This window comes from Hippoglossus stenolepis, chromosome 3 (genome assembly GCF_022539355.2).
Source record: "Hippoglossus stenolepis isolate QCI-W04-F060 chromosome 3, HSTE1.2, whole genome shotgun sequence".
In the NCBI taxonomy this organism is placed as follows: Eukaryota; Metazoa; Chordata; class Actinopteri; order Pleuronectiformes; family Pleuronectidae; genus Hippoglossus; species Hippoglossus stenolepis.
Window position 1 is genome coordinate 21,934,458 of NC_061485.1, and position 212,812 is coordinate 22,147,269.

Below are 212,812 nucleotides of genomic sequence, written 5' to 3' on the forward strand. Positions count from 1 at the left end.
GTAATGGTTTTATGAGCTATAGTCTCCTCAGCAGGACAATGCTATAGGCTGTATGGAACCCTTTGTAGGTGCCTCTGTTATGTGGAGGATCAAAGAGCAGGCTATCCAGTCTGCCTCGTGCTCCATACATGCAAACCCCCCTAACGCACACAGACACACACACACACACACACACAGACAATACAAATCATTCTCTGTTAACTTTTTGTAATATATTCCAAATAGGCACATCCAGTAGACTAACAAATCTTCTGATATTAGCTCACCACACTGCATAAGGCACAAACAGTGATAAGTGCAACACAAGCACCTGCCAGGTTAGAGCTGGTTTTTTTTCATAGTCTGTCCACTAGAGAACTGACAAGTTCATTTTTTCTTACTGCTATAACACTCCAAATTTCCCCAAAATGGAACTACTTAAGGATTTTCTTTTCTTATTAGCTTAAAAAATATATAGTATTAAAATCCTCCATAGCAGTGGTTTTCTAATACAGGTTCATGACACACTGCCAGGGGGTCTGTGAAGCTTTCCAGATTCATCCTTTAAAATTATCATATTTGTGTTTTCTGTGTTGACATGGTGAAAATATTTTCACATAACTAAGAAGAAGGGTAAGAAAATAGGCCAATATCCCAAGGGACAAACATAGAATATTTTCTATCTTGAAGAGGGTCCTGGCTGAGAACAAAATTGAGAATCTCTGCTTTATGAATTGTCTCCAGTGGGATTAATAAAGTAGTTTGAATTGAATTGAAACTATTGTACCAGGGCACAAATATGGGAACTATGACTCAGACCTAGAATTTCAGGCCTTTCCACAGCAGAATTGTTATAAGGCGAAATTAACTTACTATAGCAGTATGTGACTTTCACTGGTTAGCTACTTTTTGTCCTTAACTCTTGCAAACTTTGAATACGTTGTTAAAAAAGCATAAATCTCACTTCAGAGAGACTAGTAATCAGGTGTGACCAGTATTATGTTTTTCTTATTTCTGTCTGTCAGTCAGTTCCTCTCAGTTTTTAAACTCAACACAAAGATTGGTATCTGACCATCGGTATTAACATTTTTTGGGACTAGCCATCTTCTATCATGATATTTCATACTTCTTGTCCACTTAATCGAATTGTCCACTTCTGCTGTCGCATTAAACACGTAATACATATCCACATCCACCATGGCAGAACAAACATCAAAAACATCAAACTCATGTGGGTTAAACTTAGTTAACTGGATCATTTTGAACAGGCTTACTTACAAGGAAGACAGACAACAGAGATAAGAAGGGGATTTAGCTTAGCATTTAAACACATCTTAGTTACATATTTGTTACAGGAATAAGAAAATACTGACTCACCAGAGAGTAAGCAGTTTTCCAAGATATTTATAGGAAGAAGAAAAAACGATGTAAAGCAGGTGTAAAGTTAAAACCCACATGATTTACTCTGAAAGTGAAGAGTTGAGTTTTTCATGATGATGTAAACACAACTGTTGTTAAATCAAAGATGGCGGCAGATTGTTTTTTCCTCACTTACTGACTTAAGTGCTCCCTTAGCAGTATTGCGGCCAGTGCTGCCACTAGTGGCTGGAAGCTATACTGCAACACGTGATGCCCCTACATACAATATACAGCAACTAACCACACCAGTTATGGCTGGTAGCAAAGTTTTAACCTTATATAAAAGCATGGGACACACATTGACAGAGCTATTACATGAACAGTAAAATGGTCTTAAATTCAGTTACAGATTATTATAATACATATTCAAACATGAGCTCTTACGGCATTGACATTAATAACTACACCACACATCAAACAGCGAAATATATAGAGTATATATATATACTATGTCTCTTACAATCAAAGTAACGGTGGCATTATCAATACAGTTATATAAATATATATATAGATATAATTATTATTTTTGCAGGCCTCCACCCCTATTATGATTGTCAAGTAATAATTCTATCATTTTCGAACCATAAAATTGACCTGTGCTTGAAAGTTTAAACTTTTGACAACATTCTAGCACATATTGAATATTAAGGCTGCATGCAGCGCGGGTGCAGCATCTCTGTGAGTTTTACTGTTTCCATCTTAACGGTCCTGTACTTCTGTTCTTTGAAACACCAGTAAACAAACTCTTGAATATACCATCTGCTCAAGCAAAACTGAGGACAGTGGTGAATGGATAATTAACTTTGGATGGATATTGTACTATACCTGGATCAATCCGATTGACCTAAACAGACATATTGTGTTTTACTATAACCGTGCACGGCAGCAGGTAGCTAAGAGGTTATTAATGACAAATACACAGCAAAGGATTCCAATCTTTTTCCTCACCATCTAAACGGTGCATATTGGCATGACCTGCAAAAAGTGGGAAAGCATGAACAAATTGATACAATGTAAACAAACTAATGGCGCCATGTCAACATTGTGAGTGTTATCGTAAAGATAAGATTATACCTGTTCTCAAACTCAAAGTGTGAGAAATGATGAAAACATGGCGGCAGTTAATGATAGTATTAGCCAAAGTATTTTTTTATAACCGATAGGTGAGAGAACACAAAAGTTTGTTCGATAATAAATTATATATGTTTATCATGTATACATGTTTATTTTTAAACAAATGAAGGGTTGCTATAAGGATGTATTATAAGACAATGAAGAAAACTACTTGTCTTAACATGTGTATCAGTGATCCCTGAAGGAACTACAGGAATTAAAGGACATTTTTGCAGCAAATATAACAGAGCAAAAACAGCCCAGAAACCTCTGTTGACTCTGTAATTATGCTCATTACATGTGCAGGCCTGAGGGGCTGAGTCATAATCATTTTTCAGTGGGAACATGATTTCAATAAATTTCACACCAACTCTATATAATCACAACTTTTTTCTGGTCACACAACCTCATCATTTTCTAAACACTCATGGGCCACCCTGCACTTTGCAGTGGTTAGCACTTATTTTCCACTATGATGGAACTAATTAGTTATGGTCTCGGGGGGGTCACTGAAATGAGAGCATTTGAGATCTCTGGTTGCAATGAAGTACTCAGGGATACCCACATACTCACTGTGTACAACTCCCATATCTGCTAACCTTTGCACAGGAGCTGGTTTTCCTCCTCTGCTCCTTTTTCTTTGGTTATGTGGAAACTCTTCCTCTGGGTAGAAGCTAAAACATCAACAGAAATCCCCTTTAAACACAACCCTTCATTCATAAATGATCCCTTTTCACAGAACTCCCCATAAAACCTTTTTTTACAGCAAAGGGGTCACGTGAGCAAAAACAGTAGGGAGAAATTGCCCCTCAGCTGTGTTTTGATGTGCAGCAACTACAACTTTAAGTGAACCATTTACTCTTTAATGTGTTGTCATAGTTGCTGTATAGTTGTTACAGGCACCCCTCATTTCCAACTAAGAATAACTAGTTCAGGTTTCTCAATGAATGGCCATTTGACTCCATGCAGTCGGTGCCGACATGTGGCAATGAAAGGCGACTTCTCCACCTTTAAACTGCAGTGTGTGGCTGTGATCGTCAGTGAACTGACCTTTTGTCACTCTTTCTCAATGGAGCAGTCACTCCAGCTGTGTGTGTTCTCATTGGATGGTCATTGAGGTCATCGGAGTCACCCTTCCTGAGTTGTGCGCAGGCAGCATCGTTCAGAGCGGCTATCAGTTGAGTAAACTTCACTTCCCCTCCAGATCAGATCAGAGGCCGATATGGGAGCGGAAAGCTTGAATGAAGCAGCCAAGCCTGGCATGGGATTTCAAAGAGATACACTTTAATTGTGGAGCTTTCAAAAATCGTGCAGTGACAGGAAAATTACATTCCATTTCAGTGTAGAAAAAAATGTATACATAAATCAAACAAATAGATGCATTTTAATCACGAAACAGAGACAAAAATGAGGACATGGGTAAAAAAAAGAGACACAAATTATTGACACACCATGTTGCCTACAATGCAATCTCTATCAACTTTTATAGGCAACTATAAACATTCTGCATGTGAAAAATCTGGAGGCAAGGGAGAAGATTTCGGGGATGGTAGTCTTTTGGATTCAGTTTCTAGTTTGAGCAATCACATTTGAGCAGGCTTTGGTTGCCTATATTCGTATGCAAATAGTTAGTAGAGATGATCCAAAATGTGGTCTAGAGCTAAAACACCTACAAAAAGTATCACTGTTTGTGTTTTGTGTGGAGAAACATTCCATTCATGTGATTAAAGAAACTATAGTCAGACTGTAAACAGTGTATGGAAAACGTTCTACACTGGAAGTCCCAAAATATTGTCTGTTGCCCTGAGAGGCTTACTTGTCATCATATGATAGCTGATGCAGGACTATCTACACTGTGACTTGTGCCACGTGTTTTGCCTTTAATAATGTCGTTTTCACAGTTTTTGTGAAAAAAAGACCCAAATCTATTTTTTGCAAGAGACGTCTTGGCTTTATAAATCTCATACATTCCCAATGATTTATATCTAATCATTACCCAAGTGCCGTTTTTCTCCACACAGCAGCACAAATTGAATTGCTTTGTTGTCAGCCTTTTACTATGATGCACTGATTAAGATAATTTCATAACATAACTCTCAGTAACTGCTATGAGGAGATTTCCTTATCTGTTGCAACACACTTGTAAAGTGTGTTTCTTTACATAATGCTTCCCATTGTGAGTGAGTCCTGCAGTAAATATTTCCCTGGGAGACAGAATATGATTCCTGTGGCTGCAAACTTATTACGTCTTTCAGCATGGGACGACTTGATCTTGATCTTACAGCAGTAATTGGGTAAACAGAGACAGAGACCTCTCTTAGACCTGCAGGCGCACACGTAATACAACACACCAGCACAGATGGGTACACATGTTCAAACATCAAGCCCTGTCACATGCCCTCACTCTTTTAATTGGCGAAGTTGACAGCAGGCGATGAGAGGAGGAGGAGGGGTTAAGCTTTTAGGATGAACCTGCTATGTTGGGTGAGAGCTGAGCAAAAACAACTCTCAACATCTGAAGTGCAATTAGGGCTTTGGGGGAGCTTTCACAGACCACAAGATAGGGTGTCTGGACTCTGCCCAAGTAGTACAGCAGCTGTCAGCGGGTCGCTCCAAATCAGAACGCTTACCAGATTCTCTGGCTCTCGGTGGAATGGCAACAATAGACCTCAAGCCAGAAACCAAATTAATCAGAGCCCTTCATGAAGAGAGGTGGTGGAAGAAGCCAACAGAGGTGAAGTGCAGTGTAGCCTGGATGGCGATGTGACATAATATATGCCACACACCGAGGAGACGCAAACTCTTTGTTCCTCTAAATTCCAAAAAGCTCTCAGTGATTCCACGAACTCCTTTGTTTACAGAGGAGTGGGCTAAGTGAGTCATTCTCCCTTCTCTCAGCCTTTCTCGAAATATCATAACATGATTACGTTGAGTGCACTTGGTGAAGGGCTGGTGGGAATGGAAGGTTGGAGGGCATCGTTATAGTCCAAGATATCTGTGGTGTTAATGCGCATGATCCACCTCTCTCAGACTGACTCGCCGAGATAATGATGTTGTGAAGTAGCGATCTTGTTCGTCGGAGTCCTGACGTCATCAGTTTGAGGTCTGACCCCGGCCCCAGCACGGTCCCCCATCGGCTCACTTGGCATCCTCAACTTAACAAAAGGACGGCATGATGACCTAATCGCTCTCTGCTGCGAGGGAAAGTGGAAAGAAAAACTTAGAACGATGTCGTGACACTCTTTACCATCTGACATTCTGTACGGACACAGCACAGCTGGAGCGACAAGCTGGAACAAAAGAGGGGAACAAGGGGGTGTGTGGAAAAAGTAAGATAATCAGGCTCCCTCTGAAAACATAAATTTACTTAAAGTTCCTCCTTAAATATGACGGGATCTTCATGTTCTTCCTCTCCAGGTGTTGCAGGACCAAACACATCGTTATTGAGGTTTTCAACAAGGTAACAAAGTATACAGAAACACTTTTCTCCCATTATTTTAGTCTGCTTTAACATACCACAAAGACAGGGTCAGCAGGAGTTACAACTTCACGAATACACAAAAGAAAAGAAAAAAGAGAAGCAGAAGACACAGACTAATAAACATACAGACAAAAACAAAGAAAGTATGAAAAAAGGATGTACAGACATACATACGCACATCCACATTAGCATAGTTTACAGTCCATTTAGTACAATATGTCGTAGTCAGTCCAGAAGCATCCCCCATGTCCAAAACTGGTTGCCATAGTTTGATAAATCCATCAACATTGTCATGGAGGGTAAAAGTCTGTCCAGAGGGAGTATTCTCAGTACTTGCTTGTACCAATTGTCCATTGTAGGAGTGTCCTTAGAAATCCAAAATTTGAGAAAAGTCTTCCTTGCTACATAAAAGAGTATTCCAATCAGTTTAGCATTGTGGTTGTTACTCGCACGATCCACTTTAACACACAGAATGCACTGAAGGGGTGACAATTTGGAATCATATCCGGAACACACGTATAATAAGGCTATGGGTAGTATAGGCTAACACACATTTGAGAACCCAGATGTTAATCCGAAACACATGTGCTTTTTCACCACATGTTCATGCCTGAACATGTGAAAATCTTCATGTGTGTGAAACGGCATTGACTCTTTTAACATACGCTTAAGTCATTACATGTGGGATTATTAAACAAAGGTGGGAAATGCAAAAATAGCTATTTATTTTAAAGGTTGTATTCACACATATTTTTTAATTAAGTGCATAGAAAAAAGTAATCTCTCCATTTGAATGGAGAAATATATTCAGAATATTATATGTGTTCAATTATTACATTGTTGGAGGTGAAGACTACAAGCAATCCTCTTAACAGCGTCTGCCTCTTTTTCTCCTTCTATTGTTTAATGTTGTCTCAACTTCCTGCGATTGGTCCCAAAGCCCAAACTATCCCCAAAAAGTTTTCACACTGCAAACGATCTGAACGACGGTTCAGTTTGATCCACGCCAAGACCACCTCTTTTTGTCTGACTTTATTTTGGTCCATTGGTCTGGACCCTGGTCTGAGGCACCTTTCACACTTGGCATTATGGTTCAGACTAAACTGAAGAGTCGGAAGGTCCGGACCAAACAATGTAGATGTGAAAGTACCCGTCATTCCAGAGCCGGGATCGCTACAACCTCAACACGTAACTGTACTGTAAGACCTGCTTCTCACTCTGATGCACCCAGCCCTCTGTACTATTGGGTACAGTTTAGTGTTCTGGGTCAAGGGATCTATTTTGTGGCTGTCAGGGTTTGGAGAATAAGCTGGCCCAGGTCCTGCTGGCAGAGAATCTGTGTAAATGGGTTATCTGGGGCCAAGAGGAGCCAGCGAGATCACTATAGCTGACAGGCACAGAGCATTGTGTACCAGGACCTCAGATTGATGTGAGGGGGGAATCTACAGGAACACAAAGGTTGTTGGATGAAATCAGCAAAATGTGTCTTCCTTTTCTTATGTATTTCAGTAAGACATGGAGTATCATCAACTGATCTTTAATATGATTGAGATGCATGCTTATTCTAGGGTGTTATACTAATATTGAGGTGACCCATGCTGTGCAGCGTCACCCGGAACATTTCCATTGCTATGAAAGCTGCCAAATAGAGGGTCGTGTTTCAGTGGTTACGGGTTCACTGTCTGTCTCAACCTAATCTTTCAGAAACTACTTAGGATTATCACTAAACAAAGAAATTGTTTTTCTGCAAATCTGATTTTATGAATAAATAATCGTATTATGGGTTTAACACAGCAGGGTGAATGGCACAGAGCTGTGACTGACAGTGTACAGTGCAAACTGTGGAAGGCTGTGGATATACACACAGGAATCAGTGTCAGGGTGCTTTATACCATACAACAGAAATGAAGTCTTTGCCCCAATCTTTCCTCTCTTCCCCATTTCTCTCAGCGAAACCTAATCGGTCGAAGCAGATAGACGCCCACCAGAGGTCAGGTTCTGTTTCAAGAGGTTCTCCTTTTTAAAAAGGAGATTTTTCTTTCCACTGTCACAGAGTACTTGCTTATTGTAGGAACTGCTTGGGTTTCCCCTTTGAGATGCTTTCAAACATGTACTAACGTTCAGACATTTTCTATGTGAGAAGGCAAATGCCTGTTGCTCCGATCATTTTCGTTACCGTCCAGCCCCTTATTTAAGTTTTCGAGTTACGTCATATGAAAATACAGCATGAAAATATCCACAAAATTTCACAGCGAGTGCGTGTGATTCCAACATGTTACAAATAGCTAACGCACAAATATCTCAGGATGAAAATACATACCATACACGTAGAAGACACAAATGAAGCGTTGAATGAAACTTGGAAAGACTAGATTCAAAAGCTTTTGGCGATGAGGACAGATGGGGTTGTTGATGTGCTGTAAACAAAAACATGTGATTCCTGCATAAGACAAGCTCTGGAAAATGTCAAAAACCAAATTAAACAGTTCATGTCTGAAACACTTGATATTAGAAATAAATTATGTAGGAATTTGGCGCTTTGCAAATCAAAGTGAACTGAATCATCTTTACATATTGTTAAAATGTTACACAGATCAATGAAAACACCATGTGTGGATTTTATTCATGTGATTAAAGCATCTTTAAAACTAGACAACAGATTGGTTCAGAGAACGAGGAACAGATGAGCTGTTTGTCAAAATATGGAAGAACCACAGCAACCTTGTCCTGGAGCTCTTAACAATACATTATGTATGTTATACTTTAATCATGAAAACCAACTTAAGAGAATGCAGAGAGCTTTTAGTGTATATAACAAACTAGCGATGCAGCCTTTCAAATGCAGACAGTTGTTTACACATGATAGGAAATGAAAAAGTCAGCAATCTGATGTTAGCTTTGTCTGGCCTCATCTTATTGACTCCAGAAGCACAGCTTTGTATGAGTCACCTCCATAAGCAGGACTGCAGGGTCTTTGAGGGCCCCAGGCAAAAGGGACCCCCGCTCTACCTCCCCCCAAAAATCGCAAGATACCAAACCACGTAAAGCTCAAGTGCAAACTCATCCCAGGCACATCACACACACACACACATTTAGGAATTCTCATCTTCAACAAAACCTGCAGGGCTCAACAGTGCGACCAAAAATCTGTGAAGTGCGATTAAAGATGTTCTTTGGCCAAACCGGGGCACCAACCATTTAGCAGGTCTGTCTCTATGTGATGGAGTCACTTCCTCACCTCATCTGGTCTGTAGAGTTCACACTCACACACAGGCCCCAGTCTGGCCCCGCCCCCCCTCCCTCAGACACTGACACACGGACAGTGAAGCTGAGATGAGAGAAGAGAGTCGGTGAAGGAGGCAGTAAATAACACAGGTGTAACAGGTTAGAACAGGTGTCAGGAGAGCGGAAACACAGAGGATCAAGAAGAGAAGTGACCTGAAACAAGGGAGTTTCAAAATAAAACAGGAAATGAAACAACATTACAATAACAATGAACTTAACTAAAGCAGGAATGTGACACTAATTTAATCAGCTGTTCTATGGGGCCACCATTCAGCTTTGGGCCCAGATGATTGCCTGGCTTGCCTCTCCCCTGTTGCAACGCCCCTGTCCATAAGCATTTCACTGTATTAAGTGAGTGTGAAGCACAACTACATATCTTTGTGCAGCCAGTATGTCCAGGCTTGATTAGATGTGATGGTGAAAAAACAAACCATCTTAAATGAAATTCTTTTAGCCATGACAACTGCAATTCAAAGATAACAAATTTTAAAAAGAGCTGCGACTATATCTACAAAGTATCACACCACTTTTTATCTCCTTGCCCTTGAGTAAACCTCTCACATTACTGTATGGCCTTACGTCTAATATATAACTGACACATAACAGTTAAAAACTGCTGCATAGAATATGATCTCTACAGACGTTTGCTGCATGAAAAAGTCTATATTTTGTCAGTCTCATTGTGGAGATGTGAGTGTTTCTGCCATTGCACTTTTCATCATATCTTTTCAACACGATGACTGTGAAAGTCTGGATTTTGACTTGATGCACCTGACCACCATGATGTGTGGTCCGACTCTGACTGTGAGTTTGGAAGAAGAAACTGAGGAAAGTCTCTTTCAAGCTTTATCAGCTGGTTGTAGATATTTATTAGAAATCAACAGCATTGATTTACATTAATTTTTGTTTTATTCTGTGTAGGAACACACATTTTTTTAAGACATACCAACAAGCCATATGGTTTTGGAGCAATGTCAGTAATAGCTATGCTGTTACAATAAAGGTAAAATAGTGGTGTCAGGTCTTAACATAAGGGGGCAACAAAGATTTCTTACTCGTGTGGGATTGTTATTTTAATTTTTTATGGTGGATTCATGCTTTTGTTGGAAAGTCCCACAATGAACTCACTCAGTATTTTTCTGGGCATGAAAATCAAAAAGACAAATGATGATCCATAAGCCCTTATAGATTATGTAGCATTAAATTAGACGTATTAGAATTATTCTCCTTATGATCCATGGATTTGAATCCAGATATTTTTTTACAGATAGAGATTTGTGCTCACAATACTGTTGTGATAAACGTGTCACACACTCTTGCGGTCCATGAGTGTTTGGCCATTCAATCCATGGTTTGTGTTTTCTGTGTACATTTCTGTTTAGGAACATATGGCTTCAGAGGCACAGGAAATAGCCCATGTCAGATGGCTAGGATTCCTTTAGATTACATCCCCAGGAGATAGTCATACCTCAGTCAGATACAAGGGCACCAGTCTATGAAGGAAATTGGGTAAGGTAGACAGGATTGCTCATGTTTAAAAGACACATGTGATGTTGTTTTCAGGGTTTCTTTCCTCTAGTGTGTTATATAAGTATTTGTGTATGTAAAGGTTCTGCAAAGTGAAAAAGCAAAAGTCCACGATAAAGGGGGCTCCTCTGGTCCTGAGACTCCTGAAACACCTCATTAGTAGTCTAGTAGATATTTCTGGGTCATCATGATGCCCCACATTTGCAAAATGCACACCTAGCAACTAGTCTGACTCGCCCCTGACAATCCAAATGAGAGCTGAAGACCAAAGCTGTGTCTGAAATCACTCACTAATCACTTTATAGTCCACCATTTAGTGAGTTTGAATGTTTAGTGACATTCTTTATACCCTATAGTGCCTTTATTGTTACCTACAATCTATCGTGAAAAGTAGCGTACAACCTATGGTCACTAACCAAGCAATATATACCATCATGCATTGCACTCGCGGCAGAGAGGAGAGAGGGCAACAGGAACAGCCCGACCTGTCATATAAATGTAAATAAGAGCAGAGCAGATCATCAAAGCACAAACTACAGCTAAAAGGTTAACTTCTATATTAAAAGATGATAATTCAACAAGCTTTTACTCAAAAGTATTCATACTAAGTGTAAAATAAAGATAATGATGTTATTACCTGTGCAGAAAAAATCAGCTGGGTAGTGTCAGAAATAAATAACACAAATTGGAATTGAGAACTTTAGAATGAGAATAACATGTCTCCTTTAAAATAACAGACATATTGAGGGTAAACCCACTTTTTCCCAAAAGTCAATAGTACACTGTTAACCTGCATTTGTGTGATTTTTGATATTGCCTGTATATGTATATTGGCAGTTCAGTTTAAGAAAAATGTCCAGGCGCCGTCAATGAGTTTCATGGTTCCTGCTTCTTACAAGCCCGCGGACACATGGGTGAAGGCAAGCAAACCAAAGAGATCAGCTTTGCTCACACTTGCTGTGCTTCGCTCTTTCTGTCATGTTTTTCACATTTACTCCCACTTGGCTCAACCCTGGAGGTTGAGTACTGAGGTTTAGTTTCAATCCAGTTTAAGCAACGGCTTCCCACAGCTGAGGTCATATCATCACACGTCAGTGTAGGGATTGTTCTTGCCTTATTAGAGTCTCCCATGGGACTTCAGTTCTCTGTCACACCTTTGGTCAAATGTTTACATGGTAATTTAACCTGAGTCACAGCGTTGTTATAAAATACCTCCTTGTTTTTGCAGAGATTGACGTGAGTATAATCCGATCCAGACATTTTGAAGAATAGTATGATTGCCATTTGACTTATATATGGCCTTTCCACACATGATATACCTGTAATAAACTGACCTCTGCGTAATGTGGCTCACATTACAACATGACAGGCTTTAAAAGGAGATGAAACATATATTCTTAGAGCTGTTGTGTGTGAAAAGGCCAAGCGTAACTGCACCTGATGTTTTAGACGCTTAGTTGAGTCAGAGTAGTTTCATGAGCGAGCAGAAAGGGTGGAATCATCACACCCCTCTCTTACGGCACCTCATTGTTAATCACATCCTTTCAGGTCGGGGCTGGAGAATAGCTGCACAATAATGTTTTAATATTACAGGAATGACGAACCGACACAAAAACAATGCCGAAAGTAAAAAGCTGTGTGTGATACTACTGGGTTAGAGGAGGAAGAAGCTGCATTGTTTCCTGTGTAGGAGGTGCAGGACTCTGTTTTTCACATTAAAAGAGTCACAATGTTCATAAGCAGAGTACAGACCTCCTGTGAAAATATTATCTCCATATTAAATTTGTGTTTTGACCCCTCCAAAGAGGCACACCACAATCACTTAATCACCCAGCAGTGGTCAAATAAGGGCTGGCTTTTAATCAGTGTGGAATGGCAAGTCAGGCTGCACAGCTGGGTTTTAACAAGCGAAGAGACGTGAACAACTGGACTGAGTTGCTGGCAAAACATGAGCAGTGAATCTGAGCCTACACAGTGTAACACACATTTCATGAGCAGCCTCGCTGACACAAACCAATCCACAGAGGCACTTTGGACCAAAACGCCACAAGCAGAGAGAGGTGGGATGCTGACAGAGGTGGGTTCTTGAGTAAGATAAAAAATATATATATATTTGGTGAATAAAAGATGAAGATACTCTGCTTGACTCTTATAACTCTGTGCTGTCCTGTTGGCTGCAGTTGCCTTTAAACTCTGATTGCAATAGGGCCAGAGTGGCGGATCGGGAGGCACAGGAAGATTCATGGTGGGGGTCGGGACGGTTGGAGGTCCAGTGACAGGGAGGATAAACACAATAACTTAATAACCATCACTCTGCTCAGATGCACACGCCGTATGACCTCTGAACTTAAGGGGATGATAAGATTACACCACAGACGTAATGTGAGCAGATGACTAAGGAAGGGATTAAAAAGACAATCGAGAATACAAAGAGAAAAGGAGGAGCTCATCGAGTTGTTTTCAAACTTGTGGCCTTGTGAAGTTACAGGAAAAGACCAGAAGTTGATGTTCTGTATAGTCTCACACAACATACATGATAGGAATGAAAGGTTTGTTACATGCACAATGGTTTGTTATGACTCTACCTAAGTGTTGATGTTTATTGTCTCTAAGCTGCAGCAGCCATGGACCGTTTTTGTTGCTGGCAGGAAGGAAGACGCAGAAGAAAATGCCAGCTTTTGAGAGAGGGGACTTGTGCCAAAAATGTTCATGATTAAATTAAGTTTTGTTCTGCTCTGGCTTTCATTAATGTTACACTCACACATTAAGGAGATAGATCATGGGGATTAATTATATAACCCTATTATGTATCGTGGTTAGCTCATGACATACCAATACTAGTGACCCCTTATGGTACAGCAAGATATCACTATCCCAATGAAAAGTCTATGTGGGCCCACATGTCTAGTGGACCACACAATGCAGATGGCAGAAAACTTATTTTGGCTTATGTCCTCAGCCAGCAACTTGCAAAGTGTTTGGGCGCCCTCTCTGAGTCTGGTATCCATTTATTATAACACTTTTATGATTCACACAGTCCAAAAAAGGCGGTCATCCAGGGTAATTTTTCTTTTTTATCAGAAACAGCTTTAATACATCTATCATCAGTGGCAGTAAAACCTTGTTCAGTTATTGGAATAATGTTTGGCAGCAAAAGCTAATAATTCAAAATGAATATTTTATTTGCTTCTTCCATTCTTTATAGAAGGTGACTCAGTGGTGCACACTGAGCTCGTTCCTATCTCCTTCACTGGTCGATCTGTGTTCTGCTCTCTCGCAGTCTGTTGGACATCCTGCTGACACTATTTTAGCCCCTTTCGCAAGGGTGTGCTGACCGCAGCCTGCCTTTGTAGTTTGTATACTAAATGCACAGCAGAGAGGGATCCCTTCTGGGCCTGTGGTTTCCTGAAACGAGCCATCTGCAACTGCTCCACTCTGTACATGGCCCGGGGAAAGAGGACAGGCACAAATAAAGTGGATTCATATACTGTTAGGACCTCAACAAAGAATTCATTCATTTCGTTGTCCTGCTGTGGACAGAATTACTTCGACCCATAAAACCTTTAAATGGGTTCCACTCATGGTAATTAAAGTCTATCAAAGTCCATTTTTGTCAAAGCACCAAGGCCAATGGATGATCAGGATGGACTCTCAGGTTTCACTCTTTTGCTCTACTTTTCCCCTCCTTCCTTCCTTTATTGTTCTTTAATGCTTTCCGTCCATTTAACCTAATGACCCATCTTTAGTGTCTACATGATGGGGAGTCTTGGGCGTGGGTGCTGGGGGAATACGATGAGTGTTTAACAACCAGGAAGCTTCAGGAACAAGCCCATCTCTTTACATACGATCATCAAATGTTTCAGTAGCTCAGTGATGAGCAGCAGGACAATCGCCAACAAGGCTGTTCCTAATGCTCACTTCAGATAGCGAGCGTGCTCCGGGAAGTTTCAGTGTGTGATGAAAAGGAAACAGGAAAGAACGACAGAGGAAGGAAGGGAGAGAGTACAAGAGGGGGAAAAGAGCGGAAATCATATTTGGCAGGACAATTTTTCTCCAGAGTTTTCAAACTCAATAGAAATCCTTTAGAAATGTTTAACGTGAGTCCCACAATAAAAGAATCTTTCAAGACTGCAGATAATGGTAAACAATAATCACCAAATTCAAAGGTTGACCTCTGCGAACAGTCGTACATGCGTTTCTTCAAATTGTATGTCTGACTTCACTAGAAGCCTCAGCCAAACGCATGTTACCAGCCAGTTTGCGTATATGCTTTACTATAGCAACTCCCATTATTTTTGACGACTGGCCATAAACTTGAAAACATTTTGGAACATAGAAATATCTTTAATATAAGGGATGGAGTTCATGTTCAGTGTTTAAAACAAGGTCCCATCAAACTCTCATATTACTGTGGACACGGCTTTCTAAAGAAACCCATAAAAGTGGTGGGTAAAGAGGCTTGTTTTTCATTCACTGCTCTGCATTATATTATATATATAAATATAAATCTTACAACACTTCAAGTACTAACTTGTTTACACATCAACTGCATAGTTTGTTCAAATCATAGACTGTATATAAAGATGGACGACATTACTGCTCCATAAAAGTAAAGCCAAAGCCTCTCAATCACCATCTGGTGGCTGGCTGCAGTATGGGTCATAAATCCCGCCTCCTCCATGTTAGTGGATGGAAGATGGGCCAATCTGAAAAGACAAGATGCAGGTCAAATAATTTTTCTCATCTTTTTTCTCAAAGATGGTTTCTGTCATTTTAGGTGGTTCTTAACACACAAAGGAAGTTTGGTTCTACTTAGTTATTTAATGCTATATTGATCCAGTGTGTATATCGGAATGACGTGCGGCTCATCCCCCGATTACGACTGCTCAGACTCTGACCCAAATGTTCAAGATGGCGGCGTTTGTTGGCAGGATATTTCGGCTTCATTTCTGGATAGTGTGAGGAAGTGGAGACACGTTGTCCATCTGAATATACAGTCCATGCTTCAAACCAGTATAATTGTCAGTCCATTCATAAAAGGTCAGTCTTTTCTGGTAGTTAAAGAAGAGCAGGAAGCTGTTAACTGACAATTAACAGACGTTGGTGAACTATAAGAACTGCCAGATGAGCTCAAACAAGAGATATTTCTAGAGTCAATGTGCCCACAGACCTCTTGCCACTCATTTTAAGAAACATTCACATTTCAATTGTTCCTTCAATCCAGCAGCCTCATTATTCACTCATTTAAAGAAAGCCACAGAATCCTGACACTTGAGTCCACAATTACAAACCCTGTCATTACTCTTGTGCCCAAACTGAGAATTTCTTCAAAATCACAACAGAACAATTTGAGCTCACGAGAAGGCCGCATTCAGTACGACTGAGCGACGCTACTTCCAAATTCCTTCAGCACTGTTGAAATCAGGGCGTATTACAATAAAGCTAGCATATAATTGTATCATATTACAATTTCAGAGGCATAAACATGTCATCCCTCGTCCCATAGTTGGATTTGCAAAAAGCCCAATTCATAAAAAACAGCACTAAATTTTATTATTTATGATTTGCTTGCCAAGCCAGGGGGGTCTGAAAGAGGCTGGAGCTGCTGGAGGAGACGCTGCTGTTGTGCATCTGTGATCAAATACACTACAACCTGCTGGACAATCACCTCATAATTTACATTTCAGAATTTTTAGCTGATAACTAGTATAAAAATATGAATATACACATCAAGAGCAGAGCGGCATGGTCTGTTGCAGCTTTCCCCCTCTCACCAAACTCCACTTCATTCACCCCACAGAGCCCAAGTGGCTATACACAGGGACCGGGCCATCAAATGAACAACAGATGAACCAAATTAGATAATTTCCATCTCATTCATTCAAAGCTTTTAACCTGAGGATTCCTTCAGTTTTTGCTTTTATCTGATAAGGAAGCCATTAAGTGCCCTGCAGCGTATGAGGGTTATGAGCCGGCCCAACACCCTCCTCTCAGAATATCCAGCCCACCGTGCTTCCCTCCAAGATGAAAACGTCCAACAAGAGCTGCTTAAATCAACTGTGATGGATTTATTTGTTTGTTTTTCTTTAAGTTTTGTTGTTGTCTCCCCAATTTATTGAGAAAATTGGGTTGGGAGATGGCGGACGGAGCAACGCTTGTGTGTCGTGACACTGGTGTTGCCACAGATATTGGTCTAATTACAGTTTGCAAATGTTCATTTTAAGTGCTCTTTCACAGCTTTGTGTTCCCACATTTCTGATGGGGTGGCTCTGGGATTTCCATTGAATAGCCACATGTTTTTGAGTCTGTCCCCGTTGGATACATTTCCCTGTGGTTGTTATTGTGGAAAATACCCCAAAACAGCATTCAAAAATGTCCCATTAATGCCTTTACATTTTTTTTTCTCTCTACGACCATTAAACACTTTTTCTTGCCAAACAGGAATAAAGGAGAAAATGAGCACTTCCAGATGAAACCACGTATCTAATACTTGTGTTGCTGTGTCCTGAAAACACCATGATATTTTCCATTCCATTCCTATGTGAAGCTGCAGATTCTGACATCAGCCTCCTTTTTTTGCTGTCGCTGTCTGGTTGTAATAAAGCGGCTGAAATTAAGTCAGCAGTGCCCTCTGAACCTGTGGCATCTGTTTCAGATGCTGAGATAAGCACAGTCATGCTCTGTACGCTTTGATGATAACAATACCTTACGACAGATATTAAGGTGTGTGAGTTTTAAAGGTGATTTGTCAAAACAGAAGAGTTAGCTGGAGGATGGGGAGATAACAATCTTAAAAAAAATGATAATTTTATTTCACTTTACCAGGAACAGAATGCTTCACATGAAGAGATTTAGCTAAAATCAAGACATATTGAGTTCACTTTCACTTCATACGTATTTCACTGTGTCACTCCATCCTGCTGCATCTTGTCTGCATGAGGGTTCTTGGTGTGCAGCCATTTCCACTGTTTAAATCAATGTTTATAAGAGGGTCTGCCTGACCCTGATATGGGTTGGATGTGGCAGCCCAGGGGAGCAGGGACCGGCACCCTCCCATCCTGCCTGCTGAATGGAAATCAAATGGGAGATCACATCTTCAAACGCAGCCAAGTATCATTCTACTACGTACTCCGATCTGAGAGCCAGAGGAACTCTGTATACTCACCATATCCTTCCACAGGAATCATCACCCCCTGCACACACACACCCTACACCCTGACCCCTAACCCAACACTATGTCCCCGCCCCCCTTGCCTCTTGGCAGGAGTGACGGCACTGCTGGTGAACAAATCGTTTCCAGCTCAGGTCACATTTGGGATGTTTAATCTGAGGGGGGAGTCCAGATGTGCTCCGCAAAAAAAAACCCACAAGTAAATGGCGTCTCTTAAGTTTATGAGCACCGTGATGTTCTTTGGGAGAATCTGTGAAATGTATTTTTCTCAGTGAGAGGTTCTGCAAACTTTTGAGATTTTCTCCCTCCTCTACTTCTTCTTCATTGCCTCATTATGAACACATCTTTGCTTTAGCCATAAAGTCTCAAAAACATGCAGAGCAAAATTAATCAGAACAACTTGGACAACTGAACAAAACAACAAGCAATCGTATGTGTGTGTATGTGTGTGTGCGTGTGTGTGGAAACATAACAATACAAATGTTCGATGGTAGTGTTTCTAAGAAAAGCTCTGAGTGGACCTGAGATGAGCTCATGAGTGGAGAAGAGCTGAGCCACATGGTGCATCACTCTTAAACAAGATATTATGGAAACAACCAGACAGAATTCAGAGAACCGGCAGGAAAGCTGCAGAAGAATGTGAATGCAAATGTTTGCATACACCACATGTTACAGATGCATGCCCACAAACACTGCAACACAATAAGTATTTACTAAAACATTTGACATTTATTTTGAAAGGTGATGACTTAACAGAACATGCAATGTGAATTTAGAATTTGTGCATATGGTGTATATCTGTGGATGCATTGTAACTGTGAGACTGAATGATTGGATATGACATGTGAAGATAATTGTCCCTGCAGGCTGTGTTGTGTATTTTATGCCATATATTTGGGGTGTGAGTGTATTGTTGGTACTGCATGTTTTTATTGTACTTGCATACTGCGTTATGTTTTCGTGAAAGGTATTTGGAAACCTGCAAAAACGTTTTCCACATCAACATCAAGCTCTGATGATACAAAGGAAAAGGTCAAGGAACAAGCGTCTGCAACATTTTAGCTACAGATGTAGGGTGAAGCCTGCTCTTTAGTAAAACCACACGCGACCTGGTAATGAACTTTAAAGAAGATCTTTTGGGAATCATCCATGTGTCGACTTTAACATGGCAAAGATAATGAAATGGATAAAAATCCACAAAAAGAGTATACACCATATGCACTGGGTCAGTCAGAGGATCACCAGTTGAATGTTGGAAAATACAGCTGGATGTATTCCATCTTGGAGCAGTACGTAGGTTGGACACTGAGGACACCAGAGGAGGTAACTGGTGTCAGGCCCAGGATGTTTCTTGATTTGACCAGGAAGTTAGAGGATGCAGTAAAGAGATAATCACTAAAACAGGAAGATCTTAAGTATGAAGATGGGATGGCATTTTTAGACCTCCTGAAATATTGACTTGGGGTTATGGAGAGTCAGACCCTTTGGACTATTATTGTGATGATTTGAAAAGTGATCGAACAACTGCCATCCACTGTCAGTTCCTATGGAAAAGCTCCATAAGTGACAGTTTTGGTGGACGATGCACACTTTGAGGATTCCAGTGGTGAGAATAAACAGACCCACCGAAGCAGTAAGCAGTAACACTTGATGACTGACCTCCAGCTGATGTCGTCCAGCCGCCATTACTTCAAACGACGGAGTTCCAGCTGTCATCAGACCTGTTGATTCTGATGATGCCAAGACTGGTCCTGATGGAGTTCTTCTGCAGAGTGGTTTCCATCATTAAAGTTCCAGAGAGCAAACCTGTATTTATCAAACAACCCACAGAGGCAGTTTGAACTGGTTTGACATCACCTTAATGTTTTAGGCACCAAAGTTTTAAAATCAAAACTAACATGGAACGAGTGAAGAGCCGGTGGGATTATAGTGAGATGTTTTGGGACGTTTCGTCTGATGACACCAGAGTAAAGGGCTTTGACAAAGTCCAGTCTGGACAAGATAAAAGCATGTGTGACCTTTTCTAGATCTGCTGATGATAAGAGTGACCTGATCTTTGCTAAATGTCTCACTTGTGCCATGCAGTGCTGCGGCCCGGTGGTGGAATTGTAATTATTTCAGATTTAGAGTCATTCAAATGCAGAAGAACTAAAACAGAGAACATGTCAAACGTTGTTCGAATGTTTCATCACTGAGGGCAGCTCGCAGAGTGCTACATGCATCGATTGATGAACGGTCCAGACAGTGATGGTCAGATTCAGTGTCTCAGCATCATGTCTTTTTTAAAGAGGTATAACATCAAATTAAAAAGTTTACAATCTACAGCATCCCCAGCAGGGACACAAGCTCAGACATGATCTCTACAAAATGTCTGGAAAATTAGGAAAACTGTTTCCAGATTTTGCCTTTCAAGTCGACTGTCCGAGTCATCCGCATTGACAACAACAGGAAAATGTCCAGAACACTCAGGCGAGGGGTTTGTCAAAAGCCCTCGAATCTCGTAGTTTTTCCTACATGACGTCTTACTCAAAATGTAATACGTCTATTTTTCATCTGTGTTAAAAATCTAATCTAATCCACTAGCTCGCTGTGACATTTTCTAGACATTTTTGTACTGTATTCTCACATGGGCTCACTCTGACATTTTTCATACATTTTATGAGGGAGATGATAGGAAAAGTTCCAGGCTATGCCCAGAGCAACTGACATTTGTGTTCTCCCATACAGCCCCTCTCGAAAATTTCAGGAAGATTTTAGTTTTAATTTTAGTCTGGATTTTAGTGCATGTCTAAAAGCAGCTATAGACAGGTGGACACAAAAGACACTCAATCCATCCATATACTGCTTATCCTTTGACGGTCACAGGATGGGTAACTGGAGCCAGTCCCAGCTGACATTGGGCGAAAGGTGGGGTTCACCGTGAAGAGGTCGCTGCAGCCAGTCCATGACAGGGTTTCTTTTTGAGTATGTTAACACAGCCTCAGAGAGCTCTTTGATTACTGAACAGGTAAAACTATATTACCGCACACTGTGTCTGGAGTTGTTAAAACCTGGAAGTAGAACCCATGAATCACTGCCCATAACAGTTATTGGCCACCATTCATTATAAGAGGCTCTATCAGTCGTGTGACACCTACTCGCACCTTCATTTCTAGCTTTTTCTTTATGACTCCACAGCCTTGTTAGTAAAAGAATGGAAGACTCACTTGAGACCCATCAACTTTTTATAAAAAAAGAAACTAAGTTTTCTACTCCTCTGCAAGTTTGTGCAATCTTCTACCAACTGACATACAACACAAGGATTTACTGACCAATTACACTCCTTATTTCCTGTGGATTCTTTTCCATTTATTTTCAGAAAGAAGATTAATGGTGGCACTTTGCTTTTTAGCTGAAACTGTTTATATGCAACCGCCCTCTTGTCTTCCACTGTTTCGGATGGTAGCAGAAATACTGTGGCCTTAAGTTCAGGGTTGCTGTCCATATGTAAATACAATAAATAAGATCAGTTGACAAGGAGGTAGGAAAGAGGAAGGACGGCAAGCAGGATGCAATTAAAGACAGTAGGAGGGAGACTGGGGAAAAGAAAGAAAAAGATCCCAGTCCACTCCACCTGAAGAAATAATGCTGGATATTCATATTGAGGATGCTTGAAAACAAGTTTGCATGCACCATTGATAAACACTCACACACCCACTCACACAATGTGGACATTAACTTCCATCCCTTTATGCCAATAATGCTGTGGTTTCTGCAGTGTTATCAATGGATCCTTGGGAGTTTATGGAATAGACTAAATAGTCTTGTTCTGTTTGATACACACTCAGTGTCAGTCTGTTCCTGTTTACCTTCTAGTTGATATGTCTAGTCTGTGGCTTCATGGCCAGGTGGATGATCAGGCCACAGCCTAATATTCATCTCTTCATCTGCCTTCATTTATCAACCCACGACTCCTTCTCACAATCCTCTCCGATGTTACAGAGAGATATCTGCAGCTCTGGTGATAATTCATAAAGAGACTGATATTGATGATACATTCTGGTGTTAAACACAAGAACCAAAAAAACTAATTATAAAAGAAACACTGTTGGAATGAGCCCAGTTAAAACTATACTCATCACTTCGACAGGAAGATGAAAGACAAGTGTTAGAGGGGCAGTATTTGGTGAAATTGCGGCCGCTTTGTTTGTTATTGCCTGGTGTCAATCAACCACTTCATGTTTTAGACTTGCTTGTTTGTTTTTTTTACAATGTTTCTTTCATTATCAATCCCTCTTTTGTTTACATAAATTCCAACATCCATCACAAATACTGCAACACATTTGTGATCCAGGGACTGTTTAGCCTGTGTGTTGTTTGCAAATACTTCCTAAACCACAAAAAAGCGTTTCAATGCTGATTCTGAAACATTTTTTAGATCCTATTTGTCATGGGCTTGTTGACTGATTAACAAAGAAATATAAAACACAGAAATCCTGCTCTTTTTATCTTTTAGGAGCGTTCCTGCTGCAAGTGTCCACATGGGATGGGTGAATGAGTTTGTGCTGAATTCCATTATATTTCTTCCCCCCCATGCACGTCAGGACAGCTGCATCTATTTTTGTAATTAGGATGTTTTAATTAGGCTTATACTTTCATGTTGGGTGGAAGCACGACCACAGCTGAGTCTTGCTCTGTGAGAGCTCAGAGGAGACCCGGGATTTAAACTGTGCCAGAAGAGCTGCGGTCGGCCGACCACAAACCGCCACATGCATTTTATCTGTCTGCGACACTCAGCGAGAACATCCTCGACGAGGTCAGTGCCACATCTTGAACCCTTTCTTCTGCCAGCGTGCGCTAAAATCATGGCACCTTTTTTTTCCCCTCAGGAATAAAGTTAACTTTTGTGTCACTGGCTACAGTTCCATGGCCAGCAATATTCCAAAACCTGACAAAGCCAATAGTCTAAATAAGAAACTGCCACGTAAACAGCATTTTCACATTACTTTAACCAACATACGATCATACTCAAAATAAGCAATAATCAAATGAAGACATGTGGAGTATGCCGACCTCAGTCTCATTATTTAAACATGTATACGTCTTATAAACAGTATTACTTCCTGTCGGAATTTTGCAGCGTTTTTGCAACATATGACAGTTACCAACTCCTTGACGACGCATGGCCTGGGTGTAAACAAGATGTAAAAATAAAAAGGACTTGTAGCTTTTGCGAAATTAGAAAGAAAACACTCAAAATGGTATACAGCAACATCGTGCATTAAAATATTTCAGGTTGGAGTAATACCTGCCGTAATGTCGTGAATAAAATCAGACTCTCCTTTTTAACAGTGAATCAAATATTCTATTAGCAACTCATGTTAACAAGAAATAATCAAGATATTCGGATTATTGATGTCCATGTAAACGTTGTCACAGTTGGGGGGGTCATGTGAACCAACATGTCTGAATCATAGAGTTGCCAGAGTGGAAAAGCACATTAAACCCCTCCTAAGAAGCAGTGACAAATTAACAAGGCTTTAATTGAATAAACGGATGTGTTATGTGTGACGATATGACGACGTGGACCGGGGCTTTGGTGTGGAGGATGCATTGCTAATTCTTCCTTCCTGGCTTCTCTCAGGGCTGCGGCATTGTGTTCGAGTGGTTTTCATCAGCTGAATCTGGCTTTCACTACCACAGGAAATAGAGACACATGCCTGGATTCAGGTTCAAGGCCAGCCATGGTGGCGTAGACCTCAGCGTTATAAGGAAATAAAAATAAAATTAGCAGAGAACAGGTAACTTTCCAGAGATGAATGAACTCCCTGCCATAAATGAGGTAACTGGGCTCTCTGTTAATGTGTGCTTTTTAAGTCCCAGATATCTAATGTTTTCTTCACAGAAAGAAGATGAGCATTGGACAACCTTGACCATAGTGACCGTACACCACCCTTCATTACACCTATAAATAATAACTTAAGTTGACTTTTTCAGACATCAGCATTGCAAACTGCACCACATGAGAATAACTGTAGAAGAAAGCTGAATAAACCTTCAATAAATCCGTCATGGTTTGCTTCCAAATCCCCATAAATATCAATGTGACCACAGAAATCCCCAAAACAAAAAACAAAAGTCCCAAATGTACTGTAACATGAATCATGACATAACATCCATCCATCCATTGTCTTCTGTTTATCTAGGCTCGGGTCACAAAGCGAGCTGGCCAAGTACGGTAACCCAGACATCCCTGTCCCTCGCCACGATCTTACTGGAGGATCTGAGGCGTTCCCGAGCCAGATGGGATAGGTTGTCCCTCCTGTGAGTTATGTGTCTACCCTGGTAAACCTCCAACAGAAGGTGCCCACATTAACTGTCCCCTTTCCTCTACTCCGAGCACCGGATGTCTAAAGTCCTTACCTTCCAAAGCTGAGCCCAGACAGCCAACGGAGGAAACTCATTTTGGTCACTTGTATTCCGGACCTTGTTCGTCACTTCTCCCTATTCTGGGTGACTACGCTAGTTCTATGTCACTGTTTTATCAGGATTTTCTTAAACGCTTCTTGTCTGGCCCCTCCCCTGTGACCACTTTGCCATGGGAGACCCTACCCGGGCTACGATGCCCCGACAACATAGCTCCCAGGCTCACCAGGACTCACAAACCACTCCACAATGATAATGTGCCGATAAATGGAAGAGACATAACAGGCTAGTAGACTAAAGTAGATTTTATAGAAGATGTTGGTCACTGGAGTTTCCATACTGGCAATGACAGTAGTGCCATTCACTGACATCTTCACAGGTTCAACTAGAATGGCACTCAGTAGATCACGTACCTCCGCCAAGGCCCAACAGTCTTCCTTAAAGTCAATTAAGCTGCACCAGATTTCAAACACACGTAGATATCAGTTCCCTAAATGTGCCTAATTAGTTTGATCAAGATCCATGAATTGGAAAATGGTGAAAATGGTGAAAATGGTCCTATCTCGCTATGTTAAAGAATCCTGGCTCTGTCCTCTGATCCAGATTCATGTAATGGGTTCTTCCCTGACGCAAACCATATCCTTCCACCAAGTTTTATGGTAATCCATCAAGTTTTAATTGCATAAACTTTGTTTCAATAAAAGAACCAACCAAAGAAAAAAGAGGCATTAGCATCGTGAATTGCATCACATGAGAATAACTGTTGAAGAAAGCTGAATAAACCTGCAATGAAACTGTCAAGATTTGCTTTCAAAACACCATCAATTTGAATGTGACCACAGAAATCCAAAGAAAAGGAAAATCACTAGTCTCAAATGTACTGTTACTGTGACCCATCAGGGAGTAGATTACACAGATGTTTGTCACTGGGGTTTCCTTACTGAGATCGTTCAAAGACAGTCGAGTCATTCATCTCAGAGTGATGACTCTCAGAGAGTCATCAGCACCTTTCACATTTGCAATGTACACCCCAGATATGTGCAGTAGCTGTAATAGTATTGCATTAATGGTCTTAAGCCCCTTTCTAAAGTGTGTAAAACTTCATTCTCCATGTCTGTTGACAACTTGTCAGAAACATCAGTAACGAGGGGAGAGAGACATGTTCCTTGAGGAAAGGTTGGACTGGAAAAGCAAGGAAAAGAGAGAGATAGAGATGGGAAGTGTAAGTAGTAAGAGTCGATTTATTTACAGCTCTGCTGGAGGAACGATGACCTCACAGAGCAGCTGCATCTCGTAGGGAGCATTAGAACAGGAGTAACACGGGGGGAGGAGGAGGAGAGAGAGAGCGAGTCAGATCAGAGATCATCTTTCATTCCCCAGACTCAGCTTCAAAGTCCTGTCAACGCAGCGGGAAGGTAAAACCACGAACATGGCCTCCACACACATGACATGACATGAATTCTCTGTGCGTCTGCATCTGCAGCATGAGCACACACAGGCAGAAGCACACGCAAACATGGTGAACATCCAGACACAGCTTGGGCTCACTGACAGAAACAAACTAGAGCAGTTCTGATGAGTCTGTGAAAAAGTGTTAAAGGAGATGAAGAAACAGGAAACGCATTAATGAGGAGAAAGTGTCACTGCTAGATGGCAGCAGTGGAGGAAGTACACAACCATTTTGCTCAAGTATAAGTACAAATAAAAAGACAAAAATGTACTCAAGTAAAAGTAAAGCTACCAACTTAACTTAATACTTAAAATATTACAAGTAAAAGTAACTAATACAACAGTGTACTCCATCACTATAACAGAGTCTTGGCAGTGGCCTCTTCTGAATCGATTTCAGGTGTTTCTTCACCAGTGAGGGTGTGAAGCAAATATCGCCAGTCAAAGTTCACCAAAGTCGAACTCCACACGAAGCCTCGCCACAGGAAGAAAATGTGTTATTGGCTCCTTGCTCGCACAGATTGGAAGCAAATGGGAGGCTGTAGTGGCGTAAAAGTGAAAAGTACCTGAATATAAATCTACTTGAGTAAAGTATGAAAAATGTACTTAGGTACAGTAATAATGTAAATATACTTCATTATATCCCACCACTGTAAGATGTCAGGTGTTATGGATGTGTTACTTATCGACAGAGCAGCAGAAGGTAAAAAGAATAAAGACCTACAGGTTGTCGACTGGCTGGGTGTGACCAGGATGTCTTATCAGGAGCAGGAACATTAAAAAAAACCCACCTGAAACCCTTTGACATTGTGACACATATTGTATGCAAATTACATGTTTGTGATTTACTGCTTTGTAGTAAAAAATAAGTGCAAACCCTGCATGAAAAGTACCTCTATGGACCCCACCTATCACCATGACCCCTTTCTTTCCAAAAAATCACCACAGGTTTTCAACACTGGCAGGAAGTTCTTTTTTCTAATGAACAGTCCTCCTTCTTCCTCTGCCCCAGTGTAATATTCCCACACTGCGTTGTTGTTATTTCACATTCCACAAAGGTATTGTCCCATTTTTGTAGCGAGGTGTACACCAGAGGTTTCCCAGTAAGTGGTGTAATGAGCAGGGGTTGACAGGGGTTGACAGAGGAGAATTAATGCCCGCTGAGTCTCTCAGCTGGGGACAGATGAGGGCCAAAGCAGAGGCCTTTTGTCCCCACCAGCAGGTCCCTGTCGCCAAGTCCAAACACCAGAGTCCCAGGCATCGTCTGTACACTCTGTACACCAGCACGACAGTCCTGCAGGGGTTTTTTCATGTCCTCCTCACAAAGCCTGAGTTCAAATCCTCAGATTAGCCAATGTCCAAAATCTGGATCTCATCACTGAACACTTGTGGAGCCAGTGTGGAGTGGGAGCAAAACAGCTGACCTCAAACCTTTCGCACAACCACCGATACGCTGAGTACGAACACAAAGACGTGCAACGTTTTGAGGAGAGAGGGTTTCAAACAGGATTTAGAAGTAAAAGACCCCCAGAAAAACACAAAGCTTTCAGCCCATTTCATTCCAAATCGCGCTCACAGGAGCTAATAACTACTGACTGGTCCATCTATCCTCCGCTCTCAGACATTGTTTCCACACAGATCTAAACGTCCACCCACAAAGATGAAAGATCATTCCTCTAAACAGCCTCACTCCCAGGGTGGGAGGCTAAACGAGAACCTGGTGGCGTTGGCAGAGGACCAGCGAGGCAGATGAAAAGCTCTGTAGGCTGATAAGGAAGCCGGGCAGACTGGATGATGAGAAACCAGAAACCTGGCCTGTAATGGGGTATCGGCGATTTGCTGGGTCTGCCTGCGTGCTACTGGCTGTGGTCGGGTCGACTGACAAGGCCACCTATAGAGATGGACAGAATCAGAGGAGGGGGATATAAGAGGATCAGATAGAGCTGCAGGGAGAGATGGGTCTGAGTGTAGAAGCAATGCAACCTCCTTATTTTACACATCACTGCAGCAGTTTCATTTAGTTCCAGCTGAGCTTATCCATCCACGGAGAATACGACAGGACCTGCAACCTAAGTACACAGCGTTTTTTTATAACCTTAAAGAAAGTGAGACTGTTTGTGACTAATGACAGATGCTGTCATCCTGTTATCAGTCAGAGCTTATCTGTACTTCTGAGGGTAAAAGTTGTCGGGCAGTAGCAATTTTTGTCCTGGAGAAATCATCACACTGAAATATTAAGCCACAGTGAAAACAGAAAGCAAGGGAGGGAAGAGGAGTGAAAGAGAGCGAGAGAAGAGGAATTTAAAAGAGAAGAAAATAAAAATGCTGCCACATCTTCACCCAGTTCTCACTCCGATCACGTCTCTGCCTCTCCTATCTCCTCCCTCCTCTCTGTGTCTCTGTCTTCAATCTCACAGGGCTTCAGATCCTCCTGCCTGCACATACACACACACACACACCTCCCACTCAACCCCATACGGCTTGTGCTCCTGGCCCCATTGTATCAAACTGATAGCTTTAACATCCAGGGAATGTGCCTTCATCAAAACACTCTCCCCTCTTTTCCTCCTCTCACCTCTCCTGCCAGGTGTGTGGAGGAAGGCAAGACCAGAAATGGGAACAGACACAACGGTGCTGTCGGTGGTCTGTGGGATCAGACACCATGAGACGGACCAAAGGCTGCAAAATAGAGCAAGGATGCAGATATTTGTCATTATCACTGAAATGTGAGGATATTATAGTGACATTCAAACTAATAAATGTTTGGTATATTTTGATTCTGATAACAATCAATCAATCAATCAATCAATCAATCAATCAATCAATCAATCAAATGTTATTTGTATCGCGCATATTCACAAATAAAAATTTGCCTCATAGGACTTAACAAGGTGGGACTTCCTCTGTCCTTAACCCTTAACTAGAGTGAGGAAAAAAAACTTTACACTTTAATATTAAACTACAGTTGACTAATTCATGCAAAAGTCTGAATGCAGTCATTTAAAAATGTGCTGCATTTAGAATTTTTCCAATAGTATCAAATATCTGGCAAGAGCATAATACAGGGACTAATGTTGATGGGAAATATATTTGACCTGTTAAACACTGTTTTCTGGTGGATATTATTGTGTATATTTCTGCCCAAGGCCTCAGGCGAGATAATGAAAGAGCAATACGAGAAGTGCTCGATGCAAAACGTCTGATGACGACTGTGAGAAGTGGTAGAAAGCTGTGGGAAAGGCTACACAGTAGAAATTAAGTTGAGAATATTAAGCGAAAGTTCTGTTCACACTTAAATGAGCTAGAAATGTGTAAAGCACTTGATACATCACTTTGTAAGTAAAAATCTTCACGCATGTTCTACGTGTTTACTGATAACTAACAACTACATCTCCTACTTCATCCCGTGTGTGTGTGTATGTGTGTGTGTGCGTGAGGGAGGAAGCTGAGTCAGCGTGGAGCGGCTTATTTGACCACTGTCAGTCTGATGGGAGCGTTCAAACACTCAAGGCCCCCAAACTGCTCTGATGGCTGATGGTGATAATCCCTGGTGACCTCCGTGTCTGACATCATCACTGTCAGACAGAGGTCAGTGAGAGGGTCAGCCGGGAGGGCACAGGGGTGACTGACCCGAATTTACAAAGACAAGACAAATGTGTGTGTGTGTGTATAGGAGTTGAACTTTGCATGCATTTGTAAGGTCACGGGTCAGTGCGTGTTTTAGAGTTGTTCGGGATCATCAATTCATTTTTCTTTCGCTTGAGTCCCATGCAAAATTGATAAGACGGAAATTACCAAGTTTTATGAACATTAAGTAAAAATTATTGTTTTTTATTTGAAAAAAGTGAGGAAAAGTAAAGGGAACTACCTCTAACTGTTGCTCTGAGTCAAACCACAGACAAAATATTGTAAAATATCCCACAAGTGCAACAGCAGCTCTGGAAATAACCTGACCCAGCTTCCATAAACGCAGTGACATCACACTGATGCAGGACTTGTACCAGTGGCAAAGACCAGAGCAAAGTTGTAAACTCCAGCAAACGTCACAGCACTTGTGTGCCGGAGAGCGTTCGCAGGCCTGTTACGTCAGCAGAGTGGAGTAGAGGAGGGAAGCGTAGCCTCGCACGCACGAGGATTCACTCTGTAAGACGTGAAGTTCTGGGAAGTGTTACTGAGAGTTTGTTTCTACAGAACTGAATGCATGTACACACACAGACACAGGTGTGAATACAACAAAGTGATGCAATAAGCATCTGTGTATCATGCTTTTAAACAAACAAAACATCAAACTAAACTTCAAACTAAACTAATCTAGAGAAAGAATTTCATCCCTCAAAATGACTGTGAGAAAAGCAGTCACAAGCGACAGAGAGGCTGAGATTGTCTGTGTGATTTCTATTTTTTCCTGCACATCATGTAAAGCAGTGGAGCAGTGGAGCAGTGGAGCGTCTCTCCCTGGAGAGATCCCCTTCAGACCGTGGAGAGGCTGGTCAGCAGGGGTCGTGGAGCATGCTCAGTGCCGTTTTCCCACAGAACCCGTAGGGTTTGCGCCCTGGGTCCTGCTGTGCGTCCAACTCTTACTACACACTGCGTCACACTGCCCATGGAGCTGTCACTTCCCTGAGATACAGTCAGCCCTTCGTCTTAGTCTCACAGCTCAGCTCTTTTACACATTTGTCCTCAATTAACCTTAAATAAAGTCAAAACTGAGAATTTTTGGAGTCAGGAGCAATAATTTACCCCTTACACTTTTTTGCTTTGTGGTTATGTGGCTTTATGGGTCCCTCCAGGACATGCTTCCTGGAGGGACCCAGTCAGACTTCATGAGGAAGTCCACATTCATTCAACACAACCCATCCTGTTGCTCCAGGTATGAGACACACCATGTTCTGTCCAGCCACAGCCCTGTCCTGTTAACCACTAAACCACCATCCCTGCATTGTCCAGCGTGGGGCGCGGTGCAGGTGTCTACGGAGTGAAGGAGAGGAGGGTCCCGTTTCCCACACACACACAAACACACACACACCATTTCACAATCTTCATTCACCCTTTGAGTGTTTAGACGTCAGACACACATGCTACTGTACTGTTACTCACACTTACCATCAGAGGATGCAACACAGAACAGCAAAGAATTCATGGAAGGAACAAAGATTCTCTCACATGTACACACACACACAGGTTTGCGCAGCTATTCTTAGTCGGACTTTGAATTGATTTCCATTCAGTGTGGACAGCCTAAACAAAACCTTATACCTAAATTTAACCATGAACAATACATTTCTAACTCTAACCTCAACCTAACCACAATTCCCATCTTACCACTAACCTTAACCAGGACCTCAGAGATGAGGTTTTGCCACATTAGGACTGAGCTTTGCTTTGGTCCCCATAAGGTCAATGTTCGTGCTGGGAAAAGTCCGAAAGAGGTAACAAAACAGAGCATGCACACACACACACACACACACATTCTTGTACTTCTAACTTTTACCATCACAACTAAATGCCTAACCCTAACCTAAACCTAATTCTAACCCTAAAACCAAGTCTTAACCATTAAACAAGCCTTTGAAAAAGTGAGGACTGGCCAAAATGTCCTCAATTCGTAAGGTCTATGCTCAAAATGGTCCTCACAAATATATAAGTACAAGTAAACACACACACACACACACACACACATACACACGTATACACAAACATACACACGTATACACACGCACACACACACACACACACACACACACACACACGTATACACAAACACACACACACACACATACACACGTATACACAAACATACACACGTATACACAAACACACACACACACACACACATATACACAAACACACACACACACACACACACAAACACACACACATACACACATACACACGTATACACAAACACACACACACACACATACACACGTAACACAAACACACACACACACACACACGTATACACAACACACACACACACACACACACACACACACATACACACGTATACACAAACACACACACACACACACACCGGGTATGGAGACCTGGCTCAACACTTGACACATACAGGCTCTTGCCTGACGCTCGTGCCTCAGTGCAGGAATATGTCATCACTCATAAAGTTTCATTGCTCAAGACGTCATCCTATGAATCAAAACTTTTTTTGGCTCTTGGTACAAACTATTAAACAGAAGCAGGAAATGCTCCTGTTTGTTCTTTTTGTCTCTGCACATGCGTTTTTTTTATATTCCCCAACTGAAAGAGATCAGTCAGGATTTATGGTCAAAGCTACACCCCCCATTTTCCAGTTATCCTCCACGCCTTTAACACTGGTCCGTCTTCCTGTGGAGATATTAACACACCGGCACAGAAATAGATCCAGGCTTATCTTCACATGCACTAGACAGTATCAGGTTCTTACTTTAATGACGAGTTATATTTTAGCCCTTTAAGAGTCCTGAAATCTTGAATTTATGTTTTTTCCAACTCCATTGCTGTTTTTCTGTGACCCTGCTGTGTTTTATTACTGTGGCTCTACAACAACACCACGAGAACTTACCATGTAAGATTAGTGGTAAGTAGACCACTGAGACAATGCAGCTGGAGACTAAGGTAATAAAGCAGGGTCCTATAATAACAATAAACATGTCAGTAGATGTGCAGTGGGGAGTCATGTATGTGGCCTGAGGGCTACTTCTCTGGGCTTAATATAGAATTAAAATTCAACCCCTGGTCAAATGGCTATTGGACGTCCATTTCTCCTTCACTCAGAGCTGTCAAACACATATAGTGCAATACCACACATAACATATTCAAGGATATTCAAACGGATTGTGTTGTTCAAAACAACTGGGCTCACAAATCACAGTGATTGAAGATGCTTCCAGCGGCTGCAGAGACAGGAGAGGAAAAGAAGATTAATGAGGAATGTCAGGTAGCTGCAGTGTCTTACCTCTAAACCTCACTGACTTCATCTATTCCCTCCATGAAAAAACAAACCTGCGTCTGTCTTTGGAATGGAAGGTGAATTGATTTATTATGGTCATATCTTGGTAATACCTGCCACTCATTCCAAACTGTACATTTATTTCATGCTGCAGGGATCATTTATGGCCTCCAACATCACAACAGGCTCACACGTTTGACATATCATGGGCTCATAAAGTTGATATAGCAAACAACTACAACAAGTCCAGCATTCTGTGCTCCGCCTCCAACTTTTGGTTCCTGACCAGCTCCCGAGGAATAAAACCAGCGTTTAGCTGCCAAACGCTCCTGTGTTAACCAGCCAGTTGCTCACTTTGTGTGTCTGCCATGTGGTGCTGGGTAAGAGGCATACAGCCGCTCCGTCAGAGCTTGTTTTCTGAAAACAGCTGCTGGGTACAGAAAAACCATAACACTGAGCTCAGGGGAGCTGAGGGGAATTGTAGGGAGATTATTTTCTCTTTCAATACTAGGAATAACATGGCTATACATTGTTCTGTTGTTGGTCATATAGAAGTACTGACTGGTTTAGCTTCAAATTGACTTTTTGATCCCAATCATCTGGGTCAAATCTGTTTTTAGCCCAAATTTCCTCTGATAGCCTCCTTGGAGGCACGTTTACGTACGGACGGGCACACAGGAACACCGCACACACTCTCGCCCAAGCGCTCGCGTGAGTGGCTACGTTCGCTAGCATCGCCACTTCCGCTAGTGGACTTTTAGGGTGTAAATGACCTTGTGTCGAGTCGAATATGAATGTCGGGACACTTGAATGACACCACGAGAAGTATGGAGGGATGTTGTGTTTTTTTTCTGTTGTTTTATTACATCTGAGGAAGAGGTCAATTTGGCTGCAACACAGTTTACCCCTGGGAATCTTAAAGTGTTTTGTGGACTCAACACTTCAACCACCCCTCCATCAGCATAGTGGTGAGTAGATAATGAGTGAATTTATATATTTGGGGTGAACTATCCCTTTAATCAATGTTTTCAGATCAATAATACATCAAATAACTACAACATATGTATTGTGAACAGTAATAAACAGAGTAACTCTAATTACACAGCTCTGCAGTTAACCCCGGCCCTGCAGAACAATTTTAACAATTTTAAACGATTGTGTTGGTTTTATTGCTGGTTCACCCTCACTGCTCTCATCAACAGCAGTTTCACATGAAGCAGGGAGCAATTTACACAAAAAAATGAAATGTTCCGACAAACCATCTTAATGCTGCTTAACCAGCACTAAATGTCAAATAGAGAAGTTAACAAGTTTCTAGTGAAGACAATGGAGCATTGTGCCGCTTAATAGCCAGATGTTTCCCTCGGGAGCTGGTAGAGACCAAAGCAGAGCTAAAATGAATTATTATTGGACTTAAATTCACCAGGTGGACACAAACATGAATTAAAATGAATGTGTAACAGCAAAGTGTTTGCTGACACACTCACCATAATAAAATCACAAGGTCAGTGTCATGTCCACAGCTTAATTTGCTGCCCCCAAGTGGACAAAATCTTAATGCAGATTTAAATAAACATAAGTAAATGAATACAACACAAAGGACACCCATCCTTCTTGTTTTTACAAAACCCCTAAGGCATAAATGAGCTTCTCCAGGTGTAGCAGCTTACTCACAGTGGTCAGGATGGTTCCTGTAATGGCTGCCGTTTCATGTCCACTCCAAAGTAGCTGCATCTGGTCAGCCGCTCCACACCAGTTCAGTGCTCCCAGCAGGAAGTTTACATATGCCACAGTCAACCCAAAGTGTTTGTTCAAGAGGTCAAACAGCCTCTGTCATAATGCAACAAAGAAGAAGCTTTAAAGCAGAGAGTCTCAGGAGGGTTTGATGCCACTAAAACTAAAGTCCTCCACTTTCTCAGTTCTCCACAGCCCATTGGCACACTCACAGTAAGTGGGCCCCACTAAAAAGCTTTTGTTTGCAGAAAGTGTAGATTCAACATTTATTATTTTCTGCTGCAGGCCAGCAGCAGGGTTAAAATGCAGATGTACAGTATATCTGAATTGTGTTTTACTTGGATGATGGAGGCTTATTAACATGCTGCAGATCTCTTTGCAATCCCCCCCCCCCAGTGGTGGAGATTGACTCTGTGTGTGCACTGCTCAGCGCAAAGCAATTCAGGTTGTGTACATTAGATAATGTGTGGGCTCTGTTATACGTGCCCCAGCCACACCTTAGGGACTGAATTAATACAGTTCATTTAAACAATGGTTTTGTGTGTTCGTGACTCTGTTGTTTACATTGTGGTGTATGGGGCTCGCTTATAGATGCCAGATCTTGTGCAGTACAGTTTGGTTGTTTTAAGAGAAGCTACCATTAAAAAAGGGGGGGAATGTGAATGGTGCCATGAGAAAACACTTAACCTGTGCTAGCTCAACGGATTTCTACGCTGATGACCTGCCCCTGCGGCCTCCTTCTAACTCCACCATGCTATAGATCAATTGGTGCTTTGATGTAGTGATGCATAAAGGCTTATGGAAAATGCACCGTGCAGCGGTCAGGCAATATCTCAACTTGAAAGCAAAGCATGTTGTGTTTGTGTGTGAGCGTGTTTGTTGGACAGGCCTACACAGCGTATAGGGAGGGGTGTGAGTCATGCTTTTTCGTACAGTAAACACTGAATCAGCCCACGCAGGGCCTATCCTCTCCACGTCCTTGCTGCAAGACTTTTTATAACACTCACTACATCACATGTCAGTGTCACAGGCCTCTCAAACCTTTTGGCAGTAGGTGAACGTACGTTTGAAAGTGCAGAGCCCCTGTAAAAAAAAAAGGGAAACGAAGTGTGCTCAACTCCGCTGATATGAGTAACCCACTCATATCCAGTGTAACAAAGTAAATCACTCAAAAGTTTAGTGCTTGCTCAGTGTTTCAAGTTGGAGTGTGAGATTAAAAAAAGTCTCCAGCGTGGAGAGAAGCATTTCTCACGTTTGGAGAATTACCTTGAATTTATCCTCACAGTGACAAGTACATGACTTTGTGTAAACCTCCCTCACCCTGTTTCACCCGAGCTACAGCGGAGCACGTTTGCCCACAACGTCAGTGACCCTGAGCTGGTGTGTGACTGTGTGACATCAGCCTGTGCTAGACTAAATCAATTCCCTGAACAAAGAGTTTTCAGAACATCATCTCCCTCTGACCCTGACTGTGACAAACACAAACACACAGACACACATATATTCCTTTGGTGACATATCGACCCGTCTCTCTCTGACAGAGTCCTTGGCCCCACATTTTGAATGAGTGGTGGCCTGGCAGGAAACTGGCTGCTTTATAATGGAGACGCAGATAGCTCTGATTTTGGAGTATCAGTCACACTCGAGCTGCTGAGTTATGTCTCGTGGGACGTGAGGGTCTGTCGGCCGCAGGAAGTGGTCTGTCGGATCTGTGTCCTGTCTGCTCTCACAGCTCCAACACAATCACAGTGTGGGGCTGACCAGGGATCATCACTGCTACCAGGGAGGGAGGGTGTGATGACTTCAACCTGCCACTAGATGACACTGTGGGACACACAGTACCTGATATTTTCCCATCAACACTGTGCAGCTAACACGCAATGTTATATCAAATGTTTTTTTGTTTTTTTGTAAACCATGATTTTGACTTTAAATAAAAAATGCAGGTTTATTATCATCATTATCGACATTCAACATGTATTTCCTCAACAGAAATGATAAGATATATACGCTTAATTGTGCTCAAGATAACTGTTTGTAACTATTAATTTAAAGGTTACATTCAATCTTCAGTATCTTAAAACAGCGAAAGTGTCAAATCCCACAAGGTAAATCTATAAATTCCGGTTTTGGCTGTAGAATTCTAGAAGAATCTGGGGTTTAAGTCCACTTAAAAATGTGGCATTTTAGGTGTCAACAGCAGGTGTGTTTATGGTCAATACTGATACAAGTCCTGGAAAACCTGTTTACACTCTTCTTGCCTGGTAAACATCATCTTTCAAGTTTGTAGCCCCATTTTGTAACACACTTTTTATGTGATGAAGCTTTTTGTGTAAAGCATTTTACACAATATGTGTTCTCTTTTAGGAAAATACAGAATTACATGAATAAACTATGTTGACACATGTTGGAGTTAAGAATCAAACATCAGAATAATAATTTTCATATTTATAACTTTTTATTTAGGCATCATGTCTCAGTCACTTTTTATTATACTGAATACATTTGTTGATGGAATATTATAACAACAACAGCCCCTTCAATTATTCAACATAATCAGAAGATTGAGTGGAGGTTATTAAAAAGTGTGAATGATTTGACTGTTTCTCAACAGCTCACTCAGTTATATAATAGAAACCCTGCATTTCACTGGCCACAGGCTGTAAGTGATGACAATATGTTTATGTTCAGACAAAAACATATTAATCACAAAAAATGTAAAATGATGGATATGATTAATTAAGTACTTAATTTATTCTGCTTATCAAAATAAATGGAGAATAAAGAGACTCCTTTTGTAATCTGAATGAAGTCATCAGTGTTAAAGATGATATTGATGACATGTTTTACTTTTCACCCGACAATGCTGGAGCTCTGCAATAATCCTGGATATTTATCATACTGACTTCCAGTAATGCCTTGTCTTATTCCCTGTACTGCAGCAGGAGCATCTTTTTGTTTTTCTGTCCTGTCTCCACAGACCTGCCTCTGCCTCTTGGCCTTTGAGGTGTGTCACATGTATTTTGGGAGTTCAGGATCAAACCTCTCCTCCTCTGTCCTTTCATCCCTGAAAAAGAGAGCCAACACTCACCTACTCAGGGTGACAATGATGAACCCTCTTCCGCGGAGTCCTCTGCATCCGCTTGGTCAAACCGCAGAGATTTTTTACTCTTGTTGCTGCTTTGCCCAATCAGAGTCGCTCGTTCAGTCAAGGGCCCAATTACAGGCATCGGTACACAGTGAGAGCTCTTTTAGTGAAAGGGCAGTAAATCAAGGAGATGGCCTCTTCAAACGCCAGCGTCGCATCGCCAAGTCGCCCGGTGGCCATGTTACCACGGGCCAGCGTCCATCACATCCAGTGGACCAAATAGTTTGTTACATCTCTGAGCGGCCATGCAGCAGCAGCAGCGAGTGTCTGCTGCTGTCCTCTCTGCTGCTTGCAACCACCATCCACTCCTCAAACACCTGAGCCAAAGACCGTTGTACCAAACACATGACCGCTGTGAGTTGTGGGCGACTGTGGCTCAGGAGGTAAAGTGGGTGGTCCACTAATCAGGTGGTTGGTGATTGGATCTTTGGCTCTTGCTGAAGTGTCTTTGGGCAAGACCCTAAATTTAGGGTCTGCATGACGCGCCATCAGTGTGTTTGGTTGAAAAACGCCTTATGAATGTGTGTGTGGATGACTGGTTCTATAAGCCACTGGGAATGGTCATTAAAGTGCTGGGTCTATATAGATGCAGTCCATTTACCATTCCATGAATTCTATGGTGGGTCCATTTGATTTTAGAATCAAAAGTATGACAATGAAATCATTAATCATGGGATAGGCTCATGGGAGTTGCTGCCCCTTGCGCCATAATCTAATTTCTTGGTTCCCCTGTGCATTTGCACTTTACTGGAAGAGCTTCAGTAACAGAACTGCAGCAAACAATAATGAATAATCGTGATCCATTATGAGTGACCAATGCAAACAGTGTTAGCCAAGTGGATAACTTGCTAGCAGCATGTTTTCTCCTTCATCATCTGTCGTCTGCCTTGGAAGTTAGAGCAGTGATGGGCAAACCCACGGGAAAACGGATATGACGCAAATTAAAGGCAAACAAAATTAAACGTCTTGTTACCTTGAATATAATTAAGGATTTCTCTGAATTTGAACATTGTAAGAAACGTTTTGGATGATGTAAGTACACAATTCAAGTAAATATATAACAAAGGTGTAGTTGTTTTTAGAGATTTTAATGTAGAATTGTATATTATGTAATAATAATATAATAATATCTGGTAGAAGGAGTGAGATGTGAATTAGAATAAATTATTTACTGATCAGCTGATCAACTGATCCCTCTTCTCTCTAGTTTAATCAACTATCAAAGACAGTTTCTTCTGTTTGTGTGAATATCACAAGTATAAGTAATTATAAATAACTCCTAGTTTCCTGTACAGCACATTCTTATTCATCCGCAGTACAACATTCACCACAACAAACTACCACTCGTGCATTATATCACGATGCACATATATTACATATAAATGTGTAGTAAGCATTTCCAACTTGTGAATCTATAGCAGACCACAACACTGTAAATCATGCTTCATGTTTTACTGAGGAAACATTAACATTTTGTCAATTCCACCTTCTTTGTATAAACATAAATATGTATGGTGCAGGTGATGCATTCAGAAATATGTCAGGGTAGGTTTTATTTATGGATGGGGGTTACAGAGGAGTGCATTCATATACACGGTGCTATTGCTTTTCAGAAAATGTGTCCGCTCCATTTGGACACAGAGAAGGAATTTAGCCTTGAGACGACGCCTCATGCAAAAGATGTTTTTAGGAAGGAGCCTCCAGTTGCACTTGTAAATTCAGTCCACAACATTAAAGCTATGAGTGTTATTATCCAAGGACCACAACCTGCTGTGTCTATGAATTCATAAAACACCCTGAACTAATAAATCAACATTAAAAGTATCACTTTGGTAGAACTTTGTTTTATTTGTGAGCGCATCACTCCACAGGACTCGATGTAGGTCGGGGATGATGGGTTACACACTGTACATTATCTGATGTCTCTTCTCTCTTTTCCAAATTAGTCACCCACTTAAGAACATCTCGGTACCGTACTCCTTTTGTACGTTGCCAAAGTAACACTCTCCTCCCCCCCACCTCCACTCCCTTGAAGCAACTTCACAGCATCAATATTTAACCTGATGTTGTCAAATCTAAAAAAAGAAATGATGCTGAGAAGAGGGCTGAGCTTCTGAGACGTGTTTATCTGTGGACCTGTGCTGAACACGTAACTCGATTCCTCTCTGGAGTTTGACGACAACACAGACACACAGGGTGGATCACAATGGAGGACACACTACAGCCATCACTGATTATGCCTTCTATCATAGGGTTAAGCACAGGCCAGTAATCACATGGACAGATGCAGCACAGCAGGTGACAGATATCTCTATGTCATATACAGCACTATGGAAGTCACAGAAAGAGCTGACCCTTATATCCATTCTTCTCTCCTGCTTCTACAAGCAGCGGCAAAACTACGTAGCTGTGTCTTAGACCTTTTCTGTCCTCTCCCCATTCATTTCCTCACTCTTTGTATCGCTACCTTAACTGCGTTCTGAGGATCGTGTCCACTTCTAATCCCATCTTCAACACAACTATCATCACAGCAATGCACAGGGGCTTTGTTCGTAGGTGGAATGAATGCAACGTCTTAGTGAGGCCCCCCTCCCATCACCCTGGGTGCCCCTCAGCTGGATTCTGGCATTCAGCTCCTCTGCCTCACCTCTCATCAGTTGGTCTTGTTATAACTCTTTGACACCACAATTAGCAGGTATACACAAGGTTTATAAACCCACTTGAAAAGGTGATTGACTCACTTTCCCACTGCCAGTGGGGGAGTTTTCCTATCGGTTCTTTTTCTCTGCAGAGCTCACTCACGTCACTCTTGCATCTTGCACGATACAAAGACTTTTTTTGTTGTTGTTCCCAAGATTTAAAAAAAACAATTCAAGTTTGTGGCTATTTACGCGCCAATGCCCAGAAGGTCAATGTGCATCATAACGTCGTGCAGAAAAAGTGCAGCATCAGCGTCTGAAACAAACAAGAATAAACTAACGTGTTCACGCAACTGTCTGTTACATCACAGCTGATCAGAGCCAATGAAAACCTGTGTCTACTGCAGTCAATTGACCTGCAGAGAATGCCATTGAATTAATTCACATCAGAGACAAAAGACAGATATAAGTGGGTTTTTGACCAATGGAAAAAGGGGCTTTACATTCCTGAAGGCAGTGATTCTGTGGTGACATGAGTGTGATCGATATTTTTCTTGTCGATTTCACCTTTGTCCAATAAAACTTTCTGTCCCAGCCTCTGCAGAGGGCCACCGTTTTATGCTACAACATTTTCTCAGCTACAATCATCGCAAAGAAAGATCTGAATGGAAAAACTCCTCAGACGACCTGGGTAGTATCTTTTTAGAACAACCATGGCCCAACAGCCACACACAAAATTTGAAATGAATCATTCAACAGTGCAACAGGCAAATCGGACGTTTCCACATGTATTTCTTATGACAGCATAACTATTTAATCTGCTCAGTCCAACACAAGGACATTTCTTCTTTTTTTTTAAAGAGTGGATGAGTCACTCTGAAAACTGCATTATTCTGAGGTGTACAATTTGGCCTTTTTTCGATCAGAAGCATGGTTTGCATGAAACAGGATGCAGGATTTAGTTTTGACATTGACGGGAAGAAAAACACTCGATTCTGCTCAGCACACACCACAAGTGGTTGTCCACTTTGCTGCTTTCTAGACGCTCATGCATGCACACATTTCAGCAGAGGAGGAGAGCCAGGGGCAACACCTCTGGGACAGGCAAAAGTTCAGTGCATTTCTCTAAAGGAGTGTCTCCACCGCAGGGACACAAAGCCTCTCCGCAGGAAACCACCTCTGGAACTTCTGGAACAACTCGTGTTTTCTCTTGCTCACTTCGCTGTCAGCCTGCCACTCAATGTGACTTGGCTTCATGTCACCAGAGAGCTGTCATGCTGTCCATAAAATAAGCCATAACAGTGAGCCAGCATGCACCAAACTCAGAACCCTGAAACTGAAGCAGCGATATAGAAAGTAGCCACAATTTAATTACACCTACAAGGTGTAAACAAACACAAATAAATAAATGTACTCTGATCAGCAACATATCGTTGGCAGGTTTTGAAAGGTTCGATCTGAACCATTGGTAGTGTGGTTTAAACCTCATTTTGTAGTTTTGAATGATTCTCCACAGCTTCATGGTTTGACTAATTCAACAACACACTGATCAGCCATAACATTAAAACCAGTTAGCCCCCATGTTGTAATGTTGTGGCTGATTGGTGTGAGTGCTCGAACAAGAGCATTAGGTCAGTCACTTTTTAAATGAAGGGAACTGGAATCAGGTTCAAAACAAGCAGCTGTTAAGGCAAATATAACACGTTCTGTTGGGATTTCACAGAGATTTGCTGACATCATCATATCACCACAGGTACCTAACCAAAAATATGGATGCTTAAACAAAAAGGAAGGAAAGGCAGCATTTAAAAACATTCACTGACTGAGCTGATGAGACGTGGCGCCTGTGGATTTCTCTCTAACAGCTGCTGATTGATTAGTGTGACCATCCAGTAAAGCCTCAAGTGTTACATGCACATACACCACATCCTATTGATCCCTGTTACCATGACAAGAAAAACACATATGTGCCCTTTGAACCAACGTGTTCCTTCACGGGAAGGCTGATTTCCACGCACAGTCAAGCGTGAGACAGTTACAGTATGAGGACATGGAGCAGAGTTAGTTTGTAGGATGATGAGCTTCCTCTGAGAAAAGTGACTTGGACATTGCTCTCTTGAGTGAAAGCATCTTGAAATCCCGAGCACATATCCTGCCAGAAATAACTTTTCTTTTCATTTGCTTTTCTCCCAGAGCCTTGTTTACGCATCTACAACTCCTGTCTGCTCCAGTCAGCTCAAGGATGGAGCCCGTTGCTTTGGTGTTTCCATGGAAACGCGGAAGCAAGAGGGCTCCAAGGTCGCAAACGAGGGAACCCGGAGCCGAGCTGATGGGCGAATGGAGGCTTGATGTGGTGGGCGCCGTAGTCTTGTTGTTATTGGACATTTCATTACCGCCTCTCCCCGCCTGCACTGACAATGACATGATAAATTGTCAGCCGACATGGGCCGTTAATCATTTCTGGGGGTCGCACAAGCAATACAACATAGAGCTCTGTTCCTGCATCTGATGACGGGAGGGAGCGGAGTATGTCCTGATAAAGAGCGAGAGAGGTTTCAAGAGAGGAGAGGAGAGGAGAGGGTTCGGTGCTGGAAAGTGGATTACATCCATTATTTAGGTGCTTCTTCCCCTTCTCGGAGAGAGGAGAGAGAAAAGAGGAGGGTTTGCAGGATGTAAACATCTCTTTATCTTTTTACCGGCTGCAGTGGATACGACCTAACTATAGCAAATATATATATATATTATGTAAAAGTAGCAGGTATTGTGGGGTATATGTATTGGTTGTTAAGGAGGATTAACAATAAAACTATCTCTGTGCAAGTGCAAAAGTGTGTGTTCCTCGTATTAACAGGAAGCCTGATTCGTGTAAAAACACTTTCAGATCGTTGCTTCAAAAGCACAGCGATGCGCTGAGGCTCTTTTGAATTGTGGAGAAAGTGGGCCAGAAAAGAAAAAAAAGCTCTGATATGTTCCTGTTTGATCGCGATGCTTCATCTCTGCTTCTTATTTCCCCTTATGAGCTGCACAGATTGTGTCCATAGGGTAATCTTGAATGCACACGTTTGAACACATGGTATTAAGTACCTTGGCATGTGCCGCAGCAAACTGGGAAGAACTTCACATGATGGAATCTAAGAACATCTTCAGTTTGCTGCATGTCAGACATGTGGACACGTCCGATGTCAGAGGGAGGCATGGGAGGAAGGTGCAGTTAAACAGACATCATAGTTAGATATTTAAGTTCCAGTATCTTAACCCTGAATGTCAGTAAATGTTATGAGAAGAGTTAAAAGGATAAACATGCAATGACCCGTGAATTTATCAGTATTTCACTCTCTGCCTCATCTTAACATATTAATCGAGGGACCACTCTGTTCTCCGCCGTCCACTCAATTGTCGTTTGTAGGGGGTGGGGTAAAAATCCTCCACCTATCGCTGTCACCGTCCTGAAATAGGGACACAGCTTCCCTCGCTGCCTGGTCTCTGTCAAATGAAAAACCTTCGAGCAGCCAGGATCCTGAAAGAGGACTAAAACTGGGGAGGGGAGGCGTGTCAGCAGAGAGGGCACAGATGAAGCACAAATCAAAGTAAGACGTGAGAGGAGTGGAGGAACATTTTTAAGACTGGCTTTGATGTTGTGAAAAAAAGATGGTCGCTTTTTGCTTTACTTTTCTTCAAAGGCTCGAAGAACGCACATAGTTTTGGGAGGCCTGAGATAACACTTTTTTTGTCTTTCGTTTGTCCAAAAGATGAGAACTCTGCGGTCATCAGACTCTTAGATTCGACTTTCTGCTGCCACCTTTGAAGCGTTCACATCACACTTCTCTTGTTAAAACTGTTATGAACTTCAATCGTCGTTCATTCAATACAAAAATGATTCTACAGGATGGGATGACACAAAGAGATTGAACCAAAGCAAACACACATGCGTTCATTTGTTGAATATATTATTTTATTTTAACATCATCATCATAGTTAACTTTTAATTTCCCCTTCATTCATTTAAAATGATCACCTCTGAATGTACACATACTGCAAACTGTCAAAAATATACAAACAAATGCAGGCTTGTGCTATAGTCTGGTCAAATGTCTAAAAAACAGTGGCACTGGGGGGAGAGAGAGAGTGAGAGTGAGAGAGAGAGAGAGAGAGAGAGAGAGAGAGAGAGCAAGAGAGAGAGAGACATTGAAACCGGTAAAGACATGCACAGCATCATTGTGAGCACCGGTTACAGTCATCCAGGTGCGCGGCTCTTCCATGGGATCCGTGTGGAAAAGTACATACATGTCTTCATCTGACAGCGCGTCACAAAGCGCCTGCCACATATCAAATCAAATACAAAAAAAAAGAAGTTGCTCGTTAATGGAACTGTTAGGCACATCATTGTTTTTTATGGTTTTACATTTTCTGGAAAAGTCTGAGTTACTGTAATGTAGAATGCTTCAACAAAAACAAGGGAGAAAAAAATAAAACATACAATCGAAGAAAAGAAAAATAAACAGCTTTTTAAAAAAAATCATTTTGGAATCACTGTCTTGTTCGTAACTCAATGCTGTTACATAATGTGTGTGTGTGTGTGTGTGTATACATAGCTGGGTGCATTTCTGTAGAACCAAGTGGTAATATGAGCTAGTACTTGAGGTGTATTGTGGGTTGCTTGCTGTGATTGGCTGACAGCCGTCCAATCAGATACTCAGGTCTTTGGGGTTATCCTTGTAGGTCTTCTTGGGCTCGGGGAGCGAGGGCCTGGACGACTTACTGGTGTCGGTCTGGAGCGTGCTGTAGTACTCTCTCACTTTAGCCGCTACGAAATTGTCATCATCCTCTTCGTCTTCTGAGTCGTCTCTTCTGGGACTCCTGATCGGGGAGATGTCACGTCCCAGGCTTCTGGCTCGGTACTGCGTCTCGGGAGTACTATCTCTGCTGGTGAAGCGCCCGTCCCTCTCCGTCCTCTCAGGTGAGCGCCCCCTCAGCAGTGAGCTGTACCTCTTGTAGGCTGAATCTGAGTCGGGGGTGCGCACTCTGGGCAAGGTGGTGTCTCTCTGGCCCCGAGACGCCATGTCCCTCAGCAGGCTGTCCCCGTTGTAGGCTCTGTCCATAGAGGAGGCTCTCATCAGCAGGCTATCCTCGCCATACAGGTGTTCCTCCCTGCGCAATGATGGAAGCGTGGGCTCGCGGTTCAGGCGGTCCAGAGCCGGGGGCTCTCGGAGGATGCTGTCCTCGAACGGGAGGCTGAATTCAGAAGTCTTGGGTGGCTCCATCGATACGGCCACAGCCCCGTTGGGCTTTTCATTGCTGTGGCTCGGTCTCTGTGGGGAGCCGTACTGGCGGTAGGGGTCTGAGGAGTGGGCGTGGCGTCTTGTGGGGGAGTGGTGCCGAGGGCGGTTCGGAGAGCGGTGGGGAGACCTGTGGCGGCGAGGCGAGCGATAAGGAGAACGATGGGGAGAGCGGTAGGGTGAGCGGTGGCGGCCATGGCGTCTGTCAGGGGAGCGACCTTGGTGTTGTCCCTTGTGACGACTATCAAGGGTGTTGTCTGCACTACGAGACCTGCCATGCTTCCTGTCGGGCGAACGGTGGCGACTACGGTGGTTCCCGCTGGAATGGTGTTGGTGGTTGTCACTCCCCTTGCCATCCTTCTTTTTGAACAGTTTGGCTGTATCCTTCCCCGTAGACTTTTTCTCCTTGTTTTTTCCCTTGCTGGTTTTCTTGTGTGGGGAGCTGTGGCGGTGCTTGGAATGGTGCTGCTTGCCGGTGCGGGTAGACTTGTGGCCCGACTCCTTCTTGCTCCGGGATGGTTGTTGGGGTTCTGGTGGGTAACTTAACTCCGATGGTGCGTTGGTTGGGGGCAGGATGCTCACTTCCGCAGCGTTTTGTAACCCTGTGGCTGCGTTGGCTGTGATGCTGTCGTTAGGGCTGCCGTCTGCAACACAATGTGACATACAACCAGGGTAGGAGGATGAAAAAAACAGGTAGACTCTCACAGTAACCATGCTGAATCACTCAGATATGAAGCTGAGCACATTTCCGATGGAAAGCCATTCTGATGTTAATGCCAGCAAAGATGGCAAGTTGTTAGATGGCACAGCGACAGCCAATGATAGAACATGAGTGTAGCTACACAAGAGAATAAAAGGCAGTGACACAGTTGTATAGTAGCCATCGCTTGAGGACCCTTGTTACCCACAACAAACCTGTTACCAGGGCAACCTGGGGTCACTGGAATTGGACTTGGCCGGTCAGGCGACCTCACTGGAGGCTGGTTACAGTCAGTGCCAACGTGCTGCATGTTGCTTGATCGTACTGATTAGCCATGCTCTTTCATGCAGTCATGATGCCTTCGACAAATCGTAAATGTTTAAAGAAAATAAAATGCTCACGATGACTTCCAAAGACTAATGCCTTATTTAGGTTTAGGAGGCATTTTACCATAGTCAGTTTTTAATAGCTTTCCTTTGTGGATTTTATCCCTCTGGTTACACTAAATCATCTATTTAAGCAGCCACCACATTTTTATTATCAGATGAAACCTTACCTAAGCTTTGTGTCTATATCTTAAGGAAGGTCTAGAAACTGCAGAGCAACGACGACAGTGTAAAACTAACACGGTCTAAAGAAGCAAAGACACTGCATCTAAACCAGTTAACAAGAACAAACGAGCTCTGTGCATTTCACCTTTGGACTCGTTGGCCAGAGGTCAAATACAAATAGCGCAGACATACAGAATGCATGAAGAATCCATCACAACGGCTACGGCGACACTGGCAGTGCATTTTGGGTGAATGGATTTGTATGCATGGAGTAGAGCACGGGCACAGGTGATCTGAGGCCACACCACACACATCAGGATGGACGGAGAAAGAGATCGAGAGAGAAAGAGAGAGAGAACGACAGGAAAAAGCCAGACGACAGCGAGGGACAGTTACAAACCGTGGTCTGATTTTGGAGGACAGAGGCCTCCCCCATCTTGTCATTTCTCATACATGCAGTGAGATGGGGAGCGACCATCCCTGAAGGAAGACAAGAGCCCAGTGCAATACGGGGGAAGAGGGAGAAGATACACAGAAACAGAAGAAAAGAGAAGAGCACAGTAGTTAAGATCCCTGGAACCGACATGAAGGAAGAAAAGGAGAATTATTGTGTTGATTTTTTCAATGGAAAAAAATGTGTTTATTTGATCATTGAGTCACTGAGAATAAAGAGACAGTCCAGGAAACACCCCAAACCCTTCAGTGGAAAACACCATTTACAGAGAAAAGTCCTGCATGTGCACATACACACACACGCACGCACACCCACACCCGCACAAACACACCTAGAGATGTGAACACAGAAGCAGCAGAAACCCCAAAACAGAAAGTAAAGACAGTGAGACTTGCACATTCACAACAACAGTATATGAAGCAGTTTACATTGCTGACAAAAATAAAAAATAAAAAATTACTGGCAAAACTGTCAAAAGGTAGTTCCAACTAAAAAGTACAAACAATGACCCAAAAATATACAACTTTACATGATGTCGTATCAGATAGGGCTGTCCCGAATTCCTCAAAGCTTCGGCGGTGGTCATTGTAATCAAATGAAAGTCAAATGCTGCTAATCTAGCCCAAAAATTCTAATTTAATTTGTTATTCTCAGACAAGGACATTTTTTATCTTAACAGTGAGTCTTACTTGGACAGTGACAAGTTTCGAGCACAAGCAAGTCAAGCATGTTGGATATGAAACTGGCAAACCTACGACTTTGGGGAAAACAAACAGTAGCTAGTAGCCTAGACGTCGCTAAAGTTGAACTGAAGCTTGAAAGATTTGCCAATAATGACTTCCGCCAGGGAGGTAATGTTTTCACATGTTGTTGGTTAGATTGATTGTTTGATTACGCAAAAATCGATGAAACCGATTTCTATGAAACTTAGTGGAAGGATGCGGTACAGGTCGGGAAAGAAACCCTTACATTTTGTTGCGGATCCGATCAGTGGTCAGAACTTATTTTTTTCCACTTTCCTTAACATTGGGAGTTAGGACTTTTTTTTTTTTATTTTCACTGATTTTCCAGGGAATATTTCATGGATTTGACGAAAATAATTATCATATTACTGAAACGTCAAAGCTCTTCAGTGGCATTCGGGACAGCCCTAGAATTGGTGCAGGTACAGACGTCACATTCTTAGCCCAAAGAAAATAACACTGATGAACTTTTCAAGACAAGTAAATGTATCTCCACTCAAAGTAAAAAAAAAACCCAGATATGATGACTTGTTACTATCAATCAAGACTGGTCAATACGAAGAAGAAAAAAAAAGAAACGTTCCATAAATATTATGGAAAATAGACATTAAAAGGGAAAACAATCCAATTTACACTTTTGACAAGTTCATGCAGCAATAGACTTTTATCCATTAATATGTGGCTTGGATTCATGGCTCTGTACACGGAACAAAAATATTTGTAAAAATGCATCTATTCTTTTCATCACTGTACAAAATGTCTTTATAACTGGAGAGGCTCTTTTTCTTTTTTCAACAGGGATGGGTGGAGTTCCTATCGTTACAGCTTTTCAATGACATTAACAGTGGGTGCAAATAAAATCCATGGATTAGTGAGTAATGTCAAGCACAGTATCGTGAGAGTTTTGTCTTTGAAATGGTAAAAAAAAAAAGCATCAAACAGCCTTTTGTTCTTCTCAATACAGGTCTCACTTAAAACCCTAAACGAGTTCAGTAGCTTACATTCACCTTCAATAAATATTATAAATATGTCCTTACCAAAGCTGCGAGATATCCCATTTTATCAGGGGATGCAACTTTCTCTTCCTCTGAACGCTGAACTAGTGTTTAATGAGGAATCAAAGCCCACCGATATCACTTCTTACCCACAAGAAACATAGATTTTTTTCAATACTCTGTCATTCAAACTCTGTAAACAGTTTCTATTTTCATGAAGCACTGAAATCAGACCCACCACCTTCCTGTGAAGTCCCAGCGGAGTGCGTATGCTCAGTGGCCAGAAGGTGAGGAAGTGACAGCGGGAAGACACAGAAACTGAGAGCAGGTGAGAGCAGGGCAGGGCGACGGCACCCACGGGAACACCCTCCACCCCCTGCTCGTCCTTCACCCCCCCAAAATCCCAAAGCCCAGGATTGACCTCCACCAGAAAGAGAACCACGACCAACCAAACCCAGACTAACACTCCCTGGAGGGTTTGTCCCAGGGATGAGTGAAGGGTCCTGGGAGGGCAAAAAGTTCTTCCCCCGCTTTCCCCTTCGACCCACCACTGTCCACTGGGCGTCCCCCCTGGCTCAGGGTGTGAAGATGGGGGAGAAGGGAATGTTTTCGTAGATTGACCCACCATATTCCGGCACAGAGCCGTCACCCCTCTTGAGCACCAGATGGACGCGCCGGCCTCCGCTCTTGATGAGCTCGATGGCTCGTGCGTGCTTCATGCCCTTTGTGCTCTCGCCGTTGATCTCCAAGATCTCATCACCAACCTATGGAGAAATATGGGCAAGGGAGGAAAAGGCAGGAGGGTGAAAGGAGAGTGACAGGTGGAGGTGGAGAAGGGAGAGAGAACAGAGTGAGACAGAATGCGGGGAACAAGTGACAGTGGGGAAGAGAGTATACCAGAGGAAAGATGAGAGGCACAGAGGTTCAAAGGGACACGATGACAGAGGAGGGAAAGGAGAGGGAGGACAGATTGAGAAGACGTTACACATCAAATCATCTGAAAGATAAAGTGCAACAACAGCACGTTTTAAATTAACAGTTTTCACAAAGGGCAAATTATATTGGAGTGCAGCAACTGTGACGCTGAGAGAGGAAAATGAGAACGAAAGGGGGAAAAACAGGATCCAGAAAGAAAAAAAAAACCACACTCTTTGCTTCCTGATTCTTTGCCTCCACGCCTCAAGTTATCTGTCAGTGTTGTCTGCACCGAGGGAATTCCCCTGGCAGAGTAAGGATCTCTCACTGACACCACTCTCTGTCTCGCAGAGCAGCTACTATTAATACCTCTGCTAATGTGGTGCAGAAACACAAATGTATGTATTCACATATGTATGCATGTACAAAAAGTGCTAATACATGCACACCCACACACGTCCTAACTCACCGTAGCACATTAATATATACAAAAAAACACATTATAGCTCAAACATACTGTATATACTGTATCTTAGCATATGTAAACCCAGAGGGGAGAATCAATTAACCCTGTGCTGCATTCTCAATCAAGCAACCCGGGGGAAGCGCTTCAGTAATTCCCATTCAGATCAAGAGACACAAGAGGAAAGATGCAACAGTAAACAGTATATATTTGTGGTGTGTAAATGCTGGCTGTTGTTCGTGTCCGTACCCTGATCTTTCCGTTCCGTACGGCCGCTCCGTCCTCAGCTAGCCTCAGCACGTACAGGTCCATGTTGTATTCTCTGCCTCCGCGCAGACTGAAGCCAAAGCCTTTGTTGTCTCGCTCCAGGTCCACTGAGTAGAACTCAGCATCCTGATGGAGAGCGACCACACATACACACACAGACGCGGAAAGACAGGAAAGGAGAATTTGCATCAAGGTCACTTTTGTGATTCAGATTTGAAGTATACGTGTGTGTGTGTGTGTGTGTCCTTTGAAGTGGACTCCTATTTCAGGAACATGGGACAAATGCCATCTTCAGGAAACTCAGACGTTTTCAATAGCTGTATGTGTGTGTGTGTGTGTGTGTGTGTGTGTGTGTGTGTGTGTGTGTGTGTGTGTGTGTGTGTGTGTGTGTGTGTGTGTGTGTGTGCGCGCGCGTGCTTATGCTCAGGTGTAAGGATGCTGAATTATTGATGCCTCGGGCTGTAGGTGGACAAAGAGAGGGGGCACAGGCAGAGCGAGGGATAGAGACTGGGAGAGAGGGAGCCAGGCAGCACAAGGACATGCAGACGGCCATAGCAGCTCCCGTCTTCACGCCCTCCTAATCTCCTCTGCTGAAGAATCAATGCTATCAGTGAGAAACATCTCTACACCGCCAGATTAATTCAGTGGCGAACACAGTGGACTGAGGGGTTACTTTGAAAGCAAACAGGCTTTCCTCAGCGCAGCCTCCGATAATGTGGCCAAGAAGACATGAAAAAGAAAATAAATAAATGAGAAGGCACCTTGTTTGTCCTTGGGAAGCTGGATGGGTGCATTGGTTGATGCATGGAGGATAAATAGGTCTGTGGGGGCTACAACAGCTGGATGGATGAATAAAAAGGCGAGTGTGGATGTGGATGGATTGTTGGAGTGTAGATTACCGGGATGTTGGATGGATGGATGTATGAATGGAGTGACAGGTGAATGGATAACCATAATATCCTTATTACCTGAGATGAGACTTGTGTCGGGGGCTGGGGAGGAGGTCCTTGTGGGGGTATGAATTCAAATGATTCTTGTTTTGGTTTGGTGTTGTTCCTGAGACGGAGAGACAGCAGTAAGTAAAACATTTAAAGCATCAAATTATTCAATTTATTCGCATATTTTCAACACTTCTTCCTAAAGGGGACTCATTATGGTTATTTCCAGCTCTATATTTTTATTCTGGGACTCCACTAGAGCAGCTTTGTATGATACACTTCTTGAAAAAAAGCCTTATATATCTCAAACTGCCTGTTATGCAGCCCCTCAGTTGAAGCCTCCTTTAAACCACACTGTTCTGATGCCTGACGCCTGCAGACAGGCAGAAAACAAAGTATTTTGAGCATTGCTTCATTCTCTTATGCTTTAGTATTAACTAAACTATAAGGGGCTGGGAGAGACACTTTTTCAAATCCAAATCCATCATTTGTCTGAATTCAATCTGGAATATGAGAGTGGACTGTACTACACTGAGCAGCAACAATAAAACCTGCCTATTGTGAGACGGTAGATTTAGTCTTTCAAACACAACCCGTATAAAAACATTTTTCTATATCTGCTCCTTGAATAGTTGTGTTCGATGGAAATGGGCTAAAATGTTGCCATAAACATACAATATGTAACTACGGCCTCTATGGGTCTCCCAATCAGGACAATAACAAAAGACCTAGTTTGATAATGTCATGAACCAGCGTGGAATCATGGGAGTTGTTGTCTTCACCACCATCTCTGATTAAAATCTACCTGATATGACTCAGGCCCCAATCGGGTATTTCTCTGAGTTTGAATATTGTTGCAACATGTTTGATGATGTAAGTAGGCTACACAAGTCAACTAAATATATAACAGTTATTTTTAGACATTTTAATGAATAATTGTGACACATTATATCTTTAAGTGGAGAAAAATCTACTGTCCAAAAATACTAAAGCTAACATTGGTGGTAAAATGGTATTATGCTGTCACCAAAAAACTGGATAGCAAACTGGACCAAATTAAGACCTACTACTCAATAGATTGTTTTGGGAGAACAAGTTGGACAGATGACCATATAAAGAAATCTGGAAATCACTGAAGTACAAAAAAGTATTGCAACCAGTTAGTTGAGTTCAGTGTAACATCTGAGCTTCACTGAGTCTCACAGGAATAACTTTCACATATGTCTACCTCATTATTTGAAACAGCAGCCATTTTAATATAGACATTTAACACTGCAACATTACACATATGACAGAAAATAAAGAAAAACATAAAAGGTCTCCTTTAAAATGTCTTCTTATTTGACCAAAAATAACCCAAGCACTCGTTTCCCAGCATGCTCCTTACCTGGCCTCCGGCGCGGCCTGTTGCTGAGGTGTGTGAGTGGTGGTTATGGTGGCAATCTTCTCTGCATTGGTCAACAAAGATGCATTTGAAGACTCTAACAAGGAACGAGAGAAACGAAAGGAAAAGAAAGAAGCTGTCAGTACATTTCCATTAACAAATGTGAGGCTAATTTTGAAACTGCCACATGCATAAAAATCACTGGTTTTGGCAAGTTGAAGCAAATAAATTGGCTTCATATAAAATAATTAAAACGAAAAAAAGAAAAGCGAAAACCATTTCAAGAATTGATTTGGCAAATTACTGCGTTTCATAGCAGCAAGTCCAAAACATTTTTCACGCTGTCCAAGAGCCTTTTTGCCTCCAGCGAACATCAAACTTTTAAAAGCTGCACTGAATAAATTTTAGTGACATTTGCTTTTTCCATACAGCTTCTAATTCAGTACATTAGAATTTGCATAAAAGTGCTCCATTAGAAATGTCTCACAAGAATCTATGTGATGGAATTAAATCCATATTTTAGACATGGAACATTTTCATCTTCCAGCTTGAACATGGCGTAGATTCAGCAGCTGTCACCTTCAAACATTAGCTGACCTACGGGGACCGAGGCTGCATCCATACACCAAGATTTCATTTGGAAAGGCATCAACTCTGCTAAGGATACACCTGCCGTCCACAATACTCCAGTAGTTTACGTCGGCGCTAAAAAGAAGAAGTCTGGAATTGCTCTTGGCCCTGGTTTAGTTTGAAAACTCTGGGGCAGCGGTTTAGTCGACAATCACAACCACTTGCTGATTGGGTCTTTAACTGATTTGAAAACAGCGCTTCACCTTTGTGCTGTCAGTCATTTTGTCAAGTTTATTTTCGAAATGGTGAGCATGTAATTTTGGACTGATGCTCCACTTGTCTAAATGTGAACCATCACTTGGCGCAGCGAAGGCCATAAAGGCTCCTGGTTATTCCGTCTCTTATCTTTGATTCAATTACTTTGAGTTATCAATGAATCACGCTGGGCCTTAACGACAGAAACACACATCATTACTCTCCTCTTGCCGTCTAAAGAATCCTTTCTTCTCCTTAACAACCTAATCTTTCTTGGCCATCTAGAGGTATCCTTTATTTGATTACAACTCTCCTCTGCTCTCCTCTGTAAGTCACTCCTCCCTATTCCTCTCACGGTCAGTTACTCTCTCATCTATTCATCTCATCCACTTCCACCAGTCCCTTCAAAGCCTGTTGGCTTAACTCTTTGATTGCCCGTTCCCCCAAGAGAGAACAAAGTCAACCAATCGAGCTGCAGTGTGGCTGGGGCGAACTTCCTTTTGGACCGTGGAGGGGTTGAACCTTCGAGTTTGATGTTTTAGGTCGGGCCTCAGCAGGAGGTTTGTGGGTCTGCGTTACATTCTCACACATTTTCTGTTGCTCATTTCTCACTTCCTTAGCTTGTCCCTGTAACCCTATTCGCCCCTCCATCTGCTCATTGGCAAAACCCTCTCATCCTGCTTCCTCTCTCCATTTAGCTCCTCTGCAACTGTTTTCTGTCTGGAAATTTATCGAAAAAGCTTTTGTTTCTTTCTATCTTTCCATTTTGCTCACAGGCCGCTGCCTCTTTTCCCCTGGTTCGCTTGAAAACATTTACGACGCGTAGGAGAAGCACTGAGCTGTTTCTGTAATTTGTCTCTGGCCTTCGTTTTATGTCCTCTGCCCTGTACGGACAAGAGGAAGGATGGAGAAAAGGTACAGTCAAAATGAGATTTTGAGAATGATAAAGAGAAAAAGGAGTGGAGAGGGAAAGAAAAGGAGGGGAGATAAGAGAAGTTGGAGGGCTGTGCAGCAGAGGCATAAGCTGTAATGAAGGCATTAGCAGGTTGTGTGTGCATTAGGAAGTGTCATGCCTGTTTTCCCTCCATCTGTGTTCCCACGCAAGGGAGAGGGGAGCTCAATGGAAAGAAGCTGAACCCGGCCTCACCTTGGAAGAACCTCATGCGATCGTATTTATTAACGTCGGAAAGTTTAGACAGGAATGATTCACACAAAAATAGTCCTGCTCAGCCATGTGTAAACACAGGTGACGAGAACAAGTCACTCAAAGACACAACTCAGCAACGCAAGCCACAATCTTTCCCTGTCACTCTCTCTCGGTCTGCGTGTGAGGCGGCGGCGCTTTGTTTGACACATGCCGGTAAACACAGACCGGACGATTCCGATAAGGCGCATGCCGTTATTTCTCCCTCTGTGTTTCTTCTTGGCGGAGCAATTTTGTCTCACCGTTCTCATCAACCGCTCTGCAGGAAGACCAAAAAAAACAACACTCTTCATCCATAGGAAGTGAGCCCAAAAGCAACGAGCGGCGGACAAATAGATACAATTTCTAGCAGCGCGTAGGTTGACAGGGAGTATCGCCTTCCTCACGCACATACACACACACACACACACATTTAATTAAACAGTATTTGTGAAGCATGCCAGGGTGATCTGTCAGGACAAAGTAGAGTGAGCTCTCAGCTGCACAACACAACGTGCACAAACTTCCTTTAAAAAACTTTGGCAGAAAAGACACAACAAAATATACAGAAGAGGTTCTGACTTGCTCTCCTCACCCAAACTAAAAAATCTAACCCTATCCTAAGCCTAACCTTAACCTAACCTTAAGCTAACCTGAATCTAAACCTCACCTAAACCTTAACCCAACATAAACCTAAACCTAAAGACACGTCTTCACCTTTAAATTGAATGATTTAAATTACGGGGACTTTTTTTGTCATCATAAGTAAGACAAGTCCCTATTATGTGACTGTGTAAATAGATTTAGGTCTCCACAACATGAGCTATACCTGCACCACACACATACCCCCCCACTCCACCACACACACAGAATAACAGAACATCTACATTACTCTTGCATGTTTTAAAAGCGCAGTCACGCTGAGGGCAGAAATGCAAAGGCTGGGAAAGTTCCCAAATATCCCCACTGACGAAGAGTACTGTCAACACTGCGGGGGCGTTTCAGTCCCTTTGAAAGCAAGTGAAGGATCGCCGAGCTTTATGTAACACTACTGGCATACATAAGCACCAGGCATGAGAGGAACGACGCAAGTCCTGCTCCTCAAATATACTCAGTCTCTGTAACAACACTAATAATAACTGATGACTGTTCTGTTTGACATCCATCATCGTGACATGGGGCCGAGACACATGCAAAATCTGCACTCCTACTTGGACAACCTTGAGGAACAAGCTCTTGCTGACTAGTAGAAATTATTTTGAGTTTTGGCTGAAGGCTACCAGCTGAATGGGTTAATGTCAGAATGTGCCGGTTAGCAAGATTCCTCCCCCTCCCTTGAAGGCACCTCTGGGGGTCCTTGAGGGTGCCCCCATTTTTGCAGCAGTTTATCATGGGAATATAAATTATGATGATGAGACAAAAAAATTAAATCACATTTAATAGCAGAGCTGAATTTGCAAGGCTAACTTAAACCGTCCACTCACCGTCTCCAGGAATGATGCGTAGCGTGACGGTGTTCCCGGCCTCCTTGATGAGGTTGACAATATCAGAATGCGACTTGTTGGTGATGGAGCATCCGTTCACGGCCAGGATGCGGTCGCCGACTTTCAGCTTCCCGCAGCGGTCTGCCGGGCTCCCCTCGATGATGCGCCCTATTTTGTGGGGCATGGCAACACATGCATTGCCAGCTACGGTCACCATTGACATGTGATGCGTGATTCAGTGTGAAGTGTTGTTGGATTGTGAGCGGAGGGAGAGAAGGAAAAGGAAGGGATAAAGGGGGAACGGAGCAGAGAAAGAGGATCAGAAGGTTCTGTGTTAATTCAACAGCCAGCCGAGCAAAAGTCGCTGAGAGAAGCTGATCAGAGTTACAGCAGAACAAAATGCAAGCGCTGGCAAAAGGAGAAGGGCAAATTTCAACGAGCTCCGCAAAGAATCTGTCAAACTGTAATTCTTAGTACTTTTCCTGTAAATTGGCTTTTCAAATTAAGCAGTGAGGAACCTGAGCTCAATGCAACATTCATGTGTCTATCCTCCTCCACCCTTTACGTCTCATTCCCCCTCGTTCACTTCGATCTGCTGCAGCATCACGTTTCTAAAACTGGTATCATTAGAACATTTGTATGAAATGTGTTGTCTACATCTCCAATGTCTGCACCTCCAGAAGGTTTGAGACGACAATCATATATCAGAGCTGACATTGCTTAAACTACCCAGAGGCCTCTTTGCAACCCAACCCTTTCTCTCTCTCTCTTTGCATCAGTCACTGCAGAGAGAGCGAGTGTGCAATCACTCCTTTCTTTCCCCGTCTGACTTTTCATTCTCATTCATTCATCCACTGCCTCTGTTCTGGCTCTTTTGTACCTCTACATACTTGTCTAACCCTGACCTCTTCCTGCCTCTTTAACTGAATCCATCCATCCTGAGCTGTAAAAATACAAAGTGTAGAATCACACACAGAGTGATGAAGAGAAAAGAAATACCAAGGTGCTACATTTTTTAACAAAAGAAGTGCTTCTCTGAAAACCAACAGTATGGGTTGACTAGTTTCTGACTTGGTACACATCAAATTCAGTTCGAAACTTTCATGCTGCCACTGACTTTCCATTAGATTTTTACATGTCAGGTCAAATCAAATGGAGCTTTAACCGTCTGCTTGTGCTTTCTACACTGGCCCGTGAAATGGAGCTTTGCCCGTTTTATGAAAAGATGAGCATTTCAGTTTTTTTCAGTCCACCCACACTGACAGAGACGAGAGCACGGGGAACAGTGGAATGCCACGGTGGTGTGGGCAGGAAGCCACGACAGCGGGGCAAGAGTGCATCGCAGAAAATAAATTATTAGTTTGTAAAAAGCAAAGAAGAGTCAATTTGAACAGAATCTATTTTTGCAGGGATGTGTGAGATCAAACAGCGGCACCATTGTAAGGTTAAAAAACCCATATGGTCTTAACTAAAAGCTAAATACATGTAAAATAATCTTCATAAAAAGTAATTTGGAGTCATTGCATCTCTCTGATCGTACATCATAAAATAAATAAATCCACTTTACATCGATCATTTCCCCCATTTATCCTTCTTGGCGCTCTCATTCTCATCAAGTTGTCATTAGTCTTTCAACGCTAACCTCCTCAGCAGAATCCATTTAAGCTCAGCTGAATAATACAAGTGCCTTATGTAAGACCCACTTCACTTGTGATTAATTACGAAGGCCTTGTGTGAGTGTAGCAGCAGGCGAAAGAAAAGGTTTGGGTGTCTCGGTTAGACAGGCCCAGATGAAAATGAGAAAGACGAAGCACTTCTTTGAAGAGTATTGGTATCGATCTGGTGGGACTGTAAACAGCCAGAAGGAATATGTGCAGCTTCTCAGGCTATTTCGTGCTCAGTGATTTTACAGATGATTAAAAGGCAGCGCGTGAGATAGGAAGATACAAGGCTCCAGTGATTAGGAAAAGCCAAAGAGTGTGTTTCATGTTGTGTCATTTGGAACTGAGTTTTGTAAAGACATGTATGTACTGTATGTACAATCAACAACAACGTGCCTGAAAGATGAAATGTAACTTTAAGAACACTGAAAACAGACAGGTGTGGCATCTCTTACCGAATGTGGTGCCGGCTTCGGGCCGCGACACAGACGAGACGATGACGAAGCCGAATCCTTCGTTCTCGCCGCGGTGGATCTCCACGTCGTATGGCTGCAAGGTGGAGGAGGCAGTGGAGTTGGCATTGAGGGGCTGAGAGGAGGTGGTGGCGGCCACGGCCGAGACGACGGTGTTGCCGCTGCCCCCGGCCCCTCCGCCCCCTCCCCCGCTGCCGATGCCGGAGGTGGAGCCGCTGCCGGAGCTGACGGTGTTGAGGGAGTTCTGGCTGCCCTGCGGGGTGCGCTTGCCTATCTCCTCCGTCAGGCTGGGCGCCTGGGTGCTGCTGTGGTGGGAGGATGCTGGCGACGGAGGGACGTCTCCCTCAGCTTTGGCTGGAGAAGGCAGAGGAGGATAAAGTGAGACGGATGCAGGTATGCCGATTAGCATTGGAGAGGTAATCATGTGGAAAATGACAGAGCAGATGGATTTATGGAAGAAATAAACAGGAACAAATTGTAGACTTGGTAGGTGAGATAGAAAAGAAGCAGCATATTGACCCCAGGAGAACAAGAAGAGGATGTGTTCAGGAGAAAATGGAGATGAAAAAGCTGAGTGAGATACATGTGCATAATAAGACAAGATAACAATTAAACAAAACTGTCAAAATATGACCACACAGCTGACCGTAACATCATCTGAACAATATGAAAATAAAAAAGATTGCAAATAAATACAGACGTTTTTCTCTCCTAACAAAGCCACTTTCTCTTGATATGATAAAAGACATGCTGGCACGACAGCTCAGGGAGAAGAGCCTCTCCGACAATCTCCTCGCGGATCTGTTTTGAACAATAGATGAACTAAAGATGCAGCCCGCCTCTAGTAACTGGACATTTCATTTCCTGTAGAGCTGCTTCGAGGACGGCGCCTCATATTCTCGGCGCTCAGAGGCAGACGGGCGAGCGGCAATGCACTAATGTCTGGCCACTGTCATCGGGCTGAGGGTTGACCACCCTCTCCATCATATTTATGGGCCTTTCTTTATCGCCTGCTGCCGAGTGCTGCTGAGCAGAGCGCTGCACAGGTAGTGATGGGGCGGGGGCGTTTACACGCGGTGGCAGCCCAGTGCGTCCTGCCGCTACACACCCAGACTATTACTGAGGAAAGAGAGGTGGGAACCCCTGCACACAGTAAAGCAGGCCCCTGGCTCCTGAGGGCTGTTCAGTGACTGAATACTGTTGCATCAGTGGATGTGCTGGGGTGTTGGAATCAATACAAATGAAGACATCTGATTTTGATTTAGTAAAGTAAATGATTTTAAAATAAAACACACTCATACCAAACACAATTACTGACATGCTTGAATATGATAACAGCAACTACAAGGAAACAGACACTGTCAAGGTAAATATATATCTACTAGTTCCAGAAATGTCTGTGTGTGGCTCACATATCAAGAGAACCTTTCATCTTATCGGCTTCACAGTTGGCATGTGTATTTTAGGTGCAGTGTTGAATTTGGTGTGATGCGGACACGCAATACATTTAATATGAACAAACTTTGAATAAACAGACAACCAGCGTTCTGTGGCAGCAGCGGCCCGGGACACATCGACGTAAGTTACGTTATGGATCACAATGATGAACATTTTCGCAACCACAACTGACTCACAACTGACACTCTTCAGGCTTCACTGAACTTTGAATAAACAGGTGAACAGGTCTTTGTGGCGTCAGGGTTGTGCAGACTAAGTCCTGCAGTTGCTCTTTACTTTTACTGCAGGTTACGGTCACAGTTTCAGACAAAAAGCTGCAACAGTCCAGCAACACCACGGGCCAAAAGCAAACAGCCCATTTCAAACACACATGTTTGGAACAGACACTACAATAGTTGCAAATAAAGGAACAATTGGAGGTAATCTCATAAATTCACTTCAGCCTTTACATTTTTGGGGTTTTATGCATTAAAAAAAAAAAATCTTTATATTTTTATTTCCTTTTCTTTTAAATGTCATTTAAATATAGTATTTAATGAAAATCCTTAAGATAGTAATCAAATAATGTTGTTATGATGATATTCATGATTAGCATTTTTTCTGCAATAGCCATTAAATGCAGTCATATTCAGTAATTATCACTATATATTGTATTTCTATACTAATAGTTATATATTGTACATGGCTGGGTCCACCATTCCCATGTTGGATTCAAGTAGCACAAGTGATTCAATGAAAACTAGGGATGCATGTGATCCAGTGTAGTATTGTCTCAGTGTTTCACAGCTGCTCACTCTGACATATTTCTATGATCTCAGTGTGAGTTATGTTGAAGTTACAGGCTGCACACTTCCAGCTCCTCAGGGAGGTAACTGTGCTGAGCTCTGCTGCCATATGGAAAACAACTTGGCTGTGAGCAGCAGAAGGTCGTGGGTCAGGGTGTGATAGAAAGAAACTCACTCCTTTATCTGAACAATGTGAAGCTGCTTGGCTGCATTGTAAACAAGCAGCATAATTAAACAAGGAGCACTGAATCACACTTACTGTTACCAAGGTAACAGTGGGTGTCACCAAGTCAACTTGGACTGGAATCACTGAAGTAAATATACGCCTATGTATAGAATAAATTTGCCTTAAATAACACAGTCTGAGCAATTTTTTGAACTTTTTGAACTATCAACCAACTACTGGAGAGAACATTGACCATTGACCCGTCAGCAGTTATTTAACAAGTTGTACTCCCTGGTCTTGATCCCTCCTTGCTTCTTACCGGTGTAGTTGGTTTTACGCCGCACAGTGAGGTTGACGTGGCCCTGCTTGGCTGCCTGCTGCATCAGCTGCACCACCAGTTGGTGCGACTTGCCCACCACCGCTGTGCCGTCCACGCATATCAGCTCATCGCCCGACCGCAGGCGCCCATCCTCGTCTGCAGCGCCGAACTTCACTATGTGGCCAATGTAGATCTGTTATACAACCAGAGCAGATGGATGCCACTGATGAGACTGTGATCATGAATGGGTAAAGACAGCCAATAGCTGTGTGCTTTAGTTTTTAGGTTACATATGGGAAAAATGCATTTTCCTGAATAAAAGAGTTGCACACACAAATAATTATGAAAAGAATTTAAAAGCATCCTATTTTTCACAGCAGCTATAAAGATGACATGTCTGTTGCGATTTAAACTTCACTATTATGTCTTTACTCTTCTTTACTGCCTGCGATATTTGTCACCCGAGCCAAACTCTTAAGTAAATCATATCTTTTTTTCCCCTCTCAAAAATGCAGTGCAGACCAGTGAACAAGATCCAAAAACTTTGCTTCTTTATAAAAGGAAAGAAAAAAGCAGTGCATGCGAGATGGATTTTTTTTTTGACTGATTGAGGCTACGTAGGCCAGATCAAAGAGTAACTGTGTTGCAGAAATCACTGATCTGAATTTGAATGCAGCACAGAAGCTCAGAACGACACAGGAGGAGAGATAGAAAACAGATGCAGTGAAAAATCGTACTGCTCTGACCGGTGCTGGGAATACAGTCTCCTTTTCATCATGCAGGTTACTTGTCAGTTAGAGTTAATAGATTCACAGAGTTTTAGACGGAAAATTGAGGCGACTGGAATACAAACAGAGGGATTCAGCTATGAAAGAAAGTTTGAGAGGGATAAAGACTCACCGGCTCTCCGGCCTCATTGCCTCCGAGAATCCTGAAGCCGAACCCCGTGTCCTTCCTCCACAGGAAAATGTCCTGCTCCTGGAAGTCTGGAACTGTAAAATCAACAATATTATCATTTACATCGCCGTGTGAATATACAGCAAAACTCTTGGGAGTTCCAGTACTAACAAGCCATGAGACATTCAGTTAAACCCCTTCATTCAAAATATCATGCTCTAGCTTTGTCATATAGAGGGCTGCAGGCAACGGTGGGGCCACAGTGGATACTCTTAGGGAATCAAACCATCCGCCTTCTTATGTCAACATGCAAATAATCATCCTCCCAACTGTTCTAAGCTTTGTCACTAAGATGGCACTATGTGCAAATAGTCTGTCTGGAGGCTCTGGGGAAAGAACAAACAACAGATCCATCAAGAGATAAAAAAGATCTATTTTGGGTAAAGAGCGTAGGTATAGGGCTTAAATAAACTATCAAAAGAAAACACTCTCATTCATCGGTTCCATAATTAGAAATGGTCAGGCTTCAACTCCCCACTGATGTCTGAAATAGCACAGTTTTATTTTGTCTTAGCTTTAAAAAAAAAATTATTCAGTGACTTTCCCGCAGAGTGGACATTAGTATTTAAATGGTCCACGCTGTTTCTTTTATGAAGTGATGTGTGACATGCAACTCCATTTCTACTCTTGCCCACATTCAGTAGCAATTCCCACCAAAGACAGGTGCTAATACATACCGGGATGGGCTATAAATTATTGAGCAGAGGGTGTGAGTACGTCTAGTTCACAGTTCACTCCCATCCATAGTAGACAGAAACGTGTGTGTGTGTGTGTGTGCCTGTGTGTGCCTGTATGTGCTAGTCACTAGAAAGGTGATGTGCTATAAAAGAAGTATTGCACTGCAGCGACTGACAGCTCATGGTTCATGAGGCAGGGGAGCCTCAGGGGGGTTACTGGGGAGCCAGGGGAGCGAACGAGTGAGTGTGCATGAATGTGGCCTCCTCCTGAAGCACACACGAGCGTATCTGCTTTAAGAATGTGTATATTTATTCACTTATGCATGTATGTGCATGCACTTGTACGGCCGCAGCTGTGTTGTATTGACTGACAAACACGCACCCGGGAGCAAACTCCCAGGGAGATTTCCTTTTGCATCAGTACAGTTCTGCCGCTGCCAAGGCCACAACCGCCACTGAGAGTCAGCACGGTGGCAGAAGGCGTGAGCAGCCTGCTTCCAATCTGTTCCTACAGTCAACAGTTAAAATCCCTGCGGAGCTCAGCTATCTCTTCCCATCTATCACACTGTAACTGTGGAGGAGCTGGAAGTCAGGGGCTAACTGTTGCAATCTGCACCTGCACACAGGGGGGTCAACTGCACTGTTACACCCTGCTCCTGCCGATTAATAGATCCATGAGTGATCTCCAAGGTAAGGCAACTGAGCGTGAGGGGATCGATCAGGTGGCCGGACCTGTGCAGACCTATGAATGTTAGGGCTGCAAATAAAAAAGCATGGGCTGTTAGAACAGTGAGGGGTTTTAAGTGGAAACTTTAAAATGAAGGCAAGTAAGGAACAATCAAGTTCTTCTCCAACGTGTCTGGCTTTTTTTTTGCAGGTGTTTAATGCAGAGTTTCTGCAAATTATTTTGCCACATTGCATTTGAAGAGCTTGATCTATGCAGAAGTTTTCATTAGAGCTAATGTTGTCTCCAGGAATGTACCTCCTGTAGCTGAGGCTTGAGTCCTATGGGATGTACACTGCAGGTTTTTAGGAGCAGAGCTAGGTGCAGTGTGAGGAAGTGGAGGATTTACACCTGCTGCTACAGGTCACCTGTTCTCCCTATCATTCTCTTTGTTCCTTCTTATACATAACTCACAATCTCTTGATCTCCCAATGCTTGACCTTTCTCTTCCCCTAACATTTCTCTTTCTCATAGCCTTCTATGTGTTGCCATGTCACTTGGATTTCATTATCCTTTGTGCTCCCTTTTTGCACTGAGCAAACTGGCTCACGCAGTTAAGAAAAAACCCTTTTAAGACTCCATCACCTTAGGACAGGTATGTAGACAAAATGTCCCCCCTTGCTTTTTGTTTCTTCCACTCTCCATCTCCATTCTTCATTTTCGTTTTAAATCTAACACTATTGTCCACTCAGCACTTCATAACAGCTTCCCAACAGGCGTCTATGCTACTAGATTAGGCGTGAACATTTCTCAGCGCTCGCAGACTCCTTTGTTTTTTTCCCTAACTTGACAGTGGATCTGAGGGTTATTCTTTTTAATTGGAGCTATCCCCTTGCTTTGGCAAGACTCGACAAGGAGGGGGATACGTAAATTCACTGACATCCACTACACTATTGCTGCTAATTAAATGTCCATGTGTCTCTAAAGGGAAGTCTGGTGTAAAAGTGTGTCAATGGTGCCAAAGTCGACAGCTGGACCAAAGTGGCGTAGAGTAAAAAGGATTGGACCACCATCATGTGGACCAAAATCAAGCCAATGCTGTGGTGTTGAATGAAAGAAGAACTTTAAAAGAACTTGTCACTTTGGGAAATGGTGCTGATTCACTTTCCTGTTGAGATTTAGATGATGTCTGTGTGATATGTATAAAGCTAGAGGCAGCAAGTGATTAGCTTTACCTCATCACAAAGTCTGAAGGGGAAGGAAACAGCCAGCCTGGCCAAGTAAAACAAATCTGCCTACCAGCCTAAAAGCTAAATTTGACTAATTAACATGTTGTTGGTTGAAAATATCAATGAGATTATTTCCCAAACTGCTAACTATTATAAACTAAACATGTAAACATTACATTAAATTCTTTATTATTTCCATTGTTAATTCTAGGTGAGTTGGTTTTCATGTTATTTTCATCTTAGCAGTATTAATACAGTCAGCTGACAGTTTATTAAGTACACCAAGTTAGACTTGTCTTGCAACAGTCCTGCAATAAATCCAGATTGCAATGTTTGCAAAGTTCAGTTTTGTTTGAACAGTTTTAAAGAGGTGCTGATTTAACTGTATGGTCTATTTGGAGATTTTACAGTGTTATTCACATGCTTCTCGGGAGGTCTAAAAGTTGTGAAGTCGTTGTTCCAACTTCGGTGGGTTCATGTGCTTAGAAGTCGGAATGTGGGAGAAAAACAAGAACACGGTAAACAGAACGTGTTGTATTTGTGTTAAGAGCATTTAAATATCAACTAAACACTTCTTTCCAATACTAACAAAGGTAAATGTTTTATAACTGATGACGTCAGCCACTATGTAACTCAAGTATCAAAGTTTTTCCTGACTTTCCGAGTTGTCTTTTACGACTTTTGGTGGTGTTCACGTAAATTTTCCCAGTTGGAAACAAATTTCTTCGGATTATTCAGACACCTCATGAACGCACAATAAGTTTGTGATGTTTCTGAAGTATATTGCATGATACTGATAGGTGTTTCCATTATTTTATCCACCCAATTTATATCAATGAAGGTAGGCAAAATAAATAATACGACCACTCACAACTTGAATCATCACTTCTCTAAAACAATGTCCACAAACACTGAACATTACATTTTTATGGAAGTGTGGTTAACTGTAGGATTCCATGTTAGAACATTCCAAGCACCAAACTGATACCACATCTCAGGACAAGAGGACAAGAACAGGTCGGGTTAATGTCGCTGTTGTGTAAGAATATAAAGCAGTTACTTACATGCACGGAACGTACAGCGTCTCTCATCCCATTTCGCTTCTCCAAAACGTGCTGTACCATTTTAAACACACCAGTGAGCCAACAGCCCCATGCAGCCCTCATCCAACCGCCACCGAAAATGTATATACTTACGCCTACTTTCATACATGCTCCTGGACTGGGCCCAAATCTTAAAAGGGTCCGGCTTTCTCTGGATGGTCCCGTCTGCCGGGATGTCCTGGGGCGGCAGGCCTGGCAGGGGCTGAGAGGGTGGCGGGGGAGCGGCGTTCTCGTTGAGAGGCGGAGCCAGGGACAGGTGCACGGGCGAGTCTGTGTGGGCGCTCCGATGGCTGGAAACGCTATGCTGGGAGCTGTTCTGACTGTCCTTCCGGGATAACGGCTGTTGGAGAAGCAGATCATGGAGGCGGAATTCAGCAGTGACAGACAGGTGGAGATTAAAAATGCATGCTCAGCAGTGGGAAAGAAAAGGGGGAACCGGGGTTGTGGTTTGTGAGAAGAGAAACAGACGATGAAAACATGAATTTTTTGAGGGAGTAGAAAGATAAAAGATTTCTGCTCCTCTGGGTAAAAGCAAAAACAGATTCTATGAGTGTACAATGTCAACCACTGTTGTGTTGCCGCTTTATTCAACACAAAGAACAATCAAGCTGTTTTATTTTGGTGAATTCTTTTAGCAAACAAAGGCAGAAAAAAAGACCTCAATAGTTTCTCATGATTAAGTCATTCAGCTGTTGGAGAAATGAAATTGTGGCTCAATTTATGAGGGTGCATTGCTTATTCCTTTTGTTTAACAGCGTGGAATGTATAAACAAGAAACTGCATCTCCTGCTGCATGTGTAAAGATATTCACAGAGAGTAAAGCACTCGTGGGGTTTGAAATGAAGGGAGAATTTCCGTGGTGGAGCCAGAAATGTAAAACTCCTCATAAATTGCCACTGGCCCCTCAATAACATGGGCACTTAAGCGCTCACTCAAGGATTTGAGAAGAGCGGCGCTTGAGCAGAGTAAAGCACATACAATCCTGACCTCGAGTACAAATACCCTGTGAGCAGAAGTAAAAAATCCTTCCCATGACCTTAGTCACGATGTCTGGATGCACAAAAACATACACCTTGAAGCAGCTGAGGCAAGTGGCTCATCTGTTCTCAGATATCAAAGTGTTTGGCTTTCAAAGCGCAGCTATGTCTTATGTCAATAAATTCAAACTCATTACTCCCTGAATATACACCTCTGCAATTCATGTTTATATTCATCACCCTGGTTAGACATAAAAGATAAGAACTTCGACGCTTTAGCAAATATTAAGTCGCTCACTCTATCAGCGTTATGAGCGTAACTGCACTGTGTTGTGTGGTGAAAGTAAAAATCAATGGGCTCATACAATTAGTCACAAAACACCGGCCTTGTTTTATGTTTTAGTCGGAACTCAAGACTGATGCTTCCCACTGACCACATAAAATGATTTTTATGCCTTTTTTATTCCATCAAACAAAATGGCACCTCCATAAGTCATTGAGGCAGCGTTACGTCTTGTTTTCTCTCCATCCAAATCCAAAATCCCAAATCCTGCTCCCCTTTCAAAAACGACTTCAAATCTCTTGTTCTTTATAGATGTATTAGCTTTGACCTTCTGCAGTCACTGTGCTCTCCCTCTGTGCTCCAGGACTGCTATAATACATTGGTTTCTCCTGCTCCAATAACTTATTAAGGAGACAGAGGGAGGGGGGAGGGGCCGGAGCAATGAAAACAAATCCTTGCAGCTTCTCCGAGACTCGGCTCTGTCCTGCTTTGCCACCAGCAGGCCAGACTTCACCACCTCAATACATCACAGCATAGGCAGCTATCTTAAAGGGATGGTTCACCGAAAAATGAAAAGTTCACTCATTATCTACTCACCACTATGCCGATGGAGGGGTGGGTGAAGGGTTGAGTCCACAAAACACTTTATTGAGTCTCAGGGGTAAACAGCGTTGCAGCCAAGGCAACCTCTTCTTCAGACGTAATAAAAAAAAAACGAAAAAACACAACATTCCTCCATGCTGCTCGTGTGGTGTCATCCAACTGACCCAACATTCAGATTAGACTCGAAACAAGGTCATTTACAGCCTAAAAGTCCACGACCGGAAGTGGCGATGCTAGTGGAGGCGTGTAATGGCATGGTGTAAATGACACCGTTTCGAGTCAAATATGAATTTCAGGGCTCCCGGACACTTGGGTGACACCATACGAGCAGTATGAAGGCATGTTTTTCTATTGTTTTTTCACGTCTGAAGAAGTTGTTCCATTTACTTAAATTGTATTGGATTCGGCTGCAACACTGTTTACCCCTGAGAGTCCAAAAGTGTTCTGTGGACTCAAACACTTCACCCACCCCCCTATAGGCATAGTGGTGATGAGATAATGAGTGAACAACTCTATGCATGCATTAAGATCATTATCAACCATCACCTCTGTTATCTAATATATGTCAAACCATCACCATCATCTTCTACATCTAAAGCACCAACACCACCACACCTCAGTCACCCAAAACTTTCCACCTCATCTACAAGGCATCACATACCCTCCGAGTGTAATCTCTGTACGGAGGTGCCAGCTCAAAATCATCCTGCAAAAAAAATTGACAAACACACGTTCAGTCAGAAAAGGGTCAACAGTGAGAATGCATTAATGCAGCGGAAATCACAAACGAGGCCGTTGCTTGGTTGCGATCGTACATTCCACTCTCACGCAGCAAGCATTAGCACCCGGCGTGATGCCGATCATCAGCGTGTTAGCAACCCAGCTCACGCTGGCATCAAAGCCCCTCGTCCCAGCCCCCACCGGAGAGGAGAGGAGGAGGAGGAGGAGGGGGGAGCTGATGTGAGGCTACAGGGATCCACCCCCACACACAGCACACAGCATCCCATGTCTACAAACAGACCCACAACATCAGCACAAGTTCCACCTTACAGAGGGGACGTAGAGATGAAGCAGGAGAGAGGAGGCAGTGAGAAGGAGCTGGATATTTCCTTTTTGACAGATGGAGATGAAGGATAAGGGAGTAATGGATGGCAGGGAAAAAAAGAGAACTAGAAAGATAGAAAAAACAACAACTTACCAGTTTGGGGCTCTTCTTTGCAGGTGCCACCCCTGTGAAGGCAGACAGAAGAGAAACAGAGAAGAGAACGTTACCAATGAAGTGACAGTGTTTATTCCACGCTGTAGAAAAAGAATTTCAGAAAAAAAAGACAGATAAGGCAGACTCCAAAACAATGTCTCAACTAGCTCTTCTATCCCTCGTCTCCTTCTCCCTCCTCTTCCGCTTTCCCTGCTTTTGGTTCCTTTGCTCGCCCATCCACGGCTGGTTGTTTGAGAAGCAACGAAGGGAGGGAGGGAGGGAGTTGTGGGGTGGAGGGGGGCGTAGAGGCAGGCAGCGCGATCTATCTGCATCACTGCCGCGGCCAGCGCTCGGCTTGACTGGTGCAGCGGAAGAGTGGGGCCAGCCCCGAGGGCTCGGCCGGCTTCTCGTTACAGACCCTGGCTAACGGACGGCAATGTCAGCGAGTGTGTGTGTTCGAAGGGAGGACAGTGAAGAGTTGAGGAGGAAGGACAGAATCCTGGAGAGCAACACATCTAGAGAATGAAAGAGAGAGAGAGGAGCAGAGAGGAGAAAAAGCGAGCTGTACTCTGGAGTTCCTGGCCGTAGCATTACCCATGGAGAAGGAGTCCAAGATACTGAACATTAAATTATAGGCAACCGTCAGTTCCCCTCTTACTGAGACCATCTTCCTGTGTCCGCTGAGCGCTGCGCTCCGCTGTCGAAGGCTCCAGCATCTATAGGCAGTTGGCGCGTCCTCCCCGTCTCTCTCTTTCCTGCTGTCTTTTCCTTTTTTTCCCTCTCTCTCTCTCTCTCTCTCCCTCTCTCACCTCACTGCACAGTGCCCTCCCTCCCTTCTCAACCCTCAGCATCATCACTCTCTCTCCCTCCCATCCTCTCCCCCTCCCTCCCTCCATCTCAGTCTCCTTCCCACCCCCACATGCTGATAAACATCCATGTAGCTGCACACAGCAGCAGACAGCTCCGTGCACGCATTGCTCCTGACACACATCGTAGTTTGATGAAGGTGCGACAGAAAGGCACGCGTGAAATAAAGTGTTGTATGAAGTTATGGAAATGAGAGTGGGAGAAGGAATGCATCCAAACAAAGAGAAGATGCAAGACTGGTTCTCTGTGTGTGTGTGTGTGTGTGTGTGTGTGTGTGTGTGTGTGTGTGTGTGTGTGTGTGTGTGTGTGTGTGTGTGTGTGTGTGTGTGTGTGTACCTTTATAATGCTTAAAATTCAAGAATGAGTGGTGTATAAAACACACATGTACACACACACACAGCTCAGGTTCGTGTGTAACACATGTACAGCATGGGTGAGACTCAGCAGTGTCTGATCTGAGAAAATGGGCCACTATTGTGTGTCAATCCTTTGGGGAAACTGAGATAAGATCACACACACACACACACACACACACACACATCACACTCACACACGCACACACACTCACGCATGCTCTAGTCTTCTTTATCTCTCAGACATCTGGGTTCATTCAAAGCTGACAGCCCCAGCTGTGGTGCGTCTGCAGCTTATTTCTTCTCTCCTTCCTCTGCTCCTTCTCCCCTTTTCACCTTTTTTTTTTTTTTCAATCAATAGGAATCATTCATTCAGCAGTGTGTAGCCCCCCCCACCCCGCATCAGACGCCTATGCATGTCTCGAGGTAAGCATGCTGTCAATCAAAGTGTCATGCTGGCGTTTGATTATTATTCATCCATCTACTGCAACTGATCTGCCGCTGTTGTCTTTCAGTGCGTCCCGGCCCTCTCTCTCTAGCTTTTATAGCAGAACCAGTCATACACAAAATGGACACACCCGAGCAAATGCACACGCAGATTTATGATTTCAGGTCAGACAGCAAAATTAAAAGTTATTCACAATTTTGTGATGTTAAATGAAATAATCGAGTTCTACTGATTAACTGTTTATCACGTTACTGTTAATCAGATGACTGATGAAGGAACAAATCATTAGTTGCAGCCTTAAAACAAATAAAAACTGCAAAAACAGCTGTGCAGAGGTTTGCATAACATTGGTCTGTGTGTGTGTGTGTGTGTGTGTGTGTGTGTGTGTGTGTGTGTGTGTGTGTGTGTGTGTGTGTGTGTGTGTGTGTGCGCTGCGCGTGCGTGGATGTCAGAGTGTGCTTGAAGCTCCCAGATCAAAAGGTATTGTGGATGTTTGGGCCAACCTTCAGGCCTAATTACATACAAGAGGGAGAAAAGAGCGGCGATCGGGCCTGGCCTGCACTGACAGCCTGAGTGAGAGAGTGCTGACTAAATCCTCTGCACCCCCGGCTATCAAAAAATTGCCCAGTCCTCCGCAGCTCATTTTATTCTGCTTACTAAATCTTAAAATTTGTGGCACTTAACAGTGAAGAGTGACGGACTATTTAACCTACAGGGCAGTAAATACGTTTAATGTGTGTTTTTTATGATTAATGATATGTCCTCAGATTATTATGAATTCCAGTGAAACCAAAATAATGAAGTAATCAATAAATGTGATTGCAGAAATAATAATCGATTGAGTTTTACAGTCGTCTTGTTTCACCGTGTGGAGGAAAGAACTTGTTACTCTGGTTGACTCTTTTGTGTGCACTGGATATAACAGGCGGTGGAATGAAGACGGCCGTACGTTTGAAAGCCATGACACAGAATTGCCACAGGACCTCTGGTGTGGATTAATTGTATTCTGCTGAACTCTGCACAGGTTGACAGGACACACAGCGCCCCACAGCTGCAGGCAACAGTTTCCTTCCACACACAGGAACTGTTGTACCAACCTGGCAGCTCACCAGTCACTAAACGGCAGCCATTACTAAGCAGATTATGTTGTCTGTCCACAGTTCCCGCGTGTGTGTGTATGTGTTCCATGTTGCTAGATCTCAGCTGGGAGTGATGGCTTCCAACAGGCAGGTCCATCTGTCACCGTGGCGACAGTGCATGGTGACCGCAGGAGAACCGACAGACGGTCTCCAAGCAACGGTTGTTGTGGTGAGCTGCTCTCGACGTGTACGGTGAAGGAGTGAAAGGCTCGCATCAGCTGCGATGTTTCTCTGCGTGTGTGTGTGCAGGTGTGTGTGTAAACAGTGGAATAAAATGTGACAGAGGAGCACAGGCAACAGGCAGGCAGAGCGTGCATGTGAAAAGTTGTGGGGGAAAAAATGTAAGGGAGCAGTTTTTCTTACAATGAATGTCATGGCACTACATAATCTAAAAAAAATCGGAGCTGCGGAGTGGTCTCTCCTCTGTATTGTGTGTTCCACGGCTTTGAGAGAAAGCAGGGGTGAAATCCCCTCCTCCCACAAATGCACACGTTCATCCAGAGGAGACCCAAGTGCAGATTATCAGCAGAGCATTGTCATGGAAACAAAAGATGGTGCAACGGTGGAGATTTACGACTCGCCCCGGTGGCTGTGGAGGTGTGAAGATGTGTGAGATTGGTGGTGGGGGTGGGGTGAGGGAGCGAGAGGCTCACCTTGTCCCTGTGCAACAAGCGGTGATTCACCGGATTGAGCCTCCAGCCAGCCAAAAAAACGAGCAGAGGTGAGACGTGGGCACCCATAGGCAGGCAGGCCACCTCCCCCCATCATCATTGCTTTTCAGGACTGCAATGCTGTTCATTATGGTGCCATTGGAATGTGCAGTCAGCAGAATTTTTAATGCAAAGTGGGCAAAAATACAACGCTTCCTGCCCATACAGTGAATTGATTTTCTATTTTTTCTGTGCACAGACCCATCATCAACGTTTATCTCTTTCTAATGGGTGTGTACAAGGCTGTCCACAGTATATGGGGCCTTATGAATGTGGATGCCGGTAACTGTGGGGTTTGTTTATGTGGGTTATGTAAGTTCAAGTAATTGTGTTTGTGCCTCTCACTGTGTGTTCTCAAAGAACACTGATCCGTGGAGTGCTTTTTGACAGAAGGCACTTACAAGCTGTCTGTGCTTTTGCCGACCATTATGCCAATAAGAGCCATGTAGTGTGGCATTGATCCACTTGGTGTTTTTACCCTCTTTAAAGGTGCATGCCCAGAGGAAAAAAAACCAACAGGAAAACACACATTTCAACCTGTCTGTCTTCAAGGGGACAATAAATCTCCTTCAAACTGCACTTAAAGGCAATGAGGGGAAACGCAAACAAGTGCAAACAAGAGCAAGTACACCCTCTTGTGCTTTAACGCTATGGATGCTTCGCACATGAAGGCTCCTCAGAGTTCCCAAGTAGCCATGCAGATAATGTGATGTCTCTGAGACATCTTTGGGTATTTACCTGTTTATTGAAGGGCAGATAAAGGAAGTAACTGTTCAGGCTAGGGTTCATGAAATAGTTTAACACCAGTTGCATTTGTCAGTCCCTCGACCTGCCATTCGTCCTTCTACTGGCTGCGTGGGAGGGAAAAAACGGCCCATCTCTCATTCAGGAGAAGAGGCCTGATTGCCTAGCAGGGACTAATAATGCATGTCACCGCTGATTGATTTGAGTCATGAAGTGGGGGAGAGAGAGGATTGAGAAGAGAGCTGAGCATCGTGGGGGTTTCTGCGCTGCTGTTTCATCATCTCTCCGATCCTCTGACGTCCGCCCCTTCTCTTCCTCTCCATTTCGTCCACTGCAGCCCTCCATCCCTCCATCTCCTTACATGGCTACAGGCAGTTGCTGAAGCCAGGCACATATCACCTTGCTTTCATTGCAGCACCTGCCTGGCCTTACAAACAGGTAAGACAAATAGAATAGAATGGGGCTCAAGACTCTGCAAATAGGCTTCATTTTTCTATAGATGACTAATGACACGAGCTGCTGGGCTATTGAGAGGCTGTGTTTCAGAAATTGTGCACCCAAACAATTTCTCTCTGATAAAAGGCTGTGCAGCAGGTGCATGCTTCCCTATGGACACTATAACATTTACTCTTACTTAAATGGAGCACAGGAGAGGAAATGAGCATCTGTGCTACAGCAAGGCATCGGGGGCTGAATTGAATTATGTCATTGCATCAGTAGGGGCGGGAGAAGACAGACAGGGGGAAAATGAGCACATTTGAGCAGTGTAATTAGACAAATGAAAGAACGATGTTTCATGAAATACAGACTTGATTCAAGTCATAAATCATGCCCATGTGTATAGGTAATACATCCCAGAGTACAAAATGTGTAAAATCACGCGTGTTTGACCTGTGAATCTCCAGCCTGTGGATGGCTCTTCCCCTGGGCAAATTAATTTGGCCGAAAAGAAGAAGAAAAAAAATCATTCACAGCTAAAGTAGCTTGTTTACAAAAGCCGTTTTCAGATGTGAATTCAGATATGAATTCTGGAAAATGTATTTCGCATTCAGGTGAGGGCAGGCGCACATCTTCTATGTGTGTGACACTGCTTTGTCATCCTGAGATATTTGTTTTCTTAAGCCAGTTTTGTGTCGGTCACCTAATGTCATCAACACGACCACTCGCTAGCGGTGAATCCTCAGGAGGATCTCCAGCTGTCTTCTCACATGGGCACACTCGCACATTCTCCAGAGTTTTTACGAGGAGGGCTGGAGGGAGAAACTCCTGAGAAAATTCCGAGCCTCTCAGTCACACATTTGCTTACTCCCATACAGCCCCTCTGGGGAATGTCAGCAGATTATCAGGAGTTCAGTGCAGATCTGAATACAGCTTAAGATAAAGAGAGCAAAAAAGCAAAATTTCCATAAGATTCACTTGTTTTCTAGCCTAGTCTGCACACTGTTCCTTGTGTGAAATGAAAACATACGTTCATATTTTCACACATGCTGACTTGCGGACGCTGCTCTCAGTGGGAGAGGGGTGAGGGGCACACCGCTGTGCACAGCCTCCTTAACGAGTGTGTGTCTTCACGCGCCGATCCTCAGGGATAGGCTCCCGCCTTCATGTGGGCGAGCGGGGTGTGAATCTACATACCGGCAGTGGGGGGTAGAAACAGAAACAGAGGGATACAGGGGTGGATCTCCACCAATTAAGACTGTACCGGGGTCTTTTCTGCTTCAAATCTTTAATTGGATGCATTACTGTTCCTGTTTGTGGTCCACTGTAAGTGTGTGTGTGTGTGTGTGTGTGTGTGTGTGTGTGTGTGTGTGTGTGTGTGTGTGTGTGTGTGTGTTTTTGCGTGCTTGGATGCAAACGGTGTTTGCACGGCGAGGAAGAGATTCTTGATGGATGGAAGGAGAGCGAGTGTAAAACGAGAGCGAGAGAGAAAAAGATGTATGTGTATGATAAGCACATCTGACATCAGGACCCCAATTAGAGGCCAGTGCGCCTCGTTTCTACAGGCGGAGCGAGAGAGCAGCAAAGAGAGGAGGAGCGAGAGAGTAATTAAGGTACCGCATGTAGAACCTTGGTTTGATGTCTCAGGCGTTGGCCTGTGTGAATACGTTTGACAACACACATGGCATGTGAATGATTACCAGGGCACTGATACGCAAGAGAGTGCACGATGCAAAACAAAATCACCATTCAACAAAGAGAAATCTGATCGAAATCTGATCACTTACACTTCATTGAGCCCTGCAACTACAATAATTCTTGAACCCACTTCTTTATAATGCCACACATAAGCTGCTTGAATGGTTTTTATCTGTCCATATTGTACACGCCATTGATAACGATAGATAAAATAAGCACTGAAGCAATTTGACCATGAATCAATTAGTCCAGAAGTCATAACGCTTTGTGTCAGATTTAATGGACCGCAATTGGAAAATCTTTGGGTTTTAGACATCTGGGAAAGTCTAGTTGACATTTTTACTGTTTTCTGACATTTTATAGACAAAAACACTAAATTAATTGGCCAGAAAAACACAAATCAATCATCCATAAATAAACAAATTAAAACAAATATATATATATTATTAGTTGCACCCCTCGAGCAAATATAATTTCGGTTCTTTAATAAATGTATATTCCTAAAACATATGCACAGGCTGATTACTATTAAAGATTTTTATTACTAGTACCAATATGATTGAGTATCAATGACGTTTGAATATGAACACTGTACAAGATCTTTGCCAAGGTTACTGTAGCACTACTTTGGTTCTCTATTACTGTGTTGTGATGTTAGAGTCATCAGGTTCGTCAGCAGAAAGCAATATCCACCAAGGCCAAACAGTCTCATTAAATATATTCAATCTGCACCAAATTACACACAAACTCATATTAGTTCCCTAAATAAGCCATGAATTTTTCCCTGGGAAAAACACTCTATCCAAGCCCTGATCCAGATCCACACCAAAATTGAATGGGATCTTTCCTGATCCGTACTGCATCCTCCATCAAGTTTTATGGAAATCCGCCCAGTCGTTTTGTGTAATCTTGCTTACAAGCAAACAAACATACAAATGAACGGACAGGGGTGAAAACATAACCTCCTTGGTGGAGGTAACCAGCAACCAGGAACGTGCAATGAGGATTCTTTAGTATTATTTATCTACATAAACACCAGACGGAAGGTGCTGCTACAATAACAATTAAACTGAATTTAATGTTTGTTTCCTGAGTTTGTATGTTTCTTAGCCTTTTGGCTTTCTTCACACTAAACTGTAATTATGATAAAAAACCAATCTGCTGGTACAATTAAATTAGTTCCATATAGATTATCATCATACATACCTTTGTGTTTTATCTTAGTGCCATTCCTCCTATCACAGACTGTCTGCAGCTATCAGAGCCAGACACTGTGCTCACACACAGATAGCTAAACTGCCGTCTGTTTTATTGACAGCCCATGATGATGCTCTATCACTTTATGGGCTTCTGTATACTAAAGAGGGAGGTAGTGAAAGAGTTTTGTGTGTGTGTGTGTGCATGTGTGTGTGTGTGTGTTTGTGTAGGTGAGACAGAGAGAGTGACAGAATGGAGAAAGACAGATGCAAATTGAGGTGAAGAACCAAGTGGAGAGAAAGACAGATTCAATGCAAGACTACAATTTGACTTGGCTACTGTTCATCTGACCAATATCCATTTAACAGCTCTAAGCTCCCAACCCTACTGTGGTTCTAACTGCGCTGTGCACACACAAAGACAAAAAAAAGCCTTTTTGGTTATTTGAATTAATAAGCCCCAAAGCAAGCTATGGACAGCCTGACAGAGAAAATGGTCCAATTACTTGTATCACACAGTGCGTTTAGAGCTCTGAAGATGTGAGAGTCTGAGGGGGATTGGAGAGAAAATACTGAAATTCAATCATTTCAGTTCTCTCCTCAATTCAAAGTTGCTTTGTTTCCATTTAATGCTGCGTCTGTGAGACAGTGATTTTCAGTCAGGAGCTGTGACAAAAGCCAGGTGGGGCACGTTCAATAGCAGCATTCATACGCCAGTGCATTGTTTCTGCAGCGATGACATTGACCAGTGAAAACGTCTGTCAACAGCTAAATGTCACCGTCTTCAGCTCATACCAAGTCAGGGAAGCAGGTGGGTGGATAAAAGCAAGCCAGCCCCATCAGTGGCATCTTTTAACAGACTCTAGCATGGGCGTACACTAAAAGCCAAAAAACAAACTAGACATGTTCTCAACAAACACACACAGCAACAGACACAGAGCATCAGACAGACGGGAAGAAAATAAATGTTTCACACTCTCTGACCTGAAACAGCAACTAAACCTGAGATTTCTTTTCTGTGTTTACCCTTCATTTCATAGTACCTCCATCTACCCTTTTAACTTCCCTTTTCTCTGCCACCTTCCCATCTCAAGACAGCCATAACGTTTGACTGTTGATGCCATTCAGCGTAAACACCTCCCTCTCTATTCCCACTTCAGTCCTCCACGTCCTCAAATGTTATTTCAACTTTCTTTCTTCCCTCTATCTTGCATCCTTTGCCTCCAACCTCTATTTACTGTACATGAATAAATTAATATGTATGTCAATAAAAGCTCTATATGAGCTGGAGCAGCCTGTAAGGCAGAGGCCGAGCATTTCTTGTCAACTGCATCAAGCAGATACATGTGGCGTTTGCTTTGTTTTGCAGCACTTCAACATATGGACACATAAATCAGAAAGTGCCATATAACTTGACACCTGTTTCCTCCACCTTACTCATCTCCATCTGCTCTCATTATTTACAATACAAGTGATGAATGTACTGACACAACGCAGATGCTTAAAGAGAGATCGGCCTGCACTCACCTCTCTGCACCAGCATGGTGACCTCTTTGCCTTTGGGACACTTGCTGAGCAGGTCGACCACCTGGTTGTGAGACATGCTCTGCACGTTTCTCTTGTTCACCTCCACGATGATGTCCCCCTCCTTGAGGCCACGGCAGCGAGGGTAGTCCACGATCTGCTTCACCCTCTGCCCTCCGCCTCCGGGACTGTCTGCGATGGTAAAGCCAAAGCCCTTGTCTCCTTTCTCCATGTGTACGGTGATGAGTTCTGGTTGTGTGGCGATGGATGAGGCCAGGGTGACCACGTCGCTGGGGTAGCCGTGCTGGGAAGAGGTATCGGAGGCCCCCTCAGCGGAGGGGCTGTGGGATCGCGGGAGGCCATTGAGGGGTGCGCCGCCGTTGTTCAAGATGTTGTTGTTGTTCTGACTGCCGTGGCTGGATGGGGAGTTGTAGCTTTTGGGGCCCTCCTGGCCGTTAACGATGATGGGCTCTTTGTTTTCAAGAATAGCCACTGAGGTAACCAGGCTGGTGTTGGGGTCATCGGGATCAAAGGGGAGTGGGTAGCCACGGCACAGCTCCAAGTTGACCATGGAGCCAATAGGGATGGACTGGAAGATCTTTACAACTTGGGCATGGGTGTAGCCAAGTACACATGTATCGTTGACGCTCACGATTACATCACCTTAGAGGAGGGAGGACAAGTTAAGTAAAACAATATCTGTATTCCGCCAAAGTTTCACTTAGCAGCCTTCCTTCTTGGTAAACTTTAAATTCAGTACACCCACCTGTCTCCATCTTGCCATCCAGGGCTGCAGGTCCATCAAGGACCAGGCTCTTTATCTGTAGGAACTCGTCCGGCTCGTCACCTCCTACGACAGTGAAGCCGAACCCCCGACGACTCTTTTTCAGCTTGGTGTTGATGAAAGTCCCGTTCAGTTCGGATCGGTTCCGAGTAAAGAAAGGCTTCCCCCCTGAACACACAGACACAGATCATTAACTTTAGACTGCACTGGTAGACAGATGTAACAGAGCAAACTGTATTAAAAAGCTCTGGATTCTGTTTGTTCAATACTCATTAATCAAAACATTTACGTTTCATTCTCTTTGGCCAATGCAACTAAATTAAATTAGAGTAAGGTAATGGCTACTGGCCGTTATATAGTGTTCGCCAAAATTACACAACATGACTCACAATGGACTGATTACATTAAATGGATTAGAAGGTAATCTGAAACACAAGAAGAAAATGGAGATAATCCCAAGTGCAAAAATCCCAATCAATCCCAACCTTTCAGGGCCAGGTTTTGCTGGGCTTCAGCCACTGCTAACCTTAATCAATGATACTGGCTCTAATGTGTGACAACTGTTAATAGTAGTAGTATATACTACTGGCTGGATATACTTTGTTAGATGCTTGTAGAGGATATTGTACTGATTAAGGTAATATTGATCCCTTAAAAGTGCATTAGTCTGAAGCAGAGTTCAAAGCAGCAGTTAAGACATCAATACAAACAAAGGGGACATAAAGTAGTTCAAACAATACATGATGCTGCAAATTAAATTATATTATTTTTTGTCACCTTTACTTACAATGGTTTTTAACCGAGGTGAAAGGACATACATATGTGCATAAGAGACGGTTCTGTGTTGATAAGTACCTGCCGATTATATTCAACACTGGTTGCGAAGGTTTAATTAACAGATTTCTCCATTAAACACATTTCAGAGTGGTGTAAAGCCATGAGAAGTACTCAGACAGGGCAATTCAAACCCAATTACTCAGCCTCCCTTCCTTTCTTTCTTCTTGCTTTTTTCTACCTCATTATGTATCATTAAGAATACTAGCAAGAGAGATAGGAGATGTTATCAGTCTAAATCGAAGAAATGGAGTGAAGTATTCACGACTGCGAGTGAGAGGAATGAGGAATTGAATACACGGAAGAGGAGCCACATACACACGGAAAATGATTTCACATAAATTAGTTTATACTTCACAAAAATGAATGAGGAGTTGCTGATTGGGGTGAAGGGAAGACGCAGGCTGAACAAAGATAAGAGGAAGAAGGGAGTGAAGAAGAAGGGACCACAGAGGAATGTGTTTGGTGACCTACCGGACCACATCAGGTGATGGCAGCGCTACAGTTTATGCATTCAATGAAACATGCATAACCACTGGACCCAGTTGGTGTCCTTGTGTTTCTGTAGTTTTGTGCATTGTGCATTGTGTGTGTGTGTGTGTGTGTGTGTGTGTGTGTGTGTGTGTGTGTGTGTGTGTGTGTGTGTGTGTGTGTGTGTGTGTGTGTGTGTGTGTGTGTGTGTGTGTGTGTGTGTATTCGTGTGCAGTGCCTTTGAATCACATTTTTCAGAACAGGCAAGATGCAACAAAACTGCGAGCTGAAATGGCGGCTTTATCCACCAGGGATCCACAGATGTAAGAACAGACCAGGAAGCAGGAGAAACATGAAAGCCAAAGAGTGAGATAAAGAGATTTCAAATGATGACTTTCTCCGGAGGAATGTCAAGGCCCAGGACTGCACAGAACAGTAAAGTCGGGGGGATGGAGGATGGGGAGAGGCAGAGACAAACAAAGATGGAAAAGACGGAGAGATGGACCGAACAAACAATTGAACCAAAGCAGAGAGAGGGGTGGGGGGGAGACAAAAAGACAAAAGACAGCGAGACGGCCAATGTGAGCTATAAAATAGAGAGATCGATGAGGGAGAAAGGAAAAGGCAGCTGATAGAGCAGCGAGGGAGAGTAAGAGGGGGAGACAGGGTGAGGCAGTTAATTCTCTGGCATGGCTGCGCTAATTAGACAAGCTGCTAGTGGGAGGCTGGTATAAAAGGAGCTGGCAAGAAGGAGAAGAAGAAAAAAACCACAGTAACGGCGAGACACTGTGTCTGTAGGTGTGAGCGCTGGTATATGACGGGTGAAATCAGGCCATTATTTGATCCGAAAATTGGAACAACATGAGAGAGGTTCCAAGAGAATCAGCATGTGGCCACAGTAAACACGGAGGGAGCACGTATATAAAATAAAACCGCGCCTGGCACAGTCACATCCAGTGTGTTGGCACAAAAATACAAACATGGCCTTGAGTGCTCTGTTGGAAAAAAAATGTCTACTGTACATAACCAATGAGTTGAATTTGACTTTACTTATTACGAATATGTGATGAAGCTTATACAAGGAGCTGCTTTACAGTGTCAATTCATAACTGGTCCTCCATCATGAAAACTCAAACATGGCCTGAGGCAACAGCTCAGGAAAACACACTGAGCTGAATTTGATTTGACTCATAATAAGTCCCTCTGGGTAGCACGGCACAGAAACAGCAAAGTAATGAATAATACTATTTTCACATGGTTTTAAAGCTCATAATGTATGGATGAAAAACATACGTTTTTGTCCCATGGCGTTGGGGGCTGGGGGTGCTGTCTGAGGGTCCCTGTAGGTCTCCTGGTGGTTGGCAGCATAGCTGGCCAGAGGGGCACCAGCTAATGTCGAGTCCTCGATCCATTCTGCAACAGCAAAAGGCAAATGTTCTCTAGTTCGGGTCTAGACAGGTGCATAGCTGCCCTACTTGTGGAGGCAACCAGGGCTAAGGGCTCTGGGACACGGTGGCCTACTGTGCTGCGAGTTTGGGACAAAGCCAGTCAGCGTCATTTGAAGCTAGAGATGCAAGTGGAGCTAAAACTTCTCTGTGAAAATTACACATTTCCTGCTCTGGCTTCTGTCAGTTGTAAGTTACAAAAGCTTCCCACCGAGCAAGAAGTGAATATGGTTCAAAACGTCTAACAACCCACAGATCACCCAGATCATGTGAGACCAATATAGTTTCACAACTAATGAGACTAAGCGTAAACCCAGGTTGAATAGGCGTTTTAACACTGTTTCATGTCGCCTAAAAATAAAAGGAGGTGTGTGGAAATTGAGCGGCCCATTAATTCATAATGGCCCCCTCTTTTGATAAATCACCTTGTTACAGCATCACGGCACCGATCGCACTGCAGCCTTCATTTATATTCTTAACAGTGAGGTAGAATCAATGCAAGGGTGAAAAAATGGTAAAAACCCTGCTTGAAGGTATTGAGTTATTCCTTCTTTTTTTTTTAAAGAGAGACGGGAGTAAAGTCAGCAGGTAATCGAGCGGAATCAAATGATTTCTGCTGAATGTGCAGAAGGTGGAGCGTGATAGGAGAATCCCCTTGTGGGCTGGCCTGCATTTACAATTAATCTCTCTGCGGGATGTCCGGTGAATGCATTTGAGACAGGAAGCAGGAGTGGGTAAAGAGCCCCTTTTAGACAGCCTGTTACAGACGGGAATGTTACGCCTTTATTTGTCCTCGCCATTCTATATAAAAAGTACAGAATGGGCGGAGCATTGTTGTTCATGGAGCCATCTCAATATCTGTGTTAAAATAAAAAGCTGATATGGCAAGCATGTGCTGGCTGTGTTTGGTTCAATGTAAACTAGTAAACCTTGCATAATAGTCTTTACGGCAATATAGTGGGATCTCTATCTCTATAAAGCCCCTTTTCCACTGGTCAAAAAACCCACTAACATCCACTAATTCAATTTTAATTCAGTCAAATGACTCTGCAGTAGACTAAGGTTTTTATGGAAATATGACACCAGGTGAACAACCCTAATTTCTTATTTTTTATTTTGCTAGTCTACTCTAGACGCTGACGCTGCAACTTACTGGCAATGAGGAAGGAATCAATCCCCTTTTTAAGTGGGTTTACTCGCATTTATAAAACCTGTTAAAGAGGTATAAGGGACTAACGTATTGGTTGAGTTTTGCAGCAAGAGTCTTGTTAGGGAATGCAACAATATTAGTTTTGTTAATGTCAACACTTTTTTTAGTGACGGATATCAGAAAGAAGGACCTTTTTAGCGAACGAAGCATTTTCAGTTGCACAGAAACTTACCTGTTTTCTCCTTGGGGAGAAAAAGCTTTTAAAGTTATTACCACAAACAAGTCTCAGAAGACAGCACAGAAAACAGAAATTAACCTCAAAAGGGCTGTGCGGTACAGCCGCAAATAATAGTTATGCCTTTATGGAAGAGCACTTAGCAAATCATAGGCAGTAGCAGGCAACATCAAGTCGTACTGTAGCAGTAATTGGAAGAAAGACAAACACAGTCTCTCAGTCTCATACAGACACATATGCGGACGACTCAGTCACACACATGAACAGAAAGAAAGGAAATGACGCCCTTAGCGGGGGCTTGTGAACAAACCTCGGATGTAGCGCTCACCTTCAGGTGGCTGCTGGCTTTGCGGCTGAGGCTGCTGCTGCTCCAGCTGCCTGCGCCTTTTAGCCTCCAGCACTGGATTCTCATACTGGGTCTTCCTGTTAATATGACTTTGGGATGGTGAAAGCAGGGACGAGCAGACGGAGGTATGGAATGAGTGACAGAGGGAAATGAATAATAAGAAAGAAAACAAGAATACAAAAGAGGATGTAGGACAAGAAGTGAATATCAGCGGGAAAAGTGGAGCGCCACAGGGAGGGAAGACAGACACAGAGGAGAGGAGGAATAAGAGAAGAGAGAGAGGGGGAGGGAAGGTCAAGAGAGGGAGGGGAGACATGGCGATAAGCTTTGATCAATAGCGGCACAATACATATGCATCCATCCACACAAAACTCCTGTCTGAGACATGTACTACACAATCACACACACTGATCACATCACATAAATCCCATTGTGATGATGGCTTAATTCACAGAAACTACAAACACCTTTCACATCACCTACCAACCCTGGGGGAGATTTCCTACTAAGCTACCAGCACCCAAACCAATGACACCTGAAAGCACCACATTATACAGCAAATGAAGGAAATGGTGAATAATGTATATTAGAAAAAACTAAATGCAGGAAAAAAATTGAAATGCTCTGAGCCTGCAAGTGCTGCTTTGAACAACATCTAAAATGCATGAAATATATTCATATTAATGATGAATCCCAGGTTCTTCACACAAGATGAGATGCACACATATGCGCACACCCACCACACGCACTTGCTGCATGTTTTCCCAAATGGTAATGACACAAACAAAATGGCCTACATTTTCCAGTCTACAAAAGAGCTGAGGCAAAAATCATGCTGCGCCGTCTTCCTGCAGAACCGTACATAAATTAGAGCAGCTCCCATTTACAGTGAGGTCAGGAGTTTCTGTTTTTGTCAAGACTGAAAACATGTGAAAGCGTTCTACATATGTGCAAAAAGAAAAATGGAACAATTTCCTCATATTTCTGAATAACTGTGTGCACACCGCCAGCGTTAAAGCATCCTTGCGTTGCACAGTGCACGTCACTTACTCAACATAGTAGACCCCATACACTGGATCGTCGATTTTCTCCCATCCTGGTGGAAGTTCTGAACAAAAGGAAAGAGAGAAACACAATGAGAGTGAGACAGTGGAAACGAGGGAAACTTGAGGCTGTGAAGTTGCTAGAGGCCATATATGGAGCCATTAGTGCCAAGGCCAGTGGAGACCTTTTGCCTCCCCATTGTGTCTCCCTGTCACTCAGTCTCCGGGGCCAGAGTGACTCAACAGCTTCACAGGCTGTCTGACTGCCCCCCCCTACCCCCACCCGTCCCCTCACACTGCTGACATTTCCCCACATCAGATAAGAACAGAGTAAGGCCCCCCTTCAGCTCAGATGGATGGATGAATAGAGGGTTTAAAGGAGGTGGAAGAAAGGAGTGATGAGGGGTAAGAAAGAAGGAGACACAGAGGACAGAAAGGGGAGGGAGGGTCAGGTGAAGGTAAGAATGGGGGGAAACTACAGGAGGGAAGGATGAACACTTCAGGCTACATCCACACAACTGTGTTTTCATTTGAAAATGGCATTTTCAAAGTAAAAAGATGTGTCCACACAAGCGTTTAGGCTCCGGATAAATTGTAATCACCGTCCACACAAACATGCCGAAAAACGCATATAAGGTGTGACAGCTTAAGTGCACTGGTCCTGCGCGTGCCGGTGCACACAGAAGGCATTTAGTTGTTGGTTGCAGAATTGTCGCAGATTGCTCAAATAATAGCTCATGTCTTACACATGGAAGGAGTTGTAAAATTGTAAAATGCAGAATTTAACTGCACAACAGCAAAGACAACATGGTCAACAAAGTTTTTAATCGATTATCCATGTTGGATTCTACACTAGTAGCCAAGGCTAATGCCGGTTGCTTTCTTCCATAAGGGCGTCATGTGATAGGGGCCTCATGAATCAGTGAAGACTACATTGTGACTGAAAAGAGCCAATCAGCAAGAGGTTTTCTGAGTAGTCGTTTCCAAACATATCAGTTTCTGCCCGTCCAGAGTAAAACACAGCGCCTGAGTTTTCAAAACAAAACGGGACCAGCAGCGTTTCCTAACTTCTCAGTTTTAGCGCCTCTAAAACTCCAGAGTAGTGTGGACGCCAGGCATATCTGTAGCAAAGTGGTTGTTTTTTTAAACAAAAACGTTGTAGTGTGGATGTAGCCCCAGTCTTTGTAACTGTTGAACAAAGACACATGGAACATGCATGATAACGTGCAGCCAAATGTCAGAAAATGATTGGAAGATTTTCTTTTTTATGCGTAATGACACATGATTATTTTCCTTTTCTTTTCCTCATATCAATGAGACCCAGTCAGTGCAAAATAACAAGGACACACAATTCTAATTAATTCAATGGCTGAATCGGTGAAAAGACACCAGTCCATTGCCAAACACAAAACTACTACCTACCACCTATAACTATCATATTTTATTGACTCTGGTTTTATGTGAATTTACCACAGACCTGACTTCAACTGTAACACCTTCTGCTTTATTGACTCAGTTTGCACTATGTACACACCTGGCATTAACATCGAGGGGGGTGGCATTTAAAAGCAGCTGGTTATTCACAGCGACGTAAGAGCACATGTGCTCAGAAAGAATAAGTGAAATCCATCCTAATTAACGCTGATTAGCAAAAAATAAATAAATATGACTGGGGGCCACTTCAGCACTGTGTAATTGCCCAATGGAGCAATCTCGCTGTGTTTCTGCTGTGTGTGCCAGAGAGTCATGCCATCACGCATCCAACAGGACCATCAGATTCAGTTCTGTATTACGTCTGATTACAGCGGAATTGATTATTGGCCGGCCACCACGTAGATAATGTCAGAGGCTTCTAATTGGTTACAAACACAGATTGTCCAATAATCCTCTCCTGTGATGTATACATTTTACCTACTATTACCCTCAGCCAATTAGGCCTCACCCTGTGTGCGTGGAGATAATAATTACAATCATCCAACTTGGAGAGCCTACCTCTGCTTTCTAATGAGGTGGGCCCTTGGTTGGAGTGGAGTCAGCAACAGAGGCAGTACAAATGCTGCTGGAAGGGAAGGTTTAAACTGTCTGTATATGACACACATCATACCACAGCCTATAGTGTTTCATTCACCAGCTAATGTAAGAAAGTTCATGCAGCTGAAAAAGCAAACGCAAGGCTAGAGCGCTGGTGTTGTTATAACTGAGTGAACCCATGGAGCAGGCGTGGTGAATTTTCATTCAGATGTTGTGATCTGGAACGTTAAATGGAAAGTAGTCCCATCCCGCCTTTGCGCAAAAATTGTAATCACCCACTTGATTTCACACTGCACTAGTTCCGCTCCTTGAGGAGCACCAGTGTGTGCGGAGTCTGTGTATGTGTGTATGAGAAAGAGAGAGCGAGCGAGAGCCCAAAGAGAGGATGTCTGGTGCTGCAACCATCTTGACAGCGTGGTTTACATTTCAGCATGTGGAAACACAAATGAGCGAGACAAAGAGTGAGAGATCTGTCGCTCATTACGCTGTGTTTTCTTCTTCACCCGTCCCCCTCCACTCACGTCCAACCTTCCGTGGCGTATTGTGAATTTAAGGGGAAGTCAAGCGTGATGAATTACATGTTTAACTGTTTGCATCTCGTTGTCTTGGTACGGCGCAGTGATTGATTTCTCTCGAGTAAGCCAGTGCTACAGAGGGAGACAGACACGTGTGTGTGTGTTTGTGTGTGTGTGTGTGTGTGTGTGTGTGTGTGTCTGTGTACACATATGTGCTGGCGTTCATAAAAAGCCTGAGTCGGCTCCTCCTCAGGGCTCTACAGTTAATTGCGTTTCATTGCCCACCTGTATTGTATTTTGCTGATCGATAATTATTGAACATGTTTATCCAGTCGAGGGTCTGTCTTGTGGAGACAGGGGAGTGGTTATATCTGATGATAACAACATGGCAGAGGTTTAAATGCCAAACAGTTGAATCCTGAAAGATGCTGGATTATATTTTTTGGGGCATCTGACGTACTTTATTTCTCTCTTCCACTTTCATGTTTGGTGAAAACATCTGTCTGCTGCAGGCAAAGAGAGATATCTCATCGTAGATATCAAAATAATAATTAATGCAGCTTTAGCCAGAAAGGAGAAATATATTCAGTTATGATACATAAACAGGATGGCATAAGTTTGAAAAATACCCTATATCCTACCCTTAAAACCTTAAAAATCAAATTTTACAAAACTGAAATGACTGAATATCAAGACACACACTGCTTTTTCAAGGGGATACCATTATTCCACATAACAATAGCAATATGCATTTATGAATAGATATATGAACAATACGAAATGTGTGTATTTATCTCGCTCGTCCCTGAATCCCAAGGTACACACACAAAGGTCTATAGTAAATCACTAATCAACTGTGTCCTCTGATGGAATGACGTCATTTATTAGCAGAACATATCGGAGCAGGGCACAGTCTCCAGACACCATTTATCCTGCCGCCACGCTGCTGTGTCTGATAGACTAGTTAGTGTCCTGATAGGAGTCGGGGAGAAAAGGGGCCTGTTGCTATCTGGCTCAGACAGACACTCATTAGGAAATCATCATTATAAGAATCTTCTCTGGATCAGACGTCATCTTTTATGTATGAAATGATGCTCTGTTCATGTGGGAGTGTACTCGGTGTGTGTGTGTGTGTGTGTGCGTGTGTGTGTGTGTGTGTGTGTGTGTGGCTGTTTGGTAGCATGTGGCTAAGTTGACAGTTGAGTGTAAAGTAAAAGTCAGTTTTCTAATCACACACAGTACATGTTTGTCAGCACCACATACTGACGGTAGGCTAGATAAAGGTCATGTCTCTGATAGCATAATGTCTCATTTCTACATGATTAGAGTCAATGTCAAAGTCACCTCTCACCAACCGTCAGTCACGCTGTGTGAGCCGCTAGTGGTGGTGTCGTGGATGTGCGTAATTAATTGTCCATTAACGGCCGTCACTCCATTAGCTTCATTCAACCATTTCAGCCTCAGTAACGTAACTTTCAAGTGATTTAAATGTGTGTAAACAAAGGTGACACTTTGACATTTTAAATGCTGATGCACATCTAATAGGGTGGAGTAAAAGATAAGGTGCTTACCTAGGTCATTGTCCAGCTCCTCTGTATGCACCCCCTCTGCTCAGAGAGGATGAACCCAGCAGCACCACAGGATCATTGAAGGAGGGAAAGAGAGGTGGGGGCACAGAGGGAAAAATGTGTCAGTTAGATGCAATAACAACATGTGGCCACAGGGTGGCGAGAGTTAATCAAGCATGAGCCTCAGCCTCATGTGACAGTCCGTGTTTACAAAAATCATCTGTGATCATGAAACAACAGTGAAGAGCTGATTTATAATTCTATTCAACCTGAATGATGAAAACATCAGCAGCAATAAAACCATTTTTAGGTTTTAATTATGAACATGTCTGGATGTCTTACTAGAGGAATTATTATATATATGCACAAATCAAACACCTCATCTTAATACTTAATATTTTTATTTTAAACATCTATGTGTATGCTCCACCTCAGAGTGCGTCAGGGAGAGCGTTACGTTTTAGTGCTAGATGATGGAGTCATCACTTCTCAGAGCTGTGGGACAATCAGTGGAGAGAAGGAGCATAACAGAGACTCCTATCAACTGCTCGCCATTTTCTGTGACCCAACACCGACACCTATGGGCCACTGAGGGGAACCAGCACTCTGGCATAGTCATATCTGATTTCACAAAATCACAACTTTATGAAACGAGAGACAGATGTTATCTCCTGTCAGCCAAACTCCTCTGGGTCTCTAGTTTGTGGTGTCAATAAAGGACTGAATACACGAGTATTCAGAGTGAAAGATGAAGACACAATTGATTATCTGATATTTATTAATCATCTAAAAGCATTTGTCTTAAATTGCTTGAGAAAACCATGAACCTTTTGCAAAAACAAACAATCTCTGGGTTACTAAGCGCTCACGTAGACGTACCATCATCTTCACATTCTTCCAGGGGTTTCTGAGGCTTGTCCAGGCACCGAGGGTCTATCCAGGAGGTGGTTTTTGTATTGTGGCTAAACAGAACATACAAGAGTAAAATTAAATGGCAGGAAAAAAAAATCTGGAAAATCACATAGAGAGAAGGATGCTGAAAGAAGCTAAAGGTTGTAGTAGAATGTATTAATAAAGATGTTCTGGTTTAATATGAATTAATAAACATACATGTTGGGGTCAGGGGTTGTTTCTTAATCTACAGAGGTGAATATCAGAGCTAATTATCAGCACAAAAACACATAAAATCCTAGCATGCTTTTTTAGAGGAATATTTCCTGCCATTAAAGCACGGGAGTCGAGTCTGTTATAAATCACTGACCCTAGTTTTTCCTTTTTGAGGCTTCATAAATACAACAGAATATCACAAAGAGAATTGCATTTACAGCAGACTTTATTTGTGAAACTAAAATCTAGATCCAGTGAGTAACAATAACCATGAGGAAAATATCCCTACTATACAATGTAACCAGAGGCCTTATTTATAACCCTTGCGTACGAACAAACGTGGTCTGAAAGATGCGTACGCCACTTCTAAAGCAAATGTTGGGATCTATAAAAACAAACTTGACAGGAGAATGTGCGCACTTGTACACCAACCCATGTGTACGAATATTTCAGAGACAAGAAAATGATGATGCAGACATGAGGAAGTGAACTGAAGCCAGATTATTGATCAACTTGATCACTACTTGATCAATAAACTGGAGCACTTCATCATTAACGTTAAAACCAACAGCGTTATTTGTGCTTGTGTGAAAAAACTGCTGCAGAGCCGAGTCATTAATAGTTTTTAATATGATCTTCTAACACTGTGCTTGTATCATCAAGTCTGACTTTAGTTTTTATACAGTGTTTGTGTGTGTGTGGTGTGTGTGTGTGTGTGTGTGTGTGTGTGTGTGTGTGTGTGTGTGTGTGTGTGTGTGTGTGTATAAAATCGCTGCAGTGCACGTGACTGCCAACTGCGCACTGGAGATCACTTGCAAAAAAACAAACTGTCCAATTTCAAACTTCCATTTCCAAATAATATCCCGATGTGGAGGTTAGGATCCACTGATGTGTGAAGTAATCGGTCCGATTGTTCTAAATATATAGATACTGCGGTGACACTAATGCTGCGTGATGGATGTACTGGCACTGATAGAGGAGTGCGCGAATGGAAGGATGATGAGGAAACGAGTGTTCAGCGATCACAAAGATTTCCTGTCCCATGATGATGACTCATCAGTTGATATAGATTCTACAGATCTGTGATCTTGGAACTTTGGGCTTAATTGAGTCCAGTATTAACCAGACCGACCAGATGGAACCAAAGCATCCCAGAACACATTGGGTTCAATGTTGGCGTGTAGAGGGCAGAATATGAGGCAGATTCACAGTACGCACGTTTCCAGGTGGACTGTGATTTATAAAGGTAACATTGCCTTCAGGTGTGAGTGTGCACGGTTTTATAAATCAGAAATTTGTTTGGACACGGCATTTACAGTTTTTGTGCACCAAACACTTTTAGTATGAATCCTGTGCAGTTTTATAAATGAGACTTCAGGTCACTGTGAACTGCTCTTTTCTACACAAATGTTTATCTTCAAACTTCAACTATCCTGAATCTTGTTCACTTACAAGCCTGACAGTATACCAGTACACTACAAAGATTCCTTTCATTAGCTTCATTCACTTTTTTATCTACCCATCACCCAGATGAATCTATAAACTGAAGAAGTAATCCTAGAAAAGCCGTCAAAATATCCTTTGTAGCTATACTCGATGTCCAATGAAAAGCTAGAACTTGGCTATGTCCAGACTTTCTGACTTGTCTACAAAACTCTATTCTTCTATCTAAGTATAGATAGACTATCTAAACTTATAAACTTTATATACAGATGTATATGTACACATGCATGCAAACATTATTGTAAAAATATCACCTCTTTTGAACTTTCAAGAAATTCAGACGTAAGAGTCCAGTTAAAGCAGGGACCAGCAAAAACAGACTTTCTGCTTCACATGTATTTACAGACTATTTACAGTCTCGGTCCACTTACTCTATAAAGTAGACCTCCCCATTCTCGGTGTAGGCCATCTCCCAGTTGTCAGGCAGAGGTCCCTGTGGGTCCTCCGGGGGAGGATGGCTCAGGTGAGAGTGTGTCTGCTGTGTGCTCTCCGTGGTGGCCGATGGTGAGGGGGTCCTCCCAGGGTAGGACGGTTCACTCTGGCGCGGGACGTAGGGGCGCACCGAGTGATGAATCTCGTCTAATTCACTGGAGTCTCCTGGGGGGGACGGGAAAACAAACATGGCTGTTAAGTGTTAAGAACATTTTGCAGGCTGGGAACACTTTCAGGAACAAAGTGTAGCTGTGACAAAGATGTGGTGCCGCGAGAGGTGCCTCGATACATGATCGGCCAAAAATGGCTTTCACAGAAGCTGTTGCTTCCAGTGCTAAAACAGCTCCATCACTAATTTTAGTGGATTTTCAATGAAGGGGACATAGTTCCACTAAACACAGGATACATTTTAGCAAGGCCTCTAACATCACAGTCTGAAGAAATACGTTCATGAGAGTAAGGAAATGTTTGAAAGAGAAAAGGGCAAAGACTAAGAGTATTTTCATAGTTTTTTGATATTTCTTATATTAATTTTTTCTACTTCTTTTTTTAATGTTGTCATTTCATTTTTGTTCATTTCACCTTTTTATTGCATTGTTGTGTATGATCTGGCTTTTCTATGATTAGCTAACTTTGTGCTTTAATTTGTATTTTATGAAGTATCTTGTAACACTGGTTTTAAAAAGGCACTATAGAAATTAAGTTTATTATTATTACTATTATTATCATCATAAAAGATTATTTCTTTCATTCACTCACCTCCTAAACTTTTTGCAACAAATCTCTTTTACCAGCTCAAATACTTCCAATAAGAGTTTTAAGAAAGCCACATCTTGCCTCAGTATCAGAACTCAATCCCAAAATGTTAACATGTAATCTTTGACTAAACACTCCACTGCTACAGAATAAATCTGTTCCCCCTAAACTGCCTCTCACAGCTGAACGGAGAGGTTTGTTTCAGTTCAGGCCGTTCACACCTCACACCACGGACTCTGAAGTGTGATCACCTGGCTTCCTGTTATCTCATTTCACACCCACACTTGACTGGCAGCTCTCACAATCCCAGACAGCAAATAAACAACTTTCGGTCCCACCTTGTAAAAACACATGGCAGAATCAGCTTCAGGGCTGAGGCAACCTCCTTGTAATGCCTACTGACCCACTAACATACAAGACGAAATATTCAGAAATAACAGCAGTAAATCTGTTTATTTCAAAATCATCACTGAGAAATACCCCTTTAAATAGCACTCATGTCAGCACTATGGGCAGGTAAGATTGTGGCCGATCCTTCCCACCCGGGTCACAAACTCTTTGAGGTACTTCCCTCCGGCAGGAGGCTGCGGTCCATCAGGACCAAAACCTCACGCCACAAGACCAGCTTCTTCCCGGCTGCAGTTGGTCTTATCAACAAGGCCCGGGACCCCCACCTGACTTGGACCCTTAACCCGCCCCCACGCCTCAAGTCTGTGTTACATTAACACACATTAAACTGCACATTGCACATTCTCATTGCACTCCTGTTTTGCATTTTGCATTTACTTTATTTTATATATTTTTTTCTATATATATCTTTTTATTTTATATTTGTTTTTTTTCATGTGTGTAGTACTTACTGTGTTTTTATGTTTTATGTTCCTTGTATGCACCTATACCAAGGCAAATTCCAGGTAGGTGTAAACCTACTTGGCAATAAATACTTCTGATTCTGATACTTGACATTGATCAAATTAAATCCCCTCTAAGACAAACACAAATAACCTGTCAAATAGTAATAACATCATTCAAAACAAGTTCAGATATGGAGGTGGTTCAGTAGTCTCTGCTGCTCGCAGCCAGGTGGCACTATTTTGCATCTCTGGACACATGGATACAGGCAGATGTAGTCAAACCCAGAAACCACTTACTCACCAATCAAAGAAGCTCTTGTATTCTGCAGCCCCTCACCACTTCTCCCGCTCTCCACCTTCTTTGTGCTCCTTCTCCTACTTTGTCATTTTCTGAGCTTATCCTCCTTCACACAAAACAAACCTCCCTTGCTTCTCTCTCTCTCTCTCTCTCTCTTTCCCTCTGTCCAATCCTTTTCAGTCTTGCCCACCTTTCCCTCTCCCAGTCACTCCCCCTTTCTCTTTAATTTCCTGCTACCTTGTCTCCACTTCCATCCCCTCCCACTTCATCCATCTCCGCTCACATTCTCCCTTTTCCTTTCCTTGCATGCAGAGCTGCAGAGGCCAGGATTGCATTCTGGTGTTATACTCCAAGCTAAAAAAAACACAGCGTGTTCTCATGTTGCCACTGAAGACAAGCTCTGCAAGCAGCCGCCCGTGTGCTCGCTGACTTGAAGTCTATTTGCTTTAAAGGAGTCAACACCAGCTGAGAAAGCATGTGAGTCATGTGGTAAGGAGTAAACATACAACAGCTATTATTATAATAAAAGGACACTCAATCACATGACTTCTGCTGATTAGTTGCATGCTTAATGAGTAGAAAGTAAAAAAATCGGAAATGTTGACAATCGAAGTGAGCTCCTCTTTACACACTGTGTTTATTGATGCCAAATGTGGCGCTTCAGTTTGGCTGTTGTGTGTGCGAGGTTGCCAAATTTAATTTAGTTTGGAGTCTGCTGCCAGCTTTGGGGCCTGTCTCGGCCTGGTACGTATTCTGTGTCCAAACAAAAGAAAAAAATGTGTCTAAATACATTTGAGACAGAATTTTGTGAACACTGGGGTTCTTGAGTGAATTTTGCCTCCCCACTTTCATTGTGAAAGTGCTCAACAAACGAAATGCACAACTCTGCTCAGATAAACATCTAGAGGAGGAAATGTGAGGAGTGTTTGGTGCACCAGTGTAAAGACCATTGACAATCAACTGAGAGCGTTTGGGAGGTTCAGAGGTCATGTAGCATTACATAGTTGCATAAAATAAGTGACAGGCATTGTTTGTGTTGAATGTATGGTGTGGTTTAGCAACTATAATAATCAATTGATCCATCTGGTATTGTTTTTATATTAATTAAAGCTAGGGTTGGTAATTCTGAAAAAAGCTAGCAAGAGCAGGCTACACTTCGAAAATATGCAACCGATGCATCCCACCCTCTCCCATCGACCCTCTGTCAAGGCTCCACTGACAAAACACATAGTCGCACACTACCTGATAACTGCTAGAAGCTGTGAAACGTAGCTATCTTCTGACTATCATCTCTGCTTCAGCTGTGTTCATCGTCCTGCTGAAGACTCCAGTCACGCGCTGTGAGAGCACGGGCAGGGTGCGCAGGCAGGGAGGCTAGTGATGCCGTTTTTCAGACATGACCTCCGGGTAAAATCCAAAGAATTGGCTACGGAGTTTACCCAGAGTCTGTCTTTCAGACATGCACAACACAGCGGGAGGTTCTCTGCACAGACGCATTTACAACAGCATCAAATCCTCTGTGTTATTCGGGCGAGAGGTGGAGCAAGATTTTGCATCTGTCGCGTGTTAGAACACCCCCACTCGGTCGCAATGAATTCAGAGAGGGATCCCCTGCTGTGTTCACACATTAACTTCTCCTGGATTTCCACAGACATTATACGAGGTCAGGTGGTTAAAGTCCGTAGAAACAGCGGAGTGTCTCACTCGGACATTTGTGTTGACACATGCACCTCCTCCAGAGAAAATACGGAGGATCTGTGGAGTCCAGTGCATTTCTGAAAGCAGCTTGACAGACATGTACACCAGCCAATCATCTTGATTTATAGATGGATACCGGGCCGTGAAGAGGATTTCAACAGATAAGATAACAAGTTTTTCAGAGACAAATTTCCAACCCTACCTTTAATTGATAAGTCAGAAACACATATGCCAGTCACAAGAGAGAACAGTCCTATGAGATATCTTCAAGTTGTCCATTGTGCCACACAAATAAACAATCATATTATACATAAAGAGATATTACAGCTATTTAGTGTGTTTGGTGATTTAAGAGACAAAGATCCTGTCTTGTCTCTCTAGTAACACTTTATGTTAAATAATTTAACTGGTCCCTTTACGTCACAACTGACATCCTCGGCTTTTGTCTGTGGTTGGAGAAACTATCTGAGAAAAGTTATTTACAACAAAATTAAAAAAGAAATTTCACTTAAATTTGACTCTTGCATCAACCACAACGCATGAAAACATGCATTGACCTCACTATCATACATTATGCTTTATTCTCCTTGATGTCCCGACCTGTGCACGTACCTGTAAAGCTACTGTTCATGTCAGGGAGGTCCTCGTCGTCCTCCTGCTGATGCTGTCCTGGCCCTATTCCAGCATTGTGCATATCATTGTAGGACTTGAAACGTCGGGGAGTGGAGTGCTGCGAGCCTGGTAGGCTACCGCTGAGCCCGTCTGGCAGTGGGGCATCACCACTGCTACCGCTACTGCTAATCACTTTCCCACCGGGGGGCTGCACCGGCGGCTTGGGCGTCCCATAATAGTTACCTAGGCAACGGAGAAGGAGGCAGGGAGGAGGGGATTAAAAAAAAGACAGATAAAAGAAGGGAATTTTAGGAGGAGGACAAGAGAGGAGGGGTCAAAGGTTGGTGTGTGTGTGTTGGAGGGGGTGTAGTCATAGCCTTTGTTTGCAAATGAAGAAGCTGGAATTGTCCGTAGGAGAATGAGAATCTCTGAAGCAAAACTAAGCTTCTTTCATGTTTGGTCCAAATAAGGTTCACAAACAACAAAATTCAACACCAATTGCATTTCCTGCCATTTTCCACTATTATGACTTAATTAAATTCATATTTTATGAGTGAAAGTTGATAAAGTGGGTTCCACACACCACAACCAAATGTTTTGCATTCACTTACACATGGACTCGTCTAAGTTGTCTAAAGACATTGAGTGAGGCAGTTTGCAGCTAAATTGTTCTTAAACCTAATAATTTTTTTTCACCGCCAAATTTACTAGTTTACTTTCATCCAAAGTAAGGCTCAGCAAATCTGAAGAGACCGTTAGCATCGGAGAAACAACATCAAGCCAACATCTTAATGAGACACAGCGCTATAAGCATCCAATATATAAAGGCAGCAGAGAAAAAAAAGACTCCAACTACAATAGATTTGTTGGCAACAGTCTTAAAAATTTTGATCACAAATGAGCAGTTCTAATTTTAGTTCTTAAAATGTTTAGCTTGGGCCAAACTGTGACGAACCAACCTACTGCTGAAGACAGGCTGATCATGTCTCCAGAGGAGTCACAGTTTCAGTTGGACATGTTGGAGCAGAACATCCTACAGTCAAATATAACGATAGAAATATTCAAGTGTAACGATTTAGATGGTGTCAATCATCATATCACAACCACAACATGTTGAAAGTGGGTCTATTATTTTTTAATAACACCTCAGAACATAGACTGAATTAAAACTGAAATATCACCCCTTTGCACCAGTGAGTCATTCCTTCTTTTTTCCAATCATTTCTGCTTTTTAGCGACTAAACACAAAAGCGAGCCAACGCTGCCTTTGGACGCTGAACAAAATATTTTAATTGTGCATCAAGCTCACTCGACTGATTTAATTAAGTGGCAAATACCACTGGGAGTCCAATTTTGCCTGATTTGTAACTTTGGTTTCAGCTTATTTGTGGTGGCCAGCAGCCAACAAATCTCTGCAGGATACACTGCCGCCCCTCTGATCTCTGGGATCATCCCACCCCATCTATGACACCAGCTTCTGGCTCCATCTTTGAGTTCAGCACAGACTTGGAACTTAGCAGCCGGATCTGATCAGACGACAGGATTCTTTAACGCATGTAGATGCATTTAGCTTTTGTGGAAGTAAGTGAGCTTGTTGCCTGCAGAAGTCCACTGGCTTTGTTTGCTGCTTCTGTTTTGCTCTCAGAGGGAAATTCATTGTTATGGAACAGTGAACAAGTTAAGTGGACTGAACAGACACTTCGTTAAACATTATCTGAGCGAATGGAGGGGCTACATGGCAGTGTCGCTGTATGCAGTCCTTTAGTTTAGTTTATCAGCAGAGCAGAAGTGTTGTGTACTCTATGTGATGCACAACTGTCTTAAGCCGGTTTCAGACATGACCTGTGGGTAAAATCCAGAACACTGGCTACGGAGTTTACCCAGAGTTTGCCTTTCACACATGCACAAAACAGCAGGAAGTTCTCTGTGCAGATGTGCAACAGAAACAAATCCTCTGCATTATTCAGGTGAGAGGTGGAGCACCCGGGTGCAACAGGCAGAGGCAGGAAGTGACGTATTAACTCCACTGTGGAGATAACATGTTTTTCTTGACAACACACAGACCGGTATCAGGTCACCGCTATTTTGCATTAGAAGCGCCATCAACCCTCCCAGTCGCTCGCGGTGAATCCAGCGTGCAATCCCCTGGTGTGTTTTCGGATTCTCCTGGATTTCTACGGACTTTATAATAGGAGGCCAGGGGGAGAAAATCCGCAGAGACTTCGGAGCGTCTAACTCAGACATTTGCGTTCATACATCATGCACCTCCTCCGGATGAAATAGGAACAGGATTAACAGGAACTGCAGAGTTCCGTGCATGTCTGAAAGCAGCTTTAGTGAGAGTCAAGAACAAAAATTTAAAATAAGAAAAGAAAACTAAAACCAAGTGGCATGCCCACCATCAAGCGTTTAACGTAACAGATACTGCATCAGTGTGACCATACAAAACATCAGTAAATTACTGAAGATTCACTTAATGTACCCAACATCCACCACCTTATTCTTTCATAAATCTACCTTTGTGATACTGTTTGCATCACAACTTTTCAAACTTTCCGGTAAACTTTTCACACTTTGTGCTGTTCTACAACTTTTCTTGTTTACTTCCAACTGGTGTTAACCAATATGTCCGAAAGCTGCTTTCAAGCCCCCGGAGAGCGGAGGTAAGCATGTTGCTCTGGGCTATCTGACCTACATCTATGGTGAGGGCAAAAGCAGGTGCATACCAAAGAGCAAGGGACTGGAATTTTTACATTTCAGAAAAAGTGCCTTGCTGCATTGCACTGTGATGTATGGAGGGGATCATCACTAAGCATGTGCTCTGTGGTCGGCATGTTTTTGGTTGGAAGCAGAGCGGGTGTATGGTTCTCTCCTCCTGTGCCTGCACATGCACCTGTACAGAAGAAGGCTGACTGGCCTGGACCAACACAAAATGCTTGTTTGCTGATAATATGGTGGTGGAGGAAGAACTCAAACATTTTACTGAAGTAAAAATACAAATAAATAGACAAAAATCGACTCAAGTAAAAGCACAAGTGTTCCATTAACTTCTTCTACTTGAGTAAAAGCTGAGTGTAGCCTATTCCTATTTATGGCTAAGTCTCTGCCTCTTCTGAATCCTGTTCTTTTTCACCAGTGACGCTGCAGCTGCAGGAGGCAGGGTTTATATTACCTGCACACTCTGATTGGATCACTGGACCAGTTCCCCTCCCATTATTGATTATTTTTTATAAAATATAAAAAAACAACATGAACATGTAACCCAATGCATTTTTAAAATGCTGTGGAGTAGAAAGTAGGGGTATTTACTGATGTGCAAGTATTAAACTTTTCCACACAGTCACCATCCCACTGTGTGCCATTGAACCCAGTTTAAAAGGCATCTGATGTTTAATTTGGATCATTTGGATGTCTTAAACCTTGTTGTTTATTGTTATAAAGTTCCATATAGCTTTCCTGGGAATTTGAAATTTTGCCAGACAATAACAAAATGGACAACCAAACTACAAAATAGACCCTGTAATGAGTAGTAGGTAAGACTCACTTGTGCATTTTCCTTAGAAGATCACAGATCCATCCTGCTGCTGCAACCACAAACCATCCCTACCCTTCCAGGTATGAGAGATGTGTAGTGGTTTCCTAATAGCCTAGTTAGCAATCCCCCAACTATATATTAAGAATTTACCTACAATACACCCATGTTAATTTCTTATTTACCGTCATACGTTCCTATCTCCAACAGGGTTCCACTATTTTCCAATTCCAGGAAGTCCTCCTCTGAGAGGAAGTTGTAGTCCACGCCACTAACTTCTCCTTCACGTGGGGCACGGGTTGTACCTGGAAAACAAAAATAGAGTACAAATTGAAAAAAATGCATTTTTCTAATAAAAAAAAAAAAACACCAACTGAAAATAGGAATAGCAGCAATTTTTAATTGCTAACAGTAAATACATTACAGACCTCAACAGTGTGGTTCTGGAAGTAAAAATCCCATTCGTTTTCTGAATAGAGGTTTTGATTAAACTATCCAATGTAGACATATCACAATATACAAGATTGTAAAACGATGTTATTTGCTCCTGTAGAAGCCACAAGTCTGTATAACATCAACTGAGTTTTAAGAAAAAGCTGATTTGTTCGCAATGTCAAAGACGCACCTCAAGTAACCTCTGGTGGAATTTGCTGTTACAATGGAAAATAATTACCACAACTGCAAAAATTATGTCAGCTACTACACTAGGTTCCTACACTATGCTCTATATGAAACACCATATACATATATACGAGACAGTGAAGACACAAATTACAACATATTGCAACACTATACTAACAACAACGTTCATTCAAAAAGAAGCGCGATGAAAGTCGTTGGAATCGGATAATTTGCACACGTACACATAGCTGATCATCCAGGCTTAACACTATTTTTAACAGGATTTTCTGAAACTTTAAAAGGAGAAAATAAATGGGACCTTTACTTCCACAACCAGAGCCGTTCCAAAAGTGGATGTTTATGTTACGCTCTATTTCACGCTTTTTGAAAATGTCCAGATTTACAAATTAGACAGGGTATATACAGTGTCTTGGAGATGCTAAATAATATATATTATTGGTAGATAAACATCACAAATAATATGATAACAGGAGCATCTCAGAGCATTTATTGCTCCACACTGACAGCGGGCTCTAGTAGGGAGATGGTCCTTTGTTTCCTATGTGCTATGATCCTCCCTCACACTGGGGTAAAGTGTGAGGTAGTGTAGTAGCACTTTAGTGATCCTGCCATATGTTTGGGGTGTGAATGTGATTCTGTATTGTTTGGCATGTAGCCGGTGAGATTCGAACATTGGTCGTCAATGGCTGCTGAGAGTTGGCACGTGTGGCGTCAGTGGTGAACAGCTTTACAGCATAATGGTGAGATTAGAGCACTGCAAACCCATTGTAATAGTCACTTTTGTTTTTTACATTTTCTTCATTCATTCTTCTTCTTTCAGCGATTCCAGTCTTTAGATGGCTAACTCACATGTTCCACACTTTTCCACCATTGTCTGACAATGGTAATGTTCACTTGCTAGGCATCTCACTCTCAACTACTCTTATTGTATCCTACTTCATTTCCTTTTCTGTCAGTGCCTTGAGAAATGGATCAGTTTGATGCATCTAGAGAGCGCCACGGAAAAATATCTTTCTCATCTTGCTTGTTGTGATAGACATCTATTCAGCGACAGCAGAGGTCTTTCTCTTCCTCTTGGCTTTCATCCATCTCTTCGTCTAACTGTCTTCTCTCCATTGGGTTGCGGGTAAAAATAGATGAGTGGGGTATGTGGGGAGAGGCTCCCATTGCAGCCACATTCACTGACACTGGTGATAAATCACACATGTGATGATCCTAACTAAAGCAAGCTTGCATTATACGCAAGTGAGCATGCGACATATGTAGAGAGGCAGGCATGTAGGAGACTTCTGGGGACACTGAAGGTTTCATACACAATATTCTTGACATGCATCAGTTCAGTCAAATAACTCAGTCTTTTATGATATCTCTATTTTCAGCTACTCAACGGGAGTATGAGGATATATCAAATCTTCCTTCTATGATTTAGGCCCCTTTTCCACTGGTCAACAAACCTAATATTTTGATTTTGTCTGTAATGGGAATAGATGCAATCGGCATTCACACCTGGGGTCAAATGACTCTGCAGTAGACGGAGGTTTTTTTATCGGCTCCGTCTCCGATCAGCACTGATGGAAATATACACCCAAGTGAATGCAAGAATTTCATCTTTATTTGAGCAGTCTAGATGCTGACCTGGCACTTGTTTTGTGTGACGTTATTGCGCACATTGAACTTCCGGGCATTGGTGCATAAATAGCCACGATTGTTCGTGTACTTTTTAAATCTTGGGAACAACGTGCAACAGCAATTTATATCTCTACATTGTGCAAGATGTAACCCTGAAAAAACTGCTTCCCAGTTTCCGGCGCATTCGTCACATCAAATTTAACTCACCACAAAAAAAACTGAGGCAAACTCGTCTACTGGCAATGGGAAAGGAGTCAGTCGCCTTTTTAACAGGTTTACCCATACAATAAATTCTGCGTATTCCCACTACTTTTGGTGTAAAAGATGAATACAATTCAGTATTCATGCCCACAAACTTCACTTACACATCAAGTGAAAACTGATTTAGGGTCCTGAAGTCTATCAAACAAACTGCATCCAGCTTTGAGTCTTTTACAGAATGTCAAACTTGGGGAGTCCTCCACCTAAGCAGAGCGTTCAGCCGACTGTCAGCTCACTTCCCGCACAGAAGCCTCCATTGATTCAACTCCATTTGCAGCTTTTAGAAAACCAAACAGGAAGTGGAATTGTGACCGGTGTTTCAACAGGGATACAAATGCAGAGGCCTGGCACAGAACCAGGGGTGAGACACTGTCATTGCTATAGGCCTAATTAATTCAATAGCCTATCCCCACAAAAGCTCCATTGACTCGGCTGTGAAATAGAGTTTCACAGTAGTTGTGAGTTAGGCACAGGGACTCCGGCCTAGAGTTGGGATTGGGGGAGCTGAATGACAACTCTTCAGAATGTTGACCTCTAAAATGCAGACAAAGATAGTGAAGGAGTGAGACTACCAAGGCAAGCAGGAGTTAGCATAATCCTGCAACTGGCACACATAATGATGCCTGGGAGATTTGCTATGAGGGGGTTCGTCTAGCGCTGGCTGACTCGTGGCTTAACAGCTCCAACATCTTCACCAGCTGAGATGGATGGGTGGGCGTTGTAAAAAAAAAATTATCATTAGCATTTCAAGAAGAGGATCAAGGAAGCAAGTGTCGAGATACTGGCAGGCGTACTGTAGTGTGGGGAGCTTGGAGCTGCTACTTCTGCATCAAAACACATGCATGGTTGCATGCCCACAAAAACAGTAAATGTACTGTAGCTTGTAACTGTGTAACACACCACAATAAACAATCCAGGATTGTATGTTGTTCTCACAAATAGATAAGGAAAAAAAACGGAAGTGATTTCTCAGTTCTCATGCATCATCTGCCACAGGGTTTCAGCTGTTGCTAGGGACAACCCATGAAGGATCGGAAATACAGAGAGAGATATGGGGAAGCTACATGAAGACGTTTGTCCTCCAGTGATGATGCTGTCCTCTACACGGTCTCCTATGACTTCACAACTCCCTTTTTAATTCTAACACAAATATGAAGTAGCACAGAGGTGTAGCTCAAAGGCCTAGTCTATATGAAAAAGCATAAATGATGTATGCAGGAGAAAAATGAGGGTGGGAGTAAACAGAAGCAGAGAGAAGTGAAAGCGAGAAAAATACACTTAGAGGAGCAACATTTACATGGAATGCAAGGATCGAGACAGACAAATTTCCGTTAGGCTTGTATTCAGACTAATTTAAAAGGTGGTTGTAAAAGGGAGACTTGGAAACAGAACAGTTGTAGGGCTGGGCGATATGACTTCAAATCAATATCAGGATTATTTCAAACTTTTACCTCAATTACGATTAATGAACGATAATTTTATGACACAAACACCCCACCCTCATGGAGTGCATCACTCGGAGCATTACTCAGTGTCGGTCAACAAGTGACTCTGCTCCTCTGCTCTTTTCTAATCACTCACACTGATCTTTGTAAAAACCTGCTGAATTCATTATTATGTGTTCATGGATAAACGGGGGGCTTCGCTCGAAGTTAAAACACTGCGCTGAGTCATAATCTGAGGGAAGAACTTCTCTCCTGTCAGATAGACTACGTGTCCTAATAACTTCTGATTAGTGTTGGTGTTTATTGTTAAAGTGGAATGTGAGCGCAGCTCAGCTGGGAGTGAGGAGGGAGGACATGCAGCAGGGTGATACGGCACGAAAAGTAGTGGAGACCCCACAGTTTGTGAATGCAAGCATTGGGGAAAGTATTAACCAAAATAACCGACATGAGCAGAATTAGGTCGGTATAGGTGTATAGGTTATAAATGCCGGTTACGATACATTTTTGGTTAATTCCCAGCTGTACACAGCTGCATATTCTTATGCTTAACGGTGCACAGTCTATAAAACACTGTGCTTCAAGACATTGTTCTTTCACACGTCAGCTATGTTTTCCTTCTGTAAGCATCTTCAGGGGTTATGTGGAGGTGGAGCGTTTGTCGTCAAACAGGTGGACTGCTTTCATGTGCCACTAAATATGACCAAATTTCAACATACACATATATAAAATGATGAGTCTCTGTTTTCTAAAACAAACTACATTATGAATAAAAGTCTGAAGTTCTTTTCAAAAAAAGAATTTATCAGAAATTCCTTCCAAATTGTCAATATATTTGACTGAAAGGAGGCAAACTTCAACAATGACTTGGCATCCCTAGTCTGTATTTGTTGGAGGGTTGCAAATGTTAAGTAGCAAGAGAATTGGCCGGATATCATTTGAATCTCTGTATAAGGACAGCAGACAGTAGGGAGCCAGAGTGTATCACTCTGCTGCGGATCTTAACATAACATTTTGTGAAACTGCCATGGTTGTGGCATACTAATTTGGTAACACTCAAGATTTGAACTGCGGTGAATCAGCAGTTAAAAATGTAGAGCACTAAGAGCTCGACACATCCGTTGCTTGTGTCATTCTCTCTCTCTTTCACCATCCATCCTCTCATTCGTCCCCTCACACACAGCCAGACACAAGGCACGGACCAACGCCACTTTTTCCCTCTGGCAGTCCAGCAGAGAGTTGACTCAGATGCCAACAGTCACGCAGCGAGTGTTATGACTCCTGCGTATGTGCATGTTTGGCATGCACATGTACATGTAAAGAGCTTGTAATGGTACAAAAGGGTTGCAAGGGAAACACCTTCTGTTACAATCAGCAGCTGTTCCACAAAACACCACCCTACCAACCAGCACGTACACACTTGTGACAGTGGTGAGGAGGTGCACGGCCACCAACATGGTTTGTGTCTTAACGGGAGCTGTAGGTGGAGGGTAATCACTTCATGGGGTTTAATGCAGCATAACATCCACTACACATACACAGCTCCAATACTGAGAGGGGACAAGAGCCAGGAAAAAGATGAATTAAAGCAGAATCAGGATTTTTGAATAAAAATATTCCAATAGGAAGCAAATATTGTTCTGTCTTTAGGATGTAAAATGTGTCAGAGCTACAACAAGTTGTTGATTTATCAATTAGTCGATTGACAGAAAATGAAAAAACTAATTTTGAACTAACTGTTAAATAAGACATCTGAATATATCTCTTTGAAATTTGGTTTCCTTCACTTAGATATCCTTCACAAATTTCTCATATTTTATGGACCACATAATTAAGTGATAAAATAAAGATTGGATTAATCAATAGTAACATTGATTGCTAGCTGCAGCCCTAAATTGTTTGCTAACACTCAAACCATACACACTTGGTAAGCAGGGCTAGGATTGATGCTTAGACTAGTATGTAGTTTGAGAATGCTACGATCCAATCTATTTCAAATGTTGAATTTTTTTTTTAATTTAAATCTTGCAGCTTAAAACTGATTTTTTACAGTTTCTAAAACAAATAGCAAACATTTCAGTGTCAGCGTGACCTTAGCACTGACAATCAAAATGTTCTTCTCTTCACACAGTATGTCAGGATTGGGCTTAGAGAGCATCCAGTTACACCATGATGTCTTTCAAACAACAATCGATACACGGCAGCAACTGGACACAACCCTCGCGGTGACCTTGGCCTTTCTAGTTTGTCTACACCTCCACTCGGCTGACACAGGATCAATTTCAGATTGTTTCTGACAACTTTTTTCAAAATCTCCACTGAGCTGACTGAACTACGGCGTTCATGGTTCACATCTTCGTTCAAGAACAACGATGAGGACAACTGCGTGATGGTGTTGGGATATTCGATAAACAAACATCAATAGGAAAAGGCTTGTTAAAGTCAGTTGATAACAAATCTATTGCAAAACATCTATAACTAGCATCCGTCTCAGACTATGCAGACTTTAAACTCACTTTTGACAGTATATTGCCTTCATGAGTCACCTCTTCAACTAGTATTCAACAACAAAGAGCTTTCTACTCTACTTTTATGAGAATAAATTTGACATAAATGTGTTTGGATTTCTCAAACTGAACAAACCACAGAAGTTCAAAACCTGAAATAGACATTGTGATTTAAATACAACAGAACAAAATGGATTACCTTAATGTGCTTAATATATGGACGATCTGTACCCCTTCCCTCTTCAAGCACAACTAACACTCCCTGGCAGACAAATCCAAGCACCTCATCTATATTTAATTGCTGGGAGACTATTTTAAGGGAGCCTCTGCCCTTCGAGTGGCATCGTAGACTCAGACTAAGGTTGCTAACATTTCTGAAGGCAGAGGATGGTACTAAGGTTAGATCTCAGAGTACAATGGTAGTATAAGAAAGATGTAAATTAATATATCCTTCAATCATGCTTCCCTGAGACACCTTCCACAACACAATGAAAGACTGAGGTGAATTACGATCACGTCAGCCAGGCTATTTATTGTGTGAGGACAGGATGCAATGAAAAATAGCTCAGCCTAGAAACAACTGAGTTTTAGTGACAAAGGAAAACACATGGCATTAAAATTAGCCATCTTTTTTTTTTAACTCAGTGGCATCAAACAGATGAAAAACGTAAAACGGAAGTTTAAACAGGCAGACGTACAGGCACACCCAGCTTCTAAAAATAACCATGAGTGAAAAATCTGTTTATTTCCTACTCTTGCGTCCCCCCCAGAGCAGTTGAGCACCCTGAGCCCACATATCCCCCAGGCCTGCCCTTGTATTTCAGCTGTGACCTACATTTAATTCCCTCCACAAGGACAATGTTGGGCTTGACTCCTTGGACAACTTTGGGCTCTTGACTGGGAGCTGAAGAGGGGTCTTGTTCGACATCTGCATTAGATCCAGGATGGACGTGAAGCGTGGCATCTTTCAAAAGCGTGTCTTCGTCTTGCTCAAATCTTACAGTTTTCTTGATGTTTAAAGATGTAAGCGACCCAGACTTATTTACCTCGTTCATATTAGCACCAGGTTTTCTTCTCTTTTTTTGGCATCCGAAACACCCACAAAGGTTTAGAGAAAGAAAAGTGAACATGTCTATGTTCTGATGCAACCAAATCAGACAGATCCAAGTAGATGAGTCCAAATATCCTTCGCTGTTCAAACTGTGAAGGTGGTTCCACAAAGACGAACTGCAGCAGCAAAATTACAGCAAAGGTTACATAACGGTATGCACCTTTCCTCTTGGAACAAAGAATTTTAAGACATCTTGATTAGAGCAGTCCAAATTAGTTTAATCCTTTGTGAATTCTTAAAAAAATCTAAAAAAATTCCTGAAGACTATGTGGTAAAAACATAATCCAAGGTTAGTATCGCTGAAAAGGTTGCTCCACTTGAAACAGAATTCTTGTCATTATTTACATAGAGAAAAAACAGACACACAAACGCACCTATTGGCCTGTGCAGCATGGATGAGGCCCTGAGGGTCCGAGGGGGGTGAGCTTAGCTAAAATGTAAAGTTAAAATAACACAAACAACACCTGGAAGGTGAGGGCGGAGAGTGCTGTGTTTCACTGTGTTGGTTAGGGGATCAGTATAATTTACTTGTTGACAGAAAACTCTAGAGAAAACAGACCTATGTTACTGGTATTTAGGTGGTGCCTGAAAGCACTGTTTCTATAGGTTATAAATAGTGACATAACTATGTATATCGTGATCACACAACTCATTATTTGACTAAGACAAGCCTTCAGAGTAAGCCCACACTACACCAACAGATATACAGACTTCAGTATGACCTAGTTACAAATTGTCTTCAAAAGTCAGAGGGTTCAGAGAAACAAAATGCAGAGTAAGGTGCAGGAACACCTTTAGTTCAGAGCTCTGTGGGTTTATTTCTTGGGCGATTCAAAAATGCAGGGATGAAAATAACACATGAAGATGACGTGTTTCACCATATTGTTCATGATCATTGTCAAGAGTGAAAAGTAGGCCATCATAAATGTGTTTGGCAACGATTCATTATCATAAATGTTCTATTAATATCCCCGGCTATTCTTACTCAGCTTGTATTTAGGCATTCGGGTCATTCAGGACGGTAGTTATTTGAAAGAGTGCACTTTAAGCAGTTTGCTGTTGACATGGAAACAATGGCAGCACTTACAAGCTGACAGGGGTTTAGGGACATTTTTAGTTTTTTGTTAAGTGGATGAAACACATGCATCACTGACAAAATATTGTGTACAGTTACATGTATGTACAAGATCAGAGAAGCTATTATTTACAAAGCTTGATTACAATTTTTATGAGCGTGAAGCTTTGGATATAGAATAAGAGATTCTCCTGCCCTCCCCTCCATCACTCCTTTCTGCTCCTATGACTCCTCCACTTCACTCTTTGCTTTCATTTCAAGCTTTGTTTATTCCATCTTTAGCTGCTCCTCTCATTTGTTCCACTTCTTTAAATCTTTAAAACACTAGCGACTTCCTTCTCTTAATCTTTAAGCCACTATTCATCCACTCTTCCTTTCATACAAAGACTATTAAGAAAGTTAATACCAAAGGCTCGTCCACCCATCCTCTGATCTGATCATTTGTGTTTTGGCAGATGTGACAACTGCCTGTGTGGCCAGGCACAACCGTCCCTTCTTTTGGGTTTGACTGGAGGACAACTGTGGTTTTTCTCAAGTCCTGCCAGAGCCCAAACTCAATTTTTGCCACTCAGATGCTGATGATGTCATATAATTTAAAAGTACATCAAATGAAGCCTCATACTTCTAGGCTGCTTCACATATTTAAATGATTTATGGTCCCATGATCCAGATGGGAAGGATAATGATGATTCTCTAATATATTTTGTGCAGTGAAACTGCAAAATGTTTTGTATCAGAAAAAAAGGCAAGAAACAAGAATAATACAGAATATATGATGATGATGAAAATATTAATGAATATGTGTCATCACCCATAAGTCATATTGATGCCTTTATCTACACTTGTACAACAATCTATGATTACATTCACATTAGAGTCACATTGGGCATACAGAAGCAAAGTCAATGATGCAAAACCAGATAATTTTTCTCTCTTGTCAAAACCTGGCACCTGAAGTGTCCATGTTGAAACTCTACTGCCGAATGTTCAATCGCAAGATTTGTTTGTTAAGCTGATAAAGCCTGAAGTCGCTCGTCTCAAGCCGAGATAACAGAGGTCTGGTCAGCCAACATGGTTTTGGTTTTTAAACTTGAAGGCTTCAGCGCCGACCAACACTAATTCGAGTGATGTCACTTGAGACAATTTATCAAAATTCACACATCTACTTCTGAAGCCACAAAAGGCCAAAGCTATTTTATTGTGCAGTATAGTTTACTCCCATAAGCAGACTTTGATGTGTAAACTAAACTTAATGGCAGCAACATGGAATAAAACAATCCTTTACCTTTGATAGAAAGCCCTTAGAGCTAAAAAGTTTTGTGTGCTTTGCTCAAAGACATCAGGAGACAGTCTGGTTTATTCTGCATTAGCATAAGTCTGGAGTATAACTCCTCTGCTGTCCTCAGTCTGAGCACGTCTCACGCAAAAGAGTCAAGCGAAGGGTTGAAGCAGTGGCCCAGTGTGATATGTGCGCTAACAGCTCTGGCTTCCTCTCTGATAAAGATAGGTGCCTCAAAATACAGCCACCAAATGCTTTCCCTAAGTCTTGCCTGTATTAACTGCAGAGGAAATTGCCCCATGCACTGAATCAAGCTGCTTTGAAATGAAATGTGATGACTGTGTTACATTAAAGGCAATCGTAGTAGTGGACTGAATTAGCCTTCAGTATGTCTTTCACAGTCCAGTCATTTCATTTTCAAGTCAAACCCATTACACGTATGCCATCTAGTATATTTCCTACAATGAAAGTATGCCATATTTCGAAGCCTAGTCTGCAAGGTATTTATAGATTGTGAGGCTGAACACAGGACGACACTAATGGCATTAACACACGTAAATAAATGCATCATACAGTCATATCGTGTGTAATCTGGTAGACATGGTTTTTCAAACTGACCACATTTTGTTGACTTTACTTTAGAGTCTATCTTGCTGAGATAAGTGACCACATAAAGAATATTGTATGTACTGTAGATGGTGGACAATTCATAGAGAACATGGATAACAGTCCCTGTCTTGAAAAGCTGGAAACAATCATCCGCCCAACTGTTGTGCAGAAGCTATTACAGAAGCATTTCTCCAAATCTCCACAATAAACATGCTCTCATGTCAAGCTGGCCAGCCAGTCCACATTTTCCAAGAAGATACTGAGGCATGTCCTCATGGATCATTTTCAAGACACACGCGACTGCACGCACCCAAACACAAGTGGAGGCGCAAGCAGACCGGCGTCATATTCCAGAACCAAAACAGATCCAGCCACCATCTTGGCCGGTGTTAGCCTGCCAGTGCTTGTTTTTCTTTTTTTGCATGACACACACACACACACACACACACACACACACACACACACACACACACACACACACACACACACACACACACACACACACACACACACACACACACACACACACACACACACACACACACACACACACACACACACAGGGAGGTGTGAGGAGCTGACTGGGGTTTGTTCGGTCGGCAGGGGGATGGAGCCATCTGTCCCAATAAGGGTTAATCCAACCAAAAGCACAGGCCGCAGATTCCAGCATTTTCCAGTCCTTAAATTCCTGACTACGTCCTGGCTGCATGTTTAGTTTGCTTTGCTTTATTTTATTTCGTTTTTAGTTTTGTCCCCCATCAACCATCCTACCTGATTTTTTACATCCCCAAAAATATGTCAGGAGTCCTACCTATGTGGCAGTGGCAGGGATTTCAATGTTGGAGAGGCTGTTTTTTTTAGTAATGGCTACACCTGCCTTTCATTTAAGGTGTGTGTGTGTGTGTGTGTGTGTGTGTGTGTGTGTGTGTGTGTATGTGTGTGTGTGTGTGTGTGTGTGTGGGGGGCTGGCTAAAGGAGCCTCGCAATGAGGGGGCAACACACACACACACACACACACACGCATGTACAAAACCACAATAAGATCAAAACAGGCCTTTCCCTGGACCTGTGACATGCTCCGATCTTTTGCCTTTGCTTTAAGCTCTAAATACTTCCCATACAGAAAGGAGTGTATGGGAGCAAGAGGCATTAGAATGAGACACAAAAACCTGAAGGGCCAGTCGTGCAATGTAAAGCTAAATCAGCCAGAAATCTTCCTGAAAATGCCCCACGCACACACTGTCAGCCAGCCTTTGTCTATTTAGTCCACCCAGAAAAAAAACAGAAAAGCACCACAGGCTTCTCTACCTTACAGCAACATATCTAAATGGAAAAGAAGAGCTTTAAAAACGATCCATTTAAAAGGGGCGGGGAGGGAGTGGGGATGGAGGGATACGGAATGGGGGTGTTGACGGTGAGGGAGGGGGGTCATCCAGACATGACATGGATTGAGAAAGGAGAGAAGGAGGAAGAAGGGAGGGTAGAAAGGTAGGACTGCTAACCTTACAGCATCCTGGAAGCTCCAGACAGACAAACAGGCAGACGGCAGTTTGCAGCTGGAGGTAATGGCTTCCAATATGATCAAGCATGTCAACACATCACAGCCCTAATACAGCCATCCACCAGAAACACACATCCTGTTCATACACACATGGGAAGTGGCACTTTGAGCACACACATACAGAGGAATCAAAGGGGGGCACTGACATCACACAGACGCACGCATACCTGAGACAGACAGACACAGACACACACACACACACACACACACACAGCTTCCTTTTGACCACAACACATCAGCCTCCATTACTGCCAGCAATGTGCCTCCGTCCTCCCCGCTCTGCTCCTGATGCCTTACGCCTGATGCACAGCCATCCTCGCCGCCTGCCTGCCTGCCTGCCTCTCCATCTCTCTCCATCCCAACCCCCAACCATTAAATCACGGCGACCCTCAGCTTCCCTTTTCCAAACGCCCAAAAACACAAAAACATAATACCTCAGTCAGGGAGCCCGTGGTGGTGGGGGGAGAATTTCTCGTCCTTCTCCTACAGTCCACAGAACAACAACCACGTCGATCAGGAGAAAAGAAAATCCAATCAGGTGTGAATGAGTGGAAGGAAAACCAGTGCAGATTCACAGCTCCTTCTCCTCCTCACCCTCCCCTTCCTCCTCCCATGCGTCTGTCCTCTGTCCAGCTTTGGCTTTGTGATGCTAAGCTAATAGGAGCTACGCTAAGCAGCATCCACATTGGCTTATAATGCTCTCCGTCTCATACAAACACACACACACACACCAGTGCTAGGCTTCTGTCTCCCTCTCTTTCTCTCTCTCTGACTGACTGAGCCCCGCTGTCTCTAGTCTCGCAGGCTTCTACATGCACCCGCCCACCTCCCCCTCTCTCTCGCTCGCTCCCTCTCTCGCTCGCTCCCTTTCTTTCACTTGGTTGTTCACCCCTATTCTTTCTTGTCCTCACAGAGCCCATCAGATATTATTGTTCCTCTTCCTCCTCTCCCATCACCTCTGTTTTCTTTTCTCTCCCCCCGGATAGCGATGTCCTTACACGCACAAACCCGTGTTCTGAACGTTTAGCAAGTTCCACACTAGTCATCCTTGACCAACATGTAAAGAGGACAGAAGTCAGGGGAAGAATCTTAAAAGGAAACGCAGAGGCAGATGGGGACTGCCTGGGAAAAGTCCTGGGCGGGGGGCATGGACAGGAGTGAGGCTAGAGCCGTGTGAATTTCAACACAAAAGAATGAGTGCAAAAGTTAAAATTCCAGCAGATGATGGTAAAACAAATCCACCAGGATGTCAATAGGAATGAGCAACGTGTGCATAGAGCCTCAAATTAAGCACATTGGTCAAAGTCAAAGTGGTAAACTGGCACTACCCTGCCATTTTCATGCTCTATGATCAGAGGAGGGGGATGGGAGTGAGAAGATATAAAAGGGTGGTGGGTCAAATGTCGCGTGATGTTCCGTTCTATACCTCAGATAACCCTTAAATAGAAACTAAAGTGGCATTCCAATAGTTAAGATTATCCAAGGATGTCAGGATACCTACCAAATTCACTTGGTGTGTGAGTGTGGTGTTGATGGACTCTATTGTTCCACAGTGCAATGAGTGGAAGAAACAAAGGAGCAACTCACAGTTGGAAAAAATTTAAAGTTACAGTGAACTGTGTTGAGTCGACTCCAGTAGCAGCTCAAAAAACCAAAAGATTAATTGTTAAATCTTTGGACGAAATGTTGCCTCCTCATAAGTTCTTCTTTGGCAGTAACTTCTCAAAGCCACAATGTAATTGATGGATGTCCTGCAGAGAACTTAGTATGATTTATTTTAGTACAAAACATTAATTACTGTAACAAATAACTGCCACAACAGCACTATTTAACTCTTTTGTGACATCCCATTGTTAGTTCTCAATATCTGCAGTGTCATGGTTTGTCAGCATCTTAATGCACAACTAGGCCTTTTCTGAAAGCTATATTATATGTATTAATAAAGTTATAAATAACTTGAGATATTCATACTTTATATTTATGACTTATGAGACATCATGGATATAATAACCTTCATCTAATCTGACCATGTGTATCATGATCTCAGTTGCAAATAGTCATTAGTTATTCTAATAGTGTTTAGTTTCAATGTAATAATTTTGCCAAGTTGTAATTTTTTGTTTGGTAAAACTGTGTCAATGGTTAATTGTACCAGTGTCAGACTGATCATCAAATGAAACAGTATGAGCTGCCATTGCTGCAAAAGGACATTTTTCATATGTCAAAACAGACTCATATCACACAGAGACAGAAATAAGCATCCGAATTTAGAAGTACATCCTCTCCTATCTCCATGCCTCCGTCCGATAAGTGTGTGCAACAGTGTCAGTGATTGAGTGTGTGCTTACAATACATGCACCAGAGTGTGTGGGCGGGGCAGTATGGTGCTATGAATCTGGGGGACTTCTCCCATCATTCACTCTGTTTGACAACCTTTCTTAGATTCCTGCTCATGGTGTGTTAGCTACAAAGAAACTTCCCCACCAGCATCAGTTCAACTTCTATTGTTTCCCTCCCAGCATCTGTTTGGTCTACCTGCTGCATGCTGGGAGCCCCCACAAATCTAACTAAAGCTGCTTTCAGACATATACTGAACTTCCGAGATTTCTGTGGAGGAGGTGTATTTGCAGAGTTTCTAATGACGCCAGAGTTTCTAATGACTTTCTCCGCCTGGCCCCCTGGTACAATGTCAGCAAAAAGTCCAGCAGAGCCAATGTGAGAACACAGCAGGAGATCCTCTGCGGGATTCAGATTCAGATTCGAGTTTGTGGTGATAAGAGCCAACGCCAGTGTCGATGTGAAGATTGAGCCAGGAGGTGATTAGACTTACTTTTATGTTACTTCTGGACGGACCTAGGCTAGCTGTTTCCCCCTGTCACCAGCCTTTAGGCTAAGCTAAATTAAATGTCTCCTGGCCCCAGCTTCATCTCTAATGCACTGATGTGAAAGTGTTATCAATCGTTTCAACTCACTCTCTGCAAGAAAGCAAAATATTGTTGTTTTTGTCTGCTTGTTTTACATGGTAATAATTTAACGTATGTTTAACAATTAATAAAACCATTGATAACAGTAATCTAACAGTATTAAGAGCCAACACCCGTGTCTTTGTGTTGTGAAGAAAACCACGTGATCTCCACAGCTGAGTAAATACATCACTTCCTGCCTCTGTACCCGGCTGCTGCACCTCTCATCTGAATAATTCAGAGGATGTGTTGCTGTTGTGAACGCATCTGTTAAGAGAACCTCCTGCTGCGTAGTGCATGTGTGAAAAACAAACTGCAGGTAAAGTCCGGACCCAATTCTCTGGACTTTTTATGTCTGAAAACGGCTCAAGTCTAGATTCACTGTTTTAATACCAAAATTGTTTGTAACTATGGCCATTATATCAGAGTCCAGTACAGAGCAAAGCAAACTATGTAATTTGTGCAATACAGCGTAGAACTGGTATGACAGGAAGGACTCGTCATTACAAAGTCATGTCTCGTCATCCCTAATGTAATGCATGTCAAACTGTTGACACACACACACACACACACACACACACACACACACACACACACACACACACACACACACACACACACACACACACACACACACACACACACACACACACACACACACACACACACACACACACACACACACACACAGAGTATCTGACTGACATAGTCTTCACAGTTTCGTCTTTCTTGATTCACCACTTTTTGCTTTTCAGGAACGGCGCAGTCATTCTCAAAGTCAGGGCGTTTCTTTTGTTTCAGGTGACAAAGTGTGATTGAATCTGTAGATGATATCTGTAACCTCACCAAACCAACACCATGCTGCTTACACATCACACTGTAGACGCAATCACACACAGGAACATGCCCATATCAAACCACACAGTTATGTATGGCAGAACCACAACCCACATCATGTGTACATATGTTTATGTTAGCTTGACTAGCTAACCACAGCCAGCGTTGATTGGATAATGTGTGTGTTTTTGCATCCCTCCATCCCCTCTCTCTCTCTCTCTCTTCCTCCTCTCCACCCATCCCCCCTCCTTTCACCCCACTCCCACACCCAAACTCCACCCCACCCCCATCTCCAGCCCTGAGGCTTCAGCCCCCACCTCCCTCTGAGCTGTCCTCTTAGCCTATATACAGGTTGTCCAATCGTCTCTGCTGCCCGCCCCGCGATTCATCACACACTTGCACGTGCACATGAACACAACCCTCTAAAACCTCGCTCATTTGGGAAACGAAGCCCGAGTCGTCAACATCACAACAACCACAGCAGACAATGCTGAAACTTGCCTTGATGCAGGAGAGACCAGAGCTTTCAATTCAGGGCTCACATGCACAGAATGCTGAGCTCATAGAGCATATAGACCAAACAGAAATCCTCTCCTCTTCTTCGTCTTATTCCTCCTGCTACTGCTCTGAGTGACTGGCAGGAAAAATATGACTAGAAGGAGAGCGATACAGATGGAGAAAGGGAGCAGCAGCAGCAGCGAGAGGCAGCGGTGTCATTAGTTGGTGGGGGGGTCAGGAATGAGAGTGGGAAAGGGGGGTGGAGGGTTGGCGAGGGATAATGGAGATTGGGAATGCTGAACGTGCGGACGGGGGTGACCACAAGGGAAGCTGACGGACGCCTCAGCTGATGGGGGGAGGGTGGAAGAGCTGTGGCTCCAAATTTTTAACAGGGTTATGGGAACATGAGTGGAGAGACTGAATAAACTGTCTGAAGGAATGGGTAATGGTTCTCAAAAGTGTTGAATGAGGTATTAAAATGTTACATCTGTTATATTTATTTTATAAATCCATTTAAATATATGCTATATATCCTGATAACTACTGATGAACATACTGACAATGTATACGTTTTCGTCATTTTTAAACTAGCCAAACATAACTTGTATTATCGTTTAATTTCTACCTTTTTACATGAAAACCATATCTTGGTTTTTGGTTTGCAGACATATTGTAATGGTGGAGTGCATGGGTGGCACAGAGTAACCACACACAGCATGCCAACCCCCAAAACTAGAATCCCCACCCTGCGGTTGTATGCCTCCAATAACCAGTGCAGTTTCAGTCTACATACTTTTTTCCCCAGACTCGTACAAGGTCAATTGGCCTTTACTTTTGAAATCTAAATCAGTTAATTTATGAAACCAAGTGACAATTGGTCAAAATGTGAAGAAATTCCCTCAAGACAGACTTGAGATCATGATAGAGAGGCCAAAAACTTGTTTTGTTATGTTTTAGTGTGACCTTGAACCTTGAAAACCGAAAGTCTAAGTGAACATTTTTGTCAAATTTGAAAGGACTTTCTCGGGGTGTTCTCTCATGAGTTCATGAGGTAAAAAAGGTTTTGTGTGGTCACCATGACCTTGACTTTTGACCTTTAACCACCAAATTCTAATCTGTTCATCTTTGAGTCCAACTGAATATTTGTACCAAATTTGGGAAAGAAATTCCCTCTAGGTGTTATTGAGATAGCGTGTTCACAAGACTGGGAAAGACAGACAACCAGAAAACATTATACCTCCGGCCACAGGCTGTCGCCGGTACACAGGCAAAACAAAAACAGTTGGCAGTGATCACTGGTGTAAAGCTCAGTGAGGGATCGTGTCCCTACTGCCTCCACTCTGACTCCTATTGGTTGTTTAGAGCCCCAGTGTGAAGCAGGCTGGAGTTTAAAGAGCGATGTCACAAACCTCCACAAGTATTAGAGAAGCCACTTGGTGCCCAGTGAAAAGAAAGGTAGAAACATGTTGCATCGTATTACAGACAACACATGGCATCTAAAGAGTCTCTAGGCTAGCACCGTGACTTGGCAGTAACTGTAGTGCACTGGGAATTATCCATTCCAGAAAAGTGGAAGAAAATCTTCCCACAAGAGTGTAGGACACACAAACAAATAATAAGCTGCTGGCCACACGTACGAGATGACTAATGAAATCAATGCATGTTTGTACTTGACTTAATGTGATAATTGTGTTGAAACACTACAACAGTTGCATGTGTTGTATTAGTAGCAGAAATGACAAATAATATGAAGATTATCTTAAATTAAAATGCAAATATAAACACTTTTAATAGGAACTTAAAGTTTGTTCTGACTTTGGTCAACAAAAGATCTGACGAGCGCTGAATCTCCAGAGCAGTTTCTGCATGTATGGACACAGTCAAGATTAGTGGGTATGTACACTATCAGCTGAGCTAGTTCCTGGAAACAGGAGGGACTAATGTACACCTGATATATTCCAAGCCCCAAAAATATCAATTGAAAAGATTCGCCATTCATTTTGAGCTAGCACTAATGTGGTTCCAAAAATGTGCAGAAATGGTAGTTGTGACCATTTCTGCCTGCATGTAGAGGCAGGAGGGGCTCCAGCTTCCACGGACACACTTCTCCATCTGTTTCTCCACCTGCTGGCTGTGCATTAATCACACCTTCACCTACACCTACACATGGACAGTACATTGAACAGCCCTCGGACATATGTCAACATGAACACACACTGACCTCTTACAATCGCAGGCCAAAGCAGTCCACGCAAATCTATCTCACTTTCCCACTTAGAGTAAATGATTGTTGCTTTCAACACAACTGCTGTCTTAAGTCTTGTATTGTTCTGTGAGTGTGAAGGGCATTAGAGAATATTTATGCATTGACAGGGCCCACTTTAACATAACCTCCCATTAAGGGGAAAAAATTAAGATGTGGCAAAGGATTTATAAATTTCATGAGCCAACGAGTCTCACACTTCTGTACAAGTGCACGACAACAAAACTTTACAGTCCTATAAAACATATGGCCTAGGGAACACCTTCATGCTTTGTTTACTGCAAACAACACCAGGATTTTTTTACTGGTGTGCATTTGACCACTCAGTGATTAAAATGGCCATTATGGTCAGACCCCCATCCTCCAACAGTGTCTGGCTGACATATGGCACTGGAGGTAATGCAGATAAAGTCCCTTAAACAAGCCTCCGTAATACAGAGAGTAATTTGCGTGAGAGGGCCATGAATAAACTAATTGAAAAACCAACGGATGAGAACTATTAAGGGAAAAGCATGGGTTTGGGGAAATAAGAGAAGCTTTCAAGTCCGAAATTAACTCCAAAAAAATCCAATATGCTAAGTCTTTGGAAAATATATTGTGATGGTGGAAGTGAGAAGTAATTACCAAGAAAAAAGTTGTTTAAGGTTTTGATGAGGTCTGAATATTCCAAATTGAATTGGGAACAGTAGTCCATTCAATTTGCAGTAGGAAAAAAAAAGTATGAAATGTGTGGCTGCAAAAATGATGCAATTATTCACTTACTTGATCAAAAGATAATTAATAAGTAACTTTTTTTATTTAATGGATATTCTTACATTATATTTAACAGACTATCTTATAATAAACTGAACTAAATTCAATCTTAAATTCTTACTCCAGTGTTAAACAACAATGAGCCTGACTGTGATCTGTGCAGTTGATTTCATGCAGCATGTGATACTAATCTTACAGTCATTGTAGGTGTTTATCTGCTTCCCAACAGAGGGAGCAGCACTTTTATCAGATTTATCACTCTGTTATTATGGTGCTAATGCTACATTTCAATGTCTCTAGCATCGATGCTGTCTTCGAGGGTTGGTTTTCACAGCAGGGAAGTATAAAACGCTTCACATGTCTACTTAAGTTTTTGAGCAGCAGCAGCTACAAAGGGAGATATCCAGCGTCAGGAAACAAATGTGCCTTTAGATCTTTGCTGTACGACAGTCAGAGGGAAAAGAGTCAAAGACTCAAGCCTCTATTCCTGGATTACGAGATACCAGTTGCGATGAGATACCAGTTAGTGATAGAGGGTGAGGGACTAGGATGAAGCCACAACGTCTATAATTACTGGTGCTATTGATCCTGCGGCCATGAGACACTGGGAGCCTCTTCACTGTGGAGTCACAAGATGTTTCCTCTAACTGATTGAACGATATTAGTAAAGCAAACACTGTGCTGACCGAAGTGATGAAAGGTGGAGGCTGGATGAGTTTACATTAACTTGCTATTTGTTAGCAGCTTGGGAGGCAGGTGAGAAAGTCCATTTTGGGACGAAGAAGGATAAGTTTAACAGATCAACCCACAATGTGAGGGAGCTCTGAGAAAAATATGAAATTATCAGCCAGGATAAATGATTGGCCAGTGTTGGACAAAAGGCAAGGCGGACCATTCTTGGACTAGACTGAAATAATCTGAATTAATTAGATAAACACACAAGGCATATGTGTGAGGCAGCTATGGATCTAAAATTGATGATGCCTGGAGCTCAGACAGTGGCTCACACTGACATAACCAGGTTTTATTTGTTTTTTATCTGGATACTCACAAAATTAAAAATAGGTCTTGTTCAGACCTGCTATCAACATAATTCCTGAGAAATCCGATCACAAGTGGACAATGTTAAGTTCTTCAGCTCAGACCTGTTATTAAAATGTTTCCTGAATATTTCTCCTGTGACACATTCGTTGTTTGGGTTCGCAAAAAACAAATTAAGCAGTTTTTACCCAGTTTGAGATTACAGATGTGCAAGAGAGAGAGAGAGAGAGAGAGAGAGAGAGAGAGAGAGAGAGAGAGAGAGAGAGAGAGAGCACGAGTGGAGTCAGGGGGGACTGAATGAATCTTGTGCAGCTCTGCTTTGCAGATAGATTTGACGAATTTCAAAAAAGTATTAATCATTATGTGGTGATCAGTGTTGATATTATGGCGACAAACAAATCAATGTATGGACACTGAGAAGCGTAAAAATGTTTGATTCATTGCGGGTCAGAGACATCAGCCGAGTAGGGGTCCTTCAAATGTGGCCCAGGATGCATTTGTGTTCACAAAAGATTGTGGCCACATGCGTCCCACCTCTGAATGTAGTTGAGTGATCGGATCTCAGAACGTATTCAGGATGCATTTGACTGCGTTCAGACCTGCACTTAGCACTGACCACTTGCAATTGGATCACTCAGGACAGATGTTAATACCACATCTGAACAGGGTGATAGACTTCTGGGTTACAGCAAGGTCTATGTGTTTTAACTCAACAGGATTTGGAAGAAAAAAACTCAATGATGCCTGAGCATAAACACAAGCTTACCAGGAGAAACAGGAAATAACAAAGGTAAAGACAGAACAAGCTGAAAGAAGTTCAAGGACTCACAAGGCACGGCGTGACGGTAGAGGTTGTCTCGGATGGTCTGCTGCAGTTCGTGGTCAGGCGAGGACTTCTGGAAGCGCAGGCTCAGATAATGCTTCAGGTCCTTGTTAAGCTTGTTTCCTGTTGTTGGGGAAACAAACAGGAAAACATGTGATAACTGCATCAAAACAGCTGAAGCAAAAACACACAAGGCTAGCAGTCACATCAACACGGTTATAATTCATAGTCAAGTGTCAAACAGCCCCACAGCTCGGCTCCCACAGAAAGAAATACTCAAGTTTACCCTGCTACCACAGCAAAGCTGGCCGCTGAGTGCATGGCTGTGAATTGTGCACTTGCCATTGTAACTCAGAGGGGTTACTGGCCGTAGACTCTCTCCCAGCAACCAGCCAAGGCTCGCAAAACCTAAGACTGCTATAGCGCTACAGCTAGCACCGCAAATCAGCCCTCCCACTGCTACGCCATCTGGACCTCAGACACACATTAGGCTACTGAGGGGCAGCTCGGCTGGAAAGTGTCCGAATTTGTGTGTGTGCTTGTGTCTGAATGTGTGTGTCTGTGCTGCCACTACAGTGAGTGTCCACATTACAGGCATGTGCAAACACAAAACAAACAGAACGACATGACGAGTAACGGAGCAGAGATGTGAAATGCATCCTGTCTGCTGTCACACAAAAGGAAAAAATGAGATAATTTACCTAATGAATATGACAATGTCTTGATCCAAATTCAACAACAACGCTGCTGCGGGCAACAACAAACATCTTATGACGTTCTGTATTAGTACACGTCCCATTATTTACTATACAAATGATTTATCTGCCGTCTTTGCTTGGCTGCTGAGATCAGTTTTGGTTGTCTTGGGCAAACAACCAGTCATAAAAGGCCCTGGATCCTGTTTCCATGGAAACTATGTGTATGCGTGTGTGTGTGCATCTGTATGTGTGCGTCTCTGTGTGTGTGTGTGTGTGTGTGTGTGTGTGTGTGTGTGTGTGTGTGTGTGTGTGTGTGTGTGTGTGTGTGTGTGTGTGTGTGTGTGTAAAATAAGATGATTGAGATTGCTAGCGTAGTACAGAAGAGTAGTCTGTACAGTTGGCAGAATAATTGTAGGTTTATATGATAAAAACACAATTGAAGCACAACTGGCACATCCCACAGACATGATACAAATTCGTTGTTTTTTTTAATGTGACCCACATCTCTATCTGTCATTCATATAAACATGCATGAGAAGATCGCAGAAAGCTAAAACCGAATTATGGTCACGTTAGGGGGTTGGAAGCTGTTGGGCTTACCATAAAAATGTTAATATAAAACCCAGGAATAAATGCAAGAAAAATAATATTGCTTTAAATTCAGGATTTAAGATGAGTATAATGCTTTAATTTGGTTCCTTTACAAAAATTAGGATTCATTACATCTTTTGTGAATCCAGGCTCTTGAAGTAACAGGGGATTAATTACACTCTTTGATAAAGGCTATATGTTGAACCACAATAGGCCTCATACTGATGTGACCGTTTAGTATAGTCTGTGAAGAAAGGTTGAGTCTTCGCCCTGTTGCCTGACCTCTCCCTGAGAGGAAACGCTGCTCCTGGCCCCATCCTATCCAGACACATCACTGTGGTGTAATCCTCACAACAGGTCACGAGCCAACGCTCAGGCCAACAGTGAGCCCCCGATGTGCTGTGTACACACATCAATTACTGGAGAGCGACGGGTATTCCTCACAAGCAGACCTCCAACTAACCCTCTGACCCTGTGAGTTTGAGGGGTTTAGGACATTAGTACCACTTGAAGCTTGTTTTCTGAAACTGTTAAGGTGACCTGAAGTACAGTCTGAAAATTGGACCCAATGTCCACAATTGACATAGACAGGTTGGAACCAAAGGCTGACATTAAAACTCACTTTGACACAATAGAAAGTAGTTCAGCCAATGAGCGTTTCATTGAAATGAGTCTGTCTTTACGTCACTCATAAGAAAAACAAGCAAATGCAGAAGACCACAACACTTTTGAATGGCCTGCACTGAGGTGTCGGCTGGAACCAAAGTATACATGAACTCCAGGAGTTAACACATTTTGTGGCAACCCAGAGTAATGTGTTGTTTCTGGTGTGAGGTCAAATACCATTCCACCACATTTCCTTTCTCTTTTCCTGTTCTCGCCCATGACTTAAAACACCATCAGACTCCTTTGAATCCACTCTCATTAAGTGTGTGGATTTCAGTGTTTTGGTTGGCTGCAAATCAAGTCTAGATTTGTCCAAACATAGCACAAATACAGTTGACTATGTTATCCTTGAATTTCAAATTCTGCAAACGCCAAACCATGAATCTCGCCCATCTAATTCGCACAAATGTCAACTCTCACCTCCATTTAAGCCTTTAAGGCAGTTAGTCAGCCCATTTAAACCAATGGTGAGTATGTTAACACCATAAGTAACTAACTGCTACTATGTTGCCTTGATCTGTTTTGGTACTGTGTATAGAATGATAAAACATGCTAGCTGTGATGGCAAACAAAGGAGGCAAAGCAAAAGTATAATAGTACAATCACATTCTTATTTACTCCCTTATTTGCTATCCCGATATTGAAAGGCAATTTTTTAAAGCAGATTTTTGAAGCAAAGTTCTGACATTTGACCAAGTTTGCACATGTTTAATTGACCAATCACTCATTTCAATTTGATTCATATTCAACCAATCGCAGAGGCATGCAGGCAGCAGGACTGGGCTGAGAGAACATTTGGCCCAGCAGCCACACACCCAAATCCCTCTGCAAACACATAATTAGAAAAGACATATCCTTCAAACACGGCCCACCTGTTATAGATTTTCCATAAGCCCCCTAAACCGAGCAAGATTTTTGGGAAGGAGACACGCAGTCCATGGCAGAAGGAAAGTGGGGGTGAAGGGGTTTATGCACGAGAGAGAGTTGCACAGAGAGAGAACATCAGAGTTATCCCCACAAAACATCAAAAGAATTTTAGACACAGCTCAAATATAAAAATGCCCCACTACTTTTCCAGGCATCTCCCATTGAGCACACCCCTGCACCCCTGAGCTCTGATCATCCAGCCAAGGCCCTGCTCAGACATGCAGAGCCAGAAATGGCACCAGCCAGACCCTCCGCTGGCAGCTGACATCTGTATTCACAGCACGGAAAAAAAAAAAACTTCACTGAAACTCGATCCCCCTGCTCACTGGGCCACCGTAGTGGGAAAGGAAAGGTTTGACCGACTTCTGCTGACTTGGAAATGGCAGAAGACTTTGGTTCTATACGAGTCCTTCACGCTCCACATGAGCAGCGTCATTACGTAGTGTAGAGCCCCAGTTATTTGCTTGATACTCAAATGCTTTAGCTATGTTTACGCTACATGATTGTCTCTGTATGACCTCACTGTTGTTCCTGAAATTAATCATAGTTGTGTGTATGGTTAAAAGCTGAGGCTGTAGATTCAAGACTTCAAAATTCAAACTTACCTTCGCCTGATTAGTTTAACTGGAGGAGACCCTGTAATTTGATTTAAACATACTTTATGTTTGCTTTTAGAGGAGCCTTCACAAGTTACCTTTCCTATCTTATATGCAGAATTTACATGTTCACAAATGTTTTTCCATCCATCTCTCAAATATTTTAGTACGGACTGAAATATATACTGTCGGATAGACTCCCATGTAATTTTGCGTGACCATGGTCTGCAGAGGATGGAACCTGCTGACGTTGGTGATCCCCTGAACCTTCCTCTCTGCAACCATGAAGTTGACGTTTTTGATGGAATGAAATAACTCAACAATTATTGGAAATGTGCAACAGGAATTCATGCCCCACTGGACTTGAGTCATGGTGACTTTGACGAACAGTCGCTTGGCCAATAAAAATCAGTATGAGACATATCATTGGTGTTTATGTTTGGTGATATGCATTTATATGAAATCTTTTATTTTAGATAATAATCAATGCAGAACAGTTATGCATTTATGTTTATATTTTACATTTAAACATTTTTTTTAATTTTCTTAAATTCAAGTTTTTGTTTGATTATGAATTCTAAGGAATCAATGCCAATTTTTTTTAATATGTATGCATATATCAGTATATTTTTTACTCTTCAATATCGATATGCCCCCCTCCAAATAAAATTCCATATCTGCATGCTAGCATTGTCATTATAAACATTCTAACATGCCGCCTTTGGATATTTATGTGATGTGCACAGATTTGTACTGCAGGTTACAATTTATTGTATGCATGCCTAGGAATAAATGTAAGAAATACTCTAATGTCAATCAACAAACTGGACAATGGCAGCTACAATTACCGTCTTAACACAAAGCAACAGCCTAAGTAAGAAAGCAGTAAATATGCTAGTGTGCCAGCCTGTTTCACACTAAGCCAAGTCAGATTTGGCAGAGTCACCATGTTTGGCTGGAGACTGACTGTATTATCAATGTAGAAAACACAAACAGTCTGGCATGCAAGGTAACAAATAACTTTTTAGTCTCATCTCTTCAATAGTCTTTTTAACATCAAGGGAAAGATTTCCAGGCAGGAGCTATGATTAGAACTACAGCCTTCTTCAGTGGGCTGTTTATTGTTAAATTTAGTTTCTCCAAAGTGGGACATAGTAAAGAAAGTAGGCTTTAAAGTCAAATGTATTTGTGCCATTCAAATATAACCCACTTCCAGTTAAATTTAGCCACGAGACACACCGGTTGTTCAAAGGCACGTCTTAAGTAATCAACTCTTAAGTGAGCAGTACATGCATGGCTCTAGTTAATCAGATAATAAGGGCTAATCACCAGCTAATTGATTTACGCATCAGCAGCAGCAACATACAGTTAACGTTCTCATCACCACTGATCAGAGCTTAACCATATGTCATAATGATTAGAGGATGATCACAGGAGGCAGAGAGAGAGAAAGAGAGAGATCTGACCCCTGACCAGTGATTAGAGGTCGGATTTTCTAAGTTCAGGTTCACTGCAGGTGATTCTGTAGAAAATGTAGATAGACTGATCCCAGTAGGAGTTCAAGTGAGAAAGTTGAAAAAAACAAGTATCTTTGATTTGTAGTAGTCCATTCTGTCATGTTCATATAGCAGGTAGTGTGTGTGTGTGTGTGTGTGTGTGTGTGTGTGTGTGTGTGTGTGTGTGTGTGTGTGTGTGTGTGTGTGTGTGTGTGTGTGTGTGTGTGTGTGTGTGTGTGTGTGTGTGTGTATGGTTGGAACATCTCACTTCTCTGAGCTCAACACTACCCCCTATGTTCATTTATTTGATGTGGCTTGCATCACAGCAGTGGCCAGACTCTGTATCCATAGCAACAGCTGCTAGATGAGTACTGGCTGTGGTGAAGGTGTTGATGGCTGCAGCCAGGCATAGTCTGCTGCCCCCCTCTGGACTAGCGGGGTATTACAAAAACAAAGGAAAGCCCTTGCTAGTTGACAATGAGCAAATCCAATACAAAAGGGATTGAGAGACTGTAATGTACACAATTTTTGATAAACTTTTATAAAGATGGACAAAAATCCTAACTAAAATATCACAGAGACAGATAAGAAAACACTAGCTTTTAATACAGTGGTTCTCAAACTGGGGGGCATAGAGCCAGTGCATGGGTGTGGTTGACCAGGGAAGGGAAAAATGTGCTCTGTGCTGAACTTTATTCCACTATAATTAAACTAGCATCTTTTTTTTTTATTTTGCTCCACCTATCACTGTTTATGTTAGTGTTAAAAAACTGTGGCGTGGGCCAGTGTTTATTTTTTCCAGCTTCTAAAGGGAGAAATGCCAGATAAAGTTTTAGAGCCATATACTAAAAGAAATATGAGGCACTTACGTTGTGCAAAGTAAAATACAGTAGTTTGTGTGAATATTTTAAACATTTTAGCATTCTAATGTCTAAGATGGAGACAAGTCAATAGTTTATCCAGTAATCAGGTTTATAATGGTCTCTCTATACTGTGGCTTGTGAGGGAGAATAACCACCAGTAATTGTATTTGTAAAAAGCTGTAAAGTGGATCCTGCAGTTCTCAGACACAAATTTTTGCCAATACTGATGTGAATGAATGCATTTTCTCCAATAACCTCTTGTGGCTGGGACAAGCAGCCTTCCAATCAATGCTTGTATGAGGCAGTGAAGCTCTGAATTGATGAGGAAATGCACTCAGACACAAAAATAATGAAACTGGATATGACTTTTACAGCATGAGCCTAAACCTTCTTCTTTCTACTAAAAGACTTCTAGACCTACTATGAACCACAGCATCCCCTAATCATATCATAAACCGAAAAATTGTCGAATAGGAAATGGAGCTTTTTGTGAAATTGCTTCAGAAGCTGCATATGTATGTGGTAAAGACGCAGCACACAACCTGGTAAAGTCAAGGCAGCAAAGCTCTGGATTTTTTTTTTTCTCTTATCAATTGACATCTGAGTCAAGACAGAAAAACACCAGATGCAATGCAGTCAGGATTAAATCTATGACAGGATTTCAGTCCTGTCTATATAGTTGTGTGTCCTGGAGCTGCTGGCCTGTTTACTATGGTCCAGATTGCTTTCATTGATCGTCGCCCTGCACGCGGGGAAAAAAGAGAATCCTGAGACGATTCATTTCAGCACGTTGGGCAGCAAAACGAGCTGCGGCAGAGGTGTCGATTACCCTGCTGCAATCCAACAGTGGATTGAGAGGAGCACATCCATGTGACTTTTTATGGGACCATATGTGTGTGCACTGTTTATGTCCTTGTGTGTGTGTGTGTGTGAGCACATACATTTCCCTGAGCACTTGTCTAATTTGACAAACATCAGCACGTGTTGGCCAAGGACTCAGATATAAACAATAATACAGTGCCTGCATCGTGATTCATGTGGGTGCTAAACACACTATACTACACTACGTTATTCATATTCCTGTGATGATACCTGTGAGTACGAGCCTCTACGATTGAAGCCCCCTCCTGAGAGGCTGGTGAATGAGAGGATCCATCATCCGCTGACACACAGGAGGGCTTTGCATTTACTCCCAACAAGTATTATAGCACAGCAGATGTGACTTTTAATGATAATACTTTAAAAAAAGTCAGAGACAAAAGGTATGAACAAACCACCATTAATTCCTATGGAAATCAATGAATAAGAGCTTTCCTCAATGCAAACCTTCTCTTAGGCCGGGATTTTCCCTGCTAATGATGTGATTATTTACTGACTGATGCATAAGCCGGTGGGACTCAAGTATTTTCATAGTAATGACCTCTCCATCACGGCCTCTCGTCATCGACAGGAGGCATTTCTAAACCAATGGGAGTATTAGTTTAATGTGACAGGCCAGCTGATTGGCTTCCCCCCCACTAATAGGGCAGATCAGCACTTTAATACAAAGGCTGAGAACAGGGGCACAAGATTGTCAGGAAGATAGAATGAGAGAAAGATCAACAGAAAAGTGGAGCGGGTTGCAATAGATTTTTTAAAAAGGGTCAAAAGTTCATATGACCAGAAAGTGATGTGTTTACAGTCTGAGAGAGATGTGACGGGAGGTGTATGTGTGTGTGTGTGTGTGTGTGTGTGTGTGTGTGTGTGTGTGTGTGTGTGTGTGTGTGTATTTACAGGGAAGACATTCTGACACTGATAAGACGATCCTGGGATTCTTCAGGCTTGAATGTTCACACACTTAGCGTTTAGCAAAGCTGGTTTCATGAGTGTTTGAACATGACACAAAGAAAAAACAGTCTTTAAAACAAAGTCTATCATAAACAGCAAAGCAGCTTTTCTTTGTAAATCTGATCATAAAATAAGACATTTTCTACTTTTCAATGACTGATGGTAAGTACTGAATAATTTAAACAATAGGTTATGAAAACAGCAAAGGAGATCTGCTGTCTTCTAAACATTATTACCATCATTTTTATTTCAAACAAACCAAAGCACAATTATTTCAAATAGTTGTTTATCATATCGAAAATATATCAAATGAACATGAAAGAGCACTTGACCCAGACCAAGCAAATATTAACAACTTTCAAACTATGTTTTTGACATAGACCTTTAGTCAAAACCTTAAAGTTTTAGGTCGTAGCAGGCAATCTGACAATGTTAAATCAATCTTGGAGATGTCCATCATACACTTTTCAAGCAAATCAAAGACACTATATGACATTTACACACAGTCTACCCAAACAATGTGAAACTCAGGATCCCAAAGATCCCAGTAAAACAAGGCAATCCAGAGGATATTAGTTATACGTAATGTCGCACACACAACAACATCAGCCGTCAGCCAATTAGCAGCAAAGCTGCAAAGAAAAGCTAAAGAGTGACAATTCAAACGTATGGCTGAGCTGAATTTTCAGTTTATTAGGCCTCAATGCAGTGGTGGGATGTATTACCATAATATCCTGGCCTGTCTCCACCCATATTCCATTTCACAGCAAGACAAATGGGCGACTGCTGGGGTGTAATCAGAGGCAGTGTGCTAAGTCACCCCAGGCCCACAGTGGGGGAGCCCCGCACTGACAGACCCACCACTGGTCCCGGGTGGGGAGGACAGCAGAGGGCAGAGGGGGGAGGTGTCACATAAACAACAGGGGGAAAGATGGAGAAATAAAAGCCAGCGGAGATGGAAAGAAAGCGAGAGGGTGTAAATAGAGATTCAAGAGGTGAAACAAAGAGGAAAAGCAGGAAAACATGAACACGGAGAGAAATAAAGAATGAATGAAGAAGGTAAATCAGAGAACAGCGTGGAACATGGAGGTGTGTTCATGCTCTAGACTAGACAGACCCAAAGTGAGGCATGTTCTTCCTCCTTCCTTTCTGACAACTGTACACTTCACGTCTTCATCACATATTTCCTGGATTCTAATTGGCCACAGGGGTGAAGAAAGTTATTCTTTAGGATTAAGTAGCGTCTGCCACAGTCCGCCTCACCTCAGGGCCCAGGACAAGCTCATTAACTCTGCCACCAGGGGGCATGTGTCGCTCAGGATCATTAATTGTGAGGGACAGCGCGTGACTAGTACTGTGTTTACAGTGTGCTCATGCTGATGGATTTTCTGATCTCCACAGATACATTACTTCAGTCTTTGGAGCTGATCTTTACATCTTCACGGAGAAAAGGGAACTTTATCATGAAGTTTTTCTTATTGTTCGGGGGAGAAAATGTGACACTACAGTTTCTGTCACATACAGTCCAACGCTCCATCTTCACACAGCTAGCATCAAGTCCAAGCTGAGATCGCCCCCTGACAACATCAGGGTTATATCCTCAACATCTTTAAAGTTCCTTCCAGAGCCACAGACGCAGAGGTGGAAACTAACTGAGTACAAATACTTCGTTACTGTACTTCAGTAGATTTTTCAGGTATCTGTACTTTACTTAAGTATTCATTTTTCCGAAGACTTTTTCCGACACAAATATCTGTACTTTCTACTCTACACAATTTCAAAACAGGATTGTTAATTTTCCTTTTAATGCATTGTGAAGATATGTTTTATTTTATATTTTGCATCGAGCACTGCCTTCCCAAAATCAAGCTAAATAGACAATAACGCAGAAAAGACAATTCCTTGTTGTATATCAGTGCATATCACGCACAACATACGTGACACAGTGTATTAAGACAAAACAGGCAAGAGAGGGAGACTCAACCACAGAGAAGAGGTGCAGCTACCATGACGGACAAAAAATGACTTAAGTATAAATTTGTAAATAAATGTGTCAATACATAATGAAATACATAAGTAAATGAAAATGATCAAATCATAATTATCATAAAAATATTTTGTGATGAAAAAAGCAATTTCTGTATTTTTACTTTTGCTTATTTATTTCTGCATTTATTTTCTTAATAAAAAAAATATGATATAAACAAACACCCTTTTCATCGCAAATTGAATTTATTTATTTACTTATACTTCATCTTCCTCATTCTTTCTTTCATACATGACAAGGAGTTAGAAAATGGAAAACGTTGAAGAATTTGCCAAAATCGCTGATAACATCAACGACGAAGCAGAGCAACAGTCAAAACATTGCACACGTTTTCTCCTGGACTATTTTTCATGATCACAAATCTTTCCTTACTTTAACCTCTGTTTTTATTTAAAAAAAATAATAGTTAATTATTAATTAATAGTTAATAATTAATTCTACTTGAAGTGAAAGCGATTCAACTTAAATAATCGTTAAACTATGTTAATAAGACATGAGACTAACACTTTTTACTTCTTTTCTCTGAGTACATTGTAGAGCCTGTACTTTTACTTGAGTAAAGAGTACGAATCAGTATTTATACTTTTACTTGAGTCATTTTTAACACAAGTATCTGTACTTTTACTTGAGTAAAGAATGTGTACTTAAGCCACCTCTGCACAGATAACATTGTTTCACTTTCTTCAAAGACTCACTGAACTTCCTGTCTTACGAACTAAGAGATTAATTGTCCTCTCAGAATATAAGTAATTGTACATAACTCCAGTATCTATCCAGCTAATCAGATAATTGTTGTTTGGAAACTGCTGTGAGACACATTTTATAATATCTCTAATGCATTATATTTGTTATGAGTTTACTTGATGAAAATTCATCTCAGCTCTAAAATGCGCCTAATGTCACTTGTGCTTGTTCAGCACTGCCTCTCTACACAGCTGGCGACTTTACATTCCAGTATTTTCCACCTTTTTTGCTGTCCTCTCATTTTCTTGCCAAGTTCTGCAGACTCCTTCTCTTTCTCTCACTCTCATCCTTTTCTTGTTGCCTACTTCCCCTCTTATGTAACTCCCTACTTAGCCTACTTTTCTAACCTTACATCCTTGTTTCCTTCCCTCAGCCAGACTGTCTGGAGCAGTCAGCATCCACCTCTAGTCATCTTCAATCCATCCATCTACACGAGCAATACTCCATCTCCATCATGTGTCAAGAGGGCACGACTGACCCACTTTCCCCCCGACCCCGTCACCCTGTCACTCTGCTGACTCAAGACGCGCTCAAGATGTGTGCGAGTGCACAAATACAGACGTGCAGACGCACTCATGCAGATTAATACGTTGAGCAATGCATGCATACAAAAGGGACACTCAAACAACATCTGCTAACTGGTCTAATTTTAGAAACAGAATGGGAACACACACACACACACACACAGACAGACAAATGCACACACACACACACACACATATGAACACAGGAGATGAACAAAAATAGAAATGGAGGTAAGGAAACACTGAAACGTGCATCTCTTCCTTGCGTCTAAAAAAACTAAACGAATACTAACAAAAAATGTACACAAATGTGCAACTGTGTGTGATCGTTGACCATAAACTCTGTGTGTCAATTTTATACAGAAACACACAATTCAAATCTAGACGCACACACACACTTTACAAAAGCTTTGTGTGTTGCAGTGGTGTGGGCTAATGGGGCAGCAGTCACCGATGGTTACGTCTACAGTCGTTTCTGGGTCAGCATCAGGCAACACTCATCCAGCACTGCAGCCCTTAACAGCTGACTCCAGGCCAGACATGACACACACACACACACGCACACGCACACGCACGATTGTCTACACGGAAATGATCTCATGCATCAATTACTCCACGTTGTACTTTACAAGTACCTGTGTCCAGATGAGGTTGTAAATGTGTATACCGCCTGTGTGTGTGTGTGAAAGTCCACTGCCCGTAAACAGGAGCACACGCATATTCAAATATGGTCTCTCGTTACCCAGAGTGGCCTAACAGCATAGCACGATGAGCAACATGAAGCCCAGTGAACCATGGGAAGAGCGTTGTTTGTGTTAGAGGGCGATAATTATGTGTGTAACTGGGTTGTTCAGTTTGCTCTGATGAAGTCGTGACACACACACACACACACGCACACACACACACACGCACACACACACACACACACACACACACACACACACACACACACACACACACACACACACACACAGTATTACGAGAGAGGCTCAGGTTGGATCGGGGCCCATGCCCGAGGAACGGGCCGCCAGTTCACAGTCTTAATCCACGCGGTGGTGACGACACTCTGACAGACAGACACACCTCCCTCTTCGCTCAGACTGTGACACAGCATCACGGAGCAGTGCTTCTTAAGAAAGCAAACAGCTGCTGTGTTTGTGTGACTGACGCTGACCAAACACTGAATCATTACATAACTAGAATTGGAATGTGGAAGACCAGTTTGCATCTTCATTCAAATCCACTTTACTTTGAAATGTAATTTTAGGATTCTTCGAGAGAGAGAGAGAGAGAGAGAGAGAGAGAGAGAGAGAGAGAGAGAGAGAGACAGACAGACAGACAGACAGACAGATACACAGACAGACACACAGACAGACACACAGACAGACACACAGACAGACAGATACACATACATAGAGAGACAGTGAGAGACAGACAGACAGACAGACAGACAGACAGACAGACAGACAGACAGACAGACAGACAGACAGACAGGGGATCAGCTGGCTGGGAGGCAGCAGCCAGTAATCACTGTCAGCAGCTTACTCTTTACTGATCATGTGCCTGAAAGTAGGAAACGTCCACAAACAAGTGGCTGAGACACCAGGTCTTATGTCTATTGTTACGGACAAACCCCCCCACACACACATGCTGATAAAAAAGTGAAGCGCTCCATCCTTCACTGTGACAACTACCACTCAACTGAGCAAAGAGATAAACACAGTGAATAAATGATTCTCATCATATCACAACAGAAACAATCCTCTGTGATGAAATGTCTATTAGATTTTTGGTTTGTTTGAGCGTCTGTGTGTGTGTGTGTGTGTGTGTGTGTGTGTGTGTGTGTGTGTGTGTGTGTGTGTGTGTGTGTGTGTGTGTGTGTGTGTGTGTGTGTGTGTGTGTGTGTGTGCAGCAGCTGCAAGTGATAATGGAGGTCAAGATAGAAGTTCCTGAGTCACATCTCACTGCATTTGCAGCTCAGTGATGCAAAGTGCAGGGAGCCACACTGACCAACTTTCTCTAAAATATGTCTTAGAGGAAAACTGTGAACCAGCTCCATGACTGGGAGAGTGATTGAATTCTACCACCCTAACTTACGGTCCGTCTGCATGTCATTTCAATGTAATGGGACATTGATGTGGCGTTGAAGGTGTTTCAGAACCTCACAGGTCAACCAGTGACTTCTGATGTGGAATAAACTGAGAATGCTGAACTACATGGGAGCCATAGTTTGGGGAGGGGGGGATTCTTAAATTTAAATGACAACCAAAGTAAGGCATTTAGATTAAGACCTCAACGGCAACTTTTATAAGCACAAGTCTCAGGACTAATTTTCATTTGTGACTCATCATTACTGGAACAGAACTGACGTATGGACATCTGATGAGGCAGAGGAGCTCAGTTGGAGGTGGATACATGGAGGTGGGAGTAATGGAAAAGGGAGGAAGAAGCAAGGCCATTGAAAGAGGTACAAGGTAGAATCCTGTAGAAGCACAGTATTTGGATGTAAAGGTTTGAAAGAGCCAAATATAAAACCCAAATGCCTCAAATTTGACCCATTTAACTGCATTTAAGACCAAATTCAAACCCATATAAAGGGTCAAACCAGTGATTTCCATATGACTGTAACTAAAGAAGTTATTAGAAATAGACTGTTCTACATTGGAGGGCTGTCTGTACTGCACAACTTGTGAAGACCATTGTATTATGTCTACTTCTGACCATTAAATAAGGGAGGGACGAGCAAAAAGAAAAAGAGAAAGGGGAAAAGGAGGGAGGAGGGCATGGAGGCCTGGCAGGGCGCCAGGGCAGGGAGTGTGCCACAGATGTGCCCCCACCACCACGGGATGTGCTGAGTGGGCAGAAACGCCCCTCCACACACACACGCCCACACGCGCACACGCTCTCGCTCTCATCAAACAGACAGGACCACCCAAGCAACTCAAGAGTTTACAGAGACCCTATATGTCAATCACATATATACAAGTACAGCATATATTTAAGTTAAGGCGTTTTTAGCTGCTTGTTGGCAGATCCGTCAGGTTTGATTCAAATTCATTCATCCTGAGTGAAGGCTCAGCTTTATGCTTCTAAAACTCAAAGAGCTATGGTATGGAAGAGCACCAATGGATGGAATTATCCCTTTTTATTAAGTTGCATAAGAATTTAACATTTAACTGTGCAGCCACCTGTTGATCATGCATAGCAATGTATCACCAACGCTGTGGTTACATCCTCGGCAGAGCCCGCCACCGAGATTCTGTAACCACTTTATAAGCGACTGTATCTGCCTTCAGCTGAAGCGCTCAACAGATGTTAGGTTGAAAGGTCTATGGCTCTTTATGGGCAGAGCTGACAGGTGGCTCACGGGAGTTTTCCATGCACTTAAGTCGCATATGCATGAGTTAAAATAGGTGAAAACTGCGTTTCCAAAACTCTATTCCCTCAGAAGACCTCCCCCTGTGAGATTTATCACGCTGCCGCCTCACATTACACTTATCTGCGGTCTTCTGGTGAGCTGCGAGAGCTGGATCCTCACCGTGGCTCTGCAATTTTTGGGAGATCAGAGGAACGGAATGGAAAATATACTAAACGTCAGTAACAGTGACACAGCCGGGTTGGCTGCGGTGAGCGCCCAGGGCTCAAGGGATTGTGGGACGTTAAATGAGCTGAGGGGAAAAAATATGTCGTAACTTTTACAAGAGAAAAATTCCATCTGGCTTCCACCACAGTGTTTTTAAATTTGTACGACAGGGAAGACTTTGCACCTGTCCACCTCCGAGTAGTTTTACCACTGTATTAACACAATCATCAGGCTTCTGGTATGTAGACACATGCAGTCATCTACCGTTTGAATGTTATTATAAACCCCCTCTGGACAAACAGCAGGAAATATCTGCCTCATTCCTCATCTTCATGCTTCCTCTACTGTTCTGTCTAAAATGTTTGGAATGATAAAAATGTAGCATTTAAAAACCTGTCATGGTTAGGCCAAGAGAAAAAATCCTCATGACGTGGGAGGACAGGGGCAGATATTCATCACAGTACATGTCAACAAAATGCACAGTATAAGACTGGACTTTTCTTACCTGATGGAGTGATGGATGAAATATCATCATCCAGCAAGAGGAAACCATGAAAGAGAGAGAAGACAAAGACAAAAATGTTAGCACTGCAGTCAAAATCAGATCAGATCAGATTAGATTTGATTACAAGGAAAGTAATAGCAATAATAGTGATAGTAATAGCAATGCTTGCTGGAGTTAACGTAATCTAGTGGTCAAAAGCCTTTGTGAACAGGTGGGTTTTATGGAGGTTCATTGCAGATCTCTATGCCTAGAGAGAGTTCAAGAGGCCAGGGGCTGCCACACTTAATGTCCTGTGACTGTAGGTTCACAGGCTGGTGCAGGAGGATGGAAAGCAGGACCATAGGTTCGGGATGGGGTGTAGGGGTGGAGGAGGTCATTCCGTGTCAAATCATCACACTTTTGGGCCTCAGCGTAAAACAGATCTTCATGAAATTTGACAAGCGGATTTTTATCAAAAATGTATGTGTCTTGGATCACAATTCGTATGGCATAATGAAGTTTGAACCTTTTGGAGTAACTTAGTCTGGCCATATCTCCTTTAATATAGGTCACAGAGATAGTTACTTTACATAATAAAGCATATTTGGGTAGATATGGAGCTGGAGATGAGCTTTAGAACAAGATGAGAACCATTTCTCTGTGATCTAAATTATTGGAGATATGACCATTCACAGTCACAGTGTCCACCATAAAAGGTCAGACTTCTTAAACCAATATCTCCCTGAATTAAAACACATGACATTTCAGTTCCATATGTTTCTAGATGGCCAAATCAGCATGCAAAATATCATTAATGTCTGTGACGTTGCGGCTGAAATGTGTGATGATTTGATACGGAATGACTCAGATTGGGAGTTGGTCCAGGATGCTGGCCTTGACCACACTCCAGAGAAGTCGTATTAGGGTGGGGATAAAGTGCTGCCGCTGCCAGGGCCTCATGCCTGGATTTCTACAGACATCATACTAGGAAGCCAGACAGAGAACATCCACAGAAACTGCAGAGCCTCTCACTCGGAAATTTGCGTTCACACATGCACCTCCTCCGGAGAAAATACGGAGGAACTGTGGAGTTCAGTGCATGTCTGAAAGCAGCTTAATTCTTGTCATTCAATAATCCCTTCCACAGACAACACATCCACTCAGAACGCCAGCATCTCCACAAGCTCTAGTAAAATCCAAAGGACACCTTCAGCACAACTGCTCCAGTAAACAAAGGTTACAGAGAAAGCTATAAACTCAGATGACACACATGGGCCGTGTCCTGCTCCAGCACAGTCAATTGAATCAGCAATTTCTGAAAAGTGGAATTTAAAAGCGGGGGATTAGTTGATTTAAGATCCCATTACAAATTCTCTCAGTGAAAGAGAATCCAGCCAAGGTAACTCAAGACAAATACTTCTGTGTGTAACGCCGTCACACAACATGCCATCAACGCAGCCAGCCTGAGGAGGCACAGATGAAAATGTGGGTCGTGGTGGAAAGAGACTTTGTTTTAATTATGTGGTGGGGGGGCTTACGGTGTTGGTGTAAGAGCTCATGCTAAGTCATGGGCACAGTCAGAAGCCTTAGTGCTAACTCTGGGAAATGTGCCGGAGCCAGACCCAGGGCTAACATTACACAGAGCTGAGGCTCCTGAGGCTTACAGGCGTGTTTACCTTGGAGACTGGCTGGGCAAATGGAGAGGTGTAACTAAGCAATATCCTGCACTCATAAAAGCTAAAGGGAGACATCAAGACACACCAGTACTAATAACAACACAGCAATACACACACACACACACACACACACACACACACACACACACACACACACCCACCCCGGCATGAACATGTGCACCCAAGAGAAAAAAATCTAAAAAACAGATATAGACGCATGATCATGTGCACTGAAATTCAATAAATTCAGTTGCACAGGGCAAATGCTTCAAACATGCCGAACACACAACTATCAGATGCTGAAGGCTATTTTGTCCTTGAAGTTTGTTTAATATCTCTCCACTTGAATATTCCTCCATAAAGTCAAACACAGTCAGAAACAAAACACATTCTGAGCTTCACTGAAGTGTTGCCTTGCTTTTCAGAAGTGTTTACGAGACATGTGTTTATGTGTTTGTGTGATTATTTCAACCCAAACCATGTGTTTGAAACCAGCAAGTTTCTATTTATGTCACTCTACACTCTGTTTCGGTCATACAGCATGTGTGTAAATGTGTTAAGTGTCTACAAGATAAGGATGAACAATACATCACAGTACTTTCCGACACGTAAATTCAACAGAAAGTCTTCTGATGCTAAAAGAAATGCGTGCTGAGAGTTAGCAAGAAAGTGAGACAGAGAGAGTTATTGTGGTCATGGGTGCTGACCTTTCAAACTCCTCTACCACTGACCAACAGTGCACGTGCCAGAGAAAGAAAGAAAACTTCAAACACACAGCGGGGTCCAGACGTCTGCCAAGTGAATGAAAACCTTTAAGACTTTTTCCCTTTTCCAAAAGCTATATTTCATCTAGTTTTAATAAAAGTGGAAGAACGTGTAAACACAACACTGACATATTGCCAGGTTATACATTTAGTATGGCAAGTGCACAGTAGCAAACAGTTGTACACGTCCAGTGACGTTGTATTAACTTCTGCTTTTAGCCTTATTTTGTTGTTCACCAATTCCTGAGAGAAATATCTGGTACAAGGTTCAGATCATCAGTCAGAGAGCCGTCCGTCGACTGCGATTCTTCAGGTCAGGCATTCAGTGAGAGTGAGCGCTCGTTGTCTGAAGTAAAACAATTCAACTGTGTCAAGCCGTCCTGTCCACTCGGTGAAGACGTCTGCCAGAAATCTTTCACATGCAGACAATGCATCAGTCAGACGGGGACCCAGGGTGAGTCATGGAGGCAGCTGCCCGTTCACATTGAATGATCTCCTGCCTTCTGCTTAGAAGAGGTGAATTTACAGCTGACAATGTCATTTGTGGCTTTGATTTGGTATCTAGTGTCTGCATAATCATCATTAAGTTATAAAAAAAATTACAAAAAAATTATCATTCTGACTGCTCTTACCAGGAGGTTATGTTTTCACCCTAGTCCACTGAATGGAAACTGGTGGGTTAGGATGGCACATGGGCAAAGAAATAATGAAACAATTTTTGGGAGGGATCCGGACAAAGACGTGGATCCAGGAATCTTTTATCACTTTCTTCAACATTGCCAGACAGGGCAGTTTTTCACATTGTCACAGATTTCCCAGGTAATCATTCATCGATCTTAATGAAAGAAATCTGGCAGATTGAGGGAACTGATATCTATGAGTGTGTGCAATTTGGTGCAGCTTGAATGAATTTAAGGGGACTGTTGGGCCTTGGTGGTGGCTCTCCTCAAATAATATGTGGTTAAGCCCGCCTCTTGCTTGATTTGATTGGCTGCATGGGCCAAGTGTGACATTGACAAGCTTTGCTACTCAGTGCCTTACACAAAAAATTTGAAGATATGTTAACTTGTATGAGCGTCTAAAAACAGGAAATGGGTCATACAAAACGAGTGCACAAAATGAACATGTACAAGCTGCACCGTAGCATAGAAAAACAATGGCTTTACTGGCAGGGTACTGGGGGGTATGTTTTTTGCTGGAAAAGCCCACTCCTGTTTGCAAAGAGTGAATAAAAAAAAGACCAAACAGAGGAGGAGAGAGAAACATCTGCTCGGGGAAGGTAAGAGCCTCGTTGATGAGAAGAGGTAATGAGTGTTTGTGAGTGAACGATTGTTGGGGCAATTAATATTCTTCAAAACTGGGGCGTGCTTGCCGCTTTCTGCCTACTCTGAAAAAGTGCACCATTCATCATTGTTTTGGGGGAGGAGGAAAGCAATCTTCCGTCGCAGGAAAAATAAAAACCTCCAGCGTCTGCGGGCAGGTAAGATGAAATAATGACACCGACTTGTTATGAGGGAAGACACAGGGAGAGAGAGAGAAGAGATGAGATGTCGGACACAAGGCGGCTGCTCCTCTCTCAACTGAACCAGTCAGACAGTGGTTTGAAATCTCATCAAACTGCTGCTTTAAAATCAATTGAAGTGAAGGGTTTGCCAGGCAACAGCACTGATCAGTTCACACGGATGTTCAATAACACAAACTACACTATTTGATATCCTCACTTTCTGCATCAGTTGCTCGGTCTGGCTAATGCAAGTAAAAAATGTGGTAATGAGAAGTTGTAAGAGTGTGCAAGAGGGAGAGAGAGCGAGCATCTGTTGTTAGTACCAGTGTCAGCTCCATCTGCTAACTGACAAGACGAGGTAGAGTGAGCGGTCAGCTGCTGTGCAACTCTCGCGTTCGAATAAAGTGCAGCTTTAATAATGATTAAAACACAAGCAATATTTGCAGCATGTGGCCGTGCCTTGAAATGTTTGGAATATAGTCAAGTGGCCATATGGCAAACTGGTGAAAAACAGCTACTGTAATAACATGTAGGGGAAAAGAATGTCCAACTCTCTTTACAAGGTCCAAGACGAAAATAGGCTGGATGAGGAAAGACACAAAGAAAGACACACAGAGGATGTTGGGTAAGGAACAAGGGGAGGAAGGAGGAGAAGGAAAGCACAGAGGATATGAGTCAGAGAGGAGGTGAGGAGAGAGAGGATGTTGGAGAAGGGGGTCTGATTCTTCTACCCCTTTAACAGACTCTATTTACCGCTTGCCCCCTCCCTCTGCCTGTAATGGACGGATCGGAGATAAGAACCAAAGTGGAAACTGTCTAGAGAAAGAAAAAGGGAGATCCATCTGTCCCCAAATGAGATATTTGCCGTGCACTCTGGAGGAGAGAGCGAGAGAAATTCACAGACGCTCAGAAAGAGCAGCGCGGCCTGCACTACTTCGGTCACTGCAGGTGACACACGTTATCTGCTCTACCACATGTAAATGCACACACATAATAACAAAGTTTATATTGAAAGACTTCAATATGTGGTCACTCGTGGAGATGAAGCTCAAAACTTTGCAAAAGCGGTTTTCTTCTCTATTCAAATCTTTCAACCAGGCACAATTAAGGAGGAGAAACTCAGTTTACCATTTATATGCAAATGAGTTTTAATCAATGACAACTTATTCAAAGAGGTGAATCCAGCGAGGTGTGGCTAACTGCTAAATCCCCAACACAGCTTTTTTTTTTTAACTGGACGGAGATGGCTGTGAGAGCGATGGGCGGTAAAGCAGAGAGCGAGTCGGTCCTCGCTTATCGCCAAGTTGGCGGTGAACAAAGACGAGGGTAATGGTTATAGTTACAGTGAATGCAGGGTCAAAGAGGTGGGTGAATGATGTCGTTGATGAGTGAAATAATATATAAAAAGTTACTCCAACATGATATTATGTCTGTTGCAGCTCTTCCTAATAGTCATTAAATTATATGTCAATAAATTATTAACTTAACGCATCATTAGCGTAGTTTGTACACCTTAGCTTGGAAGAATAACTTGGCTTTACTATATTACATTACGTTGTTGTCACCCTTAACGTCCCACTGAACCCCAGTGGGAGGTGCAATAAAGCATTGCTGTATAGCTTACGAGAAAAATGGGAATAAATCTGACTGGTCTTACAAAGTTTTAAGCCGGGTATTTGATTAAAAAACATACCATAATCAACCTAAACAAACATTTGTCCCTAAACCACTTAACATTTTTGCTAGAATCAATTGAATTCATCCATTGCAGCCGTTACGAAGAAGATTCTCAGATCAGTTTGTGGAACAGTTTGGTTAAATATCATGGGATGGAGTCTGACTTCTGCCATGTTTACCACCTTCAGTCAGATTTAAGTGTCAGTGGAAACTGAAAAGTATTTAGGAGTGTATGACTTCACTCCAGCTGAAAGAATTAATGACATTGTATTTTTATTATTGCGTATACTAGACAGAGTTTTCAATAGCAAATATGAGAAAACAATTCAGCCTATCTGAAAGAAGACCCTGTATTAAATGCATGTGGAGAGTGAATTGTAATAGTATTAACAGACAAAAGAGTGACTCTACAACAGCTTTCTAATCAATCACACTGCTCTTCCTTTTCCAAACATTTGCATAACCTCTCATACAAGGAATCGTTGTTGATTATTAATGACCCACAGCACCAGAACTCAACATCATTCATTGTTAATAATTCACAAACTATTATAAAATCGACCATCTTCTTAGATAAAAGTATGAAGGAAGTTATTTGTGTAACTACACACGAGATATGACTGGACTTTCACCTTAAACTGAGGAATTAGACTTGTACTTGTAGACACAGGCCTCTATTTCAAAATACCTGTATAAGAGTGTAATGAAACTAAAGCGCCAGTAAAGATCATACAACGTCATGATCTGTGTAAACAGAAATGAGCATCCCGCTGACCTGCTGGCTACAGCTCCAACAAGTGACGTATGTGAATTATGTGACTAATCAAAAACAGATTAATCACTTCCATGAAGCTCACAGACTGTTATCACCTCTCAAACACCAACTCCATGTTTTCTGCTTAGTCACACCAGTGAGACCGGCTGGACAACAAGTCTTCAGCCAACAGCCAATTAAAGCAATGACTCTAAAAAATACAGAGAAGGCAGACAATACAAAGAGATATCAGTGTTTTCACAACTCAAAATATTGTCAAATATTCATAGAAATAAAAAAACTGCAGCCAGACCAGCAAACCCGTTGCATAAAACTCATACATTTTTTACTGCCAGTGCCCAAGAGAGACTCAACTACCCAAACCATTACAAAGGCTCCCACCATTTCTTTTTAGTGAGCCATGGACTGCGGGGCACGCAGAGGATTTTATAACATCCCACGGAAGACTGCGGGAAACTCTGAGGGGAAATCACGGTCGATGACATAAATGAAGGAAAAACAAACGCTGAGAAAGCAGCGGATAAACTTAATGATTTGGGCCTGACTCCCCCGGGAGGTAAAGGAGGTGTGTGTGTGCGTCTGAGTGTGTGGTTGTGTGTGTGCGTGCATTTCAGTCCTTCTGCAGCCTCTCATTTGTGCATGCGTGCATGATAAAGTGTGCATTCCAGACGAGTGAGGAGAGAGGCACTCTGAGGCAAGTTGACGCAGACTGACGGAGATGGAGCCAGTTTGAGTCGTGCACCGTTCGACCACGTTACAACAATTAGTCAACCCCCCCCCACGCACCCACACCCAACCCACCTCCCATAATACTCACTCCCTCCCCCTTCACCATCCTTACTCCCCCTGCAGGGGAGTCTGTGTGCAAGGCTGCTGAACTAGAAACAGCTCTCCAAACCGAATGGCCAGATTAACCTCTCGCCTACGATCACACATCAGTGAACAATGGACAATCAACAACAGTTTTCATGTTTTCCTATACGTCCTTTAGCCTCATGGCTGCAACATCTGTCTCTCCCTCTTCTGAATATGCTCAAACTTTCCTTGCTGGTTCTTTTGATGTGGTGCAAACTATGGCCTAACATAAACTGCAATCAGACATGCGCTGAACTCCCAATATTCTCCAGAAATTATCCACAAGGGCTGAATGTGACGACACAAATCTCTTTCCAGCCAACGCCCTTGTACAATGTCTGGATATTGTCTGAGTGAGCACACGTGAAAATACACTGTGAAAATTCACAGCGAGCAAGTGGGTACGTTGGTGACGTTTCAAATAAACAGACGCCAAACTGAAAAAACTGGAACAATACAAATATCTCAGGATGAAAAAGAGGTGTCATACACGTAGAAGACGCTAAGAAGATGTCAACTTGGAGAGACAATGACAATCGAGAGCTTTTGGTGATAAGGACAGACGCTGGAGTCAACGTGCTGTAAACACCTGATCTCGGCAGGGGACTTGGTCGAAAATACATCTGCACCCAATTGTCTGGACACTTTCCGGAGTTATGTCGAAAAAACGGCGATTGTGTCTCCTAAATCCAGGGGTCAACAGATGAATCACAGGACAATAAATGATAATGATAAAATAGTGCTTGTACAGCACAGTTTACCCTCTTCATGCTTATATGAAAACAGATTATAACTGATCATAACTAACAGACATAAAAGTGAAAGTAGAGAACCACTGCCTTAATACCCCACAACGGCGCCTGCAAGGATTTAACTAAAGGACGCAATATGATGATAACAAATTCTGTCCGGCCCTTTGGAGGAATTTCTATAAGCCTTTCCCCTACAGAGTTACAATGGACTGAGAGCTTTTCAAGGAATATACAGAGTTCCTGGCACTTTAAAACTTGAACATTTGGAGGAGCAGTATTTGTTTGACTTTGTGGATGAAGTGGAATAAGTCAAACACCAAACTTATCCCTCTGCAGTCAAATGAACACCTAAGTCAGCTCCAGGTTTCATGCTCATGTGTATTTATACTCACACAGCATGTATCCTTCATGGTATTCTTCACAAAGCAGGTCATGGCTCCGTAACCTTGTACAGTGTCTGTTATGACGCGAGTTAGTTTTGGATTTGGCAGCTACATGGGGTAGAAGTGTTTGATGGCCCCAGAGAGGCAGCAGCAGCGGCTCAGCAAGACAAAGACAGACTGATAAATGAATCAACAAGTCGCGGGCGGACACAGCGTGGGGGGGGTGCAGGAATAGCAGCAAGTGATTTATCGGGCAGAATTAGTGAGACATCAGCGCCGTGGCCTTGGTGCCCTATCCCCACCGCCTGAACCTCCAGATCTCTGTGAAATCTACTGGGGGGAGGGGAGTGATGGGAGAGGGTGGAGGATGGATGAGCTGGTGGGGGGAGGGACAGAAGATATGACAACTGAGGAGACACCAGATAGAAAGGGAGAAGGTAGAAGGAGACAGTGTTTGGGCATCAAAGACTTCATAACATTAAATAGTGACAGATGGATGAGGTCAACACCAGGTCTGGAGCAGGCTGTGGCTTCCTCAACACTTACAGCTCCAAAACCAAATCAATGTAACTCTCCCTTCAACCTGGTCCCTGACATCATTTGAACATCTTCGAAAGTTTTCAGAGCAAATAAAGACAAACTTGCAGAGATTTTGGCAAAAGGACCCTCTGTTATTGTATAGTACAGTAAATCCATCATTCAGTAAAGAAAAGAACTAGCTCACAGTCTATAGTGTAGCATAATGGTTGAATATGAAGTCCGTTTTATATCAACCTACATGCTGGCTTTTACTGAAATTCCCACACTCGTATCATGTAGCATTGCTTGACTTATTTGTCTTAATACTGTATCTTACTAAAGACAGAGGTTTGGGGAAGCCCGTACGACTTTTCCCTGTGTTTAACGGTGAATATCCCCCCAATCCTACTATGACACAAGCCATAATGTTGTAATTCAAGAGTTGCACACAACTGCTTTCAATTATGGATCAGGTAAAAGTTAAATCATACAATCTTCACAACAGAGGGTCGGAGCATGTGGTCATGATTTGTTTGTGCACTGTACACGCACAGAACAATGCATACCAGCAGAGCTACGTTACACTGTCTCTGACTCCAACAAATCTCCAACCCGCTGACATCAACAAACAGAAATGCTTAAAATGATATAAATGTAATTCTACAGCAGATTTGAATAATGTCAGGACATAATGATTAAGAACCCATTTTGTATTTGCCAACACAATGGTTTGGTGTTTTTTGAATTAACCTTCACCCACCACTTTTTTTGTTGAGGAACTTTTTTTTTTCTTTTTTTCTTTTGCTTCCCCTTCATAGTAGCCTCCACTGTACCTACCAGACCAAATACTAAATTATTCTTACTTTAGATAACTTTAAATAACACGTTCATCAACAGCTGAACAGAGGGCAGGTATACAGAGTAAAATCAAAGTAAATGAAGTGCATCACTTGTGTTAGTAATTAGCCTCAGCATGGAAAAATCACTGGTACGGTCCTTTAAATTACAGCTGGGAGAATAAAACCTGAGGCTCTGCGACCTCCATCAGTGTTTCCACTCCAAAGAAAAAAAAGGTCTTAATGTGAGTCATCACTCAGCACTGACCACATTAGGCCATCAGCCTCATACTTGAATAGCAGATCTATGCTAACAATGTAGCTGCGGGGGCCTCGCTGAGGTAAAAAGGTCATCCCAAAACATAAAATAGCCTGGAACCAACAGATGTGCAGTGAAAGAAAAAAAAAAAATCAATGACTAATTGAGATGTACAAGGAGAACGGCCGTGGTAGAGGGAGGTCAGGGTGGCATGCTGCGGGAGCGTGACGCAGGGGGAAAAGGTATTTTGAAGAGATGACAGATGAATTAGAGCACGAGAGAAGCAACAAAAATCATGATATTCATGAAAGCATCTTGTCCTGATTAGACATAAGGCTTCCAAAGTAGGACAGTTATAGGATTGCTGATGGAGGATATTTGTACATGGATGAATGGAATATGACACTGGTCTCAATCCGCTTCCGCTGCTGGTGCCTTCTGCCATTTAACGGCGCTGCCTCAGTGGCCTTGATTACAGAGAGATGGAGACCCAACACTGTTGAAGGAGAATCACGAGAAACTGGAAACACAACCACATTGGTTCTGAACCTCATAATCCAGAGACCAAACTGTACAGTCCATAAAAGTTAACCTTCACATATCAAAGCACATCATTTTGAAAAACACAGACGTCACGCTGCGTTATATGAGGATTCAAAAAAAATGTAAGCATGGTTTTTCTCATAACCATGAAATAATGTGAATCCTAGCATCCTAAGCCGGTCACAGTAAAACCGCATACTGGAAAATATAGTATACATGGAGCCTTGTTGATGCATGTTGATGAACCAATGAAAACCTCCAGTTAGCCCATAAAGTTAACTGGCTGAGCTAATGCAAATATAATTTGCCTGGTGCTTGGCTGTGATGGAGCCCAGCAGGGGATGGACCAATAAGTGGCCAAACATTTATAGCACTTTGGGTTTTGTGGGTCTCTCATGGAATATAAGGACCACAATACAATGTCCTAAAGTTTAGGTAGAATGGGGGAACATCTTCCTGTTCTTCCGGGTTTCTTGGCGACCTGTAGTTTCTCATAAAACTCACCACATTTACTCTTCTACTCACTGTTAAGTGAAAAAATGTGGAGAGCCAAAAGAGCCCTGTGTCATTTATTGAGTATTCTCAACACGCTATCAGTGCGATCACACCTTATTATTTAGAATTTTCAAAGAGGTCAACGGAGGCGAACACCGGCGTCGTTTGCAATTAAAGAAACAATAATGACAAAGACGGAGATAACGTCTCTCCATTACAGTTGCTGACGGAGGAATCCGTCTGCTGATAACCTCCCTGTGATTGGACACTTTAATCAAAAGGACAAAATGTCTGTCTTCCAATCTCATTATGCGACAGAGCAGAGGACGGTATTAAAGAAGGTTTAAAGTCAACCTGGAGCCTCCAAGCTATTGTGCCTGCAGCTGCACTGCAACGCTACTTGCTTTCTATTGAGGAATGTGTGGCACAGAAGTAAAAGACACTGAACTGCATTTGGGAAACCATCATTCAAATGCATTTCTGTTCAGAATAACTCCCAGTTCCTTTTGCTTCTTAGCCTTTCTATCCAACAATGTTGTCTATTTCACATCTTTCCACTGCAGTGTTCAAATTCCTCTACTCTACCAAAGTAGAGAAACCAAATGATTTCCTCAACACTTGAATGACCATACAGGCTTGAGTGAGCTTTGAGTACATACAACTGTAAATGCTTGTATCTCCAGCAGAATCAGGTTATAAAACATGAGCCATAATTGGCAGCTTATAGGTGCTGGCATTACCATAAAAACACCTGAAGGTGTCTGGAACAGCCCGTTAAACGGATTCACAGATGATGAAGGGAAAATGCTGAGTGGACAGAAAAAGCTTTGCTGTCACAGTGGGAAAGCGGGGCAGTAAATAGAGTTAGATTTGATTTCTGTCCACTGTGCCAGGAGGCTGAACTGCAAACAGTCTCAGAGATATATTTTTTGTTAATGCAGGTTGAGCGCTAACTCAGATGCTGCTTGAACAGCGTTTGTCACACTGATGTCTCTCTCCAGATAAGTTCTACATCTTTAACAGATTGTTAAATAAGAATGAATAAAAATGAAACAAGTCTTAGTATTAAAGGATAACGGTGTGATGAAGACCTCTTGTTTGTATTCCATTTGGTTCTGTGCAGCTCCCTGCATGCCAACATCCTCCATTTCCCAATGACTAGATATGATTTGATTATTATCACCAACTTATTGCTTATTTGCATAAACGTGAGGGGCCGCGTTTCTGTGGCAAAAACAGAAAGAAGATAAGTACACAAAATTGCACATGCTCATTGGAGTGCACGGTTGGTAACTAACCAATCACACCGCACGGCACTAGGGCAACACAAAAAAAGCCACGGCAAAACACAATCCTGCATGTGACTGCCTCGTTGCTCTGTAACCTCGGGGACAAGAGTATTACTTTTGCAGCCTACCTAACGCAGCCTTATTACTCGTTCTGAAATATTAGATTCTTCTGCCACAGCATACAAAGAGGTCTCATGATATTGAAGCACTAATAAAGTGAAAACTCTGATTGTGTCAGTTGGCTGAGCTGTGTGATCAGATAAGGTCCTATAAACAAATCATTACTGTCCCTGTCCCTTAACCTGTTTTCAGACATGAATTCTGGAGAATGTCCACACAATCGGGTCCACTCTTTCTCTGGAGTTTGCCGGAGAGTTCAGGTGAGGGTAGCAGCATGCAGGAAGGAGGACGTATCAAATGGATTCTGCAGCAGAAATCTCCTGTTTTTTTACAACACATTGACACTAGCATCGGCCCTTTTCAACGAAGTTCTTGAATCTCATCTTTCCAAGTTGACATCTTCGCCAGTGTCTTCAGCATGTATGACTCCTCTTGTTCATCCCGAGATATTAGTATTCTTATTTTATTTTTTTTCAGTTTTGCATCTGTCGCATGTTAGAAACATCATCAACATGACAACTTGAGTTTTTACTTAGGGGCGAAGGACATTTTATCAGGAATCAGGAGCAGAGGGAGATCAACAACAACCTACAGTATAAGTCCATTAGGAGAGAGGAGTTCATGTAAACATTAGGCGTGTTGTGGCATGAGTATGTCTGATGTTCACTCTCCTAGAAAATGCATGCAAAAATCAAGACTATTGATCTCTTTTCCATCAATGATCATCATGATTGCATGAGGATTCGTAGCCAACAAGTGAGTGTAATCTGTTTTAATTTGCAAACACACAAAACGTATGATCTTTAGTGTTTCTGTGTCTGTCAACCTGCTATTGAGTCCTCAACATCAAGCTGCAGACGTGCTCGCCCCTCACGTTCTACAAATGATCACAGAGCTCCGCTGTGGGCCTGATGACTGAGGCTGCGGAGCGTCTCAGCCCTGCAGACAATCAGCCTCTGCCCTCCTAATGAGGCCCTTTAATTAGTCGTTAAAAACACTGGGACCAGCCAGTGTTTTTTTGCCCCTCGCACCCACTGATCAATAGCCATGACATTTCTGTTCTCGAGACCTCTAATTACATTTCAGCGGGGGGTTTCGCCGCCGCTGTTGTGGTTTAGCTGCAGTACAAAAATCACTCATAAGAACAAACAGCATAAAAATGTACTGACCACAAAAGTGTTAACACAACCCTAGTTTGTATTTCATTACATTAAAATGTGCTTTAATAATTTTTTCATCCCCACTTCTAAATTTGGGAAATGTTAAAAAATAAGGCAATCCCAAACAACAGCTGTGCAAAGCTCATAAATCTCCATTCATTTGATTCAACAACCCTCTCATAAAGTCAGTCGTAAAGTCGTAATAATCTATTTGTCCGGTCATGAAATGTGTGAACACATGTACAGAGAGAGGGGGGGGGCAAACCTGAACACACATATTGGTGTAAGGGAGGGGCTAGCAATTGATTTGTGTTTGTTTGTACCAGGACATCCTTTCCTATAGAGTTCCCAGTGTTTACATGTGTGTGTGTTGACAGCGTGCAGTGGCCTCCGGCTGCCAAGCTCCCCATGTGATCAGTTAAACACGGAGCCGCCTCTAAGATCAGTAACATCCATCCTGGCCAATGCTGCGCCTTTTTGACAGCGTATCATAGCAACCACAGCCCTGGGGGGGACACAGATGTGGGGCGGGTCTCTGGCCTTGTGGCAGGATCACACGGGTATAGGGGTAGATGATCCATCTGGGGTGTGTTGTAGCATTAGGGACTCACTTTTGTTTATCAGCACAGGTACAAACGCTACTAACTTGCAGATGAGACGTGAGAGTTTGTGCATTGTCAGAAGCAATAAGGGAGGAGTTTGAGCTAGCATTAACGTGACGTGAACACCAATTAACCTCCACATCTCTTCACATTACATGCCTCGTCTCATGAGCATGAAGTTATCACATCACCATAACGCGAAGAGGACCAATTCTGTGCAGTCAGATCAATGACTGTATCATCTTACAGAGGGACACACACACACACCACCTCTTCACTTTTAGTCACGGTGGTGGTGGTGGTGCTGGTGCTGGTAACCTACTCCTGACCCCGGCCTGACTGAATGTGCTGAGCTGCTGCCAGCGCTGCGGCTAAAGCACAGCTGGAATAATAAACCATGCTCAATAGCAATGACACAGTCGTCAGGAAGAATGTATGGAAGCGCAGCGAAATAAAGGAGAGTTCAATACGTGGCGATAAAATAAAGATGAAGTGCAGACTAGAGTGGTGAAAATGTGAAGTGGAATTGACAGAAACATTACACTGATGTGTTCACTGAGTCTTTCTCAGCAGACCTCACACATTCACTTTCCATCCTCATCTCTTCCAATGGCTGCTGCCACTGCTACAATTTAACAATGGGTTTTTACATTAACATTAAAATGATTAGCACAGAAGTAAGAAGCAGCAAGAAGCCTGGAAGATTATTATTAACCTTTGAATTGCATTTAATATTCTGTGCTCCCACTCTCCAGCATGGATTATATTATAGCACACAGGGAGATTACTTTATGCTACATGATAGGGAAACACGTCATCGGATTGGTGCGAGCGGATCGGGCATTAGCCCTATTGCAACTGATCCACACAGATGAAAATATAGCTTCTTTGTCGATGTCTTTATATAACGTGAAGTAAGTAAGTAAAGTTTATTTTGTATAGTACCTTTCACAGAGTAAAGTAACAAAGTGCTTTACAAAAGCTGAATTGTGAAGTTCCTGCTACAAATTTGATTAATTCAGTCACAGTGGGCTGCCAACTCAGTTTTTTAGTTCCACAGGAGATCGGTAATTTCAGTAAAATACCCTGAGTTTAGGTGTTGAAATAGTGTCAGAAATAAAGAAGGTTCATCAAAAGCACGGCAAATTTGCATGTGAAGCTAGTAGAAACAAACTCAACTGGCTTCATGGGGAATGTGGTCTAACTTAACAAGCACAACACAATATCCCTGCTATGAGCTTGAGACAGAGGCGACCAATTATCCCAGGAATGGTTTACATCTCTTTCTTTCTTTCTTTCTTTCTTTCTTTCTTTCTTTCTCCGTTTTCATTTAAACACAAAGCAGGACGAGGTGGGCTGAGAAACATCAGGTGGAACTGCTTCCCTCCATTTAAGTTTCAGAAAGGATTATACTGCTTTTTACTGAGAAGGACGTCAGGCAGAAGAAAAAGAAAAAAGAAAAAAGTCCCTCCACCATGTTTGAGTTCTTTTTCTAGCACTTCTGACTTTTGCAGGAGCTAAGTTTGAAATCCAAAGAGAGGAAAAGATTTAAAAACTTGTGTGCACAAAGTATTTGGACGTATAACTCCACACAGATGCACAAACACAGTGCACAGCAAGATTGCTAAGTAGAGGAACGGTAACAGCCCTTATGATACCTGCATTAAAAAAATATGGGTATTGTACATCACTGTCATCTTTATAAATCGACAGGTGAAGCTGGTGTTTCTCTACCTTTAAGCACTTTCATAACTCACGTCAACAATTCAAACCTTATGACCAGCGACAAAGGTCTCATAAAGAATCTATCACAGTGAAGTTTGTATTTCTGTAACGTTCCCATCTCGTCTTGAATTGGGATGAAAAACATACCCAACCCGAGACCAGCCCCATTGTTTGGGGATGACAAACACAACTTCCTGAGAGTTCCTATTGAGCTGAAGAGGCATTTTCCAGGGGAAGGAGCCAAAGCACTGATCTTACCTTCAGCCTATCGTTTCCAAAGGAGATTTCTGGTTTCTGTTCAGTGTGGGAATTTAGGCAGAGTTCAGGCCCCTTTCCGGTCTCCTCAGCAACTCTACTGTGACTCTACCTGTATGGCACACTTGCTGGTGGCATCACAAGCATACACATACTGTATTACATGCATGCCCATTTGTCAGTGACAGTGGGAAGGGCCATAGACATGATCCTATCACTGCCTCTATTAAAAAAAGAGTTACAACACTGAAAATGATGGAGCAATTTGGGAAGGGAAGCTTCCATCAGCACGCCAGCACATGAAAGTGGACTGATGATACACAGCCAAAAGACCACCAATGTTCTTTCAGGATACCTCCTTTGTTAAAAGTTATATCAGGGGGTTGGGAACATGCCATTCTTTGAAAATGGAAGTGGGGGCCTGGGACCAGAGTGCACATCTGTTGTTTGTACAGCTATTTTTTTTTATTTCCCAGAGTCCCAAGGACTGGGCCATGAAGGTGATCTCCGAGTGCCTTAGCACTAGATGAGAGATCAAAGAATAAACAGATAGGGAACAGAGACACGTATGTGCACTGAAACTGAAGCTGGGCCATGCAGCTAGAAGGCAGAAACTGGCTGCATGTGTGAACGATGACATCAGACCACCCACATTCCAACTGAGCAGGTCCAGCCACATATGTAGCATAGAGTAAGTGTGCCGTCTCTTCAGACACACTCCTGTTTTTCTCTTCTTCATTCCTTGTGTTTCACAATGCCACACCGGACCCAACAGACCTCTTTTTACATCATCAAAGCTAATAAAAGTGCTTCTTGTTCCATTCCCCAGTGTTCAAACATGAGATATAAAGAGCCAGGTCATGACTGTCTTCTACAGAAGTCAAACACATGAGTACATTTGGCTCTGCTCCTTATTCAGGCTCTTATTTAGGATCCGCAGTAGTACAGAGCAAATTGATAGAGGGAGAAAAAATACTGTTTGTCAAATAATTCAGCAGGGCTGATGAATGCAAAGCTATTAGTTCAGTAAGAGCAATCCATCACAGCCTCGGAAGACAAAGCAGCAGAAAAGGGTGAAACGTCAGACAGACATGAGCGATTGAGCACGAGTGAGCGGATGACACAGAGACGATCAAACGGGAAAGTAGGGTGGATGAAACGAGAGACGCTGGCGGCGAGTGACAGAGGATGAGAGAAAGTGCTAATGCATACAACACTAGTGTCAAGTTGGACAAACACACACAGAGTCACCGTCCACCTGCTGCAGTGCTTTGTAGCGTTTTGTCCTCAGCTAACCTACCTGAGCTCTGCCTGAGCGCTGAGATATGGGGTCTTATGGGCCAGCAGTTTAACAGACAATCAGCCCCACATGAAACAACACTATACACTTATGCCACAATCAACGAGTGACACTAAAGAGGAACACAAGGGCTTAAAATCCATACATTACTTTCCCTCCGCCATGAGGTTATGTTAGCAGGATTACGCAAAAACTACTAAACCAATTCAAACTTGGTGAAAGAATGGGACCTAAGCAAGAAAAAACCCTTTAACATTAGTCAGGACTCACAAAGGAGGAGGACTGAAGTCTATGAGTGTGAAATTTAGTGGAGTTTGATTGGATTCGAGCAGAGTGTTGGGCCTGGACAGAAGTACATGACATTCTACATACTCTTTAAACAACCAGGGATATGCACTTATACTCAGCAATGCTCAGAAAGAAGGCTTTTTAAGAACTTTTCAACTTTTTTTTTAACCATGCAAACTCGCATTACTGAAAAAAGGATACTGATTTCTAGATTAACTCTTTCTGGACATGTGACAGAATAAAAGCAAATCAGTGGCTCTATACGTCTTTGATTGCGACTTGTCTTCTACTTCTCTAATTTACGTAACATCACTTGAAGCATTTTCTATCTGCCACCCCTGTGGTGTGGCCATAATGATGCTGCTAGTGTGCCTGTAGACTCTTACTCCTCATTAGGTCTGCTATAGTGAATAAGGTGCAATTATAATTTCAGAAAATCATAAATCTGCTTTCATCCTTTTATTGAGCACTTTAGATACAAAACAGTACAAAACTGTAGAATGAAACTTTTCAAAACTTTTCTTTTTAAACTATTCATAAAGTATCTGCACATTCACCGCCTCCATTTAACCCCCCCAGCTCCAGCAGAGGAGATGGGGGTTAAATGTCTTGCTCGAGGGCACCACGGCTGTAATGTGAGGCAACAGAGTGCATTATTCATCTCTTCTTCCTGCAGCTTTCCTGCCAGTTTTGACAGTCTGACCATGAGCTTGCTTTAAAACTGCTCTGCCTCATCAGGTGTGATATGAACTCTGCGGAAATATAATATTTAAAAGCCTGCTGATATGAGGTGTTTCAGCCGAGCAAATCAACACAATCACTAACCGAGTGGCTGTCGTATTACTGGCCGACTGTAGGCAGGACCGGGTCCACAGGGGGAGGAATGCAAGGCATATGGTTAAGATTAAAACAGGGGCAGCGGAGCACGGCGTTTACATTAGCAGGCTGCCCAGGGGCCGTGGAGCTTTATGAGGGGCTGTGCCAGTCACGGCGCTCAGTCTGCCATGCTCTGAGTTTATAAAAGAGTCCAGATCCGAGGCAGGGGTGTATTTTTCTACCTGTCTGCTGCACTGAGCAAGTTTATCCCTTTACAATGACTGGCATAAAGCTTGAGGATTTCAACAGTCTCACTTCACTATGTGTATTACACAGCTTGTCAAATAGTTCTATATTAAAATCGGTGAAAGCCAATCCAATTTAGATGTTTGACAGCTGAACAGCTCAGGAGAAAGAAAGACAGCCTGCATCACAGCTTTGCTTTCATGGCTTCCAGAGGAGCGGAGCTTCGGCCTGAGCTCTTATGGCAGACTGGTGGGACAGAATTCATACTTCATCTTATTATCCCCCAAAATAACAACATTACAAGTTCTGATTTCAACCAGCAGCACCACTTTAGAGGACTTCATGCACTTGTCTTTTTACCCTGAGCAACAGTAGACATCTTTGCTAAAAGTCCTGGCTTACCGGTTTGTCTGCAGGTGCCTCACTGCAGATAATTTGCTGTGCATTAGGATACAGTTGTGTGTAAGGAGAGTATTTATGACAGTATATTACAGAAAGTGGAGCAACCTTTAAAATGCAATTGCATAAGTGATAATAGATCTACAAATGCACTGTAGGTACATTACCATTAATTTTTTTTGCATATACCTGAGTGGGTGGAATCACATATCAACAGCACACATGCACACGTTTTCTTTGCCAGCATACAGAACCTTTACTATGTCTTTTTTTTCGTTACACTGCTGTCACTTCTATCCACCATCAGCATGCTGCTGCCCCAACCTACACAGAATGCTGCGGATTCAAAGGCATGGTGGAAGTTGAAGAATACAACAAAAACAGGAAATGATAGCGATTTGTGGCCACTGATCATTGGCACAGTCCACTTTGGGCTGGTTAGACAGGGGGAGCGGCAGGTCACGTTCATTCCTCCTGACATGAAATATGGAGGTAATATCTGTTGCCTTCTGTCGGGGGATCTCGACACTTTAATAATTCAGCCAGCGATGTCAGACAAACACACGCACACACAAGGGCAAAACATACAGTATAAACAACCTCATCCACCCCAGCATTACTGCTTCCAAATAAAAAGACAAATTACAATAATTTTGGTTCTTTATCCAAGTTAAGTGAATTCATGGTGTCATTTATATGTTTGGACAAATTTCATAAACACTGAGAATGCTTCTACTCTTCATTTTTTTTAAATACACACATTATTTTCCTCTAAAAGACAAACATGCATGTGAAGTGAGTCTCTACACTCACTCTGCTGATTTCTTGAAAAGAAAATAGTAAAAAGTCCAAACCACCAGATCCAGTCAATAAAAACACTATGCTGTCACAACTGACTCTGTCCCCTCCCCCAGTGTCACCACTGCCATCATCCACCAATCCATGGCCTTGCTCTGGCCTTGTTTTCAATAATGGTTCACCTGCTGTCTGTTGGAATAAATGTGACAGCGTCACTAGAACAGTGTCAACACAGCCACTGTTTAGTGTGGGAACGCAAAGAAAGCCAGGCACCCAGGGCCTGGAGAGGAGGGGCCTCAAGGTGACACGGACCCAGGACAGAGTGACACGTCTGTTGGGCCAAAAGCCCAGGGGGCCTGGAGGATCATCCTTTACTAAAGTGGAGAAGAAGTAGGAAGAGGAATTGAGAGAGGGATGAGTTTAAGAAGGAAAGGACTGGAGCAGTAGGAATTACACTGGATTTTCTCTCATGTGATGTAATTGGATTCCTAGCTATATGGGCTTGGGGGAAAAGGATGGAGGACAGGATGAGGTGACTGAACAGAGAGACAGAGAGAGAGCGAGAGAGCGAGAGAGCGAGAGAGCGAGAGAGCGAGAGAGCGAGATCGGAGCGACAGGGTGGAGGATTGATTTCAGTTTGAACGCTGGAATGAGTCTCAAGGGAGGGGGGAGGGAGGGAGGTTTAGTTGGTGGAAAAGCCCAGCCAGTTTTGGGTTCGGGTCCTCGGGGTCCTGTGGCTTCATTAGACTGAGTCGAGTACAGCCGCTGGAAGAATCTACCCGCACCCACGTTTTATGAGCCACAACGTTTTCAGTCTCCCCAGAGAAAGAGAGACAGAGACAGAAAGAGAGAGCAAACAGGACTGAAATTAAGTTAGGGTTGGTGCTAGCTAAAATGCTAATGAGAGCAAAATGAGGTAATCGCTCCTTGTTCTTCCTGGTTCCCACGACACTAGACTCACATCAGCATCTAATTTTAATTCTTAAAACGTTAAAACATTTGGGACTTGACCACAGACAGAGCGACTGGCTGTCGTGTCAGACTGATGAGTGTGTTGCAGCCAGGCATGAAAACACAAAAACTGAACGTTTATGTTACTGAGATCCCCACCCTTGCTATAAAAGGGTTGGATGCAATTAACGTATGATATTAAAAGGTAAAAATATTATGTCAGTTGACATAGGAACAGCTGGAGAAAGCAAACTTTACCGGATGATCAGATCATCACACATAAATACATGTGGGAGGCTGAGGTTGATCGTACATTTCTCCATCAGGTAAAACTCAACCTGTCAAATTGTCAGCAAGGGATCTTCAGTATTAGTGATACAAGGGGTACTTTCAAAATCTTTGTTAAGGCGTTTTGTGCTGTGCTGGTTCAGTATGTATCCACGGCCCTTGGTTGGCACTATGCTGGCCACTGAGTTCAGTGCAAAAAGAAGTATTCCATTTATCGTTTCACATTTCTCCTGAAATGTGTTATTAAAATGTATATGAATCATGTAAACATGTGTCATATATTACGGGGCTATCAGGGACACAGACAATAGAATGTGGATACACGCACTGACAGGTCCCAATAGGCCAGGTTCGGACAAAAAAATTGCCCGTCAGGCTCCGTAAATTCTCTCCCAAGACGGTTTCGGACATTCAGCTTTTCCTCTATTGTGCTTTCCGTGCCATGGCTGGATCCTTCTCTTCTATTGGACTATGCGTTTCTATGCATTTGCCACAGATCACAGTGGTCTCGTGCTAGTAAAAGCTTACGCTTAGTGCATTGCAGTGAAGAAACATTCTTGCGCAATGCATGCCATTGAAAACATTGGGCTTCAGATAGCAGTGATACCACTGTGTGAAGCCTTTACATACGGCATGTCATATATGAACATGAACATACTCTGTTACAACTATCAGACCTACATTCTCCTCTGCCTGTCATTCAGTGTCCTATAAATAGAGTGATGGGCTCTGTGGTTGACCTAGGCTGTGCTACCTGAGATACCTCCACGTACAGCTGGCGCTTAGCAGGGCAGAAGCAAGTCAGAGAAATGGACCAGATGAGCAGGTACACACACACACACACACACACACACACACACACACTCACAAACACACACATGCTCTATCAAATTATAAAAAAACTCAGATCTCCACTCTCTTCCTGTGTATGCTCTAATTCATCTGAGTGTCAGGCAGATGGGAAATGTGTACCGGGCTTTTCATGTATGTGTGCGTGCATGCATGCGTGCGTGCGTGCGTGCGTGCGTGCGTGCGTGCGTGCGTGCGTGCGTGCGTGCGTGCGTGCGTGCGTGCGTGCCTTCTAGCTGCCAAAAAAAGTGAGTTGAGGTTAAGCCAGGATCACAGTTTGGAAGAGAAATTTCCACCACATTCACTGGGCCACATCTGAACCTTAGAAACCCAGGTTGGTTACATCTCTACCTTGAGGTGAAACCAGCACAATGAAATAAAGAAATCCAAAAAGTAAGATAGAAAATCTTCCATTGAGGACGAAGGCACATGTGTCAATGACAAATTTAAAGCCCATGGTTGACGTTTCATGAGCAAACAGTAGCTTAATGCACATCTATTGCTGACTCACATCCAACAAAGACACAATCGCCTGCGGAAAACTGGTATCAAAACATAGAGCTGGTCTATGTTTAGAGCAGCACAACAAAGTCACTTTTATGACCTTGTTTGTGCCTTTTGGCGTACAATGATTTGGGCAACAGTAAAGTGCTGTATTTAGACCACACACACACACACACACACACACACACACACACACACACACACACACACACACACACACACACACACACACACACACACACACACACACACACACACACACACACACACACACACACACACACACACACAGGCATGTATGCCAGGGCAGAGTTGCCATAGCGCACACACTCAAACACACATTTACACACACACTAAAAGGGCATGTGGTCAAGAGTCTGGATACTGAGAGAACAAAGCAACATATTTTTCCTCTGCTCTCCTTTACAATGGAGAGAAAAGCTATGACATCATATGTTTAAAGCTGCGTTCAGATATAACTCCATCCCCAGCAACAGATTTCCTGTGGAAACATTCATGCTACTTCTCCCATTTCCCTGTTGTTGCCCTTCAGTTCATAACAGCAAACTTAAACGTTCAGGAACATCCCCCACATACAGATGCTTTACAGCACAGCCTGTGATTTTGTCCCTTTTCTTTGTATTTCCAAATTTGTTAAAGTGATACTGCACTTAAATGTGTTCTCTAAGCTGTAAACTTAAGGATGACTGTTCTTTGATAAAATATATTTTTAAAAATAAAAAAATGTATATTCATGGGTCAAACATGGCTAATAACCTCACCTAGTATTTCAAACTGTCATGGACCTTTCAGGGCCATAGCTTAAATAGAGTCAATGACTATGTCACATCATTTATATATTTTTGAAAGGGTAAACATCCTCTCATCAAAGATGGGCGGCCCCCACTACCAGCGACCACTCGTGAGCGACGCTCATTTTCAAATCCATCCAGAATTTAAAACCCTAAACCACCACATTACCACAGAGACAACCCCCATCCTCTCCTGCTCATCGACTGTCTCTCTCACACACTCACACTCACACACACACACACACACACTTTTATCTTAGTAAGGACACTCATAGGCATAATGCACTTGCCAGCCCCAGAAAAATCCTTAACCTTAAAGCCCAAATTTATGCTTCTGCATCGAAGCTACGCCGTAGCCTACACGTAGACCTGTACCCTACGCAGAGCCCTATGCCGTACCCTGACGTGCACCTCCCCAAAAATGTAACTACACAGAGCACAAGAGTGGTGATCGTTTTTGAATAGTGTTGAAGGAATGAACACCAAAAATGTCCACACTCCGTAAGGTCTATGCTCAAAATGTTCCTCACAAGTATATAAGTATAAGTGCACACCACCTCCGAGTTCTCCTTTCTTACTATGAATTCACAAATGTGAAGAGTAACATCAGTGATAATCACACCACTTTGCTATAACTTGATAAAGAATTATTCCCACATGTATAATGACTGAGATAAGTCATTATGAGACACGTTTTCATGCTAATCCCTCAGCCTCCTCTCTCCTGTGTGCTATAGATTAGTAGGAGCAGCCAGCCCGTAGCTTATCTGGGAGGGCAAGTCAGAGGGGAGCAAAGGTGCCAAGGAGTACTGAAGAATCCACCTCCTGGGGCTTTCTGATGAAACTACATATTTCTATTCATGACTGAGAGGAAGGAAAGGAGGCTCTTATTACTCCAAAATATCTGAATGAAGCAGTAGTAGTGGTACAAAGTGTGTAAACTCAACCCTACAAAAGGATAATTGCACACAAACATAAACTTCTCATCGTATAGCTGTTTTCAGTTTAATAGCACTTACAATAAACCTCGTTTAGATTTATAACTGAATGATTGATCTTAACTGTTGTGGTTATACAGACCTCTAGGGCACTAAAGCTTATGAGTTATTGTGTTGTGAACCCACAAGTGACTTGAATTTAGGACTGCCAACAAGAATAATCTTGATCATCGAAAGATTTGCCAATTATTTTCTCAATTAAAAATGTTAGAAATTAGTGAAAATATCCCTTACGATTTCCCACATCCGAGTGACATGTATGGAAATGACTTGTTCCACATCAAAATCCCAATCTAATTCAGTTTACTATCATTTGACAGGTATTACAAGATTAATTCAAGACTATTTGAAGAGTTTTTTTAATTAGAATCTAAATTCAAGCCCAAATTAGCGATGGAAATATGCATTGAAAGTGAAAAAGTACTTCTTCCAAGTAGACACATTTATGTCAGTTTATGTCCAACTTTTGACACAGCACAGTTTGCTGCACGCTCTTTCGTGCACTGGCTTTAACCACCACAAGTACGCATCATTCTCAGGCCACTTATCGTTAAACTCAAATTTCCCTATGTTCATACACTAGCTAGTAGGCTGGCTAGAAAGGCATTTGTTAAACACATAAACTTAACCAGAAACAGACTAATGACGGAGCGTATACGGGAAGAGTAGGGACATTTTCATGGTGACTTGCGGAAAAAAAACCATCCAATCTGAATTTAAGACCATTTTCCTACCTTTTAAAGCCTTTTATTTGTCAACCCTAATCAAGACATTTTAGGGCTTAAAGAACGCATTTCTGCTTCTATAATTACTTTAAAAATAAATTTCTAAAATGAAGTTTCACAAAGCCTATATAAAAAAATCATACTTTTTAAAAATAAAACATGCATGCAACAACTGATAAGTAGTACAGGCTCAACTCCTACCAGATGTTTACAGGGCTGTTGTAGCTCTGTGTGTGTGTGTGTGTGTGTGTGTGTGTGTGTGTGTGTGTGTGTGTGTGTGTGTGTGTGTGTGTGTGTGTGTGTGTGTGTGTGTGTGTGTGTGTGTGTGTGTGTGTGTGTGTGTGTGTGTGTGTGTGTGTGTGTGTGTGTGCTTGCAGAGGGATGGCAGGAATGTGGTCTGTCCATAGTCAGACAACTAAACAAAGTTATCTGCCTGCAACATCATGAGACTAGTTTCTCCTCCTCTCCCCGCCACTGTTTATCTACCGCTTTCCAAATCTGTGTATGTGTGTTTCTGTGTGTTTGTGTGTGTGTCCGGGAAGATTTTATTTAGTAATCAGCCAAGCCCCTGGAGATGACCGGCGCCTCGAGATTTAGGACCTTGTTGCCACGGCAACCAAAAGGTCACCTGACACCAATCACATCAGACGTCATGTTTACACTCCAGATGAACAGAGGGGATAAGAGTGGAGGGATAGAGAGCGCTCAAGTGTGGTATTTAACCAGGGTAAAGACACGTCTGCCTGAAAATCAATCTCTCTGAAGGGCCATCTACAGTAAACACGCGGCTCTGACACTCTGTTAAACTGGGTAAGGCTATTCAAATTGTGAGTCTGGAGAGGTTTAACTGCCCCTGAGGAATTTGCATTCACCGCTGATGAGGCAAGGACACGTTAAAAAAACGTTTCCAGGAAGCACAGCAACGTCCAATCTCTATCCCGCCCTCATGATGCAAGCACCACCCAGTGCACCTGCCGACAGGCGCCACGGAGGTATGCTGCAGTTTCACCCCAACCTGTCAGACTGGTTCAGTGATGGGAACAGGCAGCAGAACAAAAAGGAGGGTTTGATAACAGGACTGTTTTCTCAGGTGATTCAGCAGTTACCGTGTCATTAATGTGGCCGTCAACTGGTTCAGGAAATTGCTCAGAAATCGCTTGAAGAATGAATAAACCTTTTTTAATAAAAATCCACACCTGCTAATTAAGAAATGATACTTTGCCCTGCACAGTACATCTGTTTGCTCCTGAAATTTTTTAATTTTAAAATAACTGAACAAGAACCATCTTCTAGTTTAATGATAATTTCTTTTTCCAAATGTTCCTTCTCCTGTTGTCAATGACTCTGAAAGAATGTCTGACACTGGCATGTTCCCGGGCGGCCAACTGACATTGTGACACTAAACAGCAAAACACCCCCAACAGGCTCCATAAGATTCCAACCATTCCTACCAAACGGACAATGGACCGGCTCCAGCTACATAGATAATAAACACAACGACTCACTGGAAGCATTACGTCTTCAGAGTCTTTACCGGTTGTAGTTGTAGTACATGTTTTGGAAGACAATGTGGAAAATGTGGGATTGTTCTGTTAAGTTTAAATGACAATAGTAAAAGACTGTTGACAATAGCAGGAATTGTTACATTAAATTAATTTTTTTCTCTTCTCTTCAAGTCAGTAGCCCCTATTTCAGGACCTGTTTCTGATGGAAATGTTGCCCCTTTACTCCACCTTGCCATTCCATATAAATGTATGTGTATGTTTGTAAACTTTTTTTAAACAGTATTCTCTTCAAACAAACTGTCAGTGTGAGTCAGGCTTCCTGATGACGACCCTGTGATTCACAGAGTCAGCTGACAGGTTTTTATCAACACCCATCTCACATTTGTATTTGAACATTGAATAAAACACACCCCTGCCAAACATTTCTTTACACTGAGACCTGTCGGGCTGCTGAGCGTGTTCTCGACTTTACAAACGGCCCTAACACGTCAGTCCTTCTACAGAGCAGGAAGTGTCGAGCGTACCTTTGAATATCAATCAAAACAAAGTGCACTGAGGAGAGCGGCGACACAATGGAGTGAGGAAGTGACACACAGGAAATAGTCAGAGAAACAGAGAGTCAGCGATAGAGAGAATGGATCTAAAAAAAAGCTGAACGACGACAAGAAAAAAGACCCTTTTGAAAGGCTCGGTAACATATGACAAAGCTGAAAACCACTCTGCTTATCACAGTCATTCCCACTCTGGCTTTCCAGCTGTTTGCTGTGATAGCATTGTTCTGAAGTGAGTGGTGCTTTCGGTGACCCCTCCAGAGTCTGGGGACCAAAAACACTGTTCAACACTTGTGGTAAACAACAACAGTTTCTGCAGCTGTGAAGGAACAACTCCACACAGGCCTGTCATGTGCACTGCTAAAAAAAAAACTTCCAGAGTAAGTGTGACAGAAACAGAGTACTACTTGTCCATGGTGACTCAGCACACAACTAGGCCACAATACAGTTCCAACTGTCCGCTTATCAGCCCATTTACATCAAGAGGAATAGAAATCAAGTGCCCCTGAAAAGAAACAGCGTGGCTGCGAGTACTCGGAGTCTAAGAGACCCACGGGGAAATTAGATTTCTTGTCTAATTTATGAGCTTTGGAACCGAGTGCTGCTTCTCGACAGGGAGGATTGGGGGTGGGGGTGGGGGATCTGTGTTCTTCTGCCTATTTTGCACCAGTGAGTTTTTAAGAAAATAGGTGATTCTCTATGTTTTTAAAGGGGACATATCATGAAAATTTCACTTTTTTAGTGCTTCTACACGTTAATGTGGGTATCTGGCATGTCTACCAACCCAAAAACTCTGGAAAAAAACCACTCGCGCGTTTTGTTATGGTTCCTCTAAGTCAGAAACGTCATGCTTGAGTGACTGGAATGCGCTTCCTGTGTATTGTGTCGTCACAATACACTGGAAATCTCCCTACATGGCCTTGGCCGCCCCCCCACACTCGTTACGCCGGGTTTACACCGGACGCGGAAGCGCCGCGCCGTTCTCAAGCGCGCAGCCGCCTGGCTGTTCACACGGGACGCGCATTTCTCCGCGCTGGTCAGCCCGCGATTCTGCTTTCTCCGCTTTCTCCGCTTGTTGTTGTACCCGTTGAATGTCGGGGTTCGGGGGTAAATGATGGTCTTCATAGCCCCCCTCTTTCTCTCTCTGTCTGTCTGCTTGTGTGCTTGTAGTGGATGGGCAGAGGGGGACATTTAATTATGTGATTGGGAAAATTAAAACTCCAGGACAACAGAAGGGGAATACAAAGTATGGGATGCATATTTGATCATTTATATCATATAAAATATGTCATTTATATCGTTTAAAATCATGGGGGGAGAGGGGGGAGGGGGGAGCTGGCTCACTAGCATTTAAAGGAACAGGCACTCAAAACAGGTCACTCTGTGGAGGGCTGTTTTGTACAGGGTAAAAAGGGTGCTGTTTTAAATGATCCTTGTGGTATTTTGACCAAAGTATGTTACAGACATTTCATTAAGACCCCAAGGAACCATATCAACTTGTGGTAAAATGGGCATACAATGTCCCCTTTAACAGATTAGTGCAATATATCATAGGGTCTGACATTTCACAGCAAAATGCATTGAGTGGGGGGGCATCAAAATGATGATGGAGTAGAGGTTAGGGGTTAGGGTTAGGGTTAGGGTTAGGGGGGTTAAAATTAAAATAAAATTACAGTTATATCTGGAAGGCATTAATCTGCTTAAAAAAACGTGTTATCGGATTCGGTGCATAGAGTTGCGTACTCGCTGCCATCAGAACATCTCTCACATCAATACATTTGGTATAAACTGTTGTTGTTTTTCCATTTTTCTTCCCTGTGTCTGTTGATCAACTGTCTTTCTGAAAAAAGATGAAAATCAATAAAGAAATAATTGAGAAAAAAGACATGCTGATATCGCACAAAGTGTGCAGTAATACTGGAGAAATTCACTTAGAGGAGAGGATAGAAAGATAAATCAGTCCGTAATTTGATGGGATTTCTGCAGGATTTCATGTTGTATCAACAAGCTGAGGCTCAGCTCTAGCAGTGAGAAGTGAGGTAAAGATATTGCTAGACAAGTTACAGTTTATATGCAGAGGAGGACACACATTCATCACTGAGGCAACATGTAAGACATACCAATTGTAAACCAGCTGAGAAAAAAAACCTTCCCATAAACTTTAGCGCAAAAATAAATGACATTAATTCTGAAGTGCTTTTGTGCTCAAACGTCCCTTGAGTCTCCAGGCCATTGTGTCGTCCTATAAATCCAGCAGACAGAAGAGCGTACCAGCCGTACTGCGAGCGGTAACATAACTGTCAGTGAGATACAGCAGACACCTGAGAGACTAAAATACTGATGTGGGCCAGTCCCAGCTATGTAAACAGAGCATTCCGGGATGGTACAGGGTGCAGGGAGACAGCGGTGAGTTCATGTGTGTGCGAATCTGAGCAAGAGACAAAGAGCAACAGAGTCTATTTCCCTACGTGCAAACTTTGGGTAATATATCTTCCCGCTTTAAACTTCCATCTTTAACGCATGGGACTGGTTGACTTCCAATGTGAGGGGATGTTTATCTGGGTGAATGTGGAGCTGCAGGGATGGCACTGAGGCATTACAAAGACACAAACAGGGATTCTGACCCAGCCCACATGATCCTGCTCAACTGACCCAGCAAAAAGAAATCACATGGTGCCTACATAAAAGCCTTGCAAATAGTATCAACAGTGTGCTATGTGTGGTAAACCTCAGCTAAACAAAGCCTCCATCCAGGACAGAGACGGTCAGTCAGTTTGATAAACGGAAAAATACAGGCGTGATGTCAAGTCATAATCCTGCTGTATGGCACTATTTCCATATGGGTATCAGCTTAGGCGTCACGGCCGCCACAAGCAGCAACACTGAAGTCTGTGAGACGACATCAGTTGCCCACACTGACCTTACTGTCATTTTCATTTTCTGATAACGCACGTTAGTCAACAAGCTGCATCATGAACATGCAAAGATTCAACACAGAAGTGAGAAATGTGAGATCAGATAGAATAGGGACGTCGATGTAGTTATCCAACACCCCCACAACTTCCCCTGTTTGATAATAAAGCTTTTCTGTATCAGCAAGCGGCTTTAATGTAATGTGCATTAAACTTTTGGGCCACCCTGTGTTTTGCTTTAATTACAACTACAAAGTGGCTGCCTTTGGAACTTGTTCACAACATTTTATGTGAGCAATGGGTGTTTCCATTTAAAATATTAAAACCTAAGAAACAAAGCTTTTCCTCTCACCACATGTGTTAACTGCATTTTGTGGTGTCAGATCTTTATAAGATCAGACATGGAAAGAAACCAGAGTGGCAAACTACTCCTTAGAAAAGATGTATCACCTAAACAAAGACTTTTGGTATTCTGTTCCTGTAATATCGCTGTCGATTAAAGAGAAATTTTAATTTGGATGACAATTATGTGGACCACAGCATCTGCAGGAAACTGGTGTCATATTAGATTGCCCTGTGTGGCTAACATTACCAGTGCTAGCACCAGCAGACTTCTTACCTTGCAGGTTAATGTGCACATACCCGTGTTGAACGTGGTTACGTACTGCTCCGGTCGAATGGTTATATGGCAGTTTTAAATCTGTGTGTTTGCCACAGCAAACACACAGATTTCTAGATCAATATACAGCCAAACCATGTTGGTTTTACTAAATGTTGTAACAATAGAAAGATGGACAACATGACAGCATCCCCCATATCCTCTGGACGGCCCCTTGGTGGTTGGCTGCAGTAATGATCATAAATATAGTCCCATCCATGTAAGTGGGATGGGACATGAACCAACCAAAACATCAAAGTCAGATTTAAATAAATGTTTCTAAAATATATAATATGGGGTGAAACAACATGATTGACAACCGACACTGACTCGTGATTACTTGAGCGGGTCCATTAGCTGACCACTCTGAGATCATGCACAGACTCGATTTGTCTTCAATTTTGTACAACGACCTCCATCTTTATGTACAGTCTATGGTTGTAATACACTTGCAACATGCTTGTTTACAACATCCAGACAATAGCATGCAGGTTTGACGTCTGCCAAGTACCAGCCTTGTGGCAGGTTAAACAGCATTTTAAGTTAGTAAAATATGAATAATTTGTTCAAACGACTGGTATTTCTGTTGACAACTATCATCCCTTATTGGGAAACTACAAAAGATTAAAATGTGATTGATTAACAGAAAAACAGATAAGCTTCATTAAGCCTCTCTCCTTTCAGCAGATTGTGAAATAGTTAGGTCACCGCATTTTTATAGCTGCAGTGTTATGACAGGACAACCTCACCCTGGACAGATAGTCTGTGTATATATACAACCTGGTGTTGCACAAATTGGCAGACCTGTACATCATATACAACAGTAGCAGTTCTCGAAGTGGACTCCAACTCAAATTACATGTTCTTATGTAAGTGTAGCTTTCAGAATGCTTCAATTAATCCATTTTATAGCCACTGTTGTTGACGTGAGTGAACAACCAAAGTGGATTTAACTCAATGTCAAATTCATTAACGGAAGGCACATGATGGCCGTGTGGTTAAAAAGAGAGAGAGCGAGAGAAGAGGATTATCATAATCTTGTCAAAATGTGAAGTCGAAGTGTGAACATTTACATAAAGAGTAAATTGCAATTATATCATCCTTAAAGTTCAGGCAAACTGTCGGCTCAGATAACATTTTCAGCAGCATAACTATTGTGTCACTGTAACTGAACAAACCATCAATATCGAAAGTGGTAGGGTTGTCACATCAACAGACACAGTTGCTTCAACACACGAGACGTTAACATCTGTGACTGATGCCAGCAGAGGAAAGTCGGACACCAGTGACCTCTTAATTAAGACTCAAGCCTTTTTCTGTCTTTGCTAATTAGTCATTGCGTGTCTAATTAAAATTCTATCAGTGAGCCGTCGATTTATACTCACTGTACTGGTTTAATGAACCCGTACAGTAAATGATGATGATGTATAGCCTGTGAAAAAAGTCCATCTGTTGTATGTGTACTGACCTTAAAGGGCTCATTTGCAAACTGACCTTTATGGTATATTATCAGATGCACAAACGCATACACTGGGACGGCGCAACTTTTGCACAGCCATGGTGCTTGGTGCTGCAACGGTCCCAGAGCTGTGTGAAGCCACTGACACTATGAACAAATGGTTTCTGTAAATACTAGTCATCATTTCCTCCATCAACAATTGTATTGTGCTATCGTCTTGTTTAGCTCACATTAACTGTAATTTAACAGGTGTTGATATATTATGAGATCTACTTCTATCTTTGCCCCTTTAGTTTGATATAATCAAGACTGCAAAAACACTCACTGGACTATTTTATTGGCTGAAATGGCAGTTTATTACATTAGTGTATAATCCCCTACAATTAAGAGTCATGTTCTTTCTTTGGTTTTAGTATCTATAGAAGTAGTATCCTCTTCGACAGAGCCCACCATGTTTCTATGCAAGCCCAAGTTCTATGGACAGAACCAGCAAAACCGGAAACTGCCCCTACTTTTCCACTAAGATAAAGATGCATTAAAGTACTGGAAACATTGGAGGTTTAACGTAAGTGGTGCAAGTGGTGATTGAGTCATACAGTGAGTGTCCAGCTTTAGGGGACACAACAACAGCTGATGCACAGTCGACACACAGGGCCTCTCAGTGCAGTGTAGCGCAGATATCAGATAGTTGTAATCGCTGTTACACACTTGGCCCTTAGCTGCTATCCAGTCATTACTGAACATCTATTAGCACTGGGAAGCCACCTGTGAAGCTGACGACACAATCATATCTCCCATGCCAATATAAGAGATTACTACGGCCATTTGGTACCATGAAGGCTTCCAGCTAACCACAGGACGCGTGCTTTTTCAATCAAGACTGCTTAAATGTTGGTCACCATCACACAGGCTGATATTTCCAGATGGGAAAACTGCAGGGGTCTTTTTAAATGTGCTCAAGCCAGAAAAGACAGAAATGTTAAATAATTTGGATTTTACAGACTTCTTTTGCCATGTTACTTTTGTCAGAGTAATTTCCCAAACTATTGTCCATTACACTCTGGTGCAGCTAGGGCCACATACTTCACGTACTTTGACCTGAACCAAACAGTCTTTCTGTGTTTTACATCAAAACCCAACCCCAAACTGCCATCGGTGGACAGGGCATCTTGTAAGTGTCAGGCATTGTTATATTTGGGCTATAGTTAGATTATTTTATCACACTAATGTCAAATGTTTGTGGCCAATTGTTGGGTCACCTGACCAAACCTGATACGAACCAGAACAATATTTTATAATTTATGTCCAATTCTGACCAGACCGCTGAGTCCTGTTGGGTCCCATCAGGGCCTGATACCTGTGAGTATCCACTTACTAAATATGTTGTCTTCCTTAAAAGTGATGGTCCAAAAAATGTTTAGCAGTAACTAGGCACGTCAGTCTTGTCAAGCTTTGGATTTCTCCACATGTTGCAGCAGTGTGCATGGAAACAATAGATACTGTAGAAACTAGGATTCTCTGAGGACTTTAAAGGGTGGTGTCTTTTTGCATTCCACAAAACAGAAATTCTGTGTTTTGTCTGCTTGAGCATTAACTGTCAACGTTACATATCCAGCTAAGTAGCTTACCACAGCAGTAACCTATCCCATTGTTACTTCTGAGGTCAAGAAGCATTTTATACCACTCTATTGTAGAGTTTCATATTGTGTTAAGAAAATGTTCCTCACAATAACACATCCAATGTGTAGCACTTCTTAACTCTGGGGTTGCTTGTCCTGAATGCTACTGTATCCTAGAGTAGGGTACAGTAGCAGCTTCGTTGATTTTGGGAAGTTTAAACAACTTAAGCCAAACTCATTCTTGAAAATTGGATTATAATTTTCACATTACTCATGCTGCTCACATGAGCTTAATTAGCTAGCTGGCTATTGCTAATAAAATGGGCCACAGTCAACTGTTGTTTTACCCAACAAAAATCGTCAGTCACAGGATATGAGACGCTGCTGGCGCCACCAAGCGACACCCACACATGTGAACGTGAACATTTCTGAACCAGACACACTGAAACTCCTTTATCTGTCTTCCTTATATCCCTCAGTTATATATTTCATTTTACCCATAATCCCTTATGCTCTCCATCACAGTGACTACCATCCACATAAAGCCATCTTCAATGCTTGGCCACACACCGACATCCATAACTGCTGTGAAGTGACCCGCTGGACCATTCTTTTCATAAGGAGACTTAAGCAGGAAAGAGAACAGGGTGGGGGACTCCGTCGGAACAGGCTGCCCCTTAATACGAGTCGCCACAATTCCTCCCATATTCAGACCACAATGAGTGTGGAGAGAATAGATGAAGACTTGAGTGGCGAGAGATAAAGAGAGCAGACAAGATGAATAGGGCGAGGAAAGCTGAGGAGGAGGAATAAGGCAAGCGTGGCTCAGCAAGGCATTGTTGTGCGCCGCATAATTGTCACTGCAGGAAGACCCCGGGAGTTTGGGACTTGTGAGCGTGCATGCGTTTGTGTGGCTATGTGGTGTGTGTCTTACTGCCGCGGAAAAACAGACAGACTGTCTCTAAATCCTCTTAATCAGGGCTAGACTGTTTTTCTAAACCTGCAGATACTACTACAACTGTAGGTCTCAACCAGAACGTAATTAAAGGTAAAGAAAAGAAGGGGCAGACTGCGGAACCGGGGCTTTATATATCAAAGAGCCTGAGAGATAAAGTATAGATTATCTGGATGGAACCACAACTAGAAAGATAGCAAGCCGACGACGACAAACTAAGTCCATATAAGCTTCTAAGTGCCTTTGTACAAACTTGCACCACAATAAGTCATAATGCAGCAAAGTAATATAACAGAAACAATGAGCTTGAGTTAAAAATGCACAAGCACTTAATTACTTTGTGCCGAAGTACAGTCCCTGCTGATTCAAACACAACTTGTAAAGACTTCAACTTTTCAAGAGACTGGCAGCTTTTTCCCTGTGCACATCCACTTGCTACTGCGTCTCGTCTCCATCGTATTAATAATGCCCACAGCCACGACCAATCCCATCATTTTTCTTTCCTAGTTGTGCCCCCTGCAGACATAACCACATCTCATCTGAGTTTAACAGCAGCCGAGCTGACAGAAAGACTTGGCCACGTCAGCCCGTCTGGCACGCACACTGGCACACATGCATGCACGCATGCACGCACACACACACACCCCTCTGATATCTGCAGGCATTCCTAACTTCACACGGTACAAAGCACAGAGCCGCCCATGTTAAAACAGTGTAAGGACTCCACACAGGGAGGCGGGCAGAGGCACTGTAAAGCAACAGCTACTTGGGATATGAGTGCAGGTTTCACTACTCATTTACTTCAAACTTGCAGCGTTTACCACTGGATAAACAACAGGTGTAACGCTCGAAAGCTGGAAAAACTTTTGGTGCTAAAAGCTTTAAGAGCAAAACAGTGTTTTGGCTTGTACACACCCTTCAGATGTGAAAAATGCTCTCAAAACCCAACTCGCAAACTTCACAGCCTCCTGACATCTGTCAGATTGTTGCTCCAGTGGCCTCCTTTCTACTCTTTACCAATCTACACTGACATATTCTATTCAGAAATCATTGCACCATAGTTATATTATAAGTAAGCCTCCATTTAACGTCCATTTCAACCAATAACTGGAAATCTGACGGCCTTTTTTAAACTTGCAGACATTAAAAGCTGTGAATTCAGACCACAAAGTTTATACCTGGTGGTTCAGAACCCATTTAGCTCCTGGCTTAGCTTAGCAAGGCTTTAGCAGAGACAATTAGTCATGACAGGATCAGGGATGCCACTGATGCGAAAGGTCTGATCGGTACAAGCCCTGATACTGACTGTTATAAGCAGATATGGTTACTGGCGACAATGTGACTGATCCACATTAAATACAGTTCATTTGTCAACGTCATTACAAGATTCAGTGGATTCCGCTGTTTCATTTATTCAGTCGGAACAGGCTGCTGACGACTGTGTTTTTAGTGCCTCAGCAATACCTGATGTTGCCTTACATAAAAAATGATTCAAATGAGTTCCCACAGTGAGGTGTACCGATACTAAAACTAGGGAAAAGAATGTTTATATCAGACCGTAATATGAGGTTCAGCAATCAATATCAGGAGAGAAAATGTTGGATTGGTGCATCCCTAGACAGGGAAGCGGATGTGGACGAGCGGTTGCCCTAAAACACCATAGCACTGATCAACAGAGTAAATGAATAGTCTATGAGTAGTAGTTAGGAGATGTAGTAATTGTGACTAGGTGAGGATGATGAGGGGTGTTGTGTACTAAGGAGTGTTACACTTTAGATTGTTTGATTGTTTTAAAGAACAGAACTGAGACATTATGGCTTCCCAAAAGTGCTTCAATCACCATCTGGTGGTTGGCTACAGTATAATTCCAAACCCTGCCTCCTTCATGTTAGTGGATGGGACAAGTCAAGATATAAGTGAATTACATGTTACCCCGGCTCCATCCCCGATCACTACTGCACAGACTCTGGCTCCAAATGTGGAGAGATATTGTCCATCTTTAAATAATCTATGTAATGAAGTGAACATATTTGAACAGCACTAGGAAACTTTGTGTGTCAACACAATATGTACTACCTCAAAAAAGCGGATTCGACATTAAGTTACTCTTTAAACAGCTAAATCAACTTGCATATTTTCAGGATTTTAATGCTAAGAAAAGCCTTTGATTTAGACATTCACCTGTTCTGAGGTTGGAGGCTAAATTTCAACATGAGAATTGCTGTAACTCCCAGCAGGGGGATTATGCTAACCAGGTAGTCAGAAGGACATGTGAACGGATTTGTCAGCTCATCCAACACTATGGCTAGGTTAACAGTTACTTTTGGTACTGAACCAACGCAGATTCATATTAAGCTCCAGGCTTTAATTTCACTGAGTATTCCGACACGCACAAGGGACCAATCACTTCATCGTATGACAGATGGGGAGAAAAAGGCACTAGGTTAAATGACTCCATGATACCAATCCTCAAGAACTGACCACTGAGAAAAGAGAGTGTTGACAGACAACCCCAGGACAGGTTCAGAAATGTATTGAAAATGTCTCGAGGGAAAATTTGTGAATGATCTCTTCACCTACTTCCTTGGTATCGGCTGCAACAGCTGCCTATTCGAATGCTTTGACTTCCAGTTTAGGCATAGTGTCATCTTTATGTTTACAAATCTAAAGCTGTTTTCAGACATGAACTCGAGAAAGACTAGAGAAAATTAGGTCCGGACATTTTCCAGAGTTTGCCTTTTATATATGAAGAATGTAATAGATTGTCCCAATCAGATGCATTCACAACAACAGGAAAATGTCCAGAACATTCAGGTTGATGGGTGGCGACTGGGTAAGGCATGGGGGAGGTAGGACATGACGTATAAATTCTACTGTAGAAATCCTGTGTTTTTGTTTACAGCACAATAACACTGGAAGCTCTTCAATCTTGTTGTCTTTCCAAGTTACGTCTTTCACTGCCTCCAGATAATTTCCCTAGAATGTTTAGAATTCAGTGCATGTCTGAAAGCAAAAAACTGACGTTGGTAATTAGGACATTCTTCAGGAACTTTTGTCTAAATATTGTCCAAATCTTGATGCATTTCCATGGAAATACACAAATACAAATACTCCTCTTATGTGCACATACACAATTTGAGGACACTGGATAAGAGGTCTTCAAAGGAAACTGCCTGCTTGCCTCCCCCCCGCCTAAACTAACCTCACCATCGTAAATAAGTCGGCCTTTCTCCTGCTCTGACAGTGTGTGTAACTGCAAGTGCCAAGTGTGACCAATTCCCATTCACACTCAATACAAGCGACTACTCTTAAGCTAATTAGGAAAAGAAAGAGTATTCTTTAGCAAACAAGAGGAAAAGACTGCGCACATGTGCATACGTACCTCTTAAGTGATTACAAAAAGTGCTGCATTAGTGAGACAGCATTTCATGGTCTATTTAGCTGGTAACTGAGTGTCCCTCCAGTGTATTTAAAGGCAGAGCTAAAGCTGAGCACCGACAGCCATAAACACAAATTCAGCTCAAAGTAGCTTATACCGTACACATGTGGTCTACTATCTCTCCCACTTTCTCGCTCACAAACACCCACACGCACAGTCACACACACACAAACACACACAATGTCATAGATATAAACATGCGGCCTGAAATTGAAGCCAGAGATCTTTCCCAAAGCAGGCTTTAAGGGAGGAAGTGAAGTCGTTCCACCGCTGTCAGAGAATACAAAGGTGGAAGAATGGTTGGTGCAAAGGAGGGGTGTCCAACTTCCTGTTGAAAGAGAGGAAATAAACACTTCCATATGCAATCTCTGCCAGAGACACACATACACACTCCTCCATAGCCTGGAGTTAATGCAGTAACATGCTGTTGTAAATTTGAGCAGGGAGGGCCCTAGTTAGCAAGACGCGCCACCATATGAAAGAGAGAATATTTTCTACTGCCAGAAATTTATAGCAAACGAGGCCTCATTCATCATCACACCCGCTCTATAACATAATGCAGCCGAGAAAGAAATAAACTCCAACGAAGCTGTAGCACTCCACTTCCTGATTGGACTGGGAGAGAGCGGCGGTCGTTTTTTATGCGAAGAGGATTCAAATTTCTTCTGTGTGTGTGTGTGTGTGTGTGTGTGTGTGTGTGTGTGTGTGTGTGTGTGTGTGTGTGTGTGTGTGTGTGTGTGTGTGTGTGTGTGTGTGTGTGTGTGTGTGTGTGTGTGTGTGTGTGTGTGTGTGTGTGTGTGTGTGTCACATGCAGCAAATCCTGTTGACTGAGGCCGCTCCCACACAGCATACCTCCTGCCTGGGGGAAACCCATGAACTCTCTCGGCCACTGTGCAATTTTTCATATCCAGATAACACACTTTCATATACACACACATTTATGTTACACTGATTGTGCTGACCGTCTCTGGTTACACTCCCTACCCTGACATGTCCAACACACACATACAAACCCAGCCATACACCTTAAACGTAATTACAATTCCACTCTTGAGCTTAGAACATAACAGTCCCCATCTTTCCCCCCTGATGGAAAATACACTGTACATAAACACGCACAGTCACACAGAAAATAGCATAGAAATTTCCCCGATCATTAACACACCCAACATGTGTAGTGAGACTGGAGCGAGAGCATGACGCTAATCTGATCTCAATCTGAAACCTCTCTGCTGTGATTGTGTGTTTGTTTGCGCTAAGCACGTGTTATCCACGGTGTTAGCCGGCGACCGTTTCCCATATATGGAGCAGTAGGTCATCTTCTTATGAAGATTATCCATAAAGAAGTTCCAGGGGTTTACCACATTGACGGGTCTTATCATAGGGGGAATTTCTGTTTGCAAACACAGCATACTGTCTATGTCATTATAGCATATCACTCATATGATGTTAGATTAACTGCTTTCAGACTTGAACTCAGGAAAATCTCCAAACATTGAGGTCCGGACTTTCTTAAGAGTTTGAAGAACGCAGCAATAGATTCTCCAGTCAGACGCTTTCACAACAACACAGAAATGGAGCGTTCAGGTGAGGGGTGGCGCACCATGCAGGAAGCAGGACATGGCACATAGATTTCACTGCGGGGATAACATGTTTTTGTTTACAGCACATCGACACTGGCGTTGACCCCTATCACCGAAAGCGCTTGAATCTCGTATTTCCAAGTTGACATAGTCGGTGTCTTCTATTCAAATGTTAGAAACATCATCAATTTGCCCACTCAATTGCGGAGTTCATTGCATGTCTGAAAGTAGCTATGCATACATTGATCAGCCTGATTGCTAAATGTGTTTAACATTAAACTGCATTCAGACAGTTGTTGTAATGGGTGAGGAGAGAGAGGGAATGTCTGTGTTTGTATGTAATAGTCCTAAATTACATAATCTATCTATTTTCCCAGAGCTTCAGAACAATCAATACACAGTGAAGCAGACTCCACGGGTCTTGGGTTAAGGGTGTGTGTTCTGCCATGTAAATACAAGTGTGTGTTTGTGTGTGTGTGTCCTTCCACCGATACCCTATGCAAATGTCACAATCTCTCCAGTAGCGCGGGTTACAGCCTCTTATCAACTCAGTGTGGAGGTGCTCCTCTGCTAACAGGGCTGAATAGAGTGCTGAAGGTCTCGACCTAACACTTTTCAACACGTCTCCTCATGCTGATGGCAGTCAACAGCAGCGGAGGCCTCTCGAGCATCAGCGGGCCAAGACGTCCCAGCAGCACCTCTCCACACATCTCACTTGATTAAAGTGAGAAAAAACGAACACACGCCCTGGGTAAAATTAGGTCACTTTAGATTTTACAGATGGCCCTCGTTGCCAAGCATATTTTCCCAATTAAGGCTGATCAGGGAAAAGGAAATTCCCAGACAGCGTGAATTATTAAAAGCTTGAAATGGAATCTGATCATGTGATGGTGTATGACTCTGACACCCGACATCCCCAGATAGGTCCTGGAAAAAAAAAAGACGGGCTGGGAGCCATGAGACTTGTGATTGGCTGAAAGTGGGAGTTTCCTCCAATTGTTTAAAGTCATTACAGACTGCAGACAGAGTGGTATGGTTCACAGTCAACTCAGGATGATGATACGTAAACTGAATTTAAAAATTCTAAATCCACAAAAGATGTTTCCTCAGAAAGAGAGCGTTTAATAAAATGACCAAACACTTTCTTGTTTACATGCTTCACAATAAGATTCCAGAAAAGGTCTCTGAATCCAGCACTGGCAAAAAACACATGTGCGACTGTGACATTTGACACTGTGATATTTTTACTGCTGTTTTTTTTCACCTGTAGCAAGAGTTTTATCAGAAAACACTTCCCCCGCAGTTACTGAATGTGAGAATGTGAGCTACCTACAACGCTCACAATTTAGAATATCCTAGAAACAAGGAAATGTGACAATCAAACTCAAATATTAAGGTAACAATGTTTCTTGCTCGAACAGATTGGAAGTGAGCGGGATGCGAAGGTTCACCACTGATACATTCACGTGACCGGACCCTCACCGATGGTCAACCTGAGCACATCCAACTACGTACAACTTCTGAGGATCCAGTTAGCCAATTAGCACCGCCTCCTGTGCTCATGCTTAATTGGGAATGTTAAATATATGAAATATTTCACACTGCATTACAATGAAGTTGCTACATGCTAAATTTCAATTTCTTTATATATATATATATATATAAATAAGAGAACTACATTTTATTAAAATTTAAGATTGAATTAATTAAATTTAAAATTAAGAACCTAAATTCAGTAGGATTGTACTCCAAACAATGACTACAGCAGGTGATTTGACTGATTAACAAACCTTCAATCAAGAAATAAGAACTAATCAGTGCTGTCTAAAAATTATTAATTAGAATTATTATAAGATTTATTTTCCTACTCCTTCACATCTGGGAGAACAGTGGCGGCAAACAGAATGTGGTTGCATAGAATTTCATCTGCAGATTAAGACTAAACAACTTTCTAATCATAACACTCGCCAGAAATTAATGTACTCTGATGTTAACTTGTACACAATTGGTGTCTCTTTAAGCAGGCCTGGTCCATACAGCTCCAGACACCAGCAGGTTATAAATATGTGGGCCTGTCCTTGAAGAGCTGCTGCTCTTTTGTCTGTCTCTACAGGAAGTTGAGTGTGAGGCGCAGGCTGGCTGCGAGCATCCCCTCAGCAGTCTGCTTTACCACGCTGGGAGCCTGTCACAGTGGCTCAGTGTCAAACCACCAGGCCCTGCTTGCTGAGTCAAGCTGACCGTGAGCGAGCCAGAGCGGCCGTGCACAAGCCTGATGTTAGTGTCTCTGCTGGGTACCTGATATTCCCACTACTGTTTGGTGTCAGACACGTTCAGTCCAGCCTGTTTGAGGAGTTGACAGATGGAGTACATTCCTGACAGATAAAGCTGAACAAAAGGCCCAAACAAAGCCACATTTTGTTGTGTTTACTGGTTGATATCTGGGTTTAATGCCACTAAATGATCACTTATCTATTTCATGTGTCTGGTTTACTTGTATCACCTGGTATTCCTTCAACATGGAGTCAAAGAATGCCTGAACTAGGATGACTTATACTACTCAGAGCAGTGAGACCTGTGCGGTTTGGATATTTCAGTTGTTGACTGTTGCTCTAAAGATAAAATTCAGCGGCCGACACATTATCTGGATGTGGTTTATAAACATGTTGGTCATTTCCCAGGTTTGATAAGGCGACAGAACAAAAAGGGGAAAGCTGAATAAACAATGTGTGAGTGAGCCTGTGTTGTTTACGTGTCCCTGGACCTGACTGGTGACATTTTCTCTGGGGAGAAAAACCACAGCTGAAAGAGCCAAGAGCCATTCAGAAATATGTCTATTTAAAGTGACCGCGCGCGCGCGCACACGCACACACACACACACACACACACACACACACACACGACTTCTTGAGGTTTTATCAACCACTCTTCACCTGGCAAAACTTATCTCCACCAACTTCTAACCCACAGGACTCCCCCGTGGAAGGAGTAACCATTTCAAAGTGTCTGTCTTGACACTTCTTTAAGGTGAACTGTACAACTCAGCATGCCGAATTGAATTAACATTTCCATCTGTTGTATTAAGAGGCTTGACACAAAAGTTGAATACCTTGTCACTTTTCAGTAAGGCGGGAAACATTAAAATGGCTAAATATCAGACGGAGTCCCGCGTCCAGTCCTCTTACCTTGTCTCACACTTTTCAACCTGACGGGACCTTTGCAGTTGTTAATCAGTGTCTGCACGTCGTACAGGGGTAATCCCGAGATGGAGAGGTTCTCCACCTCCAGCAGCAGTTCCCCTTCGTTTAATTTCCCACTTTTGTAAAACACCATGTCCTGGTTCACCGGGCCGATGTGGGCGAACTCCCCGTTCTCCGCGCCGCCTCGCAGCGGCACGTTCAGCTCGCCGCGGGCATCTTTGGACAAGGAGCTCTCGGTCACCCTGGAGGTCCAGTGGGTTTTCTTCAGCGCGGGTTTGGACATCGTGGACAGCTGCGGTCCCGACACCAGAGCCGGGGGGGACCCCACCGCCGAGGGGGGCGAGGAGCGGTCACAGCAGCGGCGTGTCAAAGAAAGTCGAACCGTGTCCGGGAGAAGCGCAGCAAACTTTGTTCCGTGCGCCGCAGGAACATGAGCACCGTCCCGCCGCTCTCTGCCGGGCACACCAATCAAGCCATCCCCCTCCGCACCGGAGACACTCTTCACTGTGGCGACACAAGTTTCATTTTTACACCGACAAACCCGAGATTTAATCCTCCTTCATCGATGTCATCTTACATCTGCCACCGTCTCACTCCGCTCCCCTGACTCTCTCTCTCTCTCCTCTGAAGTGACTTTAAACGCTGGAAGTTTCTTCTCCTCCACTTCACAGCGGCTCCTCGGTCTCTTCTCCCGTGTGTGAGGAGCAGCTGAGCTCGCGTGCAGCTGTCAGCTCCTCTGTGAGCAGGTATGAAGCTCCTCGGAGTTCAGATCATTCACACTCTTCCTCCCCTCTGCTCCTCTTCTCCTCTTCTCTTCAGTTTCTGTCGAGGCGCTGCAAATGTGTTGCTGTTCGTGGTGCTTTCAAGAGCTGTCGGACAAATTGAGATCCAGCTGTAGGGACATGAATTGCCCATCTGCAAAGCGGCTGGACATAGAAGTATTGGTAAAACATCTGTGACATCTTCACTTAATAGTTTAGAATGTAATGTGTAGATGTGTCACATTTAATTTTGCAGCAGATACCTTTCCTTTTTAAATGTTAAATTTATTACGGCCTATAACTTTTTTTTAAATGCCAACATAGGTGTTATTAGACCGGGACAAGTAAGCAATTTATGCATTGAATTACATGTATTTATCTTAAGTGCTAACAATTACTTTTAGTGAAGTCAGTCTGTCCATTTTAATGAACAACCATCACCAGGAAATGTGGTGCAGACACATGTTCCCATCAGGATGAATTAGGACTTTGAGGATCCCTTTCACTTACAAAAAAAGGTCTGAAAAGGAGGTTCTGTCTTCATCTGCGTTTGTTTGTTTGTTTGTTTGTTTGTTTGTTTGTTTGTGTTTGTTTGTGTTTTATTGGAATTTCACTTACTGTATGGTTCAGGGAAGAACCAATTCAACTTTTGGTGCAGATACAGATTAGGCAAGTCCAGGATGTCTTTTTCTCTTTTTTTGACATTAGGAAAGTTTTTCAACGTTTTACTTTGTTTCTCAGAGAATTAAATCAGAATCATGGTGAAAAAAATTCAGACATGTTTGGGGGACTGAAATTTATGAGTATGTGCAATTTTCTGGCAATGCTTATTAAAATCTGGATCTGGTGTATTAAAATGTGTAAATTTATGGCCAGCCATCTACTTGGCATTGCAGCTGTTTCTTCTTTTTGTACAATGACTTCTAAATATTTAAATTAATATATGCATTGTGTATGAATGTAAGTCGTTTACACTGTTAGAATTCACGACACCAATAGCATCTTGAGTTGGGACACTGAGAACTTTTTTCAATTTGGAGTTTGGAAAACGGAGCCTACAAAGAGCACGTGAAGGCAGCAATGCTACCTCGCACGCATGCGTACTCCTCAGAGCAGTGAGGGCAAACCTGGGTGAACCCTCTACTATACAGAGTGGTTTAAATGAGAGTTCTTGTGTTTATTTCTATCTATTATAGCTTTTGAAGTGAAATAAAGATGTTATTAAAATTAAATCATTCACTATAAAATCTCTATAGTGATTCGTCAGATGTTTCTATGTGGAGATTTTATTCTGAGGCTTTGAGCCGATACTCAAAGACATTGAATTATTTATTTAACACGCTTGATATGATGATTCAGAGGGAAATGGTAATTTGGTAATGACATACAGTCAGTGTGTGGTTACACCTTGATGTGAACGTGTCTGTTTGGATTCCTGCATTTCAGGTTAGACAGGAGGCACACCATGTTTCCATGTGTGTGTGTGTGGGGGGGGGGGGACCTCCCTTCACTGTCCGGACATTCCCAAGTGTGTGCTAATCAGTATATTAAATCCATTCTTGCTTTTTCTACTCTTCGAGTGATGGAGGGAGGAGATGATGGGTTAGTCACAAACAGAATAAGAGGAGAAAGAGCAAAGGCCGTGACTGTGAAGCATTTCTAATGTCCAAGATAAATGAAAGCATCACAACAAAAACAACACAATGCTATAGATGGACAGCTACTGTATGCATCAGCTATTACAGAGGAGATAAATACACAGCTTCATCACATGAGTCTCTCAATTATAACTGCAGATGAGCTTTTCCCAACCTAAAAATAACAGAAGCGAAAGTACTCTTGGTCCCATGGGAGAAAAAAAAACATTGGCCTGGATGGGACCGGAAATAGTAAGTGAGCTTTTAAGATGAAACCTCACAACTTTCCCTTATCTCTGTCCGTTATCAGCTGCTCATACATGAAATGCATGGTTAATATTTATTCACCGCAGTGCAGTTTCCTCTGAGGGAACTTGTCCTCGCAGGCAAGTGATGAACAATAAACATTGATACAGAAAAGTACTTAGCACAAGACAAAAGCCTCATAAATCATAGATATACTCATTCATCTGCAGAGCGCCATTAAAACTAAGCAGCACTAACTCTGCACTTCTGTCTGTCGTATGAAAAATACATTAACTTGAGGTAAGCTGTTACATAGTACAAGAAAGAAAATAGCTGCTTTTTTTCCTGTGGGAGTTTTTCTTAAGTGATGTGAACCCTCTGATGAAGGTTAAAACAACCTAGTGAAGGAGGAGGATGGACTTGCTTCTTCTTGTTTTTGGCACAGCTCTCAGGATGGTAGTCGCGACAAATGTTAGATGGATCGCCATGAATTTTTGGGCAGACATTCATGTTCCCATCAGGAAGAATTTAAACTTTGATCATCCCTTGACTTATACTTGACTGGATCCCTTGACTTCACTTATAAAAATCAGATAGCTGCCAGGGAAGTTATGTTTTCATCTGCATTTGTTTGTTTGTTGGTTTGTTGGTTTGTTAGCAGGATTACGCAAAAACTACTGGACGAATGATCAACAATTTTGGTGGAAGGATACGATATGTGTCAGGAAAGAACTCATTCAATTTAGTTGCAGATCCTGATCAGGGAGCGGATTCAGGATTTTGCGATAACATTGTGGGCCTTTCTTTAACATTTTTTCTTGACTTCTCAGAGAACTGTGTAATCTAGATTTTTTTTAAATCACACATATTCAGGGGGTTGATAGTGTTCAGTGTGTGCAATTTCAAGTAGATCCAACAAAAATCTGGATCTAGTGGATATTTATGTGGTTTCATTAGGGGTGTAGGCTTTTTTCAGTCACAGTATGGTAACAAATTGGACTAGAAACCTTTAACTACCACCAGTGTATAGCTGAGAAATGCAATGTTCCTTAACCTAGAAGGCTTGTTTTAATTTAATGGGACTGCAAGGGCCTCGGCAGAGGAATGCGCTCTCCTGAGTGTAATTCCAGATTGGATTTTGACAGAACACTAACTTAAAGACTCTCATCAGCCTCAAATCTAATTTGTTCACATTTAACGTATAGCACCAGTGTGCCCAAATACAGCCTTAGCATATACAAACTCTTAATCATCTTGCTATATCATCGATAAAGTTATTGCAGCATTTTAATTCACTCTGAAGCTGTTTACAGTTTGGATTTTACAATTCTGATCATGGACCTGAAGGAAATGTACGGCCGATGGACCAATGAGGAAGTCCAGGAACTTTGCAGCTGCTGACTCAACAGTCACAAGTTGATTATCTACTTAGTGCCATTTAGTGCTTAATGTAAGATCTATGTAAGTTTTTTATTAAATCCAGGGGTAGTTTCACTGAAAGGAAACTTCTCTTTTATCACATTCATAAAGTTAGACACACCTGGATGCTGCACACAGCAACCACAGTCGGACGCTTTGGCCACTGAGCAGCTTCACGGGGGAAGATAGGGTTAAGAGCCTTGCTCAATGGCGCCAAGGGGAGTTAATGAAGTGTTTTTACACCTTTCACCTCCAGATTTAATCCTGCTCATCTGTGGATTGAACCAGTGACCATGAGACTCCTTCTCTGACCTTAAGGCCACCACTGCCCCAGCATTAAGGGGTTAGCGTTATGCCAGTCTGAATTCCACTGCTTTAGGCCTGGTATGAAGGTGGATGGTGAAGAGTAAAGAAAGGGGGAGTTTGATTTGTGTGTGTTTGAATGCGTATACGCGCCAGTTACTTCCATAGTGACCTGCAGTGGGGAGGGAGGTCACCCAGCTCCTCTGCCAGCTTCCTGTCACACAGTGTCACCCAAATCAGATCGACACAAGCAAACTGCTTCTGGCCCCAAAATTTCTTATTCCTTCTCCTCCCATCCGTCAGTCCGTGTTTGTGAACATCTTCTTGTTGGCTCTCGCTGCCTCGCTATATTTCACTGTCGTGTCCTCAATTTCACTCTCTTGTACACAGTCATAAGAGCAGATATTTGCACGCACAGAGAAATGGTGTATATTTACACAGACAGATTCAAGTGTCAAGGTGTTTATTGTCACACCGGTTATACAAGTACAATCGTGAGAAAAAACTTTTGCAGGATAGCTCCACTTGAAAGAGAAAGTAGAACAAAATAATGTTGTAATAATAGGAAAGCAATACATTAAATATGTATTTACAAAGAAAATAAGAATAAATCAGTATGGAACTAGAATGAAACTCTGTAGAAAGCACATATCCATCAAGGCCCACATTATGAAACCACATTTAAATTCACTAGATATGGATTTTACTTTGGATCCGCACCAAATTGCACACACTCATAAAATCAACCCCCTAAATATGATAAGACATTATTCTCTGAGAAATCAATGAAAATGTCAACAATGCCCTGTGTCGCAATGTTAAAGAAAATGAAAAAACAATATTCCTGGATGGATCCAAAGAAAAGAAACTAACCTTAATAAAACCTAAAACTAACCAAAGTGTTAAGGAGCTCTCTGCATGTCATTCTCTCTCAACGGCGCCATCTTTCAAGCTGTGTGCTACACAGGACGCAGCTGCATGTTCTGTTGTGTCCACATGATTCAGTCCACAATCACTTCAGTGTTGGACACTAAATCACATGAAGGGCTGACTTCACAATCACCCCCATTATTACATGTATAGAGGATTTTGTCATTCCATTTTACAGTGCTTTCCTTTTATAGCCAAACATCACAGGTTATACAACATATCTACTGTCACACATGTAATATTTTATGGCACAGCAGGATATTAAACTCGCGTAGCAAACGTCTGCCTCCCTGTGTTCTTGAGAGAGTCAGGACCTGGTCATGGAGAGATCTCATTATAGCTGCTTTTACGTTTTCACTTCCTGCCATTGTGCAGGTCTATGGTCACACCATGCTGTATGTCATGTGGAAGTACTGCACAAGCACGGCTTGTTTATCATGAGCTATTATTAACCACCATTTCCATTCATCCAGGCTGACGAGCCGGATGTCACCACTGACAACTAATGACATAGGGAACTTCATGGCCAACAGTAATAACGCAGCTTTCAAATCTGACAGCTGAGCTCGGAGGACTTTGGTGCTGCAGTCAGACACCGTCCTCCACCATTAGGAGCTTTCATTATATGGCTGACTCATCCTATATCCGCTCTCTGATTGGTCTGGTTTTTTAGCGTGATACATTGTCTGTCCCAGTATTCATTACTAATTATGAGAAGTCCAACGCTTTCCTGTTGAGACATTGGAAATTACCAACAAATGCCTGTTTACATTGTATATGGAAGATTTTCAGACCACTCTTTGCTAATTCAACCAGAGTGGTGAGTTCTTGTGTTTGTACTGGGATGGTTTGGCTATGTCAGGTCGATCTGTATAATACTGGACTCAGTTCAGCACAACGATCCAAGATCACAGCTAGATTGATTCTATATCAGCTGATTAACTGATCATCATCATCATGGTCCAGAAAATCTTCATAGTCGGTTTCCTCCTCTTTAATTTGCGTACTCCTCTGTCAGTGCCAGTGCATCCATCACACACAAAAAAGATGGTGCTACTGTCATGCTGAAAAAAATGAGAAGCAAGAAAGATAGAAAGGATTTGAGTCAATGCTGCTTTAACTTAGCCATGGCTATTATGGCTGTAGAAACACAGGGGATTGTATAATGTGATGCGGGGCGACATCTGACCTTTCAACACATCCATCCTCCCCTACAAGTCATCCCACCTCAAAGCTCCCTTCGGTTTGGAATCTTCCACAGTGTTCCCTCTGACATTTCACATCTCAATCTTTCAAGGCTTCTGCTATCTTCTTCTGCTACCAAATGATATGAAATGAACTTAATATAAATATTTCACTGAACTCCCTATTTCTTTTTAATTCTTAGGAACTTTAATGGGTCAGCGAATCTGCCAAAATCCAACATCTTTAAAGTTTCTTTTAGGGCACATCCATCCTGGCTCGTGCTTTGATGAATGAGATCAGACTGTTGTGATCTGCAGTTGCATCCAGAGACGCAAAGCTCGTTTTGATGGATGAAATCCAAACAGTGTTGTGTGTGCATGTATTTGCGTAATCCTTTATATGCAACCTGCAGGCCACACACGCCCTCATGTTATCTGTGGCGTGACATTGTATTGTTGCAGCATTTTGCCCATCTGAAAGGCAGCATCTGCATCATTCATAAGTCATTAAAACCATATGAACCTTTTATTTCTGAGGCCCGCCAGTGCATCGCAGCATAAGTCCCCTGAGTGGCTTTCCCCGCGTTGGGTAACAAACGAGTTTTGCTCATGTCATGTTCGCTGACCCGCGACTTATCCGTGCTCATCACTCTGCGTGGGCTGTGTAAACGAGGAGGGTCATTTTTCTGCTTTAGATGTCATTTTAATCTACTTTACCTCTCTGCCCTGATAAGGCCTCGTTCATCATAATATCCACAAAGAGTTAGAGGGAAAGAGCGAGAGTGAGAGAGAGCGAGAGAGAGTAGTAGTAGTAGTAGTAGTAGATTGAGAGAGTGAGAAAAAAAAAGTGAAATCCTTCTTTTAACTAATGCGCTGCTGCAAAGCTGAGTGTTGGTGTGGTAGATTAAGAATGAATGGCTTGGCACAAAAAGGCCATACGATTATGTGGCCGTGCTGCGGAGAGCTGTCATATGCAGCCAATGACAGAAGGGGGGACTAATGAGGCACTTGGTATAGTTAGGACCCTTTACAGTACTAAAGCGTCCCATAAAGTGAACATTTTTCTGTATTTAAATCTGATTCAGGAGTGTGCAACAAAGTCTCAAACCACTTTTAACTAAGAGCCAGAACAGGAACGGGACAGTGGGTGAATTGTGCACATTATTCAGCATATTTAACTGCCCAAATCCACGTCAGCACATTCTCAGAGCTGGATCTGATCCCAAGCAATGAAATATCAGCTGGATCTGGATGCTGCAAATGTTTTGGCTCCTCGCTAACTTTGATAAAGCACAGAGCAGGCCGTCCAATCCTCTTCTTCTTTTCCTCTTAATAACAAGAAGAGTGAGAATGCACCAGCCATAGGCCATCCCTGTTGTATATTCATTAAAGGTATAAAGGAACATCTAGGGACATTTACATGATATGTATATTGAAGACCCATTCTGAATTTAGGTTCCATCCTAATCAATAGGGAACTCTGTTTGCTTCCAAAACCCACTGCTTGATCACTCAGGTCCACAAATTTTAGTTTTACAAAGAAATGAGCATCATCTTCCATGCTACAATATTACAAGAGAAAAATAAACCTCCCTCGCTGTGACCCTGCAGCACTCCCATCAGGACTGCTGGCTTTAATGATGCCTTCAGACGTGTGACATATGGGTCATCGTGTCAGGAGCGCTCCCAGTTGCCCTCGAAAAGCTCCTCCTGTCAGGGAACCCGGAGAGGATCATCTCCATTTTTGGACAGACAGCTGAGCACAGTTAGTTTTTTTTTTTTATATCTGCACTTTCAGAGCCTCAGGGAAGAGGACTGGCTGTAATCAGATGAAGACTGGTAGACATTTGTCCATTTGCATGACAAATGAGGAGTTTTGCTTGCTGTCCTGGTTTTTCTTGAATCTTGTATAGAAACATGCAGATATGTAAAAAACATGTGGGTTTGTTTTCTCTGCTTATACTAAATGTGATTATACATATTGATATTGATGAACACAGATGCTGTGTGCATTTTTATTTGAATATAATAGTATGTACCTTGAATACAGTTGGTCTGTCAAGTAACAGGTGGATCCTTCGTCACTCGGGATTGAAAGGGTGCATTTGTCGGCCACGTCTGAAAGAGTCTGGACTAGTCGCACCACTGTTATGCAATCACATAGCAGTCTTCAGATGCGGCCTCCAAAGGATGTGTCAGTGTTGTGTTTAACACTTGTTTCCGATGCCCTTTAGTCGCCGAAAAAAATCAGGTTTTATAAATTCAAAGAAATGTTTATAACATTTTTCAGACCCAAAATAGGTTCTTTCCTTTCTATACGTTTTTTTTTTTCACCCTGTACTTGCATAGATGATGCAAACCAAAACATTACAATTTCCCTTCAAATGATCAAATCATTGAGAACTATTTCTGGAAAGCCAGATCAAATGAAGACCATAGGAAGGAAGTGAAGAAATAGGAAAAATGAGCAAAGCAATGAAAGTGGGAGAGAGAATGAAGATCCACGATGATTAGCTGTGTATGGGTGAGATCCCGTGTGCCATGTTAATGCACAAGTGAATAATTCAAAGTAACACAACACAACGTCTGCACAGAGCAGGCTTTTTCCTCGCCTTCTACCCCCACGCCAGATCAGCAACCACACATGGAATGAAACAGAACAGAGAGAAGTCAAGTTAACATGTTGAGGTCACAGCTCAGCTGCACATGCTAATGATGCACTCCTGACATTGGGGATATGTGAACGACAACATCTAAAGGGCCATATGCTGCTGTCTTTTCAAAAAGGTGCTCAGTCTTCTCTGCTTTTGCTTTGACGTTCTCTCCTCTACGAAGTTGTTGTAGCACAATAAACGACACCAGGAGAGGCATGAATTAATAAAAAGAGCAAATGAAGGGACAGTGTACTGCGTTCACAGATGGGTGGTTAATGTTAGGACCATATGAGCTGTGCCCTCTGTGCCTTCCTCCTTCTTGCCTCAAGCAAGTACTCTGCAGTTCTCCTGATTTCAGATGTGATTACATGAAGATGCTTGGCCAGGCCACATGAGCGATGCAGATGTGTCTCAGCCTCTTCCTCCTTCTCCTGTCATTGTTCCCCTGCCTCTTTTGCAATCTTCTCTATGTAGAAGTATGTTTCTACCTGTCACAGCTGCTGTTCAGAAAATTTAAAGAATAAACTGAATTATCGATTGTTGCGAGGACAACATGAAGGAGTATCATCTCGTGGTAACATGTGAAAAAGTGTTTTGGATTCAGTATGGAGTACCTAAAGAAACTAAAACAAAGTTGTGATGTTTAGGCCCTGAACCTAAAAATCATGTCAACAACTTGGCTCTCAGCAGAGTGCATATCTCCACAAAGACCCAACAGTCCCCTAAATCAAGCTGCTCCAAATTACACACACTCATAGATCAGCTCCCTTTCATCAAGATCCATGAACTATTCCCTGGGAAATTAGTGACAATGAAATCTCAATCTGTTATTTTACAATGTTAAAAAACGTGAAAAACAGCTCAATTGTCCAGATCAGTGCCAACATTTACTGAGTTCTTTCTTAGTCCATCCTTATACCAAGCTTTGTGGAAATCAGTTCTGCAGTTTTTGTGTAATTCTGCTGATAAACAAACAAACCAATGGACAGGGCTGAAAACATAACCTCCTTGATTTGAGTAATAAAATGCAAAGATACATGGATTAGATAAGAATCTTAGTTGTGCATTAAAACAAAATTTCAAATGAAATTGTGGATCTTTTAAGCTTGATGACTTTATACCTGTTTGGTAAAAGCTTTTGAAATGACAACAATTGTTGATGTTGGAATAAATCCCTGCTAAATGCAGTTTAGTGTAGAAATGAAGCAACTCTTAAATGAGCCATCCTTCTGCTCCTAATTTATTTCCACATAAAAAAGGGCAAGTTGTTGGCTGCACTGAAGATAAGGAGGGACCCTGCTTCCGAGACGGATGAATGATGGTTTCAGTGATTGATATGAAGCTGTATAATTCACAACTTTGTTACTAAAAAGACAAGAATCCCCTAAACTAAGCTAATCTGCTTCATCAGGTCTGTGTGGGTGTGATCTGATCACATTTTATTAACATCAGAAAGAGCAACAACCCCACAACTATCATCAGATTTTAATTCAGAAATGGCTGAAGTGAGTTATGTGACATCACCCCTTTTCTCATGTGCCCCACCCACAGCAAACCATGTGAGAATAGCACAGATAAAACACACACACACACACACACACACACACACACACACACACACACACACACACACACACACACACACACACACACACACACACACACACACACAAATTTCCCATGCTGGATAACTTTGGCAGATTGTTTTGAGGACACTTGTGTTTAGCTGAAGTTGAAATTCCGACCTGTTGCAGTGGTGTTCACTGAACTTAACCTGTTCTCAGTTAACTGTGAGGGAATCTCTGATCACTGCTTGGCCTGATTACCAGTTCAACAGGGTCGTACCTCCTTCTACACTCGTCATCTCCTTTGGGTGTGGCTAACAGCTCGAACCAGATTTTTGAACAATTACAAGAAGCCAGTAACAAAAACACTTTTCATCGTTGTGTCGTTGTACATGCCACAGAGAGTGTGACAGAACATAGTTAATGTATTTATTAACAATTCAAGTCAACTGGCTGTTTCCCTAACCCCCCTAAGGAGGCAAGAGTGAACCCTCTCCTGAAGAAACCCACCCTCAACCCGTCTGAAGTAAACAACTACAGACCTGTCTCTCTTCTTCCTTTTCTCTCCAAAGCACTCGAGCGTGATATCTTTAACCAACTCTCCTCCTATCTCCACCATAACAACCTTCTTGATCCTCACCAGTCTGGTATCAAGGCAGGCCACTCAACTGAGACTGCCCTCCTTGCTGTCACTGAGCAACTTCACACTGCTAAAGCAGCCTCTCCTCCTCTGTCCTCATCCTTCTAGACCTCTCTGCTGTGTTTGACACGTGCCATCCGACCTTTGCAGTTCATCCAGAATGCAGCAACTCGTCTTCAACCAACCTAAGTTTACTCACACTACACCGCTTCTCCGCTCCCTTCAATGGTTACCAGTGGCTGCCCTCATCAGCTCAAGACACTAGTACTTGCGTACCGTGCTGTGAATGGATTGGGTCCAGTTTACATCCAGGACATGGTTAAACCTTCCAACCCAGCCTGTCCACTACGCTTTGCATCAGCCAATCGGCTTGCTAATAAACCATTGTCAATTCTGGTGTATATATTTAAAAATACAAATAAATTTTAAAAAAGTACTAGTTTAGTAAGTTGCACTTGTATCTTGCACTTACATGTAGCACTTGTAGTTTGGCTTTTTGAAGCTAATGTACTTACATGATTCTCGCTGTTCTAGGTTTGTACCTTCATGGGTGAATGCACTTATTGTAAGTCGCTTTGGATAAAAGCGTCAGCTAAATGATATGTAATGTAATGTAATTTACAGTTCTCTCGTAGGCCGTGAGTCAACACTGACAGAAAGCTTAATAAAATCAGAGTGAGCCCTTCACCTCCTGCTGCCTGCTCTCGGCCTCAGCCCTGAAATACCTGTCATGCTGTCACATGACGGCAGAACAAGGTGGCTATTGTGTAAAGGTGCTGCTTTGTTTGCTTGACCGTGCTGGACGACTCGGTTGGCATGACGAAAGACTAAAGTACACAAGGGGGTGGGTGCGAGGGTGCTGATGGCCTTGGCAAATTCCTCGCCACATCAGGCGTGACCCCTACCGCTGCTCAGTTTTGGATTTGGTGGGAAAGTTGCCTCAAAGTTCTGGAGTTACAATGATTGACAAACTCAAACATGTTATGAACACTATTCACAGCCCCTAAAGAGTAACTGCTCTGCTGGTTTTCCATTTCAACAGACAATGTCCTACATTTTGGTATCAAATTTCATATAAAGCGTAACAGATATCCTTTTTTTAAATATGTAAATGTCACACTGTTTCTGTGGCCTTGTTTCCTGTCCTATTTCACCCAGCCAGCAGACACACAAGCCTTTCTGCAGCGTCCCTGCAAACCTGACAGTGGAACCAGTGGAATCTGGATGTGGTCCAAAGCATACTAAAAAGGTTTGTGTTTATACTTTCTTCATACATTAGTGACATAATGGTAATTTCCCATGGCTGCAACAGATGGCTTTAAATCAAAACCTTGAAGGTAATCTCTTTTTTCAAAGTCTTTACATCAACATTACATCGTTGTTTTCTCAAGCAGTGGGAAAGAAACATTTTGGCGTCAGCTCTGAAAATGTATAGGCCCCTATATTTTTCTGCTGAAGTCGACGGATTGGCTAGAAGACTATAGCGTCACTAAAGAAAACATTGGATTCCACAAGCTGGCGCAAACCTGCACAAGGCAGGTTTGCCTGAATTTAGCTCCGGTGCAGGAAGCATATGGGCCCTTCTGTCACTGTGCAGGTGGATCTCCTCTCACAGACTTGAGCTGCTCCATCAAACAGCCAACACAGAGCTTTGTTCCACAGCAGTGTAAACTGATATAGCCACATCTGCTCTGTGCACTTGAAAAGCCACAAGGTTTATGATCTATAAAGTGTGCGCCATGTTAGTGAGGTTGACAACTACATGAGACACACTGATACATATTGTGATAATGTGTGTGCTTGATGGCTGTATGCATGAAATGTTTGGACTGAAAAATCATGAAACTTTCTGAAACACTGAAATCTAAAGAAGGTGATGGCTGTTATAGATTTATGCACCCTCATGCAATTTTTTTTTTTGCTGTTAACAGGATGCAGTGAAATCATTTCATGTCTTAGTTGTGTGAATGCAAACATTGCCTGATGTACTGATGCACAACTAATGCACCGGTACAACACAAAGCAGGAAACAGTAAGAGATTTGCAAACAAAAACACACATGGTTAACTAGAGGCCATTTTGAGAGGGTTATCACACCAGCCACGACGTCTGTCAAAATGCTGCTGTTCCAGCCACGTCCATCTTCATATTAGGCCTTTATTTTGATCACAACTACCCACCTATAATGTTTCTCCCCCATTTCTGCATGCTAACGTGTCCTTGAGCAAGACACTGGACCTCCCTTACGGCTGTGCTGGCAGTTTGTGATTGATGTCTGATAGAGAAACTGTACTGTATGAATGAGTGTGTGAATGGGTGAATGGCAAAACAGTGGTCATCAAGACTAGAAAGATGCTACATATATACAGACTATTTACCATTTACAAGGGCCCAGCATCAGTATTGATCACAGAGGTACCTGTTTAACTTGCCACATGCCAATTTTAAAAGAGAAGTTTTTATCTCCAGGTTCCTCCACAAATACACAGTCACGCAGGAAATCAGGTTTTAAAAAATCTGTACATGGATACAAAAACGCCAAAGTACTTAGATGCACGTCCGTGGTGGTTCGCTACTGTAAGTGTCTCCACTCTCCAGGACCACATTTTTCCATGATGGCACACACACAAGGTCAAATCACACTGTTGTGGCTGGGAATAGTTGGGATGGGAAGCAGAGAGCATTAACAGTGGCAGGCAGGCCAACACGACCGCAGCTCCACTGACTGCCAGCTGACCTGCCTGAAGCTGTGTGGCACTACCCGCCCTCCGTCTGCAGCGCTGCACAGAGCCAGGCTTTGTGCCTGAACCTAACGCTGATCAGAGGAAGGTGGATTTAACATGAAGAAAAGGTTGTTCTCACTGGGTTCACTGTCTGGGGCCCAGTTGATGATTGTCACGATATCTGCTGCTGCCTGTCAACAAAACACAACAAGTGGCTGGGATATATAGTATAAGGATCTTATCAAATGCTGCACTATTTTCAGCAACCAGTATCAGGCAAAACAATGTTAATGCAGTATAACGTTATATTATACACACTGGGTTTGACTGAACCAATAGCACACATTACAATATAATACTATATAATAACCTTGATATGCTGTCCTTTGTGAATCATGGAGGTTTTCATTTCTGTTGTCTGACTATTAGAAGGATTACGCGAAAATGACTGAACCGGTTTTCTTTGGGAGAGGAAGAATTTGGTAGGAAACTGGGGTATGGCCAAAACATTTTGGAGCTGATTCAATTACGGGGGCAATTCCAGGATTTTATTGTTTGTCTGCACCAGTGTTGCCAGATGTTCGATGATTACTGTATTTGTACGATAATTTAGCCCTCTGTTATATATACGATCAACAATGCATCATGTATGATAAATTTATAATTTTATCACACTTTCTTTGTATTATCAGTTGTAATCTGGATAGTAAAATATGGATCACGTCTGTTTTTACGCATCTCTTCTCACATGACGTCTTTTCAACCAACCAACCTAACCTTAAGGAAGCTGGAACTTTCTAGATTAAAGACTCCAGGCAACCTGTCATAGCTAACGTGCTGGCAAAGGTTATCTATTGACACATTCTTAAAATATGGGGTAACTTTAGCTTTTATTTGGTTTTAGGTTTTTCAGCCACAAGTCAAATATCTTTTTTTATTGGCTTATGACTAGCAAAGGTGCAATGCACAGTACAGTGGATTAATCAGCACTTTTTAAATGAAAGCACCCCCGACAGCTGCAAACTATAGAGATCAGTGAGAGTAAAACAAATTATTGAAGTTGTGGACTATAAATCATGTGCAATGGGCTGAAGGTCAGTAAAAAAAAACGGAGAACAGGAAACTGCAGAAACGACTGATTTTCATGGCTTCCATACTGCATGCTGCAACTTTACACCTTGATATTTGACCCATTGTTAATACTGTATAAAAAATACTGATTACTGCACCTTTAAATGGGTGCAACAGTCTTTAACTTAAGATCTTCTATAGAGATCTAAATCAATATGTGTTAATTTCCCCCAGATTATCTATATAGAGGTAACGATCTCACGTGGGCCTGCCACAACAGTAAAAGTTTGCTCCATCTGCTATCCCTGTGGTGGATGAAGCCTTGGCAGAAGTCCAGGAGATGTAGAGGGGAGACTGAGCTAGATGTCCCCCAGAGAGAGCATCTGCAGGCTCGTAGGGCGAGGGCCGCGGGACCTGGGCGTGCCTGCTTGTTACTGTGCTCCAGTTATGTATTTCACGGCTGTGTAAGGTTTCACATGGAGAGGCGGCGGGAAGTAGCCTGGGAGAACATTCAACTGCAGGGAAGTCAGCAGTCAGGAAGTGGACAATAATTCAAAACAGAGCCCCAACAAAAGAGGCCCTTCAAATGTATTGACTTTAAACCATATCTTTTATCCACACATTTATGGCATCCCAGTGAAAAGGCACATAAACACTGTTAAAAGGCCACAGATGCAGTTTGAAATGGAAACAGTGCATTTAAGCATGTTTGGGTGGAAACATAAGTTTTTGGAATATACTGAGCATTTGCCAGTAGATCGTAGATGTTTATTATAGTGTAGGAATGGCAAAATTCTATGGACATTTTCATAGTTTTTGTCTCTTCCGCTCACATCCATTGTAACTGACTTGTTCACAAGCTAACCACATCTGCGTTCAATGAAGAAAAACAGTACAAAGGTTTTAAAGGGTATTTTCAATCCTACAGGGAGTGAGTGATCTTCAAAACATGGATTATGGGTGGAGTATCACTTTAGGCTCATTATCCCAATATCAAAAGTCATGCGCTGTTTGCTTGTTACATAAATGGAGCCGCGTCTTTGTCCAACACACCACATCCCTCGTATTGTCAACAGATGGCATGGAGTCTTTTCCTGCATTGACACTACACCACAAACAGGCCACAAAGCTATTTATATCTATTTTAATGCATCTTTATGTGAATATTTTATGCTTTACAATTTTCAAAAGTGCTAAAGTTCTGAAATGCATTTTTACCAGAGACATGCACATGCCAGAGCACATGTATGCAACCACTCACTCACACACACACACACACACACACACACACACACACACACACACACACACACACACACACACACACACACACACACACACACATACACACATACACAGAGGCTTCTTTTCATGCTGTATAACTGTGGAAACAAAGTGATCCACTTCAGTGAGCAGCCAGTAAAGCATGAGCGGGTCTATGTGCTGTTTTCTGTGCTGAGCGGGATCGTCTGCTGCATCACGCTGTGCCGTGCTGCCTTCACTGTCCTCAGCATGAAGCTGCCTCGCTCACTGGCTGATTCTCTGCCATGCTCTCCAGACCTGCAGGTCCTCACTGGCTTCTCACTGTGATCCGATGTGGCACCGCTGATCAGCTGACTCATGTACAACGTGTGTGTGTGTGTGTGTGTGTGTGTGTGTGTGTGTGTGTGTGTGTGTGTGTGTGTGTGTGTGTGTGTGTGTGTGTGTTTGTGCTTGTAAATTCAAAATAAAGGGAGAGGATCGTGTTAGAACTGGTAAAGTGTTTTATGTATTTGTGTACATAAAAAAGTGTAGTTGAACATGAACATGCATAAACAGGATCTGTATATTGGTGTGAGTGTAGTGTCCTCAAATGTGTGGAAGTTGTTCAGGTCGAGGTTCAGCTCCATGATAATTAAGAAGACTGCATTCTCACAGTCAGGCAACTTGTTATGTCTAATTTCTTGTAGGAACATCACTCTCATTATCAGTTTCTGGAACCTTTGGGAGGAAACCAGTGCAGACGTGAAGCCCAGTGGCTCACTTACCCAGAGGACAGTATAGATCTGAGCTTTTAAAATGGAAAAATCCACACTATATAGTCCACTAATATAGTTTGTTTTAGGAATTAGATACAAGAATTGTATCTGACATTTGTACTATCTCATACAAAATTTGAAGGTCTTAACCTTCAATGTAAAGTGCCTTGAGATAATGTACATTATGATATGGCGCTATAAAAATAAAATTGAATTGAATCTTTCAGTGAAGGGTTTGTATCTCTTGGTATCTCACTGTCTCTTCCTCAGTAGTTTTCTTGCTGCTTTTTGGTCAGTAGAAAGTAATGAGGCCAGCACACTGTGATGCTCTTTGGCCCTGAGGGGAGACCTCATGCTGTTATAGTAAATTTGTAGATGTAGCTAAAATGTTGTGACATGACCTGAGGTCATCTATGTTTGGCCTCTAATCTACTAGCTGGAATATGATTTGAATCTCAGAACTATTGTGCATGGTGTGCAAGATCTGAAGTTGTCATCACTAAAAACAACTAAAATAACACACAACAGAAACAAAGGACCTACACTGTTTGCTGTTGAGACTTCTAATCAGCTTTGGAAAGACAGGTAAGCTATTATATGATTAAATAATTAGTATTCTTACACATGACAAGATTATCTCATGACTTTCAATAAGTTATTCATCTTTGAATATTATTTGAAACGCTACAGCGCCACCTGAACCTGAACTTTAGAACTCGTTGGGTATGTGAATAATAGTTAATTCCAGGGAGAACAAGTATAACCTTTCAACAGCCTCATGCACCGTGAGGCTGTTGCAGCTGCCTCCAGACAAAACAGCAATTTCACTGATGCCTTTGCGCCCGGTCCCCTGCCACTATGGCTTACACATATTGATCTCCATGAACATGCTCATAAACTACCTCTAACACTTCTCGCCTTTGAAGCTTACACAGTGCCACTGGGGCCGGGACTGCAGATTATGTGATGTGGTTTATCTAATAACCTCTTGGCAGCATCAGCCCTCTCTTCTCTCTCTCTCTCTCTCTCTCTCTCTCTCTCTCTCTCTCTCTCTCTCTCTCTCTCTCTCTCCCCCTCTTTTGATTTACCACTCCTGTCCCTCCCCTCTCTTAACCCCATCCTCCCACTATCACTGTTAAAGTGGCTGCTCATCATATGGGCAAATATATTCCTTTTGTTGCCATTAGTGATATTAATCCCTTTCACACACGCTCTCTGGCTCTCTCTCTCTCTTTGTCACACACACACACACACACACACACAAACGTGCAGTTTTGATGCAGGCACAACACCCATCAGGGAACAAGGCAGGGCAGGGAAAGACAAACAACAAACATACAATGTGTGCGTGTGTGTATTTACTTGCCTGATGACCACTGTGGGTTATCATTTTATGTTTTATAACTGCACGCACCTGCTATTATATGTTTGTTTGCGAGAGTCTTGTGTGTCTCTGTTCCCATTAAAAATGTTTACCCACCACTGACCTAGAGGGATTTCCGGATGTGACCGAACAAGTGAAAACTGCTGTAAGTTCCGTGCATTGTGTTATTCATGAAACTGGGTTGAAGTAACATGTATGTGTAAAGAGATCCCCAAATGAGTTAGAAAACTCCGGTGAAGGTGAGTAAATGAGAACCCACAGGATCCAATTTACTGTGAGAGTGGTCATTGTGTATACACACAGGGTCGAGCAATTCCTCTGTGATGTGGAAACAATTTTAACACAACCGCCACAAGGTGTAATATCTGTATATTTTGACAGGTGAAAATATGTGTGGCTACTGGGACCTTTTCTTTCACTGCTGCAGGATGTTCCTCTCTGCAGCCGCACACACCAGCTGCTCAAACGTTCGAGTTTAGCTAAGTTATAATGTATAAGAGCAGATTAAACATTACACATCACTAAATTAAAACAAACTGCATTGGTTCTTGCATTGAGATTGACTTGTAACTGTTTGTAACTGAGTAGTACGCTAACCGAACCATAGACTGAATATAAAGATGGATGACAAGACTACAACCTAAAAGTGAAGCTAAATTGTCTTGATCGCCACCTGGTGGATGGTTGCAGAATAGGTCATAAATACTGCCTCTTAGCGAATGAAAAGGAAATTGGGACATGGATCAAACTAAAAGGTCAAAGTTTCTTAAAGTAGGCTAAAGTTTAGGCAATTCTTTTCACACTGATGTTTGTTTAAGTGTTACTTTATCGGGTAAGTTTTCAATTACTTATGCTATATAAATAGATTGACACCATGATTGACAGCCGAGACTGACTCAGGATTGGTCGATCGCTCATGGCAGACTCCAAATGTGCAAGATGGCAGTGTTCGTATTCAGGACATTTTGGCTTTATTTATAGATAGTGGGAAGAAGTTGAGATGCGCCATCCATCTTCATATACAGTCTATAAACTGAACTATCTGACAAAGCTAACGTTAGCTTGCAACGTGACCTGTTTAACTCACAAAGCTAACGTTAGCTTGCAACGTGACCCGTTTAGAATGAGGAGCTAGTGGCCTATCTGCCCATGTTAATCACTAATACATCACAATAGCTTTAATGGTCGAACCAAATTTTTCATAAATCCTCAGTTTGAAAGTAGTTATTAAAAACACATTTTAATAATGGATTCATGAATAGTGAGATAATTCAATCCTAGTTGTTAAACCAGTGCAGGAATGAGAAAGAATAATAAAACTTAAAGTTAAAGTGCTGCCATCTGCTGCTACACGATGCACACTGTGAAAGAATAATCTCATTACCAGAGATTTAGCTCTCTGGCTGCATAACTCCTCAATCCAGTGGCTATTATGTGGCTTTATTGTGATGACAAGTTATCCAGAACCCCAACAAGCACTCTCTCAAGTGGAAATACATTAGTGGATCTGTCTGGGACAATGCAGCTTGACTGACGGGTGAAAGAGAGGACCACATTCCCCTCTTTCTCCGCAGCCTTTTGATGGGATTACAATTTGAACCAGTGGAGGGAGGATCACTGCATATATTTACTATAGAAGTAGCTTAATAAGATTAGCTTTATTGTATCCTATCAGTCTCAGACGTGAAGCATTACTGCCTCATGCTTTGTACAATCTGCGTATCCACTGATGCAATCTTAACAACCCCGAGGTTTTGAAATCAAAGGATTGAAGCATAAGGCAAGAGAGCATGAGACAGTTTCTGCTAAAACTCGTTGTGCCTTTGAATATTCAAATAAGCTTTTGGGGTGTTAGCAGTAGCTCTTAAAGGATGGCGCTGAAAGTCCGTCACTCAGTCCAACAGATTGATTCAGACTGAAATATATCAAAACTATTGGATGGATTGTTATTAACTTTGGTACAGGGATTTATGTCTTCCTCATGAAATTATAATTAGCAGAGTGATTCCCTGACTTACTGCATTATCTATTGCCATCATTGGGTTAAACTTTTCTTTGGCCATGCTAACATGCTAAATCAACAAGGTGAGTGTGGTAAACCCTACGGCTACCAAACACCAAAGCACCATGCTTGCGTTTTTACCATAACAACTATTTCACTGACTGGCTACTATGGCCTTTGATTCTTTTATTGTTTTTATAGTACATCTTCATGAACTGGCTGCCATGAGATATAGTCTGGGTCACATTTTAATGGACTGTTTTCTGCGTTTAAAGCAATATGCTGCACTTTTTCTGTCAGTTTTTATATAGTTTTATTTCAGGGAATTTTAGACACACACACTATCCGAAAACTAAAGCCATACCCTGTGATACAGGGGCAGTGTTATAGAAGATATTAAAAACTATTAATCACTTGGTTCTGTAACTGTTATTTTATGCTATTTGAGAGTAATTTGCTTTAAGTTGTTTTATATCTTTTACAATTGAAGGTTCTTACACAAATAACACTGTTAGTTTTAATGTTAAAGATACAGTGGATCTATAATTTCGCTTCACGTCTGCATCACCACTGTTCTGTTTCCAAAATGGTCGTACTCATGGGTCAGAGGTAGCTTACAAGTGCACATATTCTCCTGTTAAGTTTGTTTGTAAAGATCACGTTTGCATAAGAAATGGCGTACTTACAAAATGGGCTCTGAAAGATGTGTACGTAACGATAATAAATGAGGCCCCTGATCCTGGAGATTCAAGTTTCAGGTACATCAGAAAAATGTCAAATAAGCTAGATTTGAATCTTTAATCTCGAGGAGAAAGCCTCAGGGGAAAGTGGATCCGAGATCATAATGATTAATCTCTACATACACTGTTTCACTGAACCATTATTATGCAGAAAAACCTATTCTCATCAGTACAACTTTGCCTTATTTCACATGGCCTGCGTCTGCCCCTGCAGCTCCCACTGTAAATAAAGCCAGAGAAATTGATTAGTGGTGAAAAACATCTACTTTAGCTCAACACTTGTGTGTCTGAAACTTGTGAGACTTGTGAGACTTGTTTTACAGCATGTGACCACCCAAACATCCCCTCAGCCTCGGGAACCGGACAGGTGATGACTCTGTCCATTAAAAAGAGCAGCTTTTGGCATATCCACCCATCTCTCTCCCTCTCTCTGTGTCTCTCTTTTACTATGTCTCTGAGCAGGTAGAAAAAAATAATCCTCATATCAAGGCTATTAGTCACAGAGGATTAGACCCCTGGCAGAAACAGGCAGAGACGGTAGGTGAGCAGAGAAAGAGAGAGATTATCAGCCGACAGTCTTATGATGTAATGCTCAGAGGCCCCAAGGAAGAGTGTGATCCATGAAACTACTGTAGATACCATAGAGTAGACTGTATATCAAGATGGACGACACAGATCTGCTTCTCCTACTATCTAGAAATAAATCTAAAATATCCCAAATACGAACAACTAAGTCTGCGGTCTGGCTCCAAATGTGATCAGGCGATGGCGATACACATGCTTTACCAATCGTGAACCAGTCTCAGCTGTCAATCATGACCTTGCACCCTGTTTTACTAGCCTTAAAGTAATTAAAAACAAACTTACAGGGAAAACACAGTGGTAGATACATTTTGATGAAGTGAAATATTTCCAACATGACAGTGAAGCTGGAGATACATATATGTACCTTTGGACAGGCCTTGGTCACATACATGTTTCTTACATTTACGTGACAGCACTTCAGGACTGTGTCTTTGTATGAGTACATGTTATGTGTTGTTAACAAATCCATCCCGCTCTTGTACAGATTCCCTGATGAATTGCAGAGTTTAATATCAGCGTGGATCGAGATCTCTCCACCTCCAACCCTTTAAAAGCTCATTTAAAAGTCCACACTCATTTATCAGCTTATGATCCAATTAAACAACCTGGAGGGACCAAACATTATCTGCTCCATTAGCCACAGGCGTGGCATTAGTAAAACAGAAGCTCCCATCCTTCACAACTTTGAGACAACTTTCTCACTGTTGCTGCTCCTGCAGCAGCTGTAGGATATTTGATCTTTTTCTTTTAAATCTCACCTTTTATTGCTTTTCTTCTGGTGCTCTTCCCTCTGTTTTCCTCCTCACTTTATGTTTCATGTCGTTATATCCTGAAACTATTCATGCCAGAACCATTGACTGACTTTCATGAGAATACTGTGCAGGGTTTTATATGACAACTGGGCTTCAAGTGGATTCATGGTTTGATGTTAATAGCCTGAGGAAAAACACGAGTCAGTTTAGCCTGGGGGTCAAAGATCCACTGATTGATCTTTGGAGGTTTTCACAGTAGATCAGAAAAACATGTGCCCTCTCTGCTGGTGACTTTAGGTATTGCACCTCTTTTGCTACATGGGAAACCTTGAAACATGAGGCAATAAATAGAAGAGATAGATGTAAAGATTTTTCTTTACTGCATTCCTGCTGTAAAGATTTTGCAAAATTGAATTAAAAATTGCCATCCCTATGGAAAAGCCATGTGTTTATTAGAATTGTCACTAATTGATGTCACCATATGACCTGACTCCAAGCATTTGTTGTCATTGTATGCTGCCACCACCAATTTCCTATATGGCCTCTTATGTTGATTGCTCAGTGCCATTGTGTGCTGAGCATATCCAGTTATCACTGAACACATCGCAAGTCATTTTGAGTAGGCCTGCAGGCATCTAGGAACATTACCATTGGGAAAATTAAGTGGCAGCAGTTTCCTAAGATGACAGACGATGAAACGACCAATTAGGACGATGCAACACATGGCGGTCCCTGAGTGAAGAAAGATAACAACAGAGGAAATGTACTGGTGGACTGTAATTAGCCATGTTGGCTGTCCAAGCTATTAACACTAATTTGTGATGCTTGCAAACAGGCTTTTTAAGGTGATGGGACATTGTCTTGTTCAGTAGAGTTAACAATAGTATTGTCTTATATAGTTATAGTTATATGCATGGTTCAATAAACTGACCCGACATCATGTTTTAAAAATAGACGTTTCTATAGGTGAACTGTCACTTAATCATCTGTCAGTTTTGCAGGTTGGTAGTGGGGCAGTGGTGGGGGGAGTATTCAGACCCTGTACTTCAGTAAGAGCAGCAATATAACAGCATATTAGATACTTAACTACAATACGCAGTACAAGTGTTAAAACTGAAAAACGTGGTTGTGCCATGAAATATCTTAGATAGATAGATAGATAGATAGATAGATAGATAGATAGATAGATAGATAGATAGGTACTTTATTCATCCTGGATGGAAAATTACAGTGTTCCAGCAGCATTTAAAAAAAATAAAACTCAAGACTCAAATACCATGACTCATATATGTTTACATCTACCAACAATATATACTAAATTTATATAAATGAAATGAAATAAATGAATGAACGAATTTGCTCAAATAATTACTCTGTATTACTCACATCTGCAGGGCACACATTTATGTATAAACATTGGAATTAAATATATATAAATAAATAAAATAACCTCTCTCCAATACTGGACATCATACAGCCATATGTTTGCACCTGCAGTGGAGGCTGCAGACACATGTATCTTCATCTTGCACTTATTGAGTGGACTGCCTCCTCAGAGACCTCAATCCAATGGATCCAGGATTTCGGGGATGATAAGCTCTTGAGCAGCTCTGCAGCTCCCCGGGGAGCTGCTCCCTCAACCTTCCTCTCTGCTCATCCTGAGAATTTCCAGTCCAACGCCGGCTCCGAGTTACTGAAGGTACCATAACATTTGACATTGATTTTTATGGTGTAAGCTGTAAACTCTTGGCTCTGTAAATGTTGGTTGGTTTCTGATAAATATGCTTTATATTTGAGTGATGCCATCATCATATTTTACACTTGTTTTAAATATTGTATGCATCAAGTCAACAGCATGTAGTTTAAATGCTGAGTGTTTTTCTCCGTGAGGGTTTTGGAAATTTTGAGGCCATTTCAATTATGGTCCAGTGTTGCTGACCAGGTTTAAGGTTTGGTCACTTAATGCATGAGTTAGTCTCTGAGACCAAACAATTGGAGTAGGTTGCAGATTTGTGAGCACAGAGTTGATAAAGTTATTATTCATTATTCAACTCCTTGTTGGCGTCCAATGAATACCATCCTGTGCAGAAGCTGTATGAATGTTGATGGACTCATTTAAAAGTATATTGAAACTCATCTTAATGATTTAGAGGTCAAAGATCATAGAAAAAAAACAACCTTCATGGCTGATTCTCATGAGCTAACACGTTGTGACGTGACCTGGGGAGGGAGGTCGTGTAAACAGGGAGACAAGGTGGTGGAGGACAGCTGGTTGAGAGCCTCCACCAGTGAGCTTCCAGTTCAACACGATCGATCAATCGATCACAGATGCACAGTTGTACAGGTTCAATTTGTAAGTCTTCACTGGCAGGTTTTACACCATCATGTCTGTAAGACTGTGTAAAAAAAACAACTCAAAAAACAACGAGGTTGTTCCTTCACTGCCCATGAGAGGAATCATCATTCACTCTCTTATATTTATATATTTAAATCACCTACATTGTGTAATGTTGCTGGCTGCCGCCCTGTGTCACTTAACATAAATCATAAAGGGCATTTAAAAAATATTTTTACAAATGAGGACTGCCCCATTTCAGTTTATATTAATGCAGGCCATTAGTGCAAAGATGAATTATGAAATTAGCATGCTAATGGATTATTATCACACAATCACGTACAGTGGTCCCAGAAGACTCCTCCCCTCCCTGTGGCTTGATGAGAACATTTCCGTGTGGTGAAGGGGGAGAAAGGCACGAGGCAGAATGCTTGACAGCTGATGAATTGTAAGAATATGAATTATACATGCAGGGTTCATGAAGGCACGTAATGTTTTTATTTCATCACAGTGGCTCAATTAGGTCAAGACATTTTATTGTAAAGATGAATCATTGTTTTGCAATAGTGTTTGTATTTATTTGTGTAGTGTTATTGCAAAATGTGTTTATCTTCCAAAATGTACATGCAGTGTGTATTTGAGAGTATAAACCATGTTACATTGCCTGATTAAACATTGTCTATTTGAGATATACAGTACAGTGTCAGAATAACATTTGGCCACTAGATGGCACTGTAATACCACGGTAAATCAGGCCAAGTTGTCCAGATGTTATTCAGATGTAAAGGTCAGCTTCTCCCTCAGTGCTCACAGTGTCTATGACTCTTTGCTATTTATAAGGTCATCATTTGCAAGCAGAGGACAATCTGATGTAACGTTTTTGTTGCTGAATCATAATTACCGTCTGCAACAGGGTGCAAAGTTGATCACTATCAAAGTTTGGACCTTGCTCTCGTTTCCAGACCCTCACAAGGTTCTCCAATGTAGCATGAAGGAGAAAGTGGGGAGACAAGAGGGGTCGGGCTAATGTTTAAAATGTATCTCCCCTGATGATAAGTCTCCGGTACGAGTTTCCCAGCAGCATGGAAATGTTTTTCAAATCCTTGGTAACAATTTGTTGGAGTTCTCCTGCGACTCGGTGACACTACAGAGTGTCAGTGTGTCACGATGAGGCCAAATTGGGGCCAGTGTATCAGCACATGCAGGGATGAATCAAATGTCAGTGTGACAGCGAGCGTACGAGAGCAGATCTATATTTCTATTAGGCTCCACAGACGGAACAGATAGGACTGGATTGCCGAGCATGTTTGTGCATATTTTACAGTTACACAGCTCCTTCATCTTCATTGACTCACAGGGGCGGTGATAGAGACGCCCCTGTGGAGTTTACAGATGCATTCAGTAGGCAGGCGCACACACCTACTCACGCAACACACACTTTTCCTGTCCTCCTCTTCCATTTGATGTGCATGCCCTGAATCGATCCATACAAAGCGAACAGTTCTGTTCAGGCTTTTTGCCACAAGAGCCACTCCAAGACTTCTCATTCTGGCTGTGACAGGAGACTGGTGTTATTGATCCATCTGCAGCTGCCTGAAGGGACTGGCTGCCAGTGCAGATGAAATCCGCTTGTTCACATCTGGTTCATCTGCTGCAGAGGCCTGGAGCACAGTGTGGGCTATTGGCAGACCACACATCAACTTTGAGCTCTCAGACCCAGATGACACTGATGGATATTGACTGTGCTGTGCACTGTGAGGTGCACTAATAGAAATGACACGTGGTGCACCACAGCTGAACTTAGATTCCTTATGGAAAGCAAAGAGTGTTGTGGTGTTTCAGAGGACACTGACGAGTTAGAAGTTACTGCATTAGCCATATTTACATTTGGCTGTTAAACACGATGATCAAACTGGTCCTGCTTTAGATGCTCATTCCACTTCATTTATTTTCCTTAGGCCAGATACTTCCTGTTTAGCCACACACTGGCATAGACAACCAGATGCATTGTGATGCAAAACCTTGCTCTGTATATGAGTGTACTGTACATGTTACTGGCGTATTCCACCAGAGGGCACACCACAGACCACAGACCACATGGAACCTCCAAAATTGCTTTCTGTAGATAAAAAACATGGCGACACTGGAGGTCACACACAGCCCAAATCCAGCCAATACACTGCCCCTTCATGTGCGTATTGCATCTTGCAGACGTGTAGCATCAATTTCCGAGGATGTGCAAAATCAACGCACTAAATGGACACGTAATGCATGAAGCAACAATCTTTCTGGCCTTAGATTCTGAGTACCATCTGAGCGATGAAGTGGTATAAAATACGAGATTTAAAGATAAATTGCATGATAACAGAGGTGATGACACTCTTAACTTTCTGTATCATTCTTTTGTAGAGAAGTGTTAAGAAGAGTTTGGGCAGTTCTGTTACCTGGAGCACGAGTTAACTCCTGAACTGCGTCGGTAATTACCACAGTCAATTTTAAATGTTTATTTTACACTTAGTATTAATACTTTTAGTTAAAAGGCTTGTTGAATGACCATGTTAAAGTTTAGAGATAAACATGTTTGCAGCAGTTTGTCCTGTGATGATCTGCTCTGCTTGTATTTATATTTGTGCGACAGGTAAGGTTGTTCCTGCTGCCCTCAGTCCTCGTCTCTCCAGTGCGAGAACAAAGCATGATGGTATATATTGTTCAGTTAGGTTGTTCACTACTTTTCGTGATGCATTGTGGGAAACAATGAGTGCACTAGATAGGGTTTTTAAAAAAAAGGAAATAACATGAACAACTCACATCTAAAGAGAGTTTCAAAACCAAACATGCTGTAGAGTCAAGAAGGTCACTTGGGGCACATCATGTGTGTATCAAAGTGGCAGCCATGAGAAAACCTGTGCACTGTTGCACAAGGTTTTGTCGAGCGTTTAAGTAGCGATCAGGCATCAGCCACTAGAGGGCAATCAGGATTGGCAGGGATATCTGTCACTGCAGTCACAAAGACAGGGCGGCATTAGCCGAGTCAACGAGGTGTGGGTTGTGCTCACATCACACACAAACGATCTCTAATGGAAACGAGCAAATTATACTATAGAAAAAGTTAAAGGAATTTCTTTGGTGTAGAAGTGTTTGAGTTTTTCCGTCCTTTGAATTGTGCTGTTTGAGCCGTCGTGCGTGTGAATCCATTCTTCTCTATCAGACCATCACCTACTGAATGTGTGTGTGACCAAGTCTATAGGGGGAAACTGTGTGTCTGAAAGAAAAGCACAAGGCAGCAATAGCACGAATTATAAAGAAGTGAGCCTCGCTGTAGCGATTCATCACAGGGTACAGGACGCTGCAAACAAAGCTCACATGATTCTTTTTGCAGCTCTTTGTGAAATATTGCTGTTTGGGTGCTCTCACCTTCTCCTGCTCAGCACTTAGGCTGTGACAAATGCAAGTGTCGCCTGTGACTGGGAGCCAAAGCAGCGAAAGGCCAGTCAGTTAACACCGGCCAAGGGAGGACGTCAGCCACACTAGTAGTGATGAATAGATACTGTATCTCCTTTGAGATAATTTTGTGTATTTTGCTTTCTGTGAGTAGACTGGCTGTACATGTGTCCTGCTTTTACACTGGTCAGCACATTTGTTCAGAGAGACTTCACCCTGCTGGCTTGTTTCTGTCCCACCAGTGCCCTTTCACATTTGTAAAAACATTTTGATAAACAGAAATAGTTTATCTTTGTCGAGAAGAAAGCAGTTTTTGTGACATTTATATATTTCCTTTAAACCTTGTATCTGGGTTTTGATCCATTCTGCATTCTGAAATAACTTTTAAAGCTTAGTCTTTTAGTCTTGTTCAAAAATGACAATTCCTCAGTGAGTTTTGGATTTATGTAATCGTTGATTATAAAATATCTCCACACCCTGTGTCTCTTATATTCATGTTCAATACTGTACATGAGTGAATGATAAGTAATCTTAATATCCATGAGAAACAAAACAGCCCTTAACGTGAATGTAGATGTTAACAGAGCAAAGCAATGCAATATTTTGTGAAGTCAAAGTCAGAACGATACACAGGGCATGCATTACCTTACATAGTAAATTTGGCAACATTAACATTAGCTGTTGATGGATTCTCTCTATAACACAATGCGACTTTTCTCTAGCAGCTCTGTAGAACAGCATTCCTTTGAGCAACATGCTCACAATAACTACATGGACACCAATAATCTAACTGTTCACCTTATTCTAAAAAGACATTATTTTGATAATGATGTTTTCATGAGTTGCTAATGGAATATTTAATTCATATTCCCTTTCATATGTTACAGAGCATAAATCAGATTATGACATGAAGCAGTTGTTAACTGTCGTACTAGTCCCACAAGTCGGAGTGAAAATTCCAATAGGACGTTATAATGTGATTGAGATGAATACATGTCGACATAATGTGTGAAGGTCGGAATACTCCTAATGTCTTAATTTGATCATTGCTTATCCTGAATATGACTTTACTCAGGTTAAAATAATCTGAAAATGCTGTTTACATGTTTGTGTCTTATTCAGACCATTGTCTTAATCGGGTAAAAATCTTAATATTGCTTTCCATGTCAATGCTAACATGCTGATGTTAAGCCGGTATAATGTTTACCATGTTGTTTAGCATTTTAGTGTACCAACATTTGCTAATCAGTGATAAACAAAACACTTAAAGCTGTTGGGAATATAGTTTTTCCTAGTTTTGGCATTAACTTAAGTTAAGTTAAGTTAAATGCTGTTTAACTGAATGCTGTTGAAAACTGAATTCTTATTGGGATCAGAACTGAAGTTTTGATGCTGCTAAGCTAGTTCTGAACAAATATGGGAATGAGCAACATGTTTGTTTTCAAATGTAGACGACTAGTGAAGTGAGGCTAATGCCCAGGTTTGCATGATCTCATCAGGACATGGATTACTATCATGGTCCGAAAAATCTCAATTCATAAATAATGAGGAATCAATTCATTGAAGGGAATGAAACAATTTGTTACAATATAAAACAAACCACCAAACAAAATAGCGGCAATAGTAAAACTGAGCACCTATGAGACTTGTGATGAGGCCTTTACAATGATCTTTTGTGGACCAATGAAATTAATTAATATTAAAATGTAACTAAATAGTTGTGTTACAACCAGCATTAGCCATGTGATGCATAATGTTAAAAACTTAATCTTCAGTAGCGTCCTCTACAGCCTGACAGGTTTTGTCAGCTGATGTCACTGCAGCAGAAGTGATTACACACATCCTGACGAATCCAAGGCCTCTGCTGTTCCACTTCTGTGTGTCAGCCCTTCCCTCGGCTCACCTGCTCTTTCTGAGACGACGACAACCAGAGCACAGAATTCATCAGCATGCATCGTGGTGAAATTGATCACTGCAGTCAATACCAACTAGTGAAGCCACTGGCACCGCCGCTGCAGAGGAGGAGGAGGAGGCATCAGTAGTGCTTTGCCTCGACTGTGATCTATCTATCTTCAGGTGGGAGCGAGGTATGGGATCAATATGCTACAGGCAGCTCATATTTCAGTGGTGGCCCAGCAGGGATGAGAGGCCATGAGGTGGGGGAGAAAGGGAGAAGTGGAAGATGGGATGATGACATAGGTTTGCAGGGCTGTCGGGGGTCAATCCAAAAAAGCAGATAGCATGAAGCAAAGGCATGTGATGTGGATGCAGCCAAAAGGTGAGGAAAGGAGAGAAAACTTTTGGGTCTGTGACGTAGGCGTCAATAGTGCAGCCGAGGCTTATACGCTATATGGACGGCGGCGCAGCCTGACAGCTTGTCGATTCAGTGAATTTATAATGAATGTTCTTTTATTCTCCGCTTTCTCTCTAACCTTTCTCGTCTCCTTTCCTCCCTTTATCTCACCTCCCTCCTTCCTCCCCTCCTGTCACCTACATGCTCTCTTCATTTGGACCATCAGTCCTCCCTTCCACCCCCTCCCCTGCCACAGACTCATGTAGCCTCTCATCCCGAGAGGAAAAAACGAGGTATATGAAAGGCGCTTAGTCGCATCTCCTCCCACCCCTGCTGTCGCAGTGTCCTAATGATGCAAATGTTAGGCCGGCTAATGAGCAGGAGTTGTGTTTCGGCTGAAGTTTACCACGCTGCTTGACCACCCTGTCTCATGAATAATATCGCCGTGTCAGAATCAAGATGTGTGTTCCTCTCAGCTCGCGAATAATGACCATTACAGATGGCGCTTCCTCAAACTACGTTAAAGAAAAAAAAAGACAATCGCTCGTCTGTAACAGCGTCTAAAAGGAGCAACTGGGCCCTCAAAGAAGGATAATGAAAATTCATGATAAAGAATTCAGAATGTAAATTATACAACACACACACACACACTCTCAGATAGAAGCAGGCAGAAAAAATGTCTAAAAACTTCAGGGTGAACTCTATGCACCCTCTCACCTGTTTGAGTCACGTGACCTTTTGACCCAGGGTTCTTTTCGGCTGTCACCTAACACACGCGTTCCTCTGAAGGCGAGCAAAACCAATAGATGTTGCTTCTGTTTTTACAATAACCCTTATATCTGCCTGCATTTCTCTCCCTCCCCACCTCATGGCTTAATCCTCCGTGCTTTTGCCCTTCAGTTTTTCAAAGACAGCCTGCGGGCTAGAATTGCCCTTTGCTGACTTGTGGCTGACGGTGAATAAGTTCCCCTCTCGTCTCCTCCCTTTTATCTCTGAGATCATACTCGGAGTGGGTCAAGATCAATGGTGCTTCCTGCAAATCTGCCCAGGCTGCGGGTGCCTCTCATTGACCTTACACAGGGGTAACTGAGCACCCCATACTCTCATCCAGACAGATTTTTACATTCACTTCTGAGGGTAAATTCACCTGCCTCTAACCGGGCTTTCATCAAAAAGACTCAGGACGTGTTGGTGCCAAACTGTTTGTTTGAGTTCTTCAGTTTCAAACTGTAAGATGCCCTCCTGACATGTAGTCAGGGACACATTAAAGCTGCTTTCAGACATGCGCTGAACCCAACATCCTAAATGTCTGAGTGTGCCCTTGTGAGAATACAGCAGGAAAATATCCAGAAATTCACAAAGAGCAAGTGGGTGGTGTGTTGATGAGGTTTCTATCACGCAACACAGACGCAAAACCGAAGGAAAACAAGTATCTCAGATGTAGAAGACACTGACGAAGATGTCAACTTCGAAAGACAACAAGATGCGAGAGGTTTTGGTTATACGGGCCGATGCCGGTGTTGATGTGTTGTAAACAAAAACATTTGCTCTCTGCAGCAAAATTTATTTGTCCTGCTGCCTGTCAACAGTGTATAAGGGATGTGTCACAGTGAAAGTGCTGCACATAGATGCACTGTTTGAATGTGTGTGAATTAATGAATGAATAACAAATACAGACCATTTAACACAAATGACCAAATTTTCCGGACATTTTCCCGGGTTCATGTCAGGAAAACAGCTCAAGTTCAACTGACGAGCAGTGAGTGCAGGTGTCAAAAGGTGATAGGTTGAGATTTCACCACTGATCATTACATAAATAACTAGAAGCTACTTCAGCCCCACATGGTGTCGTTTAGAAACTTTTACGCTTTTTAATACCGGCGTAAGGTTTTTTTTTATGCGAACAGTCCATTGAGACTGACACAGATACAGCGATCGGAGCACAAATGACAAAAATCTCAATAACCAAGGACGTGCTGTGACAGGCTGATAAATGGCTTTGTATGATGGAACAGACAGTACTCTGGACAAACTTCTCAACAGCAGCACAAAGAGCGAAAAATCAATTTCAGGTATGGTATAGAATTAATGCGCTGTATTGACTGGGCTGGGGGACAACAACCTCAGTCTGTGTGCGAAGGGATGGAGCGTTTAGTGTGGAATCAAGTCAGCATCACAAAAAATAACACAGTGGTAAAACATGACCAAACAACATGACAAAAAGAGACCACAACAGCCCTCACACATGTGTTCTCTGAACTGTATCATCTGAAGAGCTGCATCGAGACAATGAAATCATGAAAAGTGGAGAGTAAGTGATGCTGTTGTCATCCTCGGGCCTAATACAGACGGAGACAGCAGAGACAGTAGCCCGGTCCAGACCCAGCTGGGGCTCACGTTCACTGGGATCCCTGCGAGACCCGCTTCAACAAGATGGATGGCGAGCAGCGAGCTTCAAACTGGGCGCACTCAGCCCAGACATCATTAGGTCCGGGCTGAATAAAGAGGTGGCGGCCCCTCTCCCGCTTTTCCCTAATAGGAGGGGCTGCCTGTCTGACAGCAGCACATAAATAACGCAGTGAGCGTGTCACTGGAAAAAGAACACACTCACCTGAGCACACTCACTCACTGGCATCATGAGGGAGATGCCATGTTCTTACACAAGAATATAAGGCCTACAGTTATTCTGTAACAACGTGTGTGTGTGTGTGTGTGTGTGTGTGTGTGTGTGTGTGTGTGTGTGTGTGTGTGTGTGTGGTGAAGGTAGGTCACAAGCACAGTTTTAATATCAAATTTTAATATCACTGAATACATTTATTTCTGCAGGTGTCAAGGAGTACAGCATAACCCTTGATACATCTCAAACTACAGTCTTTGCCACCTCTAAAAAAGTCATTTTGTGTTCTCATGGTTCTTCTCCCCTAACCTCCTTTTCCTCTCATTTTTTCCTCTCACTACCCGACTTTGTCACAGAACAGAGGTTTTCTGCAGGAGTCACTCACCTCTTATATTCTGTTTCTTCAGCAGTGGGAAGTAGATCCAGCTCTCATCCCCTCAGGGGGACAATCAAGAGCTCTCATCAGAATATGGAGGAGTCTGATGAGAATAGAAAATGAAGTGAGAGCTTAGTTTAATTAGACAATGTTTGTGTAGCTCAGTATATTAGTTTACCGTGGCCAGTGGCTACACCATCTTTTGCAATTTGGTGTTCTTAAAGAGTTCCTACACCTAAACCTTCAACCTTTTTTGGAAAGAATATTCCTGACTTGTGGTGCCAGGTTACTTTAGTCTTTTATCGCTATAATTATTATTATTATTATTATTGCCATTATCCTTTATGTACTTCCTTCTGTATTTTAACAATTTTTTCTTGCTGTGCAGCACTTT

General features: G+C 42.4%; 1 protein-coding gene across 9 annotated transcripts; it reads right to left on the minus strand.

Annotated features, from left to right (window-relative positions):
- Window positions 1-44,233: 44,233 nt before the first annotated feature.
- Window positions 44,234-179,581, minus strand: magi1b (membrane associated guanylate kinase, WW and PDZ domain containing 1b). Of its 9 annotated transcripts, XM_035151244.1 has the most exons (25): window positions 178,728-179,580; window positions 120,662-120,778; window positions 99,547-99,666; window positions 95,830-96,072; window positions 91,551-91,776; window positions 89,449-89,531; window positions 88,573-88,608; window positions 84,463-84,520; window positions 83,377-83,501; window positions 81,530-81,649; window positions 78,914-79,099; window positions 78,151-78,810; window positions 69,031-69,062; window positions 68,494-68,538; window positions 66,063-66,309; window positions 62,240-62,331; window positions 61,340-61,532; window positions 58,594-58,965; window positions 56,478-56,681; window positions 52,989-53,082; window positions 51,632-51,719; window positions 50,646-50,789; window positions 49,644-49,782; window positions 47,227-47,306; window positions 46,001-46,219 (listed from the first exon to the last, which is right to left on the minus strand). In XM_035151244.1, exons 1-25 carry the CDS (start codon window positions 179,023-179,025, stop codon window positions 46,154-46,156), a joined length of 4,068 nt encoding a protein of 1,355 aa, XP_035007135.1. In that variant the 5' UTR covers window positions 179,026-179,580; the 3' UTR covers window positions 46,001-46,153. The 9 variants fall into 9 exon arrangements, with proteins under 9 accessions (XP_035007129.1, XP_035007127.1, XP_035007130.1 ...); XM_035151238.2 differs by lacking the exon at window positions 47,227-47,306 and having other exon boundaries at window positions 44,234-46,219; window positions 83,395-83,501; XM_035151236.2 differs by lacking the exon at window positions 47,227-47,306 and having other exon boundaries at window positions 44,234-46,219; window positions 66,069-66,309.
- Between the last annotated feature and the right edge of the window lie 33,231 nt (window positions 179,582-212,812).

Bases quoted from the DNA above. Each gene is read 5' to 3' on its own strand.
- magi1b (XM_035151235.2), bottom strand. From the start codon at position 179,025: ATGTCCAAACCCGCGCTGAAGAAAACCCACTGGACCTCCAGGGTGACC. The intron at 58,966-61,339 runs GTAAGAAGCAAG...TGCCTTCTCCAG, and splicing joins GCGTAAAACCAACTACACCG to CCAAAGCTGAGGGAGACGTC. The intron at 51,720-52,988 runs GTAAGGAGCATG...TCTCCGTCTCAG, and splicing joins CAGGCCGCGCCGGAGGCCAG to GAACAACACCAAACCAAAAC.